Raw genomic sequence first — 288,358 nt, 5'->3', positions numbered from 1 at the left:
TGTCGAAAATATATATAAACAGGAACCTATTCTCTAATTGAAACAAACCCATTCGTTTCAAATGATCACACCCCCTCTGACTGTCTGTCTGTCTGTATGTCTGTCTATTCTTTCTCTTTAGGTTCTCTTCTTCTCTCTCTCTTTCTCTCTATCTCTCTCTGTAACACATACCTGGCTGAAACGTTGGAATATAATATGACGGACAGTCCAAGGATACCACTGTTCCATTGGGAATGGAACTTATACAGGACATTCCATCCCAGATGGAGGGACAGTTTGCCACCGGTATTTCAAACGATGCATTAGACGAAATATAATCCTCACAGCATTTCGTGGCCATCTTTGAGCACTTGACCCATCTTTCACAGTCATTTTCGATCAAACCGCTGCACGCAATATCCACACTAGTCCTGTTATTAACATCAGGCACAAATGAAAATCCTGACGGAAACAGTTGGTTTTCATCCGTAGCTTTCAAAGCACGCGTCTTTAAGATATCGGTTTCCCAGTATACCTTTGATTGTTCACTCAGGTGAGGTAACAAGAGCCGATAACAAAACAAGGAAGTTACGATATTGTACAACTCCAGATGGGTCAGACATATAGTCAGATGCAACATGGCCGGAGAATGCAGCTAGCAATATACAAGGCACAATGATTCACATTCAGATTCCATCACTCAAATGCTGCTTTTCGGAAAGAAAATGACAGTTTAGTGTTATTGATCAATGGCTTCCGGTTTTTTCCTCTTTTGTCTGGCTGAGAATCTATTTGTATGGAAATCCACTGTTCATCTTACCTCTCAATGCAGTTTTCCTGATATTTTTTTTTGTCAAACTGTCTTAAGAGCAACTATCTCATCGTTATAGAAAAATGTATATGTTTTTTGGCTTGTTAAATATCATACAGAGACACTGGATGTAAACAGGAAAAATGTCAAGGGGCGGGTTGCCTCTTTGGAGCAAAGTTTTTCCTTCGACGGGAAGTGTTACTGATGATTATGAAGTCATGTTTCCTGGCCCTTGTGGTCAAAAGAAAAAGAAAAGGAAAAAAAGCGTGGGTTCAAGAGATAAAATCAAGATTACTTATCTGATTATTTTATTAAAAGAAAAGAGAATTGTGTAGTTTAAACATGTTTTAATTGAAAAAATTTGATAAACATTGGGATAAAAATGGACAAAGAACTGCGTGCAAGGTCAAGATCTAGGGAATGATTCCAGAGTGTCTTTTTTGGTGCTACAACCATCATGACGTCATAAAAGATTTAATGAAAATTTTTCTGTATTTTACGTCTTTAAAAGAATTATGTAGAATATTTAAGTGTTCTTCACTTTTTTAAATCAAAGTACAGAAAAAGTAACCCCGATACCTATATCAAATTTGACATCATTTTAAAGAGAGGGTTTAGAACTTGTTCAAATGTCGTTTTTGAAGATATTGTTAGCATTCTAGATATATTTCATTCTTCCGAGAATTGTTACTTATTTCCTTCATATTACATAGAAATTGACTGTTAAAAATATGGATTTTTTTCTCGATTCCATTTTTTCTCGTTATCAACTTTCTGAAAACCGAAAATCTTACTTGGCACACAAAGTCAACATTTATGGTATTTATCATTTTTTTTTTAATTTTTAAGCATTTTTTGCATGCAATGACATAATGTGCTGTACAATGTTAGATTACATCAAGATTCTAAGGGGATTATTCTATGGAAACAAATCTAAAATGATAATATACGGTTAGTTTTGCTTGACGTAACAACGTTTTGTTTCTTAAATTTTAGATTATCAACCAGCTATAGACTACTGTGTGTAAAGTTTCACTTTTGTATGATTTCAAAAAATGTTGAAACAATTGAAGTAAAATGATATCTAACAATGCTATATTTTTAATTTAATCTTATACTTTTTAAGTTAAGGTAGATTGCTTGAAAATTCCATTTTCATTGTAATGTTTCTTTTAGAATGCATTTATCATGATATCAAGAAATGAAGACGTTTACATTCTTGGTTAATTAGAAAAGAAATGAAATAAAACTTAAGTATCATTAGTAAATTTAAAATATTGGCATTATTATTTTAACACATTGTCACCAAATTCTTGTTCGTTATTGCTAATCGTTAGAGATTGTTTAAACTTATATAACCATGTAAAAGCATATCTTAAGAACATAAAAAATATGCAAAAAGCATGTGCCAATTAAAAGAAAACTATTCAGAGCTTCTGAACATTGTAAATTAAATAAAAAAATCTGGTAAGTTGTTTGTAACTGCGTTTATATTGCAGAGCGATTGATATGAATGAAAACTTCATTATAATTTATTTAAGTGAGAAGTAATGTTAAGAACCCATGCTGAAGTATTGGTCGCATATCTTTTGTAGTCCCTCACGCATTTTCTTCGAATTATTATTCTTTCATCTATGAATCCTGTTACTATAGAAAAAAGATTGCAAATTAAAGTAGCACTTAAATAATGAATACATGTATCTTTTATATAAAGATCTTCAAAGATCTTTAAACTATGACACGTGAAAGCAATTAGTGACAATGCGCAGCAAACGTATTGGCATTAGAATTCGTAATAGTCCCCTCTTCTGATGAATACAGTTGCCCGTTTGGTGGGGATCCTGTTCATGAACAGGTAAACAAAGCTACTTCCATATTTTTGCCAAGTACATGAATGCTATTTAAATTATACGATTACCAGTTTTTCAAGTCAGGGTGAAATATTCAACTGATCAAAATTAAACTTAAAAATAACTTTAAAATGAATATCATAAAAATACAACCCCTCTCATAAAATAAATAAATAAAATAAACAAAAAATATAATGTTGAAATATGCAAAGATTTGTTTCTACTTAAAGCACCTTTTGTCTCCAATTTTTCATTTCATTTTACTAGCTCACCGTTGCAATGCATGTATCATGTCTATCCATTATGTATTAATGATATGTAGTATCCATAATACACACGCATATACATACATTTTTATTTTTTTTTTAAACAATTCATACTTTGGAATGAACATGTACGCAATTTATGTGAAATGTATTTGAAAGATAAAAGTAAACATAATGTTTTTCACCTTTTGATACATGTATGCGGTGGTTTTGTCGGGACGTAGCATGTTCATATGTGTCAGGCGTGAGTTAGAGTCTGTTGCTTTAGTTCGGGTTTCCTCTCGGATGTCTGAGCAATGTTAGGAACAGAGACCCTAATTGTAAGGTTCCTGTATCTGTGGTATTTCATCCACCAAAATAAATCTCTTATGTCCGTTGTGGTCAGAGGCTCTTTAAGAAGATCTTTGTCCCGGAGAAGAAAAACCTTGTTAGCTAAGACACTTGACCTAAAAAAAAGCTGATCCCGTGCAGCAGTTCTTTTTTGGATCAGAGTGCTTCGTATTAAGGACACACTTTCTAAGATTTTTTTTTATTTCGACGAAAATGTATACAAACAAGACGTCAAACAATCGATGATTTCATTGATGATTTGTTGAACGTAGATTTTTTTATTTTCACATTTGCTAATGATTACAAACATTGTTATTTACAGTTACAGTTAACAAACACGTTATTTAATTTTAAAGACTACTCCTTTCCAACCTACTCACGTCATTAACTTAATGAATTGCACTTTAGTTTATTATTTAAAAAAAAATTGCCAAGGGTTTCTTGACAGAACAGAAAAAACACAGGCGGGTTTACATCAAGTGAGAGTACTCATTTTTCATAACTTTCTTGAGCAAATTCCCTATAATTCAATAACTCAATTGTTAGATGTTCAAAATGCATACCATATATAAAGAGTCTCATGGTGCTGTTTTATTACTGTATGCAGACTTATTTTCGCCCCGTGTAATTTTCGCCCTTTTACACATTCACAACAATTTTCGCACCGTCTTGACTTTGTCAAGTTACAGATGTGTTGAAAGTTAGATAATTTACGACATGGGAATTTGCCGAGTCTTAAATTCGTCCACTGATTACTATGGCGAAAGGGCGAAAATAAAACGGGGGGGGGGGTGAGATTTCCCTTTATATTGTATCACGTACCAGTTGTTTACTCTTACCAGAACATATCACATCTACTGTAGATTCTAATAGTAAATCACGAAGCCGTCTTTACTAGCAATAATGTGATTGTATCATTATGAAGACTTGATTTTGCTACACCAACAAGACATTCTAAATTCTAAATTCCATTTCTAGGGAATTGTTGAATACCTGAGCACATTCATAAACTTGCAGTTTACGATGCAATAAGAAAGTTTAAAGTTCCTTATTGCACTGGGCATCATTTTATAGATACTTGCGCACCTTCTAGATTTTTAAATCTTAAATCCGTTTTAAACTCGGACGATGCAATGAAGATGTATTTGAGTTGACAAATTGATTTTTCTGGATTTTTTTCTTGGTTAAGTATACCGTTTAAAGTCAAATGTTGTAATGTAGTACGAAAAGTTATAATGTAATATTATTCTTTCATTCTTGATCATATTCGGGTTTTTTTGGTCAATTTGTTTTGTCATTTCGTATTTAGAATAATTCAGATATTGTTAAATCGTACCATGAAGCATTTGATTTTTATTTATTTTTTTTTTTAGTTTTTAGGACTTTGCTATTGAGTTTTGAAATTAACTTCTTTTGGAACTTCAAACTAAACTTTTGACTTAAACGTAAAACCCACTCGTTGCTATGCAACAAACTTTATTCTAGTTTTATTTGTTTTGGTTTTTGTCAATTTTGGGCGACGGGCGGTTGTTTATTGGTTGTGTTGGATTTTTCTTCGGTTGAAACTTCAGTGTTTATGCACATTTTCATGCAATAAAATTATTTATTTAACTTTTTTTTTTGCATCTGTTTAACTTGATTTGTGGACAAATTGTATTTGCAGTCAGAGCCAGATGTTAAAAGGGCGGAATCCGTGTTCACCAAGGTAAGATCTGATTGTTGCAACACAGGGTTGGTGACGGTTTGCCATTCTGAGAAAAAAATACAATCTGAATTTAAAGATTATTATGATTAAATTTCACACACTATACACGTAATCTATTTATGAAAATATTATCAATTTAGCTTTATCATTATACATTTTCATGCAAAGCTTAGTTGGCGTCTAAAAATCTAAAAAAAAAAAAAAAAAAAAGAATATGATCAGAGCCCTTCCCTTAAAATTTGCTCTTAATGTCAAATGGTAAATTAATCTTTGAATCTCTATACCGAATGTGTTGGAGTTTGTTTACGTAACCGTGGGTTATTTTTACAAATGACGCAATAAATTATTGTAAAATGAATTTGGAAAACTGATAATGTTTTCAATTTTGGAAAAATCGCAATGAATGGCCATATGTTTCCATATCATATTATTTCGAACTTTGATATCAGTTAGAATCGATGACATTGTTGACGTATTTACAGTTTATGGCGCATTAACTTTCGATGGTAGACGGACGTCAGATTTTATGCTCATTCATCTTAGTTTTTTGCTGCTTTTTCCTCTTTTTAAATCTCCCATTCGTAGTTGAATATTGAATTTAGAATCCCCAAAAATCCTGAATACTAGTTTAATTTACTTTAGATTTTGCTTATAGGAAGTAAAAAAATATAGAACATAAATAACATATATAAAAAAAAACGAAGATGATTTCGTCTGTTGCTTATTTGGAAAATCGGTTAACACCAAAACAAGAACGTAAAAACTGATTCACTTAAGTTTTAAGATTAACAATTTACAATCATATCAACAAACATTTTTTTTAATATTCAATGGATTTTCTGTAAATTTACACGTAATCCAGCTTGCAAGGTAACTAAAAGGTGGTATGTGACCTAATTTTGTAACAGCTAGACTGAATTGATTAGATGGTCCGTTAGCGTGTGTAATATCATCTGTCCCACTGCTTAATTTTTCTCCAAAGAGAAATCCGTTAGATGACTAATGTGACATAAACGTGATGGCTTTATCATTAGAACGGCTGCTCTATGAAGTATAGATCAATAAATGTCAATTTTTTCTAAAGAGAAAAATCTTTTTTTTTTTTTCAAAATGTCTGCATAAACATTGTCACGTGTATGATTATTATATAATGTTCAAATTAAATCTTCAGTGAATTTGGAAATATTTTTCCCCACATACTGTAGCACAAATTTTTTTTTTTTTTACTATTCTCATTTACGCGACAACATTAAGAAATAAATGTCCCAATTGCACTATTTTCATTATTTGTGCAATATAACGACACTGCAGATACAGACAATCATCTTTTACACAATTATTTTAAAAAATTACCACACTCAATTTGGATGGCACTCCCTAATCGTGCACACGAATCAAAGGAACATTTGGTCATTAGGCCTGAAGAAAGAAAAATGCTTCAAAACTAAATGTCATCAAGATTCAAATTCTAATTCTTTCCTAATGGCCACTGGGAAGTTGCAAAAACAGTTCATGTTGAGATTTAATTTTCGTGTCTTCCGGAATAGACAGAGGAATGATACATGAACACATCTTAATGCAAGCAATTTTTAAACCGAGTGCTTCGGACAATTGTCATTATATATCCATCATTCAAATAAGACAAAATCATCAGTGTACACTTCTTAGCTGGTTCTTGGTCAAACAAATATCGCATACATGTCCATTGCATAAGCTTTTCAACAACTATTTTGAAGGACACCTTAATCTTGCTGTTTCTGTTATTTATTTCTTTTAAAGATGTAATAACATTGTTTCGAGAAAAGTAAAAGTGAAACATATTTACATTCATCTGAATCATTTATCCCTCAATGTTTAAAGTTGCAGCTGAATTTAACACAAAATTTCAAAAATAACTTTTTGGTGTTTGATTTAAAACATTTAAAGGTTACGTTGATCGTGGAAAATCATGCAAAAGATGTAAAGTGTTATCCCTGGATGAAATTGTGCGCTATTCTTGCAGTTTAAAACCAGATATTGTTAGGCATTACTCTTTGTTCTCCTTGTAATTTCATACCCATTTGCAATTAATGGTTTTCATCGGCTTTCACTTTTAAAAATGTGGGTTCAGATAACAAGCGCTTACCATAATTTCACTACGCTCTACTCTTGGGAACACTTGGGATTGCAGTCAGATAATATTTTGTTTTTAAAACCTAATTTACCGACCAACCGACAATGAACCCTGTTTGTTATAATGCAATAGGGACAGTAATGCGTAGTAAAACGTAGAAATGTTGGCATTTATTGAAAAATGGAGCAAAAAATAGAAACATTATTAATAACATCGAAAATGGTTAGAGGACCTTCAACAGTTGATTACTAGAAAAACGAAATATTTAAGTAAAAATAAAACAAAATGATATAATAACTAGTACAAATGCAATGATTTATCTAGTAGAATTGGTCATTTGTAACATAAATTTGTCATTCGTTCATCGTTTCCATGAGATTACCATTGAACTGTTTATGAAAAAAATAATTTTCATAACATATTGCAATACGTACATGTACTTTTGAATACATGCATAAGGGAAATAAGGTTCATGGGAGCAGTTTACTTTTCCATCTCTCTACCTTTTCTTCGATATTTGACGATATTGTCTTGGTTTATCATTTGTAAACGTCTCTCTCTCTCTCTCTCTCTCTCTCTCTCTCTCTCTCTCTCTCTCTCTCTCTCTCTTATATCGTCTTTCAAAGTATTTTTCAAAACGCATGCATTTGATATTTCTTCTTGAATACGTTGATATTTGTTGAAAGGGAACGTGTTATTTGAAATATAGTTAAATAATTATATTCACTTATATGAATTTAAGATTAAAATGATAAATCATAAACCTCACCAAAGTTATTTAAAAGTGCGATGACTTATTCTGGTATATTGATTTACCTGAAAAACTATCATACATAACAAAGTTATGTAAATATTGTAAAAGCAGGCATGTGTGTTTCAATAATGAGACATATTTTTGTTATACTTTCATGTTAAATACTGAAATCTGATTGGTTAAGACGCAGTTCATAATCCGTTCTATTACCCTCAGCGTTAGCAACGCACTTAGCAACGGGTAACATTACAAATTGTTACATGAGCGAAAATTATGCGCGAACGCTTCGCTGCAGAATTCACGTTATTCCTATAAAAAAGCAGTAAAATTTTCTTAAAATTAAGACATTCAGTATAACAAAATAAATAGTGCCTGTTTGGGAGGATAACAGTTGAAATTGACACCCCTCGGAAACCATTGTCAACCTCCGCTTCGCATCGGTTGGCAATGGTTTTCTTGGGGTGTCAATTTCAACTGTTACCCTCCCAAACAGGCACTATTTATATGATGTTATATTCATTTGTCAACATACATGTAGTGTATAATTAACTTTAGCCCATTATCCAGACAGGTAGTATTCAGCAGAAACATAAGGTTTTCGTTTTGTTTTGTTTTGTTAATCAATGTACGTTAAAGTAACAAAGTGCTGTGTGACGTATTCGAAGGAAACACTCATTAATAATCTGGCATGGGAACAAATTAATCATCAATTGACGTAAGTCTGAATAACCGAATATTGTTTCAGAACTATCCCCTTTAAAAGTACATTTCTAAACCCTTTAAAGTATGAACGTTGATCCTTTCATTTCTACATATGAATATCCATCCGTTCTCATCCTGAAATCAAGATAACTGAGGGGAATGGATAGTCAACAAATTACCCATCAGATTTTCCTTAAAAAAGTTTTCATTACTTTTAAAACTATAAACTATAATTGAACAACGAACGACAAATACCATATATTAGCTTCAGAGTTTGAGATTTTGTTAATACAAAGCTCTTCTTTTGAAGGAGATAAATATTGTCCTTTAAAAAAGACAAGTCAGTTCTGAAAGTTCAAGTTTATCTCGTAAGGAAAATTTTATATTATTTTATTCATCAGATCTGCCATAAAGTTACAGTCATGAGTGTTTAGACGTAAGTTATAAACTTTTAATAAGTCAAGAAATTTTCCAAGAATTTGGCTTTTAACTTTGAGTGGTTTCCTTCACCTTAATACAATGCTCTTCTCTTATTAAGCCCGCTTAAGGACTAGTGATTCTGTATGGAGTTATTATATATACATGTTCCATTGTATGAATAGTACCAAACAGGCAATATTTATTTTATTATGCTGAATGTGTTAATTTTAAAGAAAACTTCATTGCTTTTAGATTTTGTACTTTTGTAATGTCGTAAATTCTACGTCGAACCGTGCGTGCATAATTTACGCGAATTGAACAAATTGTTGTGTTACCCGTTGTAAAGGGTGTTGATAACGCTGAGGTTAATGAGACGGAATATAGGCTGCGTCTTAACCAATCAGAAATCATTATTTAACAGGAAAGAATAATAAATTGAATTGCCTTTGTATAGTAAGAATTTTGAGACCGTTTGTCTATTAAAAGAAGCTTGTCATTAATAATGGGAACACTTCACCTTCTACATAATCCTAAAAATTTGATATTAAATGTATTTAGAACATTGTTGATTTAAGATGACTGTATATTTATCACAGGAACAAACTAAAGTCAGTCTTATCACACAACCATTTCCGTTGGCGAAAAACATTAATATTCGCCATCGGAAATGGCTGAGTAGTTACGAATGGATTAAACTACTGTATAGTAGTTTGATTTGAAAAAGGATGTATGTAGAATGTTAAACCATCTTACAATATCAGTTTTAGATGCAAATTTAGTTTGTTAAATCAATTGGTCAATCTCACTTTTGTTTTGATTATTAAAGTAAATAAATTCCAAAAAAGAAATCGTTAGCAAGGCCTACATGCAAAACGCGCATGCTCGGGGTTTATAACAATCGTTTACAATGTGACAGTGAGAGCTCTCCATATTTTCTTTGAAAGGAAATAAAACGATTAAAAAAATAAGATGTGAAGTTATTTTTTATAGGATGTAACATGATTATATTTTAACAACACTAGTACATGTATACTATAATTAAAAAAAAACCAAAGTTGATATTTAAAACGATCCTATATTGAATAAAATGCTAAACTTGTCTGCATTCATAGTTTGTGTCTTTCAATTTAAAATTGTATCCACTTTAGTGCTTAGATTTATATGTTCATGTGGTAGAAAGAAAAATAACTCTACGGAATGGTCTTTTGGACCCGTACATGTACGTTGTTTGAATGTCTTAAGGTACTTCACTACACCGAGACTTATACTTTTTAAGACACTACGTCACAAGATGGCGATTTAAATGTTTTATTAAACTGTTTGTATCAATCGATTCAGATGTATATCGTCATAGCTCAGTGGTAAAAGTATCAGGCTTGTGAACCGCAGGTCATGAGTTCGAATCCATCTGGTGCTTGTGTTTATGTTTACTGAATGGGATTTTTGAAAATATCATTTTTTATCTAAAATTGCACATTTGTTCGCCTATTTGACATATATACTTCTTATCCATCATGCCTTCTATCATAATCAAGTAATTTTCTGCTGATTTGAGAAACTATTTCAAGGTGTAGTGAGGCACCTTAAACAAAACTAAATTCAATATTTTCCAGTGCAATTTTTTCAAAAATATTAAGATATTCGACATATTGTAAAAAAAAAACCACAAATAGTAAAATATATGCTTTAAGATTGAAGTAAATTATACGGAGTTTTCCCTCATTTATTGATAGTAATAGTGAATTTTCAAACAACTCATATCAGAATTTTTAAGGTGGATACGATGGTTGATTTGTTGATAGGCCAGCCTCCCTAATGTTTCAAAATGCTTAATATATATAGATATGAAGTCATAATATATAAATAGTGCCTGTTTGAAAGGGTTCAGTTGAAATTGACACCCCGAGGAAACCATTGTCAACCGACGCGAAAAGGAGGTTGACAATGGTTTTCGAGGGGTGTCAAATTCATCTGTTACCCTCCCAAACAGGCACTATTTATTTTATTTTACTGAATGTCTCAATTTTAGAGAACTTTTTACTTTTTTATATAGAAATGACGTGAATTCTTCGGCGAACCACACGTGCATATTTTAGGCGCATAAAAAATTTCGTTGTGTTACCCCGTTGCTTAGTGTGTTGCTAACGCTGAAGGTAATAGAACGGATTATGAAACGCGTCTAAACCAATCAGATTTCAGTATTTAATATGAAAGTGAAATAATACTCATTGTATACTGTATACAGGGTACTTTTCGCCCCGTGTTACTTTCGTTCTTCTATACTTGCAAACACTTTCGCCCTGTCTTGAATTCACCAAGACAGAGTTGATTTAAAGAGAGTTGAAATGAGAAATTTGAGTTTGCTCAGTCATATATTCGCTGACAACGAAGCGAATGGGGCAGGAATAAAACGGGGCGAATATTTCTCTGTATACAGTACGCAAAAGTCCATCAACGGTTCTGTAGGTTCGAATTCCATCTACATAATAACATTCAAAGAACAATAAATAATTAATAATAAAAATACACAATGACACGTGTTAAAATTCATAAACACTAAGTTTTAAGTAGTTATGTAACAACTACAGAAAACAGTAATTTCATCGTTAGTTTTTATGTTGATGAAGATTAGAAACACGTTGTGTTTTACTTTACCTTGTAAAAAAAAATGAAAGAGCACTGTCGAAATTGATGTTGCTTTGAAAATTCATAAAAATGAAAACCAATCACAATTTTTTTGGTAATGTAACCATGTAAAATTTCAAACATCTGTTTTTGAAAGCATTATTATTTCATAACGCCAATTTTAACAGATTAAAACGACAAATGATAATGTTGGTGTTAACATAGGATAAGTGCTCTATGTGTAACTAGTTAAGATATTTCTATGAACATTTTTGATTATATTGGGTTTTCTTTAAAAGAAGAGTTCTTCATGAAAATATAGGAAAATGCCTTAAAAATTAACAGATAAAATATATTAATTGTTTCTATATAAAATATTGCTTAAGTACAGCCATTTATAAGAACCAGGTAGAAACATTAAATACTGCAAAGGTTGAACAAAAAAAGTCAAAATCTCCAATGATCTCCTGGTGGTCCATAAAACTTCATATTAAAATTGTTTATTTGAAATCGATGAATAATTTGATGACCCCCCCCCCCCCCGTGAAAAATAAAAAAAGTATTGATTATGGATATCAATCCTACAGTAATACTTAAAATCTATATTTGAATTTGAACAAAGATATGGCGGTTGTTCGGGTAAAATATTCACAGGTACTACATGTATATTTGTGACCTTTTTTAATGTTGTGTACGTCATTCCACTGACGATTCAAACATATTCCGACACATTACCCAGGTCTCCTACCACGTCGTATGTTTCATTTATTATTGCACCATGTCAAACTTTATGATTAACATAAAATTTGCATTACGGGCTTAAAATAAATTTGTTAGAAAAAGTTGCTCACGCAATACGTCACAGTTCATGGAAATTGAGACGCTATATTAAATCCCAACGCAAAGCAAAATGCAACTTTAGCTAATTGTTACAAACTTCATCATCAAAATGAAATTTTGGAAAACTCTGTTCTTTGGAGTCTTATTTGAAGTGTGTCCTTTTAATTTGGCCAGTAACGAGAGGTCTTATGAACTCGTTGATAAAGATAAGTATCCAGAGTCAGGCGTTTTACAAACCTTTGAAGACGTTCACAGTCCTGCACAATGCGGAGTACTTGTTCATGGAGCGCCAGAATACTTTTACAACAAGTTTTTGAATGTGTGTTTATCAACTGAACAGGGGCCTCAGTCGTCGCTGATGGCTGCCCCTGGCTTCTATCATTACAGACTTGCATCTGAAACCTTTTGTAAGTATTTACAAACTTTTATGAAGGCTTGATGGAGAACTTTTTTTACTTTTGTTAAAGGCAATAAATTGAGGATAAAAAAGTTGATTGAATGTTTGTTCCTGAAATGTTTGAATCATATTAGATATTAAATATATGTACATCGTAGAAAGTATTGGATAGCAGGCAATATACATAATTATGTTAAACTTTGTTCTCTCCAACAGTCATTGTGCATTAAAATCTCTCAATCTCTCTCTCTCTCTCTCTCTCTCTCTCTCTCTCTTTCATCGTCATATGCATGTGTTCGATGCTGTGTAAGGAAATTCCCTTTCTGTGCTTAAGATTAAGATTTAAATAAGTCACCAAGTATTATCAAACATCATCATTGTAGAAACTTGCTGACTATAGTTTAAGTCAATGGAAAACAACTCTCGGTTTTGGAGAGGATTCATTCAGATTTTATTTGACCGAGAATATTTAAGTTCGCTTTTATTCATCCTTCACGTAAAATTATTGCGTTATTATTATGAAATATAAGCCTATCAAAGTAAAACTCCTGCAACTCATATTTAAAAGAAAATATTCCTTATACATATGTAATTCTATGGGATCTAATGTACAATGTCTCTACAGATGGAACCTCGACAAATGAACCTGAGATATCCACTGGACATCATACACTGGATAAAGGTAAACAACTCTGCTCTTCAGTTTGGTGTGTAAGCACAAGAGAGTTGGATTATTGTGCTCATTTGTATACCTGGTACAGGACAAGATTCAAATGTTGAGTCAAAATTCTTCGAATTATTTCTTTACTAAAGAATAGTGTATGGTCAAAAATTTCATATCTAAATTTTATAACCTGATCTATTTGGTAATTAATTGGCCACCCAGCCTTTTGAAACCCCGCACAAAGAATCCAATTTAATTATTCTTTATGATAATGATTATGTAAATGTATGTAAAAATGTGCATACAATCATCGCTTTGACAGGCAATAATATTTACTTCGAACTATTTTATTCCAACTCTTGTTATTCTGTTTCAAATACCGATAAATTTTGAAGCGCCATCAAAGACAAAACACTTTTTGGAAATACAAAGTTTAAATGGCGCTAAGTGCATTACATAACGTTTTATTCATGAAGTATTGACGGTTGCATAATTTGAACTAACAAAACAACGTTTCGTTTCACTTTGGCTTGATCAATAAATACTCGTTGAAAGACATTTCCCAGCGATTCTGAGGATGAATCAGCCAATTAAATCAACTGGGCATGATAAGGACCAAGTACATTATCCAAAAATTTCAAATACTCTAATCTTTGTGCATTTCTACATATAATGTAAATTACGGTATTTGTAATTGGTTATTAATAAAGGTCAATAGACAAGTTAAATGGATATGTTGTAGAGGCAATAATTCTGTTTACAGTTTAGATGTAATAAATTATTTTTTTTTACATATATTCACAGGAAAAAAAATCTAAATCATTAAAAATCATCAGTAAAACAATTCGAATGAGAAAAACATGGCATTTCCACAGCACGACTGTAGGTCTAGGAGAATAAAAGTTGGTTACGATATTACAATGACTATGAAACTGAATCGTAAGGATGAGAAAAAACTTTCAAAAACCCAAATATAGCTACATTTAACCGTACAACAACCTTGATGAAAATATATTTAAGGAAACATTCAATCTTGGCTTGAAAGACTATTGTAAATTAACTCATTTCATAGATAAAACTCTTTACCATCCCCACTATACCCCACCCCCATCCACCACACTCCCCTCCTCTCAACCTCCATAAAACCAATATAGTCAGCTTTAAGGAAAGCACACCTTATGTTATTTGATATTGCTTATCTTTATAAACTACAGGTTATACTATGTTATAATTTAGAGAATACAACATCGAATGAGCCTGTGACATATGATCTTGACACTTCAACAGTACACCAAACAGGTAATACAGAAAATGGTAAAGGATTTGTTGTTCTGTAATTTCATGTATTTCATGGGGAAAAACTCAAACTCAATAACGGAACATGATTAAATGAAAAAAAAAAGATAACTTAAATCTTAATAGCATTTCATTGTCATTTAAAATACAGACATTATAAATATATTTCTCTACATGAAATTCATTTTAACCATATTACATCATGTTTCTCAAATGTTTTTTTTTTCGTTATGAAATCAAACACATCTTTAAAAAGGAGTTATTTCTAATAATGTTATGGTATCTAATGTGCAATATCTCTACAGACGGAACCTCGATAAATGAACTCGAGATATCCACCGGACAACATACACTGGACAAAGGTATAATAAACAATACTTCTCTTCAGTTTGCTGTGTACGCACAAAAAGTCTCATTTCACAACCTCCCTATGATGAAGAGCTTTGTATAACGAAACAGAGAAGTATTTAAATGTTGAGTCAAAAATCTTTGGATTTTTTTCTTTCCAAAACGATAGTGTATGATAAAAAATCTAAAATCTAAAGGTATTTTATTGACCAGCTAGCCTTTTAAACTCCGTATAAAGTATGTAACTCAATTAAACTTTATGATGATTATTCCTTTCAGTAGAAATGTTTTTGTACATTTATATCATTGCTAGACAGGCAATACTATTAACTTCGAACTATTTATTCCAACTCTGGTTAGTCCGTTTCAAATACCTATAAATTTTAATGCTCCATGAAAGCCAAAAGATATATTGGAAAAACAATTTTTAAATGGCGTTAAGTGCATTGCAACACGTATGTTTCAATCATTAAGCTTTGATGGTCTTTGAAACACTTTCATGTTGCATACCTTGAACTAATAAAACATTTTGTTTTACCTTCGCTTCATCAATAAATACTCGTTGAAAGTTATTTTTCAGCTGTTCTGAGGATGAATCAGCCAATGATATCAGTTGTTCATTAAAAGGACTAATTTTATAAAAGTAAATACATTGTCCATAAATTCCAGATACTCTAATCTTTATTTTATTTTATTTTTTTTTTCAATGTAAACAACGCTATTCATAATTGGTTATTAATTAGGGTCCATGGAAAAACTAAATGGCTAAGTTTTTGGGCGATAATTTGATTATAATTTGAATGTGATTACAATTTTAAAAAAGAAATTTTATTTACAAATATTCACAGAAAAATCAATATCACAAAAAATACTGTAAACGTATTACATTTGGCTGTGTATTCTATTTAGCTTTTTTGGCGGAATGCGGCTTCTGCTAAATCAAGTACATCGCTAAATGCAATGCATATATGTATAAGAATAGTCACATTCAGGAATAAGCTAATTCAAATCCACGCCAACTTGTTCCAAATATCGTAGACGCCAAATATAGTACGTTTACAGTATTCAGTAAAACAACTTGATTAAAAATAACTCATTACAAGTCTAGATCTTTATTAGAATAAAAGTTGATTACTATATTTCTATGGCTATGAAGAGATACCATGATGATGAAAACAAACTTTCCGAAACTCATTTACTTTACAGTTACAGGCAGGAGAATCTAACAACAATGGCGAAATAGAAATATATTATTTATACGTACAATAACTTTGATGAAAATAAATCTAAATAAGCATTCGAAGTGGTCAGGAAAGACTTTTAATTAGTAAATTTATTTATATCATAGTTTGAATTCTTTACCATACCCCCACATATACTGTACCCCCAAAAAGCCTATAAGTAAGCTTTAGGGAAAACACATTATACATTACCGTTATATTTCAGAGAACACAACACCGAGTGAGCTTGTTACAAATGAACTTGACACTTCAACAGTACAACAAACAGGTAATACAGAAAATAATTTTTAGAGAAAAATTTTGGTCGCATGTAAAATATATCTCAAACCCAATAACAGAACATGATTAAAGGAAATGCTGTTAAAGGGAAATATTCGCACCCGTTTTATTTTCGCCCTTTTCCCCCTTCTTGACTACGGGCGATTTTAAGACGGGCAAATTGCATTGGCTCAAATTATCTCCCCCTTCTTGACTACGGGCGATTTTAAGACGGGCAAATTGCATTGGCTCAAATTATCTCCCTTTCAACACAATTTTGGGCGGGCGAATTCAAGACGGAGCGAAACTGTTGGGCAAAAATAACAAGAAGAGAAAATAAACCTGTATACAGTATTTCATTTAATGATGCTCTGTTATTGAGATTGACTTTCACTAGTAGGATATCTTAAATTTTGAGATTCAAATATTTGTATTAGTATTTCATTGTCTTTTAAAATACAGACGGTATAAATATATAAAATCTACATGAAATTCGTTTTAACCATATTACTTCATGTTTCTCAGTTGTCTCTTTTCTTTTGTGAAATCAAACACACTAACAACCAAATTACCTTAATGATTTGTCATAACTCTTTATATTTTCCATTTTCACTTTTGCAGTTTGTGAAGGAGGCTGGTCTCCTTATGGATCTCATTGTTACTTTTTTAGTACATCGAAAATGTCTTGGGACAAAGCAAAGGTTATTGTTGAAATCTCAAGTTGTATTCCTAACGTGTTTTATATGTTGTATAAAAAGATCTGTAGTTGTGAACGAAACAAAAATTATTTTTCAAATTGGGTCGAATTTTACAATTAAAACTATTATCCTTACATTTTTAAAAGATATATGGTTTTTTCATGAATATGTATGCCTGAATTAGAACTGCAAAAGAAATTCATAAAATTAAGAGCAGTGTGCATTTTAACTGAAACTAACTATTCAGTCTGTCTTAACGACATTGATCCCAATCATTGTTTTACCTACATTTTCCACAAGAGTCAAATTTGGATCAAATTTGGGTTGACAAAGAACTATGATTTATAAATATATGAGCCTCAAATATTTTGTCGAATGAGTACTGACAATAAAAATGATAATTATAAAAGTTTCATTCTATTTTTATATATTCGTTTGGAAGGAGTATGCAATTATTTGTACAATCAACGACTCTACAAAAAAAGTCATGTGTTATTTTTAAAGGGGCATGGAATGCTTCAGTAAGACTATTTTAATAGGGAACCAAAATATGAGTGTCATTCTTTCGGTTATAAGTGAGTTACAAATCTTGCAATTCTTTGCTATGTAAACAAAGCTCTTGTTTACATTTTGAATGTAAAGCTGAAAATTCCAGTTTTAGTCCTGAAATTAATGTGTTAAACGTTTGAACTGTCTCTGTATGTTTATTATGAAAAAAAGTATAGAAAAATCACTTGAAAAGATTTTTTTACAGGTATATTGAATCTATGTAAACAAAAACAGTGCACGAGCCTTGTTTACTTGACAGAGAATTGTAAGCTCTGCATTATGCTTATAACTCTTTGGCTGACTCTCAAAGTTCATTGGATCATTGAAAATCATTTCTTAAGCACATGTTTATAATACATACAGAAAAATAAAATTTGGCCAAAATCGTGACCTTGCCCCTTTAAGATATTTTATTCTAATCTTCAGGTAGAATGTGAGGCTCATGCTTCATACTTGGTGGAGGTCGATGATTTAAATGAGAACAGGTGGTTGTCATATAACTTTTTGGAAACGATTGATGGAGGTACAAAAAATTTCGTATTCCTACATTGTCTGTTCTGTATGCAGGAAAATATTAGCCCCGTTTTATTTTTGCCCCCTTTTGCCCTCGTTGTAAGCAGGCGATTTTAAGACTGAGCAAATTCCAATGTCTCAAATAATCACTCTTTAAACTTAAATGTATCTGAGCGAATTCAAGACGGGGCGAAACTGTTTGCAAATGAAGAAGGGTGAAAATTACACAAGGCGAAAATAACTTCGTATTCAGTATTGTCTCCATTATAGTTATCACTATTTTATTGTACCGGTATATTGTACGTTTAGTCCTTATCACCGATTTTTACTTATCGTTTGTCATACATCTGTATATTTTTGTCAGAGATGAAAGAAATGTTGTACAAAAAATTGATTAATAATACTGTTTACAGAGAAATATTCGCCCCCGGATTTTTTTTTCGCCCTTTCGCTCTCGTTGTCAGTGGGCTAGTTTAAGACTGGGCGAACTCAAATTTCTCATTTTTTCTTACTTATCCATAGTATTGGTGTTACCGCAAAATAAAATGATTTTACCCTTATAATCCTTGGTTCTACCGAAATGAATTATATTTGTAGTGTCATGCTCTGATGTATTTGCGTGTTCAGCTTGGATCGGTGCCAGCGACCTTATCAGTGAAGGCGTATTTAGCTGGACTCGTCAGAACAGGTTAGTGACTCTGGCTTTCTGGGGCCCACTCCAGCCAAATGACGTCCTCTCCTTTCCAACGACAGAAGATTGCGTTAGTATGCTCCAAGGAGGCTTTTGGGACGATATCAGCTGTGCAGACGCAAACAATTTTATTTGTGAAAAATAGAGAACAAATTTTATTGACAAGAATGTGACTCAACAAATCAGCTTATTGCCATAGGTATATTACTGTTTTTTTAAATGGAAATCATTTCCAGGAATTTAAAGGGTTGAATTTTATTTCTTTGTCATCGTGAATGCATAAATATGGTTATGATTTTGGTCAAAAATTATTTTTCCGATTTGAGTGTTTACACTGCTTTAGTAAGGCATATTTTAACAGGCAACCAAAATTTGAGTGTCATTCGTTGAGTTATATTAAGAGAGCTACAGAGCTTACAATTCTTTGCTTTGTAAACAAAGCTTTTGTTTACATTCTGAATGTTGAAGTAAAAAATCCAGTGTAAGATCATAAATGAATGTGTCAAAGGCTTGAAACTGTTTAATTATGCTTAAAAAGAGTCAAAAGATAGATTAATCAGCTTGAAACAGATTTTAATCTGGTTTATCGAACCTATGTAAACAAAACAGGGCACGATTATTGTTTACATGACAAAAAATTGCGAGCTCTGTATCTTGCTTATAACTCTACAATTGACTCTCAAGTTTCATTTGATTATCCAAAATGCATTGCTAAAGAATTGTAAATAATAAAAACAGAAAAATAGAATTGGACCAAAATCGTGATCATGCCCCTTAAAGGATTGATTTGTTTTTCTTTTTACTCGTGAATGCATAATATGGTTAGTGTTAAATAAATCATCAAATATCAATGTATTCTGTTATTGGTGCGTTTAGCGATCATCTCTTTTAAGCAATAGAATCATTAGTTTTTAGCTAACCTGAGCCGAAGGCTCGGGTGAGCTTTTGTGATAAAAGTGTCGTTGTCGTATTTTTTTATAATTTCATTTTCTCCAAAACCACTGAGCCAATTTCAACAAAACATGACAAAAAACTTTCTCGAGCCATAAGGATTCAAGTTTGTTCAAATGAAGATTACGAATCATGCCTTTTTTAAAGGAGGTAAAAGTTATTGACATTTTTTTAAAAAAGTCCTCTTCTCAAATACCATTTGGTCAGTAAAGTTGAAACTTAATATGTGGAAGCTTCCTAAAGTAGTGTGAACTCAAGTTTGTTAAAACCATTATTCCTGGAGGAAGGATGGGGCTTTTATAAACTATGAATAAATCAGAAAATATCTTTTAAAAAACCTCTTCTCGAAAACCATTCAACAAAACAAGTTGAAATTCGTGTAATTCATTTATTAAAAAAAAATAAACAGTTCTTCTTTCACACTCCAAGTTGAATAGAAACGGTAGATTTGGTGTCTCCAGCTCCCCAGGCCTGAAAATAAATTTGGTTTTACTGTACAAGATTAACTAAACTAAAATCTTTCTTTACAATCAAAATCTACATTCTCTTTGGGTTTCTTTTTTTTTCTTCTATAATTTCTGATTCAATTTATCTTTGGCGGTTGTTTCTCATTCGTGTATCTCTCATTCTCTCTGTCTGCCTGACTCTCTCTCTCTCTCTCTCTCTCTCTCTCTCTCTCTCTCTCTCTCTGTAACAATACACACCTGTGGAGGAGTGGCTCTGGAGGCAGAAAATTTGTCGGCGGAAGTCACTCCTACTGCTCTCTTCTTCCGGGAGGGCTGGAAAATATTGGAAATATTTCATACATTTTTTGTGTTATAATTGTATGAAATACTAATCTTAGCTATTTTTCATACTGTTTAAGAAAGGTACGTACAATTATAAACTTTAGTTTAAGATAACGTTTAAACTATTAATAACAGTACATGTAATTGATTTCAAAAATAATAGTCTGATAACTGATTGATGTAGGTAAGTAGCTTCCGGTCTAAAAAAGTTCAGATGGACGATTTGGGAGCTACCTCCCATTGTAAAGAAACAGCAATTTATATTATGGCGCACAAAAAGATTGCGCTAGTTTTGGACTGATTACGATTTTTTTTTATTTCGGCGAACTCTGCCAAAAATGTCCTTTAAAACGCAGCGTCGGTATATCTTTTAAATTACTAAAATTAGTGTTAATAATATTATGTACAAGTAGTTTAATCAATATATACGTCAAGATAGCTTACCAGAACGGGTGACTTGCTGTATTTTGCGTAGAACCGCTCACTGCAGTCGGTGTCCGTTCTATCGCCGCCCGAGTTGGTAAAACCTACAAATGGACACTTGCCGTCCAGACAATTTCCTCTGTCCGATTCAACCCGTTCACGCATGTGCATGGCATTGAAGAAAACAACGCTGATAAAAAGGAGAAAACAGAGAAAAATACAGTTACGCTAAGAGACATGATAGAAAGTTTGCTTGGTTAAGCTGAATGGATATTAATAAATGTCATGGTGTAGTTACAGTATCATACATATGTATGTATGTACGTAATTAAACTATCAAAGGTGTTTAATTTTATTGGTAAAGTATTTTGATTTTTTTTTTCAAGTATATTGTAGTTGCATTATATAAACATAATGAATATTTTGTCCAATTTTTTTAGCTAAACTTTCTATGCTTGATTCATCTATGCGATATCTACGATTCATGCAAACATGTTAAATTTCTATAATGAATAAAGTTTTGTAGATTTAAAAAAAAAATTATGGCTCCATCGTAACTCGAGTTTGCTTATACAGATTTTGCATTTTGGTGGGTTTTTTTTAACTTTTGACAAAGAGTTCTATTACATAAGCTAAATTCAAATGAAATAAAAGACAGAGTAATGAATCTGTACAAAGGAATGAAGGATAAACCGGTATTACGGTATATTTACATCTACCAAGTATTATTTCCTCTATTTCTTACAGAAACTTTTTTAAATTCATAGTTCTATAAAAACAGCCAGACTGAAATCTACACGCCCCATTTATCGATTGGTCGAAATTTACAGCGGCTGAAACTGACAAGATACTGACAGGACTGAAATTGACACGCCCTATTTATCGATTACTGTGGAATCATTAAATTTCGTTGGGGCCAGTTTTCTAGGATTGCTTAAATTTTACAGGTTTGTGGGTAGTAATTTCATGTATTCTCTAAAACCTACAAAGGAAATATGACTTTATTAACCATTATTTATTAATTCGTGGAGGATGTTAATTCGTGGATGAGAGGTACCCACGAATTCCACGAAAATTGAGCCACCATGAAATCTAACGATTCCACAGTAGTCGAAACCTACAGCGACCTTAGAAAAATCACAGACCGCACGAAATAATCATGATGATGTCAGACTCAAAGTCTCACAGGAGACAATTTGGCGGTTTCTTTTGGCTAACGCACGTATGTACATTAACATTAATTTAGTAAATTTTACTAACTTTTCATAATCAATTCATTAATTAGTTAAAGGAAAGATGTTGATATAAGAAATAAAATGCTTTCTTTCCATGCGGGATATTTTTTCTGCAATGTCGCTACCTTCATATCCCGAGTAAATAACTAAATTTAAAATGTCACGTACCCGACTTCCTGGTCAACAAAGTAGCTCGTTCGAGAAAGGCTTGATGTGAATTCATCGTACGAGTTGGCCGCCACCCCTCGTTCCCACTTATCAGTCACCTGATTCTTCATAGCCATTTTAAGGGTAGACTGTCGGGGAATACAGACAGCGAGGGAAGCATATTTAGATCTGAAAAAAAAAATGAATTAGCAAAATTAGCTCAATATGTCAGTGTACAACTTACTTATTAATAAAACACGTGACCATATAGTGTCTTAACCCTGACCTTAAATGGCGGAATCTGAAATTGGGTTTTATATTATTTTGTGGGGAGTGGGGGTAGATGTCAAAGGACACCTGGTATTTGATATTTCAATATTCATAATAAAGTGAATATAACGTAATACTTATTAAACATGAATGTACAGTACTTCGTAGTATAAAATTAATTGCTATTAGAAACACTTTAAAATTCATATACAATGTAAATTTCGGTTGCTTATTCATATTGAACAACAAATAACCAATACATAAAATATGATGTTTAAAGAATCAAGTCGGAAAAAAATTAATCGTCATGTTTCTTTCTTATGTTGACCTTTCAAATTTTAAGATAAAATTAACTTACAAAGTGAGTCCCAAGAACTCAAATCGAAACCACCCAGGTGCCGTGGCGGCGTTGCTGCGGACCAGATAACTGTGGGTGCCGCCGAGAATGGTCAGGAATGGGGCGAAGGATCGCCTGTCTGCCATAATTGGGTCATCGCTGTCGTCATCACGCGTGACGATGATTTGGTCAGAATTTTTACCGGCAAAATTGCTACGAACCTAAAGACAATTTAGTTGAGTGAAATGTTTTGTGACTGTATGTTTAAGATACTCTCTCGTGGCTGGATAAGAGAGAGAGAGAGAGAGAGAGAGAGAGAGAGAGAGAGAGAGAGAGAGAGAGAGAGAGAATACAAAATGAGGGACAAACGTTCAAGAAATATAATTTCCATTTTCATTAATGGAGCGTCAGGCGAAAGCACTTCTGTTGCATGGGTGTCAGATTTTGAAACGTATGCCATTCGTATCGTCCGTAGTTTGAAAACGTTCCACAAAAAAAAAAATCTTCTAACCTGTCCAAATGGATGCGGGCAGACGGCCATCTTCCAGTTGTCGATCTCCACACACTGTTCAGTCATGTGGATCGGAAGTGGCTTGACCACAAAGTTGCCGGCACTTCCTGTCACGGACCCGTCAAGATCTTCAAACAATACGATGTCGTCACCATCTAGTGACGTAAAGCCGACGTCAGTAGCGTTTCCATCAAACACACGGTTACCCTGTGAAGCCTACAAATAAAAAAATCATATATGATTAAATGATAATATATAGCATTATAATACACTCTTCGTTATATGCATAAAGTTAAAGTGTGATGGAAATATTTATAAAATTACAATATTTTAACAAAAATAATATCGAAATAAAGTACGTAACCATATAGATGAGACCAAATATGTCATTGAAAAATAAATGCATTACTTTGTTAAATTAGATAAACTGGAACAGAGATCGAGAATATAAGATAAAAGAAATTGCTACATTCAGCCATATGCCATTAGATTGAAAAAACGATAAAAACGTTCTTACATCGCCGAAGCCGAACAACAGGTTCTTGGTAAAAGCTCCGTGGGTTGCAAGGTGCAGGTTGTTTCGTTGGAATCCTAATGCGCCTGCGCTGTAATCGTCGGTGCTAGCGTAGTTACCGAACCATGAGTCGGACAGGGAGATTTCCCGATCGTAAAAGACGAAACCTTGACGGGGCTGGTTCCTATAAAATCGAGGAAGGGGGGTGGTGTTAAATTCAACGTAGAACCATTTTTAACAGGACATTGGACTTTCGGTAGGACTTGATGGTACTTGTATCTATTTCTTGCGTCAAAAGACAAGATAAATGTTGTTGATTTCAAAGAGCCATTGCTGAGTGGCCATCAATGAAATAGACAGGCCTACGTCACATTGCCGTTTGACACAACTACCAAAAGTCTAGGCTCTTTTTAAAATGCCATTGGGTTTAAGTTGTATTTTTTTAAGGTTTGAGCTCAAAATCTTTTTTCATTTCTTATGTGTGGAATAGTTAATATGAATATTTTTAATGTTTTATCAAAATTTGAATGTCAATTATTGAGATATAAGCAAGATACAGGGTTTTGACATTCTTTGTTCTGTAAACAAAGCTCTAGTCTTGTTATTGTTTACAAATGTGGTTTATTGGTACATGCAGAAGTTTCAAATAAATGTTCCTTTCTTCTGTCGATAACATTATTTATAAACACATCGAATCGGTTTACTTTGTTTGCAATCAGTAATTTAGTCAAAGAAATGATAATTCCATAATTTACATTATCTGTAAACAAAAAGAAGACTGGAGCTTTGTTTACATAACATTGAATTCTTACCTCTGTATCTCTCTTATAACTGAACTTCTAATATTCAAATTTTGTACAATCATTCAAAATGCGCAAAAAAACTATTTAATACATAAAATCAAAAAACAAATTTGATCTTAATTTATGGAGTGAATTAGTAAAAAGAAGTTCTGGTTTTTTTTTTAGTTTCTTTGTATATTTACACATGAAAGAATTTTGTTTTTATTATACAAAGAGATTTGTAAAATTAAAATTGTTTTTAGAACGAATTTAAAATCTTACGCCATCTTGAGGGGCACGGCTCGGGGGTAGGTTTTGACCACACCGTTCCCCCTGATGACCGAGGGTTCCCCGATGTTTGAGGACTCCCCCATGAAGACACTGTTCGTAACCGTGCACTCCAGTCCATCGCTGCTTCTGTAAAATTGCAAAACACATTACATTACATTTCATTACATTACATTACATTATATAGACTGTGTTCATATCAATATAAAAACTAAACAAATGATTTTTAGCAGAGAATTGCTGGTATATCTTTGAATGGAGTTAGAATTGACTTAAGCATGACTGTATTGTCTGAATTTGAATTTATATTTGAATTGAACTGTATTTGATTAACATGAAACATGTGTTTCATATTGTGTGAAAAAAAATTAATTTAAATTTGACGACACCAGAAAACAAAAATAGGGGTTAGCTTAAATTGCATACTGAAAAAAAAATACACAGGTAAAAGTTATTACATGTACCACACAAACGTATTAAATTACCTTCTTACTGCCAGAGAAACTAAACTATCGGAGAATCTGAAAAATTAATAAAAACAAGAGTTATATCTAAAGTTTAATATCCTTAAGTTTATAAGAGATACATGTACATATGTAAATTCTGTTCTAATTTTCCCCCTTCACAAACATGTATTTTAACGCGTCCTTCTTAACGCGTCTAATGCGTTGCACGTAAAAATTCAGAACTGCGATGGTAATCTTTTGCTGTAGCGCAGTGTTGCTTATATTTCACTGAACTAAACTTGACACTAACTGAACACAACACTTACGATGATTGTGTGATCTGAATGTTTGAAGCGTCGAACCAGCCGTTGAACTGCTCGTTCTTGTACGCTGAAATATATGGGGGGAAATAATTTTATAACATGTAATTGCATAAAATGCATTGAGATTGAAATGAAAATGAGAGAGAGAGAGAGAGAGAGAGAGAGAGAGAGAGAGAGAGAGAGAGAGAGAGAGAGAGAGAGAGAGAGAGAGAGAGAATATTGTTGCTATCACATTCTGAGAGTACATGAATATAAATTTGTTTTCTATCTATTATTATATTACTATACAAGTTCTCTAAAGTATATCTCTAAATTTTGTTTCTATCTACACAGCTAATTGTGCCACGTACGTTTCACATACGTTTAAAGTTAACACATGTGCAACATACGTAAAACATACGTGACGCACACGTGAAGTCAAACCGTACGTTACACATACGTTGAGAAACGCATGGTTAACATACGTGTGATAACATACGTTCAACATCACATACGTTTAACATACGTTAGATTTTACATATGTTAAACGTGTGTGAACCATATGTTTTACATATGTAGATCTCAACCACATGTTACACATATGTTAATAAACACATGGTTAACATGAGTTCTAACAACCATATGTTACACGTGCGTTAATAATATATGTTTTAAATATATGTGAAGGCATGCATATGAATAACATTAAAATTATCTGCATGCCAGATCTGAATGGGGGGGGGGGGGGGGTCCGGACCCCCCCCCCCCCTCCTTGGAAATGAAAATACCTACATCATACATGTCTAAACATTGTATGACACTTTATATCATTGTACATAAGGTTAATTGATTTGCAAAACCACAAATAAAGTTACATGCATTTCCTAATATTTTCATCTGAAATTTCTCTGTGCAACTCCTATATTAATCATAGTTAATTTCAATCTTCATTCCATAAAATGTTTAGAAATTTGACTAATAAACCATGTTTCATATGGTAATGTTTACAAAATCATTTTGCATATTCTATTTTCTATACAAGTGAAGTATGCATTTGGTGTACATAGGCCATTTGACGTGGTGAATATTGTTTATGTACACACAAGTGGCATTCTCAGTCAGTCCTCGATTGAATTCATTCGTTTCTATGCATGCTTATTTTTGGGCCATTTGTTTGATAAAAATAGAGTTACCTATGCATATTGTAAAATATAACCGAGCTTAGCCATGTTAGCAGTCTTTCGTATACCGGAAATTCCTCAAGACATAGAAATAAGAAGAGGAGACCACAAACCTAAAAGTTCCGACTTTTTTTTTTTTTAATTTTCACGCAATAGGTGTCGATGATAATTATATATATATATATAAATACTTTAATTGTGAGTCAACAATTTAAATAAAAAATACCACAATGCTTACAATATATAATAATAGATACATGTTAAACGTTATCGGAAAAAGAAAAGCTCTTCATATGCAATGACAAAGTACCCCTGTTTCGTTTTCACTTTACACCCAGAGCTCAACATGCACTTTGCATTGTACAAAAGCCATGTGCCTTTTTATTATGTGAGTACTAGCCTATCATAAATAATACCTTTATAATATTATCCAGCTGATTGTAAAAAAAAGTTCAAGCTGCATGATCATAATCTGATTATATTAAACAAACAAAAATGTGTAATAACAGATGCGATGTAAAAATTGCAATGCTACCTAAATACCGTGAAAAACAAAGTTTTCATACAATTGGCTGCCAAAGCCTTACTAAGCAATGCATTAGCTGCATGCATGTATCAAGTCCTAGAATAACATAGTTTTTAATTTTACATCTTATATTAAAGTAGAACCAGCTTTTCAGAAATGTGTCAAATTATTATTTTTTTTTTCATTTGGACAATTGAAACAACTCCTTTATAATTTACTAAAACAGGCAGAATATTCATACATATGCACATTTATAACATACAGTGAGCATTTATATAAATCAATTCAGCTTGATCACATTGGCCAAAAAATTCAAAGACCAAATTTCAACACAATGAAGCAATTTTAATCTCATAAGTCAATCTATTGATCTGTTGATTTTCTTTAAATCAAGAAAAAAATCCGTTTGGATTGAAAATATAACAGGCAATTTATACCCTGGCCCATATTGTTGGATATATAAATTAAGTGTTAAAAATTTATATTTTTGCAAAAGGACTATATATGGTTTGAGCCTAAAATATATTATATTTTCTTGTCCCGCTCAAACTTGTCTGTGCCACATCTTTTAAACTGGATCAAGTAGGACTTTCAAACTTGGTCAGCTGGTTCATCATATGGAAAGCGATGTAACAATCAAAAGTAGGTCACAATAGCCTCGTTTTGAAAAATACCTGGCATAGCGTTACCAAATACTGTCTGTGCTATATCTTTTAAACTGGATGGTGTATGACTTTCAAACTTGGTCAGCTGGTTCATCATATAGAAAGGGATGTAACAATCAAAAGTAGGTCACAATAGCCTCTTTTTGAAAAATACCTGGCATAGCGTTACCAAATACTGTCTGTGCTATATCTTTTAAACTGGATGGTGTAGGACTTTCAAACTTGTTCAGCTGGTTCATCATATAGAAAGGGATGTAACAGTCATAAGTAGGTCACAATAGCCTCGTTTTGAGAAATACCTTGTGTAAAGTAGCCAAATACTGTTCATGACCAAAAATAAGGATTTGTGGCCTCATTTTTGAATGCTCAATACATATACCTAGGACTATATAAAAAAGATAGCATTGTGTTAACACATTATGAAAAAAAAAAATTATCTTGCAGTCATGTTTTTTTTTATTTTCAGAAACACTGAGGAGTGACTGTTTAGTGTCAGTAAAGAAGAATAAATCAGAATTTAAATTGTGAAAATTTGTTTTTCCTTCTTATTGTAATTTTAGATTAGCAGATGGTTTGACACATGATTACATGTAGTTCCATTGATGGGGAAGTAAGATAGTTATTTGAAGAGCCTAAAGCAGGGAGTTCAGGGATTTTAACAACTTGAACTGAAAGACAAAAGAAACATTTGAAGACATTTAATCAAAGACCTGGATCATGTGTCTGTTACGTATACAGATGGGACTCGAATATTTTTATTTGTAGAATATATACATACATGTTGCATGTTATGAGAAATACATGAGATTTGAGTCACATTAAATACATATAAAAGATATACATATGTTAAACGCATGTTATAATCCACGTATATGAAACGTATGGTATTTACCACGTACGTTAAACGTAAGGTATCTACAACGTGTGTTAAACGTACGTGTAACGTATGTACCACGTACGGTTTAAAACATACGTTAAACACACGTGGTACTTAAATCACGTTAAACGTACGTGAGATCACATACGTATCACACATGTTTAACGTATGTGACACATACGTGGCACATTTTGCTGTGTACCTAAAGCCTTAGTTACCCTAAGCAATGGCAATTTTTCCGGGTCCATCCGACAAACGGGAAAAAAAATCAAACAACATTTTTCCGAAATAAGCCGGAAAGGCACGAGATGTTGCTGCTGAAGCCCATAGCTTACCTGTAAGCCTGTTGAATACAGCGGTCTGTGGGGCAGAGGTCTCGTCCTGGGGGTCACTGAGCGGGGTGTATTTGGTTCCAAAGGCGAATCCAGTGTCGTTCCTCAAGCGTCGGTCAAAGAATAACCCGCCCTGAGTAGAAAATATATGACATTGCATGAAGACATCGTTAACCCCGTGGACGTTCGTAGATTATACCAGTCACGCGCGTAAGGAATCAAGTTTATATAATTCACTTCATATGAAATTAACTTTAAATCTAATTTAAAAGTATTTGAAAATAATGAAAAGAAGAAAAAATTAAGGAAAGCTTCGTTTATGTATGATCACAAATAAAAAATTTGTCTCATAATTCCGTTTTTTCTGTATCAATTCTTTTCCATTCTACGTTATAATCAATCAATGCTTTTTTCAATTGTTAATCTTCTATGTGTTATCAGTTGGAGCATCTGCTCTACTGTACAATGTATTGAGATACTGACCACGCGGTTAGAATGTACGACGTTGTTGGTGAACTCTGTGATCGGGGTCCGCTTTGCTTCGTCTTTCTGCATGGTTTTCACAATTCCGTAGGAGGCTCCAATAGGCTCATCCGGGAATACATACCAGATCCCGGCATACTAATAGAATATAATACATGTATGCTAAAATCAAAACCCATAATTAAGGCTCATGCAAATGCATTTATGAAGAGAAAGAGTAAAAATTTGCGTCGCTATTTGTTTTCACTTACGTCACTTCCGGCTGCAACGTTATTCCGCAAGATGGTTTTAGGATTTGTAATCCAAAATGTCGAAGGCATTCTGAAATGAATACAGTCAGATAAAATGAAATAAATTGTGTATCAAAATAGCGCGATCTTTTTTTTCAATTTATCATTATCAAGCCGTTTATATTTTAAAAACAATATTATATGGTTTACAATGTATCAAGTTTTGCATGTACGCATGTCTATCATCATTGCGTACTGTGGAACCATTTAAATTCGTGGGCAACAATTTTCGTGGATTGTGACTTTTTTGTTTATTCGCGGGGATGTAATTTCGTGGATGCATCGGTTACTGTTTCAGTAATAAAGACAACTCTTTCTAAAATTGGTTTTCGTTGAGAATTTAAATTCGTTGGGGAGGGCTACCCACGAATACCACGAAAATTGAGTAACCACGAATTCTAATGATTCCACAGTACTCTCTTTCTCTTTTCTCTATCTTTCTTTATTTTTTTTTTCCCTTTTACATTTCAGCTATGCTTAACAACACTCTTTGCACTACAAGTTTACTCCTTTGTCTGTGCTATTAAGGTATTCGATCTATATTAAGACCTAATTATTCTAATTTTGAATATCAATCATGTATTAAATAGTCTTAAAATAATTCAAAGCATTTTAGAATTAAAAAAAATTAACCGAGAGAAATTTTGAATTTCAGGGCTGTTTTCGCGAGTTCAAGACAGGGCGAAACCGTTTGCAAGTGCAGGAGGGCTAAAATAACACAGGGCGAAAATAACCCTGTATACAGTTGTATTGGCAAGTGGGTTAACGCTTTAGGTGTCTCGATCGGAAGAGAGGATAATTTGTATGGCAGAGGACCCTGGTTCGAACCCCAGCAGAGGCAATATTGGCAATATTAATATTTTGTCATGCACTTACCCGTCGGTTTTGGTGAGTTTGTTGGTCCGGATGTTTCCGGCTCCCAGATTTCCGGCAAATGTCGTGTCCACCTCACCTCCCTCCTCCAGGAAATATCCGTGACCGACCGCTCGGAAACATACATTATTTTCCACCTAGAAGGAATAAAATAATTACTTATACATGTATATTCAGTCGCGCATATTTAAAATTAAGGTGGTATGGGACACCTGTCGATGTTAAAGGGGATAAAAGAACACAAAAATCAAAATACTTACACCGTTATAGAATTTTCAAATTTCACAATATTTGACCAAAAACTGAGTTTTTAAAAAATTTGGAAAGATAAAAAATTATAAAAGCCGGATTAATATATTAATCGAACTCATGAGTTACAGATTCGTAGTTAAGATCGGAAATACGTCACAATAATATGGAGATGCCCCATACCACCTTAAATTCATAACATCAGTGACAACTGTAGCAATGTTTTTTCTTTCATTTGTAAATTAACTGTCTGAAGAGCCGACTTAGCTGATATCACTAGTAAATATTTTAATTAATGTGGACTGTTGCAATCTGTTTTAATTTTTGATTAACAGTAATTAAAAGTATTTTTTCACTTTTTGAATATTACAGGTACAAGAATATGTAAGACTCTGATACACTGTATTTATTTCCCCGAAAATTCCTTTTGGTTTTTCGGATTTTCGGAGAAGTTGGTTTATGACATCAAATTATCAGTTGAATACTAAACACAAGATGACTTTTAAAACCGAAGAACATTGAAGTAATTCGTAAAAAGAAAAATTCAAACTAAATATGACACAAAAATATTAAACGGTAATTGATATAATTATATTCATGAAAACAAGCGTCATAATTGCTTATTTATGTAAAATTCTATTATATAAAGTATACATGTTGGGTTTTGCGCTGAAAATATTTTCTTTTAATAAACTGTTTTTCTTTTCTTTCTGTATAAAAAAACATGTTTTTGTAGATGTATGTAGCAATAGATAATTACCTATCTTATCACTTTAATATGTCGATATCCGCAACGTTAAAGCTTAACCAAAAATAACAAGTGTCCTTTAAAGATCATTCCACTCGTCACTATGACGTACATTTTTCGGGTTCAACGAATTCGAGGTAATCGTATTCAATTGTACCCAACAAATCAGCGATAAGATATCATTAAATTTCTGCTGATCCAGACGGATCTCTTTGGTCCGCGGGGTATTTTTGGGGGGCCGTTGTTGACAGTTTATTTTAGACGCCCTTTCCCTGGACAATTAGAGATCTCCTATCAAAGACGAATCTAAATTGACCATAAACAGAGGCCCACGCGAAGTTACTGATGCGGTAACAAATGTCTGGTCAGCGAAAACAATCCGTTTGATAAATCTATCGTAAGATGCCAAAATTCGCATTTCGTGTTTCTCAATTTAGATGTTAGGTGAACTGTATTTATCAAGCTTGGTAGATCTTTGATAAAAGTACAGCCTTCCCTTGTCCCAAAAAAAGGAAATTTTCTCAAGTAATACAAGGATTCATTAAAAGGTGAACAGATTTATTTTTGTTTTTGCGTGGCGATTAAATCAGGATAAGTCATTGATTGACGTTATGTGAGAGTAAAAGGCAATTGTGGGTTTAAATGCAAAACATTTTTACCCCTGCCATCTTTCAGAAGTGAATAATTTTATTCTGTTATTTCAACAATAAAATATAATAATTGTGAATATAATACATATCTAAAAAAAAACCAACCAACTTTTTTTTTAAATAAGTTACAAAACATATTCAAGCATCCCATCCACCCAAATGATTTATCTATTTTTAAACATTTGTTCTATTATTTCTTCAGTAGGTATACATGTTATAATGATAAATACTAAAAACTAATAATTTTATATTAACTCACGACAGCTCCGTTAGTTGCATGAACCGTGACGCATCGAGCATTGGAGTCCCTAATACTGCTACCCCGGATGTACGAGTTTGTGACGTCACCACACATATGCCAGTGGAATGGATAGTTTCCTACAAGAACCGGGTTTTTTCTGTGTTTTCTGAGTTTTACACAATTTTATAAACAAACACTTAAGAGTAAAGATATGATATTCCGAAGCTGAAACACCTACAACTAGTACATGCATGCATTAATCGAATGAAATATAGGCGGCGCTGCAACAGAAGTTGATGCAAAATTCTGAATCCCATTTTGCACTTGGCGCCAGTGATTTATTAGCATTGATACTAGTATATAATATAAATAACTATTGATAAGTTTCATATAAAATTTACTTTTCCCTTACCTAGTGTGTCTAATTGTCCCAAGTTCACTAGTTCTGCATTTTCCACCTGTGCCTCCTTGAAACCCCTCATAACCTGCAAAAGTAAAAAACAACTTTAGAGAGATGCTTTGAGATATTAAAATGGATTTAGTAACATACGCATTGTGCGGTTTCGTAACATTAAATTAAATGAAACTGGTATATTAGTATTTGTATTGTATAAACTATAAATGTATATTGTATGAATGTTTGCGTTTTGGTGTCAGAAAATGCATTGATATGGGGGTTTTGTATTCAGGTTAAAAAACGAAATATATTTATTCGATCAAATTAAATTAAGTACACGCCTATATATACAGTAAATGTTTTTACTTTCAATATATGCACCTTGTTTATGCGACAGTTTTTAGAGAATTCCATTTCATTACATGTCTATATATATATATATATATATATATATATAAGCACGATTATTCATCATGTTAATTCATCGAATCCATGAGAGAGAGAGAGAGAGAGAGAGAGAGAGAGAGAGAGAGTATTACTCATGTTATAATTAATAGACGTTTCAAGTAATCTGAAACTCTTAACCCTTTAAACGTTTGATTGTATTGCTGTTTATGGGATCATAACAAAACCATTGGCGCATGTAATATTAGTTTTAGAAATTGATAAAATCGTAAATTTTTCAGAGAGAGAGTTAAATCTAATGTTCAAAACATACTCGTAAAACGGAAAAGAGGTCTAAATCATTCAAATTGTTAATTGAAATTGGATCATAAAAGATTGTTTGTACATGTGTTTTTACTTTCAGAAAAGACACTAGAAAGTTAACACTTAACTCAGATTCGAAGAACTTAGAACGTGAATATAAACACGCACTATCTAGATCTGTTGCTTCAATTCTCCTTAATTTAAAGAAAAACATATCTGTTGCATTCAAGCATATTAAGAATAGAAGTGCAAAACTGAACTTTGGGTTAAGGCATTTACTAGCCTAAGTATTTATAAGTTAACGATGTTATTAAGATGGGAAAAACTTGTCTTGTTTTTTAAATGGCCCCGATTTGATTTATTAGTAATTCATTAAATGTGTGCATGTACCTTGATATGGCCTCCGAGTGTCTTACTGTTTGTTGCCGGAGCCCCTCGGATTTTTATGTTTCTACTAAGCAGTGCAACTTCACCGCGCATGTCCACGCCGTTTACTATTTCTCCAAAGTGAGTGAATAATGGTTCCACTGGAACAAACAGAAACAACTTGAGTCGTACAAAGATCTTTGATATAAGTTGATCTTTAATGAATTTAGCAATATTTATATAACAATTACACACAAAAGAGGAGTAATAATTCCATAACTGTATTTACATGTAATACACATTCACTCTTTCTTTTCATTCCCACCCAAATTTAGACAAAATTTCATTAAGATTCAATAATCGCTTGTAAATCCTACTACAGCCCACCCCTTCAAATTTCAAAGTTAAAGATTAAAGAATGCATTGGGTCTAATATGAATATTCAGGTTTACGCTTCGTTTAATATATGATGAATTGTTTAAATGTTTACACACAAAAAAACTGAAAATAAACTAAATGATACCAATCAACACATATCTTGAAATATATTTTGCTTTGATTTAGAGGATTGTTACGACTGCCTTATAATTGATAATTTGCCAAAATTCTCCTACAAATCCATAAAGATTGGTATTTTGCAAGAACTTTGCTAGGACTTCCTTACGATTGATATTTTGTTACGACTTTTTAAGACTTCCTTACGATTAATATTTTGTTAGGACTTTTTAAGACTTCCTTGCGATTAATATTTTGTTAGGACTTTTTAAGACTTCCTTACGATTGATCCTGACTTCGTTGGCGCTGCAATCGTCACATTGTTTGACGGTGGTCACTTCCGCCTGTTTAGGGTCGTAGTCGGTGGATAGAAGAACAACTTCATCGCCTAATCAACGTCAGAATTGAAAAACAAATAATTGAAAAAAATAACATGTGTTTACCGCTGCAGACGAAAAAAAAGTTATTTCAATAAGATTATTTGATAAACTCTGAAACGTTTCAACCACTGTGTAGTTTTTTTTCTCTGCTTCCGATACTTACCCACTTTCCAGGAACTAACGTCATCAGTCAAAGCAAGTTTAGGATCGGCAATTTCCGCTTTAGCGCTCTTTGCGCGGGAATAGCAAGCACCTCGCCGAATGGTGTGAACCCAGCTGCGAGCAGTGAACTTGATTCCGTTGTCATAGTGGTAAAGCTCAGCGGTCCGCGCTAGTATTTTCTTGTCGTCCTTCAACAAGAGCTCCTGGGAAGTACTGGTATCTCCTATAGAAACAGTTACACAAACTGAATGATTTAACATATCCTGTGATCGCCACGCCTTTATTCCTCCTTCATGGCGGCAAAGACTTGCGATATTAGATCTTCATTAATGACCTTGACCCTGTGCGATATTGACCTTTAACTTTAGACATCGATATTTTTTTCTTGACAAGTTATAACTAAGTTTCTATTGTGTAGAGTTAAAAAATATTATAAAGATTCATTGTTGACATTTCGAGCAAATGCATTATAATGATAATGCTTCATAAAAAAATAAAACAATAATGCCACTCTAGTTTTCGTATGAAATCAGTATAAAAATTTCGTTTGTTTTCAAAGGATTTTTGTGTCATTGTTTCACCTTTCCTCATGATGAATGACCAGGCGTCATGGAGCCTCACATCTCGTACGCCGCTATTCCCCGTCACTTTACCGAAGGCAAAGTTCTCAAAAATCTCGTAGAACATGGCGTAGTTCACGTTACCGCGTCGGAAGAGCTGTTTCCTAAGGGCCAGTCCGATGATCTTGCCATCCGGAACGTCTATAAAACGGAAGATATAAAGCAGTGAAGAGAAGCAGCTATTTAGCGTCATGCACATATTTAGAGGGGCATCGGGGGAGTATAGACCCCCCCCCCCACACACACACACACACTTTTTGCTAGCTAGGTTTTTTATGTGTGGATTTAATTTTTAAAAAAACTGACTGTTGAGGGTTTCTTCAAACATCTTGGCCTCCTGATCAGCCTCGCATTGGACTCCTGACTTGGTGATGATGGAACGTCCGGCGGAGTACACGCCTTCTGATCTCTCCAGCTGACCGGAAGTGGCGTCCCACACGTACATGACAATTCCCTGGTAACTGGTCTTCTTCTCTCCATCGTTCTGTAGATAAATGTAATATCATGTGATTATCAAAGATTTAACTTGATTTAAATATCTCTCTCTCTCTCTCTCTCTCTCTCTCTCTCTCTCTCTCTAAAATAACAAACTTACATAGACGTCAGCAATCTGTCCATCCTTGAGTCGGTGAACGGTCTTTGTAAGCTTAGACCAAGACACCTGTGGGTTGCCATGGATATGAAGGACTCCCCCCTCCACGCCAATAAACTTCTCCCCGAATCCAGAAATAGCAACGTCTCCCTTGTCACCTGTGCAAATAAACAAAGCAAGCAACTCGGTATTTATTTTTTTCCCCATGTGAAAGAAGACACAAACACAGTTAAAACGTATTGTCCGCAAAGAGCATTTTACTCTTATAGATAGATCTTTTTTGGTTGAACAGTACTTAACATGTACGTGTATATATTTCTAGAGATATCTTTATTGATATAGGATATGCTTGAATATTTACGTTTGCAAATATGTTTCCTTATATGAACATACCTATAGAATAGCGAACACGTTCAATTCTGTGTGAACTTTCTAATGATGTTTCAATGATTACCGCAAGCGATTATCGCTTGACGGCTGCATATTGTAAACATTAAAAACACTGTAATTTTAACAATTCTGATCGATTTGCTTTTTTAGATGTAAATAAAAGTAATAAACAGCAATGTTAAAAAGTTCACCGGGACATGAACTTGATTGGTACGTGATCAAATCTTCAGGCTTCACAGGATTTAATCACGTGACAAACCGCGTTCATATCTTCGTGAACTTTTTAACTTGCTGCTTATTTCTTAATTATTTAATTGTTTTTATTTGGGGGGGGGGGGTATATGATTCAACGAAATTTTTTTATCAAACTCACCGTAGAGAGTAATATCAATGTTGCTTGTAAGTTTACAGTTTTCTGAGCCTAGGTAAAGCTCTCCGCGGACTAAGATGTAGCGCGTGCGCACTGAGAGGTCAGCATCGTTGAAGACAAGAATGGCGTTCGTGTTAACGGTTATGCTCTTCACGTCTACGTCTGTATCTACCAGGTATATTCCGTCATTTAGCGTGACGTCAACGGTAGAATCGGGTGCCTGCAAACAAACACACAAAGATTTGTTAACTTAAGTATTTTTTTCATTCGAATTTAAATAGCGCACTTTTTCATTAAAAAACTTGTGAATGATAGATATTCAAACCGCTTTTTGGGTGTCTGAAAAACAAATCATGTATTTTTCATACGAATTCAATGCATTTTTTTTTTCAAAAGAAAAACGTTCGAATCTAATGCAAGCAATTAAAAAAAAGTGGGTATATATAGTATAAATGCAAACCATCATCTTTGATGATAATATTGAATTCCTTGTTATTTGAATGACAAACTTTTTTTGGACAAATGGGTATAATTTTTTTTTGGCATATGACATATAAATCGGCATTTTGTTATGTACAAGATTTCCACAGTCGATATTTTGACTTATTTTCTTATAAAGAATATCCGAACCCCAACAAATATTTTTTGAATATCTTTATTTGCATGGAAAGTTATAATATTTTTACTTTAAAACCACCACATCCCGATCCCTTTTTGTAAGATTTAAGGACGCAAGAATGCGTACATGTACATGAATAGGACGAAGGACATTAAAACACAAGGATAGTTACATAATATGTTAAAAAATATAAGCAAGTTGTTTCAAAAAGATTTAAATGTGAGGATTAAAGAATTTGTCAATTCTGTTGATTCTTCCATTCATCCATTTATTCATTATCTTTTCATATATTTATTAGCGCAATGAATAATCTGGTGGATACTATTAGTTAAATACCCCCCTCCCCGCCCGCCGTTTCATTTCGTTTTCAATAATAAAGATTAGTAAAATTTATAAACGACATTCAAAAGAAAACTATGTTGAATTTATCAATCAGTTGATAAACTAATGATTTCTTTAAGATTTGTCCACCACTTTTTAAATTCTAAATGGAAAATTGAGAAGAAACACACTCAAGTTATACATGTACATGTACATGTATACATGTATTGCTATATGTACAGGGTATATCATTAATCAACCGGTCGGGGTTTAAACCCCTATAATTACGCTGTCACACCGGGATCTAAAAGGCACGCTATTTATACCTGTATACACCTGTAAACATAAACAAATTACCATACCTTCGATTCGTCGCGGATATCTAATTATAATCCGCCCTTGGTATGTTTCCCTAATTTTCTTTTTTCTTTTGTAAAGAATATCTGATTTCATGTTTACGAAAAAAAAAATACAGAGGGCTTTTATAATTAATGGATTAATTTCATCAACATGACTGGACAAAGTTTTTTATAAAAGGATCATTTACATAGCGAGTTATCCACTCACGATTTCAAAGCTTGATTCCGTGCAGACCAACATGTAAAAACAAAATATCAGCTGATCGGTACACATATATTTATTGTTTGTTGTTATCAGATTTTTTTTTAAATATTTTATTGTTATATAAAAGTATCATTCCATGCGCTTTTTAACCTGCTTTCAATTAACTTGGAGCAAATTTGGTCCCATAAGAATACATGATATTTTAATATGACAGCGTTTAAATGTACATCTACTTTATTTCTAAACGATTTTTTTTTTCTCATTAGTATTGTAAAATTCAGATTATAACTATCAAGAATTACAATAAGTTTATAGGACCATACTAACGCGTTCCGCTTTAAACCTGAGATCAATATGTTTTTGTACAAAAAAGTTGGGAAACCAAAACTCTTTTTATTTAAAAAAAAAAAAAGGTGCGATACTTTGACAAAAACTTCTTTTTTTTTTTTTGGTTTGTTTAAATATGAATATTAAACAAATTATTGGAGTCTATGGATAGAAAAAAAAAACAAGGTTGCAAAATTATTTTTACGTTGACCTAGTTAAATACATGTACATTATGTTACCAACAAGTAACTTATATGTAAATTCTTCATCAATCTTTTTCGATAAACATTTGATCACGTTAAAATTTTAAAACACCCAGGTGCAACAAAATCGATTCACATTTTTCAACAGAAGATGAACTCATTTTCTAGCTCTTGCCGTTTAAGTCAATAGGATGCACTTAAATTTTTTAATCCTTTTTACTGTATCCTTAGAAAACCAAAAACGTAATGTACCCTCTCGAATTTTACGATTGGCAAAATAAGACTGTCAAATGCTGGTTAAAAAAGTTGTATTTTCTCGGATGATAAAAATGCACAAACGTTATCATTTTCTTTCGAAAGCCGGATGGTAACAAGTTAGATATCAATCAACATACGATATTTAAGATAGTTTATGATTAGCTTAACTAGAAAGTACTGAATATTATTAATTTTAGGGGGAAAATCCATAGATGTTATCTTTTCCCCCTATATTTTTGCATAGAGGTCTTCTTTTAAAGGAGATCAATACAGTCTATAGAAATAGCCACGACCATTAAGCCCTCTTAATCATGCTCACTTTTTTTTTTTACATTACATGTATATTATATATATATTCGTATTTAATATTTATGAAGAAATGAAAACAAAATTCATTCAGCATTTATATGTTCAAAGGAGTTACAGTTAGCAAACAAATATCCTGACTGTGACTTAAAAAAAATCTTACCCCATTAGGCCAGGTAGTGGTGGCTGACCACGCTTTGTAGGTGGCTCCCTGCTGCTTGTGGGGACAGACACTGGGATCGATCTGTGCTGCAGCCAACCCCCACAGTCCAAGGAAGAGCAAAAGCTTTCCGGATCTCGCCATGTCTTGATCAAAGTCGTCGACACGGGAAACTTCTCGTTATTTTCTTCTCCCCTAGGAACGCGATTGATGAAATTCGAAAATACAACTAAGAGAACGAGGCTCAAACTCGTGCTATTCGGACCCGAAATCTCGTGAAAAGTGAGATTGTCCGATTTGGGTTCTACAATTTATATATATACGCGTGTTCGATGAACCGTGAATTGTTAATAAAAATTAAACTGCGTTTAATTGATACGCTCAGGACTACCTCGGGGGTGTGTTCATACGTAATGAAACGAGATCTGTCGACTTTGCATTGTCAACTCCAGAAAAATCGTGACGAATGAAAGTTCAGGGACGGGTATCGCGTAGATGTCGAACAATGCCTGTTCATGGTCAGTGATGCCCGGCTGTTTTGTTTGAAAATATTTTTCGGCCTATTGTTTACACCCGGCTGTGCAGAATAACACGAAAGCCGTGTGTACATAATAGGGTTACCAAATCACCCTACATGTTTACAACTTATTACAAATTAAAGTAATCATGGCTAAATAATATCAGTCGTAGAGTATTCATGCACGTAATATCGTCGTCGCTAGTCTTAAAGTACATGTACTAAAATTAAAAAAAAAATCGTTTTAGTTATTGGCACTGTATTAATTTAGATTATATTGTTTATACACACATTTTCGAATATACATTACACATTACATGTTATATAATGACACTAGAATTTAGTGTCTAGTTTCGAGTAAATAAAAGTGTATCAACTTAACTGAATCGTGCATTGTATTTTCGTTACGATAATTGCTTGCAAATTTTAAATATTCAATTGGGTTTTTTTTTAATAAGTAATGGACTGGGGTTATGAATGCCTTCATTAATCTAAAATATTGGCCAAAAATAATCTTGTTGATCATGGTAATTTTTTATTGTGTGCTGCTAACTATATCATTCATGTAATTGCTGAAGATGATTGTCAAATTTATTACATGTGTCTTAATTTTGTATCGCAAGATGTGTGTAAAGAGATTGCGCCTGGTCTGAACAATACGTGAACTATTACATTACCAACACCCCCTCCCCCTCCCCAAAACGCTTCGACTATTACATATATATATATATATATATATATATATATATATATATATATATATATATATATATATATATATATATATATATATATATATATATATATATATATCTGTACACCACCCCCACTGAAAAAAATTCTACCAGAGTTCTTTTTTACGAACCTAGAGAAGCAGCCAGAGGATTATGGGTAGTATCTACCCTCGCCCCCATCCAACTCTTATTTCTTCTGTAATTACCAAGAAGCTAACCGTGATTTAGATGAAATGTGCAAATGAGAAAGAAAGGAAAGGAAAGCTTCATTTAATCGCACGTAATGAATGAACAACATATGCCACTCTAACAAATTAAGAATAACTATTATTGTTAGAATTAACTTGTAAGAGTTAAGGATCTAAAAATGGTAAAGGTTTAGTGGGTAATTGAATAAGAATTTGAGAGAGAAAAATAAACTGCTGCAGATTCCTAATTGAATGGGAGGAATCGACTTCTGCGTAAAATCGCCAAAAGCAGCCTTAAAATTTCGCTTTTATTTTTTCAGACAGTTTGAGCTATTTGAAATCACATTAACAAAAAAAAAATTGATGCTCCTGTTTTGATATTCTCGCAAAACAGCAGAGAAGCGTGGAATCAAGTACTCGTGTAAAATGTATAAAATACATGGTTACTGTCTTGAAATATAAGCTATATTTGGGCGAGGCTAGGAAAACGTGATAGAGGACGAGGCTTGTCGAGCCCTCTTCACGTTGTCTACCCGAGCCCAAAAATCGCTTAATATATTTCAACACAGATCTCTTGTATTTAGTTTATCCTGCAACATCATATCACATCATATCGCAAACCTCGCCCTCTGTCCCGTTTTTTTTAATCCTCGCCCAAATATAGTTTATATTTCAAGACAGTAACCACGTATTTTATATTACATGATTATATATTCAGAATGTACAAACAATCAAAAAGTATAAACAAGTAAAAAGAGTGCATACGTGTAGGGCTGGGTTTGATCGAATAAACATTATGAAAGAATATATATATATATATATATATATATATATATATATATATATATATATATATATATATATATATATATATATATATATATATATATATATACATATACATATACATATACATATATATATATATATATATATATATATATATATATATATATATATAGAACTTAGTAAACATGGACCCATGAGACTCCGATATATCAACAAATCCAATCTAGTTTGCCCTTGAGTAGAGATTGGAATGACATCAAATAATGACTTGCAATTGATTGTCGTGAACTGACAAGAATACCGTTTACGGGGAAGTTATACCGAGCGCAGCGAGAGGCGGGCGAAGCCCGGCTCGCGAAGCGAGGATTAATGGTAACACGTATATATAAGAAAATCAGTGAAATTTGAAAGTTGAATCAGGGGTACTAAGGCCAAAAAAAATTCTTCCAGCCCTGGGCGCCGCCATCTTGGCAGCCATTTTGTTTTTAAAAAGTTAGTTCGATCATTGATTGATCAGTACTTATCGAAGTTTATTGCCCCTAAACTCGATTAAATAAGTTCCAGTGTTTCAATAGAAGGTAATTCGAATTAAAAGAAATTAAAATGGAAACCAGAAAAAGAATAAACCTACAGTTCATCAAACAAAATTTTTGTCTACGTCCCATAATGCTCTCTAATGTTTTCACCCGTGGTGCTATGCCAAAAATGGCCGACTTTTAACTCGTAATTTACAGTCACTTAAAGTCTGAAGACACGTTTTGAGTATCGCATATCCTTTGCGAGACTCAAAAGATTTGTAACATGCTTCCATACCTCCGTATTGAGCCGAGAAACGTAAACAAAGACGAACAAAGTCATGGATGACGTCACAGTGCACTCGCGCTATATTTCCCGCGATAAATTTAGAGGTGGATCAAACATCTGTAATGCTTGTACTAGCTATTTCAGTATAGACTGCGATACCTTCCCCGTTGACGTATGATTATTTGTTTTTAATCTATTTTATGTATATATATTAGCAAGAGCCATACTTTACTGTCATATCGATCCATTTTAAGCTAATTGTGCATGCATGAGTAGGGAGGAAATAAACAATAGGACATTTTGAAATAAATAAAAAGGAATCAAATGAAAAAATAAACAGTTTAAAAAATTATGTAGATATTGCATATAGTCAGACCATTAAATTTAAAAGCGGGAAATTACACACCTACAAACAGGTACCGGGCTCTCTCTCTCTCTCTCTCTCTCTCTCTCTCTCTCTCTCTCTCTCTCTCTCTCTCTCTCTCTCTCTCTCTCTCTCTCTGTGAAGGGGGTTGCGCTGTATGTATCATAACCATTAAAATTAGTACCTTTGGCATACTTATTGTAGAGCAATACTCTCTCAAAAATTCTTTGACGTTCGTTGATACCTAAATAAAACTATAAGTTGACAATTATGCAAGGTATGTGTAATTCCTGCTGCGTTCGCCAGAACGGTAGCACCGTAAAACATATTAAAAAAAGTTCTGAATTTAAACAATCCATGAATATGAAAACCATGTTTTGCCTAAAAAAAAGACAGTTCTCTCGACCTGCTGTAAAATTTTATACATGTATATAATATTATGTATATTTAAAGTTTGGAGATAACCTTAAGGTTGTATGGGACACCCTCATCTTTATCGAAATACGTCATATTGCAGTTTTTATTTAAAGAAATAAAATATGTCAGAAAGGACAGGATTACTACGAATTTGTTAGTCATGAGTTCGAATCCCGCTGGGAATTTTAAAAAATAAATTATTTTCCAAAAAGAAAAAATTAAACCGTATTGTTTTGGTTAAATGTAGTAAAATTTGAAAACTCTCACATTTATATCGACAGATGTTTGTCCCATACCACCTTCATAAGTTTGTTTGATATCGGCATACTACATGTATCATTGAGTTTTTAAGAAATTGGTCTTTTTCTTTGTAGAATTGTATGGTATAATCTATTAAGATTTTAAATAAAATGATAATTATACTAGCTCTGATATTCATAGAAAAAGGACAGTTTTCTTTGTAAAATGAACTTTATATTGCCGTAAAAACTTTTCTTTTTTTAACATTGCCGTGTTTTGCAGAAATGATCAATTCATTTTCTTTTTATTTGTTAATGTCTTGTGATTTTAATTCTAAAGTGTTAGTCTTAATATAGATCAGATTGCACGAATTCGGTTTTGAGCAAGGATCTTGTTTAGCCCATAAAAAATTTGATTTGAGAAAAGGAACATGTAAAATTTTAAAATGATCCAAGCCTATCGGGCAATATATACAGATACTGTGATGGGTTTTCCTTAGTTCTATTTTAGAGTTATTTCCCTTTGACCCGACCGGGCGTGGTATGCGCGTGCCGGGACTGTAGAGCCCGACCGGTCGGGGTGTATTGAGTCAGTCTTTAATTTTCATTGATTATAATCAGACGTACTTTCGGGGATTGGGGTTAAATTTCACATTCAAATCCTATTAACGGTAAATAATATATCACACTCCCTTGGATTTTTATATGATACTGTTTCATACCTGTTACGTTTATATTTGTTTATTTGTGTTATTTAATTACAGAATATAATATTTTTAAACACTGAATAGATTCGATATCCTTTTGAATTCTGATCACACACATGTACGGTCCCGTTACAGTACACATGTACATCCAAAAGTATTCATTTGGTACATGTTCAGCGCTATGACAAAAGTATTCGCAAATTTTTTAGAGTAAATCCCATAAATTCACGCGAGAACAGTCACGGCTGCTGAAGAAGACAACTAGTTATAAACATGCTAATGTGTTTTTATCGTCTGGTTTTGATTTATATACTATACGGCCAGTTTGTACAACCTGAATTCAACAATAATTTCATCTAAAAGAAGTCAAACATTAAAAAAAAAGATCCCTTTAATCCGATGTTAGCCGCATTAAAAAATTTGAGAGAGAGAGAGAGAGAGAGAGAGAGAGAGAGAGAGAGAGAGAGAGAGAGAGAGAGAGAGAGAGAGAGCTTGCTTTTTTAAATCATCTTGTTAAGTATTGACAATTATTGATAAATAACCTCTCTGCTCGTACAATGTATTACACATTCCCGTCTATTCCCTTTTATTTGTCTACTTCGACGTCTGTCTGCATTCTTTATTTCCCAAGGGTTAATCGTTTACAAAGTTTTTACATCTACTTAATGTTTCACTTAAAATTGTTTACCTGCACAAAAAGCATATTTACAAACTAACAATAAAATTATAGTCAAAGGATTTCGTTCAATCGTTGGTCAAATGAATTCCATTTACATAATCATATGTCGCCATTTAAGGTGGCTCTATACACCACTTTTTTTTATGACGCATCTGGAAGCATGTTATTCCGGTACTGGCTGGTTTAAACTGAGGCGAATTGTATGGGGACCGCTCTTTTGAAAAAAAAATTGTTAAATGAATAGATTTAATTAGATAATTGGAAAATTCATTATTTACATGTGTGGTGGTAAGGGACACCTTCATGTTGTGTCGCATTATTTATCGAAATTATAAAATCAAGTATAATTTTATAATTAGTTTCTTTCCCATCATTGTCGAATTACAGCGTAGCGCAGTGGGTATGAGGGTTCACTACTGACCTGTACGTAATGTGTTCGAATCCCGCTGCCCAGGGATTTTTAAATTTTTACCTTTTCAAAATTTTCTAAAACGTATTTTTTATCTAAATATTGTGAAAGAAAATTTTAAACCGGTGAAAGTATAATGTACTTTAATCCACATTACTATCGGCATATTTCCATACCACCTTGAGGGGATGGGAGGGTGGCTTTGAATTTCTAGATCTCTCAGGCTGGGATACAAAAATCGTATAAGTTAATTTTCTCCTTTATTTATTTGACTTAGGTTTGCATAAAAGCGAATATATTAATTTTTACTTATATAAGCCTGTAATGAAATATGTATGTATTCACCATTCCAACACAATATTTAAGAAGTTTTCTTCAATCAGAAATTGAAAAGCCCCCAAGGTGTTTGAGACTTGGGACTTAGGAAGGACAACTCTTACCCGAGGAACTCTTTCATTTCAAATAAAATATAAATCTTTTTTTTTTGTGTGTGTTTATTTGGAATGATTTTCATTCAATTTTTTATGTCACATTTATTAAATTATATTTTCTTATAATATCAAATAGTTTTTTCAGATGATTTGTCAACAGAGTAAGAGGATAGGAACAATTATGTTTTGGGGAAATACTAAAAAATTTGCCATTATTATAATAAAAGTTTTGAATGTTATGAAATGTTAGAAGACTTACATTTTGTATGTTTCTGAAGGAAATGTCCATAATATGACAAAAAAATTCTCTCAATTAGTTAATAGTTAACGTTTTAAAAATTATTTGACAAAAACAATAGAATTTTTTCTGTAATTATGAAAAATGACTTATCGATCGACGCCCCGCTTAAATTACAATATACGCAGAATTTAAATGTTTTTCTTATATATGTAGAGTCAATATGCATTACTCCATTTCATTAATAATGGATGGGAAGAGAAAACTTTAGCCCCCATTTTCTTAATTAGATATATCGATACGATAGAAACAAATAATGTATCCTCAAAAACGACTATCGGTAAGCAGAAGCTGCTAATTTAAAAAAAGCAAAACTTAGTGCACATCTGAACATAGTATTGATTTAAGAAGGTAAAATTTACACGAACGCCTTGCGAAAAGTGCAAATACATGTATTTATTAAGAAAATCTGTAAATATATTTGCTCTATATTCTCAAAAACCTTTACAACTGACTGCACTTTCAAACATTTTCAAATGTACCTTGCCTGAATTTTTTGTGTTCAAAATGACTGGTATAATATTTATTTTGTGTAGAGTCATTGGACGTTGTGTAATTGGGTCAAACAGCAATGTGACGTAGGCCTGTCTATTTCACTGTCGGCTACCATGCCAGTCAAAATACGACTTAAAATATTTGTTTTACAAAATCCAAGTTAACAATTGATTTAAGTTTTAAACAAAATGCATTTTAAAAGTTTAAGGAATGTCTATAAGGCATGTACATGTACAATGACATTGAATTATTACGGGATCGCCTATATTTCAGTCTTCTCAGTATACAGCTGCATAAATATTAATCAACTTTCTTAAGAAATTGAGAAAAATATCCCCTGGTTGTAAATATAGATATTATAATCTTACTTCCAAGATTTCATTTACACATTATCTAATTAGGATATGGTCTTTTTTATGCCAGTTCTTTAATTTAAAAGATGGACACGAGACCCTTCGATTTTATATACATGCATGTATCAACAATTTTATCACGACTATGTTTGACGTTAGATCCTCATTAAAATTGTATACTTTTTAATTAGTTTTATTTTTATCGCAAATTTTCTTACAAGTATTAATTATTAACCAGAAATATATATTTCTATATAAAATTTGTCACGTGGATACCATATTTCAGTGGGAAAGCCACAATATTCAAAGCTCTCCATTATTCATCATTATCAATTAAATGATGAAAAATAGAGGAAGTTAAATGACCGAATGGTCACGACTATTTTACCTTTAGACCATTACAGCCTTCTGGAAAAAAAGAGTCCATTACTGAACTTTTAGGCGTTTCCATTTTAGTTAAGGATGGTATGAATACATCGATTAAGGCTGTTTAAGAGGACTGGATAGTCGTGACGCCAATTTTAAACTATATGAATCTCCTTTCAAAGAAGAGTTTCGTTCAAAGATGTAGAATATTTTTTCTTTGAAATTACTAAAATATTGGAATATTCTCTTTTATTACTTAATAACTTATGGCTAAAAAAAAATCATGACTAAAATTTTAAAGTAAATCTGATGGTTAATTTGTTACCCAGAAAAAGCGTCCTTAAAATGCAATTCTATTTACCTTACAAAAAAGTCTAAGTGACGCCGGAAAACAATTGAATTGAATATTATATAAATAGTGCCTGTTTGGGAGGGTAACAGTTGAAATTGACACCCCGAAAAAACCATTGTCAACCGACGCGAAGCGGAGGTTGTCAATGGTTTTCGACGGGTGTCAATTTCAACTGTTATCCTCCCAAACAGGCACTATTTATTTTGTTATACTGAATGTCTTAATTTTTAAGAAAATTTTACTGTTTTTATATAGGAATAACGTGAATTCTACAGCGAACCGTACGCGCATAATTTTCGCGCATGTAACATTTTTTAATGTTACCCGTTGCTAAGTGCGTTGCTAACGCTGAGGGTAATAGAAAATATTATTAACTGCGTCTTAACCAATCAGATTTCAGTATTTAACATGAAAGTATAACAAAAATATATACAATAGGGATTGGGCACAAGGTCCCTAACTTAGACCGCCCTCTCCCAATCGAGGTCAAGGTATTGATCATTTGTTTCAGCAAGCGAATTTTCCATTCGATAATTACATATTCACATCACTTTAACTAAATAAATTCACAGCCTTGAAGTAAAAGAAAAGTGCACAAAATTGGCCCTAACCCAGTATAATTGATTTTTAAGTACACTTAATTAAGTACGCATTTGGGGGGGGGGGGGCAAAACATGTCGTAGAGAAAGAGAGTGCAAGTGTTGTTGTTTGCTTAAAGCTGATTATTTATCTATCTCAAATTATGTCGGTATATACATTGATCGCAATAATCGATAATGCCTCTTCATTAATGCAGACAGCTAAAATGTTATCAAATAAAAGAAAAACATGAGAATGAATATTGAAAACTGTTTGAATTAACAAGGCTGGGTGGTAGTTGACATTTTTAGACTTCATTAAACAAATCTTTTAAAAAAAACCTTCTGACCATATTTTTTGGATTGGCTGGATCCTTCTAAAAGTCTTTAATGATATTTAAAGTTAACTGATGGTAATATATAAAAGATTATCCAAAATATTTACCGGAATATACTGATAAACATTACTTAAACACACTTATTTTTTAAATTGCCAAATTAAATGCCTACACTGAATTCAATATGCGCCTTAAAATTTTCTCTCTCTCTCTCTCTCTCTCTCTCTCTCTCTCTCTCTCTCTCTCTCTCTCTCTCTCTCTCTCTCTCTCTCTCTCTCTCTCCTTGCAAAATATAAGAATATATCAATATGTAAGTTTAAGTGGCCTTGTAAATTTAAAAACACATACATCTAAAACTATATATAAAATGTACACAAAAAACTATGTGTAATTTTTTTTTACATTTGATATAAAAATAGCTCATTGTGGCGAAAGAAACCTGTATTTAAACAGGAAGATATAAATGGCATAAATTCTTTTAATTTACCCATTAATACATTCGCATTTTCTAAAAATAGAAACTTTAATGAATTGAATATATAACTAAGTGCAAGTTTTTTTTTTCTATAATTGGTCTTTTACAATTAGCGGAAAAAATATTGCAGAATGTCTTATTTGTCTTTGCAGTTGTAATTCATACTGTTTACTTGAATACAAAAACCCATGAATTTTCATACAGTTACTAATAAATTGGTTGGAAAATAATTATGTATTTTCTAAAACATTTAACGATTGGTCGATGAGGATTTTTTATTCATTGATCGATACAATATCAATCTTTGCAATTTATCTTCAAGCTTTGTCCTTTGCCAGTAATTGTGAGCATTTTGTTTTGGAGTTTAAAAAGAAAACTTTGCTGAGATGACGGATACCGACAGGAATCAATGCAAAATCAGGCATCGTACCAAACACATACATATCAATAAGAAATGACTGGTTACATCGAAAAATAATTATATAGTTGTACATTAGAGCTATGGTGAATAAATAGCAATAATCGCCATACCATCAATTAGACATCAGCGATACGGATTGATTCCTGTCGGGTTTTTTTCTTGGAAAGAATTGTTTAGTTGAAACAATAATTGAAATATTGAAGTTCTAGACTAGAACGTGTCTGAAAATTTCATCGATTTCCATTCATTAATTTCAAATAGTTTTCTTTTTTGTCTCGAGAGCCTCGCGATGTCATCTTTGACTTCATTGGAGGAGAGCCTATAGGTCGATGCCGCCAATGCATGGTGCAAGACCTAATGACAGAGAGGGGGGAAATCATCGCCCTAGTGGTATACGAATTGTTGACGTAGCTAATTACAACGTTTTAACTTCAAGGAGCACAAATTAAAACGCGAATACAGTGTAAAATAATCATACCCCACTGTGTGGCAAAATACATTAATAACCGATTGCTTCTTATTTAGACCCCTTCAAAAATGAAATTTCGTGAGAGTTCTTTCGTTGGAGCATTTTTCTTGGAAATTCTTCAAATTAACCTGATCATTGCTGAATCCTCGTTTCGTCTTTTAGAACGAGACAAATACCCGGCATCAGGAATTTTGCAAGTTTTTGGAAACGTTCGCAGCAATTTGGAATGCAGTGTTTTGATTCATGGGGCACAGGAATACTTTTACCACAAGTTTACAAGAATATGTGTATCCACCGAGCAACTGGGTCCGTTCCAGCTGCAAGCAGGACCGGGATTTTACCGGTATCGTCGGGCCGGTAAGTAAATGTACTTACCCTAACCCTCACCCCCCCCCCATCCCCACCATGAAACTTAAAAGCAGCACCGAAAATTGCTTAATTATAAGAGAAATCAATAATTCAATTTTAATTATGGTTGATGCAATAAAGTTAATTCGTGTTTTAATCTATCATATATATACCGCTCATATTCCGTTTTTTTTTAAAATATAATATTAGTTAATTCTTTAATCGGCTGAGGTAGCAAGGGGCAGTTTCGAATAAAGTACCAATGGGGAGGTCTAAAAAGTTGAAAAATCATAAAAAATGGACGAAATATGAAAGGGTCAAAATATGCTGCAGGTCTGTAACTCCCGGTCTAAAAAAAAATTCGGATGGACGACCCAGGTGTTCTTTGGTATGAAACTTTACTTATTTGGAAATAAGTGAAAAATACGTCAATAAGTAATTACAACTGAAAAAAAAAATATTATTTTATGACAAAATGGGATCTTTCAGATACTTTTGCTTTTAATCTCAAGCTTTTTAAAAATCGATTTCTCTTCAAAAAGTTTAACAATTGAAGGACAGAGATTTTAATGTTCAAAGAACTTTATATATATATATATATATATATATATATATATATATATATATATATATATATTCTTAATGGATCTATTTAACTATTTCTAATTTTAAAAAATCGCATAAAAGCAAGTTAATTATTAGCATATCTGCGCAAAATTCAGATTGACTCCATTGTGAAATTAATAGAATATCAAACAAAACAAAAATATAAGGTTCAGATTAATAAGGTATTGATTTTGAATGCTAAATGTACGTGCGTGTTTTTAGGAAATAATTTACATTTCGGATTTTTTTCTTTCAAAACGACGTAGCTCATTTGAAAAACACATTAATTTTACCTAAACTAGGTTATGATTTTTTTTTATGAAGTTCTGGTGGACAGTTATAGTTTGTACGCATGTAACATGTTTCTCAGAGAACATAATTATCAATTAAGGATTGAATTCACTATTAATTGGTTTTATACGATATAAAATGGTTTGGGGCAGTTTACGCTTTATAAACCGCGAAGCGGTTTATAAAAAAGCGTAAACTGTTTCAAACCATTTTAAATCGTATAAAACTAATAAATATTGAATTCATTGCTTATGATTTAATTTGTTTTACCCTTTATTGTAAAATGATTTAATTCTGGTTGTATCGCACTTTCTGATTGGCTAAAAAATTATTTTATAGCGAGCGCAGCGAGGCGGCGCAAAGCGCCGCTCGCGTAGCGAGCTCCATAGACAACGTGTACGAACGGAGGAAATTCGAGTTGAAATCTGCACATTGTTCAAAGAAAATTTTATGAGGCCACGTGAAAACGTTCTACTATCCCAGTGATCCTTTGCAGTGCATAGCAACATGGTGGAACAGAAAGTGTTTCTACGGAAAATTCTTACCTCTACATCGCATACATCATTTTAATTTAACAATAAAAAAATCCTTCTAAAAACATTACAGTAAACAACACATAAGCTTAAGTAAAAAACTGAACTTTTGCTGACATATGACGTCATTTCCTTCTCCGAATTTGTCCGACAATTTACGAAAACTGTCGAGCGCAAAAGAATGTTAACTATGACGTCACAAAGATCTCGCGTTTTAATTTCCCGCGATACATTTAGAGGTGGATCAAGCATATGTACTGGATCATGTAGGAAGTACTCAGTATCAGTGTTAACGGTGACTCTTTGGCTGATTAGTTTTGTTTCGATGATTTTTTTTTTTGCTTAGTAAATACACATGCAAGTTCCATGCTAAATTTATTGTCATATTGATCCAATCATATATGCATACGTTAGGTAGGTGACAAAAAAGTATTAAGAAAGAAAAGTCTAATCATTATTACATCTACGTGCAGCCACGTCATTTTGTAATGAATAGATAAATGAAAAGAATTAAACTGTTAAAATATCTACCGGTACATGTATTTGTTATATAGTTGCATATGTGGTCAAATAATATTGGATATCACACACTAAGAAAGGGGAGAGGGCACATGTCTACAACGTTTATTATATAGCGTACAATAATTAAAAAGATTTAAAAACAAAATTAATGGCACTGAGGAAAATAATTAAAACACGGGTTACAACAAGGAACAAAATGAGAAATAACAAACAAAATTTATTTTTACTGATTTTAATGATCATTATAAAAAGGTAAAGAAAAGATAAAACATAATTGTATCTACATAAAAAAAAAACGGCGTTATGTTAATCAAAATATTTTAATACAATGTAAGTCTGTTTAACACTTTATTAATGCTCAGTGGTAGTTTGTTTAAGTGTATAAGACTAGGAAGGGGCCATTGGAATAAAAGTTTGATAATTTCGGGTTCCTTGCGGTGGTAAAAGTTTTCGAGACAAAGCCAAAGTTTTTTGGTTAGGGCAAGTCCACGGGTTGCATTTAACAATGATGACAGATGTGTGGTTTCTTCTGCGCTCGCCCAAACGGTCCGCCGTAAAACATATTATCGTATAAAGAATGTTGCCTACATGTACGTCATAGTAAGACTATCGTCAAAAACGTATCAATACGCCTGACGTTACGTTCGAATTTGAATTTACGTTTAGATAAAACAGTCATTTGGCCTTTAAAATGACGTAAAATTGTACAAAATTCAAACGTAACGTCAGGCGTATTGATACGTTTTTGACGTTAGTATTACTATGACGTAGGCAACATTCTTTATACTTTTTAAGCCAATCAGAAAGCGCGTTACAACCAGAATTAAATTATTATTCAATGTAACTACACTGTACAATATAATTAATGTTAAATTTATGTTTCCTTCATTAATAGATTTAGTACTAAATTCATCAACTACCCAAACAACATCAATACTTTCCTCGACTTCAACGAGTAATGTTGGTGTACCAACGTCATCAGATCCTCAGATAAGCTCGGGAGTGGCCATATCAACAGAAACTACGTCATTTTACAATACAGATGAGACGTCATCATCACCTCTGGCGTCATCAGTAGTTACGAACGTCACTTCGTCATCAGAGGCGTTAGTAACATTGAGCTCGACACATCTGTCAAGTGAACAATCGAAAGGGGTTACAGAGATGGATAGTGCGATTTCTACAACTGATCTTGAAACAACAGTTAGTACAAATTTTGATCTTGGAACCACGTCGAGTGTCACCAACAATGCTTCTTTCTCAGCCTGCAATTATGCTAATCTGGGACATTTAAACAATTGGTTCACTGCAAAGGTATTTAATCATGGTGGCCAGAAGTGGCAAATTTCTTTTTAAGTTCCTCATAAATTATACTTTTAGTATCTATTTAGTAACTAAAGATGCATATCAGTATTGAAATACGCAATACCGCTTAATGCGAAATACGCAATATCGCTATATTATATCTTGGTGGCCAGAAGTGGCAAATTTCTTTTCAAGCTCCTCATATACTGTATGTATCCATATAGTAACTTAAGATGCATATCAATAGTGATATACGCAATACCGCTTTATGCGAAATACGCAATATCGTTATATGATATCTCTTTGAAAAAGAAATTTAAGATGTAAACGTTAAATTAAAGTATGTTTTCCGATGGCACTGTCACCAGACATACATGTACAATATTTGAGTACAATGCCCACTCTCAACTTTCATTAACAGCTATTATTTCTATCTTCACGTTGATATTGAAAGAGTCGTGGTCACGATTTGATAAAAATATTTTCGAAATACTTTTGTTTATTAAGGTTCTAATAAATTCTAATAACCCACCAAAAATAATTTCAATGTCAGTCGTCAAAATACAGAACTCACAATTCTGTGCAATATAAACAAAGCTAATGCCATATTTGTTTCCCAAACTTAAAAAAAAGTATAAAATACAAGGACCCAGTCACTATTTTTATTAGATACTGTTTATATAAGTTAAACATGCAGATAATGACTTGTATAATACACTCCAAACATAGAACTTTTTCTAGTGCATGTATATCTAACAAACGAAAACAAACACATGACAATGACCTTGTTTACATAACAAATAGTTGGGATCTGTACCTTTTCTTTAACTCGACAACTGACCTTTTTATACATGGTTGTATTTACCTTATTGAGTTGTTTTAAACGAGTCTTTCAATATAGAAAAGTAATTTCTAAATGAAATCTTGACCACGCTCTTTAAATTGCTTTTTTTATTGTCAGCTAGTGCAAAAAAGCGACTTCAGAATTGAAAATGGACACGTAAAGAATTATCTGAAAGAAAAGCAACTTTTATGGGGACTTCAGTATTCCCAATCCAACTTTCGTTAAGTCAATAAAATTCAGACGTTAAAAATCAATTCCAATAATAGAAAAAAGAGCAAGGTTCTTGCAGCCTATGGGAAATTCTCCCACACGCGAGGAGAGATAGTGTACTTACTTTCTAACAAATGGATACAAGAATGTAAAATATTACAAGAACAACCGAGTTTACCATTGTTGTGCCTGTGTACCGTGGCATCCGTTCAACTCACCTCCTGGTGTTATGCTTTTAATAAACTTTAAGTGGTTCAGCAAAAAAAAAAAACAACTTTTTTTTTATTCGAAAGCATTTCAATTCACGTCACACTTAGTAAGAGTGTTGCTTTTTAAAAATAAATTTCTACAATCTACTCAAGATGTGAAGATTTTGATACAACATTTACAAATTTGAATTTCACTTTGCACGGTGCATAAAAAAATAAAAAAACAAACACACTAAAAAATCACCGAGTAAAAGCTGATCTCTTGTTATTTTGTTTGAATTTGTTAAAAGTGACTACTCTATCAAGCTAACTTGGTTCTTTACAAAAGTAAACAAAGCATTAGAGTTAAAATAAAATCAGGAATATGGAATTTAACTCTATTTTGGTTGGTACAGTTAACACTCAGTAAACTGAAAATGCGAATGATAGCACGGACATAAACTTGCTAGAGTATATAGTTTTCTTCATTGAGAGGAAGAAATCTGCCGAATTTACACTTTTATTAACAAACTTGAAACGTAAATTCATATAATTTAATTCTGGTTGTAACACGCATTTGGTTGGATAGAAAAATTAAGTTAAAGTATAACCTGGTTTGCACGTCACAAGACACGTCACAATGCACCAACGTCAAATTATTGAGTTCATGTTTTAAATAACTTGATACCTTTTGATGTGCAAACCATATGATTGTGACGTCATCAAAAAAGTTTCACCAAGTGAAAATTTTTCTTCCATATCCAACACGAAATGGAACGTTGCAAAAACATTATCAAGCTATAGAAGAAATTGTCTTTCCTTACTGGTTTGAATATTGCTTTATGAACAGAAAGTGAAATACTGTGAAATCATTTAATCTCGTGGGGTCAATTTTCGTGGATTATGGGATTTTTGCTTATTCGTAGGGACATAATTTCGTGGATGCGTCGGTTTTTAGTTTCATTAGGAAAACTGAATCTTTTATAATAAGTTTTTGTGGAGGATGTAAATTCGTAGGTGGGGGCTACCCACGAATACCACGAAAATTGAGCCACCTCGAATTCTATTGATTCCACAGTATTGTAGTGAGAATTAATTATACGTGATGTTTTATTTTACTAGACGGACTGTGAAGCAATAGGGGGATACCTAGTTGAGTTAGCAACAGTTGAAGAAGCCAACTTTATACTGACAAATGTTATTCGTAAGTTGATTTTCCATTACACTAATTAGCGAAGCAGGTTTGAAGCATCATTTCTTATTTATATAACAAACATGTGAATTGTAAAGATAAGCATAGAAAATGGGTAACAAATGATGTTATCCATGAAGTACATATAATTATGTATCTTCTGAATCCTTTTATCTCTGAAATAAGAGAAGTTTATTAATATTTAGATATTTTATCCCGGTTCAAAATAATAATCCTTTAAAAATAATTTGCTTTTAAAAACATGTTAAGAGAAATCTTTTAAAAAATCTGTCATCCGTTAGATTTTTTTAACAAGAGTTAATGCATTGAAGAAATAGTTAATAGGTGTTGAGAAAAACTGAGAACTGTTTTTTCTCTTTGATACTCTTGAACAAAATCCAAAGATGTTAATTAGTCAGTAGATAATATTGCGACATGAAAAATTCAAATTTCTTAACCAGTCTTTCAGTATTAATGGGTGATCAATATAGTAAGGAGTGGCCAAATACATAAAGCCCGAAGGGCTTTTTGATATATTTGATCACACGTATTCGATCATATTGATCATCTCACAATATTCAAAGAATGGCCACATTGCGTCTATTTTCATACATGTAATTATCAGCAACTGTGCGATAATATATTAAAATACTGGCAGTTTCAGTTTGTATTATAATTTTGCAAACCCCACTTGCATCCTAACATTTGCTTCGCTTCATGGATGAAATATATTGGAATATACATGTATGACACAAATTTGAATTGATTCGTAGTGTTAAAAAACACTAAAAATATGATGAAATCATCAGATATAGAAGGATGTTGTAAATTAATCTATTATGTATGTGCAGGAAAGATTCTTGAAAATGTTTAATAACGTTTATTTTGTTTACAAAAGCTTCTACGTATAGTAGTAGAAAAAAGTAACTCTTATATGCATTGAGGGAAACATTACTTCGTATGAAGCAATTAATAACGCAACCCTTTAAAAAATAATAATTATAATCGCCGCGAATAAAATATTGTGTACAGTTATCGAACATTGCATAGAATCTGATAATTCAAAGGTGGCTGATTGGATAACAAATTACCCGTCTAAAAAATTATATAAAAGAAGTAAAAAATACTATATATTTTAGATTTATGATTTGAATTTAATATTTGCTTAGAGCTCCTCTTCTTTGGCCTATCACTAGTTTATAATATTAAACGGTCAAATTAAAATTAAAAAAAAAAATAACCATGGGTTCTACCTTGAAGTCTTAGCCATCAACTTAAATTTGGTAAAGAAAAGTTCCTCCTATATATAAGCTTTTAAACTGTATATTTTCCTATATCTAGAGCTCGTCTACATAATGCGATCAATATTAAGGATGACGTTTACTCAGAATGAAAAAAAATTCCACTGATGATAATGAAAAACTAACTATTGTGTGTTATAGACCTATTATTGTAGTGTTATTTTTCATTTTCAAAAAAGTAGGTCAATGACCTACTTTTTGAGTAAATGGCCATTGTATATTTTTGGAAAATTAAAGGAAAATCACTTAAAATTTTACACTATGATTGAGATTTTCTTAATTGTGAAAATAATACAAATTGCTCAACACTTTTGAAAATGAAATACAATTTATGAATGGCAGTGACACTTAATACATACAAATCATTTAGTTTTCCTTCACAATTTTTTTAAATATTCCAGTCCGAATTTCCTCTATCACTTTTCAAATTCCTACCCATTTTTGATCCAATTTTACAAAAAATTGAATGATGATAATACAAAAACATTTACAGTATTAAACTACTTATATTGATCTTGTTCTGTTGGCATATAATTTATATGAGGTCAATGATCAAAATTTTGAGATATGGTGTCTTTTCTCGTTTTTTAGCATATTTCATTATTTTTTAAATTCATGCCATACGGTTATTATAATGTATAAATGAGGTAAAACTACCAGAAAATATGCAACATTATATAGACTAAAATATAAAATCATAACTTTTAATATTAGAGTACTTCCAAGAATGTTTTAGCAGAAAACAAAATCTGCAAAATTTAGTCCGAATTTCCTCTGTTTCGCTAAAAGTCTATTTTTGTTTTGGCATAATTCCATAATATAGTAGAAATATCGAATGTTATGTCAATAATAATTCATTTCACATATACTTTTTGTGTTTAGAACAAATTTTACTCATGACATTGAACTTTATAACAATCCGAATTCGAGAACTCAAACCCTGAGTAAACAACACCCTTAACAGTCTACTATAACCACGGCCATCAAGCCCTTTAAAGGAATGTTTTATAATATACCTTTTTGTTTTGTTTTTGTGTTTGACCTCTAGAGTCTCGCCCAGCTTGGTTAGGGGGACACCGGAACGGTACTTGGTTCTCCTGGTCGAGAGGGGGAACTGTGACGTACACGGACTGGATGGAGGGGTTCCCCAAAAACGTCACGGGCGAGGATTGTCTTGTTTGGGCCACGGGGGGCTGGAATGATGCACCCTGTGACAAACACCTCAAAGAGGTCATTTGCGAAATGGATGAATGTCCACCTTAATGACATCTTATTGTGTGACAAAAATCTCACACATATAAAATTGACCACAATTAAATTAAACATTTAAAGAAACCAACTGCATAATGGATCAATGTCCGGCCGAATACCATGATAAACTTGAGGTTTTTTTTATAGACTATGATGCATGTATACGCTCCGGAGAAATTGTTTTTAGATCTGAATTGATCAATGATATGCAACAGGAACAACGCAGAATCTTATTGTGAAATGAAACTCTGTCAAGTTAATAAATAGACATTTCACCCAAGATCTGACATACACCTCAAACATCATCTGCAAAATTGATCCATCTCCAGCTTAAAACGGCCAAACTCCTCAAATATGAATCAGTATTCAAATTAATGGCATCTCTTTTTCCACCATGATTAAAGTTATTTTTTGCACATTTGCTTTCTAAATATACTACTGACTGCTATTAATTTTCCACCGTCTGACAACATTCTTAAAGTAATCCCCCAGCCAATTAAATGGAGCCTCTTATTTTAACCTTCTGAAAAGCATTCCAAAATTTATTTTTTGCAAAACTATGTCTGGCTAAATAAAATGCAATCAAATAATGGATCTTGTTTTTCTAAACCTTTGAATAAGGATCTGCGAAATTGAACAGTGTCCAGCTTAGTGATTTTTTTTTTTACCTTTTGAAACACAGCTAAAAGAAATCGTCTGTGAAATGGTTAAAATGTCCGACGCCACTTGTTTTTACGTGTGAGGAGTACGTGTACACCTAATAGAAATCATCAGCGAATTAGATCAAACATCAAACTGAATGAAATTAATTTTTTCATCATGTGACAAGCACCTTTTTGTAGGAGAAATTATCCACAAAATGGAAAAATGTCCAGCTACCGACACCATTTGGCTTTTGCTTGTGAAAAGTACCACAAAAAAACACCTGCTAAATTGAATTGATCATGTTTTATGTGAATGATCTGTCTTTGTTTTCCTCAAGTGACAAGCACTTAAGAGAAATCATCTGCAAAATGGATTATTGTCCAGCTGAGGACGCTACTTGTTTCATCATTTAAAAAGAGTTTCATAGAGATCCTCTGCTGTATTAATCAAGGAATAGCCAAACAAAAAAACTGCAGAGAGGTCATCTGCGAATTGTAATGAATCATTGTATAACTAAATAACTTCTTTTTTTACAATTTGACAAAGATCTCAGAGAGGTTGTCTGCGAAGTTTAGCAATGTCGGGCTGTGGTATTACATATCAATACTATCCGTGTATTTATATGTTTTTAATATTAAAATAATAAAGAATTCGGTTTAGCTGTTATTGTTAAAAATTTACATTTTCCGGTTTCTTTGCCTGTGATAACACTACGTACTGATTTTGTACTATATAACTCATAACTTCAAATGACGCCAATCGAAGCACCAGCGGGGTTTGCTTTTTATATTTGAATATTTAATCGTACGATGGCTTAAAATTATATAAATTTAAGTCATCGGAAATCATTCTTTGAATATTATGAGGTGATAATTTCGGGCTTCATGGATTTGATCACGCCCGGCCAAAATTATCACCTCATAATACCTAAAGAATGATTCCTTATCCCCTTAAGGGGCGTGGTCACGATTTTGGTCAAACATTATTTTTCCGATTTTATTATATACAAAGTTATGAGCGAGTTACAAAGCTTAAATTTCTTCGCTATATAAACAAAGCGTTTGTTTACATTTTGAACGTTGAAGTAAAAATGTCCGTTTTAAACCAGAAACGAATAGGTAAAACATTAGGAACTGTTTATCCATCCTTAAAATAGATAAAAAGATAAACAAATAAGCTGAAAAAAAGATTTTTACTGGTATATTTAACCTATGTAAACAAAAACAGAAGACGAGCCTTGTTTACAAAACAAAGAATTGTGAGCCCTGTATCTTGCTTATAACTCTACGAATGACTCTCAAAAATTTTATTTGATCATTAAGGTCTTCCGTTTCCAACGGAAGACCTTATTGTTTTCGTTCTGTTTCTTTTTCTTGGCTATTTTTCTTTTTTTTTTTCCAACAAATTTTGTGCACGCGATTTCTCAAAAACGACTCAACCGATTTTCATTAAACTTTCAGATATGATAGATACTGATCTAAACTTTATACGTAATTTTTAATTTTGATGACGTCATTTCCGTTTTTGATATATTGACGTTTTAGCGACATTATTGACATTTTCAGAGGGTCGGCTTGTCCTGGGATCTTCTCCTTAACGATTGAAGATATTGAGTTCAAACTTTCAGGGATTGTAGTCAAAAGATTGTATATGTGTCTTTAGGCATTCATTTTTATCTGATTCAAAAGGCGCTGAAGCTCGCCTGGTACCGAAAATTGAGAGTTTAGAAACGTCGTTATTTTTTCTGGTTTTCTTTGTTTATCTCTTTTCTGAAAAATATTTTGTTAAAACATATTATGTAAAATGTGTTAAGAACTAAATGACCTTTCATTTGATATCAAGAAAAAGGGGCTGGCCCCTCAAATTAAGGAACCAAGGGACTCTTAAGTCTTTTATCTGTAGCCCTTTACTGAGGGATATTTTGTGAAAGGTTATAGAAGCAAATATGTTTATTATACAATTATGTATCAAAGCAATATAATGATTTCATGATGGGTTACGTAATTAGGGGTTTTTAAGGGGTCAAAATCCAAAATTTTGATCACCCATATCTCAGAAAGGATAAATATTTTCAAATGCAGTGTAGAGGAGAAGATGTCCAAAATGATATACTGAATAAAATGCAATCTTCAAATTTCGTTAAACGGCCCCAATAAGGCTATAAGGGACTGGCCCCTAAAACATTCTTTCTCAGATATCTCAAGAATGGTAACAGATTTCTAAACACTTGTTGAACAAAATGTCTTTATGATTAAATGACCTTACATCTGATACCAAGAAAAAGGGGCTGGCCCCTAAATGTAGGGACCTAGATGGCTCTAAAGTCTTTTTCCTATAGGTCTTAAACGAGGGATATTTTGTAATAGATTATAAAAGCAAAATGTTTATCTCACATTTATGTAGCCTAACATAACATAATGATTTTCTAATGTGTTACGTAATTAGGGGTTTTTAGGGCTCAACAGACCAAAAATTTGATCACCTATATCTCAAAAAGAAAAATATATTTTGAAATGCAGTATAAAAGAGAAGATGCTCAAAATGATGTTCTTAACAACATGCAACCTTAAAAATTTGGTTCAGTGACCCCAATAAGGAGATAAGGGACCGGCCCCTTAAACATTTTTCACAGATAACTCAAGAACGGCGACGAATATCTAAACACTTGTTGAACAAAGCTCTTACACCTAAAACAAAATAGTATCTGGCCCTTAAATTGTAGATCCTCCTTTCCTGTTTTAAATCATTTAAACTGTTAAATAGCAAAATCAAGATCGAACATAAATCTCAAGTTCTAAAATCAGACGGAAGACCTCTTCGTTGCTTGCAACGAGATCGTGTCTAGCTAGAAATACATTCGTAAATCATTGTAAATAATCAAAACATAAAAACAGAATTTGACCAAAATTGTGACCATGCCCCTTTAATTATCTGAGGTAAGCGTATCCAAAATACTAGTACACACATCACACATCTGTAGATCTACGCTATAAATACTTTTCTACAGAGAAGAAGTCACAATAAAGTATTAATAACATAACGTTGCATGATCGATAAGGGCTGAAAAAATGCAAATCGTTATTCTAGAGACTGTCTCAAAAGCTTTATATAAATAAAAGGTAAGAGATAAATAGCTCATATACTGGTATATTTGTCTGACTTCATATTTGATTTATTCAACTCGTTAAGATATTCATCATTTTAACAAGTTGAATATTAAAGCAAACATATAAAGATACATATAACAAAATATCCTTTTTCACAGTTTTTTTTTTTTCATGGTCTCTCTAACTGAAGTGTATGGCCTAATATAATTACAGTATAATTATCAGCTTAGAAAAAAATCTATGTTCCCTTCTATAAAAAAAATTACTATACAAATATTGACTGGGGTTGAGGGCAACAATGATTATATTAGCCCCCGAGGGACGAAATATTGCCCGACGCGAAGCGGAGGGCAATATTTTCGTCCCAAGGGGGCTAATATAATCAATGTTGCCCGAAAACACAGTCAACATTTGTTTTGTTATATGAAGAAACAAACCAAAATTTAAGAAATTAATTGAAAACAGATCGCCGTAATTTTCTCAGCTCAACAAAGAATTCACGAATTCAATTTTGTGCAAAGTTCATTTCCAAAATATCCTCAGCATCAAACGGTCACTTGTGATATTCCGCCGACCGTAAGAATTATCAGACAGCTGTTCTACCTGATTTTACTTCACAGTAATTCGCAAATCCTTATATCCATTATGATAGCAAACCGTTGCATTGCGCGTTCGTTGTTTACTTGCCTTGACTGACTGTCTATTATGACGTCACCTTGTTTTGGAGTCGCGAAGAATTATTTACGTCACCGTTTACGAATCAACAAATCAGAGGCGATTATTTGAAATAGAGGGAATGTTCTCTAGATATTATTCCTAGCCGGTCAATATCTAAAAAATATTGACCGGTCAATATTTTTCGGACGAGCTGATATTACAATTATTGACTATTCGTCTATATAGAGTTATATAGTGAGAATATACTACTGAATATAACAATGCATAATATTGACTTCGAACGAAAATATTACAATATCCTAAAATCTAAAATGCATCAACTGATCAATCTTGTTGTCGTAGTTATCGATGTATTGCAAAATTGTAAAATGAACAATGAATAATTGCAAAATGGAAAAGAAGGTGTAATTTATAATTATGAAAAAATATCTTTCATTCACAATAATTTCGATATGCATAATATGTTATCATTTTAATAAGCGCTCAAAACTTGAGCAAGGATCGTACCACGGCAACAAGTAGATATTCGGCATAAACGGTTTTGATTTTTAAAAAGTGTGTCATAAAAAAAGGTAACGAAACTTAAGCATTTTTTTTATTGAACAATGACATTATGAACAGTGAAACAATAAATATTTTTATATATGATATATTTCAAGATATGGTATTAATATACATGTATAAAGAAACATAACATTTTCATGAAAAGTAAGGCTTACTGTAAATGTATTATATTTGGCGGAAAATGATTTCCAAACAAGTTAGCGTAGATTTGCTTCAGCGCATTTCTTATTTTACCTATTACCTTCTTTTATATTCAGTATATATATATATATATATATATATATATATATATATATATATATATATATATATATATATATATATATATATATATATATATATAAATATATATATATATATATATATATATATATATATATATATATATATATATATATATATATATATATATATATACCTGACTTATGCATTTGGTAGACCGATTGTATTATTTTATCTTTATTAGGGAGACCAGTAGATTAGGGAGACATATTTTGGTCTCCGTATTATTTTGACCTTGTCTAAAATGTAATTGGCTTATCTTTAAATGAATGAACGGTGTGTCTTTGCCTAAAATGCATCAATGTGTCTATTATTTGACATCCAATAGTTGCCTTTTGTCTATATTTTTTCGTAAAAAGGAATTCAATCTGCCTCCATCGTATAATTAGCAATGACTATTTTTCTGCATTTAGGAGACCAACGAAAACTTGCAATATTGCAAAAAATCTAACATATATAATTTGTTTAGCCTTTAATTATTCTAAATGAACTTGTTTTCAAAATACTTTTCCACTTTTTATGTATAAAGCCTAACTAGAAAAAAAGTCGTTAATTTCTTGACCATGTTTGAACATTTGGCAAGTGCTCTCCGCCATTTGTTCCGAGTACTCTCGGAACGTCTCGGGTTAAAACAATGGACCTTTTAACGCCAGCGTGTTGCCTTTTAGGAATCAAAGCCATTTTATGGTAAGTACTTTTGATAATCCTACTACAATTGAACAAAGTAATGTTTTTATGAAGTTTTTTTTTTTAAATATTCAAATAAAATAGGGCGATAATGTGTGCAACTTGACTATTTTACACCAAATGTTGATTAATCTTCGAGGACATTCGAAACGAAGTTAACAATAAAAGCATGATTTTCATTTCCACTGTACGTTTGATGTAATATGTAATTCAAGGATTTATCAGTACCTTCTCCAGAGCAAAAGTCGTCCCCATTCCCAATTGGAAATAAGTTCACTTCAGCAGCTGTCCAAATTATGATCCCAATTAGTATAGCAGTATTTTTCCCCAACTGGTAAATAGTTTTTATGTTTATTTCTTATCAAAAAATACTTCGTAAAATAACCAGAATGTCCATAAATGTTCAGTATTAACAAATGATTAAACCCATTTAGCAAAACTGCAGTCATAAAAGTTTCCAAACACGCTGTAAACATCGCCAACTTTTAATCCGATTTTCCTCTGTTTTTCTAAAACATCGTTATTTTGTGGTATACAGTACAGTACTGTAAATGGTACATGTTTTTTTTTTTTTACACACACTAAAGACTGATATAAAAGTAAAAGGTAAATGTTATGAAATATTTCAAACAGAAAAATACATTCTCAATTTAAAAGGGGATGTTGATAAATTCTTAATAATGTAATACTTTTATGACCAGTGTTGAAGGTGTTTATTTCAGGGAAAAAGACTTGTTCTAATAACTAAATATAGGAATATTATACATATATCTATATTGTGAAGTTAATTAGATTCTATTCAATTAAAGTCTAGCTCATTGATTTTCCATTATGATAATAAATTCAGAAATCATGATGTATGCAACATATGATTTCTCCCAACTGCATGAAATTGTCGATACAATTTTCCCAATTCCCAAAAAATTAGCATTTTCAAAATAAAAAAAGGCTGAAAAATCCCTGTAATTATATAGCTAGTTTATTGAAAATGGACAGAAAAGTTAACCGAAGAATGTCGCTTTATGTAAATAGATTGACATGAAGAATTTTCTATGTTACAGTTATATGTACCAGTAATATTGTTTTAAATTAATTATGTACGTAATGTAGATATATGTACATGTACCCCTTGTTACCTAAATGAATTAAAAGCAAATTAAGATCAGTTGCTCTTTTTCACTTGTATAGTGGAAAGATAGCCGACTATTCTATGTACGAATTGACTTATTATAGGTAAGATAGTCAGGCCTCCATGTTTACAACCGGGATGCTCACCCCACATTTACAATTGTGACCCACATTTACAAATGTGACATCATAGTATCACTCTCGTTTGGCTTTTCGGATATTATCAGGTTTGTAAAATTTTTGGCTTTTGATGATTAATAATAATGTAAACAATGTGTCTGCAGATTCCCGTTGGGCTGAGTGTGATCTGTTGACCAGGCAAAACATGTATGTCTTGATTACACAGCGTTGTGCACAATGTGCTCTCAAGAACATTCAATCCAGAAGCATGACCAATGTAGCAACACTTTTAAAACTACTTTTTGATACTTGTGTTAATTTTAATGTTTATGCGCACCCGGGGCGCCCTTCCCCCTGTAATTGTTGATTTATTAGAATAACATGACATGTTTCATACATGATAGCATTAGAAATGGTCGATGGTTGTAAATATTTTGTTGTTTACCAATTTAATGTATGTTCTCACTAGAACATGCACATATGATATATGGTAGACTATTATCACATTCAACTCTCTCTCTCTCTCTCTCTCTCTCTCTCTCTCTCTCTCTCTCTCTCTCTCTCTCTCTCTCTCTCTCTCCAGCAGCGATTCATCTTATGACCTTTAAAAATCATGCACCTGCACTCTTGCGAGTATACAAAATGTTGTAAAATGTTCGTACTATATATTGTTCGTGCATTGCACTGCGATGATTTGGATCGCATTCAGTCGCGTCTGAATAGTGTGCATGTCCACAATTTTTAAGGAGACTTGATGCAAGCACTAAAACGCATGCAACAAATGCGAGACCTCATGCAATATATGAGAGAGCTCGTGCGAATCTAAAACATTCCGATCGCAAAGAGTTGTAAAGTGCTCGTACGCCAATTGTGAATGGGGCTTAATGTAGATGTTTATGAATCCAAAAGTTTTCTTTGCATATAAACAATGCTTTCACACAGGTGCTTGTGGTTTTAATGTAGGTTTTGGAGTTATTAGCACAACCAGTCATGTCAGTGGAGATTTTCTCCTGCAGGAGAAACATTAAAAGGACAGGATGGGGAGGAGAGATTGAAGACAAGCACAGAAAACAAAATATTTATCTATAAATATAATGGAAAAGAACTTTGGTAATACGATTTATACATATTTACATGAAGCTGGAGGTATGTAGCTCCTGATGTGAAAAAAAAAATTGAAGCAACGTTTATCCAAATTTTTTTTTCAGACCAGGAGATACAGACCAGCAGCTAAATGTAATATTTTAACATTTATGTATGGCAGTAATGTTTCTAGAAATAACTATAAACAATTCTAATTAAGTCAAGCAAAAATGCCAGTAATTATATGCTTCTTATTTAAGGTTTGATTTCTTTTTATGTACACTGTAGTATTGATGCTGTCAGGAGTGAACAACCATACATGTATCTGCCAGTTTGTAAATGATGGCAAGGACGATGCAAACTCCACCATAAACTCAGAGTGTTTAAAATGGAAGGGAATACCTATGATTGTTTGCTAAGAGAGACATTGTGGTTGGGGAAGAGATACTTCATGTATATGACTATGGTTGTGATGGGAAAAGCTTGCGGTGGCGCAGCAAGGTAGGAAAATGGTTGGATTAATTATACACAAAAAATAATTATTAAGAGAGAGTTTAGTGATTTACAATCAGGCTTTGGATATCTTGTTATCTGGCTTTGGTTTTGTTTTTGCATTTTTTCGTACATTGATTGTTTTAAACTAATCTAAAAAATAGGTTTTTCTCAAGAATTTAAAAAGTATCAGAATAGATAATTTATATGTTTTTATTGAAAAACAAGCCTAAAACTTCTGTTAGTGTTGTTAAATAGGTTAAAAATCGTGATCAATTAATCAGCAGAATAGGTTGTCTCTTGCCATCTGATGATCGGTCAATAATCGAATCGGTAACAAATTATATTAAATTCAATAATATGGGGCACTAAATTTTATGCTATGTATAATCTAAAATATATAAGTGCTATTTTCACTTCCTTTTAAAAACTTATAAGACTTTTGCTGTATTTTTATTAGGTAGAATGTTACACATCTTTTGAGATTGAAGAAAACCCCCAGCTCACAACAGTTTTCATTTCATTCAATACAGATTAGAAAACAAAATGATAGGTATAATATTAATGTAATAAACCTAGACTGAGTATAATTGATTATAAAATCTAAAATCGATTATGATAAATCGACAACCTTTTCAACTGATCATTGATTGAAATTCAATCATCGTGACAACACTATAGCCCCTGTTCACGTACATGTTTTTACCGGTACTAGTTTTGATTGATTTCAGAAAAGGCTGTGATCCTTTTGATTTTGGTAATGGATTTGTTAGGTTTTATTTCACTTTATTTTGTTTATAGTTGTTTGATTTTCTTTCAATTTTAACATTATATACGGTTCTTGTGCTGACCTGAATAGATTTATTTTGTTTTCATTATCAAGCACTATTAAATTAAAAGCTTGAAAGAGGTGTTCAGTTGTGCAGTGGACAATGCACCTGCTTATCACCACTGCGACCCAAGTTTAATTCCCATGATCGACAGTTGTTGTATATGATAGGGTACATTGGTCGCCTGCTTGGACACGTGGGTTTTCTCCAGTCACCCCAACTTCTTCCCACATCATGACCCACTCGCGCTAACATCCATGCCAACAAAAAGCTATTAATATAAGTCAGTGTGCATTGTGAATCTGTCACTAATGTGGAGAGTCTCCTTTGCAGAACAAAATTGTTTTTTGTTAGATAAATTACAAAATCTGTTTCTGTAGTAAATATGTATATTTTGCAAATTGTTTACAGAATGTACTTCTTGAAAAATATACATTTACATAGAATTATCAGATTTGGTAGGTTAGTTAATTTAAGCATCAATCTGAATTGGAATTCATTTTTCACTGAATATTGGTACAGTCTTGTTTTTGTACCATGGCTGAAAAGTTTGATTTAGTCAGTGGTCTGTTGTCAGATTTATAAAAAAGAAACATCAATTACCAAATGTGGTAAACTAATAATTGATGAATGTTTATGAAAGAAAATTTTCTATATTGTTTTAATTTCTTTCAGTTCCCTCTGATGTGGATTCTGACCCATTTAGTGTATCAAACTACTCGCCAAGTTCTGATTCTGAATCAGATGAAAATAAGAAGGTTTTGGGTAATGTTATTATTTAAAGAATAATTTTGCATCTGCAGTCCATTTTCACTTTGCAAAAAATACCTGAAAGAACAAGAGGCTGAGAGCCCAGTCATTTTAATTCAGACTAAAGTAAATCCATTTATATTAAATAGATATACTTTGAAATGTAGTTGTGTATAACAATCTACATGTTGATCTGGTCTCCCTAATGCTGTGATAATGCATTAGATTTACATGATATGAGTGGAATGTACTGGATGTAATATATTTGTAACAGTTATATTTATTTTGTTTAATCATTAGGAATAAAATTTGCAATGATTTAAAAAAGTAAACGTAGAAGCTTGTATTTACAATACAATATATTGGTATTTTTACAGAGTCCACCCCAAATTCATTGAGAGCTAGCCGCAACACAATGGAAAAACAGAGCATCTTGACCCTCAGAGAAAACAGTGAGCATTTTGAAGCAGGTAAATGAATTAAATTCAATGTTGCAATGTTATTATGTTTTTAAGCAAGAAACATTAATACAGTCAGTTGGGTAGCTAGACCTGAAACGAAGTGCATGCTTAAAATGGCAGGGGGTGTGGGGGCCACCATGAGGCCCCCAGTGGGTCCAGGACAAAGCCCAGGGGGCGAAAGCCCCTGGAAGCTTATGGATTCTGACGATTTTTAACACCAAAAATTAAAGCAGAAATTGAAAGGAATGCTTACTATTTAAGCCTACTTTTAGGCAGTTAAAATTGTTTTGGCTATAGTTTAGGCATAAAATAAAATCACAAAACTTATTAAAAGTTAAAAGAAGAATTTTTTTTTGACATTTGCCTTTGACCCACTCAAAGCTTTTATTCTTAAGTTCATTTTCACATAGTTTATGGTAATGAATATCTCAATAAAGCTGTGATATTCTATCGGGGAAATTTAAAATGTGTAAAACTAAGTTCAACTGCAAAATAAATAGTTGCCTTTTTAGGTACATGCATTGTGTACTGTTTCTTTAATATGGTACTTTAAGACCATATTGTGTGGCTATATTTGGTGCTTAATACGTCTTTGTTTAGCATTGATTTCTGATAAAGTAGGACCGAGTGACGGAAACGGGCTGATGGAATAACTAAGTATGGACCTTAATACTTGAATTCTTTTTTTATATTTTTTTTTTCTTTATTTATTTTTTTACTGATTTTTCCCCCAAATGATGTGCATGCTCAGGCATATAAGCATACATGGTAGCTACGCCACTGGCAGTGTACAATTTACTACTCAAGTCTAAGATTGCTCGTGATCTTGGGGCTTGGTCTCCCTAATGCTGTGATAATGCATTTGATTTCCATGATATGAGTGGAATGTAATGGATGTAATATATTTGTTATACTTATAAGTACATGTATAAGTCATTAGGAATAAGTTTTGCAAAGAGATAAAGAAGTAAACTTAGAAGCATGTATTTATGATACAATATATTGGTACTTTTTTACAGAGCCCACCCCAGTTTCATTGAGATCTAGCTGCAACACAATGGAAAAACAGGACAGCTTGACCCTAAGGTAAAGCAGTGAGCGGAGGTTGACAATGGTTTTCGAGGGGTGTCAATTTCAATAGATACTGTCCCAAACAGGCACTATTCATTTTATTTTACTGAATGTCTTATTTCTAAAGAAAATTTTACTGCTTTTATTTAGAAATGAAGTAAATTCTACGACAAACCGTACGCTCATAATTTAAGCGCATGTAACAGTTTGTTGTGTTACCAATTGCCAAGTGTGTTGCTAACGCTGAGGGTAATAGAATGGATTACCAACTGCGTCTAAACCAATCAGATTTCAGTATTTAACATTTAACATGAAAGTATAATAAAATTGTTTGTCTGGTCTCCCTAATGCTGTGATAATGCATTAGATTTCCATGATATTAGTGGAATGTAATGGATGTAATATATTTGTTATATTTATTTTTATTAATCATTAGGAATAAACTTAGCAATGATATAAAGAAGTAAACTTAGAGACTTGAAATTGCAATACAATATATTGGTACTTTTTACAGAGTCCACCCCAAATTCATTGAGATCTAGCCGCAACACAATGGGAAAACGGGACATCTTGACCCACAGAGAAAACACTGAGTATTTTGAACAAGGTAAATGAATTAAACTAAATGTTGCAATGTTATTATGTGATCCTGGGGCTTGGTCTCCTTAATGCTGGGATAATGTATTTGATTTCCATGATATGAGTGGAATGTAATGGATGTACCGGTAATATATTTGTAATATACAATACAATATATTAGTACTTTTATACAGAGTCCACCACAGATTTATTGAGAGCTAGCCGCAACGCAATGGAAAAACAGGACATCTTGAACCTCAGAGAAAACAGTGAGCATTTTGAACAAAGTAAATGAATTAGAATCAAAGTTGCAACGTTATTATGTATAACAATTAACATGTTTGTCTGGTCTCCCTAATGCTGTGATAATGCATTTGATTTCCATGATATGAGTGGAATGTAATGGATGTAATAAATTTTCCTATATGTAATAATATTCCTAAATATAAATACACTGTGTTAGAGTAAAATCCCAAGAGATCCGAATATCAACATGGTGTGTAATTTTGAAGCGAGCAAAAAAGTGTTGATTCCTTCAATAATATGAATTAAATATTTAGATGAAAAGTATTTACAGCCTCAGAATGGTTTGTTATGAATAATTTGACTGTTATTTTCAATACAACTTCATTATTTTTCTCAAAAATCGATTCGGAGCGATTCTGCAATTTTCTGCTACATTACGGGTATATGGGAGGCATTCCTGTCAGATTATTATAACTAAGCAGAGTGTAGTGAAATTAATAGCATTATTGTAGGCTTAAAGCTTGGTTATGTAATTGTAAACAATACGGTGCGTCGATGTAGTGAATGTCCGATATCATATGCAATGTCAACCCGTGCACGCACGGGTCAAAGTCTAGTAAGAATAATTAATTTTGACTTGTGAAAGAAAGTAATCATTTTAAGATTGATAAAGCCACATAAGGGGCAACTGTTTCTTTAAAAGATTTCTTGTTTTAAACTTTATTCATGCAATAACGATTCTTTGATCTTTTGCAGTTCCATACCATTGTTTTCCCTCTCTCAGTTCCTGTGATGAAAGAAGTCAACTTGATATATAGGTTTGTTTCAATCTATTTTGTGAATGTTTTTCTTGTTTGATAATAGGATAGTCATACATATGTAGCTGCAACAATGTAGCCCTCTCCGATTTTTTATAACTGATGTTTACTCTCCCCCCCCCCTCCCCCCCAAAAAAAAACAAAACAAAAAAAACAGGAGAGGGCTACATTATTGCAGCTAGGTGTTATGCTTCTGGCTTTTGAATGACAATGTATAGATGGAGTTATTTCCTTGTGACTTGTGACAGAGGCTGTAGTGCACAATTCCATTTGACTTTCAAGAAATGTTCAGATAGTAATGAAAATGTAAAGTGTTTAATAACATTTGCTGAGTACCACTTTCAATACTGTAAAAGGGATTATTTACATGTAAGGGAAAATTTACACTTAAGCTTAAAACTGGGTAAAATACCCCCACATTTGCATATGGGCAGTGCTTTAGTGTGGTAAATCACTGTGTATGTATTTCTTCTTTTTTTTTTCTTCATTAAATAATTTTTGTATTTGTATACATTTTTGAAATTTTATCTAAAAGGGTGAGTGTCGGAGTTACATGTGCACAATCCTAAAGGTCCAAGTACAGCACCTGAATCACATGTGACTGAAGAAGATTTGATGTCCAAACCCTGGGAGAGTGGAAATGCAAATGCATCGGATGTTACACCACAAGGTGATCAGTCTTTTTTTTTATTTGTGTGAATCTGTGTGTGGTAATGGTGGGGGGGCGGGGGGGGGTTAATAGAAGTCATATTATTGAAATGATAAAAACTTTTCTCAATAATTTTCTTTCTTTATTTAAGATGACAATGGTACATTGATTTGCATCGTTTAATAATTAAAACCCATCCATAATGTTTTCTCTTTTCATTACGTTTTATGCATGCCTGTCCTTAGTATTTGCAAAGTAAGATATTCATGATATTGTTATTACAGAGTGCTTCTTTGAGATCGAAGATGATAATGGAACTAAAGTTCTTGCAAGCCCAGTTGCAGCCAAGAAGACTAAAAGCAGCTCAGGTGATATATCTTTGTTGCTTGGTCTATCTATCCACAATTTGATGAATTAGCAATTTTTAGGTCACCTGAGTTTATTGCAATCCGTTTTCGTCCGTTATCGTGCATCGTGCCTTAACAATTTTACATTTTTAACTTCTTCTTAAAAACTACAGGGCTGATTATTACCATTTTTGATGTGAGGCATCTCTATGGTGAGAGGAATCTAAATTGTAAAATTCATGGCTCTACTACCCCCGGGGCGCCACATGTGGGGCCAAATTTGCAAAAAAAGAGCCAAATTTTAAAAAATATTCTTCTCTATTCCCACACATGTTAGGAAAAAACTGGTTGCATAGTTATAATGTCCATGAAGCCCTCTACATAAATTGTGAAATTCATGGCCCCTGGGTCAAGGGTTCAGGCTCTAGAATGGGGCCAGTATGGCCATATAGTATATATGTATTTAATCTTAGAAAATCTTCTTCTCTACCCCATATATATTTGTTAAAATTAAATGCATGATTATGATGTCCATATTGTGAAATTCATGACCCCTGGGTCAGTGGTTCAGGCTCTAGGGTGGGGCCAATATGGCCATATAGTAAAAATGTATTAAATCTTAGAAAATCTTCTTTTCTACTCCCATATAAATATATATTGTGAAATTCATGACCCCTGGGTCAGGGGTTCAGGCTCTAGGGTGGGGCCAATATGGCCATATAGTAAAATGTTTTAAATTTAAAAAAATCTTCTTCTCTACTTCCACACATGTGGGCAAAAAACTGAATACATGGTTACGATGTCCACTAACTCCTCTACGTAAATTGTAAAATTCATGGCCCCTGGGTCAGGGGTTCAGGACATGAGGGGGGAGGCAATATAGTGTTAATGCATATAATGTTATAACATTTTCTTCTCTATTCTCACACATCTGTATAAAAAACTGACCTATAATTATGTTTACCAGGAAGTCCTCTACTGAAATTTTAATTTTCATGTCCCCTGGAGTATGGGTTTTAACTCTAGGGCAGGGCCAAAATGGATGTATAGGTGTTATTGCATATAATGTTAAAAAATTATCCTTTTTACTCCCACACACCTGAAAGGAAACTGAATTCATGATTTTGTAGACCCGATCTTTTAAGTTTTTTGCCAAAATTGTAGGTTTCACAGTTCTTTTTGAAAGATTTCAGGCAGGGAGGTGGCCGTCATTACTAATTTATAATTTTTCTACTCCAGAATAAAACCTAATTAATTAAATGCATATATGAGACTCCTCGACAAGTTTGTGTATGGGTTATATGCTACTCAGGTGACCGTTACAGGAATAGAAACAAATTTCTCATGGAGATTTATAATGTGAAATGTTTACATCTTTTCACCATTCGGAACCCACTTGAAATACCTCATACAATTTTTCAATTATGTCATCCAGGCTATTTCATGGCCGATGCAATGCAAAATCCCTATAGGCTTTCTATTTTGGGTTGTGTATTGAAGCCTAAAGCGGTAGAGGGGGCATTTCAAAACAGATAATCTTGACATATAAGTGGATGAATGTAGTTTGAGCATGAATGTATTTATGAAAATCAAAATATTCAGCAAGAAGTAGTGGAAGCAAAAACCATACAGAGTATGGTATGCCTTGAATCTCTACATAGGTATTATCCTTTTTACATGAATATGTAACAATATAATAATTCTGATTGTTTATATTATTTTTAAAATCTTTTCAAGGTAAAAGAGAAATCCATGAGTTTTTGGAAAAACATGAAATGTATTCATTGGAACGGCTTGATGAGAGGACCAAATTTTTGAAGATTAGATCTAAAATCTTCAACGAGAGAAAAACAACAAGACTTAGGACATTTAAAAAATTAAATGAAATGAAATCAATGAAAAAGCAAACATGAATCTCATCATTTTACATATAATGTAACTGTAATGTAACAACAAGACGTAGGGCATGTATGATAATTTATTTTTAGCTCACCGAGACGAAGTTCGGGGGAACTTATGCTATACTGCTGGCGTTGGCGTCTGGACCCGGTAAAAGTTTTTGTTGCAGGTCCTTTATCTTAGTTATTTCTTGTCCTATCTTCACCAAACTTGCATGGATGATGCATCTGGACCTTTTTATGAACTTGAAAAACTTGGATGCTGAATCTGGGCAATGAATTTTAGATGCTGGAGGTTAATGTTTTTGGAACAGGTTAAAGTTTTTGGTGCAGGTGGCCTTTGATAGCAATTTCTAAATTACTACTGATCCAAACTTGCATGGATGATGCATCTTAAGATACTGATGCACCTGAAAGGCTTGTATGCTGAATCTTAGCCATAGGTTTCGGATGCTTGATGAGGTTATGTTTTTTGGAACAGGTCATATATTAAATTTATTTAGTACTATTTCAAACTTGCATAGTTGATTTAACTATAATATAAATGAATTGCAAAGGTAGCTTCAGATGCAGAGCCTGATCTTCATAATCAAGGATGCTAAAAATATATCTTAGTAATGACTGGTCCTAACTTAACCAAACTTGAATTGATGATGCGTCTTATGATACTGATGCATCTGGCAGGCTTGAATGCCGAATCTGAGTCATAGGTTTTGGATGCTGGATGAGGTTTAGTTATTTTGGAACAGGTCACATGATTTATAGACAATAGCTTGCATAGTTAATTTAACTACCGTATAATATAAATGAATCATAGAGGTTGCTTCAGTTTCAGATCCTGATCTGACTCTATTATCAAGGATGTTTAAAAAGAATATCCTACCTCACTTTAACCTGATTGATAGATGTGTTTGTTGTTAAATGATATAACATGATTCATATGATATAGTATTGTCAGATTTGATACACTATTGTTTTATATGATACAATGTTATATCATATATTGTATTATAAAAAGTTAGTAGGATATTGTATCAATATTTTTGTGCATTATGATATGATATTGTATCATTATATTGTAATGTAAAGTATTTTTTATTATGATGCAATGTTGTATAAAATGATAATGTATCACCGGTATATACTATTTTATCACATGCTATTGTTTCATATTATATTGCCATATTTAATATGGTATAATATGATACAATATTGTATTGTAATATATAATATCTTATCACATGATATGATATTGTATAAAATGATATTGGTTTATATAATATATTATTTTATCACATGAAATAGTATTATTTGATATTGGAATATATAATATTGTAACATATGATACGATATTGTATAAAGTGATATTGTATTATATAATATATTACTGTATTACATGATATTGTATCATATGATTTGATACAGTGTTGAATCAAGTTATATTGTATCTTATGATACAATATCATATTATGTATCAAATATGATATAATATCATACAATATCATACTTAAGTATACAATATAATATAATGTGTTACAAAATTGTGATGTATTATGTGATATGACATTGTATCATATATTATGATATTGTATTATGTGATCAAATGCAATAATGTATTTAACATGACACTATGTCATATCATATGTTACAATATCATATTGCATCATTATTCATTACAGTATTTTTTATTAATTAATTTTTATTATTATATGTGTGTATCTTATATTAATATATGAAATGAACATATGATTATTATCCAATTTTTTAACATATGATATAGTAATATGATATTGATTCGAAACAGTATCCATAGATATCCAAGATCATTAACTATGATTTTCAGGTAATATGATAAAGGTGGTCTCATAAAGGTGATGCTTTATAAAGGTGATGCCTCGTCTCGGTGCTTTGTAATCTGTGATTACCTTTGTTTCTTATAAGGCAAGAAAGTGGCCCCTAAACGTGATATGTATTGCAGACGACATCCTAATGTCTTTATGTTTGAAAATTTTGATTTTTTTTTAGCTGCATAATCCTGTTCGTCCTTTAATATTTTTTATGCCATGCATTTGATCAGTCATTTTTGCTCCCAGAGTAACTTTTAAACTTTGTCAATTTCTTACATGTGTACTTATTATCAATGTTATTCATTAACATTTATTAATGAATGGTTCATTCAATACGTGATCTTCGATCACCTTTTTTTATTGTTATATATGAATTATGAAGAATATTAAGTAAATCAATTTTAAAAGCTTTATTTTCTTGAAATGTATGAAATTTGAAATATGAAGGTTGAAAATAGATTATGAATATTTTGATTTCATAAATTTACAGATCCTTACATACATGATTTTGTTGCACAGAAAAAAAATGAAACTGTTGTAATTGAACTGCAAGTTCACCAAAATAATGGACATGTTATATACACTGAATTTTGAATGGAAATGATTGCTCTATTAATAAATTTGAAATGATTAATTGTTTAAACTTTCAAAATTGAACTAATGTTTACACCCTGGTCCATAAATTATAAATGAAATCTATTTGAAATTAGTTTTGATGATTAGTAAAGTTTGTTCATGAACTTGAAATGTTTTTTTTTTCATTTATTAATGTGAAATTCTAAAACACATTAGGATACATGTAGAATGGATTGAATTGAGAAGATAATCTTCAGTAGGGACGCAAATTTAAAATGCTACATATTTTCCCCATTTTCGCAAATTTCGTGACATGCGAAAAAAAACTGGACAGTGAAAATTAAAGGGCTTGCAAATCACGAATGTTATGGTTAAAAAAAAGAATGGTCTACCTAAACCCTAATTAAGTAATATTAATAAAAATGTATTATCGGTATCCCATAGCCGCATAAGACAGTAGCAAAATATTAGAGGGACAATATAGTATATTTTTAAGGGCTAATAGTAATGAAAAATTAAAACAGATGTGAGATTATTGCCATTCCACAGACCTCTATATGACCATCTATGAATATTACAAGTCCACACCATCAACTATGTGAGATATTAACAAAGCTTACATATACATGCACATGTACACAGTGACCTTGCATTATATCTTAATTCTATGTTGCGTGGCGATAAAAAATGATAGAGCACTTGCAAATCATGAAAATTATGGGAAAAAAGAATGGTCTACTTAAGCCATAAAACATATATATATGAAAATATATGCACGGTCTCCTTAAGCCTTATGAGAGAGTAACAAAATATTAAGGAGACCATTTTTGCTGTATTTTTTTAAGGACAAGATATATTGAAAAACTAAAACACATGTAAAGTTATTTGAATCTTGAAGACCTCTAAATGACTATTTGCAATAAAAAATATGCACATATAAAATTTTTGTATATTGTCTCCCTAAACTACATTTTAGGGTATGGTCTCCTCAATGCCTAAATCAGATTTATATATATATATATATATATACCATTTGGCGATGCACTTGATTTGGCATAATGCCGTTTTCTCCCAATGAAGGTAATCAGAATACAGAGCCAAATGTTATCACAAATGTAATACATTTACAGTTTCCATTGAACACCATTTTTGAAACCACTTTATCTGCAAAAGTTTTTTTTTTTTTTTTTTTTTTTTTTTTTTAACATTTTCTTTTATGTACCAATGTACCATATTCTTAATTATATCATTAAAATTTTCACAAACAATTTACACAGAACGATGCAACATACATATTGAGGTGTCAACACGTTTGTGTTTTCTGGATTTGTTTTTGTTTCTGTTTTGTTTTTGTTGTTGTTGTTGTTTTTTTGTTTTTTTGATTTTTTTAATTTTATTTTATTAAATGTTTGGGGTTTTTTTCTTTTTTTTTGGGGGGGGGGGTCCGGGGTTTTTTGGGCATCTGCGAAAAATTTAAATTGTATGGGACATCTGTAGATATTAATGTGGATTAAAAATCATAATGATTGAATTACTTTCACAGTTTTAGAATTTTCAAATTTTACGATATTTAACCCCAAAAAATAGTTTTAAAAGAATTTTGAGAGGTAAAAATTGTTAACCCCTCAGTGGGATTCGATCTCATGATTTACAGATTTTTAGTAAACCCTCTAGCCAACTGCACTACGCTGATAGGTGATAATATTGGGAAAGAAACTACTTATAAAATTACACTTGGTTTTTTTGGAGTTTTTTTTCGATAAACAATACGTCACAAAGTGTCCCAAACAACCTTAACAAATTTAGTCAGCTGAGTGATGACTGAATGGTCTCGAAATGTGACTAAACGACAAAGCCACTAAGTATGCCATTCCGTCTTAACTACCTTTCAGTCACCCTTCACCATACTAAATGGCAGAGTTGTATTTTGTAACCTCAATTATGTTAATGCATTCCGTGTTTAACGCTTGTTTTGTTCATTTTAGAAAAATAGCTTATTCTAATGAAACACAAATGGTAATCAATTTCTATGAAAGACGACAGAAAAGGGGGCGCATTTTAAACTTTGTAAGAAAACAATCACCTGGGCATTTTTACAAAACGTACCTTAAAATGAATCTAATTACACTATTCTTTATAATTGCTTCACAAAATACATTAGATAATTTGAATACAATATACTGATCATATTTTGCTTTTTCATTTTCCCTTAAAAAAAAAATATGGTTTGAGTACATGCATTTTGAAACGATTAAAAGATAAACTCACAGCTTTAAAAACAAAGAAATATTAGTAACAAGCTTGCACATTTTAGTTGTAACAATTCAAACGACATCATCATAAATGACATGCGACGAATAATGCGAAAAATGGTAATCATGTCTCATTGATTATATGATTTTGTTTTACCAACGCCGAAAATTCTATATCATAATATATAATACATAACATCAAAAACATTTCTAAAAACAAACAATGAAATTCACAGAACGATACTTCTTGCATGATAAATAATTTGGATTTACTTGCAACACGCCATTGATTGGCTGAAAAAAATTGTTTATTTCGTATGAAAGATGTTGCTTCGACGCATAAGGTATAGCGTCAAAAACGTATCAATCAATCCGACATTACGTTTAAATTTGGTACGGTAAAATATCATTTTTATAGGTCAAATGACCGTTTTCATCTAAATTCATGGCAGAAAATCAAAGGAATGATATATATCAATAGCTACATTGTATTACGTTCATCCGAAATCAGAATTGGTTTGAACAGTTTATGTTTTTTTATAAACAGCTTTGTCGTTTATAAAACGTAAATTGTGGTTTGCTGTTTTACTTTTCTTATTAAAACGCAATCATAATTTTTTTTATTTATCTTTTTCTTCATTAATATTTGTATTTTTTGTATAGTCTGAGTTGTATTATTCATCAATTCAATTTGTTCTTTTTGATCTTCATGAAGGGAAAAGGCTAATAAAGGCTGTGCTTTCTGTCCTCAAACTTTTTTTTTTATTTTTAAACTGTGGCTAGTTTGGTGCCATGTTTTGTTGAGATTGGCTACATTAATGTTGTTCTACATAAGTAAAAAATAATGCAAAATGTTGATTTGTTGAGGCTACATAAATGGTGTTTTAAATAAGTAAAAAAAATTATGCAAACTGGTAACACGAAAACAATGATGACAGCGCCATTAACGATGACAGAAATAGGAAAGAAAAATTAGGATGCGAAAAACTCCATAGACTCTCTGGTTCGGATGAACTGAAAGATTGTGTTCTACTATTTGAGAGAATGTCTCTTTTGTGGATTAATGTTTCTGGCAATCAACTGAATTCCAAATGCAAAGAAGAGAAAGATACCCTGAGAGCTGGCCAGAATGATGTGTAGGTAGGAAAATAAGGGGTTCGGAAACATGATGTTTAGAAATCCAAAGAACCAGGTAGTTCCACTAATTGCAATCAACCGGAAAAATATAACGAACATATTTCTGTCCTGTTTTGTTTTAAGCTCAACATGCGTGTCATCCTTCCTGCTTATTTCTCTAAATGATAAGAGAAACATAAAGAAATTGAGAATGACCATGCATGCGATTGGAACGATAAATGTATAGAGTAGCATATCTTTGAGAGAGATAAAGCAGTTGAATGATGAATACCCATAACTAGAATCTTGGAACAAAAGTTTGCTGACTAACATATTTGTCAGAACCATGCACGTTGGAAAAGCAAAACTGTACACCACATTTAAAAAAAATCTTTTCCTAATACTACCTTTGCTTTGATATTGGGTGTATGTAAAGGTCTGGAAACATGTAAAAGAAGAGGCAAGCATCCACATAACTACTGATAGCCACAGGAAGTGATTGAGAACGCCTACTATCTGACAAAATATTGGGTTGGACGAGGATAATCCGGAAACGGAAAATACAGTGTTAGCAAAAATCAAAGTTAAACACAAAGCTTTGATATTCATTGAGTGAACGTGTTTACCAATATCGAAGATGAAATAAGCGACCATCGTTCCAATACATCCAACGGAAGAAAAGGACAAGCAAACAAGTGTCGTTATCTTTTCCATAGAATTTTTTTGTTTCAACAAAGCCAACTCAAGTTTTTCAAAATATTGATCGACGCAAACCTCTACTTTACTTTTGTCACGTGATTCCTTGAAATACGACGATCCCATGCAAAAGTCCAAATCAACAAAGCAAAGAACGGACCCCGAAACAACCACCGTTGTTTGCCTTTTGTCTATCAGTATTTTTGGACAGATCGTGAACGGAGCAACAATTGTTGTTAGTGTGTCGAAATTGAGGTCACATCGGTCAGATCGTTGTGGAGCTTTTCTTCTCGTAAACTCATACAAATCCTTTCCAGAAACTGGGTTTCGATAAAACGTAGAAAAAGAAGTATGCACATGATATCGAGATTTAAAGGACTGACTGAGAAGTTCAACATTGAAAGTATTTCTAATTACATCATCAAATTTAAAATACTCTAATAAATAATTGAGGCTTTCTTTGTAGTTATGGATGTGATGATAAAACATTTCTACATAAAACATAAATGAATAGTCAGACTTAAATGTTTCAGCGGCGTCTGATTCAACGAATAAACGTCCTTTACATATCAGGTTGTCAAAACTTTCATTTGAATAAATATATGTTATGATTTTAAACAAAGAGTCTGTGATTGGCTCTATTCTTCCTGATTTTGTCGTGAAACGAATGTTCATTTCGTATTTTTGCTTTGAAATCTGTGTGTGAGCGGAAACACAGTCGAAATTTTCATATCTAAGGCCTGCATCACAAAATGGACGGTGACATGTTTTCTGAAAGGAAAAATAAGAAAAAAATTATTGTCAGTACATCGTAGGTCAAAGATGCCATAATGATGTAAAAGTTCAAATACGATAATGAATACTGAAACTATAATATTTCTCGCAGCGGACAGGTTCTCAAATATCTCTGATGATTAATACCTAGATAATATACATCTTGATAAAAAATTAGTCGTAGCTTTCAAGTTCGTCTTCGATAAAGAGCAAAATAAAGTCGTTGCGTAAAATAAGTTTATTTAGAGTCCTTGATCATGTTCCTCTAATAAGTCAGCTTGAATATTTTTATATATACTTAGTTGTCTTTGCCCTTAAAATATAGTTTGTTGGATATTTATACAAATTTTGTATCATAGTAAAACAGTTTCAATAAATATCATTTATTTATGATATAAAAAAAACTATAGTATTATGATTGAGTGTGTTATAGTAGCTTTGAATGTGTGCCTCCAATCGCAACTTCTTGTACCTTTCCGGCAGACTTAGGACAATCACTTCGAATGAATAACATACGTCCGTAACCCCCCCCCCCCCCGCCCGCTTAAATAAAACCATATAAATATATCACATTTTACGATCTGAACTAGAGCTCATTAATGTGTAATTTAATTAATTTTTTATACTGTAAACCAACTTTAATTCGCGTGCGAGAAATTTTCGCGAGGTGAGCGAGAGCCTTGTCATCGCGAATATGTCTCGCCCTGAACCAATTCTTTGTCTATAGTTTTGATAACAATACAGATCTGGATAAGACTTGGTCGCGAACCCAAAGTCGTCGCGAACCAGTTTATTGGAGGTTAATCGCGAAATATAGTCGCCGCGATTAAAAATTGGTTTATAGTATATATTTAAAATTCTTTATTAATAATACTGGTTTTCTTCGTCAATATCAATAGAATCAGATCAAACAAAGTGAAAGTGATGAAGCGCTGCTAGATTGTACCAAAAAAAATGATGATGGTTCTTTTTATGCTATGAAGAAAATTAGACATAGTGAATAGAGACGTACAAGGCTGTCTAGCAGCTACTTATAAATAAAAAGGATCTCCACTTTGTAAAACAAAAACTCCAACATCCGGTAATGTTGATACATTAGAGTTTTTTTTAGCTCTGCCAGAAATAGCGATTGTGTGTACCTCCTTGGAATTGCAATAATTATCCAGCAGTGAATTATCTTTAGAGTTTTATGCACAAAGTATTCTTGAAACTCTATATATTTCTGTTATGTGTACCCTAAAATTAGAGTTGTACAAATAAGAGAAATACAAAGAAGTGTGTACTTACAAGTAGTGGATCATAGAAAGGACATTGTAGGTGTTGATCACGAACATTTTCTTCGAATTTGCTCAAATCTATCATAGCTGAAAACGAATCCATGTGGTCTTGATCTAAATAATATTCCTCTATACATTCTGTAGGCAAATCAGATGTCCAATTTCCAACGTTGCACATGGCACAAAATAAGTTTTTATATTCTTGCCTCCTAGCAATGTGCTTATTTGTACAATGTATATATCTGTCGACGAAATCAAGGCTGCATCCTCTCTCAATTTGACTGTCATAGGTCTGCCAGAAACCTGTGATGTTACAACGATCAGCATACTGATCATCAGTGTAGCACCTGTTTCTGATATTGTTAGCAACCAACAAAGGTGGAATAAACTCGACTCCACATTGACTAGTGTGGCTGAACAGTTTTGTTTTGAGGGTTTCTGTAGAGAAAGCTTTCATAAGGTCATCCTGATATCTGCAGCTAAGTCGTGTTTCCCAAGACAACAACATGTCTGAATTTTCACCATTGCAAATCGCACAGTACAAGTTTTGAAAAGTTTCGTTGGTCTTTATAGATGTCACGGGTTGGAATAGTTTCAGATCTGTTTCATTTTTCGGCTTTTGGCATTTTTGTAAAGTTACGTCATCAACAAACGTAGACGGGCAATCCGAAACCATAAAGTATTTTTGTTTGTAAAGCAAATTAATAGAGGGAGAAATGCAATCTAGGGCCACGGTATCGTATCGAGAATGTGATGAATAGCTATGGTCGACATTCGTTATGAATTGGTGCTGGTAGAAATATTTTGTTTGTAATTGCGCCAAGGACAACAGTTCTTCTTCCTGTGGCAATTATCATTGCAGCCACAAACCGAACAACTTCGAACTTTTGTTTTTGAAAAAGAGACATTTCTTTGGTACTCTTCTCCAAAGCACATGTCTTGATTGGGACAAAAAAGAAGGTGGGCGTATACATATATCTTAATTGTGTCATTAGTGATCCATGAGGTCATGTTTTCTACAACAAGTTTATCATCCGAAGAGGGTAGAGTGGCCACTGTAGTTGGAAGTGAAGGAGACATCATTGAATTTACGACGAAAAGTAACGACATGGATATCGCCAGCAGAAAAAGACCCTGTAAGGAAATTAGCAGACACAGGAAATTGATAAGTCGTCCTGTTGAAATTCATGTACAATACGATAGGCGATAAGTTGTTCCATCGAACAATTTTGCAAAAGTCTTGGAAAAGAAGGTAATTAAGACGATAGAAACAGTTGATGTAGTCTTGAACGGCTATTGTTTCGTGAATATCAAGTAAAAATTCATACGTTTACCCAGTGTCTAAATACCATGCAATTTTTACATGTTTTCAAGACTGATACACCTATAATTTTTAAGCTTGCAAACCGTTATTTAGATTCATTAAATATAGTGACACAATCGTATGTCTGTCGGCAATGTTGAACATAAATGGGTAGTGTCAAATGTAATTATTGTAGGAAACATACGTCACAGTGAACAACCACATATTTTATGTATACAAGGCTTTTTTTAACAAATAAAGCATAATTACAATTGTTGCCTAGCTCCCCACTGTCATGCATTCCCCTCGCACACATCTCTCTAACCAGAATACAGAGAAGAATCGAACGTCATCAGCGATACGTCATCACTTGTTGTGCACATGAGAACATGACGCACCGCTGATTAATTTACAAATGAGGTGGTTCATGTGATTCCTATTTTAAAGAACATAGATTAAATACATCCATGTATATGCATATATCTGAAACTGAACGTTAAATTTGTTCATGGAACCATAGAAAAAGTAACTCCTCTGTGCATTTTCTTATCATATCATTCTTTTTTTCTTCCTAAAACAAAGATTTAATGTACATACCATTTTAGATCAACTTCAAGCTTCTTCTTGTTTTGAATGCCTCTGTCCTTTACTCCAAAACAAGTAATAAATTCTATCACTTCCATCATATATATATAGCTTTGTTCATGTCGTAAGTGGCAAGCACTTGAAGAAATAATTTCTTTTCAAAATTAATGTAATCACAAATCGGGTGATGAGATTGATCAGGTTTCCATGAAAAAGACAGATTATGTAATGATTATGTGTTCAAGTTTGTGTTGCACTATGTGTTTAACCAAACAAGTCCTGGTTATTAAATAAACGTCCGTTTCTTGAAAACACCTAAATGTGTATGAATATTGCTTGATTTCGCAATGTCATGAGAGAGCTGACTAAGTCATGATTACTTGCGTGGAAAGAAGCGACAGTGCTCATTTTCTTTTCGCCGATAAAGCACCAATTGCTTCACCCAGAACTCTTATTGAATAGCAATTACATTCCAATTTTTTATTTTAAGACTAGCAGATATTAATACATCGATCACAATATTACCTGAAGATGATAAAAGGTCACCAGGTCATTACACCAATATTTTTTGTGGGACATGTGAATCTTCAGTTCATTTCTTAAAATAATTTTAACATGGATTGACTTCTTAAAATTCCGAAAATGTCTTGATTGAGCTAGCTCGCGAATCGTCTCATGTGTCAGGTTCTTATTTAACCCAAGGATTGAGAGGGTGCACAAATTGGGTTCATATTATCACTAATTTAAAAATATTTTTTATTTAGTCCAGTATACACATGATACCATTTGTAACGTCACCGGAATTTACGGTGCCGGTCAGTTTTGGGTTTCTATTTTACTTGGTGATAATTACATCCGGTAAGCTGTTTCTGGGAGACATTATTTCCCGCGCGTCTGGGACGCACAGATCCATTTGAAGACCCTCTACAGCGTCAGGGACGCTTCGTCATCCATATCTTCGTGGTGCAAAGGCGCAACGATGTATGTCTTTTTTCTTACACCTACATATTTGTAATGTTTTCTGATTATTTATTTAAAACTTCATTCGAGATTTTTGGCAAGTGTGTATGAAAGTGCAGTGTGTGATAAATTTTTCATATTATATTAGGTATAGTAAGAGTGTCTATATGTTGTTAAATTTCAGTTGTTACCGTAAATTTCCTGCTATATTGGCTGAATAAAGAATGTAAAAAGCTGGGCGTTTTACTTCAACATACAAAATGGGCCTGTGGCAGAACAGTAACAAATCGTTTTGTTTACCACCTCAACCATTCTGAGAGTCGATTGCAGCCTATCCTGGGGATAAGACGACTTTCTGGTGGACAGCAGATTCCTGTGAAGCTGGGATTTCCAACCAACTACCCCCCTCCCCCCCCCCCCCATTTTGGTCCATACCTTCGCTGGAGGATTTTTCGTGGTATTTGTGGTGCATGGTGTTCCTGGACATCGTGTGTATATGTGCAAACACTAGTGACATATCGGTAACTTTATATCAAATAATATGTTGACATTATTTGAAATGAACAATAGTACAGATATTATAGATTGATCATGATCATATGCTATGTCAAATATTTTTTCTGGTCCATTGGTGTTGAATATTTTCTCAATGCCAGATAACTCTGTTCTATGCATCAGTACTTCGAAAGGAAGCATTTATTTTCACGTATTTGTGGTGTGCATTGAATTTGAAAGTTAATTGTGCATTTTTTCTCATCTAACATGTCTAATGCCATTTTTAGCATGTGTATATATTTTCAAAATTTCATGGCATAATTTCATGTGAAAATCACTACAGTATTATCAGTATGGCATCTGGTGGAAAACCCATACCCATAGTTGACGAGGAGGAAAGTGAAGAGGAGACTGTTCTTTCAGAGGAAGGTGAGGGAAAACGACTGAAAACGCAGACAAAGAAAGGCATGGAACAGTTTTTGACATTTCTTAAGAAATATAGTTCTCAAGAACAAAAGGCATGGACAATGATTGAAGAAATCTTAGTTGATATAGATGAAAATATAGACCAGAAGAATTTTAAAGACTTACGCAAAATTAAAGCAGAGCTTCAGCAATTTAAACGTACTTACTTTGATTGTGCAAATGACTTTCTTTCATTTCTTAAAAGAACAAACACAAGAGAAAGTAATGAAGAATTTTCTATTCAAGAACCAAGATTTCGTAAACGTTCTGACATCATAGATCAGCTCATGAACCGTATTGAGGACGCCCTTCTAGACGCAGCAGATACCATATCACGAGCAAGTGGTTCCGAAGGATCCCGATCACAGAGTAGAAGTTCTGTCAGTGAAATGTCAAAGTCTCGTGTTCTGTTAAGACAGAAGGCAGAAGCAGAAAAGGCTAAATTAGCTTTCGTCAGACAGCAAGTTGACCTTCAAACCGAGAAGTCAAAAATTGAAGGACAAATACAAATTCTGAATCAAACGTGTTCAGCAGCAATCGCGGATGCAGAAGCCAAAGTGTTCGAAAGAGAAGAAAGTGAAACCAAAAGTGAAAGAAATTCCATCTTAGATGAGCTACCCAAAGACAGAGGTCAGCGTGTTGCAGATTATGTGGAAAGTGTTTCTCGAGATCAAGAATCAAGTGTTAGATTACGTGTGAACCCAAAAATCGTTCAACCAATTCCCTCAAGTTATAACTTTGATGTTCCTTTAACTCGACCAAAGGAGGATTCAGTGGAAACTGTGACTAAATTCTTGTTAAGGAAGGAAGTGTTGTTATCCCGGTTTAGTAACTTTGATGATGAACCAGAGGCTTACAACGCATGGAAACTAAACTTTACCTCAATCATAAAGGACCTGCAGATTTCAGAATTCGAGGAACTTCAGTTACTTGTGAGATGGCTAGGACCGGAGTCCTCTAAACATGCAGCGGACATCCAACAAGCAAACGCCGGAAATCCTGGAAGGGGACTACGTCAGATTTGGGCAAGATTAGATGAGAGATATGGGGCAATCGAACTCATCGATGATTCATTAAAATCGAAGTTGGCCGCTTTTCCACAACTTACGATAAAGGACCCTAAAGAACTTTACAAACTGTCTGATCTACTGACACAAGTGGATGGTGTGAAGAAGAATCCTAAATATTCAGCAGCATTATCCTATTATGACACCTCTCTTGGAATTGCACCAATAGTAAGCAAACTTCCGTATCAATGGAGAGAAAAATGGATCAACAGGGCCTCAGAATATAAGGAGTGTCATAGTGTTCCATACCCACCATTTACATACTTTGTGAAATTTATACAAGACTTATGTCGTGTGAGAAACGACCCTGGATTTCAGTTCAGTGAACCAACAAAGAAAGAGACTAAAACCAAAAACACTGGACAGATTCGTTCCAGAAAAACTGATGTTAAGCCTAGCAAGTCAACAGGACAAAGAAAATCATGCTTTTTAGAACATAGAGTTGAATCCAATCATAATATCAAAGACTGCCGTAAGTTTCGTACCCTTCCTATCGGTTCAAGGAAAAAGCTTCTCAAGGAAAATGGAATTTGCTTTAGATGTTGTGATTCCAAAGAACACTTAGCAAGAGACTGTAATGTGAAATTAAAGTGTGACATGTGTCAAAGTTATAGACATTGTGGTGCCTTACATGTTAACAGTTCCCAGGGTGGGGAGGATAAGGAAAATTCGCATGGCGGGGAGAACAGTATATCATCTTTTACAACTAACTGTACTCAAGTCTGCTCACCCGCATTCAGTGGCAAATCTTGTGCAAAGATTATTTTAGTGAACATTTTTCCAGTTGGCCGCGAAGATTTAAAGAAAAGAGCATATGTGATTCTCGACGACCAAAGCAGCAGGACACTTGCGAAGTCATCATTCTTTGACAAGTTCGGAATCAAGGGACAAGAAATTTCATATACATTGTCATCATGCAGTGGTTCGGCCATGGTCTCCGGGAGACAAGCCTTTGATTTCGTTGTATCTTCAATACAGAGTGGCGAACAAATACACTTACCATCAATTATTGAATGTGATGACATCCCTGTTTCATACGAGGAGATTCCAACCCCAGCTGTAGTTAAACCATACAAACATTTATCAGACTTGGAGTCTGAGATCCCACCAATAGACGATAAAGCAGAAGTGATTCTTATTGGACGGGATGTTCCCAGTGCTCATCATGTGCTGGAACAAAAGATTGATAAACCAAACCTACCTTTCGCACAGCGACTTCCCTTAGGCTGGGCCGTTATAGGAGAATGTTGCCTAGGTAGAGTACACAGACCACAACATGTGGTTGTGAACAAGACTCAGATTTTAACATCTGGACGAGGAACTCATTTTACCCCATGTTCATCAAATCTGAGAATTTCAACATATCAAGATGATACAGACATTCAGTGTTCGTGTGAGAATGGAATTCAGCTTTCTCAGATCTTTGAACGCACCAAAGACGATAACATTCCAGGAATGTCAATCGAGGACAGAGAATTCTTAGAAATCATGAAGGAAAAGTGTCATAAAGATGAGAAAGGACATTGGTCAGCTCCGTTACCATTCAAGTTAAACAGAAATAGACTACCTAACAACAGAGAACAAGCGTTGAAAAGGACTTATTCACTGCTGAAAACTTTTAAGCGTGATCCTGTGAAAATGAACTTAGCCATAAAGTTTATGGAAAATGTGTTTGATAATGGATTTGCAGAGGAAGCTCCAGAGGTCCAAGAGGGAGAAGAATGTTGGTATCTTCCCATATTCCCAGTATTCCATCCAAAAAAGCCCAACAAGATCCGTATGGTTTTTGACTCTTCAGCCATTTATCAAGGACATTCATTGAACTCTTCCTTACTTCAAGGACCGGATCTTACTAACAATCTACTCGGCGTACTTTTGCGTTTTCGTAAGGAGCGTGTCGCCATCACTGGAGATATAGAACAGATATTTCATATGTTTCACATTGATGAAGAACACAGAAATTTCGTTCGTTTCATATGGTTTAGAGACAATGATCCTACCAAGTCTCTTCAAGACTACAGAATGTGTGTACATCTATTCGGGAATTCACCGTCACCCGCTGTCACCACATATTGTCTCCACAAATGTGTAGAAGAACCTTGTGATAGTGATGTGAAATATTATGTTACAAGAAACTTCTATGTTGATGATGGACTGTCGTCTTACAATACAGACAATGAAGCTTTAGATATTTTGTTAAGAACACAGGAAATTCTAAGAGATAGAGGTAAAATTAGATTTCATAAATTTGCCTCCAACAGCCAAATTGTTATGGATGCTTTACCACCAGAGGATAGAGCAAAGGATTTAAGCGATGTACATTTAGATCTACATACAACTCCTGCACAGAGTAGTTTGGGCTTAATCTGGAATTTATCACTAGATGCTTTTATCTTCTCAACAGATCTCAAAGATGTACCAGAAACAAAGCGTGGTGTGCTATCTTGTTTACATAGCCTGTTCGATCCTATAGGATTCCTGTCACCTGTCATTTTGGCTGGAAAATTTATTTTTCGTGACATTACACAGTTACAACTTGGATGGGATGATCCTCTTCCTAGAGACATAATCCTGCGTTGGCGGTCATGGCGAAGCTCTCTTCATCACCTATGCAATGTGAAGATACCTAGGCGATATGTTGCAGTATCTATGAAAAATGCTGAAAAGATCGAGCTCCACACCTTTGCTGATGCATCTGAAAAAGCTATATCTGCTGTTACCTACATCAAAGTTACAAACACTGGAGAAACCTACATAGGATTTGTAACCGGAAAATCTAAACTAGCTCCTCACCATGGACATACAGTTCCAAGGTTAGAACTATGCGCAGCTCTTCTTGCAACAGAAATTGCTTCATTTGTCGAGCGTCAACTTGATACACAGATTCATGATATGCAGTTCTACTCTGACAGTCGTGTCGTATTAGGATACTTATATAACAAGACCAGACGATTTCACACGTATGTGTCAAACCGAGTCCAACGGATACTTACAAATTCAAAATCAGAACAGTGGACCTTTGTGAAATCAGACCAGAATCCGGCTGATATAGGAACACGTTCTGTTTTTGCAAACGAACTTCCAACATCTGTGTGGTTAACTGGGCCAAAGATTATTTTGGATCATAATCAACAAGATTATTCAAAATACCCGTTATTGGACCCTGATAATGACTGTGAAATTAGAAGGACTGTCACTGTAGTTAAGACAAGTGTACTTCATGGATTGAACTCAAATGTGTTCACAAGATTTTCTACCTGGGATTCTCTAATTCGTGGACTATCATTCATGCGTAGTGCTATTCGCCAGAAAATCAACCTTGAAAAGCTCAGTCAAACAAAGCTTTACCAAAGTATGGAGAAGATTGTTATCAAAAGTGTACAGTTTGAAGCTTATGGACAGGATATAGAAAGACTTAAGGAGCACAAACCAGTCACCAAAGGTAGTCCGCTACAAAAACTGGATCCTTATCTGGATAACGAAGGTCTGCTACGTGTAGGAGGCAGAATTCTCACCGGAGATGTACTGGCTGGATCCAACGGACCTATTATTGTTCCGAAAAAGTCACATGTGGCAAGATTGCTTATAAAGCACCATCATCAGAAATGTAAACATCAGGGACGTCACCTAACTGAAGGTGCTGTGAGATCCGCAGGTTACTGGGTAATGGGTGCCAAGAGACTTATTTCATCATTATTAAACTCGTGTGTAATTTGTAGAAAGTTACGACGTAAACTTGAAACACAGAAAATGGGAAATATACCTGACTTTCGATGCAAGCCATCACCACCGTTCACGTATGTGGGAGTAGACACCTTTGGGCCCTGGGAGGTGACAGCTAGAAAAACTAGAGGAGGAGTTGCTAATGCTAAAAGATGGGCAATCTTATTTACATGTTTGACGAGCAGAGCAGTACACATAGAGCTGGTGGACGAGATGACATCCAGTGCCTTTATCAATTCCCTCAGGCGTTTTGTAGCAATGCGCGGTAAAGTCACTGAGTTTTATTCAGATAGAGGAACTAATTTTGTTGGAAGTACAGATGCACTTAACATCAATGCAATCAACATAGAATCTCCAACCCTGAAGAAGTATATGGTGGAAAATGGCTCTACTTGGATATTTAACCCACCACATGCATCCCATATGGGAGGGATATGGGAAAGGATCATTGGAACAGCGCGCAGAATTCTTAATGCTATCATCATGGAGTCAAAGAAACCACTTACACATGATGTTTTGAATACATTTATGTATGAAGTTTGTGCTATTATCAACAGTCGACCATTAGCGAACGTGTCGGTAGATCCAACACAGCCATCAGTTCTTTCCCCTTCAGTATTGCTGACACAAAAGACTGAAGTTGATTATGGACCGTTTCAAGCAGTTGATGTGAAGGACATGTACAGATCATCATGGAAACACACACAACTTTTAGCCAACCAGTTCTGGAAAAGATGGCAGCAAGAATACCTTTACAGTCTTCAAACCAGGAGGAAGTGGACTTATTCTAAGGAAGACATCAACGTTGATGACGTAGTACTCTTAAAGGATTCTGACACCGTTAGATACGAATGGCCAATGGCAGTTGTTCAACGTACCTTCCCAAGTAAAGATGGACATGTTCGGAAAGTAGAGCTACGCACCGTTAGAAACGGAACTTGTATTACTTAGACCTATCACCGAGATAGTTCACTTATTTACACCTTAAGAAGAGTGACATTATAGAACGTCAGGCGGGGAGTGTAACGTCACCGGAATTTACGGTGCCGGTCAGTTTTGGGTTTCTATTTTACTTGGTGATAATTACATCCGGTAAGCTGTTTCTGGGAGACATTATTTCCCGCGCGTCTGGGACGCACAGATCCATTTGAAGACCCTCTACAGCGTCAGGGACGCTTCGTCATCCATATCTTCGTGGTGCAAAGGCGCAACGATGTATGTCTTTTTTCTTACACCTACATATTTGTAATGTTTTCTGATTATTTATTTAAAACTTCATTCGAGATTTTTGGCAAGTGTGTATGAAAGTGCAGTGTGTGATAAATTTTTCATATTATATTAGGTATAGTAAGAGTGTCTATATGTTGTTAAATTTCAGTTGTTACCGTAAATTTCCTGCTATATTGGCTGAATAAAGAATGTAAAAAGCTGGGCGTTTTACTTCAACATACAAAATGGGCCTGTGGCAGAACACCATTTGTTAAGGGATAAATGGCCAACACATAACTCATCGGATGTACCTTGAGCCTTTAAATATGATGTTTTCGGTTATAAAATGCAATTAAGTAAGGACAAAACCATGAAATTTAAATATTTTCTTTTATTTTTAAATGGAGCTTTTCATTTCAATGGAATCTTTTTTTTCAAAGTGCGTTGTCTGCACCCACCTTTTCTCACCATATGCATCATTCTTGAAACTCATTTTAATTTTTGCAATATATCTTTTAGGTCAGAATTGTATTTTGATGCAACTCATTGTTGCTCTCAAGCACAAACTTGAATTTTAATGATCCGTCTCTTTACTTGTGATATTTATCTATAGACATGTAACTTATTTTACTTCACGTGTTAAATATTATGCCTTTTGTTAATTGTCATTTATTATACATCCTTCAAAAAATGATTTATTTTATTTTCTAAACAGGAGTAATTATGTTTTGTATTGATGATTGTTAGTAAGGCAAGCAGACATAACGTTTATATAATATAATCTCTTGCATGTCAAAATTGATGTAAGCTGAGTGAAATATTGGATTCCAAAACTAATTAAATTCACAGATCATGTGAATACAAATATCAGGTTTCCCAGAAATGAGACAGCTGATGCAATCATTCTGTCTTATTGTAAACAAATAATGAAACACCTTTGATTTTCTTGAAACACCCCAGATTCTCAAAGATATCGACATTTTAACACCTATATGAATGCGTCGACCCGTCACAAACGTGGCGCTATGTTTCATCTTAATTACTTACTATAAGCGTATAACATTCCACCTTGATATAAAATCCTATCGCAACTTGGGCATATTTTTTTTTAACGTTTGACACACAATTAATGAAAAATAAAAATCTGGATTCTTTTTAATAATATTTTCTTAAAAAGATTTACTTTATTACAGAATGATATTTTTATGAAAAAAAAATATCATATAGAATCTGATTTATTAACCATCATGACTATTCATATAGAATCTGATTTATTAACCATCATGACTATTCTTGTGCTTTGATAGGCCACCTTTTTGGTAGATAATAAGAGTGAAAACCAGCTGATATCTGAGGTGAGGTTGTGCATTTACAATTTGAGATTTAAATATATTCAAATAATTTAAGTTTAGTTGTAACGTGCTTTCTGATTGGCTAAACATTATTTTATATCGTAAAGTATCTTGCCTACGTCATAGTAAGACTAAGGGAAAAAAAAGTATCAATACGCCTGACGTTATGTTTAAATTCTGAACAATTTTACCTCATTTTAAAGATCAAATGACCATTTTATCTACAACGAAAAGCAAAAAAATTAAAGTATTAGCAATAAATTCAATATTTAGTAGTTTTGTACGATATAAAATGGTTTGAAACAGTTTACGCTTTTTTATAAACCGCTTGTCGGTTTATAAAGCGTAAACTGTCCCAAACCATATTATATCGTATAAAACAATATTAAATATTGAATTCATTCCCTAAATGAAGCGCGTTACAACCAGAATTAAATTATTATTCATTAGAACTACACTGTACAATATAATTAATGTATGTTTCCTTCATTATTAGATTTAGTACCAAATTCATCAACTACCCAAACAACATCAATACTTTCCTCGACTTCAACGAGTATTGTTGGTGTAACAACGTCATCAGATCCTCAGATAAGCTCGGGAGTGGCCATATGAACAGAAACTACGTCATTTTACAATACAGATGAGACGTCATCATCACCTCTGACGTCATCAGTAGTTACGAACGTCACTTCGTCATCAGAGGCGTTAGTTACATTGAGCTCGACACATCTGTCAAGTGAACAATCGAATGGGGTTAGAGATGGATAGTGCGATTTCTACAACTGATCTTGAAACAACAGTTAGTACAAATTTTGATCTTGGAACCACGTCGAGTGTCACCAACAATGCTTCTTTCTCAGCCTGCAATTATGCTAATCTGGGACATTTAAATAATTGGTTCACTGCAAAGATATTTAATCATGGTGGCCAGAAGTGGCAAATTCCTTTTAAAGTTCCTCATAAATTATACTTCTTGTATCCATATAGTAACTAAAGATGCATATCAGTACTGAAATACGCAATACCGCTTTATGCGTAATACACAATATCGCTATATGATATCTTGGTGGCCAGAAGTGGCAAATTCCTTTTCAAGCTCTTATATACTGTATGTATCCATATAATAACTAAAGATGCATATCAACAGTGAAATACGCAATACCGCTTTATGCGTAATACGCAATATCGCTATATGATATCTTGGTGGCCAGAATTGGCAAATTTCTTTTCAAGCTCTTATATACTGTATGTATCCATATAGTAACTAAAGATGCATATCAACAGTGAAATACGCAATATCGCTATATGATATCTATTTGAGAAAGAAATTAAGATGTAAAAGTTAAATTAAAGTAAGTTTTCCGATGGCACTACAACCAGACATACATGTATAATATTTGAGTACAATGCCCAATCTCAACTTTCATTAACAGCGATTATTTCTATCTTCACGTTGATGTTGAAAGAGTCATGATCACGATTTGATCAAAAACATTTTCGAATACTATTGATTATTAAGGTTCTAATAAATTATAATAACCTACCAAAATAATTTCAATGTCAGTCGTCAAAATACAGAACTCACAATTCTGTGCAATGTAAACAAAGCTCATGCCATATGTGTTTCCCAAACTAAAAAATAATTAGAAAATACAAGGACCCAGTCACTATTTTTATTAGATACTGTTTATATAACATGCAGATAATGACTTGCATAATACACTCCAAACATAGAACTTTTTCTAGTGCATGTATATCTTACAAACGAAAACAAACACATGACAAGGACCTTGTTTACATAACAAATAGTTGTGATCTGTACCTTTTATTTAACTCGACAACTGACCTTTTTAACTACCATATACATGTACATGTATATACCTTATTGAATTGTTTTAAACGAGTCTTTCGATATAGAAAAGTAATTTCTAAATGAAATCTTGACCACGCTCCTTTAATTGCTTTTTTTTATTGTCAGCTAGTGCAAAAAAGCGAATTCAGAATTGAAAATGGAAACGTAAAGAATTATCTTAAAGAAAAGCAACTTGTATGGGGTATTCAGTATCCCCAATGAAACTTTCGTTAGGTCAATAAAATTCAGACGTTAAAATCCATTCGAATAATAGAAAAAAGAGCAAAGTTCTTGCAGCCTATGGGAAATTCTCCCGCACGCGAAGAGAGATAGTGTACTTACTTTCTAACAAATGGATACCAGAGTGTAAAACATTACAAGAACAACCGAGTTTACCATTGTTGTGCCTGTGTACCGTAGCATCCGTTCAACTCACCTCCTAGTGTTATGCTTTTAATAAACTTTAAGTGGTTCAGAAAAAAAAAAAAACTTTTTTCTTATTCAAAAGCATTTCAAATCACGTCACACTTAGTAAGAGTCTTGCTTTGTGAAAATAAATTTCTAAAATCTACAAAAAGATGTGAATATTTTGATTCAAAATTTACAAATTTGAATTTCAATTTGCACGGTACATCAAAAAATAAATAAAACAAACACACTAAAAATCACCAAAATCACAAAAGTAAACAAAGCATTAAAGTTAAAATAAAATCAGGAATTTTGGAATTTAACCCTATTTTGGTTGGTACAGTTAACACTCAGTAAACTGCAAATGAAAATGATAGCACGGACATAAACTTTCTAGATTATATACTTTTTCTTCATTGAGAGGAAGAAATTTGCCGAATTTACACTTTTATTAACAAACTTGAAACGTAAATTCATATAATTTAATTCTGGTTGTAACGCGGCATTTGATTAGATAGAAAAATTAGGTTAAATTTGTATAACCTGGTTTGCACGTCACAAGACACGTCACAATGCACAAACGTCAAAAACGTACTAATCTGCTATACGTAAGGTTTGATTTTTGAACAGATTAATATCATTTTTAAAAGTGAAACGGACTCAATTTGTACAGCAAATTACAGAAAATTAAAGTATAAGGAATGAACTCAACATCTTCGCGGATTATAAAGAGTAAGTTGCCCCAACCCAGGTTATACGAGTATAACTTGAGTAGACATTGAGTTCATTTCTTAAATAACTTGATACCTTTTGATGTGCAAACCATATGATTGTGACGTCATCAAAACAGTTTCACCAAGTGAAAAATTTTCTTCCATATCCAACACGAAATGAAACGTTGCAAAAACATTATCAAGCTACAGAAGAAATTGTCTTTCCTTATTGTTTGGAATATTGCTTAATGAACAGAAAGTGAAATACTGTGGAATCATTTAATTTCGTGGGGTCAATTTTCGTGGATTATGGGATTTTTGCTTATTCGTGGGGATATAATTTCGTGGATGCGTCGGTTTTTAGTTTCAGTAGGAAAACTAAATCTTTTATAATAAGTTTTTGTGGAGGATGTAAATTCGTAGGTGGGGGCTACCCACGAATACCACGAAAATTGAGCTACCTCGAATTCTGTTGATTCCACAGTTGTGTAGTGAGAATTAGTTCTACGTGATCTTTTATTTTACTAGACGGACTGTGAAGCAATAGGGGGATGCCTATTTGAGTTAGCAACAGTTGAAGAAGCCAACTTTATACATGTACTGACAAATGTTATCCGTAAGTTGATTTGCCATTACACTAATTAGCGAAGCAGGTTTGAAGCAACATTTCTTATTTATATTATAACAAACATATGAGTTGTAAAGCTAAGCATAGACAATGGGTAACAAATGATGTTATCAATGAAGTACATATAATTATGTATCTTCTGAATCCTTTCATCTCTGAAATAAGAGAAGTTTATTAATATTTAGATATTTTATCCCGGTTCAAAATAATAATCTATTTTATCCCGGTTCAAAATAATAATCCTTTTAAAAATAATTTGCTTTTAAAAACATGGTAAGAGAAAATCTTTTAAAAAAAAATCTGTCATCCGTATGATTTTTTTTAACAAAAGTTAATGCATTGAAGAGATAGTTAATAGGTGTTGAGGAGGAAAACTGAGAACTTTTTTTCTCTTTGATACTCTTGAACAAAATCCAAAGATGATGTTTATTAGTCAGTATATAATATTGCGACATGAATAATTCAAATTTCTTAACCAGTCTTTCAGAATAATGGGTGATCAATATAGTAAGGAGTGACAAAATACATAAAGCCCGATGGGCTTTTTTGATATATTTGATCACACGTATTCGATCATATTGATCATCTCACAATAATCAAAGAATGGCCACGTTGCGTCTATTTTCATACATGTAATTATCAGCAACTATGCGATAATATATTAAAATACTGGCAGTTTCAGTTTGTATTATAATTTTGCAATCCCCACTTGCACCCTAACATTTGCTTCGCTTCATGGAATATACATGTATGACACAAATTTGAATTGATTCGTAGTGTTAAAAAACACTAAAAAAAAATGTAAATATGATGAAATCATCAGATTTAGAAGGATGTTGTAAATTAATCTATCATGTGTGTGCAGGAAAGATTCTTGAAAATGTTTAATAACGTTTATTTTGTTTAAAAATGGCTTCTGAAGTAGTTGAAAAAAAGTTTTTCTAATATGCATTGAGGAAAACATTACTTCGTGTGAAGCAATTAATAACGAAAACCTTTAAAAAATAATCAAATAATTATAATCGCCGCGACTAAATATTGTGTACAGTTATCGAACATTGCATAGGGTCTGATAATTTAAAGGAGGCTGATAGGATAACAAAGTACCCGTCTAAAAAGCAAGAGTAGTAAAAACTATATATTTTAGATTTATAAGTTGATTTAATTGCTTAGAGCTCCTCGTCTTTGACCTATTATTGGTTTATAATATTAAACGGTCAAACTAAATTAAAAATTAAAAAAAAAAATAAGCATGAGCTCTACCTTGAAGTTTTAGCCATCAACTTAATTGGTAAAGAAATGGCCTAATATATTATATAATGACAGTATAATTATCAGCTTGGAAAAAAAAATCTCAGCTCCCTTCTACAAAACTATTACTGCATATATTGACTTCAAACGAAAAAATCTAAGATGCATCAACTGATCAATCTTGTTTTCCTAGTTATCGATGTATTAAAGATTACAAAATTGTAAAATGAACTATGAATAATTAAAAAAAGGAAAAGAAGATCTAATTCTAATTATGAAAAAATATCTTTCATTCACAATAACTTCAATATACATAATATGTTATCATTTTAATAAACACTCAAAACTTGAGCAAGGATCGTACCACGGCAACAAGTAGATATTCGGCATAAACGGTTTAGATATTTAAAAAGTGTGTCATAAAAAAAGGTAATGAGACTTAAACTTTTTTTTATTGAACAATGACGTCATGAACAGTGAAACAATAAATATTATATATGATATATTTTATGATATGGTATTAATATACATATATAAAGAAACAACATTTTCATGAATAGTAAGGCTTACTGTAAACGTATTTGGCGGAAAATGATTTCCAAACAAGTTAGCGTAGATTTGCTTCAGCGCATTTTTTATTGTACCTATTATCTTCTTTTATATACAGTATATATACAGTATATATATATATATATATATATATATATATATATATATATATATATATATATATATATATATATATATATATACACACACACACATTCCATTATGTGATGCACTTGATTTGGCATAATTTCGTTTTCTCCCAATGGAGCTAATCAGAATACACAGCCAAATGTTATTACAAATGTAATTCATATTAATTCATATATTGATTTTCTTGGTGGGTTTTTTTCGATAAACAATACGTCACGAAGTGTCCCAAACAACCTTTACAAATTTAGTCAGCTGAGTGTTGACTAAATGGTCTCGAAATGTGACTGAACGACAAAGCTACTAAGTATGCCATTCCGTCAGTACTTAACTACCTTTCAGTCACCCTTCACCATACTAAATGGCAGAGTCGTATTTTGTAACCTCAATTATTTTAATGCATTCCGTGTTTAACGCTTGTTTTGTTCATTTAAGCAAAATAGCATATTCTGATGAAACACAAATGGTAATCAATTTCTATGAAAGACGACAGAAAAGGGTGCGCATTTTTAAACTTTGTAAGAAAACAATCACCTAATCATTTTTACAAAACGTACCTTAAAATGAATCTAATTACACTATTCTTTATAATTGCTTCACAAAATACATTAGATAATTTGAATACAATATACTGATCATACATTGCTTTTTCATTTTCCCTTAAAAAAAAATATGGTTTGAGTACATGCATTTTGAAACGATTAAAAGATAAACTCACAGCTTTAAAAACAAAGAAATATTAGTAACAAGCTTGCACATTTTAGTTGTAACAATTCAAACGACATCATCATAAATGACATGCGACGAATAATGCGAAAAATGGTAATCATGTCTCATTGATTACATGATTTTGTTTTACCGACGCCGAAAATTCTATATTTATTGGACATTTTATTATTCCGCCAAATTTGGATATGACGACATAACATCGAAAAACATTTCTAAAAACAAACAATGAAATTCACAGAACGATACTTCTTGCATGATAAATAATTTGGATTTACTTGCAACACGCCATTGATTGGCTGAAAAAAATTGTTTATTTCGTATGAAAGATGTTGCTTCGACGCATAAGGTATAACGTCAAAAACGTATCAATCCATCCGACATTACGTTTAAATTTGGTACGGTAAAATATCATTTTTAAAGGTCAAATGACCGTTTTCATCTAAATTTATGGCAGAAAATCAAAGGAATGATATATTTCAATATTTTATAAACAGCTTTGCCGTTTATAAAACGTAAATTGTGGTTTGCTGTTTTACTTTTCTTATTAAAACGCAATCATGAATTTTTTATTTATCTTTTTCTTCATCAATATTTGTATTTTTTGTATAGTCTGAGTTGTATTATTCATCAATTCAATTTGTTCTTTTTGATCTTCATGAAGGGAAAAGGCTAATAAAGGCTGTGCTTTCTGTCCTCAAACTTTTTTTTTTAATTTTTAAACTGTGGCTAGTTTGGTGCCATGTTTTGTTGAGATTGGCTACAATAATGTTGTTCTACATAAGTAAAAAATAATGCAAAATGTTGATTTGTTGAGGCTACATAAATGGTGTTTAAAATTAGTAAAAAAAAATATGCAAACTGTTAATACGAAAACAATGATGACGGCGCCATTAACGATGACAGAAATAGGAAAGAAAAATTAGGATGCGAAAAACTCCATAGAGTCTCTGGTTCGGATGAACTGAAAGATTGTGTTCTACTATTTGAGAGAATGTCTCTTTTGTGGATTAATGTTTCTGGCAATCAACTGAATTCCAAATGCAAAAAAGAGAAAGATACCCTGAGAGCTGGCCAGAATGATGTGTAGGTAGGAAAATAAGGGGTTCGGAAACATGATGTTTAGAAATCCAAAGAACCAGGTAGTTCCACTGATGGCAATCAACCGGAAAAATATAACGAACATATTTCTGTCCTGTTTTGTTTTAAGCTCAACATGCGTGTCATCCTTCCTGCTTATTTCTCTAAATGATAAGAGAAACATAAAGAAATTGAGAATGACCATGCATGCGATTGGAACGATAAATGTATAGAGTAGCATATCTTTGAGAGAGATAAAGCAGTTGAATGATGAATACCCGTAACTAGAATCTTGGAACAAAAGTTTGCTGACTAACATATTTGTCAGAACCATGCACGTCGGAAAAGCAAAACTGTACACCACATTTATAAAAAATCTTTTCCTAATACTACCTTTGCTTTGATATTGGGTGTATGTAAAGGTCTGGAAACATGTAAAAGAAGAGGTAAGCATCCACATAACTACTGATAGCCACAGGAAGTGATTGAGAACGCCTACTATCTGACAAAATATTGGGTTGGACGAGGATAATCCGGAAACGGAAAATACAGTGTTAGCAAAAATCAAAGTTAAACACAAAGCTTTGATATTCATTGAGTGAACGTGTTTACCAATATCGAAGATGAAGTAAGCGACCATCGTTCCAATACATCCGACGGAAGAAAAAGACAAGCAAACAAGTGTCGTTATCTTTTCCATAGAATTTTTTTGTTTCAACAAAGCCAACTCAAGTTTTTCAAAATATTGATCGACGCAAACCCCTACTTTACTTTTGTCACGTGATTCCTTGAAAAACGACGATCCCATGCAAAAGTCCAAATCAACAAAGCAAAGAACGGACCCCGAAACAACCACCGTTGTTTGCCTTTTGTCTATCAGTATTTTTGGACAGATCGTGAACGGAGCAACAATTGTTGTGATTGTGTCGTAATTGAGGTCACATTTGTCAGTCCGTTGTGGAGCTTTTCTTCTCGTAAACTCATATAAATCCTTTCCAGAAACTGGGTTTCGATAAAACGTAGAAAAAGAAGTATGCTCATGATATCGAGATTTAAAGGACTGACTGAGAAGTTCAACATTTAAAGTATTTCTAATTACATCATCAAATTTAAAAAACTCTAATAAATAATTGAGGCTTTCTTTGTAGTTATGGAAATGATGATAAAACATTTCTACATAAAACATAAATGAATAGTCAGACTTAAATGTTTCAGCGGCGTCTGATTCAACGAATAAACGTGCTTTACATATCAGGTTGTCAAAACTGTTATTTGAATAAATATATCTTATGATTTTAAACAAAGAGTCTGTGATTGGCTCTATTCTTCTTGATTTTGTCGTGAAACGAATGTTCATTTCGTATTTTTGCTTTGAAATCTGTATGTGAGCCGGAACACAGTCGAAATTTTCGTATCTAAGACCTGCATCACAAAATGGACGGTGACATGTTTTCTGAAAAGAAACATAAGACAAAAATTAATGTCAGTACATCGTAGGTCAATGATGCCATAATGATGTAAAAGTTCAAATACGATTATGAATACTGAAACTATAATATTTCTCGCAGCGGACAGGTTCTCAAATGTCTCTGAAAATTAATACCTAGATAATATACATCTTGATAAAAAAATTAGTCGTAGCTTACAAGTTCGTCTTCGGTAAAGAGCAAAATAAAGTCGTTGCGTAAAATAAGTTTATTTAGAGTCCTTGATCATGATCCCCTAATAAGAAAGCTTTAATATATCTTTATATACTTAGTTGTCTTTGCCCTTAAAATAAAGTCTGTTGGATATCTATACAAATTTTGTATCATAGTAAAACAGTTTCAGTAATATTATTTATTAATGATATAAAAAAAACTATAGTATTATGATTGAGTGTGTTATAGTAGCTTTGAATGTGTGCCTCCAATCGCAACTTCTTGTACCTTTCCGGCAGACTTAGGACAATCACCTTGAATGAATAACATGCGTCCGTAACCCCCCCCCCCCCCGCCCGCTTAAATAAAACCATATAAATATATCACATTTTACGATCTGAGCTAGACCTCATTAATGTGAAATTTAATTAATTCTTTATACTGTAAACCAACTTTAATTCGCGTGCGAGAATTTTTAGCGAGGTTAGCGAGAGCCTTGTCAACGCGAATATTTCTCGCCCTGAACCAATTCTTTGTCTATAGTTTTGATAACAATACAGATCTGGATAAGACTTGGTCGCGAACCCAAAGTCGTCGCGAACCAGTTTATTGGAGGTTAATCGCGAAATATAGTCGCCGCGAATAAAAATTGGTTTATAGTATATATTTAAAATTCTTTATTAATAATACTGGTTTTCTTCGTCAATATCAATAGAATCAGATCAAACAAAGTTAAAGTGATGAAGCGCTGCTAGATTGTACCAAACAAATGATATGTTTCTTTTTATGATATGAAGAAAATTAGACATAGTGAATAGAGACGTACAAGGCTGTCTAGCAGCTACTTATAAATAAAAAGGATCTCCACTTTGTAAAACAAAAACTTCAACATCCGGTAATGTTGATACATTAGAGTTGTTTTTAGCCGGGCTCTGCTGAAAGCAGAGTCCTGGCTCTAGGCAGGCAAATCGCCAATGTTACTATAAATAGCAAAGTAAACAAAAAACCAAACAGCGTCAAAGTAAAAGCTTCCGCTATACTAAATAGTTACACAGAGAGCCAAGTTTTGTCAAAAGTGTTGGCATTTTGTTTTATTATTTTTTTTTCGAGAGAATTGTTTATCTTTTTTAGTTTTCTTATCAATAACGTGTTTTAAAAAGAAGACTATGCATTTTGGACACATACAATGCGCATGAATTTCCAAGAACTACTTTACTGTGCGTTGAAGAAATGGGGATTGTATATATAACGCTTCTTGCAAAATTCAAAGCAGCAACTGTTAAGCTTTTTTCTACTATAGAGAGACATATTCTTGTTTATAGCCGCTTTCAACAATTGGTCGCTCTTTGACGCTTTGCCGACCTTTAAAGCATGAGAGAGAGAGAGAAAGAGAGAGAGAGAGAGAGAGAGAGAGAGAGATTTTCAGTCTTTACTACACAATTTGCATAATGACACCAAAAGAGCCCGGCTTTCAGTACTTCAGTACTTTGATTTAGCTCTGCCAGAAATAGCGATTGTGTGTACCTCTTTGGTATTGAAATAATTATCCAGCAGTGAATTATCTTTAGAGTTTTATGCACAAAGTATTCTTGAAACTCTATATATTTCTGTAATGTTACCCTAAAATTAGAGTTGTACAAATAAGAGAAATACAAAGAAGTGTGTACTTACAAGTAGTGGATCATAGAGAGGACATTGTAGGTGTTGATCACGAACATTTTCTTCGAATTTGCTCAAATCTATCATAGCTGAAAACGAATCCATGTGGTCTTGATCTAAATAATATTTCTCAATACATTCTGTAGGCAAATCAGATGTCCAATTTCCAACGTTGCACATGGCACAAAATAAGTTTTTATATTCTTGCCTCCTAGCAATGTGCTTATTTGTACAATGCATATATCTGTCGACGAAATCGAGGCTGCATCCTCTCTCAATTTGACTGTCATAGGTCAGCCATAAACCTGTGATGTTACAACGATCAACATACTGGTCATTAGTGTAGCACCTGTTCCCGATACCGTTAGCAACCAACAAAGGGGGAATAAACTCGACTCCACATTTACTAGTGTGGCTGAACAACTTTGTTTTGAGGGTTTCTGTAGAGGAAGCTTTCATAAGGTCATCCTGATAACTGCAGCTAAGTCGTGTTTCCCACGACAACAACATGTCTGAATCTTCACCATTGCAAATCGCACAGTACAAGTTTCGAAAAGTTTCGTTGGTCTTTATAGATGTCACGGGTTGGAATAGTTTCAGATCTGTTTCATTTTCCAGCTTTTGGCATTTTTGTAAAGTGACTTCATCAACAAACGTAGACGGGCAATCCGAAACCATAAAGTATTTTTGTTTGTAAAGCAAATTAATAGAAGGAGAAATGCAATCTAGGGCCACGGTATCGTATCGAGAATGTGATGAATAGCTATGGTCGACATACGTTATGAATTGTGTGCTGGTAGAAATATTTTGTTTGTAATTGCGCCAAGGACAACAGTTCTTCTTCCTGTGGCAATTATCATTGCAGCCACAAACCGAACAACTTCGAACTTTTGTTTTTGAAAATGAGACATTTCTTTGGTACTCTTCTCCAAAGCACATGTCTTGATTGGGACAAAAAAGAAGGTGGGCGTATACATATATCTTAACTGTGTCATTAGTGATCCATGAGGTCATGTTTTCTACAACAAGTTTATCATCCGAAGAGGGTAGAGTGGCCACTGTAGTTGGAAGTGAAGGAGACATCATTGAATTTACGACGAAAAGTAACGACATGGATATCGCCAGCAGAAAAAGACCCTGTAAGGAAATTAGCAGACACAGGAAATTGATAAGTCGTCCTGTTGAAATTCATGTACAATACGATAGGCGATACCAGTAAGTTGTTCCATCGAACAATTTTGCAAAAGTCTTGGAAAAGAAGGTAATTAAGACGATAGAAACAGTTGATATAGTCTTGAACGGCTATTGTTTCGTGAATATCAAGTAAAAAGTCATACGTTTACCCAGTATCTAAATAACATGCAATTTTTACATGTTTTCAAGACTAATACACCTATAATTTTTAAGCTTGCAAACCTTTATTTAGATTCATTAAATATAGTGACACATGTTCTATGAAAATCGTATGTCTGTCGGCAATGTTGAACATAAATGGGTAGTGTCAAATGTAATTATTGTAGGAAACATACGTCACAGTGAACAACCACATATTTTATGTATACAAGGCTTTTTTTAACAAATAAAGCATAATTACAATTGTTGCCTAGCTCCCCACTGTCATGCATTCCCCTCGCACACATCTCTCTAACCAGAATACAAAGAAGAATCGAACGTCATCAGCGATACGTCATCACTTGTTGTGCACATGAGAACATGACGCACCGCTGATTAATTTACAAATGAGGTGGTTCATGTGATTCCTATTTTAAAGAACATAGATTAAATACATCCATGTATATGCATATATCTGAAACTGAACGTTAAATTTGTTCATGGAACCATAGAAAAAGTAACTCTTCTGTGCATTTTCTTATCATATCATTCTTTTTTTCTTCCTAAAACAAAGATTTAATGTACATACCATTTTAGATCAACTTCAAGCTTCTTCTTGTTTTGAATGCCTCTGTCCTTTACTCCAAAACAAGTAATAAATTCTATCACTTCCATCATATATATATAGCTTTATTCATGTCATAAGTGGCAAGCACTTGAAGAAATAATTTCTTTTCAAAATTAATGTAATCACAAATCGGGTGATGAAATTGATCGGGTTTCCATGAAAAAGACAGATTATGTAATGATTATGTGCTCAACTATGTGTTGAACTATGTGTTTAACCTAACAAGTCCTGGTTATTAAATAAACGTCCGTTTCTCGAAAACACCTTAATGTGTATGAATATTGCTTGATTTCGCAATGTCATGAGAGAGCTGACTAAGTCACGATTGCTTGCGTGGAAAGAAGCGACAGTGCTCATTTTCTTTTCGCCGATAAAGCACCAATTGCTTCACCTAGAACTCTTATTTAATAGCAATTACATTCCATTTTTTTTAATAAAGACTAGCAGATATTAATACATCGATCACAATATTACCTGAAGATGATAAAAGGTCACCAGGTCATCACACCAATATTTTTTGTGGGACGTGTGAATCTTCAGTTCATTTTTTAAAATAATTTTAACATGGATTGACTTCTTGAAATTCCGAAAATGTTTCGATTTAGCTAGCTCGCAAATTGTCTCATGTGTCAGGTTCTTATTTAACCCAAGGACCGAGAGGGAGCACAAATTTGGTTCATATTATCACTAATTTTTTTTTTATCTAGTCCAGTTTACCTGTTACCAATTGTTTAGGGATAAATGGTCAACAACATAACCCATCGGATGCACCTCGAGCCTTTAAATATGATGTTTTCGGTTATAAAATGTATAAAATATAAAAAGTGAAGACAAAACCATGAAATTTAAATATTTTCTTAAATCTTTAAATGGAGCTTTTCATTTCAATGGAATTCATTGTTTTTTTATCAAAGTGCGTTGTCTGCACCCCCTTTTCTCACCATATGCATCATTCTTGAAACTCATTTTAATTTTTGCAATATATCTTTTAGGTCAGTTATGCCAAAATTATATTCTAGTAGTTTGATGTAACTCATTGTTGCTCTCAAGCACAAACTTGAATTTTAAAGATCCGTCTCTTTTCTTTTGGTATTTATCTATAGACATGTAACTTATTTTACTTCACGTGTTTAATAGTATGCCTTTTGTTTATTGTCATTCATTATACATCTTTCAATAAATGATTTATTTTATTCCCTAAAGAGGAGTTGTGTATTGTATATATGTTTTGTATTGATAATGGTAGGTAAGGCATGCAGACATAACGTTTATATAATATAATCTCTTGCATGTCAAAATTGATGTGAGCTGAATGAAATATTGGATTCCAAAACTAATTAAATTCACAGATCAGGTGAATACAAATATCAGGTTTCCCAGAAATGAGACAGCTGATGCTGTCATTTTGTTAAAGTCTTATTGTAGACAAATAATGAAACATCTTGGATTTTCTTGACACACCCCAGATTCTCAAACATAATTATCGAAATTTTAACACCTATGTGAATGCGTCGACCCGTCACAAACGAAAAAATGAAGAACCTTTGACTTTCTTGGAAAACCCCAGGTTCTCAAAGATATCGAAATTTTAACATCTATATGAAAACGTCTATCATATAGAATCTGATTGACAGTGGTAGATAATAAGAGTGAAAACAAGCCGATATCTGAGGTAAGGTCGTACATTAAAAATTTTAGATTTTAATATATTCTAATAATTTAATTCTGGTTGTAACACGCTTTCTGATTGGCTAAAAATTATTTTAAATCGTAATGAATCTTGCTTACGTCATAGTAAGACTAAAGTTTAAAAAGAAAGTATCAATACGCCTGACGTTACGTTTAAATTCTGTACAATTTTACGTCATTTTAAAGGTCAAATGACCGTTTTTATCTACAACGAAGAGTAAAAAAAAAATTTAATTATAAGAATGAATTAAATATTAATTAGTTTTATACAATATAAAATGGTTTGAAACAGTTTACGCTTTTTTATAAACCGCTTCGCAGTTTATAAAGTGTAAACTGCCCCAAAACATTTTATATCGTATAAAACAAAAAAATAAATATTGAATTCATTCCTTAATTTAAGATACATGAGTTTCTTACAATGTTGCCGACCTAGGATGTTAATTTGTCACTGTTATACGATTGATCAACTTAAGAGGCCTCGATGGTCGTGGTCATTTATAGATTATATTGACCTCCTTCAGAATGAGAGCTCTTAAAAAAATGTATATAAATGCCAAAATTTAAAATGTAAAATATATGATTTTTATCTTTCCTGCATTACAGATTATAGCTAAGGACGCCAAATACCTATTTTTAAGATACATCTGATGGTAAATTTGTTAACCATCCAGCCTCCTTATTGAAAATAGAGCAAAATCATTGCGGGTGTACTGAATTTGCTAAGGTGGTTGGTATCTTATTGATTGCATTTTTTTCTAAATAATTTATTATTTTATTTACATTGCAATAGTATGCAGCTTAGATATAATTTAAAAAAAACAACTTGTAAAATTAGAATTTTCATTTCTTAAAAGCAAAACGCAAAATATTTTGCAACGGCAGAAAAATTAACCGGGATTAATATATCAAATCACTGATCAAGTTAAAACAGAAATTTGTTACAACTAAAACAAATTTTTTGCCTTGTTTTTATATAAGTACTTTTTTAAAGTTTGAATTCTAGTCTATGCTTTAGAATAAATTTGAAAATACGTGTACATGTAAAATTGAGTCTGAACACGCTACTTGTCTTTAAAATCAATATTTTAAGAAATGAATCAAATCGTTTTGGTATTGATCGACTTATCAATTACAAAACTAAACAGAGAGAGAGAGAGAGAGAGAGAGAGAGAGAGAGAGAGAGAGAGAGAGAGAGAGAGAGAGAGAGAGAGAGAGAGAGAGAAATTCTAATGAGCAGAACTAAATAGAATAGGCACTATAATAAATGGAGTTTTTTTAAGACTGAGATGGAAACGAAGACAGATCGAGGGATTTAGGAGTGCATGACTCGAACAAATGCTTTACCTTGCATCGATATTGGTTGAAAGTTGTTTAAAGTGAGATATATATAGTACGGTGGTATGATGCAACTCAGTAAAAGATGACTGTAAGCAAGGGTGTGCAACCGTGGAAGGAAATGATTGAAACATGTATGCCAACAAAGAAGACTACCAATATCCAACTTTTACAAATGCGGTAAAATATTAAAACGCTGATAGCCAGTGCTGCTGACATGAATGTGGCTCTACACCTTGAAACATGAAACATTTGAGAGATGCTTCAATCTTTAATGCATGGCTGTGAGGCGATCTCTAATATATATATCGTTGTAAATAATCCTTAATGCATAGCTGCGAAGCGATCTCTTTTATATCGTTGTTGTTAAAAAAAATTGAATATCAAGGCTATGGAGACAGTACATTTATATATTGAGTACAATTGTGTGCATGTTTTCATTGCATTAATATATTATTAAACAAAAGTTTCTCAGTGTTTGAGTATTTATCATGTTTATATGAAATCATCGTCGTTTTATGTCATTACTCACGTGGTCACTATTCAAAATAATAAATGTGATTCTATTCTATTTCAATTTATTCTTTTGTTTAGTTCTTGGAACAACAATAATTCACGAAAATAATGAAGAATCTCGTTACGTATATGAAATTATCAGAAATTGTCAAAAGACGCATGTGTACATTATTTGGTTTATAAATAAACAGACCCGTGGTTTTATGATAATCTGTAAAGGTTTAAATACATTGCATTTATATAGCTGAATAAAGAGGTATATAGAAATAAAAAAAAAACTTTAAGAGGGCTGAAATAGGCAGGTCGCCTGCTGCCCAATCTTTATTATATGATATTTTACGTCATAAAAAGTTGTTTGAATAACTATTATAGTTATAAATTGAAGACATGACATCATTGTCAACTAATAAATGTCCCTGTTAAAATGGTAAAACACAGATACATGTAAGACTAAGTGTATAAAAAAAAATTACAATGTAAATTATAATAGAAGAATCCCTGATTTGCATAATATCAATATTAAATCAATCAGTTGCAAGAGAGATCACTTTATATCACATGCAAATCTTTCTATACAGTCACATATAATTCTCCCAATATGAGTTTACAAAGATAATAAAACATTTTTATCTCGCTGAATCAAATAGCATTCCCTCAGTTAGATTACTATTTCATGGGCATGCGCCAAAATAGTAGAACTGACAAAAAAAATCTTTCTATACAGTCATGTATAATATATAAACAGAAAATGACAGTCTCTATCATGATGATAAAATCATTTGTCAAGTCCGTGTCTCTATGTATACATGTATATGATTACAAAAATTCCGAATAACCAATTGAAAGACAATTTTGAGAATTTTTTTTTGAAAACCCTTAATCCAATCCCCGAACACAGGACAAAACACTTTTGAAGGGGAAACCCCGTAACTCAATCCGAGCACAGGGCAAAAAACAATCTTGGAGGGGAAGCTACTTAACCAAACCCGAGCACAGGGCAAAAAAAAAATTTGATGGTAAGCCCCTTAACTCAATCCGAACACACGGCAAAACAACTTTTATAGGGATAATCCTTTAACCCATTCATGTAAACGACGATCACATGTTATGAAAACAGCTCTTAATAGTTGCAGGAGTGAGCATTAACACGTTTGTTGTGGTTTTTCTTTACGAAAGTATAGAGGAACCAATCCGAATAGAGCATGAATTATTCCAGAGAACGGGAAAACTTCAGCAAGATGACTCATAGTCAGTAAGTAAACCAGTCATGGGTTTCTGACGATGTGGCACATGTAATCAAAGCGAGTTTGTTTATAATAGAGTCCATTTAATAAAATTCATATTAAAAATAAAACTCACCTTGTAGTTCTAAGGTAGACATTTAAGATACTTTTTTCATAAGTAAACTATCACGCAACAACATGGACATCCACGCTCAATATAAGCATATTATTATTACATCATACAACTTGAATTCACTTCAAATAATGTTCATGATCACTTAATCAATATCACTAGCTCTGTGCAAATATAAACTTTTTATGCATAAGCTTTGTTCAACAGTAATAAATAGCATATTCTTTTTTTAAGGAAAAATTTTTATTGTTCAAGTTTTACTTTCACTTCACCATTTCAGCGCACTAACTCATACAGCGATTACGTCAGGACATAAAATGAAATGACGTCAACAACATACACGAAGCAGTGACATCGGAAACAGTCAGTGCAATGTGGGATTGAGATACCTGTTAAAAACACTAACTAGAGATCAAGAAGAAACAACTCTCTTAAACATTACTTCCCCAGACCACGTGGCATGGTTTTTGTTGGAATTCTCGCAGACTAAATTATGTTTTTTCAAAAATTCGACAATAAAATTTCCACTGTCTTTTCCTCTGTGGGCAACAAATTCCATCAGCAAATAGTCAACCTGAACTGTACTGAAAAACTTATCAGCTCCCTTTAGTACGTTGGCTTCAAAAGTCTCAACGTCCATTTTAATCACTACTCTTTTAAAGTTGAAGATTTCTAATAAATCATCTAGGAGAATGGCATCAACCACTAACGCCGACTGGTCGATTTTATCAAGTCCCATTTTCTCCAGTTTCTTTACATAGGTTCCACCCACGTTCTTTTTATGCGTACCGAGTGCCACTTTTTCACGTTGAAACGACAGCGCGTTATGGATCACGATCATGTGATCTGAAAGTTTACCGTCCCTCATGGATTGACACAGGCGAGCCACATTACCCTCCAGGGCATCCACAGACACAGTTGTTCGACCGAGCTTGGCAACTGTCAGTGAAAAAACACCGACGTTGGCACCGATATCTAAAAACACCACATCGGGTTCGTTCTTCAAAATATTGTGAATCCTTGTGACGAGATTTCCTTCCCACATTCCTTGTCGAATGATATTTCCAGACACCCATTGATCCTCTTCTGGAGTGTACACGTGTATAGGTGTATTTTGGGGTCCTCGAAGGCGAGTTCGTACAAACTTGCTGGAGGAATTACACAGATTCTCCTGTTTTTGCCACCCCGTATCTGTCCTTGATATCACCGTGCCCCAGAAATCAGGTTTCGATAACAGAGGTCCTGGTTTGGTTAATGGAACTGAAAGTTGTTGCTTAGCACTTTCTGTAACTTTTGTCGTGACGTCTTTTTCTGGTAACTTTAACGCAACGTTTGATTTGGTTGGTGGAGCTGAAGTTTGTTGCTTAGCGCTGTCTGCAACTTGTGTCTTCACTTCTTTTGCAGGAAACCTTATCTCAACGTTGTGGTTTGAGTTCAGTTGCAGTTTTATATTATTCTCTAAAGCCTGCCGCGCTCCTATATTACCTAAAGAATGTGAAACGGGTGCCTGTTTGGAGACGAGGAATTTGGTGTACATAGATGTATAAAGATACCCGAGAACGAAGCCAGACAGGATAGTCAGAATCACCACGTAAAATCGTTGCCGGTTTGCCATTCTTGTCTCTTGCTTATCTCCTCTATTCAACCTAAAACATAAAACAGAAGTCATTAATTCTATCATTAATACTATGTTTCAGCTGCGTGGCCGTTGGCTCGGCAAGCGAAGCAGGAACTGTTGATAAGCTGTGCCATTATCATCCAGTCCCCATTCAAATTAGCATTGCTTCCTCAATAATACTTTTACGTACGTTAAAATTTTTATAAGTCATGTAAACCCAACCCCCACCACCACCACCCGCCCCTTTATTAGGCTTCATCTGTGACATCCTATCATCACTTCCAGTGGCGTCAGAAGCAAATTGAAAGTGGGTGGGGGGCTAGACTTATCAAAAATTTTGACAAGCAAAAAAAAAGTCTTTGGTTATGGTTAAGTATAACTTTGCACCACGCCCCCCCCCCCGGTTCCGACGCGAATGACTAAAAGGGTTGGCATAAAAAATGATTGTAACTTCTATACATAAATGTTTAACAAGTGTTTAGCACTTACACCAAGGATAGTTATTAGTACATGAATATTTTATAAACAACTGCGTTGCTGCTTAAAATCTATGATTTAGTTTTGAAGTTTTTCATTTGTACATATCATTCAATGAAATGTTGCTCTCATGACAACGATTTACACGTTGACACAAAATCATAACGGAAAACCACACAGTTATTTCAGAACATATCGCAACTTGGCAAAAAATCTTTATTTATTTATACATATAAACTGAAGTTAAAGTTATATTTCTTAGGGGTGGCGGGGTGGTGTCAGTCACCTTAATGGAATGTTCAGAATCTGTCAAGCGAATGATCTCGATTAGATCAAGTTTCAATTACTGTAGAATCATTAGATTTCGTGTTGGCTCAATTTTCGTGGATTTCGTGGGTACCTCTCATCCACGAATTTACATCCTCCACGAATAATATATTAGGGTTATAAAGTAATATTTCATTTTGTAGGTATAAGAAAATACACGAAATTACGTCCCCACGAACCTATAAAATTTCAGCAATCCACGAAAATTGGCCCCCACGAAAATTAATGATTCCACAATAACCTCCGGTTGAATCTACTTGCATGCTTAATGGACACGCGCTCCATCATCTACCCTTTGTTTTGGTTTTTTTTTTACAAGTTACTGGTAGGTGCGAATAAGATCGTTTTGAATCTATTCAAAGCCACTTTAAGGTGATTTACCATGGATAGTATTCATACTCCAGGTTAATTAATACGACTTTCGTGTCCACAACGTGTTTCACTGTTAATAAAAAAAAAGTTAAAAAATGATTCACTGAGAGTGAAAGACGGTGACATATATTGCGTTAGATTACTTTAGTTTGTTTGCTATATGCAGTGTTGCAATGATGAGCGAAATTGCCGTTTTTAATTTTTATTGAACAAAAAATACCGTAAATTTTGAAAAATTTGACCGAGTGTGTGTGTGGGGGGGGGGGGGGGGGGGAACCATGTTTGTTGAGAAAATAATTCATGATGATACTGAAATATCACTGCTGAATTATGACCATAATAAGGTAATGTAACTTTTATATACATGTACACCAAAGTTTTAAATGTATAAACGAAATGAATTTACCAGTTTGTATCTTATACAGGACAACAGTTTACTTATGTTTTATCGTCTGTCCCAAATTGTTTATCCTGCAAATTTGGACGATTTTTTTTATAAAAAAAAAATATACACAAACCTGTGAACGAAGTGCAATTAAGGAAGGAGTCTTCTCGATCGTTATCAAACATACTTCTTATATTAAGAAATTCTTGAAATTTTGACACAGTCAAACGGATAATTTTACTAAACGATTCTATCAGTTAAATCTACTTTGACCTTTTTGTTTACGCATAAAGGTCAGGTCAAGGTCACTACCTTTTTCCTCAACGTAAAGGATTATAATAATGTAGTGTAGCTCTTTGTAGTTCTGTAGACATTTGCTTAAAATTCGAAGATTCTATTCTTCACTGATTGATAGAATATCAGAATGTCTATCAGCGTATACTATTAAATTGGAATAAATATTTATACTAAAATTGATATTGCTTAGCCCGCATTTCCTCTATTTTTCTTAAATTTTGAAGAAATTTTGATTATTTTTTTATGTTTCCAATAATAAAATATTTCTGATTTTTTTGTATTATGAAGACTTTAAATAAAGATATAAATTGACAGAAAAGCTAATATATTGACCATTTAATAAGAGAGAAAAACTGATCTTAGTGATTTTTTCACAAAATCAATGTATAGAATTGGCGCTTTAAAAAGCTCATAAAAATGTAATTTGATAGGCAAATCACATTTTTAAAACATATTCTGAAACCTAAGTATCATATCATTAGTTCACATTGGTAAAAAAAATCCAACATTAATGTTATTGTTTTTAATATGCTAAAACAGTCTCATTAATCTGCAGCAATTCTGAATTGCGAAACATGTGATATTTTCCTACGCCAATATTACGCCAAAAATGTAGTCCTTGCTAGATTCTAAATATTGATTACTTTTTCTATGCCAAGTTGTATGAAAATAAAAAAGAAAGAAAAATTTATTATTTTAATTTCCTTTCATCTTGATTTAATGAACAATTAATCAAATTAACGTTAGACAAGTCGAAAACCAGAAAGGACTCCTTCCTTAAAATCAATGAAAGGGAAATTTCCAAGATATCTTTATCGACACATTATCGTTTTTCTCTCAGAAAAATTCACAGAAACGAAAACCAATTTTTTTATGGAGATTTATAATGGGTAAAGTTTTCGTCTTTTCTCCATTCGGAAGTCACTCGGGATAACTCGCACAAGTGTTTAACGTTATCATTTGGACACCTTAATCTCTTTTGCAATGGAAAATTCCCGTTGATTTTTTAAGTTTTAGCTGACAATCTAGAGGAGCCTTTCAAAGGGGAAATCTTGGGATTTTTTTTATACTTTTGAATGAACAACATTTGAATCAGAGGTATTTATATTTATATAGAACAATTTAAAGATATAAGCAACATAAATATCAAATGCGTATTATACATGTGATTAATGATCTATTTTGTTTATATATTTCGATAAAAAAAATGCTATTTTCTTTTAAAAAAAATTAAACAAAAAAAACCCCCAAAAAATCAACAGCCAGGAACGTGGTAACTGAAAAAAATATTTTGTAATTGAACGAATAAATTACATTTTTCAAAGTAATTGGAAGTAACTTGTAATTCAGTCTTCCTTCAATTACAATTATTTTAATGTAATAAAATACATTCCCAAAAATTTATCTTTAATTTCAATTACTGTTTACAAAGTTGAAAGTTTAACAAAGATGTCTTATAAATGATGTTTAGTTTGTATAGTACCTGTTTGGCATGGGCTTGTTTTCATGCAACAATCAAATATCTCATAATGTTTACTTTGTTTATTCAGCATGACTCACTGCCCAGGGCAATAGGTAAAGGTCTAATTTTGTTCAGGTGAAACGACTCTTATACCCCTGAACAAAGATACTGAATAAAAAAAATCTGATTCAGAACCAAACATACATGTAAACTCAATGAAAATGTCTCTAGAAACCCCATTGCAAACTCTAAAAATGGACTTATATCTTTAAAAAATTGTCGTTCATAAAGCATTGTGATTTTCAATGCTGTTTCATACAAACATGTAATTGTTATCAATTTAAAAAAAAATTAAAATAAAGTATTCAAAATGTATTTAATTATTTTCTTAAAGTAATTGGGATTAATGAATTACATTTGTAAAAATAAATGTAATTGAAATTGCAAAATTATTTGGAAATATTTAGGGTTCTCCGATCCTCAGCCTCAAAGTATTTTTTTTTTCATCATAAAAGTGTAATTTATCCTTCAAACCTAACAAATGAAATAAAAAAAAAGATTTTTATGGTATCTATGCATTTTAAGATGATATTGCAATTCTATCCACGATGGATATAATGTAAAAAAAAAAAAAAAAGATATACAAATGGAGATCAAATCCGAAAATAAAACCAGTAGTTTCGGTGCATCGGTAGCTCGAACCCCCTTAACCTTTATATAGTAGGTCTCCGTCGAGCCACTAAGCCAAGCAGTTCCTTTAAAGTTGAGTGTAGTATTAACACTTCAAGATTAATTAAATTTGTCTATATAAAAGGCAGATTTGTGGTACGAAATAAATCCGGATAATTTAGAGTTATCAAACATTGCCGTGGATCGGAGATCGTTAATTTCAATCCTGGCAAAGGGAATTCTTCTTTATGGTCGACGCGTGTAGTAAAATACAGTTGTAATGAACAGTTAATTTGAAGCGTGATTACCGATTTCTGTGCATTTTTTTACGATTTCAAATTCTATTAAATAGTAAATATTGATAATCTAAGAGCGTTAGAATTGACGACTTGATCATAATAGATTTTCAAACGATTCTCAAGTTCATTTTTAATTTGCACACCATGCACCTTTGTCGCTCATAGAAAATAAGAATTGTTTTCTCAGCCATCGAGATTCCAAAAAAATAAATAAATAACAAAATCATTCTAACATTCTAACAAGGCCAGTCTTGTAAGTACATGTATACCAGGCTTTGGACTAAATCTTCCCCTTAGTCGGTTTCATCAAAATATGAATTCAAATATTTTCAGTTTACATTTAATAAAAACAAAACTGTAAATCTTTTAAGAAATCTCGATAATAATCGTAACAATTTTAGACTGTATTGATCTCCTTTAGAAGAAAAGCTTCGTATAAAAATTTAGCAAAAATAACGAAATTTAAACGGTAAAATATCAGGAATTTCTTTACAAAACAACAGTTAATAAATGAATTTAACGATGATGTGAAAGACCCTGAGACAGAAGTGAAAAGGACCAGGGATGAGTACATGTGTGTATAAACTGAGTCATCTTCGTCAGACAAGTGTCCGATCCGTTTCGTCTCCCGTTAACCTACATGTGTACTACATCCTCATGCATTTAACCGCAGATGCTACTACTTCACTTGTCTCTGAACCGTCAACCATCAGCTCTATACAGTGCCATGGTTTCTTTTAAGATCCGCTTTCCGAGGTCGGTTACACAGCCTAAAGGTTGTTTATAAGGAGAAAGTTTGTGGCAAGTAAAGCAACAACCATTAACAGTAGTAAACAGAATGAAGAATCTTTTAAATATATTATTTGCACAGAATGGTGTTTGATATGCTCAAAACTAGAAAAATTTTCGTGCGCAGTAAATGAAGTTTTTCGAAAGTATGATCGTATGCACTAATGCTATATGTACATGTATAGTCTAGCCCACATTTTCTTCGCAAAGCTACAGCTAAATGTACCTATTCCAAAGATCAAAATTTGAAAGTCAACGGTTAAGGGGCGGGTACTGTTTATGCATGACGTTGCTGACATAATTGAACGTGACGTCATGAGAAAAAGTCAACCAAGGCGCTTCTGATAGGCCTATATAATTAATCACAGCTCTGTAGAAACTGACAAGACTGATATCTACACACCCTTTTATCGATTGGTTGAAATCTTCATCGACTGAATAAACATCACGGACTGCACGAAATAATCATGCTGATGTTAGACTCCAATTCCCATAAAAGACAACTTGGCTGTTTCTTTTATTTAACGTACTGATGCACGGTATCAATAATTTAATCAATTTTACTTACTCTTTACGATCAATTCATTGATTTGTTAGTAGAAAGATGTAATAAAATATAAGCAAAAAATGCTTTCTTTGATGATTCATGCGGGTTATGAAGTAATCGGTCATTGCAGAAAAATTACATAAACCGCTAACGGGGGTTAAAACACATTTTTTTATATTGTACGAAATATACAATTGGATTGACCCCACAAGTTCAGAAGCTTTAACCGCCCTACCCCAAGTCAAAAGTTTACAGATACGCTCCACTCTTCATAACCCCTTGATGGATTAATTATAAGCTATTGGATACTGGATTGAAACTGCACGATTTTTAAGGTGCATGCTACATGCATTATATAACTGTGTGAGGGTCTGTTAGTGAGGAGAGAAGCAGATCAGTGGCGGTTACCCTCATTTGAGGAAGAAGAAATGACATGAAATCGAAAAATAAAAATTCTGTTTTACATGAAGAAGTTCGTTTTCAAAAATAAAAAATCACACAAGCAATTGTCCAATAAACCCCGTTAATAGCAACTGCTTTTTTGTTTTGCTTGTGTCGTCCGTTCTACAAATCAAATCATAATATTAACTCGATTAGGTTTCAGTTGAATAATGACCATACCTGGCCGCCATACATTAACTAGCCATATTTACATGTATACACTTAACAATATGATCCATTTTCAAAAGGTGGAAACCTTTGCCACAACTATTGATTGGTTCTAATTACAGCATCAGAAAATCAATTGCTTTGAATGTCTTGTTCAGCAAGCTAGAAGGTTAATGGTTAGTTCTAGGCCTAAAAGGCAGCATGGCAATCTCTCTCTCTCTCTCTCTCTCTCTCTCTCTCTCTCTCTCTCTCTCTCTCGAAATAAACAGTAGCAAAACATAAAACAAACACTGAATTGACGGTCCGGTTTTTATTTTTTCAGTGAACTCCTTCGGATTAAGCGGATTTTACGCCCTCAGAGTCGAACTCGGCTCTTTCACGATAAGACGCGAAGAAGATTATAGAAAATAAGTTTAAAAAAAGATTCTGTGGTGAATTATTCAGTCGAATGGGACTTTATTATAAAACAACTTTTTTATACTACCAAGTGTACATGTATGACATTGTTTGGGTTTTTTTAACAACTCATATAGTATCTATACTTATTAAAGAAATTCGAACTGACCAACACAGTTTTAGCATGAGCTTTTAGAAAGGATAATCTTATTCACAAATCTCTATTTTAAAGGTCTTTATTGATGATAGAAACATTGAATCTCCCAATTGATTGAACAAATAACAAATTTCCGAGTTAGCAACTTGGATAGATCTTAGCCTACAAGTTGACCTGAGGTCGCAACCTAAAATATATTGTTAAGTCAGAATTTAAAGTTCCAAAGTTATGTAATCTGTTTTATTTCGGATTTGGAAATGTATATTGTTGGCAAACAAAAGATTGACTACAGACGTTAAGTTTAAATGTTCACCGGGGTCCAGTGCTGCCACTGCTAATGAAAGAAACGGACATTTCGTCTTTGTTGTCCAAAACAGTGTTTATGTAACGGATTTTATTAAGGTGGCTCACTATACCTTGAAAAAAGCTAGACCCAATTCAGCAGAAAATTTCTTGTTTTTTGAAAGATAGCATGATTCAAAAGAAGTAAATATTAAGTAAAGTTAACGAAAAAGAAATGCAATTTTGGGTTAAAAGAAAACGATTTTTAAAAATATGAAAAGTCCTAGGCGGATTCGAAATCGCTATCTATGGATCACGTGTTCGAATTAGCCCGGGCCGTTTGTTCATTTTTTTTATACCACTGAGCTGTGATTAAAATCGACAAAATCAATTAATACAAACAATATAGCCAAACTTTTAAATCGGCTTCTTGTGACAAAGTTTTGATGTAGTGAGTCTGAGCACCTTGCACATCTAGACAAATAGATTGAATATTTGAAACTAGTATTTTAAGGATGAAATACTTGGATTTTTTTCTTTACTTAATGAGGTTTTGTGGCTTTAAAGAATCTACTACGAGTATACGCCATCCAAACGGTTATCAATAATGAAAACGCCCGATTCTGTCCCTAACAAAGAGATATTGGTTTTTTTATTATTTAATTTTGTTTGCTATCCAACTATCCAAAGTTGATGGTTTCTTTCCTTGTCTATTGATTAAATCTATTAAACCATCTCATTATAAATGAAAAAGCTTTTTTTTATATTGATTTACAATGTAGCATTAAATTTTCACACTCGGTGTTATTTTATATTTTTTTTAAACGATTCTTATTAATTCATCACATTGTCTTGATTTTAATTTTTTTCATTATAGCACAGGGGCATCGTATCCCCTCTACACTGTATGACATATATATAAATAGTATATAATTATGTCATAGAGTGTAGAGCGGATACGATGCCCCTGTGATTATAGCGAGCAACGGATAAATGTTTGTACCGAAGATAATTCAGAGATAAAATCTTATATCGACATTCATTGCTAAAACTATATATTATCTCGTATTACTTTGTTCTCTACTTTTTAGCATGAAAATTATACATAGTTATTATTGTATGATGTTAGTAAGTTTAAAAAAACAACATTTGTATGATATTCACTTTTACGTCACAGTGCTGAATGCAGTACCTATTATCTTTTAAACCGGGGTTGTCTCAGAAACATAATACCGCCGCCATCTTTTTGCTCTTACTTAAATCTGCTTGGTCCAACTTTATTTCAAATTTTATGTATACCCTTTAAAACTATGGATTTGTTAAGCATGTGTATAATAATAGGAAAGTTTTAGGCTGGTTGACAAATCTTCCTAAGAAAAAGCAATATGTTTAAAGATTATAACGTATAAATTTTCCATTTCTACATGTGTATGATCGTTTATACATGTAGCTCAACAAATTATTTCAAAAGTTTTAATGTAGACCTAATGATTAATTTGTTGACTACGTACCCAGTCTCCATATAAGAACCCTTTTTTACTCTACTTAAAAGTTTTATAATAATTCGAAAAAGTGTGTGTGTGTGTTTGTGTGTGTTTTAATTAATCTGGCTTAATTTCAACATTATACATATGTACATGTAAATGTTTATCTTGTTCCAATTGGGATTTATGAATCACTAAAAAAAGATCTTTATATGGCATCGTTTTTTGCTCTTTCAGAATAAAATTAAGTTCCCTTAAAAGGCTGTAATTTTTTTTTTTCGATCAAAAGTGGCATGTTTACTTGTTTGATTTATTAACTGTTGAGCATTGCATCGGGGCCTGTTTTACAATGCAGACACTTGTGGAACATTATATAAATAGTGCCTGTTTGGGAGGGTAACAGTTGAAATTGACACCCCGAGAAAACCATTGTCAACCGACGCGAAGCGGAGGTTGACAATGGTTTTCTCGGGGTGTCAATTTCAACTGTTATCCTCCCAAACAGGCACTATTTATTTTGTTATACTGAATGTCTTTTTTAAAAAATTTAAGAAAATTTTACTGCTTTTATATAGGAATAACGTGAATTCTACAGCGAACCGTACGCGCATAATTTTCGCGCATGTAACATTTTTTAATGTTACCCGTTGCCAAGTGCGTTGCTAACGCTGAGGGTAATAGTAAATATTATTAACTGCGTCTTAACCAATCAGATTTCAGTATTTAACATGAAAGTATAACAATATAAAATATCGTGAATGGCACTTACTGATGTTAGGGATCTAGCTTCTTATGTGGAGTGTGTCATGAAAAAACAAAAATCCATTGCACAAGTGTTTAACTTAGTTTATTGATTAATTTATTTCTTTCACCGTAAAGTGTTTAAAATGGTACTGGATTCAAGTGGCAAAGATTACCGTTTATTGTACAACGTAGTCTGAATTTGCTTAAAGGTCAGGCAAATCTTGTTGATTTCAATGAGCGATGGCTGACTTGCCGACTTTGAAATCGACAGGCCTACGTCACATTGCATGTTTGGCACAACTACCCAAAGTCCAATATCTTGGTAAAATGGTTCTTGTGCAATTCATGGTTAATCTGCATTTTTATATCACAGAAAAACATTAAACTAGGCTTGAATCTGAGCCAAAAAAAATTAAATTAAGTTTTTTAACGATCTTTAAAAAACCCGAATGATGTGTTCATATTGTTGAGAGAGAAAAAATATACACGATTTGATCATTATCCAAAAATAATATACATTGCGGTCGCACCTTACGACATCAATAATTGCTGGTGTCAAACTATTTAATTACTAGTATAGATGAGAGTCCTTTTTAAAATCGCCTTTAGCTATAAGGTTTTCGTTTTGAAAGGAGGATTAATATTTCGGTCAGTTCTCACGGTCGGGTGGGTTTTAATCCCTGGTCAATAAGAGAAACAAATTCAACCTACATTTCCTAAACATGTAAGAACTCGAAGTAGTGCAGCCAGGATTCAACATGGCGACAAATATTTTTTCTATGAAATTTTCAGATGTTTGAAAGGTATTCTCTATATATGCAGAGGCCATGATCATTTTCATCTCCATTCACATGTATAGGTAGTTCATTACGTACTTGAGAAATTCATGTACTATGTCAAAGTTTCAACATACATAATATGTTCATTCGATCAATATAATTTTTTTTTAATATTATATAGCTCTAGAGAGGAAAAATTCAAGTGGGAATAAACCAACCGGAATATATAAAGACGGTATGAAGTCTGCACTCTGTCTGACTTTGCATACCTATACATACATGTACAATGTAAATTGTACATGTATCTAAAATAAGATAAGTATCATCCTCATTTTAATAGATACATCAATTTGTATGTAAAGTTTCTATTATGTACATGCAACAGGGCATTACAAATGTATCTACACTAGCGTAAGGACAACCAACTCTCCCCTTTCAAATAAAGAAGATATTTTAGAAAGCGCCAGCGAGGCGAGACTAATGAAGACTGAGGCATTTTATACCATAACTGTCCACATAAAAGTCATTTTCTCTTTAAAAAAAAAAATCATCACACGCTTTCAAACATGTGAAACAAAATGGAACTGACCACACAAAATGTTAACCCTCACCAAAAAAGAAAAACAGATTTTTAAAAGTATTGTGATAATAATTAAATATTCTGTACCTGGAAAACGGATATATCCTTACTCAAAGAAAAATCAATGGAAGGCATTTCATGCTGAATATTCACAGCATCTTCAAATTTTTACGAAGCTTTGATTAGGGTATTGAAAATCGATAGGAAAATTGATCGGGTATATACTCACGTGTAATACAGAAGCACAACACTCCGGTTCCGTGTATTTACCCTCAGCGCTTCGTCATTACAGAGGGATTAAAGCGATACAAAAGTAAGGTCACAAGTTCGTGTCTGAGTTATCTGTAGTTTTGTTTAATGCTCGTTGACATCCGTTTCTTAAGGTCAGACGACAAGTTCCTCAATTTTATATAACTTTTTCCAAGAATTTGGTATTTATTTACTACTACTTTGACAAGCTTTCTTGCAAAAAATTAGGATACCTTACCAGGCATTTCTGCAAAATACTAGAGTATGCAATCTCCTATATGATCTTTTTCAAAGTACACTTTGAATTGCTGATGTAAAAAAATGTACAGCACAGGAAAATTCACTATATTATCTTTTAGATCTTCACCGTGGCCGGGGCTTGAACTCGCAACCTATGTAACATGCGCTCCTCGCAGGGGAGTGGCCATCGTTCTAACCACTTGGTCATCTAGGCATATATCTATATATAATAAAATTACAATCAAATTAAAAATGATTTTAAATAGTAATAATTTTACTGAAACTCTTTATCACGAGAAGATACAAAAGAGGTGCTCGAGGAACGTGTCGCCTGACCTTAATTTCATAGCGCTGGATGGTTGGGACCGTTTTTAAGATTTTTAAAATATTTTTTAATTAATGATTAAGAGGTTGTCCACGCAAAATTCAGGCAGGGGTTTGCACATTTTTGTCCTGGATTTCAATGAATTTCAGTGTATCACTTTTATTTTAACATGATTGTAATATAATTATGTAAAATAAAAAAAATTACAGTATGCCTACCCATTTTTTGACTCCAGTTTCTCCGAATTTTCGTATCAGTTGTGAAAATGATTTGACAAGGGGTTAGTGTTGATTTGTTTGTGATATATGGATACATTGATGTTAAAAATGTATAAACGGGGGTGGGGGGTGGGGAAGGGAGGGGGTAATTTATGATCCATATGCATTATTTTCGGCAATCCTTCAATATTTAGAACCTCGCTCGGAGTTCAAACACAATATCTTCTAGATTACAGTCTTACATGTACATATGTGTTCTATTTTGACGACAATTTTAGGGGATTTTTATGACAAACATGAAAAAAAACCCCAGCAAAATCGAGGAGTTTGCACTGGGGAATTCTTCGCCTTGAAAAGGTACACGTACAGCTGGATCGAGGTTAACGTTACTTTTTCTAAACATGTTTAATCCGGCGTAACTTCCGGTCGTCACAGGAATTACACCAAAATTTGACTTCTTAAAATTGTTTTTATTATTTAGAATGGAAGTAACATTTTAGCAATAGAAATACAAAAGGTCATCTTCTCATGGTTAAATAAACGAAAAAATTCTACTTCCGGTGAGACATATCAAACATCTCAGGTAGCTTTATTTTATAAAAATTTTGTACCCGCGAGATCTCAAAAACTGTAAGAAATCAAGATACAAAACTTACATGAATGATAGACATTTAATTAAACATGTGTTTAACGGGTTCTTATTTGGTCGTCCGTCACTTCCAGTTCTCACTCGAAGCGTTCAAGCAAAAGAAGTTTTTTTTATTCTCGGGTCAGAGATGGAATGTCGACCGAAATATTCCCACGAAAAAAAAGAGATACTTGTAAAACGTGATCCACCCAAGAGAACATTTGGGGACCCAGAGCATGCAATCCCAATATTAATTGTAATCTAATACAGATTCATAACAACATTTAATCACTAGCATGGAAAACTTTAAAAGTGTTTATAATTTTGTGTTCATGAGGTTTTTTTTTAGGTATTTATTTTACCAGAATGGTATTTAACACACCCAACCACTTTCTTTATTCATTAAAAACAGTTGAATTGATTTACAATAAAAAGAATATTAAATTTTACTCAATCAGAATACGTCTCATGGATGATTTTTAATATGGCTTTAAAAATGATGTAACTTTTTTTTTTTAGCTGACGAAGTTCGAAATCTTTAATATTAAATTCCTAGGGATTGTGAAATTTTTGTCAGCAGACAAAGAACCAAGCTGGTAAGAAAATACGTCCAAAAAGAACCATGCTTTTCAGTCCTTAGTTTCTGTTAAAATAGGTACCACACTACCAGAAATCACCATTGAATCTATACAACATTCTAAAGAGCTGGCGATGATTTTGACAGGAATGAGTGACGTCACTTCCTTGACACTGTCTTTTGCTAATACAAGGAGCTAGCAAGTTGTCGACAGAGGTTTTAGGCACAATGAATAACGATCGGTTGGTTCGTAAAAGAAAACTGAGAATGGAAGATGAATTTTTGTTTGTGAAGATCAAAAGATGATTATGATTAATGCTGAAAAATTTTAAAGATTTATTAAATCCGGATTGCAGCAACATTTTCGCTTCCTGGATATACTATTCATTACTAATCTCTCTCTGTAATCCCTAGTATCTGCATAGATTACTGGTTTTTATTTTTTGAACATGATATGTTGTGAACAAAATTAAAATTGAATAATTTAGCTTATATTTCATTTCTTGATCTCACCTTGACTTGAATAATATCACATGCATGTAGTTTTCAGATATACTCATTTATCCAGTGTATGATGCATGTTTATATATAATAAATGTACCAGTATCTATACTACAATATCAAAATAATAGACTCGATTTTTTTAGCTTTAATACCGAGAAATCGGATGGGTACTGTCTTTTGTTTTATATATTTTAAACATCATTGGTACTGTTAAGGACTTTATCTTTTATAAACAATAAAAGATTTTTATTATCAATGTAAATGTGATTATCGCCCTTTCATTGTGTATTTTGTGAAATAGTATAGATGTCGCTTTATATTTGTCACGTGATCATTGTCTATATAAATGTTGATTATCATGATATTTGATTATTCTTTGCTTTGCTTGGTTCTGGATAAGAGCTCAAGTTTCCTGAATAAGGAACAAATGAAGTCCTGAATAAGGCATGGTCGATTAGCCTGAATAAGGCTGAGACTATTCAATTTACAACTGCTAAGCCTGAATAAGGCATCAGCTATTATTATTTTCTTTTACATTTGATTCAATCCTGTGCTGACGCATTTTTGCTGTTTTCAAATTGATAGACTTCCAATAAATCCATAAACACAGAAACTTGTTTTATTTCAAGCAAAACGAACCCCGTAACAAATTGGTGGCAGCTGCGGGATTGGAAACTATCAAAATAAAATGGCGTCAGGCGGCGAAGACGAAGAGTACCTGAATAGAGAAAACGTCACAAAACGACATATAAGTAGGCAGCATGTACGCGACTCTGGTATTGGAGATATGACAAGTGCTAAGTCATTAGAAGAGGAAAGCCCTCCAAAGATGTCGTGGGATTACGAAAATTATTATTTTAATGGCGAGGAAACGACAGATGGTTCATTTACGGATATGCGTTTGCCAAGAGATAAGCGTTCGCAAGGGACGGCGAATGGCTTGCGTACGCCGGGAATTAGACATACGCCAAGAGATATGAGTCCGGATGGATGTCGTACGCCAGCAGTGGCGGGAATAGGATTAAGACAAACGCCTGAGGTGAAAATCTATTCTCCAAGCAACACCAATGAAAGAGTACATGCTGTAGAAAAGAAATCAATACATATGTTGCAAGACGATCTAGCGGCGACGCTAGAAGAAGTTATTCGTTTACAAGAAGAAGTCATGAAGATGACAAATGCTCAAAACTCAGAAAAACAAAAAGAAAAGCGCATACAGGAAAAAGCAGACATTCCAGATGCTGGAGGAAGACGGCAGCCATGCACCGAAGGGTTAAAACATACGGAAGAATTTCGAAGGCCAAGAATTACCCCTTCAACCTTTGATGGCTTGACACCATGGATGGACTTCAAGGTTCATTTTGAATACTGCACAGAACTAAACGAATGGAACGAGAAACAAAAATGTCTATTCCTCGCAGTAAGTCTCCGCGGCGCAGCACAGCAAGTTCTGAGTAATCTAAGTGCAGAAAAGAAAACAAACTACAATGAGTTAGTCAGTGCCTTGGAAAAACGCTTTGCACCGCCAAATATTGAAGAACTTTACAAGTCTGAACTGAGAATAAGGCAGAGAAAACCTGGTGAATCGCTGTTGGAACTAGGACAGGCGATTAGACGGTTGGTTACCCTTGCGTACCCTAAAGCACCAGAAGAAGTTCTCGATACACTATCTAAAGACAGTTTCTTAAACTCGTTGACAGAATCTGAAGTTCGTCTTAAACTTCTGCGCGCCCGACCGGTTTCCTTTGACGAAACATTACAGATTGCTGTGGAACTCGATGCTTGCATGAAAGCTGAAGAAAAGAGAACAGGAAAATGGAGTAAGGTGATTCGAGAGGTTGATACAGAAACATTTTGTAAGCAAGATGATGGCAGAGATGCAGAAATCAGGGAACTAAAGGCTGAAATTCAGCAATTAAAGCAGCTAATGCAAACGCAAACGCAATGGAAGAGAAGAGGAAATCATAGCAGAGGTTCCAGACAGACAACAAGAGATGACATCATTTGTTTTAACTGCAATCAAAAAGGACACTTTAGCCGCAAATGTCCGCAACGAGTGGCACCAGAGAAGACAAATGATGGAAGCCAGCCTAAGAAGAATGATGAAGAGTGCACACGACCTACTCGCCAGGTACGGAGTGGATGCTTAACATCAATTGACTCCGGATTATATATTCCAACAATTGTTAACGGAAAAGATGCCAATTTCATTGTCGACTCCGGAGCTTCAGTAAAAATAGTATCTTACGAAACATATGATACTATGCCATCAACAAATCAACCGATCTTACGACCGGCATACTTAGGACTCACCTTAGCAGACGGTAAAACATTGGAGACCAAAGGATCAGCAGTGTTTGAATTTAGAGTAGGACAACAGTTGATCAAACACGAAGCGGTTGTTGCAGCAATAAGAGGACCTGGTATTCTAGGGCTTGATTTCATGGTCGAACATGAATGTACTCTGAACCTCAAGTCAATGACCCTAAGTTTCAAGGATGAAATTGTCGGCGTACTATTGGAGCAAAATATGCATTGTTGCAGGGTTTCTATCCAAGAAACATCAGTCATACCAGGCAGAAGCGAGCGTATCATCTTTGGTCAAGTGTTACCTTTGGAATGCAAAAGGCCACTTCCACTGTATGGAATCGTAGAACCATGCCAGAAATTCAGCCAGAAGACAAAGTCGATGATGTGTAGATCAATTGTATCCACAGATCATAGCAATTCTGTTCCTTTGAGGCTGATGAATCTCCATGAAGACCCCTTAGTAATATATAAAGGAACCATTGCCGTAATATTTGAGCCAATCAGAACCACAATACCTGCAGATAGCGGCGAGTCGACAGAAAATACAAATCTACCCGACCACATTCAAACTCTATTGGACAATACTGATGGTCTTTCATCAGAACAAAGAAAACATGCAAGTTCATTTCTGCTTAAGCATGTAAATCTTTTTGCTGAGAAGGGTGCAGACCAAGGACATACAGACTTGATTAAACATAAAATCGACACCAGAGATGCAAAGCCAATACGCCAACAACCAAGACGCGTACCTTTTCATCTTAAGAAAGAGATTGACATTCAGATTGACAATATGCTGTCCAACAATATTATCAGGCCGTCTTCAAGTCCATGGGCAAGTCCAATCGTACTAGTACGGAAGAAGGATGGATCTCTAAGATTCTGTATTGACTTCAGGAGGCTCAACAATGTGACAGTAAAGGATGCCTACCCGTTGCCAAGAATCGATGAATCGTTAGATGCGCTAGGCGGTTCAAGATGGTTCCACTTTGGATATGATGAGCGGTTATTGGCAAATAGAGGTTGATGAGAGTGACAAACAAAAGACTGCCTTTACGTCACACAAAGGACTGTTCGAGTTCAATGTTATGCCTTTTGGCTTATGCAATGCGGCAGGAACGTTCGAACGACTTATGCAGACCGTCTGCGCTGGCCTGAGATGGGACATATGTTTGATCTACCTCGACGATATCATTGTATTCAGTTCTACATTTAAGCAACACCTAGAAAGACTTGAATCAGTATTTAACAGACTTCAAAATGCAGGACTTCGTCTGAGAAGTAAGAAATGCAGTCTGTTCAAACATAGAGTCTCGTATCTTGGCCATGTCATTACAGAAAATGGAGTTGAAACAGATCCACAAAAAGTAAAGTGCATAAGATCATGGCCAACGCCAACCAATGTGAGTGACCTACGCAATTTTCTGGGTTTATGCTCTTACTATAGGAGGTTTGTGAAGGGATTTGCCGCTATTGCCAATCCTTTGCATGGCCTTACGCAGAAAGACAAGAAATTTGATTGGAATGCCGATTGTGAAACAGCTTTCCAAGACCTGAAACGATTGCTGGTTACATCACCTGTTCTTGCATTGCCGGACTTCTCAAAACAATTTGTCTTAGATACGGATGCATCTGGTAGCGGTATCGGTGCAGTGTTAAGTCAAATTAAGGATGGTGCTGAACAAGTCATTTCCTATGGAAGTAGGTCTTTAACCAAATCAGAAAGAAGATACAGCATTACAAGAAAAGAACTTTTAGCAGTTGTACATTTTATAAAGACATACAGACCCTATCTTTATGGCAGGCGTTTCGTTTTGCGCACTGATCATAGTGCCTTGAAGTGGATGATGAGCTTCAAAGAACCAGAAGGACAATTAGCCCGATGGCTGGATACATTATCGGAGTATGACTTTGAGATTCGTCACAGAGCAGGGAGAATACACGGCAATGCTGACGCACTATCGAGGATTGATCATGACGCCGGTATATGGAGCAAATCAGAGAGAAAACCAGTAGCAGCCATCACCATTGCAACGCATTCTAAAGATTTGCAAAAGCAACAATCAGACGATCCAGAGATTGCTGAAGTGATAGAGTGGCTAAGAAACGCACATAGGCCAAGTTGGGACAACATATCCACACGCAGCACAAGTTTAAAAGCGTACTGGGCTCAGTTTGACCAGTTGTCAGTAAGAGACAATATATTGTACCGGAAATGGTTTACAAACAAAGGAAAAGTAGATAAAGAACAAGTAGCGGTACCAAATTCCATGAGGTCAACCATTCAAAAGCAATGCCATGATGCACCATCAGGAGGACATCTTGGTAGGCATAAGACCCTTACAAAAATAAAGCAAAGCTTCTACTGGCCAGGCATGGACAAAGATGTAAGAAGATGGTGTGCATCCTGTCCTGACTGCGCAAAAAGAAAGAAAAACGGTAAAACTCCACGTGCGCCTATGCAAGTTACCGGAGCAGAGGACCCAGGAGAAAGAGTTGCGATGGACATTTTAGGTCCCGTTCCTACATCAAACAGAGGGAACAAATACATTTTGGTAATTCAAGACTATTTCACAAAATGGGCTTAAGCTATTCCAATACCGGACATGGAGGCCAAGACGGTAGCGCAAGCTTTCATAGACAATTACGTTACCAAATATGGCGCACCTAGAACTCTCCATACTGACCAAGGACGCCAGTTCGAGTCAAGATTATTCAAATAACTGTGCGATATACTGAGAATCAACAAGACTCGCACGACCCCCTACCATCCGCAATCTGATGGCATGGTGGAGCGCATGAACCGCACACTTGAAAATATGTTGTCAATGTACGTCGATTCTAATCAAAAGAACTGGGATGAAAACCTTCAGCTGGTATGCATGGCATATAGATCTGCAGAGCACGAGAGTTCCGGATTTACGCCTAACTATTTAACTTTTGGACGGGAGGTTGTTCTGCCAGTAGAGTTAGTAGCAGGTTTACCCGCTCACCAGAAGAGATCAACAGAAGAATATATCAATGAACTAGAAGATACATTGGCAGTAGCGCATGAAATAGCAAGAAATAATTTGTCAGACGCTTTAAAACGGCAAAAACTGAGATACGACTCAAGACTGTCCTGGAAGAAATTTGACATTGGCAGTAAGGTTTGGCTGTATACACCAAAGAGAACCAAAGGCATCTCACCAAAGTTTCAGAAGTGGTGGACAGGGCCGTATACGGTGCTGAAGAAATTCAGTGATGTCACATATCAAATTGGAAAAGACAAGAATCGATTGGTAGTCCATGTTGATAGGTTAAAGACTTGTATTTGTCGTAAAGAAACAAGTGAAAGTAACGATAAGAAAAATAATGGTAAAGAAGTTCATTTTAAAGAAGACACAAATGACCCTCCGTATGTTTCAGACATAATTATTGACCCTGTTGCGGTTCCATACACTGATGACGATGCAGAGACCCTCAGTGTTGCCAGCGCTACAGATTCAAAAGATCAAAGGTTTCATCGCGGAGCAACTACCCGGTCTCAAAGACAATGCCGACCACCGAGACGGTTTGATGATTTTCAATTGTATCGCTTGTCGGGAGTAGCCGAGACATCAAAGAGAGAGCCGCTCAATCCAAACATCATTGCTTGTGACTGTCATTTGCAAACTTGCAATCGTATGGCCAGGACGAAAAATACGGCGCGTAAAGTATCTGCAATGCATAAGTGTCCGCTATGTATAGCAATTTTCCAGAGCCCTGAAGAAGTGCTAGACCATGTTGGACGTAAACACGACAAAAGGTTAAGGTGTGAGTACTGCGACTACACATCTGAAAGATCAGCAGACATCAAGAGACATTGCGAACGCCGCCATCCTTCGCACGCCGATGTAGAGAGACCCAAGCCACGGATAGAGGAAGACTGCACTACCCGGCGCCGCACTCAGCCTATGCCAGTATTCAACCCTAAGAAGGACAAGCCGGCTGCGACCGGATCATCGCGCGACAAGAATAACAACACTGACAGTTTGATGTCCGTTATATCCACGGATGTTGTTTCCCCTGTAGATCAACATAAAACTTATGTTGCGCCGCGATGCGATCAAACCGCCAGAAACGTTGGATGCCAGACGGATGCTGTTTACCAGTGTAAGGATGCCGCCGTACAGTGCAATACGGAAATCGCGAGCCGTTGTGATGTTACCACCCAGTGCAATGGAGTTATTGTTCGTAAACGACGCGTATCTGAAACCGAGTGGACGGAGTTTGAGTGACAATTTAGTGAATAGTGAACATTTTATTTGACTTTGTTTACGCGATTCGGGACGAATCTACAAGAGGCGTGGGTTATGTTACGGACTTTATCTTTTATAAACAATAAAAGATTTTTATTATCAATGTAAATGTGATTATCGCCCTTTCATTGTGTATTTTGTGAAATAGTATAGATGTCGCTTTATATCTGTCACGTGATCATTGTCTATATAAATGTTGATTATCATGATATTTGATTATTCTTTGCTTTGCTTGGTTCTGGATAAGAGCTCAAGTTTCCTGAATAAGGAACAAATGAAGTCCTGAATAAGGCATGGTCGATTAGCCTGAATAAGGCTGAGACTATTCAATTTACAACTGCTAAGCCTGAATAAGGCATCAGCTATTATTATTTTCTTTTACATTTGATTCAATCCTGTGCTGACGCATTTTTGCTGTTTTCAAATTGATAGACTTCCAATAAATCCATAAACACAGAAACTTGTTTTATTTCAAGCAAAACGAACCCCGTAACAGTACTTGAAGATTACCAATTTGTTTTTATATTTTCTCAATCAAGCTTCGCTAATTAATAATCAAAGAAAACTTCTTTTAAAAAAAACGGAAATCAGCAGAATTTTTTGGATTTTACACTCTTGTGCATGCGCATTACATTCACGCTAAATCACGGGAGGCTCTTTAGTGTATGTTTCCAAATTATGACATTTGTATGGATAAACTCAGAAACAATATTACAAATACGCGTAAATTGTCATATACATGTATTCATTAAAGGAAATACGGGAGATAACTCAAACTCAGTGCATTTAGTATGAAAAACCCCAAGAGTTCCGAATGTCAACATGGTGTGTAAATTTGAAGCGAGGAAGAAAGTTGGTGAAAAGTGTTGAATTCTTTATCAGTATGAATTAAATTTTTTTTTAGATGAAAGATATTTACAGCCTCAAAATGGTTTTGTGTGAATAATTTGACTGTTATTTACAATGCAGCTTCATAAATTTTCTCCAAAATCGTTCCGGAGCGATTCTGCAATTTTTTGCTACATTAATACGGGTGTATATATATCGGAGGCGTTTTAATTAAGGTGGAATGTCCCTCTGATAAGAGAGATAACTTCTGTAGAAAATAATATCACTTTGTTTTATTATGAGGCATGTAACAACAAAGGAGATGGTGCATGGTCCCAATTCATGTTGGAAGGCAGTACACTTATTTGAATTCAAAGATAGAAAAAGAAAATTAGAACTGAACCCCATGGCTCTTTCGAAGCAGGGGGGGCAAAAAGTAAAGAAAACTTTTACAAAATATTACAAGAAATGTATCATAATGATAAAGTATTTATGAGGCAATATCTACATGACTATTCCTCCCCCTCTCCCCTCTCCCCTCCCCCCTCCCGATGGATTTCTTCTTTTTTTAAATATAACTAAATTTTATATACTTGTTCAGTACATGTACGGTACATATTTGATGTTTTAGGCCAGAGAATATTTGGATGGAATATTTTTATTTCTCTATCTATAGCTCGTTCACAGAGCTGAATGAATTATAATTGGGAAAAATGTGACCAAGACAATTGCAAATTCTAGACTTAGTTGAAAACTTTTAAAACTTATAACATTTCAAATGTTTAAAATTGAATAAGGCTTTTCTATTCTGAGGGAGCAGATATGGGAAAAAAAATTGAAAAAACCCTAATACCTCAGCTCATTTGATTCAAGACAGTATATTCCTGTATTGATATCATACCAATTACTTGAAGATTATTCACTTGATCACCTTTTTGTGTTACATAACAAAATGCTCTGTTTTACATTTTTAGGATTTCTTAAATATATATATCCATTTACTATTATCTTATCCAAATTTAAAAAAAGAAACCTTTTCTGAAATTTAAGAAACTGTGGCAATTTTTCTTGCACTGTATATAAACATGTATGTAAAACCTTCAATAGTCTATGATACAGAAAGATAACTCTTGCTGATTGAAGCAATTTTTGTTGCAAACCTATACAACAAAGTGCTATTCTGAACTAAAATGCAGCGCTTCAATATGTTTTGTAATATGAATTGAAAATGTATATAACTATATATTATTTTCATATACATTTTGGATTTTTAATTTTATGCTGCGATGGTAAAATTTTGCTTTTTCTAATCACTATGTCTAGTTTTCTTCATATCATGATTAGACATTTTATCAATTTTTGAAAAATCTAGCAGTGCTTCATCACTTAAAATTTGTTTCATATGAATCGATTGATATTGACTTTGATGAAAATCAATATGAAAATTTTTAAAAAATTTATGGCAAAATTAATAGCAGAGGGATATTACACCTTAACTGTGGTGAAGACCGGTCCCGAGGTTTTTCAGTTAGATTATTCAAACTAAGCAGAGTGTAGTGAAATCAATAGCATTATTGTAGGCTTAAAGTTTGGTTATGTAAATGTCAACAATACGGTGTGTCGATGTATCTATTCCGTAAATGTCTGATATCATATGTTATATGCCAACCCGTGCACGCACGGATTCTTGATTGATCCATTTAAAGATATATATAGTCACGTTTTGTCTGAAACAAAATAGCCTTAATGTTTTAGGTTTTAATCTTAAAACGTTGGATTAAAAGAAAAACTAATCGTGTGCGCTTTTCAGAGATTTTTTTACTCTCTAAATCAGAACCGTATCTCCTGCATATAGTAGAAAACTGGCAAATTCTTTTTGTATCCCTGTTCTTTTAAATGTTATGATTTTTTGATTATGTTCTGTTATTTAAACGCTGTTATCAAATAGATATGGGGAGATATATTTACCTTCACGATGACCTCGTCTATATCAAGAAAAAAATTGAAAAATACTAATCTTTAAAACACATACCAGAACTTAATAATATAAAATTGATACCCATTTTATTAAATCTGGGCAAAAATTGAAAACAAAATGAAAATTTTTTACACAAATTTTCATGAAACGGAATCAAAAGTTAATTCAAAATAAGAAATATGATACCGTAATATGATATTACATAATGTTTTTTTTTAGTATTATTGATTACGTCATATATAACTCGTGTATTTTCTTCATTGAATCTACCTAAAAGTAAGCCCTTTTGATTCCCATCTTTTAGATAATCTGAAACCTTTTTTTTTTAATTCTGCAAGCTATGCATGACGAACCATTTAATAAGATACATTCATAATCGAGATAGGGCGCCAGCTTTTTGGTTTAGTTTTTTTTTTTTTAGAAATTTTTTGGCTTGTCTCCTTTTGGAAGAAGTGATGACCTTGCTTTTGGGTTACTGATTATTTGCCCAGTATTTCATAATTAGGAGATCTATTTAAAAAGGTTCAAATTCTTTTTAGAAGAGTTTGCATGTAAAACATTTAACCCATCACTTGCAGGGCTTCCATTATTTTTTTTTTCTTAGTTGAAAGGGCTTACTCTTTTAGAATGACATCTTCAAGTTTTTTGGATGATTTTGAATCCAACATGTTAATATTCTCAGTATTGATGGTGTTATCCAAATTTGCAAATTTGCTATCACTACATGAGTATAATGTCTTGTACATGAAATAATCTGAAATATTTGCCAAGACGTCTTACTAACTTCAGTGTAACAATGTTATCGTCTGCAAAATCCTGCATAAAGTTTTGACGAAATAGTTTATTTTATGTAGACCTAGACTTGTGTAGACTTAAAAAGTATTTTGTGGGTTTTTCTCCATGTTCTATCCACTGAAATTTTATTCTTGCAAACAGGCCTTTTATATTATCTTTGCAAAAAGTTCCGAGTTTATCATGCACCTTTTAGATTTTGAACGAGATCTGGGTAACTACTAGAATGTTAATACTTTCTTAACTATTTTTGGAGAACTATTTTTGGAGATTGTCTTTTTTTTTATTAAAGAAATTTAAAAAAAAATTAAAAAACGATAATGCGTGTTTTAGGATGCCATTCTACAAAAACAAATTATCAATGGCTGTACATTTAACGAAACTATTAAGTGTTCATCCTGATAAATAAAATAATTTGAAGAAGAAACATTATGTGAAATTTTTACACTCCGGAACTGATATCAATAAGACTTCTTTTTCGAAGAATTAAGAAACAATAATGAATAAATTCCATGCAAGTAAGGAAAGAAAATCAGTTATTTTTAAATAATGAATACGGTGAGATACATATTCTTTATCAGAAAAATAGTATTCATCATTAAACGGCAACATTTTGGAAATAATTATCTATTGTTTCATTTGTTATCATTTTTAATTTTTTGATTTATTTTTTTAACCAATTCATTTTTCAAATTTGAGAACTATTTTGGGAAAGAATTTGAAGGAGCCTGCATATCTGCATCATTCGAACTTGACGATTGGAAATAGAATTGAAGTAAGATTTGGGCAATTTGATGATTATGTACATGTACTAGTATGCGTTTTATTTTTCTATCTATTTATGGTTTTACTTTTAAAGTTTAAGTTGGGTTGTTTCTTTTTTTGATACCATTTTACATGAAAGTAATTTGGAATATTAATTTTTCTGGTCAAAACAGCTACTGGATTTAAGGATCTCTGATCTCTAGCACCCCTACACAAAAACAAATCGAGATTTAAAAACTTTTTTTTTTTTACTCTGTACGGTTTTTGTTTAAGAGGGCTCGATGATTGTCGCCATTTTTAGACTTTATTAATCTCTTTTAAAAGGAGAGCTCCATCCAAGAACATAGGAAAATGCCAAAATTTAAAGAAAAAATATATACTTTTTCTTAACTAAAAATGGTTCCAAGATAAGGACATCATATTTGAAAATTTTAGGAAGATTTGATGTTTAATTTGTTTAACATCAAGCCTCTTTAAATTGTATTCCACAATTTTCTATTGATTACCGTTATGTTTATTTTGAATTCCAATACAATGTCATGTTTCATAGTCCTTGTCTACAATACATTGGTATTTTACTTGTAAAAATATCTATGTAAATATGTTTTTTAAAGATGATGGCAAGGTATTAGAAGTTTATACGTATATCTGTTTTTGTACATGTAGGTACGCATATCAAAGAGATTTTCATTAAAGCCGACATTAATTCATAAATACGCAATATTTACCTTTTATCTCCGTCATATAAGTTGTCGATCTTTATTGTTCTGCTCATCGCTACACATCCCGTATATAAGGCCGAGAGTATTATTCAAGCTTCACCACATTCAGGTCATACACCCAAACACGTTTCATTGGACGCACAGGGGCCAAGCCCGTTTTAACATTAATTTCAATGTAACCATTAATTAAGAAAGGGGTTGAGCTCTACCAGTTCGCTTCAAAAGCCTAATAAATCAACACAGCCGGTATTGTTAGTTACATGCGCTAGGACGTCGGGTTTCTTCAATTTCAAAAAATGGCAAACAAAACGAGCGATATACCCCCATTGTATTCTTCCTCTGTTCAAATCTATATATCGTATTTCATGGTTCTTTAGACCAATGATCTAACAAAAAATTAAAGACTTTGTGACGTAAAGGAGACAGTAGTCATAGTAAGAAAATTACAGGGAAGCAGACACTTGTAGAAACTCAATTTCGAAAGACTTTTAAAACCCCAGGATATAAAAATTCGGGGGCAAAATGTCGGTCCCTTTGTCTGCCAAAATTCTATTCTTAAAACTTATGAAACGTATACTTGTAATGGGTTAATAAGTTCGGCACGCATTTTCTTATTGTTAACGCATTTTCAAATATTCAGTTATCTTAGACGAGGTGGGGGGGGGGGGGGGAGGGGTTATAGAATTTTGCGTTTAACCAGAACGTAATTTGTTTTCTTTTCATTTTTATATCTACACTGATTTTAAAGGAAATGATGCTTCGTTAGAAAATTACTCATTTCGAGTCGAAAATTTGTCCTACTGGAAGAAATTTAAAACAAATGAAAAGTAAAGCACTAATTGTGTTTTAATTGCATTGTTTATGTATTAAAGTAATCTATAATATTATATTGATTTTACCTCCCACATGAAAGAGTTGTCGTCGCTAGTTTTAATTTCGCTCGTATTCACGACTTTTCCTTTGAACGGGCCAAATCGAGCTCCTCGGCTCAGAACGGTTTTTGCACAGAACACTACGTAATGGTGAACTCCAGCATAGGCAGTTTGTATCAACACCTATAAATATATAGATCTCAGGTATACAGCAATAGGACTCAACATTCATTGTACATTCGTACCTGCATCTCAATTACAAACCTTAAAGAAGGTTTGGGGTCAACATTAAGATTACAAATACGGTATCTTAAGAATTTGGTCATAATATTAAATTAAATAGATAAATATCTGAATATACTTTGGCTTAAAGTTTAAATATTTTGCTTTTTTCTATTCATACACAGTACATGTACATGTACTTGTACAAATATCTTCGTCTCAATGAAATTAATATTAACTAAAAGAAAAGGGTCGCAACAACCATCCCACCCGCTTTTCAAGCATATGCATTAAAACAATATTATTATTTCATACGATCTTAATTGCCTAAAGTTAAAAAAAAAATCATAGATTGAACACGTTCAACTCTCAGTGAATTTCTATTCTGTGTTTTAAAGGTGCTCAACCTCGCTTTATTATTATCAATATATAAGTATAAATGCAAATAAATAAGATTATTAATAATCTTTCAGTGAACATTATCTAAAATTGAGGAACGCTCATTATTCGTATATTAACCTAACCTGTTGCACATTTTTACTACATGCATATAATGGATAAAATGCAAATATAGCGCATAAAGCTGATAAACACAGCCACACAAGTTCATTAAACCTTCGATTTCGTTACACCTTATTGCACATAAACGGCGTGTACGCCCTGAATATTTGCGTTCCATTAAAGAGCCCATCCATACGCCCGACTAACGGTCAAAATTTTACGTCCACTCCTAGCTAGGCTTAAGGTATCCAACTCCTCAATGTTTTATCACGAGTTTCTTGAGAAGTATTTCATTGAATCTATAGACAAAACATACCTAAAAATTAAAATGATAATGGGGGGGGGGGGGGGTCATTTATCCCTCTGAGTTATGTCCAATCTTGTTTCACCTTTTTGCACCTAAAATGCAATTTCAGCCTGATTGGGATTTGTTATCAGCATTTTTGTGTAAGCCAATAAGACAAGTCAAATGTCTTTTCCAATCATTTATTTGGTACAAGTCCAGATCGTATGGAGGATCGTATAGTGGCTCTCCCGCAAGAGTGCCGTCGAGTATATTTTATATGATTACATACATAACACTCATTTACGTACAAGATAAACAAATTAATATTCAAGTAAACAAATTCCATAATTATTTGTACTATTAAGTTCTATAATAGATCATGATAAAATCCTGAAAACTCACAAAATAATTTATAATATAATATAAATTTCTGCTGTCTTTAATTTAACGTCACAGTCTTATTTAAAAATTAATATAATGTTAACATAAATTTTAGTAATGTTCAATTATTGTTCCTTTATCGGCTCCTCTAAATAGATGTATATCCTGGTTTTGTTTACACTGTCCTTAATCCGATTAACAGTTTGTTTACTACTTCGGAAATGTCTCGGAAAAGTCTTGCACTTTCACATCCTGATCAGATTCCAGGTCAATGTACTTTATAGTAAGTACATTGTAAAAGGTCAATATATTATACCGTAAATATATTATAAAAAATAATCAATATGTTTATTATTATTAAATTAAAATAATTGTCTCAAACCCTATAGGTTTACATTTGATTAAGCAAAATTATATCTTCAAATATTGTTTTAAATTTTCCACAATGGTCACACTGAAATTAGGGATCAAATTTTACAAATCTGAATAAATTTGTTGTGACCTTTTTGCACTTAAAATAGACATTTTTATATAATTGTTACAATTTGATACCAAATATAATGATTTTTAATATTATTTTCATTTCATAAAATTAATCCAGTTTGCCTAGATATCAGTATCAGTTTGAAATTATTAATCATGGGGGTCAGTGATGTCAATGCATATATATATAGGGCTTCAAAATTCTCGCAAAATTTGGCTTAAAAAATTCAGACTTTTTTTATATACATATATTGGCATGATTATAATCAAAAGAATAGTATATCAAAAATTCATAAAATTGCTTGTTTCCGTCATTTTCGTTTGAAAAACCTACCGCAAGATAAACTAGTTCCCCTTTCAAACTTGTTTTTTTTTATCTCAAATTGATGTTCTTCATAGATGAGGAATTAGGAATAGAATAAAGATATTTTAAAAAACAAATTAAAGTTCCTGAGTTTTCATGCCACTGAGGTTTCTTCTCAATTAATGTGCACTTCATTTTAGATTTATTTGTTTTGCACTTTATAAACTTACAAAATATTTTACTAAACCGGTTTTGTTTTTCTACACCATCTAGAACATGTTAACCACGTATTTAGTAATAACCTTTCAAATCATTCATTCGTTTGTAATATGCTTTTGGGGAAAATAGCTAATAACCAATTTTTGCAGGTCTGCATCTTAAAGCAACATGAGTTGTATTTTATTAGAATTATTTTGCTGCCAAAACTGTATGATAAGTCTGCATGTAACTTAGACTTTTATGATAAATAAGAATTGAAAAAAAAATCATCATTTTTTGTCAGAAGACAGATTTTTCTTTACCAACAAGATATCAGAAACTGTGAGAGATCAAGACACAAAACTTATATGGATAATGGACATTTGATTGAACATGTGTTTAACGGGTTTCATTTGGTCGTACGTCACTTCCGGTCCTCACTCGAAGCGTTCGAGCAATAGACTTTTTTTTTTACCTTTAGGTTTTTTTTAAAAAACTTTTTACTCAATTTGATGAACAGTAACGTACCGTAGGTAAATGCATTAAAATATCTACTTTCAATTTCTGAAATTACTTCCGTTTGTTCGCTTCCGGTCCCGAAACAAAAACCTTTTCTCAACGTGATATAATTGAAAAACTTGAGCATTAAAACTTTGAGGAAAGACAAAACAATGTTAAAGATATCTTTACTATGTTCTGATTGATCCGGCGAAACTTCCGGTCGTCACAGAAAGTACTCGAAAATTGAAATTTTGTCTTTCTGTTTTGTTTATTTCAAGGGCATTCCTTTACAGTATATATTACATCCAATTTCTGTTTACAAGAAAAATGGATCTTTTGTACAGATTAGTACACGAGGAACGGAAGACCTTTTTGTTGCTATAGCAACAAGAGTCTAGTTTTATATTCTTTTTCTTTGTCAATTTTAAGAACTGTGTTTATTGTGAATTTATACCTTTTGACACTTACAATCTAAATTAATAAACTTTATATTTTAATTGGCTTTATTTTAATATTTAGTTTTATTTCGAAGTCCCCAAAGATCCTTTATTCCCCGGTACCTCAGCAAAGCGAGTTGCACAGAGAAACCGTTATAACACAGGTATGAGTAAGGTAGTAAGTAGTTAATTGTTTTTACTTACAGTTACTGCCATCTGTGACAAAAAAGTTCCACAAACAATGACACAAGACAAGACTTACAATAGACATGTACTAGCTTGTAATGGTTTTATGTTAACTGAATCCCACAGTAACACGGTGTTTAAGTGAATTAAATATTGGTTCTTATATGTACGATTATCAAAATAAACATTGCTATCACGCCTAGGTAAGGAGTCTTATCGTTATCAGACATACTTATTGTATTAAGAAATTCGTGAAATGATAATTCAGTCATTACAAACAAATCATATAACCAAATGATTCTATCAGTTTAATCGAATTTGGCCATTTTGTTTTCACATCAAGGTCAGGTCGAGGTCATTTAATATATATGTAGTTATCTGCAGTTATGTAGAAAAATGTTTAAGATATGAAGTTTCTATATATGATAGAATATCAGAATGTACATCAGCTTATTCTGCAAAATTGGAATGAATATATAAACTTAAATTGATATTCCTCAGCCCGCATTTCCTCTAATTTTCTTAAATTTTGAAGATATTTTGTTTATTTTCTTTATGCCTCCAACATTAAAATAGTTTTGATCTTTACATATTATGAAGACTTTATATAAAGATATGAATTTAGAGAAAAGCAAATATATTGACCATTTAATAGAGAATACATACGATTATATTGATTTTTTTCAAACATTGACAAATCTACTTATAGAGTGAGTGCTTAAAAAGCAAATAAAAATGTAATTTGATAAGCAAATCAAATTCTAAGAACATATTCTGAAACCCAAGTATCTTATCATTAGTTCACATAAGTTGAAAAAAAATCCAATAGTTATGTTATTGTTATTTTAAAAAAAAAAGCTAAATAGACTCATCAATCTACAGCAATTCTGAACTGCAAAAACATGTGACATTTTCTTACGCCAATGTTCCGCTAAAAATAAAGTCCTTTAAAAAAGGACTGCAATACGTGGACCATGTGCATGTGTTTCCAACAAAAACGTGGAAGCCTTAATTAAGATTATCAGAGATTCCACCGACTTAAGATTATAGCCCCCTGCTTTTAACCACTGAAGAATCTGGGGGAATGCCCACGACCTCCTCATACCTCTAATAAGAAGTAATAAACGTACGAGTTAACTAGGCATTTAAACGGTGGACAGTATTGTCCAAATGAAAATGTCTAAAAAGGCGTAACTGTGCTTAAAATTTATAGTATTTACATATACTTTAAACTGGCAAATTTGAAATGACAATCAAGTACTCATTTAAAGAGTTTAACTACAAAAATGTTGATTACTTTCTAAAAATATTTTATTTACTAATTTACCTCAGTCATCATATACAACCCCTAACGCAGGGGAGTCGACAAAGAGTATTGGGGAGTCGATTCCACCATTTGTAGTAGTCGATCGATTTTTTCCGCTTCGGAAACAGGAGGAATTTAGATAACACCTTTTGTAGGTATTTAAAGCAAGTCCCCCCCCCCCAAAAAAAATGAGTGGCGTCGGAATCAAATTGAAAGTGGGGGGGGGGGGGGCTAGACTTGTACAAAATATTGACAAGCAAAAAAAAAGTTTTTGGTATGTATAAATTTGCAAAAAAAAGTTAGCGCCCCCCACCCCCACCCCCGGTTCCGACGCCTATGATATATACCACACGGAAGACAGCGGTAGTCAAACCACTAACATATAACAAGGGGACTTGTTATTCGTCACTGGTCATACGTACTTTGTGTTGGTTATTGGTCCGAGTGGTCTATGTGTCTTCTGGTACAACTACTATGCTTTTTCTTTCACAACAAAACACGCATTTGTAATGTGATTTTCCTGCCGATACAATTGGAAGTGAAATACATGCATAGTTAATCGTTGAATTTTAATTAGGCGCAAACTGTACATTTTAATTAGCTTGTATTCTGCATTTTGAGCACAATTACATGCTTTTGTCCAGCGTATTTCCCTGTTGTGTTAACAAGACTCTCAAGGATTCAGAGATGGAACTTTTTATCTTGCCATTAATAGTTTCTTGCATGCACAACAACCATCTGTTTACAATATGAAATCGTGCAATCTTAAAGAGAATAACATACATTTCATATTTTATAAAAAAAAAAAAAGTAGAAAACGCATATCAAATAATTTCAAGTTATTATTAGCAAATTTTTAATCATTAAGAAAAGAAAAGAAAAATACATTTTAACAATGTATATTATTAAGTATAAAACATTTTAACAATGTAAACAAAAAGATAAAAAAACAAAACCAAAACGCGTACGATTCGAACATCCGCTTTTACAGTGACATTTGTCCAAAGAACTCCTCGCTTACCTCAACATCACCGATTCGCTTGTTTAGAAGGTATGATATAGCTGATTGTATTGTTATCAGTATTACGCAAACAACTGGACTTACCCATTTAAAGACCTATCTTAAAAATTAAAAGAAGAAAACTTACTTTTTACCATAGAGTGGGTTTTCGTACCTTTTTTTGGAAAATCGAAAAAGATAGATATTAATATGTGTTATCAATATTCGTTCTTTAAAAAATGGTACGATGACCCACTCTATCAAAAAATATAATTTGAACATCCGATTTCTATATCATTTTGTTGCCTTAGCATATAACTATTTTGTTGTCTTAATAACAATTAAATGTGAAGTTACTTTTTGTGGGTTATGGCAGCACTGAATATATATGATTACATATGTTTCATAAATGTAACATAAGTGAAATTTGTTAGAAAAAAAATGTTAGTTTTTTAATGGACCTATGTGGTTTTTTGCCTCGGCTTATTCCCCCAGATTCTTTGTACGTTGCATTACGTATATGCATAACCCTGACTTTTTATCTCAGAATTTTAAGGGTTCATACTTCTAAAATAATTACGATCTATATTAATGAAGATTGCATGTAAAGTATCAGGCATTCGGTGAGTTCTACTATTTGCGCACACATTACGCTTCCCACTACTTTGTTATACTCTGTCCCGAGTTTTTGCTTCCATCAATTTTCGCTTGATATTTCGATAATAATAAATACCTTTGTGCTCAAACTATTATGAAAAATTTTCAGATTATCTGTTTTGAAACGCCCCCTCTACCGCTCAGGTTTCAATTCACATTCCAAAATAGAAAGTCTACAAGGGTTTTGCATTGCTTCATCCATTAATAAGTCAGGATGATATCGTTTAAAATTGCGCGAGGTGTCCCGAGTATTTCCGACTGGAGAAAAGATGTAAACATTATCATTACAATTTTTTGTTTTCGCTCCTGTAAACTTTTATGAGTGAAAAGGGATAATATGTCAATGAAAATATCTTAGATATATTCATTTCATCGAGTTCAACCGTACTTCTTTTACTGGTATGTGTATTTTTATTAAAAATCATCAAAAAGAGATGGAAGTAATAACTAGGGACAGACTATAACAATACAGTGACAGCTTTGTGTAAAATAATTTCATATTTTGATGCATTTTTCTTGTGATTTAAACTTTTATACAGTGACATAATTATTCAATCATCTATTATATACAGTCACATAATAATTCAATCATACTTAAATGCTTAAAAAAATTTCATACTTCTAAAATAATTATGATCAATTTAATGAAGATTGCATGTATAGTAACATGCATTCGGCGAATTCTACTATTTGCGCACACATTACGCTTCGCACTACTTTGTTAACTTTGCAGTGACAGCTTTGGGTAAATCATTTTCATATGTTGATGCATTTGTCTTGAGATTTAAACTTTTATACAGTGACATACATGTAATTATTCAATCATCTATTATATACAGTCATATTATTATTCAATCATACTTAAATAACTTTAATCGGGAAGTACTTTAGCCTCGCCTTCCGTAAAAGTAAAATTAAGGTCAGACGACACGTTCCTCGAGAATCTTTTCTGTATCTCCTCGTAACAAAGAGTCCCAATAAAAAATATGAATTTTATAATTACTTTAAAAAGATCAAGATTTACTTTGTTTAGATTAAATGTCTAGATGGTCGAGTGGGTAGAACCGTGGCCACTCACTGCCAGTAGCGTAAAGGTTTTAGAGGTCGTGAGTTCAAAATAAAATAATTCAAAGCCCCGCCCCGGCGGAGATATAGTTCTATTATAGTGAATTTCGCTGTGCTGTAGATGTATTTATTTTTATATCAGAAATTCAAGTGTATTTTCAAGAAGGTTATATAGGAAATTGCATACTCTAGTATTTTGCAGAAATGCCTGGTAAGGTACCCTAATTTTTTGCAAAAAAGCTTGTCAAAGTAGCAGTAAACCATTAACAAATTCCTGGAAAAAGTTATCTAAAATTGAGGAACGTGTCGTCTGACCTTAAGCTACATGTACAATCGGAAAACAACAAAACATTGCAAATTATGCAATTTGATGCATGTTGTAGTTTCGGCATTATGATAACTTTACCTTTTTTTCATAACACTGAAAGTTTATATCACATGCCGATCATTTCTTTAAAAGAAATACTTTGTTTCTGTAATGTTTACCGACAACTTTACAATTATAGCGCCTATGAACTTATATGTGCATATGGCATGGAATCCCGATCCTGATTCAGATAAACGTGTGCTAGCCTGGTTCCCTGAGCTACCCATTACACACAGGAACCAGGCTAGCTCATGCGGCTGAATTTTCCCCATAGCATCCGGTTTAACCTCGCTTGTATATTTTCAGCGTGGACCTCATATATATACTCAAGTTCCATGATCTACGAAGTAACAACCCCGCGATACAAATTTTGAAGAAGAAAAAAAGAGTACAAAGAGGGCCAGATGGCTTTGGTCATTTTTATACTCTAAAATGATCTCCTTTAGAAGAAGAGCTCCAAATAAATATAATACAAAAACATAACTACATGTCATTTAATAGTTCAATTATAAAAGCGTAGACTCAAATAAAAACAAGAGATGTTAGTGAAAAACTTGTCCCCCCTCCTTTGGAAACATCTGCAAAGAAAATGAACCGAAACTGGAAATAATTGAAACCTCTGTAAAGAAAATAAGCAGATGCATATTTAAATTTTTTTAAAGTTCAAGGCACATAAGTCTGTCAAAAAAAATGCTTCATCCTACCCAAGATTAAACTTGACCAAGATATTATAAAGAATAATCTATATACCAATTTTATATCAGTAAGTACAACCTCTGCGAAGAAAATGAACGGAAACTGCAATTTAAATAGTTGGAATTTTTCAAGGTCCAAGGGGCATAACTCTGTCAAATATTTCTTTTATTATGGTTAACCTGTATACAAAATTTCATTTCAATTATGCATTCTCTGCGAGAAAAATGCACGGAAACTGTTGGTGGAGCGACTGACAGACAGACAGCAGCAAGGCAATATGCCCTCCCGTCTTCTAAGGGGCAAAAATTTAAGGTAGATCTAATGTGTAATTAATTGACCACCAAGCTTCCTTAACAACGAATTTATGAATGACGGCATTTACGAATTACAAGTATCTAAGCGAAGTCCATAAAATAACTTAACCAAGAAAAATAATAATACGCGATCATTGACCCCCCCTCTCCCCCCCCCCCCGCTTGATTTTAAAATAACTCTAATAAAAAGGCGCATCAAAACAGAAATCAAAAATTGTATAATGATATTATACGCGGCTAAAAAAAAAATATCTATCCAAACCATTACAAAGTTTGAGAAGGAATTCTTTCTCATCAAAAATAAAAAAACAAGAGGCCCAGGAGCCACATCGCTCACCTGAGCAACAATAGCCAGAACTCGGATCAAATCAGCATTACAGTATCTAATTCAAAATATCTTGACAGTTTAGTAGAGTATATCTTTCACAAAAAGCATTTTAAAAAATCTGCCCGTTTTTCATTCCAAATGTTTATGATAAAATTCTAGCCCCTTTCGTTGTTATAGTATTTGTAAAAAGATTTTCTCTATTCTTATTTTTAAATCCCTTTTTTTTTTGGCCCAACCCCTCATCTGGGAATCGTGAGTTGATCACACTGTGGTCTGCACAACCTGTGTCTTTACACAAGTCTCAGCTTTTAGGGCTAAATGCTTTTATAGAAGATTTATAAAGGTTTTTCTCTATATATATTCCTACATGTATGTAAAGATTCGACCCCTCCCCTTTCCATTGTGGCCCCACTATATTGCCGGAGATCATAATTTTAACAAATCTGAATATATACTTCCTAAGAATGTTTCCAAAAAAGTTTTAGTTTTTCTGGCCAAATGCTTTTTGAGAAGTTTTTGAAAGGTTTTCTCTCTATAATTCTTGGCAAAAATGTATCCCCCATTGCGGCCCCAGCCTACCCCTGGGGACCATGATTTCAATAAACTTGAATCTACACTACCCGAGAATGCTTCCACACAAATTTCAGCTTTTCTAGCCAGATGGATTTTGAAAAGATTGTTAAAGATTTTTTCTTAAAATATTTCTCTGTAAAAATTAATCTCACCATTGTAACTCATTTTAACATCCTTCTCTCAGGGATCATAATTTGAGCAAACATTAATCTTCTCTACCTGAGAATGTTTTCAATTAAGTTTCAGCTTTTCTGGCCAAATGGTTGGTGAGATTAATATTTTTAAAGATTTTCTTTGTGACCCTATGTAAAAATTCCCCTCATTGTGGCAACACCCTACCCTCGGAGACCATGATGTGTACAAACTTGAATCTACACTACCTATGAATGTTTTCGAACACGTTTCAGCTTTTCTGGCCAAATTGTTTATGAGAAGATTTTGAAAAATACCAACGAATTTTCAGTAATTCTAAATTATTTCCCCTTTAAAGACGGCGTGGTCCTTCTTTAAAAACAAAACTTTAATCCCCTTCACCCAATGATCCATGTGCTAAGTTTGGTTGAAAGTGGCCGAATGGTTCTGGAGAAGATGAAAATGTGAAACGTTTAGGACGCCGATGGCAGACAAAAGACAAATTTTTTTTCAGAAGAGCTCAGTTGAATCTTCGGCTCAGGTGAGCTAAAAAGCGTAAAAAAAACCCTATAAGTTTATATCCTTCTTTGAACACTTTAACGATTCATAAAATAAAATTGCGGTGTACCATTTCACCTTACGATACGCGAAAAATTGGTCCTGTACATTTTATTTTAACTCTATAATAAATCAAAGGTGTGCCAATACACAAGATTGATAAACGTTCAATTTTAAAAGCGAATAATAAATCAAACACACACTTTACAAAAGTTTAAAATACGAAAAAAAATTCCTCCGCGAATTGAAAAGACTTCATAAAATGGCATTTTTAGGCTATATACTGAAGCCCGTGTGGCTTGGCGTTGATAGCAGTGAACGCCTTCTTTCGTTTTTCTTCCTCCTCTTCATCATCCGAGTCTTCTTGGGCATGGTAGTCGTCCTTCGACCTGATACAGCAAAACCACAGCGTGCAGATGACGGCGATGATGAAGGAGAAGACACCAAAACCAATAGCCATTCCAATGAAGCCGAAGCGAGCCGGAGGAGTCGATTTGTCAAATGTCTGAAGATAAGCAAACAAAACATTATTTAGAGACAGAGTGTTTTTTCAGTTTGATTGATCTTTAAGTATGGTATTATAACTATTTAATCTTTAAGTTTGCTCAAAAAATTTCCCTAATCCAGTTTAATATGCAAAGAGGATAAGAAACATTTCGAAACAAATATGTCAGAATCACTTTTCCTAAAAGGAAAATCATTTTTGTGTAATGTACTACTAGTATATGATCACAGTTCTCTCCCTTACCACAAGCACTGGGTGCCTTAAAATACAGAAACATTCTGCTTTTGAAAAAATCTGTCGGAATCGCTTCTTTTTTTAAAGGAATAATGTATAATGTTTTTTGTATTTTACTCTAACGATAGTCTTCTCCCTTACCACAAAGCATGTGTCTTAACATACAAGGCTATGCTTCCTTTAAAAAATCCGACGGAATCAGACATTCTTTAACCGTATTTTGTCAATCGCAATTTCTCGGGCCTTTCCGGCAAGCTCGGAAAAACACCTCGAATGTATTACCTAGGTGTCCATGTCAACCCCCCTTTTTGTAAAACTTGAAATGAATAGAACACATTTTACGATCTGTTGAGATGTGAGCTATACTTCATTTAAGTAAACGATATCCATTAAAATATAACACAGAAGCGACATACAAGACTGTCTACACAGCCGTTACTCATTTCAATGGGAAGCGACTCCATTTTGTATAAAATTCTAACATCCGGTGATGTTAATACATTCGAGGTGTTTTTTCCGAGCTTGCCGGAAAGGCCCGACAAGTTGCGATTGCGTATTTTGTTAATGGCGCAACGTCACGTGATTGACGTCTTAATCCCTTAAGACGACAAACGACAGGATTAAGATGGCAACATGGCCGACGTTAGGTAATTTACATTGCATTTCAACTACTAGTGTATACATATACATGTACTTGTTTACAATGATCAACCCTACAAATTTTCCGTACACGGCAAGTGACAGACCTAACAAGTAATAAATACTTGCAACCATATCATATCTCGCTAGCGAGTGTGACTGTTTTAAGATATATTAATCTCCATAGAATAGAGCTTTGTTAAGATATAAGAAATTAATCAAAAGCTTTGTGTTAATTAAGATGTAGGAAAATAATCAACTTTTAACACCAAAATATAAGGAAATTTGATAAATCATAATTATATAAAATGTTCAAGTAGATTTGATCCTTAATTTGTTGACTACTCAGTCTTAAGATTCAGATAGGGATATCGTTATGTATACCTTTCCATTTTTTCCGAGTGCTTTCCCGTCTTCGCTGTATTCTACAAACCACCAAGGTTTTGTGGTTGTCTCGGGTAGCGTGCTGGTTGTTGGTACAGTCGTAGTCGTAGTAGTAGTCGTAGTCGTAGTAGTAGTCGTAGTAGTAGTTGTAGCGGGGGCGGGAGTTGTGATGACAATGGGCACAAACTCGTCTAGAAAACAGATGGTTTGCGATATTTGTTGCACTTTTTCAGGCAGTAAACATATTTGTTATGTGATTCAGAGAGAGAGAGAGAGAGAGAGAGAGAGCGAGAGAGAGAGAGAGAGAGAAAGAGAGAGAGAGAGAGAGAGAGAGAGAGAGAGAGAGAGAGAGAGAGAGAGAGAGAGAGAGAGAGAGAGTTATCACAGTCCCGACCTTTACAGAGATATGGGTAAGTATTGTAACACTCTTTGTCCGTCCATTTGTAGAGACCGTAGTTATTCGAGTCGTAACGTTTGAGTCGCCCACACATACAACCACCGGGGTCACCGGAATTCCAAGGCAGTATGTTATAACTGGAGCCGTAAGTCAGAGTTCCGGATCCGTCTTCGTGATAGTAGGTATTTCCGGAGGTGCATTTTATTCCAAACCACACCCTACTCCATTCGGTTGAACTTTGAAATGTAAGGAATCAATAGATAAATGATATTTTAAAGGTTGACTACCTCAGTGGTCAGTATTTTTACTATGATCTCTTAACAAAAATGATGTTATACATACATAATATGTATATTTTACATAATATACTTGTCTAATAATAATACACTGAAAGTGTAAAGGAGCCAATCAGAATAGAGTACTCTAAATTTTATCGAACACTAACAAATAACATGAATTTGTCTGCGGTCAATAAGTGTATGCAAGATTGGCTGTAGGTTTCCGATGATGAAAGAAAACATCGTCTAAGAATTGAAATGTTCTTAATTAAGCAAATTAAGCATCAGAAGCATTAATTTGACACAATTATAGCCTCTTGAAATCCTTATCATTGTACATGAGAATACATTTTTCTGGAGTTTTTTTTTAATTTTAAAGCAATATGAGCTGCAATTTTCATGCTGAATTTTTTTTTTTTACGAAAAATGTTATTTTCTACTAAAATGACACAAATATCATGGTTTTTAAAATTCAGCCTTATTCTCATTGGATAAACAACAAAGAAGCCTTAAATGAAGCAAAATTAAATCATCGTCGTCCTGTACAAAAAAATGATCTTCTATATATTCCTTAGAAGAGAAACTTTTTTTCTGACGAAAATTTATGATTTTTTCAAACCTTTTTTATCATAAGTGTTTAATTTACATGAAGACTTATCATACTAGCAGGTTTTTGCAGCAAAATAAAATTCTAAAAAATACAGCTCATATTGCTTTAACTCTTATAAGTCTTAAATAATTGGTTCTCTATTTACAAATCCAACATGCATTACTTAAATCATTCGTAAACAGTTCCTTTAATATCGAGTCTTATAATAATTATAGTCTTACGATATCATCAAATTTCAAGCGAGGATCAAACGTTTGATCATGACGTGCATGAATGCATGTTGGATTTGTAAATAAAGAACCAAATTATACAAAATCGATCTTTTTAAGGTAGCTAATTGATCAATACATTATTATAACATATTATATATTTTTTTAGCCATTACAACTATATATTAGTGAACATTGTAAAAAAAAAATAATCTAAATTTAAAATTTTTAAAACAATTTTCTTTATGTTTAAACCAAGCTCTTCTTTATAACGAGGGTGATATGCTGTAAACCAAGTTTTATTCGCGGCGACATTATTTCGCGATTAACTGTCAATAAACTGGTTCGCGACGACTAATGTTCGCGATCCATAATCCAGCCTTATCCAGACCTGTAATGTTATAAAAACTATAGACAAATAATTGGTTCGCAGCAAGAAATATTCGCGACGACAAGGCTCTCGCTTACCTCGCGAAAAATTCTTGCACGCGAATAAAAGTTGGTTTACAGAACTTGTAGTCTAAAAATAGCCATGCACATCCAGCTCCTTAATTTTAAAGATCGTACTTGTACAGTTATACGTAATCATACAAATGCTACGTACGCTATTGCCCGTTTCACGTTGATGAATTGACTAGCAGCAGTGTGGGCGTCCTGGTTTGGTAAGGAAGCAAGTTTCATGTTGTTTGCCTCACAGCCTGACTTTGCTGTACTCCACGTTACAGAGGATGACACTAGGTGGAATCCTTATTCAAAAAGATAACGAGAACAACAATTTTTTTTATATATATATCTGCACATATTTTTACATTTCAGCACCTTATTGCATATTTTCATGGTGTTTTTTTTTTTTAATTTTGTTTGTCATCTTCATTGATATTTTTACAATCTTGCACCATACTTTTTATTCATAGACGGCTTCATGTCCTTTCCTTCTAATACTTTTGATTTGCGTTATCCTTTTTTGGCGTTAGTATGTTACATTAAAAAATAAAAACAAAACTCGAGTCAAATTTAAAAAAAAAAATTGATTGGCATTACATATATATGCGAGAAACATGCTAAAACGAAAGCCAGTGCAGCTGTGCAGAAGGATTTAAAATAGGAAAAATTCAGAAGAAATTTAGATCTTTCATTCACATAAGTGAATTTTTTAGTACACATATGTGCATGAGAGAGGCTATGCCTACACAGAGAAATTTGAATGTGCAGTCATGCAGGTTTCATCTGACAGTGAAAAATTATTCATTTATCGGGTATATCAATGTTATTCACAATATACGTATGCGAGAGACTTGACATTTTACAAAGCAAATCTATTGTGGCTATGCAAATATGAGGCTTGAATCGCTCAAATAAAATTCATATCTCAGTAAATATCACAGTACAGGCGTTATATGTACCTGTAAACTGTAAACAGGGTTATTTTTGCCCCGATTTATTTTCGCCTTACTCCACTTTTGTACTGTCTTAAGTACACTCAGACATAGTTGTGTTTATAACGAAATAGTCTGAGCCATTTAAAAAAGCCGAGTGTTAAATTCTCCAACTAGCAACAAGAGCGAAAGGGGCGAAAAAAAAAAACCCGGGGCGAACGTTTGCAGTATATTTACATGCTATAAAATATGTTATACTAAATTCTTTGAAATACATCACTAAAATATACCATTTATACAGTCACGAATGTACCTTCGCAGAGAAAATCCTTAGTTTGTGTGCAAGATTCTGGCTTGAACAACAACCCCGGTCCCCAGTCAAGTCTGATGCAAGTCTTGGTAAGATCATCAGCCGGAGTGGTTGCATCTCTCCAAGGGTATGTACCAAAACTGGCGTACGCCAAGGGATTGCCATCAATCCATTTGTATGTATGTGTTGTTGCCGATAAGTCGCGCTCCAGGCCAATCCAAGGATGGTCGCCCTTGCTAGTACAAAATACAAGACACATTAACATAAATTGGTTGTTATTATCGATCTGTGGACGTTCAATAGAAGGTCTATTTTCGCTAGCCATGGGTTTCAGATCATTCAGAAACCTTTGATAGCAAAGATGTAGGAGGCCCTATATATGCAAGTAGTTCCATTAAAAAAATTGCTACCATTCGGTCGCAGAAGATTGAATTACAATCCAATATCTATTTTTTTTCTATTTTGTTTGTTTTATTTTTTTTTAACAGTATCTAAATGACTCCTTTTCACGTGAATTCCCATGATATTCCAGCAAGGCGCAGTTGTTTACCGATTAAGAAGGTTGAGTGGTTAATTATTTACTCATTCCATCTGCCTTGAAATTTTGAATATGATATTTTTGTCCATGCATCATTCATTAGTAAAGACAAAAATCTAAATATTTTTGTTTCAAATTTTCCTATATCTCTATAGAGCTCATTGACGAAGGTACGGTAATGAACATGAGAGTGGTATTGAACATCTTTATAATAAATACATATTTCTTAATCTTAATTTCTTAATTCTTATATCAAAATAAAATAAAATCAATTACAATTTTATCATTTTTTTTTTCTTTTTCAAAGTTGTTGCCTCACGGCATATTGCAATGTGTTTAGAAAGTTAAAATACGAATCTGTAAGTAAAGAGTACAAATCCCGCAGGGACTTTAAAAAGTTTACGGTTTTCACCTTTCCAAAGCATTAATATCGACAGGTGACCCATACTATCGTTATTGTTTTTTTGTATAGCTAACCAAGTAAAATATTTTTATATATTCAACGAACGTTCCTTTTTGCCAATATACCCCTACTTACCCCCAGAGTTGGTCATATTCCATTAGGAAAGCCCTCGCTTCCTCGTACTCCGCCAGGGTTTCTAGCACAGCCAATCTTAGACCAATGGACTGGCAGAAGGTTTGGGCGTCCGCCGGGGTGACTCCAGCATTTATTCCATAGTAAAATCCAGACACTGTAATATGAAATGTGGTGATAACAGACAGTGTTAAAAATCAAAAGTTCAATAGAAAAATAATAAAAAAAAAAAAACAAGAGCAGGGCAAACAGGGACCTCTGCTAAAAATTTCAGGTAGTAGCAGATGACATGGAGAAGTGGGCATCTTTTGCTGACCGGTTAAACTCGCAGTGGCCTCTTGGTCGTAATCGGGAAAACGGACAAATACGAAGACAATTCAGTGATTAATAATGGCCTTACAATTAGTATTTAAAAAAACCGTTGATCAGCATTCGACCCATAAGCGGAAGATAGTATTTGCTGAAAAGGTCGTAGAATTTTCGAAATGAAGACTTCAATTGAGACTGTAGATAATCCTGTTTTACATGTTCTTGTTCATAACGTCTAGTCTTGTATATTGAATCAAATATGCAGGTGAAGTCATCTCTTGTTATGGGCGTGAAATCTGCCACATTTGTCCACGTAACCATTTTCAAAAATGGTTCACGGTCTTATAAGGTCTTAAAGTACAAAATTTCCCGATAAAATCCTACACTGCTTCGTGTACAACTTTGCTTTAAAAACAAGATTTACATAGAAATCAAACTTGAATTTTCTATCTTATCTGCAGGGTAGTTCGATAATTATTGAGACAAATTTTACACTTTTCCTCTCTAAAAGTTGAAAAATATTGGCAAACCACAAAAATGATTTAACAAAGAAGCATATGTATTTAAGGGAAAAAAATTATACGTACATTTATTTATTTTGTTTATTGCGAATGCTCCGGGTCACTGAACTTTAGCAAGTTTAACAGCTTTCCAGAAATGATCTATTTTACAGATTTTACAGTATATATTATTTGAACCTCGTGTACTATTGTATGAATAGACTTATTGATAAAAGAAAAAAAAGACTTTAAAAAAAACTTCGAAATGGAAAAATTCGTGAACAACATTATCTTTCACATAAGGGGTAGTTACATGTAATTTGTCAAATTTGTAGTAATTATTGTTTCGTTTTTTTAACATCTTTACGTTCAGATTTATAGGTTGAAAATTCAGAAATATTTCTTAGAGATTTCAATAATTGAGAACATGTAATGAAGTAAATTTAAAAAAAAAAGAAACTTAAAGCTGCTTGTTCCGATTTTTTGGTTTTTATAGTATCAAAAATGTTTCCATAGAAACCAAATATCTTAGAAAGTTATAGACTTTCTCATATTTACACCAACAGAATCGGCTCCTTTCATAGTTAAAGATATTTCAAGTAAATAAAAAACTTTCTTTCTGGTATGGGCAAACGAAAAAACAAAAAAAAATGCATCATGGGAATGTTTCGAAAAGAGAACCGTTTGGTTTCGTCCCCAAGATGATAAGGTTTATTCAACCTGCATGTTATGCAACGATTGTAAACAAAGCAATATTCAGAAATATTAGCGAACAAAATGTACACGTTTTTTTTTCTAATTTACCTGTTCAAACATAATGACCTTTATTTATAGCGATGTCGAAGTCATATTACATACCTGTCACTATGTCAACTGTTAACGAGGCGAAATGACGCGATACCCTTTTATGCCGTTTGTTTTGTTAACAAATTTTGTATACAATTCTTTTTATACCCCCGCTCCGAAGGAGAGGGGGTATACTGTTTTACCCTTGTGTGTCTGTCTGTCTGTCTGTCTGTCTGTCTGTCTGTCTGTCTGTCTGTCTGTCTGTCTGTCTGTCTGTCTGTCTGTCTGTCCGTCCGTCTGTCTGTCCGTCCGTAACAAAAATTTCTGTCGCATTTATCTCAGCAACTATTTATCGAAGATGCTTGAAATTTTAACACAGTGTTTGTATAGGCATGCCATATCGTGGGATGTATTTTTGTACCAATCAGACGTCAACTTCCTATTAAATGACAACTTTTTTTATTTTTTGCCAAAATTTTCAAACAAATTTCCGTCAAAGAATTCTCAGCAACTATTTATCGCAGACGCTTGAAATTTTAACACACTATTTGTTTAGGCATGCCATATCGTGGGATGTATTTTTGTACCAATCAGACGTCAACTTCCTATTAAATGACAACTTTGTTTATTTTTTGCCAAAATTTTCAAACAAATTTCCGTCAAAGAATTCTCAGCAACTATTTATCGCAGACGCTTGAAATTTTAACACACTATTTGTTTAGGCATGCCATATTGTGGGATATATTATTGTATCAATCGGACGTCAACTTCCTGTTAAATGACTTTGCTTATTTTTTAACCAAAATTTTCAAACAAATTTTCGTCAAAGATTTCTCAGCAACTATTTATCGCAGATGCTTGAAATTTTAACACAATATTTGTATAGGCATGCCATATCATGGGATATATATCTGTACCAATTGGGTGTCAACTTCCTGTTAAATGACGACTTTGTTTATTTTTAGCCAACATTTTCAAAAAAATTTCGTCAAAGATTTCTCAGCAGCTATTTATCGCAGATGCTTGAAATTTTAACACAATATTTGTTTTGGCATGCCATATTGTGGGATATATTTCTGTACCAATCGGATGCCAGCTTTCTGTTAAATGTCGACTTTGCTTATTTTGCATATTCACATCAGAGCGGGGTATCACTAGTGAGCATTGGCTCACAGATATCTTGTTTCATTGAAATTTGACTTAATTGACCGGGAAATTCACTGCAATATCTGTTATTATAAACATACGTAGCATAACCATCGTTTAAAAGCGTACACAAAATTTTATATAAAATCAGACCAAGCAGCTTTAAATACTATAGTACAGATTGAATTATGATATATATCCGTATAATAATGTCTGGGTGGGGGTGACGACAATTTGAAATAACTCACAATTTTTTTTGTGTTTTATGAAAGAACAAGTAAAAGGTATAATATTGAAAAGATTGTGTTTTTTAAATAAAACTACATTTTCTTAATTAAGAGATAAAGGTAGAATATTTACGATATTTGATTATAAAAATCATAACTAAAAGTACAGTATATGTAAAGTAAAAGAATATAATATATAATACGACGAAAATGACGTCATGTGATTGTTTTATATTTAAAACAAGTCAGCACAGTGTGTTTCATGAGTACAGTTCGTGTTCATTTTAAGAAAAGGAAATAAAGTACAATGAAAATACGTAATATTTTTTTTTCTAAATTTTAAAACAACTCACCATATCGAGTTGCCAATAGGCCAAACACAAGCATATAAACATGTATTTGGGATTCCCTCATGGTTATTCCTTGTTTGCAGTCTTAAAGATTCCACACAAAATAAGTTAAAGCCAGTTAATTTTTTTTCTCATGTCTTGGATTTAAAACCCCCCAAAAAACGAACCGAGCGTAGACAAGAAATGTCAAATACTAAAAATAAGTTCATATCTTTATTTATTTTTCAAATTGATTTAGTCTACTTTCATTGGTGTTGAACGGACAATTTAAATAAAAACAATTGAAACCTTTTAAAATTTCTCTTTACAATTTGTTTAAATGTGATAGCCAAGGTAAACGGTAAAGTAAGACATTTCTTGGGTTGTGTTTACTTTTGATACAAAGAACTGATCGGAATGGGCTTCTTAAAACCAAAATCGAAACCATGAAAAAGAAAAGATAGAAACAGAAAAAAGAAATCGATTAAGATTATATCAATTCCAGTCGGCAGTTTTCCATGCCTTTCAATGACTTATAAAGACGATGGTGATCTTTGGAAATGCATTATTTGATTACGTTTGAGACGAGAGTGTCTCACTGTTTGTAAAAACGTTAAGTCAATAAATGGGAGTTCACAATGTTAAATATATATTACTTTTACTCGTTAAACTTAATTTAAAAAAATTTCCGGGTATATTTATTCAGACTTTTAAACACTTATTATCAATGTTTAGACCTGCGGTTTCAAAATATTTTCCTTTCATTGTAAATTTGTTTATTAAAAAAAGTATTACATTCAAAAATATTTTTTATTTCGTTATTACACAAATCTGCTGAGGTAAATACATAGGAATGGAAAACTTAAGATTTTAAGTTTATGAGTGATACAACCTGCTTGGCACGGGCCGAGACAGAGAGAAATTCATCAGTACCATAAACTTATACTTTGTATTACTAGTATATTAGACAGCCCAAACTTCCGGGTGTTGTCTCACCGAGTCTAAAACAGGAGCATATATATTAGGACACTTTTATTAAAGTGGTTGGTTAACAAAATTTTATTATATATCATATGCCCAACAGTTTTTTCTTTAAATTCTTAGAGCGTTTAGCAAAAATGCCTTTGATATATATATTTTAGCTTTTAAATTGTGTGTCCTGTTGCCCTGTGCATCCACCTATTAAATATAGCCGTGACCATCAATAACTCTTGACACTTACGTATATGGCCATTCATTTATCATTATGCTCTTTATTTACAATGCTAACAATACTTAAAAGAACATTCTTAATAAATTTCAAAGTAAAAAAAAACCAAATTGATGACTCATGTAATACATGTACTCATTAAAAATTCAAAATGAATCAATTTAAATTTTGGTAAATTAAAGCTCAAACCGTTAAGTTTAAAATGATAAATTCATATATTTTTAAATGTAACATATGCACCAGTGCCGTTATATGAACACATTCGCTTGAACTTTGTGAGATTTGTTCTCAAATTAGGCAGCTCTGCTCATTCATCTGTTTGTTATGGAGATGTTTATATATCTTGTACCTCTTATGCAACTTTTATTTTTTTTTTTGCAAGAGAATATATAAATGAAATCAAATTGAATTACGTTTTAATTAAGAACATGTAACATTGATTGCAACATAATGCAGACATAACAGTATCCTCCATGTCTATAGCTAGTGCTGCACGGTGTTTTAGCAGAAGTTTCTGCTAAAACACCGTAAGTCAACCATATTCTTTGAGAAGTTGTGTAGGAAAGAACTTTTTGACACATAACAGTATAGCAAAAATTCAAAGTGTTTGAAACCCTGACGTGCAAATGTCATATTTGGACCTGATTTGCTGCGGAAAATTTAAAAAAAGGACATATTATAAAAATATGACCTTGACTTTTTCATTTCCAAATTCTACATTCGTGAATCCGGTTGTGTTGATCATGTAACTGCTCATCAATCGGCCGAGACAATCAGTCATATTATTCTCGAAACCCAATGGCATTCAGAAACAATTCTGCCTTTCAAGAGTCCTAACTACTCACCTGGAGCAACTGTAGTTTTAGAACTTAAGTCACTCTCTTTGATCTAGATTCTCTGTAGCCAGATGGAAAATTGTCCTAAACTTAGATGATACATGTTACTTCTGCTCGCATCATAGATGAGCTTTTTCAATGATGCTTTAATTTAAGATTTGTATTTTGATTATTGTTAACACGTATGTGTTGCTCTGGGGTGATGTTACACTTAGTACGTTGTAAAATCTATATCTGTGTCACAGTTCATATTGATTTATTTATTTAATGTTCATCAGCGCGCATTGCTGATAGAACGCATTGCTGTGTGTATGAATGAGTGCATGTGTGAATGTTGTGATAAGTCACGTGGTTTTTCCATTTTTAGGATTTAGTGACCAGGTATATGTATACATGTCTCATTGACCAACGACAGACGACTTTTAACTCATTAATATGCATGTTTTACTTACTTCGCTCACTATATAAGCGCAAGTCCCGCCAAATCCAGAACCCACAGATTCTACCCTTTACGGCGCTAGCATCATTTACTGTTACATTCCATTCCTGATCTTCAAAGATTCAGTTATTTATTTATTATTTAAATTCCTGGATACCTGGTAAGAAATGATTGTAATACCATATTCAGTGATACAGTCGGTAAATCACCGGTATTATAATTGGGAAAACTATTGTGTTTGTAACTTATTGAATATGTAGTACATATAATTGTCTCTCGTCAACGTGTGTGTGTTGTGTTGTGAATGTGTTTTCTGTGTTTTCTAGGTTTCTTTTCTGTTATTATATAAAAGCATCTATAAGCACGAATCCAAGTCTTCAATCGTTATTTCTTTATTGACGACCCTGTGACATCTGTATTGTTAATATTTTAAAAAAGGGAAGATCTAAACGATTTTCTCGATGCACTAAAGGTTGCATCTGCATATTAGTATATTTAATATATTGCCAATTGTAACTTTAGTTATGTTATTAATATTTTAGTAAATCCTTTAATTAAGTACATAAAAGCAAATTACATAAATGTTTACTATTAAAAAGTTAATTATACGCGAAATCCTCCTCCCCAAAACCACACACAAACACACATAGATTGTGACCTGCTCAATAAAAACAAAAATCAAAGAAACAGAATTGATGCTGTTACAAAGGAAAGCATGAGAGACAGTCCACTTTGAGAGTTGGATAATGAGAAACATTGAACCCCCTTCTTTTATGATGGTCGTGACCATTTTTAGACTGTATTGATCTCCTTTAAAAAGAGCTCTATACAGAATAAATTAAAATAGCCAAACTTTAAAGGTAAAATATGTTGTCTTTTTCTTTTAACAGTAATAGTTTATACCTAAACAAATCATATCTTAAAATTTTGATTAGATCTTATGGTTAATTTTTTGACCTTCCAATCTCCATAAATTACTCAATAAAATGGTTTTTAAACACACACCATTGATAAAAAAAATTAGATCAAACCATTAAAAAGTTTATACAATGCAAAAATTGTCCTTTTAAAATTGTAATTTTTCCTTAAAAAGAGCTTGTCAAGGATCAAGTGCTTTAGGTTATGTATTGAAGCCCATGTGGCTTGGCGCTGATAGCAGTGAAAGCATTCTTCTTCCGTTTTTCTTCCTCTTCATCGTCCGAGTCTTCTTGGGCGCGGTAGTCGTCCTTTGACCTGATACAGCAGAACCACATCATGCAGATGACGGCAATGATGAAGGAGAAGACACCAAAACCAATTGCCATTCCTATGAAGCCGAAGCGAGCCGGAGGAGTCGATTTGTCAAATGTCTGAAGATAAGCAAAACAATACCGGTAATTTAAAGAGGCCGGAATTCTCTTGGTTTGATTGATCATACAACATCATGTTTTTATCATGGTATTATATAAATAGTGCCTGTTTGGAAGCGTCGGTTGACAATGGTTGTCTCGGGATGTCAATTTCAACAGTTACCCTCCCAAACAGGTACTATTTATTTTATATACTGAATGTCTTAATTTTAAAGAAAAATTTACTGCTCTTATATAGAAATGAAGTGAATTCTACGGCGAACCGTACGCACATAATTTACGCGCATGTAACAATTCGTTGTCTTACCCGTTGCCAAGTGTGTTGCTAACGCTGAGGGTAATAAAACGGATTACCAACTGCGTCTTAACAAATCAGATTTCAGTATTTAACATGAAAGTATAATAAAATTAAATGTTTCAATTTGCTCAAACCGTTTGGTTTACATAGTTTAAAATGCAAACAGGAAAAGGAACATGTCAAAAGATATGACAAAATCACTTTCCGGAAAGAAATAATGTTTTATGTGTGTATTTACTCTTAAGATATCTTCTATGGACTTTATAAACCCTACAAATTTCCGTCGACAGTAACAAACTTATTAAATAATAATATAGGGCGCTTTCCATTGACGTTGCCTCGCGGGCGACGTTATAAGTAAAAGGTGACGTTAAAGAGGTTCGATCCTCTGATTTTGGGTAGCCATTATGTTTCACCTCTAGTCTGGAAATTCTGTGTCATATATGAATTATACTTGTAAATTCCTTTTTTACAATGCCAAATAAACTCTATTGAATAAAATAGTGAAGAAAAAATTTCATATTTAGAGAGAGTAGTAAGGGACTATATTTTTTGGCGGAAAGTTTTTAAGAAGAAAATGAACATTTTTCATAACTCAATTGTTTTAATTTAGCTTTCTTATTTTCCGTGCAGACCAAATTTTCAGATAGTTTATGCATTGGGATATCTTTGTATTGTTTCAAAAAACAAATTTCAACAATATTTCAATATTTCTATCGACATATATTGGCATGTTTAAGTGATATTTCATAAAAGTAAAGAGAAGATCAACTCCAATTTTCCCCTAAAATTAGCTTATTTCATGCCATATCTCAAAATTTACATTATAGACCCATAGTATTGATTTTATTTTCTGAATATTTATGTTTCTTTTGACAAGTCTGTCATAATTTGAGAAAAAGTTTGAGACTTTTAAATTATTAAATTGCATATTGAATTGTTTATGAATAAAAATAGTATTTTTTCAGTGCAAGAAGGTCAAAATATCAATAAGGTGAAGAAATTACAAACTCTTTCATTATGATAATTTTAATTTTATTAATTCTAAATAATGTAAATTTGTATTTGATACCATGGTTCATTTCGATAAAAAAAAAAAAAAAAAAGAGGGAAACGCGATTTATGTGCAATTTGCACTTTCAGTGCAGAAAGGTCATATTAAATACACCGTAGCACGGAAAGGAGCATATAGACCCCACAATTTTGTTTTGAATTTTGGTTTAGATATGTGTGTAGATATTTAAAAAACTTACTTTAGGAAAAAACTTAGAGACTTTTGAACGCAGGATCCAACGTCCTTAATGGAACGGTCGGCAACGTCTCAATGCTTCATTGAGGACGATACTTATCTCAAAATTTGGTCCAGATATTTTGGCTATTTGCAGTTTTAATGTTTTTCAAGAAGTAGGGCAAACTTTAGTTACAGAAATCCAGTTTTGTAAAATATGGTAGAGCCATATTGTTTCCTAATCGGCAATGATAAAATGCGGTGCCACAATCGCTCGCCGGTGACGCGCGTTCCAGCATTCGGCGACGAAGGCAACACCGACAAATCCGGCGATGTTGGTTAAATTGAAAGCACCCATATTATATACTTGTATTGTACTCTACGCAGTGTTTACCTGTCTCTCTCATTATAGAAACATTGTGCATTCAGAGGCTGGATGATTGTTGTCATTTTTATCCTACTGTGGAATCGTTGAAATTCGTGGTGGCCAGTTTTCGTGGATTGTTGGGGTTTTTTTGCTTGTTCGTGGGGATGTAATTTCGTGGATGTGTTGGTTTTCAGTTTTAGTAGGAAAAGCTACTCTTTCAAAACTTGTTTTCGTGGAGGACGTAAACTCGGGGGGGGGGGGGGGGGGGGGGGCTACCCACGAAAATTGGGTCACTGCGAATTCTAATGATTCCCCAGTGTATCAGTATTTCTTCTAAGGAGAGCTTTATGTACAGATATAGGAAGTTGATATAACTTATGGTTAAAACTTTAAAATAAATTGTTGAACATCCAGCCTCCTTAAGAAGACTCAGGTAGGATCATCGTAATATACACCATTCCGTTTCTTCCAAGTGCCTTCCCGTCTTCGCTGTATTCTACAAACCACTACGGTTTTGTGGTTGTGTCTGGAATTGCGGTGGTTGTTGTGGGGGCGGGTAGTGTAGTTATATTAATTGGTAAAAACTCGTCTAAAAAAAGAAGATTGACGTTAGCAAAATATTTTTGTCACCCACACCCAGGAAGAACTGCAAACGTTGATGAACCGCTTTTCAATGGTCTGTGAGGATTTTGGCTTGACTATTAGCCTAAAGAAAACAAACGTTCTAAGCCAGGATACTTCCACAGCCCCAGCTATAGCAATCGACGACTACCAACTGGACGTCGTCCACCAGTTCACGTACCTGGGATCTACCATTACTGACAACCTTTCCTTGGATGTTGAGCTAGATAAGAGGATCGGAAAGGCTACATCTACTCTCGCTCGACTTTCAAAAAGAGTTTGGACAAACTCCACACTGAAAACTTGTACCAAAATGGCAGTATACAACGCCTTCATAATCAGCACCTTGTTATACGGTAGCGAGTCGTGGACAACGTATTCCAGGCAGGAAAGAAGGCTCAACACCTTTCATCTGCGTTGTCTGCGCCGCATCCTGGGCATTTCGTGGCAGGACAAGGTGCCTAACACCGAAGTCCTGTCTCGGGCGAACCTTCCAAGCATGTTCACTATGCTTCGACAACGCAGGTTACGCTTGCTCGGGCATGTGCGTCGAATGGAGGACGGACGTATTCCTAAGGACATCTTGTATGGAGAATTGAGATCTGGGAAACGAAACATTGGGCGCCCACAACTTCGATTCAAGGATGTCGTAAAAAGAGACATGAAGGCCCTTGATATCGACGTGCGATCTTGGGAAGACCTAGCAGCAGATCGACCCAGATGAAGTTCTACACTACTCAGACAGATCAAGTCAGGGGAAGAAAAACTCGTGCAAGCAGCAGAAAACAAACGCGCACAACGAAAGCAGCGCCTAAACCCCGAAAGATCAGAAACCATTCACAGATGTGACTTTTGCGAATAAGAATGTCTCTCCCGTATAGGACTTTTCAGCCACAAACGTTGCTGTCATAGAAAGACAAAATAGGATACAATATCCCATGGTCGTCTGCGACCGATGGAGGCCTACTACTACTGTATTATTTGGAGATATTTGATTATTGTTCATGGTTTAAATCAAATCTGATTCACTTAATAACTTGTAAACATAGCCTAATGCGTATTCAAAAGGATCAATTTAAACCTTAGAACTATGGGCTCAACCCCTCCCACTTGGGCTAGGAATATACGAGTTAGCTCCCCTTATATTGTGGTACACTTATGTGGTGGAAAATCCATGTATGCATAGTTGCTTCTTGCTATAATAGGAAGGGACAGTCAGTAGACACGATATTTTCATTGTCTACATTGGTACTTCTATGACTGCGATAAAAAAAAACATCTAAATCGGAAACACGCTACTGAAAGATACGTACAACCTCATTTATATCCTTCAACTTTCAGCTGTGTTGGAAACACATATGTATATTAAGTGTAGATAATTGTTTTAGCACAGAATACTCTCATCACCTGTTCTGTCGACAGTAGAGCTTCCATTAACGGTTAACAATTAAGTCAGCAGCAATTACATTGATTGCAACATAATGCAAACATAAAAGTATCCTCCATATCTAATGCTGTTGGTGTCTGTGGAGACCTGTTCTTTCAGAAATTGGGGTGAAAAGAACTTTTTTTTCACATTACTTTGAAGCAAAAATTCAAAGGGTTTGAAAACCTGACGTGAAAATATCATATTTGGACTTGATTTGCTGTGGAAAGATAAAAAAAAAGGTATATTATAAAAAATACTGTAAGACCACATTCTCATTAGTGAATCCGGTTGTGTTGGATCATGTTACTGTCTCAACAGTTTGTGACTAAAAATCAATTACGACAATGACCGAAACAATCAATCATTTCATTCTCGAACCTCAATGACATTCAGAAACAAGTCTGCCTTTCAAGATTCCCAAATACTCACGTGGAGCAACTGTAGTTTTAGAACTTAAGTCACTCTCTTCGATCTAGATTCTCTGTAGCCAGAGGAAAAACTGTCACAGACTTAGATGATACATGTAACTTCTGCTGAACTGACTGTACAAGCATATAAGCTAATTCCGCAAACCACAAAAGATTATTATACGCGATATTTTATTTCATTTTAGAATGGTTCTTTATAAACGTGTGTCGAACGTGAAATTAATGTGTTCAAAAATATAAAAAAATACTCAAACTATAACAAATTTACAAGAAACAAGACAATTTGGTCCAACAAATTTATAATGACTCCATTACCAATGTATTTAAGCCTCAGTATCGATATAAATTTTATAATTAAGTACATAAAAGCAAATTAAATAAATGTTTACTATTAAAAAGTTTATTATACGCGATATCCTCCCCCCCCCCCCCCCCATCCACACACAAACACACATAGATTACGAACTGCTCAATAAAAACAAAAATCAAAGAAACAGAATTGATGCTGTTACAAAGAAAGGCATGAGAGACAGTCCACTTTGAGAGTTGGATAATGCAAAACATTGAACCCCTTTCTTTTACGGTGGCTGTGGCCATTTTTAGACTGTATTGATCTCCTTTAAAAAGAGCTCTATATAGAATAAATTAAAATAGCCAAACTCTAAAGGTAAAATAATTATGTTGTCTTTTTCTTTTAGCAGTAAAAGTTTATATCTAAACAAATCATATTTTAAAATTTTGATATGGTTATAATGATTAATTTTTTTACCTTCCAGTCTCCATAAATTACTACATAAAATGATTTTAAACACACACCATTGATAAAACAATTCAAACCATTAAAAAAATTAAAATATGCGAAAATTGTCCTCTTAAAATTGTAATGATTCCTTAAAAAGAGCTTGTCAAGAATCAAGTGCTTTAGGCTATGTATTGAAGCCCATGTAGCTTGGCGCTGATAGCAGTGAAGGCCATCTTCTTCCGTTTCTTTTTCCTCTTCATCGTCCGAGTCTTCTTGGGCGCTGTAATCGTCCTTTGACCTGATACAGCAGAACCACATCATGCAGATGACAGCGATGATGAAGGAGAAGACACCAAAACCAATAGCCATTCCTATGAAGCCAAAGCGAGCCGGAGGAGTCGATTTGTCAAATGTCTGAGGATAAGCAAAACAATACCAGTATTTTAAAGAGCCGGGGATTCTCTTGGTTGGGTTGCTCATACAAAATCATGTTTTTATCATGGTATATTCAAATGTTTCAGTTTGCTCAAACAGTTTGGTTTACATAGTTTAAAATGCAAACAGGAAAAGAAACATGTCAAAAAATATGACAATCACTTTCCGGAAAGGAATAATGTTTTATGTGTGTATTTACTCTTAAGATATTTTCTATGGACTTTATAAACCCTACAAATTTCCATCGACAGTAACAGACTTATTAACTAATAATATAGGGCGCTTTCCATTGAAGTTGCCTCGCCGGCGACGTTATCGGTAAAATGTGACTTTAATGGAACGGTCGGCAACGTCTCAATGCTCCAATGAGGACGATACTTATCTCAAAAATTGGTCCAGATATTTTGGCTATTTGCAATTTTAATGTTTTTCAAGAAGTAGGGCAAACTTTAGTTACAGAAATCCAGTTTTGTAAAATATGGTAAACTTGAGCCATATTGTTTCCAAATCGGCAATGAAAAATGCGTTGCCACAATCGCTCGCCGGCGACGCGCGTTCCAGCATTCGGCGACGAAGGCAACACCTGCAAATCCGGCGATGTTGGTTAAATGGAAAGCACCCATATTATATACTTGTATTGTACTCTACGCAGTGTTTCCCTGTCTCTCTTATTATAGAAACATTGTGCATTCAGAGGCTGGGTAATTGTTGCCATTTTTAGCCTACTGTGGAATCGTTGAAATTCGTGGGGGCCAGTTTTCGTGGATTGTTGGGTTTTTTTTGCTTGTTCGTGGGGATGTAATTTCGTGGATATGTTGGTTTTCAGTTTTAGTAGGAAAAGCTACTCTTTCAAAACTTGTTTTCGTGGAGGACGTTAACTCGTGGGGGAGGGCTACCCACGAAAACCACGAAAAATGAGTCATTACAAATTCTAATGATTCCATAGTATATCAGTATTTCTTCTAAGTTGAGCTTTATGTGCAGATATAGAAAGTTGATATAACTTATGGCTAAAAATGTTAAATAAATTCTCCTTAAGAAGACTCATGTAGCATCATCGTAATATACACCATTCCGTTTTTTCCAAGTGCCTTCCCGTCTTCGCTGTACTCTACAAACCACCAGGGTTTTGTGGTTGTCTCTGGAATTGCGGTGGTTGTTGTGGGGGTAGTTATATTAATTGGTAAAAACTCGTCTAAAAAAGAAGATTGGCGTTAGCAATATATTTTTAATGCTAATATTTGTTACGTGGCTCTGTACAAAGAGAGAGAGAGAGAGAGAGAGAGAGAGAGAGACCCGACCTTTACAGAGATATGGGTAAGTATTGCCACACTCTTTGTCCGCCCATTTGTAGAAACCGGCGTTATTGTAGTCGTAACGTTTGAGTCGCCCACACATACAGCCACCGCAATCATTGGAATTCCAAGGGAGTGTTTTATAACTGGAGCCGTACGTCAGTGCTCCGGACCCGTCTTCGTGATAGTAGGTATACCCTGAGGTCATCTCATTCCGAACCACACCCTCCACCAACTTGTTGAGCTTTGAAATGTAAACAATCAATAGGAAGATGATTTTTAAATTTTCATTACCTCTCGTTGTCTTTTAAAAATCATCATCATCATCATCATCATCATCCTCTTCATCTCTTTGAAGATTGTAACTATATATATACACTCACACACACAGTTAATGAACCTCGCGAAAGAATGAACAGGATTGATGCCAATGCATTTTTTTAAGAAAAGAATTTGTCTTTTTATTATTTTGACTCCCATAATTCTAATTATTGTTAATTTTCTGCTCGATACAACGTATTTGTGTTTATCAATAGAAAGAAACTAAATGAAGTAATAAATGCTTTATGACAAATTGGATAGGTGTTTTTGGAATGATGGGGGCAATATTTACAAAAAATTGAGGAGAGTTCAGCTGAGACGAAATGAGAGAAGTGATGTCTATACCCAACGTTCGCACAATAGCAGGAATGTATCCTTTCTAGAGGGGATTTGTGGGAAAGGGCCCATGCAGTCACTGATAATATATTAATCAAGCTTGAATACGGAAAGAATACAATAGCAAACGAACGATAACAAACTAAATTCAGAAGAACAATGGAGAAAAGCAGCTGTTTTCAGCAGAGCAGGAAAAGCACCAGGCCGCAATAGAAACTGTTACAACATTCAACATGACGAAAGTTAAGAAAGAAAATATGTTGATTTGAGTATACTCCCTTGGGAAAATGCTGATACCCAGACACTTGTCCATAAACAAGAGGTCTACATTAGTGACATGGATGAGTCAAAAAAGCATAAAAGCCGCTAAAGAAGAGGCGTAATAGAAACAGTTCATAGATTTCCATGCAGATGAATAAGTTCCAGGCACAGCCAATGTTCAACAATGTCATTTAGTTCATGAGTATATAGTTCAAAGACTGCAGTATCTAATTTGAATTTCCTATCGCCAAGTCTTACAAGTTTCCCCTTCAAAATCAAGTGGAACTGTCTAGCTCCATCCTTCAATCCGCATAGACAGTGTCGAAGTTTATTTCCATGTACTATCTAGTGAAGACTCCATTTCAATACGAGGACTGAGACAAACATCAAGGCACAGTTCTTTGCCTTGTAGAAAATCAGACTTGATATCTGTAGTATTAATGGCTCATTATTTATGTTCCGCAATGTTGAGCAAGGTCCGCATTGTCATAGTAATGCTTATTTAAGGGCTATCACGTTGTATCGTGTCCTCATTTTCGAACCTCTTGCAACAAGCCTTGCTTTCACTTTGCCTACTTTTCAGTATTAACCCATCTTGTTGACACAGTTGATCCAGCCTCCTTACTATTAGGACTATCGTAATATACACCATATACAACCTCACCAATCACACCATATGATTTTATGTATTTAGTCTAAACAAAACTAACTTCCCAAAATAGAGAGTAATAATGACACAATAGGAAGAGTTATCTAACTTTGCATATAGATTCATATATGTACAGCGAGTTCTCTGCATTCAGATTGGCTGAATTCTTAATAAATTTTCCAAATCTGATCCTTTCTGGAAAGGCCTTTGCGTCCTAAGCATTAAAAATTATAAAAACTTAACGATAGTGGGAAGAATATTTGAAATCATATAGAAAATAATTGTGTAAAAGGTTATCATCACAGTAACGCCATAATGCAAAATTGATGACATAAAGATTGACTTTATATGAGAAATAATGTTTTAGAGCAAAATGTGGTTGTTTTCCGATGGTTTTTCGACTTGGAAACATCGAGTGCATGCTTGCTCAAGTACCAATTTAAATCATGTATAATTCAATGAACAAAAACATATGTAAAAGTCGTACTTTTGCAGACCTGCGCTCTTTTCATTTGTTTGAAAAATTGCGGGAATTATCCCATTTAGGTGACGTCATTGATTAACAGCTAATGGACAGCTAATATCAAGATCAAGTGTTTCTATTCTACATACTCGTATATAGGAACGTTTTATGCTTTACTGACAAGGTCTTAAAGATGTTGACCCTCCACTCATTCTGTATGGTTCACTAGTCTAAAATTAGCTATCGTTTTCACCTAATACATTGATATTCAAAAGAAGGCATTACTTTCCTCGCAAAAAAAATATTCTTTTTGGTTTGAAATTTGATATCTTTGTTAAGTGATCTAACTCAGAATTGTAATTTACAGCACAAAAGTAACTTTTATAGGTAAACGAAAAAATCTAAATAATTTAGATTTAAAATTTTGAACAATTTTCTATATCATGTTTATACAGAGCACTTCTTAGATGATATATGTAGTATCCAGAAATGACCATGATCATCTAATTAACATTTTTCTTGTTTATAGCACAGATGTATATAATCATACGAACGCTACGTACGCTATAGCCCGTTTCACGTTGATGAATTGACTAGCGGCAGTGTGGGCGTCCGAGTTTGGTAAGGAGGCAAGCTTCATGTTGTTTGCCTCACACCCTGACTTCGCTGTACCCCACGTTACAGAGGATGTCACTATGTGGAATCCTTATTTAAAAAGATAATTAAAAAACAAATTTATTCTCTATAACTGCACATATGTTTACATTCTAGCAACGGGTTGCATATTTTTTCAGGGTTGTTTTCTTCATCATTTATATGTTTTTACATACTTGCACCGTTTTCCTTATTTATTAAGGTCAGACGCGACCTATCTTTCATTTTTTTCTATTTTTTCCTATCTCCACAATGTGCAGATTTCCATTAAATAATTCCATACTTATATTTTCACGTTATATGAAACTTTTTTATTTAGATACAAAGTGTTCAGTTGAAAATATTTAACATGACTTTATTTATAAGCATTCAAATGCATTTTGTTTGCTATTTTAAGATAAATTATAAATATTCGAGAGCCTGGTAATGTACCCTGAATTTTTGGGAATTAAGAAGTTTGAATGTAAAAAAATAAGGAATATTATTTCATAATAATGATAACGCTAATGCGCGTTATTCAATTTGTCTGCTTACTTGACGGCAGTTATTGACACGACAACGTCAAAATAAATCATTCAATGCAAATAAAAAGGTTATTTTAGACTTTTTTTTCACGTGCAAATAATCTGTTGTGCAATGAGAGAGATTACATAAGGCATTGGAATTTGCTCAGTCTAAAATTCGCACATTGACATTAAGGGCGAAAGGGGCGAAAATTAAACGGGGTGAATATTTAACTGTACTTGCAATAATAAATACTTAACTGAATTCTTTGAGTTACAACACTAAAATATAGCAATTATACAGTCACCATGTACCTTCACATAGAAAATCCTTAGTTTGTGTGCAAGCATCGGGCTTTAACAACAACCCCGGTCCCCAGTCCAGTCTGATGCAGGTCTTGCTAAGATCATCAGCTGGAGTAGTTTCATCCCTCCTGGGATATGTCCCGAAACTGGCGTAAGTCAAGGGATTGCCATCAATCCATTTGTATGTATGTGTTGGTGCCGATAAGTCGCGCTCCAAGCCAATCCAAGGATGATCACCCTTGCTATAGTACAAGATACAGTACCGCACATAAATTGGCTGTCATTATTTATCGGGTGACGTTTAATAGGAGGTGCATCTTCACCAGCCAAAAGTTTCTGATCAAAAACCATTCAAATAATTCCACTCAAAAGAAAAAAAAAGTTATGGCTTAAGTTTTAAATAAATTACCCATCAGATATGCCCTCAAAGTTTGAATGTTATATTTTTTGGCAATACGCTATTCATTAGTAATCAAAATCAAAGTACTGAAGTACTGATGGGAGTTTATTTTATCGATTATCATTTCTTCAAAATCAACTATATGTGATTTTGCATGGAAAGTAGTACATGTATCAGTAATCGAAATATTTCTGAGAAATTGTATGGATCCAGATTGAACTCTTGTCTTGTTCAACCAAACGCTCGGCTGTCCCCGTTTATCTCCGACAAGCAAGAGAGATCCTGTTTTGTCGGATATTAACAGAGACAGCCAAGCGTCTGGTTGAACGAGACTACATTGAACTATAGCGTAGGAATACATACGAATTTAAAAGATATCTAAATTGTTTGTACAATTTAAAATCTTATTATCTTCATGGTATTAATAAATACGTTTTCTTGAAAAACAATGCTTCAGAATACATAGCATCGAATTTATCGATTATTTTCAAGAACTTAGTGTTGTCAGCGGTATTGATTTTTGCTCAGGTCCAAACACTGTTTCTTTTTCGCTTTGCCCGAGGAAGTGCATTGGAGAGTTGATTAAAATCAACTCCCAAAAATGAATATTTAAGTTTCTTCTTATATTTTTACAGGGCTTTTGAATGAAAGACGTCACGTAGTATTTCTTATACAAAAAAAAATGATGTATTAGAAAGTGGCCTTCACCTTCTAACTCTCTTAGGATTGTATGGGGCATCTTTATAATACATTGTACGTACTTCTAAACAAAGTAAACAATAAAATCAAGTAAAATTTCATAAGTATATTATTCTCTCTCAAAGTTGCTAACTAATCATTATAGCGCATTGATTGAGAGCATTTAATGCGAATTTGTAAGTCATCAGTTTGAATCCCTCAAAGGTTTTAATAATTTTAACATTTACAAGAATTTTTAAGACATATCTTTTGTTAAAATAATATAAAATTAAATTTAAAACACTTTACAGGTAAAGGTATTAGTAATAATCATATCATAATATACTTTTATCCACATTAATATATCGACAGATGTCCAATACTATCTTTAGGTAATGGCTTTTTCTGGCATGGTTAAACGAGCAGAAACAAGAAAGTGTTTTAATATTCAACTTTTTCCCAAAATGCGCCAACTTACGTCCAGAGGTCATGATATTTCTGTAAGAAAGCCTTCGATTCTTCATACTCTGCCAGGGTTTCTAGCACAGCCAATCGTAGGCCAATAGACTGGCAGAAAGATTGGGCGGCCGCCGGGGTGACTCCAATATTTTTTCCATAGTAAAACCCAGAGACTGCAAATTTGTGTAATTATAATTAATGGATTAAACGAACTTCCGCAATTGTTTTATTTAAGTAGTTCGAAAATTATTGAGACAACCTACAAATTTTCCTTTCTAAGTGGTGGAAAATTGGCATAACCATTGTATTAACAAACCAAATAATAATTAAACAAAGAAGCACATATATTTTTAAAAGTACATTATCCATTTAATTTGTTCATTGTGTATGCTTCGGGTCACTAACCTTTAGCAAGTTTATTAGCTTACAAGAAATTATCCACTAATATCATGAACTTCTTTTTTTTTTACATTGATAAAATTTATGTTGGTGAATTTAAAAGGGCGTATCTATTTTGCTAAAGGTTAAAGGATTACATTACCTCAGAATGAAAATATATCGTGTGTTATAGACCTTCATGGTATTGTGGTTTTTTTTTTCAAAAAACGTAGGTCAATGACCAATTTTTTTTTAGTTAATTGCCATAATTTTTTTTCGGAAAATTTTAACAAAAATCCCTAAAAATTTAAACTATGATTAAAATTTTTTAAATTGTTAAAAATAAAACCAAATTGCTCAACACTTTTAAAAATGAAGTGCAGTTTATGAATTACAGTGACACTTAAATGCTACAAAGCAATAAGTTTTCATAAAGGTTTTATATATTTGAAAGAAAACGAAATTCCTAGGGCAGAAATACAAAAAATTTGGAGAACATAAAAAGTTAAGCACTTTTCAACAAACTGCCACTGGGTCCTATTATAGTAAAAATGCCTACTTTCGAGACGACTCCTAGGACATCGGGGTGATAAATATATTATTTTTTGATCTTGAAATAATTTGTATGGTAGTAAAACTACATGCAAGAAATTTCAGCAAAGAATCTAAAGTAAAAATAGTTAGACTGGGTCTCAAAGTCGTGTGTGATTTTTTTTAAAATCTAAAACAACTCAACACTATGTGCTATGTAATTCTTAAATATCTTTTCTAAATTAAAAGACTTGGGTTGAATTTTCATTATCATTTTTAATGTTCGAAAAAGTAAAGAAAAGGAAACTAAACAAAATAAGGTACCGGTAATATAATTTTTTTTCAAATTTTAAACAACTCACCATTGCGAGTTCCCAACAGGACAAACACAAGGATATATAGTTGGAATTCCCACATTATTGTCTTACAGATTCAAACCAAATTACTTAAAGCTAGTTTGATTTTTTTTTCTCATGTATTGCATTTGAAACCAGAAAAAAAACGAGCTGAACTCGGATAAAAAATGAAAATTTCACATTCATTAAGTTTCGGTCTAATATTCATTTTTTTTTAATTGATTTTTTCTACTTTCATTTATGTTTAGAGGACAATTAAAAGCAAATTTTATAAGCAAAAGAAAGTTAAATTCTTTTATATTTTGATTTTTTGTGAGAACTATTTAAACAGAAGACTCAGACATTTTTGCGGCTGTGTTTACTTTCATGCACTTAACCGTGTTGGGTTTTCTTTTTTCTTTTTTTTAAATCGAAACAAAAAAATTGTATTATATCAGAGCCAGCTGGTAGCTACTCACGCCTTTTCAATGACTTATAAAGACGATGATCTTCTTTGGAATTGCATTTTTGGACCAAATTTAAGACAAGAGTTTTCGATTGTATCCCACTGTTCGTAAAATTGTTAAGTCAATAAATGAGAGTTTACTGTTCACAAAACGAAATACATGTTTACTCGTTAAACTAAAAATCTATATCTGGAAATATTCAAAGCCACTTGTTTAAAAAGTCTTTATCAGTGTATAGACCTGCAATTAAAAGTACTAGGTTTCCTTCAGTAGTATGTATGTTTTCGGGGAAGGGTGTGTTTTAAACTTAACTTTAAACTTAAACTTTTAGACATGCTTCGTTAAGCTTTAGACAATTATTCCGTAAAGAAAAATTCCATAAATGTTAGTTTGAAATTTGAGTGTTCCCTTCGATTTTTATATAGAACTCTTCTTCAAAAGGAGATCAATACAGTCTAAAAATGTCCACGACCATCGATCACTCGTGATACTCATGTTCATGACCGTTATCATTGCTGCCTTTTTTCACAATACTTGTCAATACTTAAGAACACATTTTCAATGAATCATAACTGATGACTCACTTAATTATGTAATATGCGTTAGTATATGTATCACGTGGCTTACCAGATAAATTGAACATATCTTAAAATGTTTAAGAATTTAAGTTTTGTATATTTTCAAAATACTTTTATACAGAGTTTTTTTTTTCCAGAAGAAGGAATTGTAAAAACAAATGATCCTGGTCATCCAGCTCTGCTCTTAATAAGGCAGAACATACTGAATAAATGTTTTTCATCGTCGTCTGCATTTGTGGAACGCCATTCATTGCATTCTGAAATACTTGAAACTTTGATCTCACCTGAGTTTAGACATGAGTCCCCAAAGTTTGGACTAGACATGAGAGTTTATAGGACATTACGACCTATATTCTTCTTTTTTTTTTTTGGAGATGTTCTGGAAGGAGCTTTTAGACACATTGATGTGAAGCAAAAATTGAAAGTGTTTAAAACCTTACATGCAAAAGTCCAGTTTGGACTTGATTAGCTGCGGAAAAAAAACTAGAACTGAATATGAAAATATGACCATTCCATTTCAAGAGAAAAATCCTGGCTGCATTCAACAGTCACAACAATTCATTATCAAAGAGCAATTACAGCAATGGCCATGACTATCAGTTGAACCGTTCTTGCACACGTATTCGGAAACACTTCTTCCTGTCAAGATTCCAAACTACGTACCTGGAGCAACTGTAATTTATAACTTAAGTCCCTCTCTTCAATCAAGATTCCCTGTAGCTAGAGGAAAAACTGGCACATACCTTGATGATAGCTTCTGCTCGCGCCAGACATGAGCTTTTTAATAATGATTTTTAAGCTTTGTATAATTTTGATATTGTTAACACACGTATAATTGCTCTTGATGAAGCTACACTCAGTAACACAGTAAATGAAAACTTATTTTCTATGGTTCAACTGTTTTTTTTTTTTTTAATCTAAACGTTTTTCTTGATTTGCTACAATAATACGTGTTCAGTACGAACTCGGATCCAGCAAAATTTCGGATATAGCGAAAGTGTTTTTTAGCCCCTGGAAAATTCTTAACAAATCTTTGCAAAAATGTACAGTCAAACGAATTCAGATGTAACGAATTTACGGACATAGCAAACTAAGTTTGAGACCCCTAGAGGTTAATTAAGACAAAATTTAACATTTTTTAAAACAAATTTCTTTACAGTTTTAGGAAGTCTGCACTACCATTTAACATAAAAGTTTAAATGAATTTATTTTCTCATAATTTATCTAAATATAAATTTATATTCCGATTATTAAAGGTATCAAAAGAATGTAGTGTCATCCAAGTCTAAATGAGCGAAAATTGTAATCTAGTGCAAGAAAATATGTTTTAGTGAATTTGCTATAGTGAGTATAATTATATGGTTGGTATAATTACGAATTCGTTATACGGATATAACAAATGAAGGATATAAAGAAGAGAGTTTATTGGTCCTAGGACCTCGCTATATCCGATATTTACAGTATACGCTGTATCTTTAAATAATTTATTTAGTGCCATTTGAAACTTCAGTACTGTATGTGATATTTATCACATCTGTTTTAAATATGTGACCTCTTATTCTGCTCAATTAGGTTTGTCGTTAATTTTGTAAGGGATCATGGCTTAATAATTTATGAAAGTTGTACCAAATCCCATTATGTAAATATACTAAAGCAATAAAATGTGTGCAAATAATCCAAACAAACAGCAAATTATGAATCAAAGCATTCATAGATTCAAGCTTTTAAGTATTTAAGCGAAATCCATAAAATAACCCCCAATTATTTTCAGAATGGCTCTATATAAAAAGTGTGTCAAAGACGATATAAATGTGATAAAAAAAGTTATACTCAAACTGTTAAAAAATTAAAGGTACACAAAAATTTGGTCCTATAAATTCAAAATGACCATATTAACATTGTAATAAAGACACAATACTGATTTAACTTCAAAGTACATTATAGCGAATTAGATTAATGTTCAATATTAAAGGGGCATGGTCACGATTTTGGTCAGATTCTATTTTTCTGGGGTTATTTATTTACAATGCTTTAGGAATGCATTTCTAACGATGATATAAAATTGAGAGTCAGTTGTTGAGTTATAAGCAAGATACAGAGCTTACAATTCTTTGTCACGTAAACAAGGCGCGTGCCATGTTTTTTAACATGCATTTGTTTAATATACCAGTTAAAAACCCTGTTTGAGGCTGAATTGTCTATCCTCTTATTAATTTCAAGCATAAATAAACTTTTTCTAACATTTAACACATTCATTTTCACTAAAACTGGAATTTTCACTTCAACATTTAAAATGTAAACAAACGTTTTTCTTACATAGCAAACAACTGTAAGTTCTGTAACTCGCTTATAACTCAACGAATGACGCTAAAATGTTCGTTGCCTATTAAAAATGCCTTACTAAGGAATGTTAACATCAAAATCGGAAAAATAAAGTTTGACCAAAACCACATCCCTTTAAAAAGTTTACAATACGCGATACCCCCCCCCCCCCAATGTATTTTAAATTACTCAATAAAAAGGTAGACCATACACTTCAAGCATTAAAGATTTTATTAAAGCAAGTAGTCGCACTCTCCTTCATTGCAACGAATTTAAACGACACTTTAAATGATTTTTAAAGACACACTATTGATAGCAAGTAAATTAGATAATCCACGAAAAAAAAATTCTACTTGACCCATTTTAAAAGTCAATAATACGCGGAAATTGTGGCACCTGCCACTTAAAAAAAGGACAAGTTGCGTCAAACACAATATTGATAAATGTTAATTATACAAGCTAAATCAACCTATTAAAATTTCCATAAAAAGCCTCTCAAGGATGGAGTGCTTTAGGCTATATACTGCAGCCCGTGTGGCTTGGCGCTGATAGCAGTGAACGCCACCTTCTTTCGTTTTTCTTCCTCCTCTTCATCGTCCGAGTCTTCTTGGGCGCGGTAGTCGTCCTTTGACTTGATACACCAAAACCACAGCATGCAGATGACGGCGATGATGAAGGAGAACACACTAAAACCAATAGCCATTCCTATGAAGCCAAAGCGAGCCGGGGGAGTCGATTTGTCAAATGTCTGAAAATAAGCAAAACAATACCTTAAAGCCGAAGTATTTTTTTTTAGTTTGATTGAACATACAAAATCATGCTTTCATTATAATACAATTAAATCTTATACAGGATAAGAAATCTTATTCGAAAAAAAAATGACAGAGTTACTTTTTCAGAAAAGAATAAAATATGACAAAACCCTTTTTGGGAAAGGAATAAAATATGAAAGAATCCCTTTTTCGGAAAGGAACAACGTATCATGTTTGTGTCAATAACTTTAACGACAGTTTTCTCCCTTATCACAAAGATGTGGTGCCTTAATTAACATTACAGGCTTTAACCTGGCAATTAATTTGTTTTGTCTCGGACTAGAAAGATGCAACGTCGTTAAATAAAACGTGTCATATGGTTGCCGTCTAAATCTCTTTAGACAACATCAACAAAAAATAACATCCTCGACAACACACTGTACAACCGCTTTGAATCATTTCATTCATGTGCCTTATGATACACTCAAAATTAAGGTACTTGAACTTGTCGTTCAATTTATACGGTTATAAAGGGTTATGAAACGTTTAAATTTCTTCTTTTTTTTAATCCTTTAGTTTTTTGTGCAATTTGTCAAATATACCGAAAATCACAATATTTATCAATATAAAACAAAACAATTTAATAAAAACGTTTAGTCATTTCAACTTTTTAATGTATTTTCAGACAACTTTTGATTGTATTATCAGACAACTTTTGAATGGATCATTATAGCATGGACAATGGACGTTAAACGTATCATTTTTTAGGGTGTGTTGATAAAATTGAAATATCAGCTACAAAAATGAATAATAGGAACTTGTGCAATCATCAAATAAAAGCTTAGATAATATGCTATTTTTCTAATATTGTATTATTTTGATAGCACAAGCCATTTTAGTTTTATAAGTGTCTAAAGGTCAAAGTTTCCATTTTTTCAAAAAATTACATCCAAATATGGCTTGAAATTATTTATGTGATAATGTCAGTTTAAAAAAGAGATGATGAAAGAGCAACTATATACATGTAACTCTACTTTTAACTAAATATTAAATGTATGAGATTAATATTTGTTTGAGATTGACATTAAAGAAAATTTCTTTCCTCAGTGAACGTCTGCTGTCAAGGTAAACGAACGATTTTGAATGTATCATAAGGCACATAAATGAAATGATTCAAAGCGGTTGTATGGTGTGGAAAAAAAACTATGTTTGTTACTGTTTCGGTTTTGCCTCGCTGCTACAGACATTACCTACCCGACAAATTTCCGCAAACATTATCAAACCTAATAAGTTGTATAATACACTTGTAATTTACTCTAGCGAAAGTTACGTGTATATCCCTTATCACAGAGACATGGTTTATCAAGAGTGGCCGTTTTTAGACTATTATTTTCATCTCCTTTTTGGGGAGTTGATTTTAATCAACTCTCTTATCAGTCATTCTGGCAAACCGAAAGTGAAACAGTGTTTGGACCTAAGCACAAATCATCGCTGACAAATCTTAGTTCTTGAATATAATAGAAAAATTCGATGTAATGTATGTTGAAGCATTGTTTTTCAAGGAAACTTATCTATTAACACTTTGAAAATAGTAAGATTTTATATAATACGAACAATTTAGATATTTATGTAGTCTCATGTATTCCTACGCCAGAGTTTAATATAATAGTCTCGTTCAACCAAAAGCTCGGTTGTCTCCGTAAATCTCCGACTGAGAGGCTCTCTTGCTTGTCGGAGATTAACGGAAACAGCTGTGCGTCTGGTTGAACGAGACTGGAGTTCAATATCAATAGTGCTTGGATCCATACAATTTTTATAATTGTTTCGATTACTAATACATAGTTTGAAATCTATCTTTAAATTTTACATAACATGATTCATATGGGGTTTCTCTAAATTCTTGTCTGAAAAGTCTAATTAAAATTCATATTATAAAAAAGTGCGTAATTTAAATACAGACTAGAAACTAATTGCCACGCAAGATAAGTTGATTTTAAATAAAATTTTAATGATAATCGATTAAATCAACTCCCGTCAGTACTTCAGTACTAATCTTTGATTAGAAGTAGAGCTCTGTGTTCAGATGTAGAAACAAATTCAAATTTTAAAGCAAAAATATTAGGATAATCAACTTGTTGTTCATGGCGAAAATAAATCGTATCAAAAATTTTAAAGTAGATTTGTTGGTTAATTTGTTGACCATCCAGCCTCCTTAAGGTGGAATAACACATCATTACAAAATGGCTGACATCTGATCGAAACGACATTTCGTTTTATGAAAAGAATTTTATCGACGTCAACATTTATCTTATTCTATAGCCGAGTAGATACTTAAGTGTCGGGCTTGTGATCCGTACATCCCTATTTCGAATCCAGCAGCAGGAAAGTAAGAGAAGAAGAAAGAAAAGGTAAGAAAAGTAAGAAAGTACTCTGTAAGAAAAGAAAAGTAAGTTTGCTTGAAAACTGTCTTGAATATGATTTAATCTTGAGCTTAAACGATCATTGTTTACCGCTGATTTACATCTTTGCACTTTCATCAGTGGGGGTAGTGATGTAATAAGTTAAAAATAGAATATGATCTGTTTATGATAGGTTATTATATACCCTCTTTGATTTGACATATAATATCAATGCATAAAACGTGTAGAAACAGAAAAAAATTAATTTTTGAGAGATACATGGCGCAGTTGAACGCCAGATTGCACATTAATGATTATGTTTTGAATAGACTTACATTTCGTGTAATACCGTATGACAACAAAGGAATAATATTATGAGTTTTGTTTAATTTTGTTTATGTATCATAAACCCTATGACCTTTACATTTTGCATATTATCAAATCATCATATACAGGGATATTTTTATGTTAAAATCGCGAGGCCGATAACTGGTACAGTAAATCGTAAAACGCGTACTGTTAATTTGAGTGACTTTGCCAGGTGTGTTGTTCAACCTAAATAAGATTCAGATAGGGATATTGTTATACCAATCCGTTTTTTCCGAGTGCTTTCCCGTCATCGCTGTATTCTACAAACCACCAGGGTTTTGTGGTTGTCTCTGAAATTGCAGTGGTTGTTGTAGAAATGGGTGTGGTAGTAGTTATATTAACTGGCACAAACTCGTCTGAAAAAAAAATGATGGACGAGCGATATTTGTTGCACTTGTACTGGTAGTAGCGAGCGCAGCTCGCTGGCGCAAAGCGCTGGCAAACACTGCGAGCTCTAGCGAAAAGGAGATGGGGGGAAAAGAAAATTCAGCCTCTGTTATCTTTGGCATACTGGAAATTAGGTCGTCAAATTAGTACCCACAATTCTTTGTAAATTGCAAATGGCTACCAATGACATGTTCTCGCGAGAACATGTAAAAATGTATGTAAGAATGTGATGCATTTAAAAGATGAATGGAACGTTCTTCTAATCCTAAATACTGGTTTGCAACTTTATGTAGTTGTTATAATGTATTTTCTTGCCAAATTATTCGGAGTATTGTTACTTTGACGGAAATTGTCGAGTGATATCTGCTCTACTATACTCTGTCCCGAGTTTTTGCTTCCACCACTTTTTGCTTGATATTTCAATAATAGTAAATACCTTTGTGCTCAAACTACGTTCATCCACTAATATGAAAAATGTTCAGATTATCTGTTTTGAAACGCCCCCTCTACCCTTCAGGTTTCAATACACATCCCGAAATTGAAAGTCTACGGAGATTTTGCATTGCAACAGCCATTAATAAGCCCGGATGATAACGTTAAAAAATTGTGCGATGTATTCCGAGTGTATTCCGAATGGAGAAAAGATGTAAACATTCCCCATTATAAATCTCCGTAAGGAATCTGTTTTCGTTCCTGTGAATTTTTCTGAGTGGAAAGGGATAATTGTTCAATGAAGATATCTTGGATATATTCCCTTTTAACTGTTTAAACTATATTTCTTTCACAGGTATGTGTAATTTTATTAAAAATCACCAAAAAGCGATGGAAGCAATAACTTGGGACAGACTATAACATATGACGTCATAATGTTAAATGATCGTGTTAAAATAGACTTTGCCCTTCACACGCCCACACCGTAAACTAAAAATGTTTATACATGTACACTGGAGCGTGAAATATCTTATCTTTATTCATTTTTAATAACATTAATGCATACAAATAGTTAACCACGGTTTAATTCATTAGAACCATTTTAACAAGACATTGGACTTTCGCTAGGACGTAACTACATGTATCTATTTTTGCGTAAAAAGAAGTTGAAAATGACGCTGCTTCATGCAAAGTATTCACCGGTTGCGTAGTTTAAGTTCCAAAGCTGGCTCGGCAATGAAATAGACAGGCCTACGTCACATTGCTGTTTGACACAACAACTCAAAGTCCAATTTCCTGTAAAAATGGTTCTATTTTTGTGAAACACATATACCCATGTTATTCAATTTAATTTATGCTGCGCTCGCTCCTACGGTCGCAACGTAAATCATATCAATTGTTACATGATGAAAATGAGAGAGAGAGAGAGAGAGAGAGAGAGAGAGAGAGAGAGAGAGAGAGAGAGAGAGAGAGAGAGTTCAGTCCCGACCTTTACAGAGATACGGGTTATAATTGCCACAAGCTTCTTCCGTCCATTTGTAATGACCACCATCGGAGCCGTAACGTCTGAGTGCCCCACACTCGCAACCACTGGGTTCACCGGAATCCCATGGGGAGTTTTCATCATCAGAACCGTACGTCACGGCTCCGGATCCGTCATCATAGTAGTAGGTTCCCGAGACACATTTAATTCCAAACCACACTCTATTATAACTGTCTGGGCTTTAAAATGAAAACGATCAATAGATCAATCACCCACAAAAGGTTTATTTCCCCTTATAGTCATTCAGACCTGATGGCTTGAACAAGAAAATTGACTTCATTAAAATGAACGTCTCATAGCCTAATATCACCTGATACCTAATTTTCCACCTATGTTAGTAAGTAATTTTACCAAATCTGTCAACTGCGCCACTATCAGTTATTACTTCTTATACCTTTTTTTCATTTACGGCGCGTCTTTTGTACCACAATAAACCGACATGAATCGCAATGAACCACAATGATACCACAATAAACCGCAATGATACCACAATGATATTTATCGAGGTGATAAATTTTATTCCAAAGGCATAAAAATTTAAGGCCGGATGCGACCTATATTCAATTATTTTCAACTTTTTTTCTAGCAATGTGAAAAATTCCATTTCTGTAATCCCAAACTTACATTTGATGTTATTTGATATTTTTCTATATAAATATATTATAATAGTTTCTGGTGAAAATGCATACTACTACTTAATCAATACTAGGAAGCATTCAATTTCATTTTGCATGCTGTATAAACAAGACAAAATCAAAATATCTAACTCCAAAAATGGCCTGGCAATGCACTCTGGATTTTTTGGCATTGACAGGTTAACATGCAAATAAAGAAGAAAAGTAATATCAAGAAAATAACTTCAACTGAGGAACGTCGCGTTTGTCCATTATATATCTTAAACATTTCTGACGGCATGCTTTGTTACAGAATTAATGCATTTTCAATTATGTATATGTATGTTCAGGTAGTGCCTACACACGTCACATTTTATATATTTAGAATTCAGAACTCATTCTAATCTATCGAACAAAAAAACAAACAAAAGAAGGGATCAACTCTCAATATTACCAATGTCCATAGAATCTAGATCAGAAAAGGGAATAAAAGTACGTACGAAATTTTTTAAACAAGAGGCCCATGGGGCCACATCGCTCACCTGAACAACAATGGGCGTTCAAAAGATATTGTGCCGTATGGTCCCTCGGTAGAATAACAAAAAATAAATATTGTAAAGTATTCGAATTTTACACTTATTTTTGCATACACGTAATCTTTGACATTGTACCTTTATGAAATACTATTTTTTACCAGAATAAGAAAATCCTACGCAAGATATAAAACTAAACATTTGGTAGGGGTACACTGTTAAGTTGTTAACTTCCAATTCCCTATATTTTCGTTCTGCCCCCCCCCCCCCCCCCCCACTTTGTAAAGCGATCAAAATATATGAGAGCATATAGGTACATTTTTTTTATCAACTACTTACTAGTTATTTTACTTCGCGTACAAACCACGATAATTTTCCGCTGTGATATTTTCTTAGGAATAGCGATAATTACTTTATCCCCGCAACAGAAATGTGTCAGAACTATGTAAACTGTTTTAAAGATGTCGTTTTTATTTACTCGTGTCTGAAAAACTATCAAAATTGATGTAGATTTCACATTATTTATTGTATAAAGAGGGGGGCCCAGAGAGTAGGTATATACAGAATATCATTCTTTTATTCTGTTTGTACAAGTATTTAACATATTCTAATTCATATAGAATTTCTAATGTTCAACCAAAATTTCAGCGTCAATCGTAGAATTATAAGCAAGATACAGAGCTCACAGTTCGCCTAGGTTTGAGTAATATTTTGTTCACATGAGTTTATTACATTCAGCTTAAGATTTTTAACTTGGTATTTCCTATTCAGCATTTAAAATGGAAAGAAAAGAATTACCTGAGATTTTCAATTTTTTTATTCACTTACAGGGATGGGGTCAATTACAATGAAAAGTAATTAATTAAATTACAATTACTTGCTGAAATTCTTCAATTAAATTACCATTACCATTACAAGAGTTTTCAAATGTAATTAATTAAATTACAATTACTTTACAGATGTAATTAATTAAATTACAAATTACATTTTCATCAAAATTTACTAAAACCATGATTTATATACAACACATAAACATTTAAGGAGGTATATCTATAATATGAATAAAATTTCCTCATAATTAAAATAATTTCACTGTTTGAGAATTTGCTAACTATTCTAATAATAAGTTACAATTTTTGGAAAGAAAAAATATAAATTTGGTTTTTATTGTTTATTTTAAAATGCAGGTACTGATAGTCACAATATGGAGGTGTCCCATACACCCTGATATTCAATAAACATTTAAAAGTCATATCCCTTAACCTACACCTAAAGTATTTCTTGCATGCAAAACTATTATATGAAAACTTTCTCCTTTGCATTTTTATACACTTTTTTTTCTTCGTAAATACAATGCCAAAGTACAGGTTAATCTCAGGTAGAGGGCAGACTTTAATTGTTATCAAAACACAATTCACACCTGTGTTCTCTACCTAATTATCAAAATGTTAGCAATAAGGGAACACACCCTGTGGACATTTTAGGCATCGAGAACTTAAACCCATTTGAAGCCATGCATTTTAGCTCTGTGTATCTTAGGCTATCAATTACAAAGCATGACTTGATAGTTTATATATTTTCGATAACACTGATTTTGTTTGTAAATTAAACAGTGATGTTTTAAACTAATTAAATGATAATTGACACACTAATTATTCTAATAAGAAAGGAAATAAGTATTTTTAAAGAAAAAATAGATCAAACAAATCATCAAATACATGTACTTAATTATATTTGGGAAACTTATCCTTAAATATTGAATCACTGAAAAAATATTTAGTATTATAATGATATATATGATAATAGTTTAATGCTTTTTAACTACTCTTCGAACTTGACCTAATGTACCATAGTGGGGGAAAAATGGGTAGCGGACAGCTTAATATGTATATGTCCATCAGTGTGTAATTGAAAGTAATTGAAAAGTAATTGGAATTAAATGCCTTTTTTGAAAGTAATTAATTAAATTACAATTACATGTAATTGAAAATGTGGCCAATTACACATTACTTCCAATTACATCAAAATTTGTAATTAATTACACTCAATTACCATTACAAATTACCATTACCCCATCCCTGTTCACTTAAAACCAGTTCACTGGTATTTGAGGTTCAAAATATGTTCATACCAATGAACACAAACACAGTCAAGGATCACATGTACAGTAGGAGTAATAATGACGAAAAAGGTTAAGTTTACAATACAATAAGTTGTTAAAGTTGGTTTCTGGAAGAACAGACTTTGAACATTTTCTTAATAAATATTGACAAATTTTTTACTTTTTTAATCTTTAGTTTTTAAGATCTGTGTACAAACATAAATTTGTGAGCAAATCTCTATATATTTCTTATAATTCGAAGCTTAACACTCAAATATGGTTAGTAAATAGAAATTGTAAACAATTAAACACAAGAAACATGCACTATAACAAATAAAGAACACAATTTATTTTTTCGAAATGAATCATATATATACATGTATATACCTACATATTTCCGTCAGCGATATCAAACTCTATTTAAACTGAATAAACTCGAGAAAATGCTGAGCATCTCAACAAAACCTATTGCATTAATCTACCATTACGCAAAAGATAATGCCGAATTACCAATAGAATGAATTGTATTTCAGTACTTTTTTGATACATCAGATTTTGCTTAATTTGCGCAGGTAAACAGTTAACTGTTTGATTTACCGAAGTCTCTGTTTGATTTGATACGTAAAAATCACGAAATACGACGATAGTTTCCAGGTTACAAAGCATAAGTAATGAAGACGAAACGAAAATCAGAACAAGCTGACACCAACGTCATGTGTGAAAACTGTCAACGCATTGAAATATTTAGCCTCAATTTACTTCACAAAATCGGCACCAATATATTTTGCATGTTTCAAAAATGTCCCTTCATACGCGAACTGTTGCACAACAAGCAAATTCATCATAGTCAGATCGACCCTTTTTCGTATGATGTCATGGCTGCTTTAAACAAAGAACCTCGTTTTAGAAGTATGGAATACGAGTCTTGGTAAAATGGGTATGCAAACCCGGGCCGTGGCAAAATAAAAGCCGGGGGAGATCGCCAATCGTCAATTCCAAATACGCATTATTTTGCAGTAATATTTACAGCAAATACAAATTTACTGGTCCATCAAATATTCTGAAATTTTAATGAGATTGGCAGATAAATAACTGCCAATCTTTTGTTTTGCCCAGGCCAAGTCTTGCCTACCCATTTTACCGGATGCCGAACCCGAAGCTATTAAACTGATTGAAACACGCCTTTCCTTTATTACTATTTTCGTAATAACTCAGATTCGAAACAGAATTAGCCCTTCATTTTTGCAATTTATATTTTCCTTCCAACAGGGATAATTTATGCTAAACTACGTTGAACTGGACTCAGTAGTTCTTGAGAAGAATATTTTTTAAAATGCACCCCCTTTTTCTACAGTTTCAACGTTTTCTCCGCTTTGAATACAGATCGGACTTTTATTTTTTCAATTTATATTCGCCCTCCCATTAGGATGCTTTGTGCCAAATTTGGTTGAAATTGGATAAGCGGTTTTAGAGAAGAAGTTCAAAATGTAAAAAGTTTACAGACGGACAGACGGACGACGGACAAAAGGTGATCAGAAAAGCTCACTTGAGCTTTCAGCTCAGGTTGACGATTACCGGTAAATTGTATATATGGCACTTTTAGGGAGTTATACCAAATGTATAGAGAATGTATTCAATCAATATCAGTTCATTGCGGTTCATTGTGGTTCATTGCGGTTCATTGTGGTTGAAAGACGCCTCCTGCATTTACCATTGATTATTAGTAAATAGTAAAAATTTCTTTCAAGCGCAGTACGACTTAACATCGGGGGTTTAATTTTTTTCATTATTAACTCGGACGTCAATTTTATTTCGCTTAATTAACTCGATCAGGCGTGAAGTTGACAGTCGATCTAAATTTCATCGAGACTAGTGCTAGATTACCCAATGGCATGAAAAGTCCTGAGGAAGGGTTGTCCCGAAAATTTGACAATTGAAAATTGTTCCTGTCGTTAGCTATTTTCAGTGCTTTATATGCTTTAATTTACTGGCTTTGTATCTGTACATTAGATGTGTGTGCGAGTGTGTGTGTGATACGTACTCTATTCTTCGTTTAACCTTGATGAATTGTTCAGCGGCTTCATTAGCGTTGGCGTTTGATAAGGACGCCAGCCTCATGTTGATTCCCTCACAACCTGACTTTGCTGTATTCCATGAAGCATAGGGTGTCACTAGGTGGAATCCTTATTTTTAAAACAGGAAGAAAACAAATGTTCGTTCTTTAAATATTTTTAAATATGCACATATTTATACATTCTAACACCGTCTTGCATATTTAGGGTCTTCCGTTTCCAACGGAAGACCCTCTTGTTATTCTATTGTTTCTTTTTTAGGGTCTTCCGTTTTCAACGGAAGACCCTCTTGTTATTCTATTGTTTCTTTTTATTATTAGGGTCTTCCGTTTTCAACGGAAGACCCTCTTGTTATTCTTCGGTTTCTTTTTATTATTATTATACTTTTTCTTTTTTTTTCTGACTCCTTCTCGGCTTTATAACTCAAAAAGTTTCCAACCGATTTTTATGAAATTTTCAGAGACAATGTGAAAGTATTTTCCCTCAAAGATGTTTAAGTTTTCTTGACAACGTCACTTCCGTTTTTACGTTACGTCATTTTTAAAATTTTCAAAAAGTCATTTTGTCCGCGGCGTTTCTCAAAAACGCTTTAAGATAGAGGCTTGAAATTTTCAATGCTTATGATTTGGTCGATTTACCTCTGTAATAAGGCTCGAAATGAAAATCTGTCACTTCCGGTCGAAACCGTAAGTGAAACAAATTTTTCGAAAAAATGAATTTTCTGATCAAATCAAAAACGAATATGGATGTTGTAGAGCTTATGTAGCTGAATCTATCACTGAAAGCCGTTTTAAAATCGGACGATGCATTACAGAGATATCGGTGTTTAAAAATTGATTTTTCCGGAAATTTTGATTCCGCGTCCTTGGTTTAAAAAATAGCATAATGTTTATCGTAAAGTTAACTCGTACCAAAAATAATTGTTAGGTTGTACTTAAAACATTCGGATTTTTTTTTTGTTAAGTCGTTCTTGAAATCGGAAAAGATTTTGTTAAGTCGTACTTAAATCATTCGTATTTTGTTAAGTCGTACCAGGAATAATTCGATTTTTTTTATCTTTTTATTTTAGTTACTCAAGTTGTTAGTTAAAGAGCTCTGCTTCTTACAGGAACTTCCAGCTTTACTTCCGACATAAACGGAAGACCCACTCGTTGCTTTGCAACGAGCTTTGCTCTAGTTATTATTATTATTCTTTTTCTTTTCTTCTGACTCCTTTTTTGCTTCATAACTCAAAAGGTTTTAAACCGATTTTGATGAAATTTTCAGAGATTTTTGCAAGTTGGCGTCCCTCAAAAATGTTAAAGTTTTTAAGAGAACGTCACCTCCGTTTTGACGTGACGTCATTTTTAAAAATTTTAAAAAGTCATTTTGTCCCGGACTTTTCTCAAAAATGCTTTAAGATAGAGGCTTCAAATTTTCAATGGTTATGATTTGGTCGATTTACCTTTGTAATAAGGCTCGAAATGAAAATCTGTCGCTTCCGGTTGAAACCGGAAGTGAAACAAATTTTTCGAAAAAATGAATTTTCTGATCAAATCAAAAATGAATATGTGTTTTGTAGAGCTTATTAAGCTGAATCTAACACTGAAAGCCGTTTTAAAATCGGACGATGCATTACAGAGATATCGGGGTTTAAAAATTGATTTTTCCGGAAATTTTGATTCCGCGTCCTTGGTTTAAAAAATAGCATAATGTTTATCGTAAAGTTAACTCGTACCAAAAATAATTGTAAGGTCGTACTTAAACACATTCGGATTTTTTTTGTTAAGTCGTTCTTAAAATCAAAAATGTTTTTGTTAATTCGTACTTAAAATCATTCGGATTTGGTTAAGTCGTACCAGGAATAATTCGATTTTTTTCATCTTTTTCTTTTTATTACTCTTACTTATTGGTTTAAGAGCTCTGCTTCTTACAGGAACTTCCAGCTTTACTTCTGACATTAACGGAAGACCCACTCGTTGCTTTGCAACGAGCTTTGCTCTAGTATTATTATTATTATTCTTTTTCTTTTCTTCTGACTCCTTTTTTGCTTCATAACTCAAAATTTTTTAAACCGATTTTGATGAAATTTTCAGAGATTTTTGCAAGTTGGCGTCCCTCAAAAATGTAAAAGTTTTAAAGAGAACGTCACCTCCGTTTTGACGTGACGTCATTTTTAAAAATTTCAAGAAGTCATTTTGTCCCGGACTTTTCTCAAAAACGCTTTAAGATAGAGGCTTCAAATTTTCAATGGTTATGATTTGGTCGATTTACCTCTGTAATAAGGCTCGAAATGAAAATCTGTCACTTCCGGTCGAAACCGGAAGTGAAACAAATTTTTCGAAAAAATGAATTTTCTGATCAAATCAAAAATGAATATGTTTTTTGTAGAGCTTATTAAGCTGAATCTAACACTGTAAGCCGTTTTAAAATCGGACGATGCATTACAGAGATATCGGGGTTTAAAAATTGATTTTTCCGGAAATTTTGATTCCGCGTCCTTGGTTTTAAAAATAGCACAATGTTTATCGTAAAGTTAACTCGTATCAAAAATAATTGTTAAGTCGTACATAAACACATTCGGATTTTTTTGTTAAGTCGTTCTTAAAATCAGAAAGGTTTTTGTTAAGTCGTACTTAAAATCATTCGGATTTTGTTAAGTCGTACCAGGAATTATTCGATTTTTTTAAATCTTTTTATTTTAGTTGCTCCTGTTTTTGGTTTAAGAGCTCTGCTTCTTACAGGAACTCCCAGCTTTACTTCCGACATTAACGGAAGACCCACTCGTTGCTTTGCAACGAGCTTTGCTCTAGTCTTATTTTTCTTTTTTTTTTTTGTTTCCTAGACGCGAACTTTGAGGCTTCATATCTTGCTCATTTCTGAACGGTTTTTGCTCAAATTTTCAGGGCTAATGTACTTTACAAAACACTATCTTAAGCAATTCATAAAGTTTAGAATTCCCTTTCCGTTAAAGAGTTATTCCCCTTTTAAAAATTTTTAGGGCCTTTTGTTTCCAGACAAAGGCTCTGAGACTATGATAGCAGGGAATGGGAATCCAACGAATTTGAATAGCAGAGACATTGTAGTGGTGCACATCGGTTTTTGTTTTTAGATTACGTTTTTTATTTAGGAAAAGGTAGGGGGTCAAAAAACAGGATTTAAAAAAGTGCAAAAATTTAGACATGTTTTCCTTTATATCTTTTAAACAAAAAATATTTTGTTAAGACATGTAGAATAAAAGTTGTACAGAATATTAAGGGCTTTCATTTGACATCAATAAAAAAGGGCTGGCCCCTTAAATTAAGGGCCAATGGCCCCTAAAAGTTTTTGCTTAATAACTCAAAAACGGTTAGGATTTTGATATGGCTGTCGCTGGAAAAGTTGTTTGTTGGGATCTCATAAAGGTCGTTACAATGTTATTTTGTATGAGATTTGTGTAGTATGAGTGTAAAAAGCTTTACATGTTAACATGTACCTGTTTTCATTTGACAAGTTATCGAAAGTCTTTGCGCGTACAACTGGCATAAAGTTACCGCAAAAAATGTATGCTGGTTTATACAAACGGCATTAATTCATAAGAATTTTTTTTTTTTAGAATACGTGCTTTATTTTAGGAGTTTAAGTCATTGTTGTTAAGTTCTTATAATGCACAATCCTTAAAAAACGGGATTTGGAAAACAAATCATTGTTTTTCTTTTCTAGTAAACCACAAAATATGGAATTATAAAAAAGCTATGCATTACATTTTAGTTATTAACTCCATGCATTTAAAATCTACCTTGAATCAGAGCTGTGTGTGTGTACCATTACGTAAACTCTCCCTCGCCCGCGGCCGAGAAAATCGGTCACCATGGTCGCGGCTGGACTACCTAGCGATCAGCGGTTATCTAATACACGAGAGTTGCGTCTCTCATATATGACTTTATTTATTCGCAAACTCAAGAATTGTTTTCGTTTTAATTATACATATTTTTTTATGGATTAAACGATTGGGTGTCAATTAAGAAATCGTTCAGTTAATTAATAAAGGAATGTCATTTTCAATCTAAAGCAATAATAGACATAGATCAATTGTGGGTTTTAAGTTTAAAATAAATAACTTCTATTTGATAGAGTATGGTCATTATACTGCAATCTTTTCAAAGCTTCCTGGGTTCTGAGCTGTGCGGGTCTGTGCGTTGTACCTTTACGTAATCTATCGTTCGCCCACGGCCGAGGATCTCGGCCACGGCTGCACTACATAGCGGTTATTTAATACACAAGATTCGCACACCGAGACTCACACTTCCATGCATATGAACGTGTTTGAGTTAATATAGCCGTAAATACAAGAACTGTTTTAATTTTATGTTATCAAAGTTTGTCCATTTTGTATTTTTTTAATTAAATTTGAGTGTAAATGAATATTAATGAACGATATTACTCCAAATCGGAAACATCATCAGACATAAATTAATGGTTGGTTTGTTTATGTAAAATATTTTATAAACTGTACAAATAATGCTTTAAATCAACAACAACAAACCCTAAATATTAAACATTTAAATGATGATCATCCATCGCACATGGCTGAGGAGATCCGGCGCGAGTGGACAAGTGATCCGCGGTCGGTTCGTGATCTTCTACATGTACCTTATCACGCGTTCATGTTTCATATTTTGCACGGACACAACTATATTTTATTATGTTTTCAACTGTTGAAACGATAAATTTATTTTACGTGTACAGTTGATGAAGCATTGATGTATACGATAGCGTACAAGGTAGTTTAAAAATCAAATTATAATCAAAGTTCCATGTTACATGTTTGCGGTAGGTGCTAGCACGATAAAAGAATGTCCTGAGTTGAGGCATTCGATGATTATTTAAAAGAATATTCACATGAGTTTTAAACAACTTTAGATTAGTGCTATCGGTCACATATTAATCACTTCTGTAGTTTTTTTACATGTTCGTTTTATTGTGGAAGCGAACTCATTGCTGCCCCCCCCCCCCCCTCCTTCCTCCCGCCCCGCTGACCGGAGCTCGCGCTGTATTTTTTTATTTTGGCGAAACGATATCAAGATCTGTCGAAAATCATTTTTGGTGGCTTCGCCTTATGTGTAACATTTTGTTTCACTTTCCCACCCGTTTGTTTATTCGGTCAGTCTGTGTTAATTCAATCGCCACGTGCGACCCTTACATGTACATGTATAACGGCGTACATTGTATAGATTATCATGATCTATTTGAATTAAGTACCATACGTAAAGATTCCCATAATAATTAATTGCATGACTGTGTACATTGTAGGCAAATCCCTGTGAATTAATTACTTCTAAGACCTCTTGTTTTCCGTTAACAGTGGTTTAAATAATTATAATAATTACTTGTAAAAATATCTATAATCGGGATTCCAAAGAACTTACTTACCGCAATTCATAGAAATGATCAGTATGTTTTCTTTCTATGTTGACATTTAATTTTGTTCAAATAATTAATAAATTTTCTATCATTTAATTGTGTGCTTCATCAAATACTGATTCCGACTACCTTGAAGTCATTCATTTTTCCATTGGCTATTGACAAAAAAAGAGACGCTTGACCATCCAATGAAAACAAATACACAGAGTTGGATTGACAGGTTCAGCCAGGTGCAGGTCTCACCCGATGTCCGAGGTTATGTGTTTATGTGTGCCGCTTGTACAAAGCCGAATGGTCTTAGTAAGAGTTATCGATGTAAAAAAAAAAAAAATACATGCTTATCAAAACATGCTCGTGTAAGTTAAAGTTGATTAAGGCTTGTTCCAACAGAAATCATGTTTTGCTAATTGTATTTAATATTTTTTATGTATAGCGAATTTTAATATTATACAGTCATTTTACCGGTAACGAATCAGTATGCGGTCTCTTCGTGCATGCAACTATTATTATCGGAATCCCAAATAATTATTTTTTTATGTTTAAATCGCGTTTCTTTGTCCTTCTAAACTGTAGTATCAAACTTCCAAAAATATAAAGGAAGTAATTTCAACACCCCCTCCATTTTCCTAGTTTCGAATTCGTTTCCCAGTATCGAATTAAGCGCCCTTTATCACTTCTGACCGAATATTTTGAGGCGAATTAATTTCAAAAATATACTAGAGGTACATTTTAATAGAGAATAAATGAAGAAGGAAAAACAATAATGGGAATATGTCCTTTAAACAAATAATATGATCGTTATTTTTATCATACCGTTTTCCCGTCAAATTAAATCTGGACTTGAACAGTTTTCATTTGCGTTACTTTATAATATTGAATTATCATAAAAACACTTTATAATAGTAATTGATGATAAGTAGATGCCATTTCCCTTTGTTTTTCCCGTATATCTATCAATATATGAAGCCAAATAATACTTCTGTCGCAATGAACCGAAACTAGGAAAACTACACGTGGTTCTATTTGAAGTCGTAATTTCATTCAAAGCTCCATTATTATTTGATATGATGCATTATCTTTTTAAATGAATTATATTTACTTATTATCCACTAAATAGGGATCAATAACAAACTTATTTTCATAGTAAGGCTTAATTGTTTTCACATTTTCGTTTTTTCTGCTTTGAACTTCCGGCAGCTCATATCTGGGTCACATTTTTAATTTGTAAACAATTCGGTAAATAATCGTGCAAATGGCAAACAACTTCACGCACTGATAGAATATTTATTTCTGTTTTATAATTACCTAGCTATGATTTTTTAAAACCTCAACTTCGTCTTCCACTAGTAATTTTTCTAAAAATTATTCGATTCTGGCAAATATTCGTTGTAAAAAGATAAGTATATAATTTCCTCTAGATTTTATTTCATGAAAATACCTACAAAAGAGTTTTGCCAATTACAAACAGTTTAAGGTACATGTAATGTAAAACACGGGCGCCATTATGAAACAAATTGTCAGAGAGTTCCGAAAAAAATCTGATTAACGTTTCACATGGTTCTCGCACGCTTTGCTCGAAGCGATTCACACGCTTTGTCCGAAACTCTGCACGCTTTGTCCGAAACGCTAAACGGTTTACACGAAACGCTTCACGATTCACACGAAACCTAAACGGTTAACGCGAAACGTTTCTTGCACGTAAGTCGCACGCTTTTTTGGTGTAGTAGTAAGTTTCAGGGTCTGTAAATTTTGTCAGCACGCAACAATTCTAAATTGTTCACTGTTTTCAAAAATTTAGAAATATTTAGATAAAGAAGTTATCTTAGAGAAAATGTTACGTGTTTTGTAAACGGGTTCGGTTTTTAAAAAAAAACCACAATTCCTGACATGACCCATGAGTACATACTGTTTACAACAATGCTTGCTACCCTCTGAAAATTTAATTCGCCAATAAATATCTCATTTTTTAATTATGTTTGTTACGATTACATAAACTGTGTGCGACAAATAGTTTTCCTAAAACATTTTCTTATTTTCTTTTTCAATACACGTTGTATTTGCTGGCTTTCAATCACAACACGTTTTTATAACAAAAACAGAACTGAAAGTTTAGTAATTATAATCGTTTGACACCACATCACATATATTTTTAACTCGCAGCAACAACGGAAGACCTACTCGTGGCTTTGCCACGAGCTCTGCTCTAGTTTAATGTTCTTTTTTTTTTTTTTTTTTTTTTTTTTTTTTTTTTTTTTTTTTTTTACATCTGCATTAAAAGTTTTATTCTCTTTGCACGCTTGCACCGTCTTACATATTTACGTACGGATGATCCCCTTTCTTTCGGAAAATCCATTTAATTTTCGTAATCTTTTTTTTTTCGCGTGAATATATCATAAACTGCAATCAGTGGCGGATTCGAGGGAGGAGGGCGCACCCGGTGCCCCCCTAAAATTGTCAAAATAAAGTATAATCATACTCCTTATGGCAAAGAAAATGTACAAATTGCGAGTCTTAACTCTCAACTTTTTGGAAACTCATGGGATTTACAACATTGCACTTCACCGGTTTTGCCGTCATGCTGGCTTAAATCTCGCAAAATAAATTCATGTCTTGCGTATTTGAAAGTGATTTACAGTGGACATATGTTAGAAACTTGTTTTTATTGAAACTACCTTCTCAAAGAAAATCCATCGTGGCTTGGGAATTCGAATTTCTGAGATTCGTAATTAAACGCGAGGAATTAATTTCCGCGTAAAATCGCGATAAGCAACACTCGCCGATTTTAAATTTTGAACAATAGGAAATTATAACAAAAATTGGTGATCGCGATTTTATATAAAAAAAAAAAAAAAAAAAAAAAAAAACAACGGATCGCGTTAAGTACTCGAGTAAAATAAGGAATTTACAGTATGCGCCGTTTAACTCTCAATAAATTGATTTCGATGTCTCTTATAAAAAAAAAGTGGTTTACGGTACATGTATGTTCGAAAACATGTTATAATCTTTGAATTACAAAACAATATACATGTTATACGTGTAAACCTTCACAAAGAAAGTCCATTGATTCCGTGCAGTCATAGGGCTCGAACTTCAACTCCGATCCCCAGTCTAGTCTGATGCAAGTCTTGGTTTGATCATCAACCGAAGTACTGGCATCTTTCCAGGGATATGTTCCGAAACTGGCGTACGTCAAGGGTGTCCCATCTGTCCATTTGTATATATGTGTTGGTGCCAATAAGTCGCGCTCCAGGCCAATCCAAACATTATCCCCACTTCTAGTAAAACACACAAGACAGTACAGAAATTGACTTTCATTGTGCATCGGGCATGTACAATAGGAGGTCCTAATATACATAGTTCTACTCAGACGGAAAATAATGTTACCACTCAGTAAGAGTTTATTACGGATAGAATATTATAATTAATTATAGTCTCTCTTTTTAAAGCAATATGAGCTGTATTTTTTAGAATTTTATTTTGTTGCAAAAACCTGCTAGAATGATAGGTGTGCAGGTCAATTAAACTCTTATGATAAAAAAAGGTTTGAAAGAATCATTTCATTACTTTCGTCAGATGAAAGATTTCTCTTCTAAGAAATAAATAGCAGATCAATTTTTGTACAGGACAACAATAATTCAATTTTGCTTCATTTAAGGCTTCTTTACGGCTTTTCAAATAAAAATATGGCTAACAGAACTTTAAAAACAATGATATTTTTTGTCGTTTTATTACAAAATAACATTTTTCGTTAAAAAAATTTCAGCATGAAAATTATTGCAGCTCATATTGTTTTAATCTTTAAATGTAGATTTCGGTGATGCCTTTTAACGTAAATTTGCGTTTATTTTTTTCATGATATTCCTTATATTTACCCAGCAGAGCTGCCTTAAAAATTCTTAATGTAATAACTTTTGCCATTCACTATTCTTTAGTTCTAAAAAAAAAAATCCAACTATTTTAGATCCACAATTTGACTTTTTTCTATCTATATACGCTGCTCTTTGACTGAAGGTAGTTATAATATAAAAAAGGCTATGATCATTCGGTCCATTTTGTCGTGCAAAGTTGACTAAGTAAAACCTTGAAACTGTTTTAATTTTAAACGCGTGCCTTCTTTCCGGTTTTTTTTTTTAATTTTTTATTTATTTTTTTTGTAAAATATCATCAGTTTGCTTTTGTTTTTGCCAAAATGCACCTACTTACTCTTGATATTCCGCTTGATAATTCTCTAAAAAAGTCTTCGCTTCCTCATACTCTGCCAGGGTTTCTAGAACAGCCAATCGTAGGCCAATAGACTGGCAGTAGGATTCGGCAGCCGCCGGGGTGACTCCAGCATTTAATCCGTAGTAAAATCCAGAGACTGCCAATATGAATACATAAATAATTTTATATATTATACATACAATGTGTATGTTTGTGTCTATGCAAGCTGTGCGTGTGTTTGCATCTTTGTCTGTTTGCGTTTCGTTTTGTTTGCACTTTTGCCGATGTAAGTGCTTTCATTTTTTTTAATTTTTTATTTTTTTTTGCTTTTTGATTGTTTGTTTTAATGTTTGCCAGCATTTCCTGCTGGCGTGTTTGTTGATCTCTCTGATTGTTCTTCTATATAAATCATTGTAGATGTGAGTGCTTTCATTATGGGTTATTCAGTTTGTTTGTTTCTATTAGCCTTTTGTCGGTTTGCCTTCTCTACCTGCGTTCATGTGTGCGTTTTGGCGTATTTTTCATGTTTTCTTTGGGGTATTTTATCTCTATTTTTACCTGCTTGCATGTTTAATGTTTTAAATGTGGATAAAAGTTTAAAAAATTATAATCAAGATACTTTCACCGGTGTAAAAACATTTAATTTTACAAGTTTCGACAAAAAATAAAATTTTTAAATTTTTTTAGAGAGGTAAAAATCATACAAGCCCATGAGGAACTCAAGACTTACAGATTCGCAGTTAATGTTCTAAATCACTGTTCTTTTTAAACAATTTGGAGAAAGAAAAATATTTATAAAAGTAAACATGAATTTAATGTTTATTTTGATAGAAATTAAGTACGTCACAATATTCCGGTGTCCCGTACCAACTTTAAGTTTGTTGTTATTTATCAAAACGAAAGTATATGCTCTATTCGAACTCGTGTATATATATTTTCACTGAAGCTATACATTTTGCTAAAGAGACAGACACTCAAACATGACGAAATAAACAATTTCACAATTGGCTAGCTGAAGTCGCCACGTAACCTACTGTAATACAAAGTAAAAGTCACGGGATTTTTAGGACCCTTAAACGGCAAATTATTTTTTATTAATCCTGAATTTAAGGAAATAAAAAATGGTTATCATTTATTCATCATGCAAGAGATAAGATTATTAATGCAATTTAGAGAAAGTATTTTAAATTATTAATGTAGAAACTGCATGATAGAACTTTAACATTATAAGTATTGCAAAATAATATGAAATTAAATAACTCCTATTTATTTTCATCTTTAAAGAGTTTATAAGTACATGTATATCGTCATATTATGAACTTCAACCATTATCATTACATGTTTTAATTTATGTTTCGTTGCTATTAAATACAGTTTTTTTAATCAAGATTTTTTTCGCTGAATATCGAATCTTTAAACATATTACAAGGGTTGTAGAGGAGTGGAGTAGATCGTAGAGGAGCGGAAAAGATCGTAGAGGATCGGAAAAGATCGTAAACCCTTGGCTAGCGAATGTTGGCTGGCTACATGTTATCAAGTAAAATTTAAAAAAAAGAAGAAAATACAATATGAAAAAATTACGTAATGCAACTTTTTTTCAATTTAAAACAAATCAACACTTCGTGTTTCGTTACTCTTTAATATTTTTTTTTTCTAAATTACGACAAATCAAAATTATATTTTTCAATGTACAGAACATTTTAAATAAAATGAAATACAATATGACAAAAAAGACGTTATGCGATTTTTTTTTTAATTTTGAAACAACTCACCACCTCGGGTTGCCAACAGGCCAAACACAAATAGGTATAGTTGGAATTCCCACATGGTTATTCCTTGTTTTCAGTCCGCGAGATTCTACACAAATTATTCTTTCCAAACCCCTGCGTTTGAATCCCGAAGAAAAAGGAACTATACGCAATTAAATGAGAAATGACAAATTCACATTGAGTTTTCATCTAATATTCATTATTTTTTTTTCAAATTGATTTTCTCTTCTTTCATTGATGTTTAAAGGACAATTCAAAGCTATTTGAAAGTAACTAATTTATAGCAATAGAGACCTTTATTTTCCTACCTTTTACATAATTGTCAAAGTTAGGCTGAACAATATATTTTTTTTTCTTTTGTAAATTTGTTAACTGTCAGAATTTGTTCAACAATATGAGCCAGATAGACACCTCTTGTACTATTGCTTACTTTGATGTCATGAGGCGACCGGGTTGGATTTTCTTTACAAATAAAACTGAAATCAAAATAAATCGATTTAGCTTATTTCAAGCCCAGCTGGTCGTTTTTCACGCCTTTAAATTGACTTCAAAGACGATGATATCTTCGGAAATGCATTTATTGAATGAATGGTACCACTGTGCGTGAAATTGTTGGGTCAGAAAACGTTCATTTCTTTTGTTCACAAAGCAAAATAAGTGTTTGTCCGTTCATTCGAGGGGGTATTGTAATTAACTAGAATTGTTAAATTTTTGAAAATTATAACAACCATATGAGGTGCATTTCTGAAGCAGAAGAAAAAAAACCAAATTAAAATATGTAGACTTGCACAATTTTCTTCCATTAATAACCTACTGTGATTTAATTTAAATTTGTGAGCATCAATTTTCCCGAGTTTAGTGGAGCCAGACTCAAGGTTACAAAAATTCTAGCTGCAGGTCTGTAGCTCCCGTGGGCCACATCGCTCACCTGAACAACTGTTACCGTTTCTTACAGTAACATTCTATTTCGAAGCATATGCTATTTCTATTTTAAACTTTGAACCCTTTATGGGGCCCAAGTATTGTTCCGTGGTTCTTAGTTTGCAATTTAGAATCTACACTGTCTTAGGATGTTTGCTTAGTAATCTCACAAATTGTAGATTTGTAGTTCCCGAAAAGAAAATTTTAAACAATTTCTATAATTTATACTTCTATGTTAAACTTTGAACCCTTTTGGGGCCCCAGTATTAGTCCGGTGGTCACGCCTTCATTGATTATATTATTTAAGGATCCTGAAGAAGATTGTGAAAGACACACACCCTATACTCACTGTTTCGCAATTATCTCCCTTTTAAAAAGGATTACACCCTTTATTTATTATTTAGAATATCATTCATATAAGGATGCTTTGTACCAAGTTTAGTTAAATTTGGCCCACTGGTTTTAGAGAAAAGTTCAGGTGAGCTAAAAATCAGATGGACGACCTCGATTATCAGAATTTTTTCCGACTGGGAGCTACTAACCTGCAGCTACAAAAATTCGTGGCCATTAAATTAATCCCATCAACACAAGTTGTTATCATAAATTGCATATCAATGAATATTAATTACGTAGATCACCTAAAAAAGCAAAATAAGCGAATACTGATGAATCCACAGCATCATATAAACCTGTCAGGAATACATGTATAAATTAACAAAAATGTTCCGAGATGCAATATTAAAACGTAAATTGCCCCAATCCAGGTTATACGAGTATAACTTGGGTAGATATTGAGTTCATTTCTTAAGTATATCGGAGACATTCAGTATATATGTCACTGGTACTAGAATACATTTTATTGGTAAAAGTTCACTATAACACATGAAACCAAGGACACATATATATAATAACTATATAATATTAGGGTTAGGTGTTGACCCTAACACTAACGTTATATATGTCTCTAAATAAATGAAACATAAAGTACTGGTCTATTAGTAACTAAAGTTCAGGCACCGTGATTGAAAAATCAATGAGATATGGCAACAAAATTTACACTTAGAAATTCCTTAAAAATAAAAAAAAAAAACCCCATTCATACTGAAAAACAGGAAAGCAATGCTAAAGAATATTTTGCAAACATTTTATTGATTCGATAAGAAATCCACTGAGTCCTTTTATTTGTAGGCGTTAGCCTTGTGTTTGGGAAGGAAGGAAAATCCATCAGGAACTGGCCCAAGTAACATCTCACTGTGAAAAAAGAAAGCAGGATTTAAATATATATCATTCTATCAATTTATCACCATTGAGGTCGTACTTTCAGTTACTTAGCATTTTAAGAGCAAGCTGAGGTGAGCTGCTTGATTTGAGTGGATCAATGTATTAAAGACATATCAATTTATCATCATGAAAATCAAGGAAGGTTTAATTCTTACATATCATGTTTATCATAAATGTGGACATTTCTTTAGACTCTTTCTCCAAGAAGAAGAATATTATCTTTAATAATCAGTCAAATTTTTCTGTTTTATTTAAAAGTTGAAAACTAGAGAATGCCTGGGAATTTGAGTTTATTAGGAGACAAAGGTTGGGACTTTCACCTCAGTTGGACAATCAAGTCATTTGGGCATACCCATTTAAATTTTACAGATGCTGCTTCTAGAAATGCCAACTGAAGTTAAACATTTTAATTATTATGCCTTAAAAATTAAGGAGGCCAATCTATTTTATATTACTAAAGTTTGTGAAGAAAAACCTTACAGGTTTCAGTATAGAAACTTGCATACTAGAAAGTTCTTTTCATGGAGGTAAGAATAGTCTAGAATGTCATTTTCTACCCCCCCCCCACCCCCTTAAGCAAACAAAAAAGACACTGTGTTCTAAAATAAATGAAATTCAGTCATACTTATATTAAGTTTGGATACTGAACAAGGACACACACAACAAGACGCTATGTTCTAAAACGAACTTGAAATTCAGCCTCACGGTCTGACTCTCATCTGAGTTAAGACACACAAAATCAGACACTGGTTACTAAAATATTCAGCCTCACCTGATTTTAACCCAGTCCCCACAGTTTGGACTAGACATGAGGGTTTCTAGGTCATTACGACCTATATAGTACGGAGGACGCTCGTTGATTTTCTGGGGCAGCTGCTCCAACAGTCCTACAGGTATGTACCTAATATGCAGAACAACAGTACTGTATTACAATTACAGCATACTAACCAAATGTCACATTTTTTTATGATATACATGTATATCTAAGCTATCTTCAATGTTTGACTGTTTTCTCTCAAAGAGAATATGGAAAGTATTTGTTATGTTTACAATTGAATGCAAAATCTAATTTGACAGAAATTTGCAACTTTACATCGTTTTCTGCAAGTTTTCATTTAAATTTATTATATTGATACTTCGCTAGCCAATATTTAAGATGCACAAGAAAAAACATACTCAATTTCTACTTTTATCACACAAAGTGGGACAGAGTGAAATAATTACAGGTGTTTTGAACTACAATCAGGCAGGAGGGTGAAAAGGGCAGAAAATACCGTAAATGGGGCAAATATTTTCCTGTATACAGTTAATACTGTCCCACCCCTAAAAACAAATGATCAATAGGCAGAAATACATGTACCGGGTACCCACAAAAATATACAACATAACTAGAACCCCCCCCCCCCCTTCAAAAAAATAAAAACAGGCCCCCTTGTGCCTGACCTGTGGAGGAAGGACTGCCACTCCAGTAGGAACCGTCGTGTTGTCTCCACCCCCTGGGTGTCACTCCCCCAGTGCTCCAGTCCGTTGTTGACAAATCGCTTCATCATGTCGAACCTCTCCGACGAGGAGATGTCCCAGTGTCTCTTCTCCTTCAGCTCCGTGAAGATCCAAGGCTTGATTAGGGCACCTCTTTAAAAAGATAGATATTCATTATTCAAATTTATGGTAATCTAAATTTGTTTTTACAGGTATTAAAAACATGCCTATCAAGCTTGTTTCCCTTATTCCCCTAAATCTCAAGAACTCATTGAACTCACTATATTTACATTCAGTGTGTATTTCCCCCTATGCATTGGAAATCTGCGACATGTTTCTGTTAATACACTTTGATAATTCATGCACCATGTGCACAAATATAAACATCTCCACATGTTTTGAGTAAATTTATTTTTGTACGATCAAATGAAACGTTCAATCTTACATAACCAATTTAATATGTACTTTTGAAAAATAATCATTAATTTAAAATTATATCTTCTTCTTATTAAGTAATAGGATTCTTCTTTACAAAGTTTGCGGAACTATATTTTCAGTCACGGAAGCGCACTAAATAATAGCTTTACAGCGACAATACACATATATTTCATAAAGATAGACATCATTATGAAGATAAATATAAGCATTGAATGCTTATTTTTGGATGTTGTGAGTCCTGTAACACAACAAGCGGTGCAGATAAATTATCATACTGGGCATTAGCAATTCGTCTGCACCGCTTGGAGTGTTACAGGACCAACGACATCCAAATAAGGCATTCAATGCTGAAATAAAAACAATTAAATAAATATCTTATCAAAATCTTAATTTCATTCATGAATGTAATTCATTTCTAATTATCAGGCCTCATTTATTTCCTCTTTTACCTGAATTCAAAAGAACAGAAAATCTCATTATCAAGAACTAATTCCTATTAGAATTGTAAATAAATGAACAAATGTATGTAGCCCCCCCCCCCCCCCTCCTTCCAGAACAAATGGTAGAGCTTACCTGGCCACCATACATCCTGTCACCTTTGTATTTTTCAGGTGTCTGTCCAGGTCTTCATAAGACAAAATGTCTCCATTACCTGAGGGGAGAATAAAATCTCTATTAATAAAGGTTATATACCTTTATACAACCAAAGTTTTACAATTTGGCTTTCTCAAAATACAAAATGGAGTTTTGAAAAAGTGGAAAAATATCCTTGATGTAGAATGACCACTGTGGAAAAATTTTACGGTAAGAAGACAGCATGATGAATTGAGTGAAAGTCTTACCAAACACTGGCATGGGTTTGCCTGCCTCGGCGCACTGGTTGATGTAATCCCAGTCAGCTAGACGCGTGTACCGCTGCTCACGTGAGCGACCATGCAACTGCAGAAAAAAAATTTCAACACACTTGGCCACTATTTCAATTGAATATGTATTAAATCTTCCCTAACCTGGCACTTGAGCAACAAAAACTACCGAGATGAATTGGAAATACACAATTCCCCTCTCTCCCAAATAAATGTTAAAATACAATGTATCAAAATATAAAATTTGACGTTGAATCTCAGTGAATGACCATTATTCAATTAAATGAAGTAGTACATGACCTTGGTTATAATGAATGACTTTTGGCTTAACCAGCAATAAAACTTCAATGCTGATTACAAGATATCAACATATGATCAACAAATGCAACATCTGCAACACTTGAAATTTAGTTTAAACTTCGTAATACACATGTATCACATGAAAGTTATGATAAAAGCTAAAAGCAAAAGGCATAAAACCTAAAAGGTAGACAAAAAAACAGAATGCTACAGAAAATATTTTTAACATAATGTTACGAGGGAATACAGCATGCTAGATTTTCCCAAAATTTAAGTTTAAACCTAGATCATAAAAATACTGTATGATACTCACGGTTACCATGGAAACTCCCCAGTCTCTGAGTTTAGGAATGACAGTATGAGCAATATTCTTGTTGTCGAAAATTCCCGTCCTCATTTTGACTGTGAGCGGAACATCTAGTACAGAGTTCATCCCCCTGATGATCTGTTCAAACTTGTTAAGCCGACCAATTAAAGCACAACCCTCACCCTGAAAGAAAGCGTTTTCAAAAACTGAAATTTTGAAAATGTCCATATTAATCCTTGAAAAAAAAAACAAAAATGCCCCCAACATTCAAATATCTTGCTAAAAATTTCTAGCCCTTGTTATAATGGAAGAAATTTTGAAAAATTTGTTTCACTATAATTTTATTCAACATTTTTCAAAGAAACGTTTTGCCATCTTCTAATGTTCATGGATACTGAAATACCAGGTGCCATTTTAATACATGACTCTACTATAGCAGCATTGAGTTCCAGCTACATTTTATCACTGATCAATACAAAAATATCAAACTATCATCTAGCTGTCTACAAAATATAATTATACAGACATATGAAATCCAACTTCTGAGTTTAAACACAAAACACTAATTTAAATTAAGTTGGCCTACAGTAAAATATGATTATGGCAAGTGACGAGCAATTTTGATTTTTTAAAATTAATGAAATTCATTGGATCCAATAGGTTTTAATAAATTGTTCATATCTACTGGGGAATAAAAACTGACTTCCCTGTAAGCATGTTTTAAAATAGTATACAAGCTCAAAAATTTTTCTCACCTTTTTATATACCAGATCAATTGGGCACCCACAATTCAGATCCAAGAAATCTAGTTCCACATTTTCGTTAATCAGCTGTGAACACCTCGTTAGTGTGTCTGCCCAACCTCCGCAAATCTGAAAAATTAATTAACTAATTAACTTCTATCACAATAAATGTTGCTTGTGTTTTTGTAAGATTTAAAAAATATAATATTACAGATCTTACGAAAGAGTGGAAAAGTTAATTGGAAAAGGGCACGAATCATGCAAAAACATTTAAATACACAGAAAAGTTCAATGAGTTTCCCAATGACAGCAAGCATATGGAAACTGGTTGTGTGTTCTGAGGAAAAATAAATATTATAGCATTGTAAAAAGTTCACTGGTAAATAAACTACATGGAAGTTGGTCACATGATCAAATCCAATGAAGCCCGAAAAGAGCTTATTAGATGATTTGATAATGTCCAAACCAAGTTTACACAGAATTGAACTCTTTTGCTCTCCAGTGGCTTCATTTAAGGAAAGATATTAGCAAATGTTAATCTATAGGTACAGAAACAGGTAATTTACTTACCTGGACTCCAAACAAGTCCTCGCTCTCGTGCCTCTTCAATAGGGCCCACTCTGAGGCCTGACCCTGGAGGAGGTTCATGGACATGGCCATCTCGCTGCAAGTGATGTCTGCTCCATACGTCTTACAGATCCGTCGGAAAGGCAGGTTACCCACTGTGGTGAGTGGAGCCAGATAGTTTTTTGAGCTGAAATCAATCTGGAAAAAAAATAACCAAAAATGGAAACTATTATTATTAATAAAAGTTCACTCAAATTGACACAAACTTTTGTCAAAGTGAAATGACACTTAGGTCAGATGACAAAATTCATATCCATTTTTAATAACAATTCAAATTTTACTAAACACTTATATTTTTTAAAAAAGTATCAAATTGTGTCTAGATATCCAATATCACTAAAGACACTGAAAAAAACCCAACAACATTTATCCAACAACTAAAATTACCAATTGAAAAATATTCATTATTCATTCTTTCAATCTTTATACATAATTAACAACACACTGCATGTGACCCAAATAATAAGTACAGAGGTACTGATCACAAAAATATGTTGCAAAGAACCATATTCACACCTGCTGATTTCCAGGGGAAAAAACTGGCCAACAAATGTTGGTTTTTAGTAAACATGAAGAAGAAATCAGATTTTTGAGATGTTGGAAGACAAATATACATAAATTTAAATGTGTTTATATAAGCAGCTGTATTTGGTTTGCTTTTTTTAAAATCAACCTTTCTGGTTTCCTGGGGTCTTAGTTTGATCTCTCCCTCTGATTCATCAGTGCTTTCTGTAAAACAATCCCAAATATAGATGTAAAAACATATGACCATTGGCTGCATAGCTCTGCTTGAAAAAAAAAAGTTATCATATGGTTCAAGTGTCAGGTATGCAAAACATCTGCAACTGTCAAACCATTACCATCAACAACAAACATCATCATTATGATTACTCCAACAAATAATACACAATTTATCTACCAGTACAAGTACATACATGTACATGTACAATGTACCAGTATGAATCTTTATGTGCTGAATTCATTTATTGGCATACGTTGAAACCATGAAGCTATACATGGCACAATTTTTGGTATAAAAAATCATACGCACATGTTGAATTAGACAGATTTCACTGTACATATTTTAACTTATCACATTGAAAAAAATGATAGATCTGATTTTTTACCCATTGCAGCATCTTTGCTAGGCAGATCCTGAGTAACATCCATTTTTTCCTCAGATTCAGCGCCTGACTTGGTGGCGGTCTCCTTGTTTTCTTGTTTAGTCACACATTTCTTGGAGAAGGTGTCCAGCTTTTCCTGGGCCATCTTCTGAACTTGTTTCACGACCTCGTTGGCCTTATCAAAGTTGTACCTCTTCTTCCACAGCATGACTTGCAGGTCTTTTGACAGAACATTCAGAACTTGCTTCACCTTCCAGAACAATCATAACATTAACTGCAATAATGTAGCCCTCTCCCAATTTTTTTCCTTCTACAAAACGTCAGATTAAAAAAAAAATTGGAGAGGGCTTTTTTATTGTACGTATCATTATGAAATCAATGTATAATGATAGAACCATGCAGAAGTCATTTGTTAAGAATTTGAGAGACTATTTAAATTATTTGGAGGAAAAGTTGATTACAATGTATTGATGCAATTTATTTGTTACACCTTTCAAAAATGAACTTTCCAACTCTATCACAACATTAAAATCATTAAATATCATCTACTCCTTTCAGCTGTATTCCAAGTCAGAAGTCTCTCAAGCAAACTATTCTCTATATATCAGCAGATTCTGATATTTAAACTACAAACTGACAACAAACTAGTGCAAACTGTAATGCCACCAAGGGAGAAGTTTGAAAGGAGATGGGGCATAATATAAAGCACCTGTAATGCTTCTTGCAGCTTACCTTAGATTTTTTCTCATAGAGTTCTTGATTGACAATATTTTTGAAGTCCTCAGATATATGTTTGCTGCCATATCGACAGGCCAGTCCATAAGGACATTTCCCATAGGTCTCAAACATGAAACAGTGCAATCCAATGTCTTTGGGTTTGCTCTCCATGAATCCTTTGATATCGTGGGAGAATTTGCATTTCTCGCCAAAACTGCACTCTTTTTCTTGGAATATGGTGGGACATAGCTTGTCTTTGGATTTGATGTGGGTCACTGGTCGCTGTTTGTTGCGACCTTTGACCTTCATCTTCTTTTTACCCTTTCCGTTATCTTGGTCGCCATCCAGCTGACCTGAAATAACCATCAATGGATCAAATTCATGAAAGCTTCAGACAGTTGTTAAAAGGAGTTTGAAAATACAGGTAGGTGGAAAGGTAGAATTACACATTAAGATGAACCTACGTTTTTGGCCCTTTTCCAATTCGTCTTTAGTTTTCTGAGATATATAGGCTGTATCCAATTCTGGTTTGTAGTCAACACGAACAAATCTAAAATCAATAAAAAGGCCCAAGTGGTAAGTGTGCCTTTAACAATTTACTGCATTTACAGAAATTTAATTTACAACAGCAAGCATATCTCAAAGCAATTTGGCAATGAAAAAATTGCTTTTAAAATTGATGTCTTTCTTTCAATAAAAAAATGAATTCCTTCCAGCCAAACTGCTTTAAGTTTGAAATTTTTTCATTTTTCAAAAGCAAAATACCAATTCTTTGAATAACATAAATAATGAATATAGTTCTATAGGATATACTTTTTACATTATCGTTCTCAGTTTCAATGTAATTAATAAAACAGTCCTTATAATTCCTAAGTATATTAGGGAAGAGCACATATTTTTCAATTGCTTACTCAGATTTTATGCGGGCAAAGCCTGGCTTTTCCTCCCTCCCTGATTTCTGAGGTTGTTTATCATTTGCCCCTGCCTTCACGGCATCTTTTGAGTCAGCTTTATCTTCATTTTTACTGGTTAAAATAGTTGTCTCCTTTTGATGTTCTGCATTCTCTACGTCTTTTTCCTCCATTGTGGCCAGTTTCTGCTAATGGATTAACTTTTTCTTCCAACTTGAAATTCTTTGTAATACAGTATGTAGAGTGTAGTTGGTCAACTTGATTATGTGTACTGGTTTTCAAAATACTTGAAGATAATCAAATTGCTGGTTACCTTAAAAAATAAACAATGCATTTTTTTAAAACAAAATTCAGCTGTCCTAATACTTGAATACTTAAGTTTCCAAAAACACATTTAAAACTTATCGATATTTCATTTTTTAAAACATTACATAAAAGTGTTAAATGCCATTTTAATGAATTAAAATAATGTAAGAACTTCACTGTTCAAGGACAGGCTATAGGTATTGAGATGCTCTGATACCTGTAGCTAAAAATTGCAAAACCAATTGAAGCACAACTCTGCATAATACAGGTCCAGTAAAATCACTAGATTAAGCTACGTAGCTTGAATAACTTACATTCGTGTAGCTTTATTTACCTACCTGAAGTAGGTTTATTTAGCTAATCAATCATACTTTATTCCTAAAGGGCATTTGTATCTAAAGTAGCACTCAGGTGCAGTCACAGGCACCTGACTTTATAAATTTCTCTCATAATAAAAATAAATACCCTTTATCTAATAATAAGCAAGGTATAACTATTGCAGCCATCTTGGATTTATTTCAAATTGTCATATTAGGTGAAATATTTGCTTCAAACTCACCGAAAAAAATGTTTTGCAATGCTCTCTGTCTCACATTAGGTAATTCAGCATCTAAGCTTACAACCGATTCAACCAAAACAGTGCATTACACCTGCCATTAATAAAACTTCTCCCTCAATATGCATCTGTTTCCTTAGATATGCAACAAAAGGCCAAAGGGGGAGCAAAATATAGTGTACTGGACCTGTAACATTACCATTTTATCCATAAAACACCAAATTTAGTATTACAAGAAAAAAAAATTATAATTTGTTATGTGCCATAATGAAATAGCGAAGCGAGCTCTAAGAACCAGTGTGCGCGGGAAAAAGAACAAGCTAAACCTACAGTTCATCAAACAAAATTTTTTGTCTACGTCCCATAATGCTCTCTTATGTTTTCACCTGTGGTGCTATGCCAAAAATGGCCGACATATAACTCGTAATTTACGGTGTCTTAAGGTTTGAAGATACGTTTTGAGCACCGCATATGCTTTGGCCAGACTCAAGAGATTTGTTACATGCTTCCATGCATACCTTTGTATTGAGTTGAGATACTTAAACAAATACGAATAAAGTCATGGATGACGTCACAGTGCTCTCGCGCTATATTTCCCACGATAAATTTAGAGGTGGATCAAACATATGTAATGCGTGTACTAGCTATTTCAGTATAGACTGCGATACCTGCCTCATTGACATATGATTTGTTTTAAAAAAATTTTAATATAGAGATTATATAGAAATATATTAGCAAGAGCCATACTTTACTGTCATATCGATCCATTTCAAAGATAATTGTGCATGCACATACAGTAAGCATGTAAAGTTAAAACAATTATGTAGATTTGCACATAGTCAAACCATTAAATTTAAAAGTGGGAAATCTGCAAACAGGGAACGGGCACTCTCTCTCTCTCTCTTTCTCAGAGAGGGGTAGGGGTTGCGCTGTATGTATCATAACCATTAAAATAAGTACCTTTGGCATACTTATTGTAGAGCAATACTCTCTAAAAATTCTTTGACGTTCGTTGATACCTAAATAACACTAAATTGACAATGATGCAAGGTATGTGTAATTCTTGCTGCGCTCGCCAGAACGGTAGCACCGTAAAACATATTATTTCTAATCTCCTAAATATCCTCCCTAATGAAAAACAAGTTATGCTGCGTTCTGATTTAAGAAAATAATTGAACATATTTTAGATTTCTGGAATACTTACAACATGAACAAATGGCAAAAACAAATTCGTGTGATAAATGACTGGAAAGCTGTGTCGTTACGCGACCATGCGTACTTTTCTTACTCAGTTTTCATCTCTATTGCCTCACTAGTCTTTAAACTATCAATACACCATTGCAAAACAAGCGTGTCACCGTCTAAAAAGTTTGCCAAAACACATGCTGCAATCTCAAGCAATAACTTCCGGTATAAAGAGTTTTGATAAGTTGTACATTAATGGTGTTAATTACACCGCTCGTGAAACCATCAGAACCAAAACACTCAAAGAGTCCTAGAAACAGTTATAACTTGTAGATAAAACTATTTAATCGTGAAAACAATAATAACAAAGAGACAATTATTGGGTTTTCAAAAGCTTTTATTTCACAATGAAAAGTTTATTTTAAAAACTCCCTTTTCAAAAATCATACACTTTCAATTTAAAGGCTACTCTGCAGTAATTTGTGTACAGAATTTCAATTTGAATATTTTTTTAAAGAAAAAAATTACTTCTCCCTAAAAACCTTACCGAATTCCTTACAAGAATTTTCAGTGATTATAACAAACAGAAACATTTATGTATCTGTGGATAAACATACATGCATGTAGAGCCACAGGGAGCACACAAATTCATCTGAGTGAAATACATTTAAATTGTCCATCAATTCCCCCCACTTATATTACATAGAAACGATTGTTTGTTAACAGATAACCATCAAGAATTGGCAAACATGGTAAAAAAAAAAGTACAAGTTTTTCGAAAAACACATCGGGTATGTAGGGTTTACACCCATGGCCAGCACTTTTTTTTTCAAATGTTCTCTAGTACACGTAAAAACATTTTCATTTTTCAAAACTTTCATACAGTAGGTGAATAGGAATTGCATGGGTATAGAGAGATCTCAAATCAAATGCCCATCATATACAATTGTACCAACAGGATAAGTATGTGTATTAACTTTGATCAAGACGCATTGTAATACATGCATAGTTGTACTCATGGTTGTAGACATAAGTCACGTGAACTTGAACACGATTCATTGACCATCACTTGTATCAAAGTAAAAATTCCTTTGAAATGTATACACCTACCTACATGAACAAATACATGTGAAACGTTCAGAAAAAAAACAATAACACAATGATATCCTCAGAAGGTGACTTTTGTGTGAAATTTCTTGAAAGCTCGCGATATTCTCCATGAGTTTGGATCCTCGTATTTGTTGTACAAAGGCTCGATCTTCTGCTGTTTCTTTTGCTTGCTGAGTTTCGTGGGGTCGCTGAAGCGGAAAAATTTTGGGGCAAACTCGACCAGCCACTTTGGATCAATGGCTGTGACTTCTCTCATGTATTCCTTGGTCGTCAGAACGAGTTCATGGTAGATAACCCTGAAAAATATTAGGAAAGTTTTAAAATGAAGAAGAGTGGAAGTTTATTAATTGATGTTTTTTTGATGTACATCTGGATTTAAGAAATGAAAAAAATTTCGATTGAACTTAAAAAGATGTATGCATAACTGTCTATTAAATGCATGTAACACCTACATGTATCTTTACCATCTGGCATAAAAAAAATTGTTTTGATATGAATTTTAATATTTATTATAAAGCAAAAAACATGTATAACAGCTACTTCAATTAGACCAAATATAACAATGATCTGGTTTTATTGTGCAAAAGATGCAACATAGATCAGCAGATGAAGTTATTTCCCTCTTTCAAAAAATTTTGGCTCTAAAAGCTTCAGATGTTTTTGCTGTTGTCAAAACAGTGCTTTAAAATTTCTTTTAACTACAGCTACAATGTACATGTTATACATACCAGTCGGGCTGTCGGTTGAAGAGGGCGCTAGAGGGGTGGATGTAGACCACTTGACTGTCAACGAGTGTCCTATACCCTTCCTGGGGGTCCTTCTTGGCGGCGTTACGGAAAAACCCACTACAGATGGCCTTCTGAACTCTTGCAGTGTTCTTACCACAGCTGACGACATCCAACTTGTGCCTACAGGAAAAGAAAAAGACACACAGTCACAACATGGAGAAAACTTGAATCAAATGAGATTTCTGAACAGAAGATGTGGAAATGTTATTGTTGTAAGAAAAATAGTCTAATTATTAAATACAGTCTGACAAAACTATTTGGATTAACTGTTGTTGAAACAGGTGGTGTGGACATTCTATGCATTGCCAAGCATTTAATCTTTTTAAATCTAAGGGCAACCAATCATAATAGGAGTATCATTCAGAACAGCATTGAACATGTAATCTACAGCTTGCATAATCCAAAAATCTTTATAGAAAACATGGTTAAATTGTTGAAATGAGAAATTTAATGAAAGAACAAGATAATTTACACCAACACCTTTATGGGGGGGAGGGGGACAGAAAATGGGAATGAACATTTAGTGTATCCTTTAGAAAATCAATAAGGAAAACTGGGGACTTGGAATTTTTTTACCTGTCCATAATACCCAACATCTGTTTGCGAACATCTTGGGCCCTTTTAAGAGTTCGAATCTGCACAAAGTTTTCATAGCACCAGGGGCTGGAGAACTTGTTGTTCTTCCACGAGTTGTACACGGCCAGCAACGTGATGTGGTCGCCCTCCGATTGGTGGAACTTGGCCTTCTTCTGGTCCGCTAAGTCTTGCTTGTCCTGTCAACAAATCATTGACGGTTAACAGTGTAATTTTGTACATGTGGTCAAATTTGATGCCAAAATTTAAACATTACAACCTTAAAATTAATATAATTACAACATTTTCAGATCATATACATGTGATCAAAGGGAATATTTTTTAGGACTAACACAAACTGATTTTATCTACTAGAGGTTCAGAATAAAATTCAATGTGAAACTACACGTTAATCACCTACGGTATTAGTGTGGAATCATTTTTATTCGTTTGGGTCAAAGTTCGCGGGTAGCCAATTTTTCCTGGTTCATTGGGAAGTAATTTCACCAGTAGCAAGACTAGTTTTAGTTTGTAAACAAATACTAAACAAAATAATGTTGTTTAATATACGTTCCAGGGGATGCAAGTTCGTGTGCAAGGGTTTCCCTCGAAATCCACCAACATTGCTCCCCCACCAACAAAGATGATTCCTCAGTACCCTGTTTCAGTGTTAACTGATAAATTACAGCACAGTTGCCATTTAAGTCCGAGGTTTTTAACCAGGTGGTTTTACCTCAGGTAAGTTCAGGGTGGGGGTGGAGCCTAAATCCATTAAGGTGTGAAGCACGAGGGAAACACGCTCGCTTGTGTATACATGTCTATATACATGGGGGGGTAAAATGACACATAATTATATTGTACCTTGGGTCTGTAGAAGACATTTTGGACAGACAACATGGAGACAACAGTCAGGATCTCATCACTACAGGCAAGATGGACAGACATGATCAACATCTTGGACAACATGGGCTCCAACGGAAACTCAGCCATCTAAAACCAGAATAAATCAAGATGTTGCATAAATAACTCTATCATAATATCCACGAGTTCCTTTTAATCATGATTTCATTCATTGCTTCTGATAAATTTATAAATTAGGTATTGATATGTCTACGAAATTCATTAAAAATCTGTTTTCTTTTTAAATATCTTGAAGGTACAAATGTTCATGAGCTATACAATCATGTGCATATATTTTTCTTAGATTAAAAAAAAAAAAATCTTGATAATGCAAAGTTCTATCTGTAGAACATTAATATATTTTGCCATTTCAATACAAATACATCTATTAGGAATGAGAGTTATCCATCTTTACAGATGTTAATCCAACAAAATTTTGCTCAGACACCCACCCTCCTTCCAAGCCTAGTCAGAAGACCCTCATCATCTAGGGCACTGAGCGCGTGCAGCTGCTCCATGGCCGAGATCAGCGTCTGCATCGGTGGGGCGTCCATAAAGTCAAAGGACAACAAGTCATTGATCCCCATGGCCTTCAGTGAGAGCACAGTGCTGGCCAGATTCGTGCGCTGGATCTCCGGAACGTTTGTCGGCAGCATCTCGTCTCTGTAAGCACGCTCAGTGTAGAGACGGTAGCATTTTCCAGGGCCCGTTCTGCCTGCCCGCCCAGCTCTCTGTTTGGCCTGTGCCTGTGTTATGTAAAATGTATTCTTAAATTATGATATCTTAATAAAAAACATTGTATTAAGGAGAAAAAATTCTTCTCAATAAGTCTTGTCTACTGAAGCACAAAGTGCATGAAAAGTACATGTATTTTAAGAGATCAATAACATAAAGAAGATTCCTCAATATCAGGCCAAAAAAAATCTTCAGTTTGTCAAGAAAAAGTTTTTCTAAACGTAAAAAATTTTTATAACCCATTTCCCCCCCCCCCCCTTTTTTACATTTACAGAATATTACTGTACACGTATTTAGAACAAAGCCTCCGAATCATGCTGTACCTGAGATATGGGCGTGACAATCAGCTGATCCATAACCTTAATACAACACATTTTTTTTTGTTGCTTTTTTACATTTACAGAATATTACTGTACATGTATTTAGAACAAAGCCTCCGAATCACACTGTACCTGCGATATGGGCGTGACAATCAGCTGATCCATGCCTGTCTTGGAGTTGTACACCTTCTGCTTGACAAATCCTGGATCCACCACATAATAAATTCCATCTATAGTCAGCGAGGTCTCTGCAATGTTTGTGGCTATCACAACCTAAAAATTGAATATTATATGCACATTCACTTGATAAAGTATTCAAACATAACATTTGAAGAGTTAAATGCTGTAACAAAGTATTAAATGTAAAATTTACATGTATCTGTTCTTTATGTGCATGGGAGATTTATTGTTCCTCTTTGATTAATTTCTTACCTTTCTGAATCTAAGAGGAGTAAATCACAACAGACAATTATTATTCTCTCTCTCTCTCTCTCTCTCTCTCTGTTTTTTTTTTTGGTGGAAGGGGGTCAATTAAAACAATTTCTTTCCATTTCTAGATCCAATGGAAGAGAATCACAATAAATGATTATTTTTCTCAGGGAAGGGGTTGCACATTGATACTTTTATATGTAATTCTTTACCACAATGCAAGTGAATTGCTGTTAGCAATTTTTAACTGAGAGGAGGGGGGAAGAGGGTCACTTATAACTAATCAATTACCTTTCTTGACCCAGGGGGTGTTGGCTCAAAGATCCTGGTCTGCATCTCGCTGGGCAGGGCACTGTAGACAGGTAGGATGATCAGCTCGGGGACCTCGGGCCCCAGGGCCTTCATTCTCTCATACAGGGTCTCACAGGCCGTGTCAATCTCCTCTTGACCGGTCAGGAATAGCAGAATGTCACCTACAAGGATACAAAAAGGAGAATTGATATAAAGGGATATAGATCATACAGTATAATAATATTATAGATATATAGGGGGTACAGAAAGGGATATTGATAAATACAGTCACTGTGTTAGAAACTCAGAGACACAATATAGACAACACATCTTCTGTAGAAGTCAATGTTACATTTTACAAATATCAACCTTCCCCTCCATAAAAATTCCCCATTCTCAAAATTTACAGTATAAGCTGTCATTTATTCCACACTCCTCCAAATGAATCAGAGAATTTTTTCATTGAAGTTAATGTGTTTACATTTAGGTAACACACTCATTGTCTCCATCAGGTGTTTACATAATTATGTTTACATTTACATGTTCCATTTACGTTACATACATGTACTTGGTGGCTCCATCTACGTTTACATTTACGTTACGTACCTGGTGGCTCCATCAGATGGATCTGCATGACGGTGATCAGCGAGGCATCCAGGTAGTCAGTCTCCGCCTCCTTGGTGTACAGAACCTCGACGGGGTAGGTACGGCCAGGAATCGTAAAGATCGGCTACAATAAGAGAATTAAATGAGTGTATAAATCGGCTACAACACAATACACAGACTACAGTAAGATAATAGGGATCATAAAGATCATCTATAAAAAATAATTAATTATAGCTCATTTTTAGCCTTTTTCCAGTTCAAATTTCATTTTGAGTGTGCAAACTTACCGCCTCAAAGAAATACTGTGAGAATTTGACGGCATCCAAAGTAGCTGATGTAACTATGAGTTTTAATTCCTTTCGCTTCAGAACAGCCTGTTAAATCAGAAATAAAACATAGGTAATCATAGATTACTAAGCTCACCGAGACGGAGCATCACCCTTATGAGACATCACCTTCATAAGACCACCTTTATCGTTTTATATGAAAATCATACTTTATGATCTTGGATATTCATGGATTCTGTTTTGACAAAATATCGTATATCATCTGATAATTTTTTTTTATGATAATCATATGTTCATATGTTAATCAATACAATGATATAAAATTAAATATTGCATCATGTCATATTTATAATATATATCATATAATACAATAAAATACCATAATAAACAATAATGAGATATGATATTGTAACATATGATATGACATTGTATTGTGTTATACCTTATTGTATTTGATCACATAATACAATATCATAAAATATAATACAATATAGTATTATATTACAATATCATATTATTTAATACATCATAACACTGAAACATGATATTATATTGTATAATATTGTATGGTATTGTATTGAATGACACTGAAACATATTTGATACATTATATGATATTATATCATATAATACAATATAATTTGATTCCAACACTGTATCTTATCAAATGATACAATATTATGTGATAAAGTAAAATATTATAAAATACATTATTATATTATACATATTGTATCATATGACACAATAATATATATTACAATATCATATAATACAATTTCATGTGATATGAAAATATATCATATAAACTAATATCATATCATATAATATCGTATGATACAATATAATATAATATTACAATATCATATAATACAATTTCATGTGATATAATTCTATATTACTGAAACCAATATCATATTATACAATATTGTATGATACCATATTATAGAATATACAATATTGTATCATAGGATACAATATAATATTTTGCAAAATCTTATGTAATTGTATCATGTGATAAAATAATATATTAAAAATACAATATAATATTATACAATATTGTATCATAATATACAATACTATACATAACAATATCATGATACAATATCATATCATAAAATATCAAAAAAATTGATACAATATCATATCGTATCGTATAACTTTTTATAATATAACATATGATATCATATTGTATCATATCAAACAATATTGTTTCATATCATACAATACTATATCATAGGAATCATGTTATATCATTTATCAACAAACACATCTATCTATCAAGCTGGTTTGAGTGAGGTAGGAGATTCCTTTAGCATCCTTGATAATGGAGATCAGGCTCTGCATCTGAAGCAACCTCTGCATTTAATTTATAATAAAGTTAAATCAACTATGCAAGCTATCATCTAAAAAACATGTGACCTGTTCCAAAAAACTAAACCTCATCCAGCATCCGAAACCTATGGCTCAGATTCAGCATTCAAGCCCATCAGGTGCATTGGTATCATAAGACGCATCATCCATGCAAGTTTGGTGAAGTTTGGACCAGTAATAACTAAGATGTCATCATCAGAGGGCACTAGCAATTAAAACCTTAACTTCCTCCAGCATCTGCAACCTATGACTCAGATTCAGCATCCATGCCTGTCAGGTGCATCTGTATCATAAGACACACCATCCATTCAAGTTTGGTGAAGTTAGGACCTGTAATAACTAAGATTTATTTTTTAGCATCCTTGATAATTGAGATCAAGCTCTGCATCTGCATCTACCTCTGCTATTCATTCATATTACAGTTAAATCAACTATGCAAGTTTGAAATAGTACTATCATCTATTAAACATGTGACCTGTTCCTAAAAACTTAACTTTATCCAGCATCCGAAACCAGACTCGGCATTCAAGCCTGTCAGGTGCATCAGTATCATAAGACACACCATCTATGGAAGTCTGGTGAAGTAAGGACAAGTAATAACTAAGATATCATCATCAGAGGGCACCTATTTCAAAAACTTTATTTAACCAGCTCTTAAAACCTTAACCTCCTCCAGCATCCGAAACCTATTGCTCAGATTCAGCATTCAAGCTTGTCAGGTGCATCAGTATCATAAGACGCACCATCCATACAAGTTTGGTGAAGTTTGGACCAGCAGTAACTAAGATATAATCATCAGAGGGCACCTGCAACAAAAACTTTAACCAGCTCTAAAAACCTTAACCTCATCCAGCATCCGAAACCTATTGCTCAGATTCAGCATTCAAGCTTGTCAGGTGCATCAGTATCATAAGACACATCATCCATACAAGTTTGGTGAAGTTAGGACCAGTAGTAACTTAGATATTGCTATCAATGGGCACCCGCAACAAAAACTTTAACCTGCTCCAAAAACCTTAACCTCCTCCAGCATCCGAAACATATAGCTCAGATTCAGCACTCAAGCCTGTCTGGTGCATCAGTATCATAAGGCACACTATCCATGCAAGTTTGGTGAAGTACGGACCAGCAGTAACTAAGATATTGCTATCAAAGGGCACCTGCCACAAAAAACATTAACCTGGTCCAACAACCTTAACCTCCTCCAGCATCTGAAATTTAGGACCCAGATTCAGCATCCAAGTCTTTCAAGTCCATAAGTAGGTCCAGATGCATCATCCATGCAAGTTTGGTGAAGATAGGACAAGTAATAGCTTAGATACAGGACCTGCAACAAAAACTTTAACCAGGTCCGGACGCCGACGCCGACGCCGAGGGTATAGCATAAGCTCTCCTTGACTTCGTCTTGGTGAGCTAAAAAAAGATTTTTATAGTGTTGCTTTTCTAAAAATTCAACAATAATTTCAAAATCTTTCAATTATTGAATGACCTTCAAAAGTAGTAAAATTATCAAGACATTTTGTGAGATAAATTTAATGTACATTATACATTTCTATTGTAGAAATAATTTGTACTATAATATCCAGTAATTTTCACTTCAATATTTTCAATATCTTTTTTTTTTAAACTTTAAAAATGTACTAAAACAACGGGCAGAAATAAGATTGGTAAATGTATGCTTTGTAAAAATAACGATGTATTTAGATTAAATAAATATTAACAGGTTTACCTCATTTTTCAAGAATTTGGTATCAAGCGACAAGGATACACAGTATATATATACTATTTTATTAATTTTCTCAAGAATCTAATTCCATACCGTCTTGAGAAGTCCGAACAGGACGTCAGTGTGAATGGTTCGTTCGTGGGCCTCGTCCAACATGATGATGCTGTACTGCGTAAGGTCCCCGTCAATCAGACACTCCCTCAGCATCATACCGTCTGTCATGTACTTTATCTTCGTCTCCGGGCTCGTACAGTCCTCAAAACGAATCGTGTAACCGACCTGTCATATGATAAAAGAAACATGTGACGAAACTTCATTGTTATTTTTTTGTGCTTTAATTTTAAATTTATTTTAAACTTGAAATTGAGTTATTTTCATTTTCAATATGGCAATAAAATATATCAATGTGGCCGAATTCAATCAAATGCTGCAGTGCCCGAGAACCAATACATTTAATTTTTTGGCCTATAAATAATTTTCACCCAAATTTACCTCTTGACCGAGACGACATCCAAACTCTTCCGACACTCTTTTTGCCACCGACATGGCGGCGACACGACGCGGCTGAGTGCAGCCGATTTTTCCTGTCGTGGTGTAACCAGCCTCGGCCAGATACTGGGTGATCTGAGTTGTCTTTCCTGAGCCAGTCTCCCCGATGACTATCAGAATCTGATTGTCTGTTACAGCCTACAATAAAATGAACAGAAATGGATATTATCATAGTATTATTAAGTAACAGATTTCATGTGCATCAGACAGTATGCAAAATGAGCACTAGTAAGAGTAAATCTGAAAAGGGTGCTTGGGATTCTTGCAATTGTACATACTAATAGATATTTACTTTTCACATTTAATTAAGACTTAAATTTTACAGAAGACAGTTGTATTACATGGACAAATGGACATAACTCTATACAGTAAAACACGGTTATAGCGAACACGCTTATAATGAATTGACGCTTATAGCGAAGTGAATTTTATTCCAGAAGTCTCTATTTCATGTTGTAAACTTGACAGATATAACGAATTACGCTTATAATGAAGTAATATTGCCCGTCCCTGGGACTTCGTTATAAGCGTGTTTTACTGTACATATATCAATGACATGAACTGTATTACATGCATGAAGGGGCTAATCCATACCTTCACCAGTTCATCCTTGAGTTTGTAGATGGGGAGACCCTGTCTCTGCTCCAGGAGGGATTTCTTCTCCTTCCTTCCATAGGACGCCTTCTGACCCCCTGTAATGTGCTTCTTCCACTCTGGGACGTCCGCTGGGGGCATGCCAGCACCCCGGACCTGGGCTGCAAACTTTCTGTCTCCTCCTATAAAAACCAAGTAGGATTTTAACATAGAGATTTCATAAGCCTTACCTTCCTGTGGGATCTATTAACACATGTATAAATCAAGTACCAGTAAATCAGGCTTTTAAAAGCTGTTATAGAAAACAAAAGTACAAGCATTGATTTTGAAATGCTCATCATAAAAGGGGTTCAAATACTAAAATTTATTAAATAACAATTATATGGAGTTGAAATATTTTCATCATTTAACAACAAATGCCCAACATTTTATAGAGAAAGGGAAAGGGAAAGGTTTGTGACTAAATAAATAAATAAATTTATGAAAGATTAGTTTCTACTTACTGGACAGAGTATCCAAATTTTGTCAAATGCTGTTAAATTGATAAATTCAACTGCCATAAGGTGAGTAACTTTTTTTCCCCCCAATTAGAAAAAAGATTTACTCCCCTTTTTCAAATTTTGCATTAGAAATAAAAATGCTGCATTACACTTTCCAATTTTTCTAACAGAAAACCCCCCAAAAAACATTTCTCTTGATTCTTAATTCTTCATTTTGTTTTATGGATCTGTACCTTCCGGCATGGGATCAATCCAGTCCTTGTTGACACCAGAGGGCACTGAGTTCATCTCGGCCTCTCTTTGGGCCTGCTTCAGCTCTCGTCGCTCCTTCTGTAAGGCGTTTTGCATCATGGCCGCTTGAGACAGAGATCCATCTGGATTCTGATGTGCAAAAAAAATTTCAGTTGTAGTAGTTTTTTGGCCCCAAAAATTTTGGAAAATTTCCAAAATGAAAAGGAAAACGAGTTTTCAAGGAAAATAAACATTAAGTTGTTTCTGAGTTTCCCATTATTGTAAATGACATGACTACCAAATGAATACACAAATTAGAGAAAAACCATATATTAAATATTTTGATCTATAACAGGGAAATGTTGCACTCTCTAAGTGCAGATATAAATACACCTGCAATTGATACATCATCAAGTTAATGTTAAGTAGAGCAACTGTAAGAAAGTTTACACAATAGACTTTTGAAATGCACAGTATTCCATGATGAAGTTCCTTATTTACCCTTATAACTATTTTACATACCTTTACAATTTTGACAGGACTGAGATCCACGCCCACTCGTCCGTGACCTGTCAAAAATGGTGGCTCTTCCTCCTTCAGCTCGATTTCAATGTCCTCGTCGGAATCGTCCTCCCTCACAATGAGTCCCGACTCCTCATCAAAGTCTGGGAGCTCCGATTTGTCAATGACGTTTGCGGCGATCATCTGTTGAATTTCGAACCTCTCGGGCGAGGACATGCGTTGATACCGCCGCTTTTTCTCGCTGGCATCGTCGATGTCTGGCACATGCTCTACTAGGGGCATTGACGAGGGCCGGTCAGGATTTCTGGCCTCCACCTGATTGTTGTGAATCTCCCCGCCCACCAGCGTCTTTGTCTTCGACGGATTCAGATCCTCCCCAGTTTCTTGATCGACATCCTAGTTATGTAGAGTGAATATCAGAACTAGTCATTTTAAAAACCATGATCAATGCCCTAAATGCGAAAGAGTATTTTGTTAGAATTGGATATTAAACAAGAGGCCCATGGGCCACATCGCTCACCTGAGGAACAATAGGTATGATAAAATCAGCTTAATGGACTCATAATACAAACTATCTGGACAATGTACAATAATACATGTAGATCCTGTATAAATAAAATCCATTTTTCCCCCTGGATATTCTTATGTTTATAATCATTAGTCCTTTTTCTAACAGGCTGATTTTATAGTCATATCACATTTTGAGTATTGCAGTTCTCAAAAAATTTCTTAATAATTGTTTATATATGGGATATAAAGCTACATCAAACTCTGAACCTTCTTGTGAGGCCAAAGAATTGTCCTGGAGCCAAAGTCTTAACAATTATAAAGAATCATCTGGCTGATTAGTTTCTGAGAAGATCTTAAAAGATTTACTCTATATATTCCTATGTAAAACTTTAACACCCCCCCCCCCCCCACAATGTGGCCCCATCCTACCCCCGGGGTCATGATTTTCACAACTTTGAATCTACACTTCCACACAAGTTTCAGCTTTCCTGGCTGATTAGTTTCTGAGAAGAAGATTTTTAAAGATTTACTCTATATAATCCTATGTAAAACTTTGACCCCCAATTGTGGCCCAAGCCTACCCCCCGGGGGTCATGATTTTCACAACTTTGAATCTACACAACCTGAGGATGCTACCACACAAGTTTCAGCTTTCCTGGCTGATGAGTTTCTGAGAAGAAGATTTTTAAAGATTTACTCTATATATTCCTATGTAAAACTTCGACCCCCCAATTGTGGTCCAAGCCTACCCCCGGGGGTCATGATTTTCACAACTTTGAATCTACACTACCTGAGGATGCTTCCACACAAGTTTCAGCTTTCCTGGCTGATTAGTTTCTGAGAAGAAGATTTTTAAAGATTTACTCTTTATATTCCTATGTAAAACTTCGACTCCCCAATTGTAGCCCAAGCCTACCCCCGGGGGTCATGATTTTCACAACTTTGAATCTACACAACCTGAGGATGCTACCACACAAGTTTCAGATTTCCTGGCTTTATGGTTCTTGAGAAGAAGATTTTTGAAAAATTCTCAAAATTTTTCATTAATTTCTAATTATCTCCCCTTGAAAACAGGTGTGACCCTTAATTTTCACAACTTTGAATCCCCTTTGCCTAAGGATAATTTGTGCCAAGTTTGGTTGAAATTGGCCCAGTAGTTCTTGAGAAGATGTTGAAAATGTGAAAAGTTTACGGACAGACTGACGGACGGATGGACGACAGACAAAATGTGATCAGAATAGCTCACTTGAGCTTTCAGCTCAGGTGAGCTAAAAATCATGTAAACGATCCATAATATCAGGAGTTTCTATCAAAATTTAAAATTTTTTTTAAAAAATCATGATTAAAAAAATAAGTAGAAAATTTGCTTATAAGAAAGTTGTTTGAACATGGAAATGAGGGATTTTTCATATCCATGAAAGAAAGTGTTGAAGTATGAGATACATGTACATGTATAGGGGAAAAGTTAAAATTTTCTTATAATTCTTTATGTGAATGTTTTTTATATGCAAGTTGTCCTGAATTAAATCTTCAAATAATCTTGCATACATGTATAATGTATTCATAAAATTTAATTTTTTGAGATAATTTCAACCTCTGAATAGATGATGTACACTAACTGTTTTTAAATGAGAACATACATGTATTTTGAAATGCTGAATTCATTAAGTATGCCTTACATCCTTACCTTCAATGACAGACTAATCTTCTGTCCAGTGAAGGACAACACTTTGACCTTGACCTTTTGACCTCTTTGAACAACATCACTGACATTGGTGACCCTACCCTCTCTCCTCAACTGTAAAACAATTCAACAAAAATGTAAATATACTGTAGGTATTGTTTCCCTACAATTCAGATTTATTTTCTTTATGTCCTTTAAATATTAATGTATGTGGCTGTATTATGAGTGTTTCAGGAAAAAAACACTGACTGTTTTAAAGTTTAAAAATTTCAAATTCTCTCTCTCTCTTCTCTCTCTCTTTCTTACCTGCGATATGTGAACAAGACCTTCCCATTTCTTTCGAAGTCCTTCTAACTGAACGAAACACCCAAACTGCATGAGTGTGTTTACCCGGCCATTGTAAATCTACCAAAGACAAAAGAACCAATAGAAATCCACCTTACATTGTCTGTAATGATATTGATCACATTTTCATCACTATTTGTTTACAATGATTTTGTGCTTGAGTTGATAATTGTAATCAAATGTTCATCCAAGTCAAACTGACAATTATTTTCATCATGATTGAGGAGCGTTAAGCATGAAGTTAAGCATCGTAAACCCATTGATTTAAGTTAATCCATATGAAAACATAAAATACATGTATATTCTTTTTAGATTTAATGTTGGAAAGCTGCCTCTGCTAAATGCCCTTCATTTAAGATGCATTAAAATAGGCACAACCATTTCAATATGCCAATTAAAATCCTTGCTAACTTGTAGAAAAGTCATTTTCCATATCGCAGTTGCTAAATATGATATGTTTCGAGTAATCATCAAGGTCATGGAGAGGTTTGGTTATCGACTTACCCTCCCGATGTCTGGGTCCATTGGCAGTTCCTCTCGATCTTTTCCCCTCCATTTTTTCTTGTCCTTGTCGCGACTGCGGCTCCTTGATCTTCGTCTGCGTCTGTCGTCTCTGTCTCGTGACCTTGACCTATTTCTTCGTCTGTCTCGATCTCGACTCCGTGTCCTTGACCTATCTCGAGATCTACTCCTTCTCCTCCTTTTGAAACAAAAAGGAAAAAATGCAGGTTAATTCGAGATACACATGTATGTATACACATATGAACATGTATTTTTAAATCCACAATATGAGAATACAGTATATATGGTATACAAGATATCAACCAACCATTAAAAGAACTATTTTTTAAGCACATACATGTACAATATTTTAGAAGTTTGCCCTTTGGTCTGTTTTGCAATAAATGTATCCTTCTTATTTGGCAGTGTTGAATCCATGTGAATTTATCAATTTTATCCATGTTGCCTAGTTATACAACCTGTCTTTTTTCTTTTTTTCTTACAGAAAATGCAAGACCATTATTTGCATTAAGATAGTTTAATTGACTATTTACAGCATTTCTTTCTGTGCGAACGATTTGTGTCCTTATCAGACTGGTTTGAAGACTCAATTTCTGACACATATCTTAGTCAACATAGATTCCATAGATACTACATGTTGTGTTAGCAACTGTTTGCTAGTCAATAACACAGTAAAGGGTCTTTAAAATGTGATGGAAAATGTTCATTCTTGTGCAAGAGTTCATAATTATACATAGTATTTGTTTGCAAGAAAAGAAAGATCTCTAACTTTTTATTTCAATACTCAGATTCGAGAGCCAAACTTTCAATCTTAGACAGGGTCATATCATTATCAATTCAGTTTTTATTTTTTTTTTAAATTAATGTCAATAAATATTCTCCCATAACATTAATCTACCAAACAGGACTCTCACCCCCCCCCCTTTTTTTGTACAGGGAACTGAACGTTTAAAATTGGGGGAAATTGGCTACACATGTATACATATTGGGTATGTAGGGGAAATAATTACATGTCCAAAATTCTTCACATTTTGGGTCATCAATATTTTTTCTTAATAAACTTTATTTACGTTTTTTTTTAACAAAGATAACTGAGAGGTAGGTTGAGATGTTATCTAACCATATCAATGTTCTTAATTTTGAGAGTTTATAGAGTTTTGGACAGGGGCTTTTCAAAGGCCATGGTTCCAAACTATGGTTACTTAGCCTTTCCTAATCATTCGACATTACTTACTGTAGATTCCTTATTTTACGCGAGTACTTAATTCAGCGACTCATCGGTTTCCCATCAAATCGCGAGAACATAAAATCGCGAATCTCGAAATTTTATCAAAGTTTCATGTAGTTTACATATGTCTGAAAATTAAAAGCGAGATTTTAAAATTGGCGAGGCTGGCTTCTCGAGATTTTACGTGGATATTATTTCCTCATGTTTAACTAGGAATTTACAGTACCTCCTATCTTTCTCTCTACTGCGACTCCTGTCCCTTCTTCTTTCTCTCTCCCTACTAATAAAGAAAACAGACATGAACTCTCTTGGAATTTTTTGGTACACAGTGACCTTATGTATGTAGAATGTAACACATACAAAGATATAATTATGGTGCATAGTAATATAATTCTGTCTATAAAGTTTGACACTTCTGGAAACCAACAAAAAAAAAAGCCCACATAATTTAACAAAATTGCATGAACACATATATATTTCATCAGTTTGTAGTTTAACAATCAATGATAAGACATATTTGTAATGTGTATACAAAAATTATACTGTCCATTCCCTAAATGAATAAATAAAAAAAATTGGTTTTATTTTTTAACTTCCAATTTTTAGCATGGACACATTTGCAATTTATTTCTGGCATTAATTTTTTAATAACTGGATTTTTTTTAAACAACTCGTTTTCAAAATGGAAAGATTTTTGAATTTTTTCTCCAACTTACTTTTTTTCTTGGGGCGGAGGGGCATTCTTCAAAGCTTCAAGTTCATTCATCATATCAACAGCAATGTCAGTGTCTCCTTTCTCTGCTTTGATTGGCCCATCTTCATTTATTCTCTCTGTTTTGATTGGCTGGGAGGTTTCTGTTTTAATTGGTTTTTCTTCATCTTCATCTGCTAACATGTCCTGTTTAAACAATGGATGAAGAACAGTTAACTATATGCAAGAGACCAGACTAAATATGTAAGTACTTAAAATAGATTGACTAAGGGGGATCTGTTGGTTTAAGTAAATTTAAAAAAAATGTAAATCCACAGTTGTTCCTGGGGCCAATTTTTGTGGATTGATACTTTTTTGCTCATTCGTGGAGATGTAATTTCGTGGATGCATCAGTTACTGTTTCAGTAACAAAGAAAACTCTTTCTAAAATTGTATTTGTTGAGGATTATAATTTGTGGGGGAGGGCTACCCACGAATACCACAGATTGAGCCACCACAAATTCTACTGATTCCACAATATCTCCCCCCCCCCTTGTAATTTAAATTTTTTTTTATTTATCCATATCAAATTATCACATACATGGGTAAAAATGTTATTTGAAAATGAAATTACAAATAAAATACCATTATAGACCTATATGCATTATGAATATCTCAATTTAAAAGCTGAAAAAATATTTTTATTACTGTATATAGGGTCAATTGAATGATTAGTATGGTAATACATCTACTTTTCAAACATTTAATCATTTAATTACATGTATGAACAAAGGTGCCCAAAAATCTTTCCTTCTTTGAAAGACTTCCCCCTTCCTTTTCATATCAATTTCTAAAAAAACAAACACTATTTCTATTCAGTATGAATAGACACATTCAGCCTACCCTGATTTTGGGGTCATCAGCTATGGCTAGTCCAGGGAACAGCTTCTTTTTTATTTCTATGTCGCTTTTCAGTGTCTCCATGTCAATTTCTTCTTCTTTCTTCAGTTTGACCTCTGCTTTTGGTTTGGGTTTCATTTTTTGGATCAGTCTGAGTAAATTGGCAACAAGGGAATCCTGTATTTGATAAAAAGAAGAAAACAAATTTAACAAAGTTTTTAAAACTCAATTAAGAAAAATATTTTCAAGTCTGTGTTTGAAAACTAAAATACTTATCATTTATTCTGTAGGAATGAATGGTATAGTACAAGAAAAAAAAACCATTAACAAAGAAGTTTAAATCAAATGTCTAATATTGCCTGAGAATTGTCTTGAATTCTAATACAATGCAAATCAATTCAAATTCAATTTTAAATGTGAAGAATTTGGGGGGGGGGGGGGGTAAAAGAGGTAAAATGTTTAAAGAAAAGAGGGGTGTTTAGCTATTGAAATAAGGGGCCTAAATTTGGTGCCACAGGACACCACGTGGTATACTATCCCTGTATTAATTAAAACAAATCGATCCTTTTCAAGTTCATACCGCAAATTCTGCACCATTTTCATCCAAGGCTTTCTTGAATTTCTCAAACGTATCATTCTTCTCAGCAAGATGAATAATAAACTCAGCTGAAATAAAATTAATATGATGTGTAAATCAGTTATTTAGCTATTTTAAGTTCACATGAATTATATTGCAGTATCACTGGTCATATTGTCATGTAGGTGTTAAAAAAATAAAACACTCTATTGACATTTACGAATTGTTCATACAAAAACATTAATCAGCTGATGAAGGAGAAATACACGTGTTGGGTGGAATTATTTGGTAAGTAGGCTAGCGATATTATATAACACGTAAAAAAAATCCTTCATAAGCGAGAAATGGCTTAAAGTCTATTTTAGGTGGCACGCGTAATATTTGTCTACCTAAAATTAGATCTTAGATATATAAACCAAGCTGGTTCTAATCAGTAGTAACTGGATGCAAGAAAAATTGCACCATCACATCATTTTAGAGAAAATTCGAGTAACAAATGTATATCTACCCAAATCCTTATCATTCAGACCCAAATGATTTTCAAGTTCTGTACAGACTTTAGAAACAAGTGAGAGATATTCTAGCTTTTGCAGCTCATCCATTCTTGGATTTTGAGACCGATGTTTACGCCGGAAGTACGTTTTCCTACCACGCAATGATCGTGCGCATTGCAATTTTTCTAACTCCGCATTTAAAAGAGCTAAGTTCTTGGCAGGCGCGCCATTTTGCTATACCACACCGGGTTCACAATGGCTGATCAAATTCCTACATTTAAACTTGTTTTGGTTGGAGATGGTGGTGTTGGAAAGACAACATTCGTCAAACGACACGTAACAGGAGAATTTGAGAAGAAGTACGTCGCTACACTCGGCGTGGAGGTCCATCCCTTGAAATTCCACACAACTCGTGGTGAGATCATTTTCAACGTGTGGGATACTGCCGGACAGGAGAAATTTGGCGGACTCAGAGATGGGTATTACATTCAAGGACAGTGCGCCATCATTATGTTTGATGTCACCTCTCGTGTGACATACAAGAATGTACCCAACTGGCATAGAGATTTGGTCCGCGTGTGTGAAAACATCCCCATTGTATTGTGTGGAAACAAAGTAGATATCAAAGATCGTAAAGTAAAGGCCAAAGCCATCGTGTTTCATCGAAAAAAGAACCTGCAGTACTACGACATAAGCGCAAAGAGCAACTACAACTTCGAGAAACCTTTCCTTTGGTTGGCCAGAAAACTGGTTGGAGATGCTAATCTGGAATTCGTTGCCATGCCTGCCCTTGCACCACCAGACATAAAGATGGACCCAAATCTTGCTGCGCAGTATGAACAAGAATTACAGGCTGCAGTGGAAGTTGCACTCCCAGATGATGACGACGATTTATAACTTTTTAAAACGGACAAAATTTCTGCCTTCCCATGATATTTATTCAAATTCATCAATGGATACGTGACTTTTTGATTATAGAATATTTTGTCTTTAAAACACCTGCATAATTACTATACCTCATGCTTGAACTGCTCATACTGACATAGTTATGAACCATAGACAAGCCGGGAAAGCATATAATTATTCTCCAAAAAAGGGAAACAATTTGCCAGTGTACATCATAAGTGGGTTTATTTTCTTTTAGAGCTCTTATTTTACAAGAGACGATGGACACATTCACAAACATTCGAAAAAGAGACTTTGAATATTGAAAACTTGATATTTTATTTAAAAAATCATTTTTTGTTATACGACAGATATGTTTGTATTTGTGTCATCTGTAAACAAATAAATTGTTAAAATTAACAAAAAATGTTTGTTTCATACAGAATCTAATAATAATGAAAGAGTCGAAGATATACTGAAGGAAGCCAAGATAGGCATAAAAATTGCAGGTTAAATGCACAATTCTTAAAATTAAATTGTCATGTTCTTAGGATATAGAATACTTGAAACTTTAATTTGAATACAAGGTCAATATCCTTACCAAGTGTGTTTGGATATATAAGATTGATGGGTTTTCAGGAGATGCAAATTCTCAAACAAATGCCCGAAGTCTTCGAAAATTCTGTGTATTAAAAGTGCATCCATTTAACGAAGATGATGTGTCTTATTTCAAAATGATAGTTAATAATTATGAATCAACTACTAATTTAATTTGCTGGTGAAGAACGAAAATAAGATATATGCATTTACAGTTGATCATTGGAAGTTTCTTAATCGTTTTCACACGTCCGATTATTACGTTTGTATTTAAGTTATTCGTAAATAATTTAAAATTAACATTAAAAATAAGAAAGTATTTGGTAGTTTAAAAGCTTGAGTGTAAATAGATTAAAGGTGTGAATACTGTATACTTAAGGGTAGATGAGAGCGGAAACAATTCTCACCAGAAGAAACAAAGGGGTTGTTAACTCGGCGGGGGATTTATTAACGCGTTATTAACAAAAGCAATCGCCCTACATGTGACTATATATATCTCTGGTTGTTTAACACCGCGACTGTTAGTGTAATAGATTCGTTATAATAAATAAATTACACAACATGTAAAGCTGATAATTACATAATTCACACGAAAAGTAATTGTGCGCGCATCTCACCATCATGTGTGATTCGCACTTGCCTGAGTGTGAAGATATGCCTACATGTACATAGTTGCATGTCTTATTGTACGCCGGCAGTCGCAGTTCTATTCATTTCAAATCGTGTGATGAATTATATAATGTTAAATGTAATGAGAATATCCGTAGATTGATAAAAGGATATATATATATATATATATATATAAGCCTGACTTTATAAGCTTAAAGAAATTAAAAATAAAAACCTGAAATCATTCGGTGGCAATTTTTTACCCTCTTCAAAAATGTTGCATGATTTACAAGATTCAAACTTACTTTTCACATTGAATTTCTTGTATTAACCATGTAAACCTTTTTACTGTCCAAAGGCAGTTCTATAGAAGGCGCGGATAGTGGTAACGTAAACTCAACGGAATTATCATTTTAAAATGATCTAAATAGATCATTATTAGTACTTGTACAATACAACTTGAATATACCGGTACTCACGGTATTTGTATGAATTTAATGTAAATGAATAAAAATTGACTCGAAACTCGTACGTATAAATTGAATGAATACATGTACATTTACCTTCAATGGGTTTCTTTTTATATTCTATTTGGAAGTTGCTTTTGAAAGTGAAACTAATTAACTTTGGAACTGTTAATTATTTTGATTGTGGAATAGGTTACTGTGTGTGATATACACATTACTATTTTCTTTTTTCTCCTTGTTTTCTTACCTTTACTCGCATATTTATTATTTAACCAATAGAGTAAATTTACCGGAAATGGAAATAGCCCCCCCCCCCCCCGACACAATTATCTCTAGGACACTACCCCCCCCCCCCCCCACCCGAACCCCCACCCCGCCACCGGATTTTTTTTTAATCCGCACATTTATGTTACATTACACAGATTAAGCTTAAAGTGTTCAGACGATTCAGTATGTCAATGTAGTGTTAGAAAATAACGAAATCAATACACATGTATTTTTTAACAATTAGCAAAATTTTCAAGAAAGATTTTTATAGATTGTCAATTCAGGATTTAACAGAAAGACTACATATAATCAGAGCTGAGACATCTTTATTTATGTTTCTGATATAATTGATTTGAACATATTTTTTTGTATACATATATATATAAGATACATATACAAATGGTTTGGACACAAGTTCTGACAACTTATACTAGGTCTTTACCATTAAATAGAAAAACTATACAAAACTTACAACTGTTATTGCATGATATAGAATTGTTATTACGATAAATGAAAATAAGTGATATATATGAGAATAAGAAACATGCACATACATGCGCGGATCCAGAAAATTTTTTCAGGGGGGGGGGGGGTCCGAAGGATAATTGTGTTTGCCGGGGGGGGGGGGGGGGGGTCCGAGGCATATTTTCGCGATAATTTTACTATGTAAATTTAATAAATTTTCATTTTCCAGGGGGGGTCGGGACCCCCCCCCCCGACCCCCCCTCTAGATCCGCGCATGCATATAAACTATATTAAACAAATCTATCAGTTTCGTTTATGTACAATTGAACTAATGAGAATAATTGATTTTTAATATCAAGGGATAATGACTCATCGCCCCATGATAAAAGATGAGTAATAACTATATGAAAATTATCTAGTTGTAGCAGATTAAGAAAAAAATTATTTCTAGAGATAGTATAATTTTTGGATTTGAAGAAAAAAATGGTAAGCATCTTCGGGTGATCCACACCGACAATTACCACTTTCTATAATATTTATTTTGTGTAAATCATAATTGAGTATGCAATTGTGTCTTACCTTGGTATGTATTATGTTTAGCTTGCGCTTACCATGTGTAAAAAAAGAGGGGGCTGTATAGCTATGTTGCTACACACATATATATATATAGATATAGATATATATATATATATATATATATATATATATATATATATATATATATATATATATATATATATATATATATATATATATATATATATATACACACACACACACCAGTATATCATTTCTAAATACAAAGGCGTTGTAATTAAAGACAGGCACGTAGCATTAGGGGGGCCGGGGGGGGGGGGCTGGCCCCTTCACTTTTTGGTGCAGCAAAGATTTTTTTTATAAATTTACATACAAAAAATTGAATGAAGATGGAGTTGCCCCCCCCCCCCCCCCAACTTTTCTGTGAGCATTGGAAAATTGAATTGAAAATAAGGAAATAAACAGTGAATTTGAAGTTAAAAGCATACCTACCCCCCCCCCCCCCCCCCCACACACACACACACACACACGCGCGGATTAGGATTTTCATGATGATACTGAGTAGGCCTATACCTTTTTTTTTGGCTTGTCGAGATTTTTTTTTTGGATGAGTCTGCCCCTCCCCTCCCCCACACTTTCAAAAACGACGCTACGTGCCTGAAAGAATCGCAAGAGATTTATATTATAAATTACAAGTAATTTAGCCCATCATAACGGATAATAACTGAATCCACCACTAAAAAGACCCGCGAATTTTGCAATAAGCATCGGGCTCGATGATCCGTTATGCAACCTTGAACTCGAGGAGAAAAAAAGCAACCGTCCACTACCAGCTGAGCAAGTTCGCTTGCATAAAAGAACTGAGGATATGTTGCGATTAGAGAAGGCAGCGCAGTTGATGCGCCAAAATTTCCACAAGGTAAAAATGAAGGTCAAAGCCAATCAACGGCAAAATGACAAATTACGTAGAACTTGCCAGAAGCATGAGAAGACAATCTCTAAGCAGTGGTAATTTCTGTGAGTGTGAAGTACGACGTACATTTTACACACTCACTATTTGTGACACATGTTTCCATGTGTCTAGATAACTTGCATTGGTAGTAATCGGATTTGAAAGAGATGATTTCGGTGACTGTATGCACATCACACTCTATATAACTATACACCAATTTGTCAAAATATTAAAATAATTTAATAGGTGTATGTTTGGTATATTCAATAGTATGCTCTTTTGACACTCATGTCTGTCTTGATTGCCATATGACATGAAGGGTCAGAACTCGTGTCGCATTAAAATGTGGGAAATCTATCATCCCACTGTATATTATAAGGGGCTCGGTCTGCAACGGCATGCATTCTCTCACTGAGTTAAAAAACGTGTGAGGGGAAGGAAGTTCACACAGGTATAAACAAAGAACTCACTGACTCCCCGCCACGCATGTGTAAATCTTACTTGCAAAAATTTCTGACACCAGTTTTTGTCATTTTGATATTTACATTGTACATATCTATAAAAGATCTGTTTTCTTTCATAATATTCTTTCTGTTGATACCAAACAATCAATTATAAACATGCGTTTTACATAATTTGCAACTCAATTGTAAAAAGAGACACGGAGTACCCCATATGACTGTCTATGTAGTTTTCCCCTTCATCATATAATTATCCATTGAATCAGCTTCCAATTGGCTTTGGACCAGCAATTTTTCCTAATTCATTTGGTTTTATATTTAAGGTAAATGGACAAAAATGTAAAAGTCAATTCATCTAACCTAATCATTATTTTTTATCAGACTTTTTAAATTTATCATTGTCTTTATTTTATCCAAAAATAAATGGTGATAGTTATTAGACCTAATCTGTATCTTTCTTGTTTTATCAATAAGGCACTGATAAAACACAGGTAAAATCTTTGACCGAAAGCAGACTATAATTGCTATCACAACACAAATCACACCTATTGTTCTATACCCAATTATCAAATGTGTGCAAAACGGGAACACACCGTACAAGCTATCTGGTTTCCATTTGAACAGGTTATTACACCTGTTTCTAGTCGTTCTGCTCACACAAAGGAACCTTTGGACCCTCAATGGAAAGATGCCGCTTCTAAAGAACTGAAGGGGAAAAAAGATGTTGACTCTCTGGTCTGGAAAACTCCTGAGGTCTGTAAAGATTTGTTGCTAAAACTAGTTACTAGTTAGACGTGGTAGAAATCTATGGCTGATTTACATATTTAAGAAAAAACTTTGATGAAATTGAAAGTTAATCATGGATAAAATCTATTGTAATTTTGAAAATCAGATAGAGCTTCAGGGTTGTCCGTAGACCCGGGAAGCGGGAAATTCCCCCACCTATAATGCCTTAATTACCCGGCTATTTTTGCATTTCAAACACGATGTAGCTATAAGCAAGACCCCTAGACCCCCTTCTACCAGCCTGGTACTTTTTCATTTCCTCCTTCTACTTCAATTTTTATAGACAACCCTAGAGCTTAGTACCTTTGTTGTAATTTTTTTTTCATATGTATAAAAAAAAGTATGTTGAAATGTTTCTGCTTTGAGTAGGGTATTGAAATCAAACCAGTATACACTAAAACAGATGTTAAGGAGGTTCAAAATGAGATACCAGGGCAGTTTCCTTACACCAGGGGTCCATATACCACAATGTATACCAACAGACCCTGGACAATTAGACAGGTGAGAGAGAGAGAGAGAGAGAGAGAGAGAGAGAGAGAGAGAGAGAGAGAGAGAGAGAGAGAGAAAGAGAAAGAGAGAGAGAGTATTTTAGAGAGAGAGAGTAAGGGAGAGAGAGAGAGAAGGAAAGAGAGAAAGAATGAGTTAGGAGAGACAGAGAGTAAGGGAGAGAGAGAAGGAAAGAGAGAAAGAATGAGTGAGGAGAGACAGAGGAAGAGAGAGAGAGAGAGAGAGAGAGAGACATGGGGTAAGAGAGAGAAAAAGATATTAAACACACCACTGAAATCATGTCTTACCACCAGAATTATGGTACTTATGATTTCAGTATGCCGGGTTCAGCACAGTAGAGGAAAGCAACAAGTTCTACCGAGACAACATAGCAGCTGGACAGCAGGGGCTGAGTGTGGCCTTTGACCTCCCGACCCATAGAGGGTGAGTCTGCACTGGTAATGTCAAAGTTATGTAACGGTCAACTCAAGGTCATTTGAAGGTCTTCTAGCTACCCTGATCCCGTCAGCACAGAATTTATCTTAGAACTACATGTAGGTGAAAAAAGTTTTTCGTTACAAGTAAAATCTTAATTTCAATTGCTGATTATATTCCTTTCTTCAAAGCAACAATCATGAACTCTTACCATTAAAAGGAGACACTAATCCAATGAAATTTGCAGATGATGTTGATAATGATACTTTTCATCTATTTTTACAAAAGCTATGACTCAGACAATGAGCGTGTAGTGGGGGACGTCGGAATGGCAGGGGTGGCTATTGATTCTGTGGAGGACATGAAGCTATTGTTCGACGGGATTCCCCTGAAGAAAATCTCGACCTCCATGACAATGAATGGGGCGGTACTGCCTGTAATGGCCATGTACGTCGTAGCAGCCGAGGAACAGGTCAGCAGCCAATCTTTGACTTCCTTCTGTAAACGGGGAAATATTCGCCTCCGTTTTATTTTCTTCCCTTTTGCCCTCATCATCAGAGTAAAATTTAAGACTGGGCGAATTCAAAACAATTTCTAAATTACTGTCTGGGCAAATTTCAAGATCCATTTGCGATTGTAAATGGGTGAAAAAAAAATGGGAAGAAAATGATACAATTTCTTTATGACAGTCGATTTGTTTTACAGTTGTTCATTTGACAACTATACAAGAATAAATTGGTATATGGCAAGTAAAGCTCTATAATACTTGTATTCTATAAGTTACTGAATATGATATACATACATTGAGAATAAATATCAGGGAATGATCATCATGGACCATAGTTATTTTTTGGATGAAATAGATGCAGAGAATTAAATTGTTGTGAATCAGTTTTCAATTGCTGATATAAATTAATAAAAAAAATTGTATACAATAGTTTTGATATCGTGATTATAGATGAAAGTTTTATTAACTTACTCTTGCTACTTACAAATACATGAATTTGATATGGTAATTCCAACGATTCATTTTGGTCAATATTTATTGCATGATTTGAAATATACTTATTTGCATGGTAAATTTTTTTTGTCTCGCAGGGAGCTAAGCAGGAGGAGTTAGCCGGTACGATTCAAAATGACATCCTGAAGGAGTTCATGGTCCGAAACACGTACATCTTTCCCCCCGAGCCCTCCATGAAGATCATTGGCGACATCTTTGAATATACGTCTAAGGTTAGGCCAAAAAAATAAATCTCAACTTTCTAAATGGGCCAAAAAAATTTGAATATTGGAACATGACTGACAGGTGATTTATTCTGATTGCAACATTTTAAAAAGGAATTCCAAATTACATGTACTTACTTTTACAATATTACAATACACGTATACTGTCAAAACTTGTGAACCAGTTGATATAACCTAAGTTGTGGTATGCATCATGTTGCTGCGTGTATTTTGAAATTATGTTAAACTTGATTAACTTTACAGTACATTCTAAAATTCAATTCTATATCCATCTAAGCTGTGGTAAGTATCTTGTTGCTGTATGTTTTGTGAAAGAGTTTATTTTATGAATTACAGTACATGCCAAAATTCAACTCCATCTCTATCTCTGGGTACCACATGCAGGAGGCGGGGGCGGACGCTGTCCTAGAGATGGCCTTCACCTTGGCTGATGGACTTCAGTATATCAGAACAGGTATGCATAAAGTGCTGTGGAGTGCATGCATTTAGAGCAGTCATTTATTATTTTAATTCAGTTTATATAATTTAGCATGTCAGGTTCTCAAAATTTACCTCAATCTATTGTCCTTTTCAATTGATTTGCATATAATTATCAACTTGCTCATTTGGAGCTGAGGTTATCTTGCATTATCTCCCTTGTAAGATGTTTTTAATGTGCGAAAAAAATGAAAGGGTTACCGTATATGAATGAAAAATGATGGAAAGGAAAGCTTTTCCCAACTGTTGTAATATTTTTTCCACACAGTGTTTTTCAAATCTTACTTACTGTGGTACTTGCTGACCTCACATTTTATTTGTGCGTCTTTCAGGAATAGAGAGAGGGCTAGATGTGGACAAGTTTGCTCCTCGTCTTTCATTTTTCTGGGGAATCGGAATGAACTTCTACATGGTATGATTTTCTTTTCAGGCTTGAAATCTAAAACGATTACCAATATTGTGGGAAAAAATACAGCTGCTCTCCGAGTTTCTGCTCTGTAAATGGCTTTAATACCAAAATTTCATTTGTTGATTAATATGTAATTTTTTCTTGCTTCCTCTATGTTTTGTTTATTAATTTTTCATAAAGCGAAACTGCATTTTTTAGGAAATAGCCAAAATGAGAGCAGCTCGCAGATTATGGGCTACACTGGTTAAGGAGAAGTTCAGTCCCAAGAATCCGAAATCTCTGCTGCTCCGAGCCCACAGTCAGACATCAGGCTGGTCTCTAACAGAACAGGTTAACAACTAACATAATATCATTATGTATTTTGACAAAGTTTAATGTATTTTTCGAGTGTGAGAAAATTTCACAATTGTGGGAACCTCGTCTTTGTGAATATTTCATGTTGCTGTTGTTAATCATTTTAATGTCTCTGGAATTTAAAAAAAATTTTAATTTGTAAATCCATTTATGAAATTTATATAATCAAAACATGTATAATATATTTGTGGTGGGAGGTTAAACTAACAGCTTGCTGTTCTTTACAGGATGCTTACAACAACATCATCCGGACCGTGATAGAGGCCATGGGGGCGGTGTTTGGGGGGACACAGTCCCTACACACCAACTCCTTCGATGAGGCCCTTGGTCTCCCGACTCCATTCAGTGCCCGGATTGCCAGGAACACCCAGATCATTCTACAGGAAGAGTCTGGGATCCCTAAGGTATAATCCCTCAAGCTCCTTTATAATACTGCAAACTTACAAGTCTTCATTTGACTGTGTATTCTATTTAGCATTTTTGGCAAAAAATGGCCTACTATGCTTAATTATATACAACTTTTAAATCTTCGACTAAATAAATAGGTGCATGCAACAAAACATAAATTCAAATCTACTAACTTGTAGAAAAATCTCTTTCAGCAAAATATTGTGCCCACTAGAGATGATATATTTACATGTACACTGTCAGTAAATTTGATTGGAAAATTTGAATATTTCAAAAATGATTAATTTGGACTTCTGAATTGGACACATTTATAGAATGTACTGAATTTTTAGTAATATACATTACTTACTTACTTACTTTCCTGACATATATATGTAGATTGCACTGTATATTTGATCAAATGGTGGTATAGATTGATTGATTGATTGATTGATTGATTGATTGGTTGAATACAGGTGGCAGACCCATGGGGAGGATCCTACATGATGGAGAGTTTGACCAACGATATTTATGACGAGGCTCTGAAACTTATCAATGAGGTATTTATCGCTGCATACACCCTGCATGTTTTTGTAACATTTTATTCAAATTCAAATGTTTTTATATCGTACAAGTTGTATTACACATTTCAAACATGTTTGATAAGCTGTTTTTCAGTTTTTTGTCGAAAAGCTTTAATATATTTGGAGAAACTGGTTATTTTAAGAGTATTTCCATGTATAAAGTAGTTTGAAGATTCAATAATCACAGAGAGATTTCTTGAGACTAAGTGTCTGACATCTTTACTGACAAGAGATGTCAGTACATGACATTTTATGTATAAATATAAATTTTAGACTCTAAGTCAATGAATCTCACTGAGATTAGGATATTAAGGATATACAATAGAAAAACCAATAAGCAGGAGAGTTAACATTGTATGAGCACATACATGTACAAGTACATACCGGTATGTTGAACCTTTTGAAGGTAGTTGTACGAATATTTTAAGGTAGTTGTACAAATATAAACAATGTAAAAATATAGTATTTAAAACAGCAAAATTTCTTTTTTATTTTCACCCCAATCATACTTGTAATTTTCATTTAAAAATTTTAGGATAGAGCCTATTGTAATTTACTAATTAGCCAATGGTAAGTTATTCATCGTCAGGGTGGAAACACAATGATGAATTTAACATCCTGAATATTTTGCATGTTTTAAGACAGTACAGATTCTACATTTGGTGGTTAAAATAATATCACATTTGCACCCGTTTTATTTTGGCCGCTTTTGCCCTTGTTTTCATGGGGCAAATTTAAGACTGTGCGAATTTCAGTGTCTCAAATTATCTCTCTTTAAACACAAGTCTATCTGGGCAAATTCAAGACAGGACAAATCTTTTTGCAAGTGTAAAAGGGTGAAAATTACATGGGGCAAAAATAACCTATAAATACAGTATTGCTTTAACTCTTTTTGAGTCTAAATTTTCCTTTCTTTCATCACCTAGATGTTTGATGTGTTGTAGGTAGAAGAGATGGGAGGTATGGCGAAAGCTGTATCCTCGGGGATGCCCAAACTGAGGATCGAGGAGTGTGCAGCCAAGAGACAGGCCAGGATTGACAGTGGCGCAGGTAAATATATGGTACCTATATGCAAGTCAAAGGTCGCCACAGGTATATGCAGGTGGAACATTAGGTGAAGGCTAATTGCAGTGAAATACAAGTGAAAAAATGAAATGGAAGTTCATCACAGGTTAATTCTATTTTGCAGACGATAGAAAAGGTTACACCTATGGATTAAGAATGATATGTTTTGGGTTAAAATAATTCAGCTGCGATCTTTCTTTGATTCTTTGATGTAAATAGATATCAAGATGATCGAAAATTCAATGCATCACAGTAATGGTTGAGTTTAGTTGTTGTTGTTTTTGTGTACAGAGGTGATAGTTGGTGTGAACAAGTACAAACCCACGGAAGAACAGCAGGTGGATGTGTTGTGTATCGACAACAAGCATGTGAGGGAGGAGCAGATCGCGCGGCTGAAAAAAACACGACAGAATCGTGACAAGGGAAAGGTAGGCGGAGGATAATAACGTTAACTCTTATAGCACTATGTCCCAACTTCTGTAAACATGTGAGAAAACATGAAATGTTTTGCATATGCAACATGTTCATAAAATTATAATAATTCCTGGGAGCATGAGAGCTAATTACACTGAAATTCGGTTGTCTTGAAATTCAAGTAAAAAATATAAATTAAAAAACACATGAAAAAATTTCACAGGAACAGTGAAGAAAAATTTAAGCATGTGTATTGTGTATCTACAATCAGGTTCATTTTAAATGCATCGCGGGGGTGTTAAGGAAGCATATGGAATCTGAGTTACATGTAATTTCGTGATATCACAAATCTTAGTTATTATGTACATATTCAAATATCTAAGCAACAAAACGTAGATCAAAAACAAATAAAAAATACTGAAGACAATTTTTTTCCAGAAATTAGGTTGTATTACGTAGATTTACACATTGATGACGTCATGACTAAAAGTTGAATGTCGTGTGAATTTGATCGGAAAGCATAGTAAACATATTCAAAATATAACTAATCTAAGAACTCTAATAAAGTATTGTGATGTGATTTATTAAGAACTGAACATAAGAATACTGGGGGAGATGTTAGTTTTATCAATCATTCGCTAAAAGGTATGTAAATCTGTATTTATTTCTCGGCCCGGCTTTCCTCTGTCGTTGTTTACGATATAAAAATCCGACTAGAACAACACTACCCCGTATATATTGAACTTGGAATTTTATACGTATCGTTAGTTTGATCAATGCTTAAATTGAAAAGTGCTGCTAGAATCCCATGTTGTGTGTTGTTTTGATGCAATTTGCCGTTTTCTGTGCCAACCATGTAAAAATTGGGAAGGTTTTACGAGAACCGGATAAATAACTTTTTAATAAGGAAAAACATAGGATTCTAGCAGCGGTTTTGATTAAACTGAGATGTTTTGCGTTCACTTGGTATGTTTATTTTATTTTTGAAACCGCGGGGTAGTGTTGTTCTATCTCATTTTATGTTAAGGAATATACGTAAGCTATTTATAGTTGTCACGTGATAATGCACCAATGTGGCAGTTATGTACTACCCGATTTTATTGCACTGACATCTATTTTAAAGGTTAATACTTAGTTTTTGATCTTATTCAAAATAATTATTTAATTTCACGATTTTGAATATAACAGTCAAAATAAGACGCTAAATTGCCCATATGCTTCCTTAACACCCCCGCGATGTCAATTAAATATTTTTTTACAGTAAAACTCGTTTAGTACAAACACGGATATTGCGAATTCACGGATATAGCGAAGTCAACTTGGATCCCCAGCTATGTAAATTTAATGAATTTCTTATACGGTTATAACAAATTACGGATATAACGAAGTAATTTCTTAGGTCCCAGTGACTTTGTTATAACCGAGTTTTGCTGTATTATCATTATATAGAATTATTAAAAGTAAGATCATGTACAAAAGAAATCATCTTCACATCAAATGGATTTTGTTTCTTATTCCACAGGCACAAGAGGCATTGGAAGCCATCACTAAGGCTTGTTCCAGTAACCAAGGTAACCTTCTCCAGCTGTCTATTGATGCCGCGCGGGCTCGGTGCACCGTTGGAGAGATCACAGATGCCATGGAAAAGGTAAGATATCTCACGATACAAAATGCTTGAATACTGTAATTTCCTTATTTTTTACGCGAGTATTTAATTTCCTGATTATGCTGTTTTGCATCGGATCGCAAGAATATAACACAAATTTTTTGTTATAATTTTATATAGCTCAAAACTGTCTGAAAAATAAGACTGAGTGAAATTTTAAAAATGCGAGGACTGCTTCTGGTGATTTTACGCAGAAATTAATTCCTCACATTTGATAAGGAATTTACAGTACAGAAAGGTAACTTTAAAGATAACATTCATCACAGAAATTTGGTAAACAAGGGGCAGGAATTACAGGCAGTAAGATGGTAAGATAAAAGACGGATCTGCTTCACACTTTAGTGCATACAATTGACCAAAAGTAAATCCAGGGTTTAGTTGGGGTTTACTGTGTTGTTAGGTTGGGTCTGATCGGTACTGTACATGTACATACTGAGGCTTAAGATTAAATTTTGTTACTTAACTATTTACAATGTTTTTCATGTATTTTGATTCATTTGGTATACATATATAGGTGTTTGGTAAAGCTGTATTTTTGATAAGTTGATTTTGTAGGTGTTTTATAGACATGTATTTTAATTGGTTGATTTTGTAGGTGTTTGGCAGACATGTATTCTGATTGGTTGATTTTGTAGGTGTTTGGCAGACTTGTATTCTGATTGGTTGATTTTGTAGGTGTTTGGCAGACATGTGGCCAGTAATCGCCTGGTCAGTGGAGCGTACAAGAATGAATTTGGTGAAGTGGACGAAATCAGTCGGGCGACACAGAGAGTGCAGGTACGAAATATTCTGTAAATCTACATGTACTTTTATTCCCTTGGAAGAAGCAAGCAGTTTCAATCATATATTTCTCGCCGAGAACCTGTCTTGATTTCTAAATTTAATCAAAGATTTTATACATTATTAGACTTGTAATATTTTAAGAAATAGCAGACACCATTGTATCATTAGTTTATGGTGAAATGAAGTCTTTAAGAATAAAAGTTGGTTAACAATACAGCGCTGCTTCATGGAGTTCTACAACAACATTTTATGTGTACTGTTGAAGCAGAAATATTTGTTGAGGATTAAATTTCATTATTTTTGTTGGTACTTGGTAGTACAGATCAACGAAATTAAATACATGACGAATTTTTAACCAAAGTATTAATAAATACAGAGTTGATACGTGATAGATTTTAGGAATTACAATATGAGGAAATTAAATGCCAACAAAATTGTATTTAGTTTAAAAATAACAACATTTTAAACCAGAGAAAATACATGTATGTGCTTTTACAGTACATACCAAGCTTCTCTGTTACCAGTATTTATAATTTTACTTCAAGGCAAAATTTGTTGACAGCAATTTTTCAGAGATCAATGGTAGTTAAACTGACAGACTGAATAAAATTTTAGGGTAAACAATCAATATATGATTTTGACTCTTAACACTCTTTTAAAATTATTTGCTCATAACTTCCTTCCATAGCCTAGTATTTACACTGTCAGGTAAAGTTCCTGGTTGATCTTGATCAGTTGTAGTTACTTGGTTTTCTCAGAATTATGCTGAGAAAACTTTTAAAAAATGTGGCAATTTTTTGATGATGTGTTGAAACTAAGCTATTGTGCTGAAATATCTTGGTAAAGTATGCTTCACCCACCTTTAATTTTATTGTAATGGCCGCATAGAAAGATTACCGACAGTGGTTCTTTTACACAGTGAAAAGGTTGATTAGGAACTCTGTACAAGTCATACACTTTGATGTAAGTTTTATGTTAATTCATTGATTAACATGAAATAAGTTTCATTGCAGCAATTTGCTGACACAGAGGGGCGTCGCCCACGTATCCTTGTAGCCAAAGTAGGTCAAGATGGCCACGATAGAGGGGGAAAGGTCATCGCCACAGGCTTTGCTGATCTAGGATTTGATGTGGATATTGGTCCATTGTTTGCAGTAAGTTTTTAATTATTTTTTTGCTCAATAAAAATGACATCTCTTATTCCATTAAGAGTTTGCTGAATTTGGGGATGCACATTGTTAAGTCGATCCATGAAATCAAATATATAAATCAAAAAAAAAAAAAATTTACCCCAGATTATTTTGACCATTCTTGTCAATGAACATAACATACATCCTTAAAACAGTGAATTTTGGAAGAACAACAAATATTGATGTCCATGTATATTAGTAAAACCACAGTATCTGACATTACCTGTACTTCTGGGTTTTTAGACTCCTCGAGAAGCAGCTCAGCAGGCGGTTGATGCAGACGTCCATGTTCTGGGGGTCAGCACTCTGGCTGCCGGACACAAGACTCTGATTCCAGACATGATCCAGGAACTCAAGAACATGGGCAGACCGTGAGTTTCCAAATATTTGTAAACTTTACACTATCAATTTTTTAATTTTTTGATGCGGTTGATATTCCCTGTATTGTTGAACATCTGTAGCATTAGTAAAAAAAATCATTGCAATGCATCTGTAAATAAGTTTAAATAACTCTGAATTTGAAGCTATAATGCACCCTTTTCTGTCTCTGTTGCAGTGATATTCTGGTGGTAGCGGGGGGAGTGATACCACCCCAGGATTACGACTTCCTGTACAAAGCTGGGGTCTCTGCTGTGTTTGGTCCAGGTAAGATTTTCTTGACCACTTACAAGCTTCAAAACAACATTTTTTGTTATTTATGAATTGCAATTGATATTATTTTAGAATGTGGATGTTTCAGATGTTTTTCAGCATACATTTCCCAGTTTTCAGAAGGAATATTGTGTAATTAAAATCACTTTTTTTTATAAATAAAAATTACAAGCAATGTGATTCATTGATTGATAGGAAAAATTCATAATAATATTGTATAAGACATATTTTTTCATGGGGGGAATGGGAGGGGGAGGGGGTGTAATGATCATAATGTAGGTATGCATATATATTTCTGTGTACAATTTGCATCTGTTTTCCTGACTTTCTAAATGGTTTTATTGTAAAATAATGTCCTCAAGTACATGGACATGGTTTTTAAAGTGGGTGTAAAAAAATTAAGACGTTTAATTTTTTCTTTTCCAGGCACCAGAATCCCAGATGCAGCCATTAAGGTCATAGACATGCTGGAGAAGAACAGTAGCGACAACACAAAAGCAAAGTCTGCCACTGGCTGAAAATCGTGTGAACTGTGTGATGAAAAAAACTTTAAGGAAAAAATGCTTGGAGTCAGCCATTTGTTGACTTTTCACTCCTATTTCGTATCGGGCTTTGTTTCTATTTTTCGTACTCAACAAAAGTGGTGTCACTAAGTGGCTTGCAAGCACCTGATGTACTACATCTGTGTCAACATTTGACATACATTTTGAAATTAAGGTAATTGTCATAAACATCTGTTATTTATACAAAGGGGGTGTTTGGACTTAGTTTATTTCTTTGTTATGTTATGTAGTACGTTCATATTTGATGTGTGATGTACGTGTCAGTTTGTTGCATAATTTTTTTTATTTAACATTATATTGAAAAAACACAATATTCAGTATATTTAAAAGCTCTTCCTGATAGCAAATTTAAAATGGTTTGTTTTTATGAATTCAAAATATCATTATGGAATAGTGCTATTTTTTTTTAAAGATATATATTAACTTAAAAATGGAGATATGTCATGTAAAATGATTGACATGTAAAATGTTTGAATCATGGTGTTATTATATTGTAACCTGCAATTGTTAGCAGAGTTACCATGCATTTTTATTTTGTTTTAGATTAGACTAAGTCTTGTGTCAGTATACATGTAAACTGTATATTAATTGTACAATATACCATAAGTTGTTTTTGAATTTCCATGAATTGTGACGTGATGTTCATCCCTGTTGCTTTTAAACAAATTAAACAATCTCCACATTATTATTTACAATTGGAGATACAAATACTTCTTACTGTATGTCAAGTGTTCTTTCCTTCTGGACATACTTGGTGTTTAGAGGGCATGAAGGTCTTGGCCATATTAAGGTCACCTGAGTCACTCGGGTGACAATTTTGTCTGTCGTCGTTCGTTGTACGTCGTTCGTCATTCGTAAACTTTTGAACATTTTTAGCTTCTTCTCTGGAACAACTGAACCAATTTCAACCAAACGAAAATACAACCACACTTAAGCACAAATGACAATTATAAACGTTTTTAGTTGCTCCTATATAAAGGAGTATTCACAATACTTTGAAATCAGTTTCATTTCATAGGTTCAAAGAAGATGGCTGAATAAGGGGTGTAACCTGCCCATATGAGGATAGATAAGATACTATAAAATTAATACATGAACAAATCTCATGATTTCTTTCTAAATTATTGGAAACAATGTATATTTACCATAACATCGATTTATAACCTCTAAATATCTTAAATATTTGGAATAGGTTGATTTAAACTGGAGTGAGCGTGTCAAAAATTCCAAATAGTGTCATTTTTAGAACTTCAATGCCTTTTCTTTTGTAGAGTGGGTCTGGGCTCCATAATTTTGTCATAGTCTATATAAGGTTTAAAGGGAATCAAACCGATTTCAATCAACAAAAACGTGGAGAGATGACCCACTATACTTTAAAAATGTCATTTTGTATCCAAACAATTGAACATTTTAGAGAAATACTACAAGTCTGTATAATCGTGGTTGAAGTAGCATTTCGAATTTAACAAGGAAGTTTGTTGTGACTGAAATGGCTCAGTGGTTATAGCACCAGACATTTGGTAACATTATAGTGCTAGGGTTTAAGGTTGTGGGTTCGATACCACCAAAACTTTCGAATTTCTTTTTTTTTCTTATCGTTTGTTAAAATATTCAAAACTGAATATAGTTTAAAATTGTACTTTTGTAAACTTGTAATACCGGTATAACATCATCTAGTATATTTAGTAAGAAAAAAATTAATTTGAAATTTTTTTAAAGACAAAACCAAATGGGCATTTGTGCTATCTTGTTCCCCCATCTTCTTTGATTAGAAACATTATATTGGTCCCAGACTGTTCGCACAATTATCGAACAAAAGGTACATTTTTAAAGCTATACGTGTAAAAATATTTCATTAAATGTGAATGTTTTCCTTAATACCACATAAGACAAACCCAGAATTAATTTAAAAATTCTCTTGTAATTTGGCCTTATAAAACAAAACTATCGACATTTTTGTTGTACGAAGGTTGTTAGCAAAGTTCACGGACATAGTGATTTACGGCAAAATTACTGTTTTCTTTGTAGGATGAGGTATGTTATTTTAAATGACTACCAATTGAAAAGAAGTTTGCAAAAAATCATATGATTCTGATTTTTTTTTTTTTAAAGATACCGCGATTTTTACTTTGCATGAATTAGATTTACGGAGCACCGTATCATATTTCCACGACGTCAGGTGACGTCAGACAACTGAAAGTCAAACACGTCACTCTTTTTGAAAGTAAACACCGTTCAGTTCCACACACTTTTCATGTCATTTAACCCATTTATAAAATGTACGTTCATACCATTATTTGTAATTTTTTTGTGTAATGTCTTTTGTGGCATATCGTAGATCAATTAAGTCCAAAAATATTTGTCCGCACAGTTTTGACTTTGGATAAGAAAATAAAGCGAAATCCATAGGTGCAAGGTCGGGCTGTGTCGGGGGTGGGGGTGCTGCAAGAGCTCAAACGAAATTCAACACTTTTATAACGAATTTCTTTAAAGTTAAAAAAGTTTGCACTTCCATTTATTAAAATAGTTAGAATGAATTTATTTTCGTTATTATTTTAAAATTCACAAACCGATTATTAAAGGTATCAAAGTAACGTATTTTTAGCTCACCGAGACGAAGTCAGGGGGAGCTTTCGGCGTCCGGACCTGGTTAAAGTTTTTGTTGCAGGTCCTGTATCTAAGCTATAATTACTTGTTCTATCTTCACCAAACTTGCATGGATGATGCATCTGGACCTACTTATGGACTCGAAAGACTTGGATGCTGAATCTGAGTCCTAAATTTCCGATGCTGAAGGAGGTTAAGGTCGTTGGACCAGGTTAAAGTTTTTGTTGCAGGTGCCCTTTGATAGCAATATCTAAGTTACTGCAGGTCCGTACTTCACCAAACTTGCATGGATGGTGTGTCTTATGATACTGATGCACCAGACAGGCGTGAGTGCTGAATCTGAGCTATAGGTTTCCGATGCTGGAGGAGGTTAAGGTTTTTGGACCAGGTTAAAGTTTTTGTTGCAGGTGCCCTTTGATAGCAATATCTAAGTTACTGCTGGCCCGTACCTCACCAAACTTGCATTGATGGTGTGTCTTATGATACTGATGCACCAGACAGGCTTGAATGCTGAATCTGAGTCATAGGTTTCGGATGCTGGAGGAGGTTAAAGTTTTTAGAGCTGGTTAAAGTTTTTGAAACAGGTGCCCTCTGATGATTATAATATCTTAGTTACTACTTGTCCTAACTTCACCAGACTTCCATGGATGGTGCGTCTTATGATACTGATGAACCTGACAGGCTTGAATGCTGAGTCTGAGTCATAGGTTTCAGATGCTGGATATGGTTAAGTTTTTTGGAACAGGTCACATGTTTAATAGATAATAGTACTATTTCAAACTTGCATAGTTGATTAAACTGTAATATTAATGAATCACAGAGGAAGCTTCAGATGCAGAGCTTGATCTCCATTATCAAGGATGCTAAAAAATATATATCTTAGTTATTACAGGTCCTAACTTCACCAAACTTGAATGGATGTTGTGTCTTATGATACAGATGCACCTGACAGGCATGGATGTTGAATCTGAGCCAAAGGTTGCAGATGCTGGAGCAGGTTAAGGTTTTGATTGCTAGTGCCCTCTGATGATGATATCTTAGTTATTACTGGTCTGAACTTCACCAAACTTGCATGGAGATGCGTCTTATGTATACTGATGCACCTGACAGGCTTGAATGCTGAATCTGAGCCATAGGTTTCGGATGCTGGATGAGGTTTAGTTTTTTTTGGAACAGGTCACATGTTTTATAGATGATAGCTTGCATAGTTGATTTAACTATAATATAAATGAAACGCAGAGGTTACTTCAGATGCAGAGCCTGATCTCCATTATCAAGGATGCTAAAGAAATCTCCTACCTCACTCAAACCTGCTCGATAGATAGATGTGTTTGTTGAGAAATACTATAACATGATTTCTAGTATGATATAGTATTGAATGGTATGAAACAATATTGTTTAATATGATACAATATAATATCATATGTAATATTATAAAAAGTTATATGATACGATATGATATTGTATCAATTTTTTGATATTTTATGTTATGATATTGTATCATGATATCGATATGTATAGTATTGTATATTATGATACAATATTGTATAATATTATATTGTATTATTAATTCATTATTTTATCACATGATACTATTACATAAGATATTGCAAAATATAATATTGTATCCTATGATACAATATTGTATATTCTATAATATATATTGTATCATACGATATTGTATAATATGATATTAGTTTCTGTAATATTAAGAGAATAATACATACCCTTTTCCATATCACAGCTTGTATCAGCCCGAGATTCCAATATCAGCCCGAGGGCCTTCGGCCCTCGGGCTGATATTGGAATCTCGGGCTGATACAAGCTGTGATATGGAAAAGGGTATCTATTATTATATTTATTACATACTTAGTAATAAATTTAAAAAAAAAAAAACCATCAATTTTTTTTTTAATTGATTATTCATATTATTTGAAAAAAGTCTCCACGTGTACATGTATTTAATAAAAATATGAGTTCTTCTTGTTTTAACATGAAGTTACAGAACGGAATTTCATCAGATTTTAAAAGTTGACTGCTTTAAAACATTTGCTAGCATTTGAAGTTTTCAACTGCACTTAAAAATGTCGACTGTAACTGAAAATATTTTATTTTTCGTCTGTAAACATGCAAAAATGCCGAAGCGAAAAAAGGCAGAGGAGTTCCGAAAGGGGTGTGATACGGATCCGTATCAGCCCTGGAGGGCTGATAACCTATATCAGCCCCGGAGGCCGATACGGATTTTGTGATGTCATCTGTATCACATATGCCAAAAACCTGTATTTATTATTTTAAATCATTTATGTTTATAAGAAAAAGGAACTGGGTCTGTTATATCTTGTAAATATATATATGTTCAAATATTAAAAGTGAAGTTGTTTTATAGCTATAAATGTGATATGTTCTTTGTTATTAAATTTTGTTATTGTTAAACAATATGAAAGTTTATGTGTTCAAATTATCTATTAAGTTGTTGTTTGTTATAATTGTGTTAAATTATGTCTTTATACATGTATCATATTGTTTAAAAATGAAATATCATTTATGTTCATATTCTCTGTTTAAGTTGTTGTTATTAAACAAACTACATTGTTAATCTAAATTGTTTTTGTTTTCTGTATGTTATTAGTAAGTATGTAATAAATATAATAATACATACCCTTTTCCATATCACACCCTGTATCAGCCCTCGACCAATATCAGCCCTCGGGCCTTCGGCCCTCGGGCTGATACAGGGTGTGATATGGAAAAGGGTATGTAATATTCTCTATATATGATATATGTTGTAAATATGATAGGATGCAATATTTAATTTTATATTATTGTATTGAATAACATATGAACAGATGATTATCATACAATTTTTTAACAGATGATATACGATATTGTGTCAAAACAGAATCCATGAATATCCAAGATCATAAAGTATGATTTTCACTAAATATGATAAAGGTGGTCTCATAAAGGTGAAGTCTCATAAGGGTGATGTCTCGTCTCGGTGAGCTTTGTAATCTGTGATTACCTATGTTTATTTTAAGCCTCAATTAAAAAAAATTATAGTCTAATTATACTACGAATTCGTTACACGGATATAACGAATTACGGATATAACGAAGTAAATCCATTGGTCCCTCGGACTTCGCTATAACCGAGTTTTACTGCATTTGTATAAAATTCAGAGCTATGCACATTTTTTATATTGGAGTTATAATTTTATATACTTTGCCGATACAGGTCGCTCGGCACAGTCTGACGTTGAGTTATATAACGTCGTACATGTATATAGTCTACCCGAGAGCGATTTGCTGCATTCACCGACTGGCAAGAGTACAATCGCACGCTTCGTCACAAAATGGCTTGTGCCACTTGATGATAAGAAAACTCGAACCATTATGATTATACATGTATGAATTTTGCAATCTTTGTAATAGTTGATAACATCCATTTTATTCTTATATGTCCTTTTTACACTGAATTACGGAGGCAATATATAAAGAAATTTTATTACAAGAAACCAAGTGTTTTTAAGTTACTTTAAAATACTTTTACGTTTTGTTTCTAACTTCTTGTATACGAGTTGACTTTCAAATTATGGTGATTTTTTGTACATACGAGTTGACTTTCGGTTAAATATACGGGAATTTTTGTATACGTCAGTTGACTTTCGATTTTGTAACAGGATTTTTTTGTATACGAGTTGACTTTCGGTTTTTGTATGCGGACATTTTGTATACGAGTTGACCTGTATACGAGTTGGTCTGTGTACGACTTGACCGGACACCGTTAAAAATAAAATTTAGGTCGCTGCTACACATATGTGGGCGTTTATCGAAACAGAAACATGGCAGTCATACCGGTATCTTCCATTTACCCTTCTGCTCAAGAACACATCCCAATGTGTATAAAACACGATTTGAATATAGACATAACATGTGAGGACTGTGATGAGTTTATTTGTTCGCAGTGTGCCAAAACAGACCACAAGGACCATGACTGGAAAACTATACCAACAGCAGGCAGTCAAAGGAGAAGAGAGCTAAAGAAAACTCTGAGTAAGGTTAAGGAGGAAGATATTGCAGAGATTGATGAGAAAATAAAGAAGGCATCCAAACAAAGAGAGGGCAACAAAAAATGTTGCGATTCTGAGGTCTCTAAACTTCAGAAACATTATGATGTGATTGTGTCAAAACTTGATGAAATCAAGAAGAATTTGGAGACTAAACTGGTGGAAGATCTGGAAAGAAAAAATGCTGAAGTGAGTAAGAAAAAACTAGATTTAGAAAAGAAAAGAGACAATATCAAGGAACTTGTGGAATTCTTGGAAGACAAACACGGTACCATGTCTGACTATAGTTTGATAGACAACCTCAGAGACTTGACCAACCTCGTGTCAAACACAGACAGTGATATAGAGAGGGGGGGTCATTCGGTCAGATACAGAGGAGGGGACATCAGTGAGGGGTCACTGGACTCCATAATGGGACAAACGTTTGATTTGGATGATATCAGTGTTACCGAGACAGATTCATTTCAATATGGACATACATGTTTACATGTGTTGGAGGCAATCGATAAAGATATATGTTTGGTGAGAGCTCATATGTCAAAATGCTTTCACCGAATGAAAAAAAGAAATAAGAAAATAGAAAAATCCAATATCTGTGGAAATGAGGTATGTGTAACAGACAAAGGTGATGTGTATGTCACTGATAACACTAACCTCGCCATTGTCCGTCTGTCCCCGTCAGGCGCATCCTCTACAGTATTCAATACAGCTCCACTAGTACCATTTGGAATCTGTCAATCAACAGAGGGAGGACTGCTGGTCACATTGGTAGATGATTGTACAAAAGAATTTCATCCGGACTCAAAGAATAGATGTCTGGTCATACACGTGACACTGACCGGTGACGTCATCCGTGAGTACGAGTACCAGGGGGACGGTCAGACCAGGCTGTTTACTATACCACTCAGAGTCAGACAGAACGGTAACAGTGACATTTGCGTGGTAAACACGACAAATCAATCTTTAACTGGTGAACTGGTGATCCTATCCTCCTTTGGATTTCTAAAGTCTGTCTACCTTGGACAGAATCTGAACTTTAATCCAACTGATGTAGTTTGTGCCTCAGACTGCAACATCATTGTTACTGACTTTGATGAGGGTAAGATACATCTGCTGAGTCCTGATGGGGAGTTCATGAAGTACCTGCTGACAGAGAATGAAGTAACAGATCCATATTCCATGTCTCTATATAAATCCACACTGTGGGTAGGGGACTACCAAGGACTCATCAAAGTGTTTCAGTTCAATAACACTTAAAATCACGTAATACTTGTTTTATGTTGATCTCAAAATTCAAATGCTTTTCAAGAAACAAATACATTTATACGCTTTGTGTAACTAATTCAGTAATATATATCACACATATTTTTAATGATAGTGTAAATTTTGCAAAAACAATTATTGTATTTGAGGTTGTCACTGTAAGGAAAGAATCAATCAGAAATGTGGTTAATTCACACAATGTACATGTATGTATAATAACCCTGGTTGGCAATGCTAAACTTCAAATGGAGATGGCTTACATAGGCATTGCCTGCTGCTTAATCCATTTATGTAAATTATATTTTGCATAATAAAATATGTTCAAATTAAATCAAACTTCAAATGGGGTTATATAAGGCTTACGTAACTTATTTAGACTTATAAATTAAGGCATTTGGCAAATAAACTACAAAATGCCTGCACCAGAGTACTTGCTTGCATCAACACATGGTTGATGATGTCCCTAAGGTATAATTGAATTTTTTAACTGTTAGGTTATTATTGTGAAATTAATCAAAAACCTACCTTCGTTTTCGATCAAGAAGGCCGAAATAGCAAAAATGAGAGTAAGGTGGTGGACACGCTTTGGCGGATCCAAGTCATGAATAGTATCGATCAAAACATATACTTGCAAAGTTGCAATGAAATAATATTTAAAGATTACTTAAAAAGAGTGAATAAATTTACTATGAGCCTATTTAGAGAATACATAGCAGTGGCGTCGGAACCAAATTGAAAGTGGGGGGGGGGGGGCTAAACAAATCCTCAGAAATTTTTTGTTTGTTTCCAAATCATGAAAATCCTAATCCGTGTGGGGGAGGGGTATACAGTTCCAAAAAAAAAAAATCTTACCTACCCAACTTTTATTGCAAATCATGAAAATTCTAATTCTTCGGGGTGTGTGTGGGGGGGGGGGGGGTAGTGTACCAATGACTCCAAGTCTCCAACTTCTCAATATTTCAATCTTTTCAAGGTAAATTAAGGAACTTTTATCTTTGCTCCGATGAAAAGTGGGAGGGGGTGGGGGGCTGAACCCTCCATGATGCTATGTTGCCTAATGGTAAGGTCTAAGTTTGCAAAAAAAGTCTGTCGTCGTTAGTTGTACGTCGTTCGTCATTCATAAACTTTTGAACATTTTTGGCTTCTTCTCTGGAACAAGTTATCCCATTTCAACCGATAGAAACAAACAACCAGACATTAAGCAGAAATGACAGCTATAAATTATTTGAGTTCCTATATAATTATATTTGAAAGAGTATTATCAATATTTTAAAATCAGTTTCGTTTCATAGGTTCAAATTTGGTTAGAAACATTATATTGGTCCCAGACTTCGTCTAAAACATAAATGTGGTACTTGTACCTCTTCAAATGATGTGAAGATAAATATAGGCTTAGTTGAATAATATTAACTTAAAAGTTTTTTTTAAATTAAACTCTAAAGTCTATGTCTTCTGAATATTGATTTAAAATCAATTTCGTGGACTTATGCAATTTTATTCAAAACAACGGCACCATTTTCAGGAAAGTTTTATATTTTAATGAAAAGTATAATCACTACAGGTATTTGTATAAAATTCAGAGCTATGTTCATTTTTTATATTGGAGTTTTAATTATATATACTTTGCTGATACAGGCCGCACGGCACATTCTGACGTTGAGTTATATAACAACGTTTCTATAACGTCGTACATGTATATATATAGTTTAGCCTACCCGAGAGTGATTTGCTGCATTCACCGACTGGTCAGTGAGTTCAATCGCACGCTTTGTCACAAAATTGCTTGTGCTACTTGAAGATAAGAAAACTCGAACCATTTCAATGTTTTTTATTTCTTTCCTTTGGCATTTTTTTTTCGTTTCTATCGTGTTTTACCTTAGTCGACAAATACTATAGCCTCCCGAAGCCTTCCGAAGTGCAAGTACTTCTTCCTTGCCAATCTGAAGGCCTCGGGAACCAGGCTAAAGCACTTGTTGCTTGCTAAAATTTCAGAACTGGCCTCGGGAATCAGGCTAACTTTTATATAATGGTGCGCTGCTCCGTATGGTACGCCGATGTCGACGTCGCTTTCTTTGGCGTTTTGAAAGACATGTTTTTGCCGTAAATATCCTTATATTTGAAAACAGCTTCAAATGACGTATGAAAATGACGCTTACATTAACCATACAGACTACTTTACAATGTATGAAGTTTCGACATGTTTTATGAAAATTGTAAATAACTTCACGTCCAAAAACTATATATTACAAAGTTTGGACAATTTGTACACTGTGCCGTGCAAACTTACAGCTTTTTATTTACAAATTTTATTTTCATGGAAAATGTTCAAAAATCAAAACCACTTAGTTTGATTTCAAATTTGAAGACAAACATTTCGATGTACAATAGGTATATATAAACCCATCTGAAAATGGCAAAAACGCGATTGTCCACGAACTTTTTGGCCAATCCTCGCATATACCTTTAAATCAGCACATAACCACCTTTTATGTAATATATCCAACACACATACAAAGCATTTAAACGTTTTTTTTTTACTGATAATAATCTCTTGCGGATACTACAGCATGTTCTTAAAATCTTCCCAGTCAGTTTTTTTATTCATTATACTGCCTTACACTATAGTTGCTAAGGCGTGTGATGTCATAACTGATATATAATACACAATTCAATATAAAGGTCTGGGACTAGTTATAAAACTGAGACAATCACTTCTTCAATCACATTTTTTAAAAGACCGAAGCAAGCCTTTTAAATTTACCATTAAAAATCAAATTTAGTTCGCTGCTACGCATATGTTGGTGTTTATCGAAACAGAAACATGGCAGCCATACCGGTATCTTCCGAATACCCTTCTGCTCAAGAACACATCCCAATGTGTATAGAACACGAATTGAATGTAGATATGACATGTGAGGACTGTGATGAGTTTATTTGTTCGCAATGTGCCAAAACAGACCACAAGGACCACGACTGGAAAACAATTCCTACAGCAGGAAGTCTAAGGAGAAGAGAGCTAAAGAAAACTCTGAGTAAGGTTAAGGAGAAAGATATTGCAGAGATTGATGTGAAAATAAAGAAGGCATCCAAACAAAGAGAGGGCAACAAAAAATGTTGCGATTCTGAGGTCTCTAAACTTCAGAAACATTATGATGCGATTGTGTCAAAACTTGATGAAATCAAGAAGAATTTGGAGACTAAACTGGTGGAAGATCTGGAAAGAAAAAATGCTGAAGTGAGTAAGAAAAAACTAGATTTAGAAAAGAAAAGAGACAATATCAAGGATCTTGTGGAATTCCTGGAAGACAAACACGGTACCATGTCTGACTATAGTTTGATAGACAACCTCAGAGACTTGAGCAACCTCGTGTCAAACACAGACAGTGATATAGAGAGGGGGGATCATTCGGTCAGATACAGAGGAGGGTACATCAGTGAGGGGTCACTGGACTCTTTAATGGGACAAACGTTTGATTTGGCTGATATCAGTGTTACTGACACTGCACGAGAACTCGCTATTAATCTAACCTTCAACGCAATTAAAAGGTTAGGATTTTTTGACATTTAAGTATGTAGTATTGCATATTGTGTGCCCGAAAACGTTTGAAAATAATCATAATTTAATATGAGTTTACTGGGTTCCCTAAAAGAACAAATTTAATAATGTCGGAAAAATTGTAAACTTACTCATACGTACAGATTTAGGTGTTCCATAAACTATCACTTTACCTCTTGTATATAAAACGTATAATTTTCATTAAACATGCTCTAAAAATAGCTTTAATGGATTTATTAAATTTGTTTGGTTAGTTAAATTTAAAGTAGAATTTTAATTCATTATTTGTTCTCGTTTAATTTATATTTTACAATATAAAACTTTCAAAAATTTAATTAAATACGAATATCGTAAATCTCCTAATACATTCAAATAGACGCTTTTATCAACTTACATTATACTTCTTGTTAATGCCACGAGAATATTTTGATTAAACCTGCAAATATAAACTGTAATTATATATATTTTACGTCATTATTATCCTCGTTTTTATTTATACCACCTCATACATCTATCTATAACATCAAACATCCAGTTGTTTTCTTGAAATTGTTTTTGCTATCATTTTTAAAAAATAAAATCACACACATAAGTCCACATAAGATTTGATTTTATTGCATTTTAAAGTCTCAATGATGTTAAAAAATACATGTATCCTTACAAAGCAAAAGATTTGTTTTAAGCATAAATGTCACAATTTAGAAAATAACAATATATACGTCTTGATCAGATACATATGGAATTGATGCCATTACAATTTCTGATATAGTTTTTAAAAAATACTTCAGTAAAATGTCCAAATTTGGAATTGTGAAATGCACATTTGACTTAAGCAAATGCAGTCTAATACACATAAAATGGAAAAAACAGAATCTATCTAGACTAGTATAAAAAAAACCCACAACTGTAACAGAGCCATAAAAACTGTTGCATGGCCTGCAAATAACAAATTTTAGTTTAACTTGCGTATATTCGTACACAACATCAGTCTTACCGATGACCCAATCTAATTAAAATTAGATTTGGAATTCCTCTCCTCTACGATACGCTTGTATAGCGTATCGTAGAGGAGCGGAGTTACAAGTCTAATTTTTACAACTACATTATCTACAGTTAACAAATGCAATGCTTGACCTCTCTGACTAGTCAATAACGCTAACAACATAAAAGATTTACATGACAAAGATTTTAAGGATAAATCTGACAATGGAAACAATGTCTTCAAATATTCTATGACTATTGACACATCTCATGTGCAGCAATATTTTGGCATCATTAGTCTACTAACGAAAACACCTTTCAAGTATCTCTTAATCAGAACTTAAGATCCAAAATTTTCTTTTCCACACAAAGACAAAAGTGAACAGCAGATCTTGCTGTATTAATTGCACTATATGACAATGATTGATGAAATAAAATTTGTAAAAAACACAAAAAATTATTTACAGTGGGATTAAATGGATCAATTTCCCTTGAGTCACAAAATTACCATCTTTTAATATAAGTCTAGTACTGTCTTTGAGATGATTTCCTCCAGGAGATAAAAATGACCGAGTCAAGTTCTTCTGAAATTCCTCTTTCTTGAAGAAGTTTCCGGACAATGGAAAACATCCCATCTTCAGCCTTGGAATCCTGTGTTGTCTTTCTGGGTCTGTTGGCATTTTCAGGATGTTTCTGCTGTTCAGTAGGTAAGGCTGGTGATAAATCATTTTCAACAATGTTGGAAACCAGGCTTGTGTGGGCCACAATGGTGCTATTACTATTGCATCTGCTTTGTCCTGTTGTATCTTCTGTAAAACTTTTCCCAGCATACTGAAAGGAGGGAAAATATAAAAAAAAATATTTTTCCAAGGAAAAGAAAAAGCATTGACACAAACTGCTTCTGGGTCTGGGAGAAAAGACACATATCTTTCAAGCTGATAATTTAATCTGGATGCAAACAAGTCAATCCCCTCTTTCAAATGAAATATTTGACAAATTTTTAGAAAAGTTGTTTCATTAAGTTTCCACACTAAATCATCATTGATAGTCCTTGACAATCTATCTGCCTCAACATTATCAATGCCTGGAATATGAGAAGCACTAATACAAATGTTTCTTGCTATACACCAAAACCAAATGTCTCTAGCCAACAAATTTAGCTCTGGAATTCTTCCACCCATGTTGTTAATGTAATGCATAGCAACCATGTTGTCCAATCTAACTTGAATTTGTGTGTTTTCTGATGTGCTACAGAAAGTTTTAATGCTGAGAAAAACAGCTTTCAACTCCAGATATTTAATATGATAAAGCTTTTCTTCATATAACCAATTTCCACCAGTCTTTTTACCAGATTTGATTTTACCAGATTTGATTTCACATCCTCCCCATCCTTTTTGAGAACTATCTGTTTTTAACACAATGTCCACAGTTAGAATCAAAATGTTCTTTGAACTTGTGCAAATATTGTCACACTACCAAGAAATATCTTGAATAGAGCCAACAGTCAATAAAATTAGAATTTATAAGAAAACCTAAAAATGCTATTTCTTGAACAGGCACAAACACAGATTTGGTGGGGTGAATTGTAAATCCTAAATTGTCAAGCAGAGTAGATGTACTTCTTACATTTTGTGCACAATGTTCATCACTATCACCTAACAGTAAAATGTCATCTATGTATGGTACATTTTCAAATCCTTGCTTCCTAAGTGTGCTAAACACTGGTTTTAAAAGCTTTGTAAAAACCCGCGGAGCAGATAAGAGTCCATTAGGTAAGCAAGTTTATTGAAAACATTGGTCTTTCCACATGAATTTTAAGAATTTTTTATCTGTAGAATAAATAGGCACAGATTAGTAAGCATCTTTTAAGTCTATTGATGCCATCCAACAATCTTGCCTAACTAAACGCAATGCACTTCTTATAGTTTCCATTTTGAAGTGATGTTATTCAATGTCCTTGTTTAAAGTTTGTAAATTTAGAATAAGTCTATCAGTTCCATCACGTTTCTTTGTAGTGAAAATGTTAGAAATAAAGTCATTTTCAACTCTATTTGCTCTTTCAATCACATTTTTATCAAGAAGTTTTTGAATTTCAGTATCAACAACAATCACTTCTTCTGGAGAAAATCTTATTTGATGAGGAAGTTTAGCTTGCATAGGACATTGTAGTAAATCAAGTTTATATCCTAGTACAGTTTTAAGAATATTTCTATCAGATGTTAACTCTTTCCAACGAATAAAATGAAAACACATTTTTACTGCATGAAAATTTTCAGGTGTATTTTGAACAATGTCAAGAGAAGTACACTTTTTGACACTATCAAATGTACTTACAGGATGGTCAAGATGAGCGCATTCAATGACTGTAGACTGTGTGGAATCAGCTACTCTTTTTGTTTGGTTGGAGGTGGTCTCCTGCCCCGGCCTTTCCCTAAAAAGGACCATTGTTGTTTTGATCTTGTCTGTACAATGGCTGGGAATAAGTACTTTGGTAACCCTGGGATTTTCCTCCAAACTTGAACGAATGGTACTTGTGTCAAATGCCTTGACTTTTGCCATGTGAAGATGGCTGGTATTCATATCCCTGCAACTTTTTACCGACTCTCTTTGAGGCATCAATTTTCTTGATTTTTCCCCAACATCATCTCCAAAAAGAAATTCGGACACTTTCTTTGCATCATTACACAGGGACTTGTAACTGTGTTTTAATTCAGGACGGATTAAATACCTCCTTTTATGTGACAAATCGGTGAATGCCAATTGCAGCAATTTCACGTTATATTGGGCAAGTTCCAGACACTCATTTGAGCTTTTGATTTCATTTGATGTTGATTTTCTGGCCAAAATGAGTTTATCCAATAGATTGCATGCTGGAGTTAAAGCTTCCAAGGAAGACGGTAATAAGGAAGGTGCTATCCCGGGTAAAAAAAATCCATCAAAAGGACTGCTCTAACTGAAGAAGAAAAGGTTGGGGCGAAAAAGAGGTATGAAGAAGAGCGTCAACGGAAATTTCAGAGAGGTTGGCAAGAAGATCGGCCATGGCTAGACTTCGTAGATGGATTGATGTACTGCAGCTGGTTCAAGAATGAAAACGTGGCAAACTGCAAGTTTGTCACCGGAACTGATCACTTCAGAATAGACTCAGTTAGAGAACATGAAAATAGCAAGTGGCACAAACATTTCAAAACCTAAGTATAAACCGAAAGCAACAGCAGACACACATAGTACACTTTTAAGCGAAGCAGCTAAGTGTTTAAAACAGTTACATAAAGCCGATTATGAACGTTTATTGATTAAATTTTGGAATGCTCATGCAATTGCAAAACATCACAGAAGTTTTAGGGACTACACATTTTTGTGTATGCTAGATAAAGTAAAAGGACTAGATGTAGGCAGTAACTAACTATAATGAACAATCAGCTGCAATGTTCGTTCACAGTATTGCATCAGTGACTCGAACACAAGTTTGTGAGAAGCTTCGGAAGGCCAATTTTTTTAGTCTGACATGTGATGGTGCCACTGATTTTACTGGTGAAGAGTTGGAGAATGTATATGTCCGGATTTGCAACAATGGGAAGGTAGAAGATTTTTTCTTGTGTATTGGTAGTCCTAGTTCAACATCAGCCAAAGACATTCATTCTCATATAGGGGAAATGTTTGAGAACTTTGACCTTTCTCAGATATTCTAAGAAAAGCTAATTGGATTTTGTTCCGATGGTGCTTCAAACATGCAAGGTAAATATTTAATGAAATAAATAGTTATTTTATGATTGATATGATGGAAAAATCATATGATTTGTAAAGATTAAATTACATTTTTTCTATGGTGTGTCGAAACTAAGCTGTTGTGCTGAAATATCTTCTGAGAGTATGCTTCACAAACCTTTGATTTTATTGACAGTGATGGCTGCATAGAAAGATTACCATCAGGGGTTCTTTTATACAGTAAGCAGGCTAATAAGGAACTTTTTACATATACTTTGATATAAGTTTTATGTTAATTCATTGACTAATGTAATAAGTTTCATTACAGCAATTTGCTGACACAGAGGGGCGTCGCCCACGTATTCTTGTAGCCAAAGTTGGTCAAGATGGCCACGATAGAGGGGGAAAGATCATCGCCACAGGCTTTGCTGATCTAGGCTTTGATGTAGATATTGGTCCATTGTTTGCAGTAAGTTTTTAATCATTTCTTGCTGGATAAACAATGATATCTCTTATTTATTTGAGAGTTTGCTGAATTTGGGGATGCACATTGTTAAGTCGATCCATGAAATCAAATATAAATCAAAATAAATAGATTTACCCAAGATTTTATTGACCATTCTTGTCAATAACATACGTCTATATAACTGAATTTTGGAAGAGCAACAAATATTGATGTCCATGTATATTAGTAAAACCACAGTATCTGACATTGCCCGTACTTCTGGGTTTTTAGACTCCTCGGGAGGCATCTCAGCAGGCGGTTGATGCGGACGTCCATGTTTTGGGGGTCAGCACTCTGGCTGCAGGACACAAGACTCTGATTCCAGACATGATCCAGGAACTCAAGAACATGGGCAGACCATGAGTTTCCAAATATTTGTAAACTTTTCAATATCATTTTTTTTAATTTTTTGATGTGGTTGATATTTTCTGTTCTGTTCTTGCAATGCATCTGTAAAATTAATTAGTTTTTAAACTCTGAATTTTAAAAGGTATAAATTCAACCTTTTCTGTCTCTGTTGCAATGATATTCTGGTGGTAGCGGGGGGAGTGATACCACCCCAGGATTACGACTTCCTGTACAAAGCTGGGGTCTCTGCTGTGTTTGGTCCAGGTTAGATTTTCTTGACCACTTACAAGCTTCAAAACGAAACTTTTGTTATTTATGAATTGTAATTGATATTATTTTAGAATGTGGATGTTTCAGATGTTTTTCAGCATACCTTTCCCAGTTTTCAGAAGGAATACTGTGTAATTAAAATCACTTTTTATTATAAATAAAAATTACAAGCAATGTGGTTCATTGATTGATAGGAAAAATTCATAATTGTATGATACATATTTTTTCTTGGGGGGGGGATGGAAGGGGGGAGGGGGTGTATTGATCATAATGTAGGTATGCATATACATGTATATTTCTGTGTACAATTTGCATCTGGTTTCCTGACATTCTAAATGGTTTTTGAAAAATAATGTCCTCAAGTACATGGACATGGTTGTTAAAGTGGATGTAAAAAATAAAAAAAAAAATCTTTTCCATGCAGGCACCAGAATCCCAGATGCAGCCATTAAGGTCATAGACATGCTGGAGAAGAACAGTAACGACAACACGAAAGCAAAATCTGCCACCGGCTGAAAATCGTGTGAACTGTGTGATGAAAAAAAGTTTTTAGGAAAAAAAATGCTTGGAGTCAGTCATTTGTTGACTTTTTATTCCTATTTCGTATCGGGCTTTGTTTCTATTTTTCGTACTCAATGAAAGTGGTGTCACTAAGTGGCTTGCAAGCACCTGATGTACTACAGCTGTGTCAACATTTGACATACATTTTAAATTAATGTAATTGTCATAAACATCTGTTAACGTATAGTTTGTACAAAGGGGATATTTGGACTTATTTTATATCTTTGCTATGTTATGTAGTACATGTACATTCATATCTGATGTGTGATGTATGTGTCAATTTGTTGCATAATGTTTTTATTTAACATTCTATTGAATGAAAACAACATATTCAGTATATTTAAAAGCTCTTCCAGATAGCAAATTTAAAATGGTATGTTTTTATGAATTCCAAATACATATATCATTAGGGAATAGTGCTATTTTTTTAGAAGGTATATGTTAACTTTAAAAGAGAGATACTTGTAAAATGATTGACCCGTAAAAGGTTTGAATCATGATAATTTTTAATTGTAACCTGCAATTGTAAGCAGAGTTATCATGAATTTCTATTTTGTTTTAGATTACTAAGTCTTGTGTCAGTATACATGTAAACTGTATATTAATTTTACAATATACCATAAGTTTGTTTTTTGAATTTCCGTGAATTGTGACGTGATATTCATCCCTGTTGCTTTTAAACAAAATAAATCATCTCCACTTTATTATTTACGGTCGGAGATACAAATACTTATAATATTTATGTCAAGTGTTTTTTCCTGATGAGCAAACTTGGTTTTTTGAGGGTTTGATGGTTTTGGCCATATTAAGGTCACCTGAGTCACTCAGGTGACCAATTGCTGTCTGATTTTGTCGGTTCGTCGTTTGTAAACTTATGAACATATTTGGCTTCTTCTCTGGAACAATTAAACCAATTTCAACCGAAAGAAACGTACAACCAGACATTAGCAAAAATGACAATTATAAACGTTTTAGTTGCTCCTCTATAAAGGAGTATTCACAATATTTTGAAATAAGTTTCGTTTCATAGGTTCAAATTTGATTAGAAACATTATATTGGTCCCAGACTGTTCGCACAATTATCGAACAATAGGTACATTTTTAAAGCTATAAGTGTACAAATATTTCATTAAATGTGAATGTTTTCCTTAATACCACGTAAAACAAACCCAGAATTGATTTAAAAAAAATCTCTTGTAATTTGGCCTAATAAAAACAAAACACTCGCCATTTTTGTTGAACGAAGGTTGCTAGCAAAGTTCGCGGACAAAGTGATTTACGGCAAAATTACTGTGTACTTTGTAGGATGAGGTATGTTATTTTAAATGACCACAAATTGAAAAGAAGTATGCAAAAAATCATATGATTTTGAATTTTTTTTTCGAAAGATATAGAGATTTTTACTTTGCATGCATTAGATTTACGGAGCACCGTTTCATATTTCCACGACGTCAGGTGACGTCAGATAACTGAAAGGCAAACACGTCACTCTTTTTGAAAGTAATCACAGTTCAGTTCCACACACTTTTCATGTCATTTAACCCATTTATAAAATGCACGTTCATACCATTATTTGTAATTTTTTGTGTAATGTCTTTTGTGGCATATCGTAGATCATTTAAGTCCAAAAATCTTTGTCCACACAGTTTTGGCTTTGGATAAGAAAATAAAGGGAAATCCATTGGTGCAATGTCGGGCTGTGTTGGGGGTGGAGGTGCTGCAAGAGCTCAAATTATCAGTTCTTCCATCTTTAAACCTCTGTGATTCCAATAGTAACATATAGGCCTATTGTCCTATAAAAATAGCAGCGTCTAAGAACGTTTTGGTCTCCATCGGAGAATTTCCTGCGTGCACACAAAATTTAATGACGGCCCGGTGCTCCGTGATGTCCATTCACGTTAATGTTTTTGACTCAACTTTTTACCGTTTTATCGCCAAATACGAATGACAAACGCTTGAAAATTGAGTGAACAGATTTAGATGGACACCGGTGTTACAGGATTAGCTGAAGTAAGATACATATGTTTTTTATGCATTTAGTTCTACTCGATAGAAACATGCATGCACGGGTCTAAAGGGGAGGGGGATTGGTCTGTTTTCGGATATAGCGAACTTCCCTTCTTTCCTTTGGCATTTTTTTCGCTTCTATCGGTGTTTTACCTTAGTCGACACATACTATAGCCTGGTTCCCGAGGCTGTCCGAAGTGCAAGTACTTCTGCCTTGCACAATCTGAAGGCCTTGGGAACCAGGCTAAAGCACTTGCTTTTCGGAAGGCCTCGGGAACCAGGCTAACTTTTATATAATGGTGCGCTGTTCCGTGTGGTAAGCCGACGTCGACCTCGCTTTCTTTTGGCGTTTTCAAAGACATGTTTTTGCCGTAAATATCCTTTTATTTTAAAACGGCTTCAAATGACGTATGAAAATGACGCGTACATTAACCATACAGACTACTTCACAATGTATGAAGTTTCGACATGTTTTATGAACTAAAATTGTAAATAACTTCACGTTTAAAAACTAAATTACAAAGTTTGGACAATTTTTACACCGTGCCGTGCGTACTTTCAGCGACCATTTGATACATTAAAATTTTATTATTTTTTTCATGGAAAACGTTCAAAAATCAAAACCACTTAGTTTGATTTCAAATTTGATGACAAACATTTCGATGTACAATCGGTAAACCCATCTGAAAATGGCAAAAACGCGATTGTCCACGAACTTTTTGGACAATCCTCGTATACCTTTAAATCAGCAATTAAACACCTTTTCTGTAACATAACCCATACAAAGCATTGAAACGTTTTTACTGATAATAATCTCTTACGGATACTACAGCATTGTTCTTAAAATCTTCCCAATCAGTTTTTTATTCATTATACTGCCTTACACTATAGCTGCTCAAGCGTGCGATGTCATTACTGATATATACAATTCAATATAAAGGTCTGGGACTAGTTATAAAACTGTGACAATCACTTCTTCAATCTTCATCTTCAATCACATTTTTAAAAGACCGAAGCAAGTCTTTTAAATTTACCATTAAAAAATCAAATTTAGGTCGCTGCTACACATATGTTGGTGTTTATCGAAACAGAAACATGGCAGCCATACCGGTGTCTTCCGAATACCATTCTGCTCAAGAACACATCCCAATGTGTAAAGAACACGATTTGAGAATAGACATGACATGTGAGGACTGTGATGAGTTTATTTGTTCGCAATGTGCCAAAACAGACCACAAGGACCACGACTGTAAAACAATTCCCACAGCAGGAAGTCTAAGGAGAAGAGAGCTAAAGAAAACTCTGAGTAAGGTTAAGGAGAAAGATATTGGAGAGATTGATGTGAAAATAAAGAAGGCATCCAAACAAAAGGAGGGCAACAAAAAATGCTGTGATTCTGAGGTCTCTAAACTTCAGAAACATAATGATGCGATTGTGTCAAAACTTGATGAAATCAAGAAGAATTTGGAAACTAAACTGATGGAAAATCTGGAAATAAAAAATGCTGAAGTGAGTAATAAAAAACTAGATTTAGAAAAGAAAAGAGACGATATCAAGGATCTTGTTGAATTCCTGGAAGACAAACACAGTACTATGTCTGACTATAGTTTGATAGACAACCTCAGAGACTTGACCAACCTCGTGTCAAACACAGACAGCGATATAGAGAGGGGGGATCATTCGGTCAGATACAGAAGAGGGGACATCAATGAGGGGTCACTGGACTCTATATTGGGACAAACGTTTGATTTGGATGATTTCAGAGTAACCGAGACAAATTCATTTCAATACGGAGATGAATGTGTATATGTGTTGGAGGCATTCGATGAAGATACATGTTTGGTGAGAGAATATGAATCAAAATGCTTTGAACGAATGAACATAAGAAATAAGAAAAAAGAAAAATCCAATATCTGTGTAAAGGATGTATCTGTAACAGACAAAGGTGATGTGTATGTCACTGATTATACTAACCACGCCATTGTCCATCTGTCCCTCTCAGACTCAGCCTCTACAGTATTCAATACAGCTCCACTAGTACCATTTGGAATCTGTCGATCAACAGATGGAGGACTGCTTGTCACATTGGTAGATGATGATACAGAATCATTTCATCCGAACTCAAAGAGTAGACGTCTGGTCACACACGTGACATTGACCGGTGACGTCATCCGTGAGTACGAGTACCACGAGGACGGTCAGACCAGGCTGTTTACTGTACCACGGAGAGTCAAACAGAACGGTAACACTGACATTTGCGTGGTGAACAGGACACGTCAATGTACCGGTGAACTGGTGATCCTGTCCTCCTCTGGATTTCTAAAGTCTGTCTACCATGGACATCCAACTGATGTTATTTGTGACGCACACTGCAACATCATTGTTACTGACTGTTCTAACAGCCAGATACATCTGCTGAGTCCTGATGGGGAGTTCATGAAGTACCTACTGACAGAAAATGATGTAAAATATCCATATTCTATGTCTCTGTATAAATCCACATTGTGGGTAGGGGACAACCAAGGACTTATCAAAATGTTTCAGTTCAATAACACTTAAATTCACGTCATACTTGTTTTATGTTGATCTCGAAATTCAAATGTTTTTCAAGAATCAAAAATATATATTCGCTTTGTATAACTAATTAAGCGATATATATCACACATATTTTAAATGATAGAGTAAATATTGTAAAACAATTATTGTATTTGAGGATGTCACTGTAAGGAAAGAATCAGCCGGAAATGTGTTTAATTCATACAATGTATGTATCATAACCCTGGTTGGCAATGCTAAACTTCAAAGGGAGAAGGCTTACATAGGCATTGCCTGCTGCTTAATCCATTTATGTAAATGTATATTTGCATAATAAAATATGTTCAAATCAAATCAAACTTCAAATGGGGTTATATAAGGCTTACGTAACTTATATAAACTTATAAATTAAGGCATTTTGCAAATAAACTACAAAATGCCTGTACCATAGTACTTGCTTGCATCAACACATGGTTGATGATGTCCGTAAGGTATAATTGAATTTTAACTGTAAAGTTATTATTGTGAAATTAATCAAAAACCTAGTTTCATTTTCGATAAACAAACCCGAAGTAGCCAAAATGAGAGTAAGAAGGTGGACACGTTTGTGCGGATCCAAGTCAGGGATAGTTTGCATCAAAATAATATAATTTGAACTTCAATAAATTCTTAACTGTGAAGACTGTGTCAACAACACAATATGCCCTCAGGATAATCTATGCATGATAACAATCTATTGTTTTCAGAAGTGCTTAACACCCCAATCCCCTTCTCATGGCTGTGTTCCAAAAGAACAGACAAGAGGACAGACATGCACCTTTAAAAGCAATCTAAGTACTGAGAGTACTGATAGGCGGAATCATAATTGTTATTAAAGTTACAATACGAAACGAAATTAAGGTGGGAGACCCTATGTGACATCTGTCAATATTAATGTGAATAAAATTCATTATAATCAAAATACTTTTACCAGTTTAGTATTTTCAAATTTTACAAAACATTTGCAACCCCCCCCCCCCACATTAAAAATATTTTTGGAAAGGTAAAAGTTATAAAAGACCAACGGAATCCGAATTCACGATTAACAGATTCGTAAGCTAAAGCTCTAACCGAGTGCTCTACATTGTTAGGTAAGAATTTTTGGAAAGAAAACATTTATGATCGGAGGTACGTCAAACATGAAAGTGTCCCATACCACGTTATTTGCATGAATAACCACTGACACTATTTTTTCTTGTTTTCTAGATTAGGTAAGTTAAACAGTAGCAAGTAGACTTTGTGTTTGAAAAGTAGTGAAGGCTATTTACATAAGAGATAAAATAAAGTGTGAGCTTTTCCCAAATTCAGTCGTATGTCATTACACGTACCTAAAGATTATTGAAGTCATTATGTCTTTAAAAATAAGTTCGTTCAGTGACTTAAATCTTACATGCATTTATAAAGAAACAAGTTGCTGTCCTTAAAAAAAAGAACTACAATACGTGGACCATTTGCATGTTTCGAACGAAAACGTGAAAGCCTTTAGATTATCAGAGATTCCACCCACTCTAGCCCCCTGCTTTTAACCACTCAATTTGTACCATGTATTACGTACATGAATAGCTCTGACTGTTTATCTCAGAACTTAAAGGGTTCATACTTCTAAAATAATTATGATCTATCTATTAATGAAGTATGCATGTATAGTATCAGGCATTCGGCAAATTCTCCTATTTGCGCACACATTACCATTCGCACTACTTTGTTAACTATGCAGTGACAGCTTTGTTTAAAGTAATTTCATATTTTGATGCATTTTTATTGAGATTTAAACTTTTATACAGTGACATTATTATCCAATCACACTTAAATGCTTAAAAATTTTTAATTGGGAAGTACTCTAGCCTCGCCTTCTATAAAAGTAAAGTTAAATTACATGTGTATACGGAAAACAACAAAACATTGCAAATTATGCTATTTGATGCATTTTGTAGTATCGGCATAACATTTACTTATTTCATAATACTGACAGTTCATATCACATGCCGATTATTTCTTTAAAAGGAATACTTTGTTTCTGTACTGACTACTGTTTACCGACAACTTTACAATGACAGCGCCTTTGAACTTATGTGCGCATATGGCATGGAATCCCGATCCCGATTCTGATAAACTTGTGCTAGCCTGGTTCCCTGAGCTACCCATTTCGCACACGAACCCGGCTAGCTCATGCGCAGGCTGAATTTTCCCCCACAGCATCCGGTTTAACCTCGCTTATATATTTTCTGCGTGGACCTCAGGGTCCACGCAATAATGTCATAAAAATCCCACAAAACTTAAGGTTAAAGATTGATTATAGGTCCTTTTCATGAAACCGATATGATGCAGTGATTTAAGAAATCTTCAGGTACAGTGTATGCGTAAAATATAAATTCAATAAACCATCCATATTTTATGACTTAAAGTAAAATGATAGGGTATTTTGATTATAATGAACTTTGTTCACATTATTATCGACAGGTGTTCCAAACCACCTTAAAAGATCTTTTTGTTCCGTAAACACATGTGCCACATTTTCAAGTAAACATGTATTTGTACTGTAATTGGTTAAACTTTTTGAAAATCCGTCCAATGTTAACTGATTGTATTATATACTCAAAAAGCTTTATTAATTGTTTATGGACGTGCCGTCATTTGAAAATCCTATATTTTTTTTTAAAAATGTGTCATTACTATACTCGTATAGCTGCATGAATAAGTGACATTAAATAGAACAATTGTTAATGAATAAATTTGGTATTATACTCTTTAAAAAAATCAACTCGTTGGAGGAAGTTTATATAAGATTAATTTGGGTTAGCGAAAGCTTCTACTTTGACACTGTTATTCTAAATTGTTGTCTGTCATCGCATGGTGATTTGCCCTGCAGCTGGGGTCTTGCTTTGATTCTCCTGCAAAACGACAGAACTCTCCGATTAAAAGGATAAATAACATTTTGTTCGGGAAATGGGCGAAGTTTAAGTACACAGTCGTTTTACTTTTTGAACCGAGTCCTCAATATGACGAAATTAAATGCCAACGAAATTGATTTTGTTTAAAAATAATGAAATTTAACCCAAAGAAATTATGTGCTTTTACAGTACATACCAGGCTTCTCTGTTACCAGTATTTAAATTTTACTTCAAGGCAAAATTTGTTGTCAGCGATTTTTCAGAGATCAATGCTAGTTAAAATAACAGACTGAATAAAATTTTAGGGAAAACAATTATATGATTTTGACCCGTAACACTCCTTTAAAATTATTTGCATATAAATTCCTTTCACAGCTGTTTTACAGTTAATGTCTATGGTTGATCTTGATCAGTTCTAGTTACCTGATAATCTCAAAATGATGCAGAGAAAACATTTGAATAAATGTGGCATTTTTTCTATAATTATGTGTCGAAACTAAGCAGTTGTGCTGAAATATCTTCTTAGAGTATGCTTTGCCAATTAACCTTTGATTTTATTGACAATGATGGCTGCATATAAATATTTCTGACAGGGTCTCTTTTACACAGTGCAAAGGCTAATTAGGAACTCTGTACATACACTCTGATGTAAGTTTTATGTTAATTCATTGATTAACGTTAAATAACGTTTCATTGCAGCAATTTGCTGACACAGAGGGGCGTCGCCCACGTATCCTTGTAGCCAAAGTAGGTCAAGATGACCACGACAGAGGGGGAAAGGTCATTGCCACAGGCTTTGATGATCTAGGATTCGATGTGGATATTGGTCCATTGTTTGTAGTAAGTTTTTAATTATTTTTTTGCTGAATAAACAATGATATTTCTTATTTATTTGAGAGTTTGCTGAATTTGGGGATGCACATTGTTAAGTTGATCCATGAAATCAAATATAAATCAAAACAAATAGATTTACCCCAGATTTTATTGACCATTGTTGTCAATGAACATACATCCTTAAAACTGTGAATTTTGGAAGAGCAACAAATATTGATGTCCATGTATATTAGTTAAACCACAGTATCTGACATTGCCCGTACTTCTGGGTTTTTAGACTCCTCGTGAAGCAGCTCAGCAGGCGGTTGATGCGGACGTCCATGTTTTGGGGGTCAGCACTCTGGCTGCCGGACACAAGACTCTGATTCCAGACATGATCCAGGAACTCAAGAACATGGGCAAACAGTGAGTTTCCAAATATTTGTAAACTTTTCAATATCAATTTTTTAAATTTTTTGATGCGTTTGATATTCCCTGTACTGTTGAACATCTGTAGTATTAGTAAAAAAATCAATGCAATGCATCTGTAAATAAATTTAAATAACTCTGAATTTGAAGCTATAATGCACCCTTTTCTGTCTCTGTTGCAGTGATATTCTGGTGGTAGCGGGGGAGTGATACCACCCCAGGATTACGACTTCCTGTACAAAGCTGGGGTCTCTGCTGTGTTTGGTCCAGGTTAGATTTTCTTGACCACTTACAAGCTTCAAAACAACATTTTTGTTATTTATGAATTGCAACTGATATTATTTTACAATGTGGATGTTTCAGATGTTTTTCAGCATACATTTCCCAGTTTTCAGAAGGAATACTGTGTAATTAAAATCACTTTTTATTATAAATAAAAATTACAAGCAATGTGATTCATTGATTGATAGGAAAAATTCATAATTGTATAATACATATTTTTTCTTTGGGGGGGGGGGTGGAAGGGGGGAGGGGGTGTATTGATCATAATGTAGGCATGCATATATATTTCTGTGTACAATTTGCATCTGTTTTCCTGACTTTCTAAATGGTTTTTGAAAAATAATGTCCTCAAGTACATGGACATGGTTTTTAAAGTGGGTGAAAAGAAGGTTTTTTTTCTTTTCCAGGCACCAGAATCCCAGATGCTGCCATTAAGGTCATAGACATGCTGGAGAAGAACAGTAACGACAACACAAAAGCAAAGTCTGCCACTGGCTGAAAATCGTGTGAACTGTGTGATGAAAAAACTTCTAGTAAAAAAATGCTTGGAGTCAGCCATTTGTTGACTTATCACTCCTATTTCGTATCGGGCTTTGTTTCTATATACCGTACTCAATGAAAGTGGTGTCACCAAGTGGCTTGCAAGCATCTGATGTACAGTGTACTTCATCTCTGTCAACATTTGACATACATTTTAATTTAATGTAATTGTCATAAACATCTGTTATTTATACAAAGGGGATGTTTGGACTTATTTTATATCTTTGCTATGTTATGAAGTACATGTACATTCGTGTCTGATGTGTGATGTATGTGTCAATTTGTTGCATAGTGTTTTTATTTAACATTCTATTGAATAAGAACTATATATTCAGTATCTTTAAAAGTTCTTCCTGAGAGCAATTTTAAAGTGCATATGGTTTGTTTCTATGAATTTAAAATATTATTATGGAATAGTGCTACATGTATTTCTTAAAGGTATACATAAACTTTAAAATAGAGATACATCTACATGTAAAATGTTTGAATCATGATGTCATTTAATTTTAATTTGCAATTGTTAGCTGAGTTTTAATGCTTTTCTATTTTGTTGTAGATTACTTGTGTCAATATATTACATGTAAATTGTATAATACTTGTACAATATACCATAAGTTTGTTTTTTTGAATTTCCGTGAATTGTGACGTGATATTCATCCCTGTTGCTTTTAAACAAAATAAATATTCTCCACTTTATTATTTACATTTGGAGATACAAATACTTATAATAATTATTATGTCAAGTGTTTTTTCCTGATGAACATACTTGTTTTTTTAGAGGGTTTGATGGTCTTGGCCATATTTTGGCCACCTGAGTCACTCAGGTGACCAATTGCTATCTGTTTTTGTCGTTCGTTGTACGTCGTTCGTCATTCGTAAATTTTTGAACATGTTTATATAGCTTCTTCTCTGGAACAACTGAACCAATTTCAACCAAACGAAAATACAACCACACATAAGCACAAATGACAATTTATAAATGTTTTGAGTTGCTCCTCTAAAAAGGAGTATTTACAATATTTTGAAATCAGTTTCATTTCATAGGTTCAAATTTGATTAGAAACATTATATTGGTCCCAGACTGTTCACACAATTATCGAACAATAGGTACATTTTTTAAGCTATAGGTGTACAAATATTTCATTAAATGTGAATGTTTTCCTTAATACCACGTAAAACAAACCTAGAATTAATAAAAAATAATTCTCTTGTAATCTGGCCTTATAAAAACAAAACACTCGCCGTTTTTGTTGTACGAAGTTCGCGGACAAAGTGATTTACGGCAAAATTACTGTGTACTTTGTAGGATGAGGTATGTTATTTTAAATGACTGCCAATTGAAAATAAGTATCAAAAAATCATAAGATTTTTAATTTTTTTTTCAAAAGATACCGCGATTTTTACTTTGCACGAATTAGATTTACGGAGCACCGTTTCATATTTCCACGACGTCAGACAACTGAAAGGCAAACACGTCACTCTTTTTGAAAGTAAACACCGTTCAGTTCTACACACTTTTCATGTCATTTAACCCATTTATAAAATGTACGTTCATACCATTATTTGTAAATCTTTTGTGGCATATCGTAGATTAATTAAGTCCAAAAATCTCTGACCGCACAGTTTTGACTTGGATAAGAAAATAAAGCGAAATTCATAGGTGCAAGGTCTGGCTGTGTTGGGGGTTGGGCTACCGGTGCTGCAACAGCTCAAACGAAATAAAAAACTTTTATAACGAATTTCTTTTAAGTTAAAAAAGTTTGCACTTCCATTTATTAAAATAGTTAGAATGAATTTATTTTCGTTAATATTTTTAGCTCACCGAGACGAAGTCAGGAGGAGCTTATGCTATACCCTCGGCGTCGGCGTCGGTGTCGGCGTCGGCGTCCGGACCTGGTTAAAGTTTTTGTTGCAGGTCCTGTATCTAAGCTATTACTTGTCCTATCTTCACCAAACTTGCATGGATGATGCATCTGGACCTACTTATGGACTTGAAAGACTTGGGTGCTGAATCTGAGTCCTAAATTTCAGATGCTGGAGGAGGTTAAGGTTGTTGGACCAGGTTAAAGTTTTTGTTGCAGGTGCCCTTTAATAGCAATATCTAAGTTACTGCAGGTCTGTACTTCACCAAACTTGCATGGATGGTGTGTCTTATGATACTGATGCACCAGACAGGCTTCAGTGCTGAATCTGAGCTACAGGTTTCAGATGCTGGAGGAGGTTAAGGTGTTTGGAGCAGGTTAAAGTTTTTGTTGCAGGTGCCCTTTGATAGCAATATCTAAGTTACTCCTGGTCCAAACTTCATCAAACTTGCATGGATGGTGTGTCTTATGATACTGATGCACCAGGCAGGCTTGGGTGCTGAATCTGAGCCATAGGTTACAGATGCTGAAGGTGGTAAAGGTTTTTAGAGCTGGTTAAAGTTTTTGTTGCAGGTCCCTCTGATGATGATATCTTAGTTACTACTGGTCCTAACTTCACCAGACTTCTATGGATGGTGCGTCTTATGATACTGATGCACCAGACAGGCTTGAATGCTGAATCTGAGCCATAGGTTTCGGATGCTGGAGGAGGTTAAGGTTTTAGAGCTGGTTAAAGTTTTTGAAACATGTGCCCTCTGATGATTATATCTTAGTTATTGCTTGTCCTAACTTCACCAGACTTCCATGGATGGTGCGTCTTATGATACTGATGCACCTGACAGGCTTGAATGCTGAGTCTGAGCCATAGGTTTCAGATGCTGGATATGGTTAAGTTTTTTGGAACAGGTCACATGCTTAATAGATGATAGTACTATTTCAAACTTGCATAGTTGACTTAACTGTTATATGAATGAATCACAGAGGAAGCTTCAGGTGCAGAGCTTGATCTCCATTATCAAGGATGCTTAAAATATATCTTAGTTATTACAGGTCATAACTTCACCAAACTTGAATGGATGGTGTGTCTTATGATACAGATGCACCTGACAGGCATGGATGTTGAATCTGAGCCAAAGGTTGCAGATGCTGGACCAGGTTAAGGTTTTGATTGCTAGTGCCCTCTGATGATGATATTAGTTATTACTGGTCTGAACTTCACCAAACTTGCATGGAGATGCGTCTTATGTATACTGATGCACCTGGCAGGCTTGCATTGAACGCTGAATCTGAGCCATAGGTTTCGGATGCTGGATGAGGTTTATTTTTTTTTGGAACAGGTCAGTGACACATGTTTTATAGATGATAGCTTGCATAGTTGATTTAACTATATTATAAATGAAACGCAGAGGTTGCTTCAGATGCAGAGCCTGATCTCCATTATCAAGGATGCTAAAGAAATCTCCTACCTCACTCAAACCTGCTCGATAGATAGATTTGTTTGTTGAGAAATGCTAAAACATGATTCCTAGTATGATTTAGTATTGAATGGTATGAAACAATATTGTTTAATATGATACAATATAATATCATATGTAATATTATAAAAAGTTATAAGATACGATATGATATTGTATCAATTTTTATATTTTATGTTATGATATTGTATCATGATAACGATATGTATAGTATTGTATATTATGATACAATATTGTATAATATTATATTGTATTATTAATTTATTATTTTATCACATGATACTATAACGTAAGATATTGCAAAATATAATATTGTATCCTATGATAAAATATTGTGTATTCTATAATATATATTGTATCATACGATATTGTATAATATGATATTAGTTTCTGTAATATAGAATAATATCACATGATATTATATAATATGATACTGTTATATCATATAATATCGTATCATACGATATTGTATAATATGATATTGGTTTATAATATGATATATTATCACATCACATGAAATTTTATTGTATGATATTGTAAAATATATTATTGTATCATATGATACAATATGTATAATATAATATTGTATTATATAATATTTTACTTAATCACATAATATTGTATCATTTGACATGATACAATGTTGTATCATATTATATTGTATCATATGATACAATATCATATTATGTATCAAAAATGATATAGTATACAATATAATATCATATGTTTCTATGTTATGATGTATTATTTAATATGATATTGTAATATAATACTATATTGTTTTATATTATGATATTGTATTATGTGATCAAATACAATAACGTATAACACAATACAATGTCATATCATACGTTACAATATCATATATCATCATTGTTTATTATGGTATTTTATTGTATTTTATGATATATGTTGTAAATATGATAGGATGCAATATTTAATTTTATATTATTGTATTGATTAACATATGAACATATGATTATCATACAATTTGTTAACAAATGATACACGATATTGTGTCAAAACAGAATTCATTAATATCCAAGATCATAAAGTATGATTTTCACTTAATATGATAAAGGTGGCCTCATAAAGGTGAAGTCCCATAAGGGTGATGTCTCCTCTCGGTGAGCTTTGTAATCTGTGATTACCTATGTTTATTTTAAGCCTCAATTAACAAAAATTATAGTCTCGTGAAAGAAAAGATGTATATAGAATTCACTATAGTTATTACTACGAATTCGTTACACGGATATAACGAATTACGGATATAACGAAGTAAATCCATTGGTCCCTCGGACTTCGCTATAACCGAGTTTTACTGCATTTGTATAAAATTCAGAGCTATGTACATTTTTTATATTGGAGTAATAATTTTATATACTTTGCCAATACAGGTTGCTCGGCACAGTCTGACGTTGAGTTATATAACAACGTTTCTATAACGTCGTACATGTATAGGCTATAGTCTACCGGAGAGTTATTTGCTGCATTCACCGACTGGCCAGAGTACAATCGCACGCTTCGTCACAAAATCGCTTGTGCCACTTGATGATAAGAAAACTCGAACCATTATGATTATACATGTATGAATTTTGCAATCTTTGTAATAGTTGATAACATCCATTTTATTCTTATATGTCCTTTTTACACTGAATTACGGAAGCAATATATAAAGAAATTTTATTACAAGAAACCAAGTGTTTTTAAGTTACTTTTAAATTACTTTTATTGTACATTTTTGTACATACGAGTTGACTTTCGGTTAAATATACGGGAATTTTTGTATACGTCAGTTGACTTTCGATTTTGTAACGGGATTTTTTTGTATACGAGTTGACTTTCGGTTTTTGTATGCGGAAATATTGTATACAAGATAACCTGTATACGAGTTGGTCTGTGTAAGACTTGACCGGACACAATTTAGGTCGCTGCTACACATATGTTGGCGTTTATCGAAACAGAAACATGGCGGTCATACCGGTATCTTCCATTTACCCTTCTGCTCAAGAACACATCCCAATGTGTATAAAACACGATTTGAATATAGACATAACATGTGAGGACTGTGATGAGTTTATTTGTTCGCAATGTGCCAAAACAGACCACAAGGACCATGACTGGAAAACTATACACACAGCAGGCAGTCAAAGGAGAAGAGAGCTAAAGAAAAATCTGAGTAAGGTTAAGGAGAAAGATATTGCAGAAATAGATGAGAAAATAAAGAAGGCATCCAAACAAAAGGAGGGCAACAAAAAATGTTGTGATTCTGAGGTCTCTAAACTTCAGAAACATTATGATGCGATTGTGTCAAAACTTGATGAAATCAAGAAGAATTTGGAGACTAAACTGGTGGAAAATCTGGAGAGAAAAAATGCTGAAGTGAGTAAGAAAAAACTAGATTTAGAAAAGAAAAGAGACCATATCAAGGATCTTATGGAATTCCTGGAAGACAAACACGGTACCATGTCTGACTATAGTTTGATAGACAACCTCAGAGACTTGACCAACCTCGTGTCAAACACAGACAGTGATATAGAGAGGGGGGATCATTCGGTCAGATACAGAGGAGGGGACATCAGTGAGGGGTCACTGGACTCTATAATGGGACAAACGTTTGATTTGGATGATTTCAGAGTTACCGAGACACATTCATTTCGATATGGAGATGAATGTTTAGATGTGTTGGAGGCAATCGATGAAGGTACATGTTTGGTGAGAGATCGTAAATCAAAATGCTTTGAGCGAATGAACATAAGAAATAAGAAAAAAGAACAATCCATTATCTGTGGAGATGCGGTATGTGTAACAGACAAAGGTGGTGTATATGTCACTGATTATAAGAACAAATCCATTGTCCGTCTGTCCCCGTTAGGATTATCCTCTACAGTATTCAGTACAGCTCCACTAGCACCATTAGGAATCTGTCAATCAACAGAGGGAGGACTGCTGGTGACATTGGTAGATTATGATACAAAAAAATTTCATCCGGACTCAAAGAGCAGACTTCTGGTCATACACGTGACACTGACCGGTGACGTCATCCGTGAGTACGAGTACCAGGGTGACGGTCAGACCCGCCTGTTTACTGTACCATACAGAGTCAAACAGAATGGTAACACTGACATTTGCGTGGTGAACAGGACACGTCAATGTACCGGTGAATTGGTGATCCTGTCCTCCTCTGGATTTCTAAAGTCTGTCTACCATGGACTTCCAACTGATGTTGTTTGTGACGCACACTGCAACATCATTGTTACTGACTATTCTAACAGCCAGATACATCTGCTGAATCCTGATGGGGAGTTTATGAAGTACCTACTGACAGAGAATGAAGTAAAAGATCCATATTGTATGTCTCTGTATAAATCCACATTGTGGGTAGGGGACGGCCAAGGACTCATCAAAGTATTTCAGTTCAATAACACTTAAAATCACGTTATACTTGTTTTATGTTGATCTCAAAATTCAAATGTTTTTCAAGAATCAAAAACATTTATACGCTTTGTATAACTAATTAAGCGATATATATCACACATATTTCAAATGATAGTGTATACGTAAATATTGTAAAACAATTATTGTACCTTTGAGGTTGTCACTGTAAGGAAAAATCAACCGGAAATGTGTTTAATTCATACAACCCTGGTTGGCAATGCTATAAACTTCAAATGGAGAAGACTTACAAAGTCATTGCCTGCTGCTTCATGTATATTTGCATAATAAAATATGTTCAAATAAAATCAAACTTCAAATGGGGTTATAAGGCTTAAGTATCTTATCTACACTTATAAATTAAGGGATTTTGCAAATGAACTACAAAATGCCTGCACCAGAGTTCTTGCTTGCATTAACACATGGTTGATGATGTCCGTAAGGTTTAATTGAATTTTAACTGTTAAGTTATTATTGTGAAATTAAACAAAAACCTACTTTCATTTTCGATCAACAAGGCCGAAATAGCAAAAATGGAGTAAGGTGGTAGACACGCTTTGGTGGATCCAAGTCATGAATAGTATCGATCAAAATATATACTTGCAAAGTTGCAATGAAATAATATTCAATGATTACGTAAAGAGTGAATATCTAATTACTATGAGCCTATTTAGAGAATACATAGAAGTTAAGATTTGACAAATGTTGAATAAATAAAATGAATCAATTTGTTTCGTTAGTGGGCGATTTTAGTTTTGATACTCTTTTGCTTGCGAAGTACGACTCCTAGTGAGAGAATGGGATAAAACTTTCTAGAAGGGGGTTACCAAGAACGCGGATTGAATAATTAACGAAAAGTGTAACGAGTTCATCATGCATCGCGGGCAGATACCTTCGATCGGACTTCGATTGATACAAAAAGTTAATAAATAAAATGGAACAATTAATGCTGTTTTAGTATTAATGGAAAGAACTTTCCAGAACGGGGTGCCCAGAAACGGGATGACTAATTGACATCATGGCGGAAAGTGTTTGGCGAGTTAACCATCGGGTAGATATGTACTTTGAATCTGACAACTTTTGTTTAAAATACGCTCGTAAATGGATAGTAACGCATAACCTAGTTTGTAAACTTTAATGATTAAAGGGACTTGGACATGATTTGAGCTCAAAATTTTCAAATTTATTTTTCAATATTTATGTCTAGAATTGTTGAGAGAGAGAGAGAGAGAGAGAGAGAGAGAGAGAGAGAGAGAGAGAGAGAGAGAGAGAGAGAGAGAGTTCCCATTCACTGGTTTGAAATAAATACATGTACAATATTTAAAAAAGTTTAGTTTTTCAGTCAGCTGCAACAAACAGGAATTAAGGCCACGTACATGTATTAATGTATTATCAAATTTTTTTTCAGTCAGCTGCAACAAACAGGAATTAAGGCCACGTACATGTATTAATGTATTATCAAATTCAGTTTAGATTTTTTTTTATCCCTGCCCGCTCCTCCTTAATATATAACAATGCAGTTTGTTTTTTATTTCAATTTCAAAGAATAAGATACATATAAATTGAGGCAATTTGCAAATTAACTACAAAATACCTGCACCAGAGTACTTGCTTACGCCTTTGGTATTTCAACACATGCGCGAGGATGTCCGTAAGGTAAATGTATAATTGAATTTTAACTGACAAGTTATTATTGTGAAATTAATCAAAAACTTTTTTTCATTTTCGATCAACAAGCCCAAAATAGGAAAAATGAGAGTAAGGTGGTGGACACGCTTTGGCGGATCCAAGTCAGAGGTAGTTTGCATCAAAATATATAGTTTGAACTTCAATAAATTCTTAACTTCACAGTTAAGAATGTGTCAACAACACAATATGCCCTCAGGATAATCTAAGCATAATAACAATCTATTGTTTTCAGAAGTGCTAAACACCCAAATCCCCATTTAATGGCTGTGTTCCAATAGAACAGACAAGAGGACAGACATGCACCTTTAAAAGCAATCAAAGTACTTAGAGTACTGATAGGCGGAAGCATGATTGTTATTAAAGTTACAAAACGAAATGAAATTAAGGTGGAATACCCTATGTGACATCTGTCAATATTAATATATGTGCATAAAATTCATTGTAATCAAAATACTCTTACCGGTTTAGTATTTTCAAATTTTACAATAATTTGCCAAAAAAAAACCACCATATTTAAAATATTTTTGGAAAGGTAAGCGTTATAAAAGCCCAGCGGAATTCGAATTCACGATTAACAGATTCGTAGAAAAAGCTCTAACCCAGTGCTCTTCATTGTTAGGTAAGAATTTTAGGAAAGAAAACATTTATGATCGGAGGTACGTCAAACATGAAAGTGTCCTATACCACATTAATTGCATGAACAAGTTGCTGTCCTTTAAAAAAGACTGCAATACGTGGACCATATGCATGTGTTTCCAACAAAAACGTTAAGTCTTAAGATTATCAGAGATTCGACTGACTCTAGCTCCCTGCTTTTAACTACTAAATGTGTACGATGTATTACCAATATGTATAGCCCTGACTTTTTATCTCAGAATTTAAAGGGTTCATGCTTCTAAAATAATTATGATCTTTATTAATGAAGATTGCATGTATAGTATCAGGAATTTGGCGAATTCTTCTATTTGTACACACATTACGCTTGCACTACTTTGTTAACTATGCAGTGACAGCTTTGTGTAAATCAATTTCATATTTTGATGCATTTTTCTTGAGATTTTTACTTTTATACAGTGACATTATTATTCAATCATCTATAATAAACAGTCACATAATTATTCAATCATACTTAAATGCTGAAAATTTTTTAATCGGGAGGAATTCTAGCCTCGCCTACTATAAAAGTAAAGTATTCGGAAAACAACAAAACATAGCAAATTATGCTATTTGATGCATGTTGTAGTTTCGGCATAACATTAACTTATTTCATAATACTAACAGTTCATATCACATGCCAATCATTTCTTTAAAAGGAATACATTGTTTCTGTATACTGTTTACCGACAACATTACAATTTCAGCGCCTTTGTACTTATGTGCGCATATGGCATTGAATCCCGATCCGATTCAGATAAACGTGTGCTAGCCTGGTTCCCTGAGCTACCCATCACCCACAGGAACCTGCTAGCTCATGCGCAGGCTGAATTTTTCCCATAGCATCCGGTTTAACCTCGCTTAAATATTTTCTGCGTGGACCTCAGGGTCCACGCAATTAAAATGATAGGGTGTTTTGATTAAAATGAACTTTATTTACATTAATATCGATAGGTGTCCCATACCACCTTAACTTTCAGATCTTATTGTTCCGTAAACACATGTGGCACATTTACAGGTATACATGTATATTTATTATACCTTCATGTTAAATACTGAAATCTGATTAGTTTAGACGCAGTTGATAATCTGTTCTATTACACTCAGCGTTAGCAACACACTTAACAACGGGTAACACAACGATTTTTTACATGCGCGTAAATTATGCGCGTACGGTTCGCAGTAAAATTCCCGTCATTTCTATATAAAAGCAGTAAAAAATTATCTAAAATTTAAACATTCAGTATAAAAAATAAATAGTGCCTGTTTGGGAGGATAACAGTTGAAATTAACACCCCTCGAAAACCATTGCACCCCTGCGAATGTTATTGTCATTCTAATTAAGACCACATGGTTTTATTTGACCCTTTCAGTTTCGCAGTAAAAGTTGTGCCACGTTTTTATAATTATATTTCATAAAATACAAAGGTACTTGTAGTTAAATATAAAATCCAGACGTTTATTGATTTTAAACTTTATCTTTATTGATTAGAGGATAAAACTAGTTCTAGAAATAAATATGACAATAGAAATTAAAGATTTTTTTCTGCTGTTGCAACAATTTACATGCTTAGTAGCGGTCCCCCTTTTAGGATTGATTTTTGATCCGCGCCTGACCTAGTAATAGCATCAATAGTGAAAGAGACTATAATATTTTATGCAGAATGTTCCTTGAAAATAGCTCGATAAATTAAGTTTTTATACAAAACAGACAATTATTCTCTTTTTAAAAGCATGGTATTGCACACCAAAAGCCTCAAACATAGCTATGATTTTATTTAGCAACCCAATGTTTATACTTTCAACCACGTGCAGAGTGGTTGAACACGAACGATAACTCTATTCTGAATATCATCGTTTAGTTTAAATAACCTCTAGATGTTGAAAGAGGACATATATCTTAATAGATTTTCATGTTTTAACATAAATAAAAGTAGGATATGGTATGAAAAATGACAAGTACTTACGTATTTTGAGAATATTATCCGAACACTTATATACTTCCGCTCTAAATTTCACAGGAACTGAACAAATCTCGGAGAAATCTCGTGAACTTTCATTCGAGCACCTCTGG

At 33.6% G+C, this 288,358-nt stretch overlaps 20 protein-coding genes and 2 pseudogenes across 25 annotated transcripts in view; 12 read left to right on the top strand and 10 right to left on the bottom strand.

The window, feature by feature from the left end:
* The window catches only part of LOC128162346 (calcitonin gene-related peptide type 1 receptor-like), an 11,318-nt gene extending 10,379 nt beyond the window's left edge, over positions 1-939 (bottom strand). The window contains exon 1 of the mRNA XM_052825504.1: positions 172-939. Coding sequence (XP_052681464.1) covers positions 172-619 — 448 coding nt within the window. The 5' untranslated portion in view covers positions 620-939. The remainder of the gene's footprint in view (positions 1-171) is intronic.
* Positions 940-12,504: 11,565 nt separating this feature from the next.
* On the top strand, positions 12,505-19,246 carry LOC128162429 (C-type lectin domain family 4 member E-like). Its single transcript, XM_052825634.1, has 8 exons — positions 12,505-12,802; positions 13,418-13,474; positions 14,693-14,755; positions 15,058-15,114; positions 16,547-16,609; positions 17,221-17,300; positions 18,273-18,369; positions 18,957-19,246. Exons 1-8 carry the CDS (start codon positions 12,505-12,507, stop codon positions 19,193-19,195), a joined length of 954 nt encoding a protein of 317 aa, XP_052681594.1. The 3' UTR covers positions 19,196-19,246.
* Positions 19,247-20,375: 1,129 nt separating this feature from the next.
* LOC128163984 (cell surface hyaluronidase-like) lies at positions 20,376-40,685 on the bottom strand. The gene is made up of 24 exons (XM_052827692.1): positions 40,401-40,685; positions 37,643-37,859; positions 36,883-37,037; positions 36,594-36,771; positions 36,249-36,428; positions 35,669-35,890; positions 35,409-35,513; positions 34,655-34,791; positions 33,572-33,644; positions 33,178-33,296; positions 31,275-31,408; positions 30,360-30,429; positions 30,109-30,246; positions 29,629-29,758; positions 26,069-26,132; positions 25,782-25,817; positions 25,291-25,425; positions 24,230-24,410; positions 23,713-23,928; positions 23,223-23,422; positions 22,616-22,783; positions 21,234-21,402; positions 20,706-20,780; positions 20,376-20,472 (listed from the first exon to the last, which is right to left on the bottom strand). Exons 1-24 carry the CDS (start codon positions 40,539-40,541, stop codon positions 20,419-20,421), a joined length of 3,297 nt encoding a protein of 1,098 aa, XP_052683652.1. The 5' UTR covers positions 40,542-40,685; the 3' UTR covers positions 20,376-20,418.
* Positions 40,686-50,846: 10,161 nt separating this feature from the next.
* LOC128163787 (aggrecan core protein-like) lies at positions 50,847-60,665 on the top strand. The gene is made up of 4 exons (XM_052827451.1): positions 50,847-51,177; positions 54,016-54,434; positions 56,790-56,871; positions 59,209-60,665. The coding sequence occupies exons 1-4, from the start codon at positions 50,889-50,891 to the stop codon at positions 59,421-59,423; spliced, it is 1,005 nt and encodes a 334-aa protein (XP_052683411.1). The 5' UTR covers positions 50,847-50,888; the 3' UTR covers positions 59,424-60,665.
* A 5,693-nt stretch (positions 60,666-66,358) lies between these two features.
* LOC128162237 (uncharacterized) lies at positions 66,359-72,952 on the top strand (annotated as a pseudogene).
* Positions 72,953-73,552: 600 nt separating this feature from the next.
* Positions 73,553-76,692, top strand: LOC128163890 (uncharacterized). The gene is made up of 3 exons (XM_052827571.1): positions 73,553-73,622; positions 73,886-73,969; positions 75,686-76,692. The coding sequence occupies exons 1-3, from the start codon at positions 73,568-73,570 to the stop codon at positions 75,859-75,861; spliced, it is 315 nt and encodes a 104-aa protein (XP_052683531.1). The 5' UTR covers positions 73,553-73,567; the 3' UTR covers positions 75,862-76,692.
* Positions 76,693-79,305: 2,613 nt separating this feature from the next.
* Positions 79,306-86,358, bottom strand: LOC128163380 (uncharacterized). Its single transcript, XM_052826963.1, has 3 exons — positions 86,285-86,358; positions 84,395-85,518; positions 79,306-83,104 (listed from the first exon to the last, which is right to left on the bottom strand). Exons 2-3 carry the CDS (start codon positions 85,058-85,060, stop codon positions 81,554-81,556), a joined length of 2,217 nt encoding a protein of 738 aa, XP_052682923.1. The 5' UTR covers positions 85,061-85,518; positions 86,285-86,358; the 3' UTR covers positions 79,306-81,553.
* Positions 86,359-88,080: 1,722 nt separating this feature from the next.
* Positions 88,081-92,306, top strand: LOC128162236 (uncharacterized). The gene is made up of 3 exons (XM_052825409.1): positions 88,081-91,486; positions 91,664-92,072; positions 92,291-92,306. Exons 1-3 carry the CDS (start codon positions 88,081-88,083, stop codon positions 92,304-92,306), a joined length of 3,831 nt encoding a protein of 1,276 aa, XP_052681369.1.
* A 10-nt stretch (positions 92,307-92,316) lies between these two features.
* Positions 92,317-94,462, top strand: LOC128163551 (uncharacterized). The gene is made up of 2 exons (XM_052827181.1): positions 92,317-94,197; positions 94,361-94,462. The coding sequence occupies exon 1, from the start codon at positions 92,548-92,550 to the stop codon at positions 93,931-93,933; it is 1,386 nt and encodes a 461-aa protein (XP_052683141.1). The 5' UTR covers positions 92,317-92,547; the 3' UTR covers positions 93,934-94,197; positions 94,361-94,462.
* Positions 94,463-101,160: 6,698 nt separating this feature from the next.
* LOC128163364 (uncharacterized) lies at positions 101,161-108,304 on the bottom strand. Its single transcript, XM_052826942.1, has 3 exons — positions 108,121-108,304; positions 106,212-107,336; positions 101,161-104,353 (listed from the first exon to the last, which is right to left on the bottom strand). The coding sequence occupies exons 1-3, from the start codon at positions 108,121-108,123 to the stop codon at positions 102,803-102,805; spliced, it is 2,679 nt and encodes an 892-aa protein (XP_052682902.1). The 5' UTR covers positions 108,124-108,304; the 3' UTR covers positions 101,161-102,802.
* A 3,443-nt stretch (positions 108,305-111,747) lies between these two features.
* Positions 111,748-140,774, bottom strand: LOC128163721 (uncharacterized). 4 transcript variants are annotated; one of them, XM_052827366.1, is made up of 2 exons: positions 140,644-140,774; positions 111,748-114,704 (listed from the first exon to the last, which is right to left on the bottom strand). In XM_052827366.1, exon 2 carries the CDS (start codon positions 114,671-114,673, stop codon positions 113,471-113,473), a length of 1,203 nt encoding a protein of 400 aa, XP_052683326.1. In that variant the 5' UTR covers positions 114,674-114,704; positions 140,644-140,774; the 3' UTR covers positions 111,748-113,470. The 4 variants fall into 4 exon arrangements, with proteins under 4 accessions (XP_052683326.1, XP_052683323.1, XP_052683325.1 ...); XM_052827363.1 differs by lacking the exon at positions 140,644-140,774 and adding an exon at positions 139,751-139,890; XM_052827365.1 differs by lacking the exon at positions 140,644-140,774 and adding an exon at positions 125,561-125,628.
* An 8,908-nt stretch (positions 140,775-149,682) lies between these two features.
* On the bottom strand, positions 149,683-160,608 carry LOC128164228 (uncharacterized). Its single transcript, XM_052827993.1, has 7 exons — positions 160,448-160,608; positions 157,130-157,283; positions 156,057-156,289; positions 154,972-155,113; positions 153,268-153,506; positions 152,874-153,064; positions 149,683-151,616 (listed from the first exon to the last, which is right to left on the bottom strand). Exons 1-7 carry the CDS (start codon positions 160,506-160,508, stop codon positions 151,383-151,385), a joined length of 1,254 nt encoding a protein of 417 aa, XP_052683953.1. The 5' UTR covers positions 160,509-160,608; the 3' UTR covers positions 149,683-151,382.
* A 3,415-nt stretch (positions 160,609-164,023) lies between these two features.
* On the bottom strand, positions 164,024-177,456 carry LOC128162235 (uncharacterized; annotated as a pseudogene).
* Positions 177,457-180,962: 3,506 nt separating this feature from the next.
* LOC128163763 (uncharacterized) lies at positions 180,963-204,707 on the bottom strand. Its single transcript, XM_052827416.1, has 7 exons — positions 202,800-204,707; positions 201,028-201,184; positions 199,867-200,099; positions 191,412-191,553; positions 186,069-186,301; positions 184,481-184,617; positions 180,963-181,489 (listed from the first exon to the last, which is right to left on the bottom strand). Exons 1-7 carry the CDS (start codon positions 202,852-202,854, stop codon positions 181,253-181,255), a joined length of 1,194 nt encoding a protein of 397 aa, XP_052683376.1. The 5' UTR covers positions 202,855-204,707; the 3' UTR covers positions 180,963-181,252.
* A 138-nt stretch (positions 204,708-204,845) lies between these two features.
* On the bottom strand, positions 204,846-214,773 carry LOC128163762 (tRNA-dihydrouridine(47) synthase [NAD(P)(+)]-like). Of its 3 annotated transcripts, XM_052827415.1 has the most exons (15): positions 214,574-214,773; positions 213,373-213,556; positions 212,508-212,820; positions 212,061-212,146; positions 211,612-211,949; positions 210,883-211,129; positions 210,429-210,484; positions 209,699-209,893; positions 209,141-209,257; positions 208,392-208,568; positions 207,758-207,854; positions 207,489-207,567; positions 206,442-206,630; positions 205,771-205,899; positions 204,846-204,968 (listed from the first exon to the last, which is right to left on the bottom strand). In XM_052827415.1, exons 3-15 carry the CDS (start codon positions 212,678-212,680, stop codon positions 204,896-204,898), a joined length of 1,956 nt encoding a protein of 651 aa, XP_052683375.1. In that variant the 5' UTR covers positions 212,681-212,820; positions 213,373-213,556; positions 214,574-214,773; the 3' UTR covers positions 204,846-204,895. The 3 variants fall into 3 exon arrangements, with proteins under 3 accessions (XP_052683375.1, XP_052683374.1, XP_052683373.1); XM_052827414.1 differs by lacking the exon at positions 213,373-213,556; XM_052827413.1 differs by lacking the exon at positions 213,373-213,556 and having other exon boundaries at positions 214,583-214,773.
* Positions 214,774-214,939: 166 nt separating this feature from the next.
* On the bottom strand, positions 214,940-233,247 carry LOC128163070 (ATP-dependent RNA helicase DHX8-like). The gene is made up of 22 exons (XM_052826534.1): positions 233,051-233,247; positions 232,546-232,631; positions 231,969-232,142; positions 231,091-231,272; positions 230,601-230,654; positions 229,129-229,324; positions 228,586-228,684; positions 228,283-228,393; positions 226,086-226,481; positions 225,566-225,713; positions 224,833-225,014; positions 224,182-224,376; positions 223,783-223,968; positions 220,594-220,680; positions 220,307-220,430; positions 219,701-219,882; positions 219,113-219,253; positions 218,378-218,671; positions 217,887-218,015; positions 217,029-217,225; positions 216,393-216,572; positions 214,940-215,960 (listed from the first exon to the last, which is right to left on the bottom strand). Exons 1-22 carry the CDS (start codon positions 233,142-233,144, stop codon positions 215,723-215,725), a joined length of 3,675 nt encoding a protein of 1,224 aa, XP_052682494.1. The 5' UTR covers positions 233,145-233,247; the 3' UTR covers positions 214,940-215,722.
* On the top strand, positions 233,233-234,348 carry LOC128163071 (GTP-binding nuclear protein Ran). The gene has a single exon (XM_052826535.1). It carries the CDS (start codon positions 233,292-233,294, stop codon positions 233,931-233,933), a length of 642 nt encoding a protein of 213 aa, XP_052682495.1. The 5' UTR covers positions 233,233-233,291; the 3' UTR covers positions 233,934-234,348.
* A 3,299-nt stretch (positions 234,349-237,647) lies between these two features.
* On the top strand, positions 237,648-250,488 carry LOC128163494 (methylmalonyl-CoA mutase, mitochondrial-like). Its single transcript, XM_052827110.1, has 19 exons — positions 237,648-237,782; positions 238,901-239,029; positions 239,432-239,563; positions 239,886-239,992; positions 240,272-240,455; positions 241,082-241,216; positions 241,565-241,682; positions 242,038-242,117; positions 242,313-242,444; positions 242,696-242,872; positions 243,332-243,415; positions 244,384-244,489; positions 244,796-244,932; positions 246,441-246,566; positions 247,260-247,361; positions 248,381-248,521; positions 248,801-248,928; positions 249,114-249,202; positions 249,635-250,488. The coding sequence occupies exons 1-19, from the start codon at positions 237,732-237,734 to the stop codon at positions 249,724-249,726; spliced, it is 2,250 nt and encodes a 749-aa protein (XP_052683070.1). The 5' UTR covers positions 237,648-237,731; the 3' UTR covers positions 249,727-250,488.
* Positions 250,489-256,173: 5,685 nt separating this feature from the next.
* On the top strand, positions 256,174-257,957 carry LOC128163495 (uncharacterized). Its single transcript, XM_052827111.1, has one exon. It carries the CDS (start codon positions 256,220-256,222, stop codon positions 257,699-257,701), a length of 1,482 nt encoding a protein of 493 aa, XP_052683071.1. The 5' UTR covers positions 256,174-256,219; the 3' UTR covers positions 257,702-257,957.
* Positions 257,958-260,487: 2,530 nt separating this feature from the next.
* LOC128162234 (uncharacterized) lies at positions 260,488-267,588 on the top strand. Its single transcript, XM_052825408.1, has 6 exons — positions 260,488-261,253; positions 265,684-265,822; positions 266,278-266,418; positions 266,686-266,806; positions 266,995-267,066; positions 267,497-267,588. Exons 1-6 carry the CDS (start codon positions 260,529-260,531, stop codon positions 267,586-267,588), a joined length of 1,290 nt encoding a protein of 429 aa, XP_052681368.1. The 5' UTR covers positions 260,488-260,528.
* A 3,033-nt stretch (positions 267,589-270,621) lies between these two features.
* On the top strand, positions 270,622-272,199 carry LOC128164278 (uncharacterized). Its single transcript, XM_052828050.1, has one exon. The coding sequence runs from the start codon at positions 270,736-270,738 to the stop codon at positions 272,197-272,199; it is 1,464 nt and encodes a 487-aa protein (XP_052684010.1). The 5' UTR covers positions 270,622-270,735.
* Positions 272,200-282,433: 10,234 nt separating this feature from the next.
* Positions 282,434-284,190, top strand: LOC128163835 (uncharacterized). The gene has a single exon (XM_052827504.1). The coding sequence runs from the start codon at positions 282,475-282,477 to the stop codon at positions 283,936-283,938; it is 1,464 nt and encodes a 487-aa protein (XP_052683464.1). The 5' UTR covers positions 282,434-282,474; the 3' UTR covers positions 283,939-284,190.
* The last annotated feature ends 4,168 nt before the right edge of the window (positions 284,191-288,358 follow it).

Source organism: Crassostrea angulata, chromosome 9 (assembly GCF_025612915.1).
Source record: "Crassostrea angulata isolate pt1a10 chromosome 9, ASM2561291v2, whole genome shotgun sequence".
NCBI lineage: Eukaryota > Metazoa > Mollusca > Bivalvia > Ostreida > Ostreidae > Magallana > Magallana angulata.
This window is presented reverse-complemented; position numbering and strand designations above follow the sequence as displayed.

Excerpts from the sequence above, each read along its gene's own strand:
- LOC128163494 (XM_052827110.1), top strand. The coding sequence starts at position 237,732 with ATGTTGCGATTAGAGAAGGCAGCGCAGTTGATGCGCCAAAATTTCCAC. Across the intron at positions 240,456-241,081 it reads TCGTAGCAGCCGAGGAACAG|GGAGCTAAGCAGGAGGAGTT; the intron begins GTCAGCAGCCAA and ends TTTGTCTCGCAG. Across the intron at positions 246,567-247,259 it reads TCACAGATGCCATGGAAAAG|GTGTTTGGCAGACATGTGGC; the intron begins GTAAGATATCTC and ends TTGATTTTGTAG.
- LOC128163380 (XM_052826963.1), bottom strand. The coding sequence starts at position 85,060 with ATGGTTTCGGATTGCCCGTCTACGTTTGTTGATGACGTAACTTTACAA. Across the intron at positions 83,105-84,394 it reads CTTTCTATGATCCACTACTT|AAAACATGTCACCGTCCATT; the intron begins GTAAGTACACAC and ends TTTTCCTTTCAG.
- LOC128162236 (XM_052825409.1), top strand. The coding sequence starts at position 88,081 with ATGGCATCTGGTGGAAAACCCATACCCATAGTTGACGAGGAGGAAAGT. Across the intron at positions 91,487-91,663 it reads GGAAATTCTAAGAGATAGAG|ATCTCAAAGATGTACCAGAA; the intron begins GTAAAATTAGAT and ends TCTTCTCAACAG.
- LOC128163070 (XM_052826534.1), bottom strand. The coding sequence starts at position 233,144 with ATGGATGAGCTGCAAAAGCTAGAATATCTCTCACTTGTTTCTAAAGTC. Across the intron at positions 224,377-224,832 it reads TCAAGGATGAACTGGTGAAG|GCTGTAACAGACAATCAGAT; the intron begins GTATGGATTAGC and ends ATTTTATTGTAG. Across the intron at positions 218,016-218,377 it reads TGACTAGGCTTGGAAGGAGG|ATGGCTGAGTTTCCGTTGGA; the intron begins GTGGGTGTCTGA and ends TTCTGGTTTTAG.
- LOC128162429 (XM_052825634.1), top strand. The coding sequence starts at position 12,505 with ATGAAATTTTGGAAAACTCTGTTCTTTGGAGTCTTATTTGAAGTGTGT. Across the intron at positions 12,803-13,417 it reads ACTTGCATCTGAAACCTTTT|ATGGAACCTCGACAAATGAA; the intron begins GTAAGTATTTAC and ends ATGTCTCTACAG. Across the intron at positions 18,370-18,956 it reads TTTGGAAACGATTGATGGAG|TGTCATGCTCTGATGTATTT; the intron begins GTACAAAAAATT and ends TTATATTTGTAG.
- LOC128162234 (XM_052825408.1), top strand. The coding sequence starts at position 260,529 with ATGGCAGCCATACCGGTATCTTCCGAATACCCTTCTGCTCAAGAACAC. Across the intron at positions 265,823-266,277 it reads GGATTTGCAACAATGGGAAG|CAATTTGCTGACACAGAGGG; the intron begins GTAGAAGATTTT and ends GTTTCATTACAG. Across the intron at positions 266,419-266,685 it reads ATATTGGTCCATTGTTTGCA|ACTCCTCGGGAGGCATCTCA; the intron begins GTAAGTTTTTAA and ends CTGGGTTTTTAG.
- LOC128163984 (XM_052827692.1), bottom strand. The coding sequence starts at position 40,541 with ATGGCGAGATCCGGAAAGCTTTTGCTCTTCCTTGGACTGTGGGGGTTG. Across the intron at positions 36,772-36,882 it reads GACAGATTGCTGACGTCTAT|AACGATGGAGAGAAGAAGAC; the intron begins GTAAGTTTGTTA and ends ATTTATCTACAG. Across the intron at positions 20,473-20,705 it reads CCAGAGCCACTCCTCCACAG|GCCTGGGGAGCTGGAGACAC; the intron begins GTGTGTATTGTT and ends ATTTATTTTCAG.
- LOC128163762 (XM_052827415.1), bottom strand. The coding sequence starts at position 212,680 with ATGGAGGAAAAAGACGTAGAGAATGCAGAACATCAAAAGGAGACAACT. Across the intron at positions 209,894-210,428 it reads GACCCCAGGAAACCAGAAAG|ATTGATTTCAGCTCAAAAAA; the intron begins GTTGATTTTAAA and ends TTTTTTTTCCAG. Across the intron at positions 206,631-207,488 it reads ACAGGATGTATGGTGGCCAG|AGGTGCCCTAATCAAGCCTT; the intron begins GTAAGCTCTACC and ends ATCTTTTTAAAG.
- LOC128163763 (XM_052827416.1), bottom strand. The coding sequence starts at position 202,854 with ATGTGGGAATTCCAACTATACCTATTTGTGTTTGGCCTGTTGGCAACC. Across the intron at positions 200,100-201,027 it reads TATCAAGCGGAATATCAAGA|AAGTGGGGATAATGTTTGGA; the intron begins GTAAGTAGGTGC and ends GTGTTTTACTAG. Across the intron at positions 184,618-186,068 it reads TAACCCGTATCTCTGTAAAG|ACGAGTTTGTGCCAGTTAAT; the intron begins GTCGGGACTGAA and ends TTTTTTTTTCAG.
- LOC128163890 (XM_052827571.1), top strand. The coding sequence starts at position 73,568 with ATGTCCAAACCCTGGGAGAGTGGAAATGCAAATGCATCGGATGTTACA. Across the intron at positions 73,623-73,885 it reads ATCGGATGTTACACCACAAG|AGTGCTTCTTTGAGATCGAA; the intron begins GTGATCAGTCTT and ends TTGTTATTACAG. Across the intron at positions 73,970-75,685 it reads GAAGACTAAAAGCAGCTCAG|GTAAAAGAGAAATCCATGAG; the intron begins GTGATATATCTT and ends AATCTTTTCAAG.
- LOC128163495 (XM_052827111.1), top strand. The coding sequence starts at position 256,220 with ATGGCAGTCATACCGGTATCTTCCATTTACCCTTCTGCTCAAGAACAC.
- LOC128163071 (XM_052826535.1), top strand. The coding sequence starts at position 233,292 with ATGGCTGATCAAATTCCTACATTTAAACTTGTTTTGGTTGGAGATGGT.
- LOC128164278 (XM_052828050.1), top strand. The coding sequence starts at position 270,736 with ATGGCAGCCATACCGGTGTCTTCCGAATACCATTCTGCTCAAGAACAC.
- LOC128163835 (XM_052827504.1), top strand. The coding sequence starts at position 282,475 with ATGGCGGTCATACCGGTATCTTCCATTTACCCTTCTGCTCAAGAACAC.
- LOC128163787 (XM_052827451.1), top strand. The coding sequence starts at position 50,889 with ATGAAATTTCGTGAGAGTTCTTTCGTTGGAGCATTTTTCTTGGAAATT. Across the intron at positions 51,178-54,015 it reads TTACCGGTATCGTCGGGCCG|ATTTAGTACTAAATTCATCA; the intron begins GTAAGTAAATGT and ends CTTCATTAATAG. Across the intron at positions 54,435-56,789 it reads ACAATTGGTTCACTGCAAAG|ACGGACTGTGAAGCAATAGG; the intron begins GTATTTAATCAT and ends TTATTTTACTAG.
- LOC128164228 (XM_052827993.1), bottom strand. The coding sequence starts at position 160,508 with ATGAGGGAATCCCAAATACATGTTTATATGCTTGTGTTTGGCCTATTG. Across the intron at positions 157,284-160,447 it reads CCTATTGGCAACTCGATATG|TGTCTGGATTTTACTATGGA; the intron begins GTGAGTTGTTTT and ends TTCATATTACAG. Across the intron at positions 156,290-157,129 it reads GAATATGACCAACTCTGGGG|CAAGGGCGACCATCCTTGGA; the intron begins GTAAGTAGGGGT and ends ATTTTGTACTAG.
- LOC128163551 (XM_052827181.1), top strand. The coding sequence starts at position 92,548 with ATGCGTAGTGCTATTCGCCAGAAAATCAACCTTGAAAAGCTCAGTCAA.
- LOC128163721 (XM_052827363.1), bottom strand. The coding sequence starts at position 139,797 with ATGAGCAGAACAATAAAGATCGACAACTTATATGACGGAGATAAAAG. Across the intron at positions 114,705-139,750 it reads TTATATGACGGAGATAAAAG|GTTGAATAGAGGAGATAAGC; the intron begins GTAAATATTGCG and ends TTTATGTTTTAG.
- LOC128163364 (XM_052826942.1), bottom strand. Across the intron at positions 104,354-106,211 it reads CTCTCTATGATCCACTACTT|AAAACATGTCACCGTCCATT; the intron begins GTAAGTACACAC and ends GTTTCTTTTCAG.